The sequence below is a fragment of the Coturnix japonica genome, chromosome 3 (assembly GCF_054131305.1).
Source record: "Coturnix japonica strain WE chromosome 3, WE-NBRP24, whole genome shotgun sequence".
Classification (NCBI taxonomy): domain Eukaryota; kingdom Metazoa; phylum Chordata; class Aves; order Galliformes; family Phasianidae; genus Coturnix; species Coturnix japonica.
In genome coordinates, this window is record NC_140665.1 from 17,987,938 (window position 1) to 18,228,748 (window position 240,811).

A 240,811-nucleotide genomic window follows, 5' to 3' on the forward strand; every position below is an offset into this window, starting at 1 on the left:
ACGGCCACAGTGTGGTTCCTTCTGCTGTCTTTGTGGTCAAAGCTCCCTCGAACTTGCTTCGTATTGAGCAGCTCCTCTGGCTCTTCCCTCGACCCGTCCCACAGAGGTCCGGCACAGACACGAGCTCTGGGGTGCCAAGCCTGAGCCCCCGCTGCCCACCAGGCGAGGCCCACAGTCAGTGAGATGGAGAACTCATGGCCCCTCCAGCCCAGCCTGCAGGGTGAGGGAGTGCAGCCTCCTGCTCACTGCTGCAGCCCCTGTCCCTGTCCCGACAGGATATCCACCCCTCTGCCACTGGTCTCCCCTCTGGGCTGACAAGGCCCTCAGCCTTGCTCAAATGTTCTAATACTTAAACCGAAAGGCTCCTGCAAGTGATTTTAACTTGGCTTCAGTTCTGAGGCTGGAAAGAAAACACCACGCGTTTCAAGAAGCAGATATGCTAGAAGGCCTCTTGTTCTGAAAAATAAAGCTTTCAAAGAGTAATATTTAAACTGAATCATATCACTTTCACAGACAAACCCTGCCACATGTTCTGCTAGGCCGCTCTTTCCCAGACAATGAGTCTTCAGCAATGACTGTACCCTCAACAAAATTATACCCAAAGCTCCACTCCAGGGAGAAACCCAGGATGTTATTGCAGATAAATCTCATTTCAGAATGTTAAAACACAACCAACCAAATAATGCCATCATGTTCCATTTGAGCAAAGCACAACAAAACTGCTGACCTTCTTGACAAAAAGGACAAGTCTTGCATAAGCAGCTCCATCTCTGTGTGTTTCTGTGTTATTTTTATTACTAGGCTATGTCTGACAGTGCATTTGGTGATTGTTATGGAGTCAGCTTCAGCTGTTCTGTAGCATTATCAGTTTCAACAGGGCTTGGTCTTTGTCTTTTCCACCACACACAAGCAATCCAGGGCATAAACCTGCACTTACCCTCAGCAAAATTCTGGTCCAAACTCTGGAAAAGTAAACTCTTAGGTAACAGTTACAATTGTGTTTTGGTTTTTAACATCCCAACAGCAGAAGGAAGCCTTGTCTATGTTATCCCAATATAGAAATTGATTGTAATTCCTGCTTTTTGGAATAATGTTCTGAAATACACAATGCTTCAAAATGAGGGATTTTGCAGAGTTTGTGCAAGTCAAGTGAATGAGGGGATTTGTGCAGTAGTAAGGAAGAGCAGATGAGGAAGCAGGCGTACAAAGCACTGTTTGTCAGAGTGGCTGCCCTACAGCTTAGGAAGTTGTGGTTTAACATTTCGCTGAATGAGCAAAGGCACACCCCTGCTCCTCATTTCCTCCCTCATATGGACAGCCCGAGTGCTCAGAAGTGTTGAGCAGGAAATGTCCCTTGCAGAGCCCAGGAAGGATGCTGCCTGTTGTACAGTCTGAGGCTCTGAGAAAGAGCCATTTCTCTAAAGTTCATATCTTTTTTTGATGGAATGTAACTATATCTGTTCAGCCTGACGGACAACACTGACAAGGGTGTCACTACTGATCATTATAAAAACACATTTTGATGTGCTTATTAAGTGAGAAAGATACAGATACCAGCACTGGTAACATTGGGTGATTAACTGATGTCAAGGGTAACCAGAGCAGATAATGAAATACCAGAATGGTATCCCATCCACCTCCAAAAATCCTACGGACAGAAGTTGGGCTTGTTTCTGCCTGTAAGAAGGCACGATGTCCATAGGAGTGTTGTATAGCAATAAACAAGCATCTGCTGCAGCCAGACAGTTACTTTGAAGAGCAGCACACAAATGACTGCAGGCGAGCTGCGCAGTGTGGAAGATTCTGAGTTCACCAGGCTGGATTTGATCACGGTATCTGGCTACAAGATGCAAGGCAGTTCTCGCTCATCAAACCTTCAAGAGACTTTTGCAGAAGAGAAATCTTTGTTTCTGGGTACACTTCAAGAAGTTACCACTGTGGACCTCAGATGTTACTGCTCAAGGGCAGGCATTTGCATTCCAACTTTGGCAACTCTTTGGAGCTGCCTGTAGGCAAAGCTGCAAGGAGAGAACACTGCAGGCATTCACATATTCCACATGTCACAGAGACAGGGATTGCCGTAATGAAATCCAGGCTCAAGGCTGTAAACACCAGATCAACTTAAAGATTTGTTTCTGGAACCCAGAAACAGTGAGGGTCCCTGTAAGGGCTGGGAATTAAAAAGCTGCTCCTTTGTCCGAACCAGATTCAATCAGTTCTCGTTTGCTTTTCTTGTAGCGAACTGAGTCACTGATGCCATATGGCCTGAGAAAAAAGCGTTAGGAGTACACACTTGTGTGCTGATGACACTGGAACCAAAATTGCCTTTAAAAAAAAAAATCATGGAGGCCTGTCATGCAGAGAACAAAGACAAAAAAAATAACTCGAAATCTCAGAAATCCTGCAGAGCTGCCGACAACTGCTGCTTCCTACCGCTCATTGCCACTTGAGAAAACAGAAGTATTAAATTTTATTGGAAAATAGCGTGAGAGAAAAGACAAAAGTATGCAAAACTGACATTGAGGAATTACAAAGATGGGAGAGTGTGCAGAGCACAGACTGCCAGAAGATGCCTAACATGAAATGGGGCAAATACTCAAGGCAGCGTAACTCTAGAAAGTGTCTCAGATGAACTAAGTCTCGGATTTGGAAAGACAAAAGTTTCAAAGCACCTCCAGTAAGAATGTAGCCCTGAGTTGGTTTAGGGGCATTTACTTTGTTCCCTGGAGCAAGTAGAAAGATGTGCTCCTGGTTTTAAACAAACAAACAATATGAAAACACAACTGAGTAGAGCAAAGAAACCCAAAAGCTACTGCTACGGTGAGAGAGAATAAAAACCAGGAGGTATCCATTTTGAATAAATAAAAATAGTACTTACGTAACAACTCCATGCTGCCTGAGCCTAAACCCATTGTTTTTTCTTAAAAAAATCAGGAGTCATTAACTATTGTGCAAAACTAACCATAAGTCTTTGAGCTAATACGCTTGTCCAATATTTTTGTGAGCTTAAATAAAACAAAGCAAACACCTTATGAACAGGTATCACATTCGTAGTTTTGCATCAGGGAAATTTATGTTGTTAGGCATAGACTGAACAACTTCTGTATCCACTGAGGAAATATCTCTTCCCATCCAAGAGTAATACTTAAAATGCTGTCCAACATAAAGCAAAAATTACAATTCTACCCACAGCTTCTGAGGAGAACAAGCACAGCCGTAGCCAAGGAGGCCATCTGACATGGAAGACACAGCCATGCTAAATGAGTACAAGTACAAATTATCGAGTGTGCCTGTGGGAAATGAAAAGACCACTCACATCTAGTGCTGCCTCTGGCTATGGTCCTGTTGCTCTGTCTAGTAAGCTCTGCAACACGCAGGATCATCTTCATATAGTAAGAGGTTCCAATAGCATGGCTGTGGCACTCTCTCTACACTGCTGCTTGAACCATTAGATCACCACTGCTCCATCTAACTGAGTAACATAGACCTGAGACAACAAATGACATTCTTCCTTTTGATCACACCATAGTTGTGCCCATAGTTGGGCATTCTCTAGAGGAATAGGCTTTTGCCCTCTTGAAAAATAATTCTAGTTTAGATGCGAGTCTTTTCCCATAGTTTCACCAATGCCAAGGCCACATCAAAACAGATTTGTTGGTTAAAGACACATAGAAAGTAACCGTTCTTAAGCTTTAATTTTTTGCATAAAATATATGCATCACCCTCAGAATATCCTGGTTGGTTTTGGTCTAGCATTAGGCTCTTGTTGAAGCTACACTATCCATAACTCATAGAGATCTGATAAGTGATGCGTTTCACTGTTGCCAAATCAATATCACCTTTGAAACAGGAAAGGTTAGCCCTCAAAAACATTGGCTTTTGAACAGCTAATCCATTCAAAATAGGCATCAATTTCCCCAAAGAAGCACAAGTTAACTTAAGCTTCTCTCTTCCAGCTCCACTTTTCATAAGGGTACAAGTTAAGCAAGAACTCAGTTTTAACTCCAGAGAGATCATGTTTGGAGTCTCTGCTTTGTAGGTGATTTAACTTTCAGCATTGCAATAAGCATACAAATACACCAGCAGGAAGAAAAGTTGCTGCTGCTATTCCAGTGCCATCTCACACAATGCTGGATTTTCCCCTATCAATGCCAGCAACTGTGAGCTGAATTATTCAGATGTTTTGAGGTGTTTAATTTCTCATTAAAAATAAACTAAAAACTTCAACAGAGAGTTACTTATTAAAGATAGACAATGGATACATCACAAGGCAACCAGATGGTCAACGAGCAACACTGCAATTGGTTACTGCAGACAGTGTGTTCCTGCCATACTGTTTGGCAATCATTGGGTGGCTTAAGTAGAACACAACAAAACAAGGTTCTTATTTCAGTTACATGGGCATTTTTCATCTATTGACATTACTGTCACCAAGGTAATTTTCAGCTGAGGGTTTTTGTTTGTTTTTGCTTGTCTGAAAGAAAGGAGCTCTTAAGTTACATTCCCATTACTCACTGAATCTTTAACATCTGTGCCAGTTTGGTTATGAAATCTTTTATCCATGGTTCAATCGTATCTACAGAATCATATTACTCCAGGCAACTACAATATGCTTGCTGATTATATATAAGTTTATGTTTTGCAAGACTTTTCTAATCCCATCATGTTTGCTTACGCAGTCGTAGTACAAATGCAAAGACAAAGCCAACATGTCTTTAGGCAGATGGAACTCCTCAGACACTTCCTAGCTATTATTGTACTCATTTACCATTAGCCATTTTACAAATGCATAGTGACAAATGGGGGGTTGACTGCAATGAACTGATCTGTAAAATTTTTCTCCATCAGAAATTTGCATACTGGAGAACATGGTCCTGGTTGCAAAGATCACATGCTGTCAGGTCAGACACCAGACAAAGCTGCTGTTTTCTATGAACCTATTCAAGTTCAGTTCAAGTCAATGTTTACCAGACTGACTGACTTGGATTTTTGGTAAACTCTTATCAGCACACAGTCAATGTTTGTAGATCAAACCACAAATAGAAGAAAACTAAATAAATCCCTGTTACTGCTATTAAGAAAGATGATTCTCACACTTAACTTCCTAATAAATAGCTTGTGAAATTAAAAGAACTATTCCAATCACCTTGTAATTCCTTATGTTTGTTGGGTTATATGTAAAAGTATTAAATTTAATACTGATGGCGCAGAAAAGCATTGGTTTTCTAGTTGAAAAAGAAAGTAGAGTCCAATGTAACAATGTCAGCCACATTTGCAGGGGAGTATATTTGTCCACGTGAATTCCAGAAACTTCAAAAAAGCTCTGTGCAAAGAGCAAAGATCCGTTCCAGTTCAGGTGACTGAAGCGCTGGGGACAAACTAATCAGGTCTGATCAAAGGTCCACTGGGCATTTCTAGGAAGCAGGGGTTGGAGAATAAATACCAGCAGTGAAATTTGATCAGGACTGAGGACAATTACAGAAAATAATTCATCTTCCCTCCCACCACTGGGTACCATTCAGCACAGCACACAAACCCCTGATGCTATGATGACACACACAGCTGCGCAACTCTTTTGCAACTCTTTTGCTTAGCTTCCTCAAGACTGTGCTTGATTCAGTTACGGTGGTAATAAAGATGTCCATGCTGCATGATGGTTGCACAGTTCTTTTTGCCCAAGCTGAAGTCGACTGAAGAAATAACCCAATACTGGGAAACCCAAAAGGAGAAGTTGCACCATGATTTGCATCTAAGCTGCATTACCCACACCCTCTGCAGTCTCACTGCCCGATTGTTGCACAGCTGAAAAACAGCATCGCTGCCTCTCTGATGCTTTTAGTAGAATACTGCTGTGTGTTAACAACAATTAATCATTTCCTTGGGAAAAGTTCACTTAAAGCTACTGTTGGCATTGGTTAATTAGTAATCATTAAGTTAGATAACACTATTAGTTAGACACCGAAGATAGCCTTTTTCATTGGGATTCAAAATGAAGGAGGAGGTCAAATTCCAGAAAATCCTTACACCTGTCATTTCACATTAAGTTTATGAACCTAAGCCAGGGACAGACTGAGCATGAATCAGAGGAAGACAAAGAAAGGAGGCTGAGTTACAACTGTCACATCATATGACTGATGTCAACAAGATCACACTCATCCTACCCACTGTAAATCCAAGCTAGGCCACTTTATCCTGATTTAGACTAACAAGCGGCAAAGGTTTAAGACACAGTAATCTTCAGATGAAGAGGAATTTTAATCTAGACTGATGAAAGTAATGCTTTTATATACTTCTTAATACAGACACCCAAGCCTGATTTCCTCAAGCCTGTGCCACAGAGCATACATGTCTGAAATGGGCAAATTTTCATGCCATAGAGTCAAGTGCTGCCCCAGATGTCTGCAGGTTGGCATGGGCACTAAATACTGGAACTTGTTCTTCCTAAAATACCACGGTTGTTTCTCATCAGTGCTACTGATGCAATTCAACTTAATAAAACGTTATAAAATCCATTATACCATTGTTAACTGTGGCTAAGGAAAGCAATCCTAATGGCATGGGTGATTCCAGCCAGACCACGAGGGATTACAGAGCCTGATTTGATCAGACAAAGGCTCATAACAAAAACACAAAGGGAAGCAAAGAGACTGAGATGATCAAGATTAACTGTGATGCTACTTTGATTTATTCATTTATGGCATCTTTATGAGAAAATTTAAAAACAACACAGAAAACAGAAAACTTTAAATGAAAGACCCTTTTCTGCACAAGAGGAATGCAAGGGAAAAAGAATAAACCTTTCAAACATTTGTTAAACAGTTATCCCTTCTTCCTATATACAAATGCTCTGTCCTCAGTGGTCAACAGTCCTTGTTTCACTCATCTGCTTATGACACACACACACACCTTTTTGAATCTACCTGTCCAATCCAACTGAACAGAGTTTCATACCTACTGCATCCAGTGCTCTAAAGCCTCATGAGTTCACATGGATGCTGGGCCCAAAACAGCTCAGAGAAGGAGGCCTAAGAGCACAACCCATTCTGAAAGCACATTGAGCAGGATGTTGTATCTTCAGCATTTCCAGCTTCAAGGGGAAAAGAAATATATGTAGCTAAATGCAATTGCAAGAAAGTTGAATGAGAAGACAGGTTATTGGTAGAACTTGAGTCTTTCCTTTTGCTCCTGTTAACAATTGCCAAGACTGGACACAACAATGGAAGCCACCATATCTAGGTTTTGGGGGGGAGGGCAACAGGAAACAGGCTGAGGCTCTGAAAAATTATCAAACAAAATGTGGCCTCATGTTAATCCTGAGCTGAGCAATCACAGTTGATCCAGTATCGTAGAACTGTAACTGCTTATCACACCCAGCTGCAAGGATTTTGTACTTAATTGAGGTCAAGATTTAATTGCTCGTCTTTTAGATAGCATTTCTAAATGGCAGCATCTATCTGAAGAGAAGGTATTAATTAAAACCTTTTAGGTCAAAAAGTTATAGAGAAACAGAAAGTTCCAGTCAGAGCAAGAATAAAAAAGAAAAAGTGAAAGGATATCCTGTCATAAAATGGTGTCATGATTGGCAAAGCATAAGGATCAAATGAGTAACATGCTGGTGGAACAGCACAAGACAGAGCACAGGCTTTAGTATTTAACCCACTAGTCAGTGTTATTTTCACTGTACTTACGTCTTCAGGGGATTTCAGCCTCCAGAAACCTCTTTTCCATTGTTAATACTCAATGAACACTGAGTTACACCTTTATTAAAGCCAAGCTACTTAAGATACACACAAAAATGAAATTCAGCAGTCCAACAAATTGCACTGGATTTGTTACAGCTTGCTAGTAATCAGCAGCCCCAGCGAGCTGCCACTCCCAAAAGCAGAGAGAAGAGGAAGCTGAGGTTTGACACCTTGTGGTTCCACATAGGCTATGCCTGTCTCATCCCCAGGGGGAGGCCAGCAATTTGGAGTAGGCAAACTACTCTACACATTCCACTGCCTGTAACACACACTTAGCGTGGTCATTCCTCACTCCAAGTGGATGTACATTCAGAGTTCCTACATACTTTAGGTACTGATCACTTCTCCACTAAGGATGAAGCACAGAGAGGTCAGGCAGAAGGGCAGAGGCAGCAGCTAGGACTGCAAGCAAGCAGGTGTGTGTGTCCCCATGTGTGGGGGAAAGGCTCAGAGTGGAAAGATGAAAACACTGCCTGGCAGCCTGAGTCTTACAATCCTGTAGCCCAGAGATTTGCAGCTGCTAAAATCTCATCCTATCTTCAGCCACTCACTTTATGTCTATTTGTCATCTGTTTTCAATGGATTAATAATCCATTCTGATAGGAAATGGTTCTGATAGGAATCCGTTCTGATAGGAAAGTGGTTTGTCAAAGAAAAACCTGTGTACTTGCTGTTTCAGTTAAAAGCCTGCATTTCTCCACTATTAATACTGCTTTTCAATATAACTTCTACTTAATAACAGCTTCTTTCTAGGTCTCTGTGTCCTTGTTCACCACTTTCTTCATCTTGTGAGCTATGTTGCTGGGATCTTACCAAGCCTGTAGCAGCTGATCTGCTCCACATTTAATCTCACTTGGATGGTCATAAAAATCCTGCAGGGTTTCTAACAAAGGTCATCACAACATATACAAACAAGCAGCCATTTGTGTGCTTTCATCATGAAAGATAAACAGTATGAACTGTCCATCAAAAGCTGTTCACGTGAGCTTCAGTGTTATAAGCCAAACTAGACTTTTACATAATCTGATACCAATTACCCGGTGACTGCATTATGCAGGGGAACATGAGCTGAATGCTCAGATTTTTCAGGCTCGTCTACAGTTTCTCATATACAGACATTTGCATGCATTCAGTTCTGGGCCAAGTCTGCCCTTACATACGTTTGTTGTGTGCACACAGAGCTCAAGAGAGCTGCACCCAAACACTAAAATCAAAATCAGAGCTTATGATATGATGATACTGATCATTGGATTAAAAAAAAAAAAAAAAAAAAAGAAAGAAAAAAAAACTCCAGGTATTTCTACCAGCCAGATTAAAGGATGCTTATGAACAAGATTCTAGTTCTAGCATTTCAGAAGTGCTAAGAAATTCAAACTTCTCCATGTTCCTTCAACGAAAATACAGTGCTAAATGTCAGCCTGGATCCTTCTCCGGTGTGCCTCAACTTAACTCATGCTCTTTGCAAGCCACACTGCATCTACCCTGTTGTAGGCCTGATGTTTATCTTGTATTTTTGAGCATCTTCATTCCTAAGAGCTAAAGCGGGGAACTTCATCAACAGCTCAGTTTTTAATCCCTAGTTCTAATTCTTGTCACATTGGACTTGATTGTCAAGTACACTTGAATTGGTTTTCAATCACTAAGTTTCATTACTTACCATGATATATGGCTGTATTCACTTAAATACACTGTTAATGTCTTATCCTCCCAGCAACTCAATTAACTTGAAATCCTTCTCAAATTCTCATTTGAAATTCATCTTTAATCTTTGCTATTAAAGTAGCTTAAGTTTGTCTGGTCTCTTATCTTTCACATCATCCTACTTCAGAGTAACAGCTGTCTGTACACACACAAGTACTTCAAAGACTTAAGTTTCTTCAGAAAGTTAGAAAGCTTTCATGAGTCTCCAACATATTTTCACAGTAGAAATACTCAGTTATACCTCCTTCTGCTCCTAGGTACTCAAAACAAAATGGAAAGAATTTAAATAACAACACTGTTAATCACAAGTAGGCATTCTTTGCAACAGTTGGATTCTTTGACATTTGCAAGATAACAAGTAAAGATTTCATTGTATCAGACTCTATGTCCTGCCAGGTTTGTAATTGAAGCAGCCTGGAAGTTTTAATATTTTAGAGTGGCACAAATGAGTCATAGTCCTGTCTGCCCCTGCTGAGTATTAATTATGCACCTTGTTTTAACAGAAGTCCAGTATAGAACTATAGCAAAGAGTTTGTGCCCTGTGCCGACCATCCTGCACTGCTAACAGTATTTGTCCTACATCCAAAGAAACTTCTATGTTCTGTTTGTAAATTTGATTCCTGTTTCTTGTGACTCCACCTTGAGTTACTAAATGTCTGGTGAACAAGTTATGTAACAGACAGCATACCCGTGGAGTTCTGCTCACATTGGACGAGGTCCTTTCTACCTTTGTCCCTGTATGATTTCCAGCCATCAGTTTTTTATTATCAGCAAACACAATTAGTATCACAGGCCATAGAAATGAATCAGTGCACAGGCAGCTAAACTGCTATGAGTAACCCCGGTTCTGCAGATCCCTTAGAAAAACTGGCCAAAGTATTCCCTTGAAGGCAAAGGACAAAGCGAGCTAGAATTTTGTTCCCGGGGATACCAATATTTCAACAACGTATACTCAGTAAACTGGAATTTTTATTAACTGCAATCATTTCTATGGGCAGCATCAGAGGGCACCCAGTTTTTTCTTTGCACAAAAGGTGGAAGGCAATGAAGAAATAGGTGACAATCACAGTGATATGTCTTTAAATTGCTAATTTGCTGCTGATCAACTTTTGCCAATTAGCAGGTTTCTCTCATACCCACGTCCCACACAAACTTCCTTTTATACAGGTTTGACTGAGAGACATCTTGGAAAACTTCTATTTATTTGCATTCCACTGTTCCTTGGATGACCAAATACGCCCAACCCAATGAGATTAGGAATCTGAAGGCCAAATCTGAGCTAACTTAATTAACAATACTGTTGGAAGGACAGATCACATTGTACGTTTGGGTTCTTGGTGGCTGTTTCTTGTTTGGAGCCAAACTTCCCGAAGCCAAATACTAAAAATAAAAATGCAGAACGATATTATGCAAATCATTATTTACAGCCATCATGACTGCGGAGAAACTGCTCAAAATTAAAAGCTCAAGAGACTAAATATGGATTTTTTATTTTTTAATTTATTCCAATTGCATCACAGAATATTTGAGGCTTAGTGCCAGCTCCTCCTTGGGCTTTCTCCCAGCCCTTGGAAGCAGTCTCAGATTTACAGCAGGAAGCGGCCTCGGGCTCCCAGCAGTTTCTCCCATCAAAGAGCTCTCATCTCTGCCAGCAGAAAATAAGTGGCTGGGCATAGCTGAGAACCAGGAAAGGTAACTCACATCACAGATAAAGAGAGGCCAACTGTTTAATAACCCTTAAATGCTATTATTAGCCATGACGATAAGGGGATGGCTCAGAAAACACGAAGCCCAAGAGAAGCAGAAAGGAGCAGCTCAGGTGATGAAGCAGACACCGCAGAGGGATCTCCCATCTGTCTTGTCACAGTGAGTGCTCATCATGTTTATACTACAGAATGGGCTTCATCGGAAACAGACTTTAAATTACCATATCCCTGTTGGTACGCTGCCTTCTGGCGAGCCAGTGTTTACATATATGCATAAATGCACCCAATGAATCGTCAGCATTCTCATCTGCCATTTAGTACTTTAAAAACATTGAAAAACAGATCAGGATACGAGTACTAGGCCTAATGTTGGCTTTTTTGAGAAGTTTTAATTAGAAGAATAATGGAAAATATTTATGAAGTACAAAACATTAGGAGTAAGCTCAATTCTCTCGCTCCTTTTAATCAAGAAAACCATCAGAAAGGCAACTAAACCCACTAGCATTTAAGCCACTCTTATCCTCCCCTCTATCTTCCCACCCTCCAGGAAAAAATAAATAAATAAAAAAATCAAAGAGTACCTTTCTGGTTTTAACCTGGGGTACACATGTTTACAGACATACAGACCTCCAGGCAACCCATTGGGTGGGCTGCACTACTGCTCAGGTGCATTGGGAATGTACCCAAACACTGTGTCCACACTAACACACCAAGCCTCACAACAAACTAACCAAGGAAAGGCTTTGCGCCTCTCATACCCTCAGGTAAACCTTTTCCTCTGGAAGGGTGAAACACGCATTGCTCATTATTGGCAGTATATGCTAAAAACAAAGGAAATAAACTTACTGTATCAGTCTGCACACTGTAGGCAGGATTAATTCACACTGCTCTAGAACAACATGTAGCAGCAGGGTGGCAGCTTCACTGAATGAAGTACAACAATTAGCATTATCAATTACAATAGCTTTTGCTCCTCCCTCAAAAAAACCAAACAAAGCTATGGAGAGACCTTCTGAAGAAGTCAGACAGCATTTTTTGAGAGTTATTAGGACTCATAGAATTCCCCATCCATCACAATCCATGCTGCTTTATCACTTTACTCAGCAAGACAGCAGCATAGTTTGAGCACTGTCATTAGCAGAGACCAATTTCTACAAGTATGTACCCGTGAAATCAGTTCCAGGGGTTTTAAGGACAAGTGACAGAAGCCTGGCTCCAAATCTACAAAGCATTTCTGGAGGAATAACAACCAAAGATAAAAGATTATGTGAAATCAGCACCTTTAACATCTGCGTAATTTAGGAGTTTGTCAAACTATGAGCCAGGCAGTTGCCAGTGCATATAACTGTCAGCCTCACACTCTGCTGGCAAAGGACATCCTCAGTACTCAGACATCTCAATGCAGCCTTGGACTCATCTATTGCTCAACAAAGTGCATTTCTTCCCTTCTGCTCCCCCACTTTTGGGAGGCAACTCCCAGCAGAAGGGAAGGCCAGCCAGCTGGTAGCGACTGCAGCCCAGTGAACTCTGCTCTCAGACTGGTCACCCAGTAATGCCACAGTTCAGATGCCACTAAACAGATTGCTCCCTCTGGACTTGTGTTAAACACAGAAATATACTACACACGCAGTCAGTTCAACAGTTGAGTGTGACTTGTGGGATACACTTCTTCCATGGCACTCCCCTTGTACTGGCTGTGATCCATTTGTTGCAGTCAGCCAAGACAGACCTGCTGATTCAGTTGGAAAAATACCCTAGCAAAGTGAAAGCCTTAACCAGATAATCTTATGATGTAAAGAACAAAGGCAGGAATAAGCAGCAGAGAGCCTATTTCAGCAGCAACAACACACAGCTAGCCTGCCTTAAGTGTGAAACTGTATCCTGAAGATTGCTAACCCATCATCTTTGGCAGTCTAAACTTTCATGCATCATTTTGTTTATATTAATATACTCATTAGTTTTGCCCTGTAGTTAAAAGCAGCACATTAAGAATGGACGCCTACTAATTTCAAATTAACCATATATCTGAATTTGGTACTTCCAGGGAGCAGAGAACAGACCCATAAGATGAACTAGCAACAAGGAACATACTCAACTGCAGAGAAATTTTAAACCACCCTTTATCTTATCTTACCTTCTTTAGAGTTCTTTAAAGTTATGCAGCCACCACTAATATCCATTAAAAAAAAAAACACTCCCCATGATGTCTTTTATTATACTACATCTTAAAACAGCTCATCAATCTCAGATCTAAAAGAAGGTGAATGTTATACTTCCTATCCATTAAAAAGAAAAAAAAAAAAAAAAAGGCTTCAGGCTGAAGTGGGTATTTCCTCAGTTTCATTTCCATACAATGGAAACAATGCAGCACCTCTTAAATTGCTGGACTGGATCAACTGGTTCAGTGCTGACAAAAGGCAAAAATAGAGCTGCTTACTACAGAAGTGTCCAATAGACTCAAGAGCTTAAACCATTGCCATGGGCTCTTCCTACCCTGAAAAAGACTTGCTATTGAAGTTCAGTGAACCCCTTTCTTGCCTTGTCTGCCACCACTAGTCAAGAGATTGAGATCAACTGGACACTCCATTAACAGTGTATCCTTAATTTGGACAGCATTGCTTAGAGGTGAGCAAGCAGGAGGTGGATCAAGTCTTTTCCCCCAAAATCAAACAAGATATGCCCTATTTCTGAGTACTACGCTGACAGGCAGCAGAGCAGAGCAGTTTTCTGGAAGTGTGCAGTACAGCAATAGGGATGGCTCGCTGGAAACAGCTCACTGAAATCTGTAATTTCAGCAGTGAGTTAAAGCAGCTGCTGTTTTATCAGGGAGGTGGCCCTACGAGGGCAAAAAACCATAAGCTGTCTAAGGTTGGTGCTAAGATTTATTTCCCTGTAACACAAAACAGAACCTAATTTTAAAACTCTCATAGACAGAAGGTAATGAACACTACATAATATATCTTAATAGGAAAAGTAACGTAACACTTCCCACAATTGCTCTGGTCTCTACTACTCTCTCTGCCTTGGAGGTTAATAAGGAAGGCCCTGGATAATTCTCCTCTGGTTTAGTATCCGAGCTTATGCACTTGGAGGCATCTACATGGATGGAGAGCAGCTCTAATAGTGCCACACACTGAACTACAGTCAAGCAGAGAGAAAGATCAGCTTGCAAGCCCCACTCTCGCCTCAGAACTGCTCTGTGAGTTAACAGGGTGACTAAATTCACTCCTTCCATGCTCCCTTACTTCTCCTACCAGCTTCTGGGTTAGGACAAGGCAGATACCAGACTACATCCACTCTGCCATAAAAGGAACGGTGTCTTGAGAAGATACTGCTAAGAATTAAAAGGGCACGTATATAAAAACGCTGACTTAGGAGACATCAAAAGCACTGCAGAATCAAAGAATCTCTCTCTCCATGTATACACACATACATTCTTCCTTAACATTCCTGACTGAAGTACTGAGCTCCAGAGCTACTGTACTTTTGTGAGGGCTACACTATTAACACCATTCAAAATGGATTTCAGGAATGCAATGTGATTAATTAAAATCCTACTGATTCCTTACATAATATAAACTAGAACTGTGATATTTGTAAAGAAACTCACTTAAAAAGCTTGAAGGACCGTTAACTTGCTTCCAGACCTATCAGATTCCTGTACAGTTTTCACGTGATTTAAAGCCAAATATACACATATCCACTAACAAATACATCAACTTCAGCTAAATTAAGGCATTTCAGTTCTCAGGCAAAACAAGTGTGTACTCAAGATAATGGAAAGGCAAGTCCAAGAAGTCAACTTCAGAGAATCATATATGAAAAACATTCAAGTGATTCTAGCAGATTACACTCTGAGCTCCAAAGGCAGGATTTAAAGCAAATTCCTTTCTTATTCTTACCTCTTTAAGGATTCACACTGCCTCAAGCAAGAGAGCAGCCAGGCATCCAGAAATGCCCCCTTCTGATTGCTCTGAGCACACGTTTACAGGAATGTGCTTTTTCCAGTTTTGTGTTTTTCTCCACTAGTGAGAAAATCTGGCTTCATGGCCTACAGGGAAACCAGCTTCAATTCTAGACCCTAACATTGTTTTCTATTGGCTCAACCTGGAATTTTATGTTTTATGAATGACTTCAAATTTGTCTGAATTTGATCGCAGGTTCCATCCATTCTCAACCCAAGAATTTACACAAGCTAGATCAAAGCATATCTTCACCATGAAGATTACATAATGATGCAACTGGCATCTGCCTGCATAAGCTTTTCTGCTGTCTGAATTCTTTGCAGCAGGCTCAAGATCAGTGTCTGGCCACTGAATATTTTCTTACTTTTCCAGTGACTGAGACAACTGAATCATCTGCCATTATTAGTGTGCAATATCCGCAGCAATGGAGTTGCTATTTTGTTTGCTGAGAAGCACTAACCAGATTTAACTCGGGCCCGTATCACAGAAGTACTTTATAGATCTTTCATTGTGCATTTTCAGGCATAGCCACCAGAAACAGGAGTCAAGATAACCTTTCTATTAATAGGAAAGGCTTGCATTTACCCTGATGGCTTCAGAAGCTTTCTGTATACTGCTGCAGCTTTAACATCCTTCCTCACTTCTCGCTGAGTATTCTGAGTCATTAATTTCTATGAAAAGTCTTGGTTCTTGTTTGCCAAATGTATCTCAAACTGTATGAGAAATAAAAACACACTGTGTTTAAAAAAAGAAAAAGTACAGCCAAAAATAACCTTACTGCAAGGTCTACATAATCTACATAACTCTACTTCCTTCAACTGAAGTTTTCTAATAGGTTCAGGGCTTACACATGTAACTAGCCTGCAAATGAGCCAGCATGAGACATTTCCGTCTGACCCCCAAGCTCCCATCCCTAGTGTTCAGATTTACAGATTTCAGTGCTATTTGCCTGGCTTTAGAATTGATGCATGTCTCTGGAGCTGTACACACCTATTGGATCAGGTGAACAAAGTCCTTTGGAGAAGGAACACAATCTGGAATTGTAGCAAGGTTAATCTTACTGGCGCATGGAAAATAAAGACTCATCCAGGGAATGACCTGAGCTGGCTTAAGTTTCTTCTACTAGAATTCTCACATGCTCAGCTACACACTGTGAATATCGTGCAACCTATGAGAAAAGTCTGCTCCCCAGTGTTTCTCAGCTGTTTTGGTATGTATGCTGACATCACAGGCTTTCAGCAACATATCTGTCAATAACAGAACAAGAAACAACCATTCATTATACAAGAGAAAAAGTTGATGCTTTAATCTGAGTCTTTTCACTTTCTTTTTCTGTGTTATAGTAAGAAAGATTCTGTGGTTAAGACAATAAACCAAGACTTCAACGGCAAAAAAGCAGCAACCACAAACAGTTCAGATCTCCAGTTGCACGTACAGTAGGTGAATCACCTCCTTCTGGACCTTACAGCTATTTATGGTTGTAGGTATGTGCATGCATGTGTTTGGGAACACGCATATACACACCCACAGAGCTAACTACATAAAAATCAAAGTGGGGATAGAAAATATCACTTCCCTTAGCCAGAATGAAGTAGTCACTGATCACAAGAGTCACTTCCAGGAATTAAAACCGTGAGTATGCTGTTCTTTGTTGTTGCTGCTGTGATGGTGGCTGTCCTTGCTGTTGCTGAAGACGAACTTGCTGAGAGTATGGATCCTCAAGAGATTTAACAAAAATAGTTGTTTTAGGCCCCGTTTTCCAAACAATACCATTGGAATCTATTACAGAGGACTCTACTGTAATATTATGGGTGCCAAGTATCACAAAGTTTAACAGAAACTGAGTGCTGAAGTAGTCGTTGTGTGGCTCTACCCTCTGCTCCATTTCATTGGTCATGTTGTCAATAGGAATCTGAGAACACAAAAAAGTTACCATTTTATATAACCTGCTATAATCACCTTTCTATTCTCTGCTTGAAAGAGAAAGGAAAGAAAAAAAACACATTTGTCCTTGACTTCCCTAAACCAATGCACATTTATGCTTGCATTAGTTTCGATATATTTTTCATAGATGAATGCAACTTTACTTTTTTGTATCTATCAATAAAAGTAAGGTAGCTAACACCAAGTTTTTCCCCTTACCAGTGTTCTGGTTTTGCAGTAATGCAATTCAGACATATTATTTATAATTCTGTTGCTTTAGAAGCAACTGAATTCCCCCCCCAAAAACCTCAAGAACCCCCCAGTCTCATCAAAACAGACCTTTCACTAAGTATCACATTAGCAGAACCTGAACTTCAGATATGCAATCTTTAAGGCAGTTTACTGGATTAATGGAAATTATAAGGTCTGTTAAAAAAACAAACAAACAAAAAACAACTTAATATAAAGGGTAAGAAGTTACAGAGGCTGGGTTCCTGACTCTTTTTTTGTTTTGCCTCCGGAAGTTTCATTGGTATATACAGCTAGACTGAATTTTCCTTATCTCAAGCAGATTCCCAGTGACTTCTTCTGAACATCACAAGGTCTCTTTAGGTTGGAAGGAAAGTCAATAGTAAAAAGCTATCAGCACACAGCAAGCACAGAAATCCCAGATTCCTTCCAAGCACTTTGACCAGCTCCCACTTGTGCCCAAACATCGACTGCCAAAAGAGGATTAGACAATAACAAGTTAATTTCAACCAGAGGCTGAAAAGGAAGGAAAATACACCAAGAAGTCTTCTCCTTGTTCTTGTCTACCCATACCTTATAGTCTTGTCCAGATTTGCTCTGCAGTACTGAAGATACATTTAGACAGACCGATTGGATTTTACGGAAGAGGCCTGGTTTAGACCCATGCTGAACCACTCCTTCTACCTTTAAGGCCAATTGCTGATTGTTCTGTACTGCAATAGGTTCTGCAGGGTTTCTTGGAGATGGGGACAGAGCAAGCTGTAGCACAAGAAGACAGTAAAATATGTAACCTTGTGCCTCCTTAAAAGCAAAGATAATTACAAGATGAAACAGAACACCTTCTGATAGCATAATTTCAAGGAAGGATTTAGTAGAGAAAAGCAGAAAATGGAAAGACTCAATTTGCAACAGAAACAGACTACTGTAGAGATCTATAAGCATCGTCAGCACTATGAGGCATGGTGTTCACATCTCCTTCTTTAGTTAAACTCTTCTAAAGAAGTCTTCCATAAAATATCCACAAGTAAGCTCTAAGCATATAAAGACGAATACAGAAGTAAAAACCTGTATGATTGAATAACGTAAATCTCCAGGCTCCCAATTTTCCCAGAAAAAAGGACTTTCTGAGTTAAAAATACACCCCTTGAAGGCGTCACACTGCTGTTCTCACTCACTTAAGTGATAAATATTACAACTTCATTCTATGGTAAAAGTTGTTTTTTTAAGAAAAAGGAAAAATAACTCAGTCTTATAGAAGTCATCTTCCTAAGACCAGAAAATCTGCTCTGCAGATGCAGAATCAAGAAAAATTACCAGTAAGGTTTTATTTTAAGATCTTGCAATCAAAGAACTGAATCCCATTTGCCTGATTAAATCATAGTCTAGTGGCTCATAACAATTACATATGTATTCAGTTACAACACAGACATTATTTAAACCCTTCCTAGCAGGCAAGCCTAGGTCTGTATTGCAATTAAGTATCTTCAGTAAAAATACTGAAGACTATCATACCTTCGGTATGACTACTCATGAAGAAAAGGCTCTATAAGGAGAAATTTTAGGCCACATTTGAGCAACACTTACCTTAATGCTTGTAGACTGTAGCTTTTGAAAGAAGTACCTTTGGAAAGAAAGGGGTACCTTCAGCAAGGCAATGACAGCACTGCACAGACAAGCTGTATGCTGTAAGAAACAGAGCCAAAGCAAATGAGAATATTTCAGACAGTATGGAAAAGACATGCACTTAAGGTAATGAAACTGCAGTAGCTTCCACTAAGAAGTCCAGAAATATACTGACATGGTCATACAACAACAGCCACTATGATGGCAGCAACTAAAGTCAGCTTATGTTTATACTCTCCCCTTTATGAAGAAGGTATTCTGCTCTAGAAAGAACAAGCAGGCCAAGAAAAACAGAAATCTAGATAATTTCAGTCCCAGTATTACAGTTAGCTGAGCAATATCTTCTTAAAACACTCCTAACACAGAACTGACACACAGATCCTCAAATAAACAATAATCCACTCCTGGCAAACCAAATTTGCAACTCCCACAACTTCACAGAGTGCAATATCTTGAGCTTTAAACCTTTTATCTGCTCTTCTTTCTCTCGCTGCAGAGTAACATCAGTGAATGCAATGCTACTGAAATCACCCAGCTGGGCTGGAACAGACAGCAACTAAAGTTTACAGTGTTTACCTTGGCTACATTTTAGCCAACTCACTTTTCTGTGCAAATTGGAACTCTGTAAGGACTGCTGAACTCAGAACAAAAGAGGCAAGAAGGTACCAGTCCTAACAAGCGAACTGCCCTGTTTCCACCAATGTGCACTTCAGCTTTATGATTTTCACTAACAGAAAGAGACAACACCAGATTAGGACTGTAAAGGAGTACTCTTATCAGCTCCCTGTTTGCATTCAGCACACTTTACATTGTGTTTCCGATGACCTGTATTGATAAGAGAAACACTATACTCCAGCCACACAGTACTAACTGCCAACAGCTCAGATACCCAAGCTGGGCTAGCACTGGACCCTCCAGCACTGTGTGTGCCACAGGTGGAACTCCTGCACCACAACAACATGGATAAATAGTATTTCAGTATTTTAAGGTGACCGTAGTGAGGGATTTGACAGTGACTAGGTAATACTAAGTAATACTGTATCAGCACCTGCTACATTCACAATACCAGGAACTTTAAAACCCACATTTTTAATCGGGCCAGTAAGGCTAGAGATGTTTCAGCAAAACCTTTTTTTTTTTTTTTTTTTCCAAGTATTAGAGTATATCCTTAGGAACTGAGTTCCTTGTCTCACTAATAGCTTACACTGAATAACTGAAATGTGCTCTTCAGTTGCTCGATCACCTGAGATTTCCTCAGGTTTTAGAACCTTCATCTACAGAATATATATGTAAAGCTACTACTTGCCAAGTAAGACACAGGAGCATACTTCCTGTTGAGGGATTCCACTTCTTCCAGTACATGATTAAATACAGACATCATTCTCCTTTCGTATTCACTCTCAACATGTGCTGCTCCATTTGAACTGTATTCCTGGAAACTAGAAAATAAAACACTCTGCTGTGCCTAAAATACTTTCCTCATCCCAGTCCGAGAGGCTCACTCCGAAACATGCCCAACAAGACCGTCCTCTGTTACAACTTGAAATTCATTAAGAAATAAACAGAGTAAACCGTTTGATTTATTGTTTTCCCAGTCAGACTTGATCCGCACATTTAAGCCCTTTCTCAACTCCAGCTTATCCAGCACTTGCATTCCCATCCTTTCCCAGTTGAAGCAACTGCAGCTCTAACAGACCGGGTGTGCTTAATTCCATGAGGAATTTTATTTCAGCCAGCAGCACTTAGAATGCTTCAAAAAAGTCTCACAACTCAACAAAAATGGGCAGTGTCAGTCAGAGTTCATAATATACATGGAATTTTAGACTCTAATGCTCTGAATGCAGTTCACCCCCCAGAAACCTAACTTTTTTAAGGACACAATTGGAAAACATGTGATTAAGGCATCTTCAAAATAGTGCTTAATTCATAACAGTAGATGGACATTTGGGATGCCCAGTTTTATTCCCAGTTACAAGAATCACACATTTATAAAGATGCTTAGCCGAGTTTATCTTCCCTTTAATCACAGCATCAGAGCTCTAAATCATCAGAGCTGATTTGATTCACAGCTGCCTCAACATGATCTTGCTAATATGTACAAGCTTACACACACAAAAAAGACAGAAACGATTATTTTACCTTAAAAATCTTACACTAATCTAACGTATGCATTTCCAAGACTCCAAAGAAAACTAACATGTACCTACTACTTCCACTTACAAGTGTGAGAGTTAACACAGAATGGCAAACATTAAAATACATGGCAACAGATTGAAAGTTATTTCTTATTTTAATTCAAGTCTGTATTTAAGATGAGTGCAGTTCAGCTCTCAAGAGCAGAGTAAATATATAAAGCAGAACCTGAAGTACAGGTTAGCCTGTCAGCTACAGCACAGCACCAACAGGTCGTCCAGCCTGGCCAGAACAGAATTGTAAGGGGCCACAGGAAAGCTTCTCTGAACATTACCTAAATTCCTAAAGTCCCACGTGTTAAGAAACTACAAGCAAAGGAGCAGAAATTTAACTCTAAAACTTACTTCGCAGATTCTGGATCCAAAATCAGAGCTTCAATTGCATGTGAAATCAACAGGCAACTCTGCTGTTGTCTGATATTAATATTAAGGAGTTATGAGATTTACAAACTTGGTTCCTAAAACAAGAAACACAGTACTATTCAGTAGCACTTTTCCTTATTTCTCTAACTTTTGTGAAGTAATCCTATCACTATTCCTTTGGTAAACAGAACAACTATGGAAATCCCATTTTATGCTGCTGTAAGTTTCAAGTCCTAACTTACTCATGGAGTAATTCTGAACAATAATACAGCAATGTCCATTTCCAAACAGGTTTTAAGCAACCTTCTTAAGCAGTTAACTGCTTCAAAATGACTCTGCTAGCTTTCTCTAGAGAAAGGACCATTAAGCTTCGTGCTGTCTTGATGAGACTGTAAGAGGACAAATTCTGAGCTTTTAAAAGGATACAGTTCTACATTCCTTAGAGTCGCTGAGTCTGCATCAAAAGATGACTGATACAGATCTCCATAACGCACAGCCAGGTTCCGGAATTCCTCCATTGATAACTTCATCTACAGAGACAATGTCACCAGTCAAAATAACAGAAGAAAAACAGCCCATGTCCAGAAAATCACTAAACTAACCTACACCACTGAAGAAATAAAACATACTCTTGAGGATATATAAAGTTTTTTCCATGGATAAAAAGCACCTAAGTGACAAAGTATTACCCATGATTTAAACAGATATTCTTCCTGTAAAAAAACAAATAACAATAACAAAAAACAAACAAACAACAACAAACCAGCACAATTTTTTTGAGTTAAAAACAAAACTAACTTGAACAACCTGGGTTGGATAGGGCTCCAGGCAGCCTGGTCTACTGGGTTGCAACCCTACCCAGAAGGGTTGGAATCGGATTGTCTTAATGAGTTCCTTCCAGCTAAGACCATTCTATGATTTTATCTATCTCCATTCTCCCCTAAAGGGGAAATGAAACTGCTCTGTCCTTCAAAGACCCACTAATTCCTTCTTATAGGTGGCATGCTTTTAGAAGCACTGTCTCAGTATTCTGTCCCCTGCCAACTCACCACAAAAAGTTACAAAGTAATACTTAAGAGTGTATTTTTCCTTTTAACTAGTATAATTAGAGTGTCCATGGTGCTTAAAAGCAAGGTGGAAAGGTTTTGATGCAAATTAGAGTTTACTGAGTGCGTTACTACTTGCGTATTGTTGGAAACTGTATGCATTTATGTGCAAAAAATCATGCACACACAGCTAAAAAATAGAGCCTGGTTCAGCCATAATGGAAAACTATGGCCCACTACTTACTGATGCTTTTCATTTCCTTCACCAGATACCACAGAACAGCTTGGGTTGGAAGGGACCTAGAGGATCATCGAGTTCCAACCCCCCTGTCACAGCCAGGGTTGCCAACCACTAGATCAAGCACCAGCTCAGACAGCCCAGGGCCCCCCCATTCAACCTGGCTTTGAACACCTCCAGGGTTGGTACATCCACAACCTCTCTGGGCAGCTGTGCCAGAGCCTCACCCCTCTCTGTGAAAAACTTCACCCTGACATCTGATCTAAACCTATGAGGTGTCTGCTGAGAAGCAAAGTACATAATGACATCAGACACATAACTATATAAGAGTGAAATAAGAACACATGCCTGATTAGAGATGCGTCCACACCTCTGGAGATCATTGCCAGATGTCATGGCAATTGTTGTGGCAATAGCTGGTGGTGGGCTTGTTTTCAGGCTGTTGCAGGTACAAATAAGTTGAGAAAAAGCTTGCAGAAGGTCAATCCTGAGTTTCACAAATCCACACTGAAAGCTCAGAGGATTAAGTGGTGTACTTGCAGCCTGAAACACAGTAATTGTAATGTTGGCAATTGAGGTCAAAAGCAAACGCGGTAAAATAACTTCACAATGTCACTAAACTGTCTTCTCAGGCAAATTAACTCTCCAAGTCAATGCTAACGCTGATTTTAAAAAACAGCTCTAATAGATATGCTCAATTTAAATCATACTGAATATAAAGGGTAGAAAAATGTAGGTAAATACTAAGCCATCAAGTGTATCATGTTCCTTACAAGTGTTACTTGAGCTATTTATCTGAGCACTTATTTCCCTTTCTTCAAAGGATGAGCTATTAGACCTTGAAATCCACACAGTCCAGACCAGCCCCTACCATGAGAGGGCACAATGAACTGCAAGGCAAAGAAACACAGAGGGCTACAAAAGTGAATCTCTGGATGAACCAAAGTGATAAAGGACCAGCTAAAGCCAACCAGAACTAACAGCAATAGTAACCATCTTTGATTTTCTCTGAACTGTGATGTGGACATGAATCACAAAAGCACTGAATCTTATATTTGATGAAGGCGGTGACAACCAAGGATGATCAACAGAACTCCAGGAAGAAATACATGCTGCTATAAATCTAAGGGTATTGCCCTATGCAATTCTGTCCCCTAGGAGCTTATCTGACTTCAAAAAGCATCTGTGATAACTAAAGACACCCAGGAGGGGCAAATTGCAGCGTTCAAGATTCAATGCTAGCCAAGCCAAAAATCCAAACTAGGATGCATCCAACACATTACCAAGAACTTTTTTTTTCTTTTGCTGTCAGGAAAACAAACAAATTCACTGCAGAATGCCCCACGTCATCCGAGAACTGGCCTATCATGGGTGAAACCAAGGAAACATCAACCAACTGCTATAGAAAGCGAGACATTCTCAGTAGTGCAAACTGGACTTGATTCTTGTAAATGGAGATAAAAGCTTGCCTCATTAATACTGCAGTTTAAATTACCTGCAACCCATATAGCCATGGGCAATAACTAAGTTACAGTAAACAAAGTACAGTTTGGAAAGCGACAGAAAGTTCTTTGCTCAGTTAAGTTCTTCAATTGACACAACATATTTTGAGTTAGCATTACTTAATCATATAAATGCTTTGTTCAAGTTCAGTCTCTTCTCTGCACTACCAGTAGTGAAAAAACAAGCAGGAGTTTCCAAGGAAATGCAAGCTCTTCGCCGAAGTGTCCTGTTTCAAAACCTTTGCTAACTATGCAAGAAAGCACACAGTGAGACAGATGGGACTGGAGATGATGCACTTTGTAACTCCTTGTCCCACACATTTCTCTTATCTGTAAAGAAATTGGATTCAGTCCTCAAGAGGAGAAACTCACCTGAAAAAACACTTTGCATACACCCGATGCAACTTTCCTTCTTACATGCATATGAAGAAGGAATTAAGAAATATTCTGATAAGATCAGACACTGCCTGGATCTGTCATCATTGCAGAACATCTGCAAGATTACCAGGCACAGCACTGTGTAGTTACAAGGTGGCCCAACCACACAGGCACTAATGGTCTGCAGCACCAACAGTGCTGATCCATGCACTACACTGAAACAGAAGCGATAGGAAAGCTGAAGTCAGAGCGAAGGGACAGCTGAAGCATTCTGCAGTTAGACTGCCATGACACCTTGCTGTTCTTCCAAACATTGAGTTATGCAGATGTAAGCTGAGAGCAGCTCCTTTCATAGTTAAGATTTGAACATGGGGAGAAATTTGTCAAGAGAGATGCAACAAATCAGTTCTTCTTCAGAAGAGCTTCTCCAGCTCTCTGAAACCTGTGAACCACTATTTTCAAGGAAGTCAGTAGAAGAAATGAGGAAAGTAATTCCTCAACAACAAAAGAAAAACAGACTCTAGACAAATTAATTTGCTGAACCACTTTCCTGCCTTTAATGAATATTAAATATTTGTGTCTAATTAAATGCCCCCTCCAATGGCTTCTAGATGTTAGTGGAGCCTTGAAGTGTTGAACAAATAGCCTCACCCACTTAGCCAACAATTTAAAGGCAAATACTTACAGAGCTTTCTCTCAGAGGATAAAGGCATAAAATTTATAACCTTCCATGTTACTCAAGTGGCACTTTATTAAAAAACAGTATATCTGAGCTGACACGACACTGACAGCAACTGCAAAAGAAGCTGCTTCATTTAGAAGTGCTGTATGAAGACAGAGCCTTTTGTTAAGATGACAGCATGAAATGGAAGTCCATATTCATTAATGCCTTTGTTGTTACTGTCGTTAACAGAGACAGCACGCACAGCCTTATTTTCTCTACCTTAGAAAAGCAGAGAATGCTTGCTTAAAACATCTACCTCAAAATTCCTGTGGATTTGTCAACACTGAATTGTTCTCCTTCCTCTTACTGTATTGGTGTAGCTTTATGGTTCTTAGGACTTCATAGGATCACATTGTCAAATACAACGCAATGTGAACTCAGTAGGAAGAAGGAAGACAATTAAGCACTGTAACTTTAAATAAAAAAAAAAATCAAATGCATCACATGATTTGATCAACGCAGGAAACGAGGAGTGGAAAAAACATGAAAAAAAAAAAAGAAATCTAGCAAATGAGCTTAGCTGCTGAACTCTCTGAAGATACAGTGGGTTATAACAGGCATTTCCCTCCAACCCTCACATAAAAGAGTTTGGCACCCTTAAAACCTTTTAAGAAGTTTAAGAACAGAAACAGATCTGCCACAGCACACAGAATCATCATTACAGCAGAAGATCTGTGCTAACCGTCAGGGATGCTATTCCTTTGTGATATGATTTTAAAGCTTCAGCAATGCAAGAAAGTGCTGAGCTGTAGTTGTCCTCTTGCAAACCCGTCAGACACTGCTCTGCGTGGGAGAACTCCTTCAAACTGTTCAGCCAGAAGTAAAAGTGCTCTGAAGCCACCTGAGTCAGCAGGCTTTGATACAGTTCTCTGGCCATGTCATGGTTACCCTGTAACGATAAGAAGGTTTGGAAGAGAGGACAAGAAGAAAGGCTGAGGGTAATTGCTGTGTTAGAATTTATTTTTAATACTGAAAATATATATTTCATCTCCACAGTAAAACTTGGTTTGAAACTATTATCAACTCAGACAAGAGCTAAAACCAGGAGCCATGGCTGATGTATCGAAGCAGTGCTATACTTAGTCCTCTTCTCTGCAGCACATACCTTATCTGCTTAAAATTACCCCTGCATCTTGTACTAGGCTTTCTGCATAATTCTAACCCCAGCTATGATTTTACTGAAGGGGAGAGAAAAAAAACAAAAACAATCTTTCTTCACAATGAAGAGAAGCATACATCAGGATGGCCTGTAGCAATTTCTAAAGTAAAGAAAAATCAGATATGCTCATTAAAAAATAAAGATCAGGTCATCAGCTTCTCCCTTCTCAAATACTCTGGAAAGACAAATGGCTAAGAAAACCACCATGATGGGGTGATTACTCTGAATGGAATCAGCATTCCAGAGAATTAAGAAGGAAAATTATATATTCCCCACAGCCACCCACATTGTTTTCTGTGTTCTGAGCCCTATTATTACCCTTCCTTACATTCTTTTTCTAATCAAAAGAAATCACTAGGATCCTTCCAACAACACCAAAACATTTTCCTCCAGGTATTTATTTCCACCTACCATTCTGGAAGCCTGCCTCGCTATCCTGTAGGCTGTCCATCCATTGGAGGCATTCTCAAGCTGCTGTTTAATAACAGTTTTAATTTCTGGAGATAAAGCCTTCTGACTGGAAACAAATATCACCGTGGCAAGAGAAACCTATAGAAGAACAAAGAGCTTAGAAATAAGGTTGTATTTCAAGAACAAACCACCACAAACACAAAAAACCCAAACCATCTCAGCCTAATAGAAACGATCTGCTTGATGTTGGGCTCAGAACTACATAGAAGACTTAATATACATTTTAACTGAAGTACTCTTCTCAGTCATGTATCTTGATATTTGAGGCAACCAAAATATTTCTTGTAGATGAAACTCACTTATTTAAATAATCTTTACTGCCGTTTTTTCACTGGGATAGTTCAAAGGCTTCAGATAAATAAGCAGGAAGCTTGAATTTCTTTCTCAAAAGCTAAATTAATTTCTACATAGATGTAATAAGAGCATTTTTATCTCTCAAAATATATTAAAACACCTGCCAGACTACCACAAGTAAATTGATATAATTAACTGCCATCTTTGTTCTTCTGTAAACCTTATTTTACTATCCCAACACTTTTAAGTTTGTCTAAGCAGTGCCATCTGCTGGGAAAACTAGAGGAAAACACCACATATGCCAACACTCAACTCAGAAATCGTACCTCATAGAGCTGAACTATCTAAAAAAACAGAAAACAACAACCTGAAAATGAAACTATAGGCTGGCACATCAACTTGGACCTAACAAGTGCTTTAGGTTACCTCTTTGGAAGGAAAAAAGCTATCTATAGTAGTTTATGTAGACAGGGTTACAATGCTGGTAGGTGAAGGAAGAACTAATATTGAGGTAGCTGTACTTATTTTCTATGTATTTGACATTGTCCCACACGACATTCTCAACTCTTCTTTGGAGAGAGATGGATTTGATGGATGGAATGCTTAGTGGATAAAGAATTGGCTGCATGGCCACTCTCTGGCTTCATGTCCAGATGGGCATCAGTCACAAGAGGTGTTCAGGGGTCAGTACTGGGCAGGCACTTTGTTACATCTTTATCAGTGACATGAACAGTAGGACTGAGTATGCCCTCAGCAAGCATGTTGATGACACCAAGCTGTGAGGTGCAGTCAGCACACTGGAGGAAAAGGATGCCACCAAGAGGGACCTGGACAGGCTTAAGAGGTAGGCCTGTATGAAATTCTTATTGAATAATGTCAAAGGATACGCCATGCACTTGGGTTGGGACAATTTCAAGCACAGACACAGACTGAGCAGAGAATAGACTCAGAGCAGCTCTGAGGAAAAGGGCTAGGTGGTGTTAAAGTCAAACACAATGTGAGCTGGCAGTATATGACTGCAGCCCATAGTGCCCACCATGTCCTGATTGGCACAGTCACCTTCCTTAACCTGCTGATGACACTGCTTTTGATATAGCCCAGGACATGGTGAGCACTCCAGGCTGCATCAAAAGCAGTGTCATCAGCAGGTCAAGGAAGGTGACCGTTTCCCTCTGCTCTGAACTTGTGAGACCCCACCTGCAGAACTGCCAAAAGTAGCCAACAAGAAAGTTGGAGGGGGACTTTTTACAAGGACATGTAGTAATAGGAGAAGGAATAATGGCTTTAAACTCAAAGAGAGTGGGTTTAGATTAGATAAAAGGAAGAAATTATTTACTTTGAGGGTAGTGAAGCACAGGCTGTTGCAAGAAGCGATGGATACCTCACTCCTGGAGGTGTTCAAGGCCAGGTTGGATGGGGCTTTGAACAATCTAGTCTAGTGAAAGGTATCCCTGATCACAACAGGGAGGATAGAACTGGATGGTTTTAAATCTCCCTTCTAAGGAGGAGATTTACCATTCTATCTATGACTTTGTCCATCAAGGTTTATTCTCCTGAAGGAGGTCTTACCAAGAGTTCCTGTTTTTTATCTGTAGTAGACTGTCCAATCACTTTATAGAGCTCCATCAGATCTCCCAGCATCCCATCTGCTAATACAGGCAGCTGCATGGCAATAGCTGCTAAACAGTGGCACATGAGAATCCTAGCAGCATCCTGAGCACTGTGCAGCTGCGTCAACAGAGATTCAACCACCGACTGGCTCAGGTGAGGACGGCACTTGACCAACTTTACCATACAAGTTAAGGTGATCTGTAATTCACAAACACCAACAGATACAATTAATACAATGCCTACTTAAAAGTAATACCAAAACAGACACTTTGCTGCAAGTGTGATTACAGAAATACACAAAAAGGAGATTTCCTTAGAGCATAAGCCTCTATCTCCAAACTCAAAGCATAAAGACACCAAGAAACAATTCTTCTCATGCCTTTACAGGTACATAATTAAATACAATTACCAGCAGCAGATAATGAAGTGGGACAATAAAAATAATAGTTCATAAGAACATGGTTATCTTGCAGATTGCATCCCCATCTCAGAAAATGTGGGTTCTCCCTTACCAAGAATTCCTTCATTCTTTAGAGACACCTCCACCCCCTGTTCAAGTTTGTTTCATTATAGCTGTACCACAGAAAAGCGGTACACTTCAGCTCTTCTGCTAGAGAAACCATTACTGTAACTTATAGCTGTGCTAATGAATACAGCAGTATGGTCACCTTTAAAGTTGCTTGAGCTCCTGGACTGTCATCTTGACTACAGAGTACAAGAAGAGATTCTAAGCCAAAAACTGCATCTTGCTCCAAAGGCAAAAGATCTAAGAAAAAGTAACAGTCAGTTAGTTCCCTTTTACAGTTCCCGTCTTTAATCAACATAGTGCTTACAGTGGTGCTGCAGTGATGACAGATGAATATTCTCCTAATAATTCTGACTTGCTTTAATTGGAAGCAATTCTGTCTCAGGTAATTATTCAGCACTCACGTTAACTGTGACATTTGTAGGGTGAGCATAAAATTCTGGACAACAACTCCTAAATGCTCCATTATTCCTTCGCAGCTGATTTTGTGCCAAGAGTTACCAAAGGCTAACAGACAATTCAGTGATTCATAGCAAAAGTATTTATTTTAGCAGTTCTACCGTGTCCATTAATTTTCTATAAATTAGTAGAAGATGGAATCTTCCCAACCATTCACAAGATTCCACAAAACATTTGCAGAGATTATATAGTCCCCATAACCAGCATGAAGGACCAGAATCACAGAAAACTTCATGGACAAGACCAGTCAATGTATGTTAAGTGCATAAGCCTGACTGCAAATAAACTTATTTCATTGTCCTTGCTCTCATTTACCTTTTTCCTGACAAGACGCTGATATATTTGTCAGAATTCTCACACCATGAGCTGCAATGCCACGGTTATTATGGTAACAGCACTCCTGTGCTAATTTTACTAAATCAAATGATCTTGCAGTTGTAGTCGCTGTTCCTAAACAAAGACAAGGTAAACCAGACATATAACAGCACAAAGTTTAATTAGACTATGAAATTTTCAAGTATATTCCTGTACTAAAGCTATATTGATTTGTGGTGCTCAGTTTCTTAAAATTACTTATTTTACTTCATATGTTTTTATCCTACCATTTTAACATATATTCCTACACACCTGCTAACACAGAGACTCTCTCCTCTTTCCTAAATGCAACTTAGACATCTAAGAAAAGAAAAGAGTATCAACCTTTAGACCTGCATGTTTCAGGGACTTTGAGATCTTTAGACTTGTACCAAAGATTTTAATGACTGAAAAAAAAAAAAAAAAAAAAAAAAGGACTATCGAGCATATTAAGACATGCCAGAATAACTGATGAAAACACACTGTTTCTCCTCTTTTCTGCAGCCAATGTTGTTGGGCTCATTATACTCATTAAGACATAGTGCCTTTCAAGAAGACATAACAGACAGTATCATCTCCATTTTCAGAATGAGAAACCTTTAATCATTTCAGAATGCCTGCTTCTTCTCAACTACAAAGCCTCTATGCTTCACTGCTCCCTTCATTCAAACTAAAACACTACACAAATGCGTGGTCTCAAAGTGCCTTAAGCAGAACACAGGCTGACCATTTAAAAAGGCAAACTGTTTCTTTAGTTTATGTCAAGAAGTTGAAAATCCAAAGGTAAACAAAACTTTCACAGAGCTTATTAGCCACAAGATCTGTAATAGAATCTTAACCAGTGACTGTTCATTGGTGCATGCTCTCTCATTTCAAGTTCAGATACAATAAACACAGTTTGACCCTCAACTAGCACCCTGAAGTTCAGTAATACTTTCAGAATATGCAACAATGTTTACTATAAACTATTCTGAAGTAAACAGCTAATTACCAAAAATGCCAAAAATTATCATCTAATCTGGTTTTCTTACCTGGAGCACTGCTGAAGTACTGTTTAATGGCAATGGTCCCTGATAATGTGGAAAGAACTGACAGCATCCCCAGCTTCAAACTGTCATACGGTGTGTGAAGAGCAGATTCACACAGTGCCTACAAGAGAAGGGAGAAGATACAAATGGAAGGAAGTTCCATGAACTATCTGTATTAAAGGTCTAGTTGCACCTGTTTGTAAGAAGGAAGGGCCTATGACCAAAACAGGCAAAACTGAAATCAAACCAGAACTTGCTCATCTGGCAAGCATCTAGAAAACATCTTGCACGTATCCTAACAAACTGCTCTAAGTATCAGTAGCACCAGGTTCTAAAGCCAACAGCACGTGCTTTTCCTCAGTTACATTACTTCAATTGTTCATTTATATTTGGCTACTTTGCTTGGTAGATTATGCCTAATTTAAGGACACACAGAGGCACATATTCTTGCTTCCTTCCCTCACAAATTGTTCTCTTGGAAGGAATTCCACAACTAATTGCAAAGCTTCATAACAAACTTTTGCCTAAAAATGTATTAACCTGAATATTTTCTCTACTCCACGTATGTGGCATCTTGTTAGCCAACAGCTTTAAATCTTGGATTGCAAGCCTCTTCACAGCCTTTCTGGGGTCATTCTTCAAGTACTGCAACAAAAGCTGGACCTGTAACAAGATAAATTCATCATTTAAGGGGATGAGATTGTACTATAAAGAAGTCCATTCAAAAATATTCATGAAGGAATTTTGAAAATACTCATGTGAAACTGCCATGTGTTTCCTGCCTGCTTGCTTCCCACATGGCAAAGACTGCACTGCAGTTCCTTGGCAAGTGGAATCAATCTAACAGCTGCTTTCTGCCATCCTTCACTCCTGTCTCTTCAAGCACACCTCTCTGCCACCTCCCCACATGCCCCGAGAAGCCCTAAGTGCTATTCCTGCTCTCACAGAAACACTGGTAAAAACATTCCCAAGGACCTCAGACAACACTTTGCATTGTCACGATTACACTAGTAGCAAGTATTTCAGGCATTTCTGCATGATCTGCAGTCAACAGAGAGCAGCACAGATATACACTCTGTCTCAGAAAAAAATAATAAGAAACCCACACACCCTGGCTACCTGATTTATATGTACAACATAGGCGGCTGTGTTGCAGAAATACAGCCTGTAAGCCCATGCTTACTTTCATAAAGAGCATGTGAAGTGCTTGAATGTTGTCTCAGCTAGCTCAAATTCAGTACTATTCCTGAAAGTCAGCCATCCCAAGAAGTTTTAAACAAATCAATGCAGTAAGTCAAATAGACACCAGCCTGCCACAAATGTATGGATTAAAAGGTCAATAGATTTTTATGACTTTACTATAATTAGCTGAACCTCAAATGTCACTGTGCATAATCACAAAGCCCATTATCTAAACATAAAAGCATTATATTTTGCTCATCAATGCTTTCTCACGACTTGGTTTAAAAACATAAGCTGTAGCAATAGACTCAGTCTTTCAAGATAAAGATCACAGTTTATCCTCAATAATCCCTGTTTTGTTTTAAACATGCTTTGTAGATTCATTTGAAAGAAGAATTACCTGTTTAGGAATGTCAACCAAAGAAGAAGCAGCAAGCAGAGTGAACGTGTGCAGAGTAACAATGACCATCTTGGTGGAAGGATATGATGTTACCAACTGCTGAAGCAGCTGCCGGGAGCTGGAGGCCAGGCTAGCATCATGATGCATGTGCTGTAGAATAGGGATCAACTTCAATTTCAAGTCCACAGGTGTGGCTAAACCTGTAACAGGGAACAGAGACACTGTCAGGCTATTGTACTGGCTTTTTCTGGTACTAAGACACACATTATTTGGGGTAAGGGCAATGGTATAGAGGTATTTTATATACTTATGTATAAAAAAGAAGCCCTGGATATCATCACTCAGTATTTGTACATACCTTGAATCATCTCACTGATTTTGTTACATATTCCTGCAGCAAAGTCCCTGTAGAGAAAAAGACAAAGCACCAAGTGAAATGAAAGCAAATAGACTAAAAAAAAAATCAACAGAAGAACCAAACAATGAATTTTAATAATAAAAACCACCACAAGAATGCTTGCCAAAACTTAGTTATTTTAGAATCCCTACACAGGTGCATAATCAAATAATAAAATGGAAGCTTTCAAATAAGTTTCATAGGTTTTTTTAGACTCGAATTCAGACTTCCTTACACTTACTATCATGACATATAACAGCTGTGAAGGATGTTCTACCACCACTGAAGAAAATACTAACTTCAGTAAGCAACAGTGGAGCTGTTATTCTTTGCAATGTGAAAAACGGGGGAGAAAAAAATTCCACCTTACTTTGACTGTGCAGAAAAGTTGGCAGCAGCAAAAATAGCAGCTTCAACTTCCACATTATCATGGGAATCCAAACTCTGGCGAATACTGTGATGTGCATTCTTCCTTTCTGGAATGATAGACGCCATGCTGCCCAACATCCTACAGACACAGATCAGGAAAAGGAGCAAGCACAATGACTGACTATGAAGTAATGCAAGATGAAATCAAAGGGAAGCACAGAAGGACTGGCTTAAAGTCTTGGCTTTTATATAAATGAGGGCTCTTTTACATTCACTACAGAAACAAAGACACACTGACAGTAGGCATATTGCTAAAACATGATTATGCTGGTATCAGCCTTCTGTTAGTCACTTAATGAAAACGAACAACAAAAAATGTAACCATATTGGAGTATCATTAGTGGAAAACAATTGTTATAAAGTGAGGAGCACACCATGGCATGGGGTACACCATTTTTAAAGACACTTTTGTGCCCAAGCTCTGATATCAGCGCAACAGATTTAATGCTAAAATGCATTACTGCACGCATACACAAATATATATCAATATATATCATGCGATTTAAAAGTCAGACATTTGGTAGTTTAGGAGAATTAAAATAGCATTTACAAAGTTGTTTCTACCTTTTCTATTCTTCCCATTAAATCTTCAAATTGAAGCGATACATGTCTGAGAAGTCAAAATTAACTACATACTAAGAAAGGGAAAATTCTAGAGAGTGACTATAATGAAGCAAACAAACATCAGTCTCTCATCATTTTTTTTTTTGAGATCCTAAAGCACAAAACCATAATCTCAAAAATATAAAAAGAAATGGGTGTGTGAGATAATAAACCAAACCTCTGTTAATGACTCCCATCTTTCAACAGTGAGAACAGAAACAGTTCTGAATAGATAGGAGAAATGAATAAGCAAGGGAGAAGGAGTGCTCTGTTCACATTTTAATTCAGTCGCACAGGAGTTGAAGGAAGATGAAGAAAAGATTATAATGCTGGGTACTGTTAGAGATACAGAGACCAAAGCAGCAGGACAGCAACATTAAAGATATCTTGAAGTGTGGTTTTTTCTACCCACTGGATTCCCATCTCACCTGGAGCCATCTGCACAACTCTCACATCACAAATACAAGCATGCAAAAACCTTGTTCTTCCACTTACACATCTCCTGCTCACTCCCTGTGAGATGTCCCCGCTTTTGCCTTTATGATGAATGTGGAAGACAGCTCCTACACTCTGAGTAGTAGCTGATTTTGTTAGAACAGATTAGCACACGAATAAAAGAGCTACAGCTTTGAAGTAAGTTAGGTTCACTTCTGTGCTACTTACCGAAGCGTGATAGCCCGAGCAACAGGATCATTGCTATGAATCACTGAGAAAACTCTCTTCACAAACTCATCCACGTTGAGGATCTTCTCCAGGTGCTTCTCGCTCTGCTGCGTAACTTTCAGCACACACAGCCTCAGGAAGTTGTTCCTATCAGAAGACACACGTTTATCTTTACTGAGCTGTTTGATAATACAGATTCAAAAACTTCTAAACTAAATGCATTACGAAAAACATATTTAATCACAACAAAGAAGCTCTGTGCTTTAGAAATGGCTCAAGCAGGCTACCAGTTAAGGATAGAATATGAACGCACTGCTATATGTAGCACAAGTGACAAATTTCTTACTGCCTCACAGCACAAATAACATACAATGAATGTGGGTCCAACAAATCACAGAATCACAGAATGACCCGGGTTGGAAGGGACCTCAAGGATCATGTAGTTCCAACCCCCTGCCTGGCAGGGCCACCAAACATACACCTTTACTAGATCAGGTTGCCCAGGGCCCCGTCCAACCTGGCCTTGAACACCTCCAAGGACGGGGCATCCACAATCTCCCTGGGCAGCCTGTTCCAGGGCCTAACCACTCTCCTAGTGAAGAACTTCCCCCTAACATCCAACCTAAATCTTCCCTCTTTTAACTTAAAACCATTTCCCCTTGTCCTGCTATTATCAGCCCTTTCGAAGAGTTTACTCCCCTCCCGGGAGTAAGTTCCCTTCAGGTACTGAAAGGCTGCAATGAGGTCACCCCGCAACCTTCTCTTCTCCAGGCTGAACAAGCCCAGCTCCCTCAGCCTGTCCTCACAGGGGAGGTGCTCCAGCCCCTGATCATCTTTGTGGCCCTCCTCTGGACCCTTTCCAAAATCTTTTTTGTACTGAGGGCTCCACACCTGGACACACTACTCCAGATGGGGCCTCACAAGAGCAGAGTAGAGAGGGACGATCACCTCCCTATCCCTGCTGACCACCCCTCTCCTGATGGAGCCCAGGATCCCATTTGCTTTCCGGGCTGCCAGAGCGCACTGCTGGCTCACTGTCTGTGTGCTACTGAGAGCAGCTGCACAGCAGACCCGGCTCGGTTCGGCACAGGGCACACGGAAAAGCTCAACTTGAGGCATTCACTTTCCTCACGGATGGGACTTGCAGAATTGGGCCATTCATTTATTTGTTACGATTCCGAAGGCACCTACACAGAACTGCCTCTAGCGGAACTAAAGCACGGTACTCACCCGACCCTGAACACGTCGGCCAGCTTCAGGAAGGCGGAGTTGATGAGGATGGGGAATGGATACTTCTGGAAGAGCCGCGGGAAGCGCACCACGGCCTCGCACTGCTCGCCGAGCTTACCGGACCGCAGGCCTGCACAGAGCACCACAACGCTCACTGCTACAGCGGCACCCGCCGGGCCCCGCTCGACACCCCATCCCCTCGACACCCCATCCCCGCTCCTCACCCTTGTCCAGCTCCATGAGGGCGGAGTTGGCGTCCAGCTCCTGCTCTCCGTACCCCGCGTCCGCCAGGAACGACTTCCCCGCCGCCGCCATCGCGATCCCCGCTGCCGCCCAGCGCGCACGCGCGGCCACCCTCCCGCCACACCGACCCTGCGGCGCACGCGCACTCCTCTACGCGCGCCAACAGCCGTTCCCGCCCCGCCTCTACTCCGCTGACCAATCCGAGCGGAGAGAGGGCGGTGCGGCGCGCCACGTGTTGTCCAATGAGGGAGCGGAGGTGCGTTTGGCGGGTCGGTCGGTGGCGGGAGTTTGGTGGCGTTCCGCGCGCTCTCGGCCATGCTGTGCCGTGCGCTGCTCCGCCGTGCCGCCGGGCACCGTGAGTACCGCGAGTACCGTGAGTACCGAGCTTACGGGCACCGGGGGCTGCCGTACAGGGAGCCCGCACGGCAGTTGGGAGCGGGGTGTGCGGCCCACGGGCCCTTCGCTTCCCAGATCGCGGTGGCCGGTGCAGTCACGGTCCGCTTGTCTCGTTTCAGGTCAGTCCTCACCGCTTCCACTGCAGCATCTCTTGGATGGCTATAGGTGCAGTAGGGAAGATGATCACCTCTCCTACGGAGAAATCGGAATGCCGGTCCCTCCCTTCGGATGCAGCTTTTCTTCAGGTACGGCCGCATCCTGGGATGCTGCGGTGTGTGGGTCCCGCTGTAAACTCGTTTCTGTTGAATGTTTCAAGATCTTTTGGCAAGCTTCAGTGTTAGCGTGTGCTGATAACAGGGAACGTGCACCTCCACGTCCTACATGTTGGGTCTTCACAGAATCACAGAATGACCCGGGTTGGAAGGGACCTCAAGGATCATGTAGTTCCAACCCCCCTGCCTGGCAGGGCCACCAAACATACACCTTTACTAGATCAGGTTGCCCGGGGCCCCTGGGCAGGTCTTGGAGACCTTTAGGGCAGAGTGCTGGTGTGTGGTACTCTGGTTGTGCCATGGGGTTATTACAGAATCGCTGACCTGTCCCAAATTGCAAAAGACCCATAAGAATCATCGAGTCCAAGTCCTGGCTCCGTGCAGGACCATCCAGCAATCAGACCCTAAAGGCCTTTCTCCAAGGCTGCTCCTCCATCTCACTTCCAAGGAAAGCACTTGGGAAACAACCAAGTGGATGGACAGGTCATAAAGATGGAGGAAAGGAACTTCCATCAGTGCTAGTGAAAGAGGGCATTGTCTTAGAAGTTGCTCCTTGACCCGCTCTATTTCCTATATACTACAGTTTAAGAACGGAATGTCTAGAAATAAATGCTTGGCAATATTTGTGCATTTTGAGAATGGAGATCACTGTGTAAATGTTACTTTATTTTTTCTAGCTGTCCATTTGGTGTGCACCCCACTTAAAGTGCCTGTACTCCCCTAACAAAGGGAAGAGGCACAATTGTGGATCAGCCTTGTAATAGATGATTATGTTTCAATTTTCTTTTCAGCCCCAAATTTTGAGCACATATTGGCAGTTGCAAATGAAGAAGGGTTTGTCAGACTGTATGATACTGAAGCTCAGAATACCACCAAAGTGATCTTTAAGGGTAAGTGTTCAGTGATCTTCATTTGAAGTATGGGATGCGCTGGAATCAAGGAAAGCTTTATGCAGGCTGTTTAAACTCAATCTGGGAAGTACTTGCATCTTTTTATATACTTTGCAGAGTCCTGTTTACAAAGCAGCCGTGTGAGTGTGCTCTTACAAAAGCAATGGGAGTTGAATGGTTGAGTGTTTGCCTTGCCTGAGGGAAGCTACAAAGGAGCAACCTGTTTTCGGATTCTGATGTCTGATGTTTGTTAGCCTCCTGCAAAATACTGTCATGCTGTACTGGACATATGCACTGAACTAATTTTGGCTTTTGTTCTCTTGTCAGAATGGCAGGCTCACTCAAATGCTGTCTTTGATCTTGCCTGGGTACCAGGAGAGCACAGGATTGTAAGAAGCCTTTTCCTATCTAAGTTTATTCTTAATGTTTTGGCAATGGCGTGCAGAATATGATGAAAGCTTTTTATTCTATCCTCTGAAGGTCACTGCTTCAGGAGATCAGACAGCCAAGGTGTGGGATGTGAGAGCTGGGGAGCTGCTTGGCATATGCAAAGGTCACCAGTGTAGCCTCAAGTCAGTTGCTTTTTCGAGGTTTGAGAAAGGTAAATGTTGGCATTTCTTCTTGTCTTTTTTTCCCCCTTCTTCTCTCCAATTACCACTTCTATTCTTACGGGGCTAAAAAAGGGCTTTGGAATCTGTTGGTTGCACAAAGTACAGGTGGGCTGAGCAGTGACCTAAGTAGTGTTGGAACCTTGCAGTGAACTGATACTGTTTGTGTGTCTCTGATCTCAGGCAATTTTAAGACATGGCATTGAAGTCACTCAGTCCTCACTTACAAACATAAATCTGGAAATACTCTTTGTAAGCACTTTTTTCCTACAGTAGCACTAAGGAAAGACCATAAAGAATCTAGACAGAAAACACCAAAGGCCTGATTGTTGTAGTTCTAGGGGCACATAGATGGCATTGTGCTGGATTCAGTTCCTCAGCTCTTGGGAATTAATAGTGCTCTATCTCTCTCTCTCTCAGCTGTTTTCTGTACTGGAGGTAGAGATGGAAACATCATGGTTTGGGACACCAGATGCAACAAGAAAGGTAATTGAACTTTCAGATATGTATTAATAAAGCTCCATAGCTCCTGTAGAAATAGTGCTCCAATGTACTTACTGGAGTCATGCTTTTGATTACAGATAGGTGATACTTCTGTGAGAAGATTGCCAGGTAATTAGGTACTGCTTTAGTACAGAGAGAGGACGGAATAGGTAGAATAGATCAGACTGTGTCTAACAGGTTTTTTCACTTTGTCTCAGATTGGCAGCTCGATGTCTGTGTTGCCCAGATATAACCCTGTGTATTGTTTAAGAGATAAGGTGGTACAAAACGCATCATTGTGTAGGCCAACACTGAGATGGGCTGAGTGAGAGCAATTCACTCAGAGTCATTGGGAGGGGGTTAATCAATGCTGGAAAGTTTCCTACCAGAATAGGAAGGAGCAAAGGAGATTGTGAGTCCTGGGAGAAACTGAATGTGTTGCAGGAACGCCTACATGCAGGGTGATGGTTCTACTCTTCGGCTTCCTGGAGCTTCTCCCTCACCAGTCAGTTCATGCCCTCGTACTTCTCAGTTCCCTGCCACCCGCAGTTTTCTGGAATGTGTCTCATCATTTTGGTACATAACTAGCAGTTGATGTTTTCAGAATACATTACTGATTTTGAAAGCTTGTCTCAGCTGCTTTTTAGGATTTATTCCAAGCTGCTGCCCGTTAACGTGAAAATGGTGGCAAAATCAAATAGGTGTGGAAACTGACAATTTGTATGTATTTGTCTTTCAGATGGATTTTACAGGCAGGTGAATCAAATCAGTGGGGCACACAACGTGGTTGACAAGCAGACTCCTTCCAAGCTGAGGAAGAAGAGGCAGAACACAAGAGGACTTGCTCCCTTAGTGGTAGGTGCCAGGAAGACAGGCAGAACAGAGACCTCTGCTCTGAGGACAGTGTCATGCATAGTGGCTTTCCTAAGTAATTGCAGTGAGAAATATTTGGCTTGAATTCTGTAAACACTCTAATTTGTTTTTGCAGAGTTAGGTTTTTGTGTCATGGTCACTTGCTCTGGCTAATTTTAGACATTGTTTTCTAATAACTTACATGCCATCAGAGCTGTCTTTGTGTAAATACCATGTGAAAATACATCTGTTTTTTCCAGAGAGAAAATGAGTGGCTACATTTTCTGCTTTTGAAGGGTGGGAAAGGAAGGGCTCCAATTTTTTTTTCCTTTCTTTCCCTTTTTATTCCCTCCACAGTACACCTCCCAAATGTGACCACATAAACAACAGCCTCTCATTCCTGAATAAGATCTCTTATTCCATCTATTAAATGCTCTCATGGAACTCTCTTTTTTCTGACCTGTGAGGTGTAATCTTATGCTGACCAATTCCTGTGGTCCTTTAACCACAATGCTGGGCAGGGTTAAAGGATTATTGTCTCCTAAATGAAATCTAGTATTCCACCTTCTCCTGCCTGCAGTGAGCAACTTGCTGGAGAACACAAAGCAGACTCTAGCAGGAGGGAGCCTGAGAAGCTCAGGCTAATTGTAGAGCAAAACTCAGGCTGGCCTATGGACAAGAAAAGTGTAGATTGCTGGAGAGGTGGTGTCCTCAATATTCACTTGGCCTTCAGCTTAGCAGCAAGACTCTGTTGACCATGAAAGGAAACGAAGTTCTTTTTTCTCTCCTCAAGGATTTCCAGCAGAGTGTAACTGTGGTGCTGCTTCAAGATGAACATACCCTTATCTCTGCAGGAGCTGTTGATGGGTAAGAAAGGAAGATACATGCTTTTCTGTTTGTTTTTCTTAGTGACACAGAAAGATTGGGAGGTTCTTTGTCTAAGGTCACAGTGGCTCGCAAAGCTACAATTACTACATAGCTTGCTCCAAAAGTAATGCCTCCTGTTTATTTCCATGAAAACTAACAGGTACATAGAGCACAGTTACGCTATTTGATAGAGCAAATTCTCATCTACAAAACACTGCTTTCCAACATAGTCACTGCCATTAGCTATGTATTTTTCCCAGTGATGAGCAGGATCCTGCATGCTGTGCTCATAAGTATCTGCACCAGTAGGGGTGACCCACTGTTGCTGTCGCCACTGCTGAAACATACCTCTTACCTCCTCAGTGTGCTCGCATCAACCATTTGGACTCCAACGTCCTCTGACATGAATCAACGTAATAAATAGAATGCATTACTTTTGGGGTATCCCTAGTATTAGAATAGAGTTAGCAGAACCTGCTGCCAGCTTGCATTGCCAAAGCTGAATAGTTCTTTCCTTCCTTACCCAAGACTGCTGTGCCTAAATGGTAAATATTAACTTTAGTATAGCTATGGGGCAATGTGGATGGCAAGCAAGCAGACTATTGTTAGGCAGAGAGCTGTTCTGGGATGTGAGGAGGAGACTGGGGCTTTAAATTTGTATGGGTGTACTTGAGAAAATGTTGTGTTGAGTTACAAAGGATACATTCTTTTTGATGCCAGATCTGTTGCAGCATCTTGGAGCTCAGGAAAATATCTTGCTTTTCAGTACAGAGATTAATCTTTCAGGTCTTTCATGTTTCACTGTGGCCAGAGCCTTTCTGAGACACATAATATTGACTCTCCATCCCATGGTTCGTGATAGAGACTTGCTCCTAGAGAGCAAGAGAAACCTCAAAGGGCTTCATTTTAAAAAAATGGAATATAAAAGCATCTTTGTTATGTCTTTTACTAGTTGAGGAAAGTTGGCTTGTGGGCTTGTGTTTTGTGTTGTATTAGTTACACAAAACAATGCTGCTTCCTCATCCATGCCAGCAGAACAAATGTGCTTTCAGCTCTGCTCCACTCTTGCTCCATTGTGCCATCACTGAACAATCCTTATTAATGGGCAGCCTGTCTTCCTATGTTTTTAGAAGGCTTTGTCTGCACTGCAAAAGAAGGTTTGACTTTTGGCAAGTTGTAGACACCTATACTCATATATTTCAGTGTGATCAAAGTATGGGACTTGCGCAAGAACTATGCTGCTTACCGTCAGGATCCTGTGCCTCTGAAGTCTTTTTTCTATCCTGGCACCAGCACTCGCAAGCTGGGTGAGTTAATGGATAGTTCAACTCTATTTGCACTGTATCTTGCAAAGACAACAGCGAGGAAGGGTTTTTACATTGTAACCTTTGAGAGCGTACTTGAAACTGTTCAGTGCAAAACTGATACTGTTACACCTTACAGTATGACATAGTTATTGCTCTCAACCTGTCTAATAGCCCTCTTGATGTAGTAATGGTCATTATTATTCCCAATAACATGAGGGAAATCTTTGAGGAGCTGACAATGAAATAACTTGCCAACAGGGAAAGATTTTGCTTAAGCCTAAATCATCAGCAAATCAGCAGATGCTGTAAGCCATCAGTGCCACTAACCATGAGGATTTATGTGTTTTTAACCTCTGCTTCTACACTTGGATGTTCCTGCTATCCATTTGAAACTATCAAATAAGTGGCTTGCCTGCTCTGAAGCTGAGAATTCTAAGTAGCACTCTGAATCCTCATGAGAAAATGTTGGTGTTGTGCTAAAAACTTTTGTTCTCCAGCAAGTGTTCTGGCAAACAAGTCATCTTTCCAGTGACAGTCTCCTGTGTGACAGATCCTGTCCAGATTTCCCTCTCTTGACATTTCTTTGACAATGCCTGTTTTCCAAAACGTTTTGGTGGAGTTACTTATTGGGAATAACTTCTCTCTTTGTCTCTAGGATATTCTAGTCTGGTGTTGGATTCCGCTGGTGCTAATCTGTTTGCTAACTGCACTGATGATAGTATCTACATGTTCAACATGACAGGTGCAAAGACCTTTCCAGGTAAAAATGGTATTTGTGGGAATAAGCTGTAAAAATAATATTGCATACAATAAGGTTCCTGAGTTCATCCACAAGAGCAGGCATCTACTAAAATGAAGCAGCTGGCTTGCAGTAGCATTGTATGGGCATGGACCTCTGCTTTAAACTTGGTCTTGATCAGCAGGGAAAAGAGCACTGTAAGAGCTACAAGCAATGTGATGGCATAGATGCAAATTGCTTGCTCCCAACCCTAGGTATTCACAGCACTTGCTGGAACCCTGGTGGAGCAGTTTTGCTAGGCAGCTTAGAGATGGGGATGGTGTTATGGACTAATGACTGGCATTGCTAATGAGATATTACAAAGCATAGAAAGACAAGTTTCACTGCCTGCTTGAAGCAGTTTTGAATCTGATCTCTAAAGATTTTAACTCTGAATCCATGTAAAGGGATCACCTCTTAGACTCAGGTGTCTTAAATTTAATTTTTGTGGCAGTTTCTGGAAGAAAGCGTCCCCCGCATGTTGTGGAGATGCTTTGTCTTTTTCCAGCTTTTTAGATTCCTTCAGCTCTGTGTCTGTGACCTTTACATCAACAAGATTGTTCGCAGACTCTGGTGCACTAAAACTTCTTTGTCATAGGCCAATGGTTGTGTTTCAGAAAGCAGCCAATCTTATTAAATGCGTTCCAGACAGACATATGATTTAGTTTCCGTTGCCTTTTCTCAGTCTTCCAGTTAATTGCAATTAAATGAACAATGTGTTCTTCTGTATGCTCTTTAGGAAAGCAGGCAGTTGGGTGGGGATGCTGCCAAAGTGGAGAAGTAGTACAAGTACTATATATTAATAGGTCAGTTGTTGATTTAAACCCTGTGTGCCCTGCTGAGCTGTGGAAATACTCCCCTGATCTGTCCCACTTCCAAAGGAGGGTTGCAAATATGGGGAAGGGTCAGTATGGCAAGGTGTGTGAGAAGTGGGTGAGGTCCCTAGGTTTGCTCAGCACAGAGCAGAGGAGCTGAGGGAGACCTCATGGCGGCTGCTCCTCACAGGGAATAGAGGGCAGCACTCAGCTCTGCTCCCTGTGACAGCCACAGGGCCAAGGGAATGGCATGGAGCTGTGTCAGGGGAGGGGCAGCTGGGGGTTGGGGACAGGGTCTGCACCAGAAGATGGTTGGCATGGAGCAGGCAGGCCAGGGCAGTGGGCATGGCCCCGAGCTGAGAGTTGGACTTGATGATTATTATGGATCCCTTCCAACTTGGGATATCCTATGATTTCCAAGAACAGTTTCTGTCTGAGGTCCAGGCCAGCCTACCACCTACTTCTATGTTTAGCTGTCATCTTCTGCTGACTAGTGTCAGCAAGTTAGCAAATTAAATCCTGTACAGAAACCTCAATCTAACTGAAAAACACAGGACTTCTGGGGAACTGGCAGGGGATCAGTGAGCTGGCCCTCCCGCAGAGGGCAGCACATGCTTGTGGCTGGGGCGAGCTGCTGAGAGGATGCTAGGCCTCCTGCTTCTCTGGGCTGGTTCCAGATGGCAGCTGCTCCAATCTAATGTCGGGACAGCAGCGTTAGTTGGAAGAGGGCCGTGAGGAAATCCTTCAGTAATAGGATTTTCCTGTAACCGCTGCGCAGAAAGAGCTGCAGCTTAAAATCAAAGTACATTGTGGGTCTCACAAGGTTTCAAAGAAAGCCAAAGGCAACCATGTGTCCTCCAGTCTGTGGGTCACCTTTGTCAAACTCATGATGGAAAAGAGACAAAAAGTCGTCTAACTGACTGCTAACTGCTTGTGGAGCCTACAGTATTCATGGTGTCCCCGCTTCTGAGTGCCTTGTGCCAGGGCTGGCCAAGGGCGTGCCAGCCCCACGTGGTGCTAAATAGGGAAACTTGCCCTTTCCACCCTGATAAGAAGGCTGGGTGTAGCATGGCCAAGCGCTGCAGAATCACATTCAGCTCCTGCATTGGCCATCGACTCTTCCGGTGCTTGCAATAGGAAGAGCAGGAGCTATTCAGAGGCTTGAGGTGAAGCGTTACTGGGACGTTAAATATAGATGATGGACAAGTGTAGCTGACATGGCATATGTTTGGCTGACAAAGAGGCTGGCAGCAGGGGAAAGGAGTAGCCTTGGTTGCTTCAGTGGAAACTTTCTGTGCGACTGTCCTTGTTAACACAGTGGGTCTGGCTGGTGGCATCGGGAAGAAGGAGCAAAGGGTACCTCAGGTGATGTCTTGGCCTTGTGATATGAGTGGAGCTAAAGCTTTAATAAACCTAATGCATCTTAATAATGCTGTGAAGAGAGCCTTTTCTGTAAACCTGCTTCATGCAGGGAGATGCAAGGGCTCCTATTGAGTGATGCCTCCTGCTGCCTGCTGGCTGGAGCTCCCAGCCCTATAGCGAGGAAGCAGTACAACTGCTTTCTCTCGAATGTACATGGCTAGGCAGGAAAAGCCTGTCAGATCAGCCCTGCTTATGCAACCAACTCCCTCAACTGTGTGTTGAGTGCTGGTTTTATTTTCATTGTTTTTCTCACAGTGGCGGTTTTCAGCGGACACCAGAATTCTACCTTTTACATCAAATCCAGTATTAGCCCAGATGACCAGTTCCTGGTTAGTGGCTCAAGTGACTGCAACGCGTACATCTGGAAGGTGAGACGTTTGGGAGAAACCCAAGTGTGTAGCCCCAGGCTGGCTGCCCAGATCTGCTCAGCTCTTTGGTTTCATTTGCTTTTCATGTTCACATAGGGCACTCCCTGCCTTTCACTCCTCCTTAATGCAGCGTGGGGTTAGATCCTGGCATGTTGTGCTCAGAGTATATTGTCAAGGCTAGATCTAACTATTTAATGTAAAACAGAGCTAACCTCCTGCCATCAGTACATCTCTCATCACTGCTGATTATTGCAAGTTGCTAATCTTAATCTAGTTTTAATGGGCAGTACAGTTTTCTTTCGATCCTGTTGATTTAGGTGCCTGTGGCAAGTAGACAGTTCTTTATTCATATTTAGCAATGGAGTATGTCGGAAAAAAAACTTATATTTTAAGTATTTAAAGAGCACTCTTTTCCTCCTCCCTTTTTCTAGCTCTTGTTTCAGACTTAACTTTTTACCATACTAAATTTACAGTAGTTAAAGCCTTTGTATTACAGCAAGAGCTCAGCCAGAGCCTTCAGCAAAATTCCAAAGCACTGTCTGACAGCTGAGAGGCTTAGTCACTTGGCATCTTTCACTGACGTGTAGGAAATGCAAATGTCACATAGTTAATAGCAGGGACTTCAGAATAAGGCATGCTTCAAGTTCTGCTCTCCATAGTCTACAGCCATTCAGGAATAAAGTGGATTTCTTATCTCAAGTAGAATAAACAGAAGTCACGGGTAACTGCTTATTTCAGGTTTGGGGTAATTCCAGGAAATGCTGACTTGTTTATTCCTTTCATGATGAGTCTGAAAGTACAGTACGAAGCTTTGAGGGCAGAGAGTTGCCCTACTCTGATTGTGGTTTGAGCAGTTCGTCCCTTTGTTTCTGAGAACACTTCTTGTAAGCAGTTAGGTTGCTTACCCAGAAGGAGCAGAGTGCAGCAACATGGCCAGTCGCATGTCAGGCAGTGTAATTTTAGCCTTTCTCACTTCAGTGTGAGTTCAGCAAAAATACCTGTGCAAGCTTGGGCTGTGCAGCCAACACTCACGTGTTTGGACACTTTTGTAGAAAGCAGGCTGGAACTGGGTCAAGGCCATTCAAGGACAACACAGCATCTCAAGTTTTAAGCAAATACATTTAAAAGCATTTGCTTATGGGAAGCATCTATTTCTATTATGTGTGGGTGACAGATCATACTGAATATTTATTAAGTAAATCATCAGATAATCACTTTTAATTCCACAGTCATGTTAGGAAGTGGGACTTTCAGCAAAACTTGGTCTTTTTTTCTCATCTGCCATATTCGAATTCTTAATGTGTTTTAACTGTTGACAGATTTTAGTGACACCAAAACATATGTGTATTTTCTGGGAGGAGGATTTACTATACGCTGAAAATACGTGCTTAGATATTTCAGGAGCAATTAGCAGGTAATGTTGGAAAGAACTCAAAGAAGAGTACTAACTTTCCTCATCCAGAGAGGCATGAAAGGCTGACCAAGTCCTTGCTGAGGAAGGAAAAACAAAACTAGGTATTGTCTACCCAGATTATTTCTTTGAGGAACTTTGTAAGCAATGCCAATTTGCACTTGGGTCAGCAATTCCCAAGGAATACTGTGGCTAGAAGGTATTGCTGATGAGGATGCTGTTTCTGTCTGCTTTCACATATAACATCACTTTCAGACAATAAAAGCTCACTTTATTATGCTGGTTGTTTTAATTACTAGTCTGTTGATTAATGAACTGGCTCTTAAACAACTCTAGGACTGTAAAAGCCTGGGAGCAGAGAAGTTGTTCTCTGTAAATGGTACCTAAATGAGCTACCTCCCTGGTAATTAAAATCAGCTTTATAGACTTGCACTTCCATAGTTTCATTATCCTCCGAGTCCTCTGATGATCCTCTTAGAATCATAGAATCTCTTGCTGCAGAAGCCTCCATTCCTTAGAAAGCAAGGCTAAAAATGAAGGTTTCTGGACTCTAAATACTTTGGCATCCCAAGGACATAAGGAAATACAAAGCTCTTCCTAATGCATTTTTTTTCTAGCACCCAACAATGGGTGATGTCATTTAGCCTCTTCCTCCCTCATATTCTAATGAACACACCATCCTTTGTTTCACAGAATGGTAAGTTGGGTGTAACTGGTTTAGTTTATACTAATGCACTGTAACATCAAGTTGGCCCAGATGGAGGAATTTTCTTCCTCTGCTTTCCTTTCAGCAGTCAGTGACTACTAAACTGTTCTGTGTGCAGCGCAAGACTGCTCTTAAATATAAACAAAGATTTTCTCTGCACCTCCGTCACTTATTCCCTAAATAGGGATTTAGTTTCTATGGTATTACATGTTTCGTCAGAGACAGGAATGCTCTGAACAAGGCAGTTAGTGGATATTTAATCAGCAATTGCCTCTGCTAAGCCACGAAAAAGAAAACATGGCCTATTATGAAGAACCTGTTTATATCAGAAGAAGTTTAAGATGTAGAAGCTGGATATTCAATTACAGTTGTGCAGGTTGTAGGAGGGCATCCACAAGAGAAAATGTGTGTAAATCAGAAGCCTTCCCTGATGTTTTGCATCTCTCTTTGAAATCCATATGTAACATCTATTCCTTTTCCCACACAGTAAAGGATCTGTTCATTCACTTAGTCATGTATGCGAATCCCCCTTATAAATCCCCCATATAATGTCACGTTGAAAATGGTGACTCATAGATCTGGAATGGATTCTCTGCTGAAAGCATGCAAAATTTGGATATAATCTTTGTCTCTGTGTGTGTGTATGTGTGTGTATTTTCTTCCTTGTGCTACATAATGCTTAAACCTCAGTTGTATCTGTCACTTACACAAGCTGTAATTGAAGAGTAGTAATAAGAATAAAGATTAACAATAATGAGAAAGGTTTCTATGAAGGGCAAAAGAGAAAAGGACCCAAGTTTAATGAGCATGTGTGCTTTAGGGAACTTTTTAATCAACTCTTAGAGGCTCTCTTGCTCATTTGATTGGCAGCCACCAGTTCTGAAGTTAGTAAGTATTCATAGATTGGACTTTGTTGTTGTTGTTATTCATTTTTAAACCATTTGTTTTCAGATTGTTTTTAAAATAGCAGCTGAATATACTTACCTGTTCTCATTCAGAATGTGATCTTCCTAAACTTTTAAGCATCTTACCTAGAAAATATAGAGATACTACTTTGCATAGTGTGCTGTGCTGACAGCTCTGGCAGAAATCCCACGTGCAGCAGGAAATAAACAAGTGTTCCCAGGCAAGTGAGTGCATCTCATTGCTGACCAGCTGCTTTACCTTTAGCAGTGGAACACGAACTGATCCTTAGAGCCCTGTAAGTCCTTGTCTCTCAGAAGAAATTGGCAACAGTACGCAATGTGGGGGTATGTTCTGAGGAAGGAGGGGTGTTAGGATATCTTTGGTAGTCCATGAAGTGTTGAAGTGAAACTATGGACTTGTTCTACATGGGCTACTGATAAGCTGTCACGGAATAGCCATCCTTATTAGCACCATCCCTTTGAAAGTGTTCCCTTGCTTTGAGGCATTTAGTCTTTCAGAGTGTCTTGCCTTTGCACAGCCACAGAGCTGTGGTGTCTCCCAGGAGGGTACAACACCTCTCTAGGCAGCCAGTGCCAGAAAGAAGTCCTTGAAGTTAGGAATAGGGATGGAGGTCTGGATTTGCCTCTCAGCTGCAATGGACTGTGACTGTAGGCAGCAGGCAATTGGATTTATCATTTGTGGTACCGAGGGACATGGTTTAGTGGGCCTGGCGGCTATGGATTGATGGCTAGACTAGATGATCTTTGTGGTCTTTTCCAATCTTAATGATTCTATGATTCTGCGATCTGTCTTGTATGGTTCACAGGTGGATTGTGAAGGTCTTTCTTAGTGGTGTATGGGTCTTCTGATTTTGTACTTATTTTTCTATGGAATTTCAAAGGTTTCTGAACCCAGCCTGCCTCCACGGATCCTTGTTGGCCACGCTCAAGAGGTTACCTCCATTGCTTGGTGCCCTTCAGACTTCACTAAGGTTTGTTTTCTAGAAAACTGTCTTCATTGTGAAACAATAGATGTGCCATGGCAGCATTTGCTTTTCAAAATTACAACAGTATTAGTTTATTTGAGAGGAAGTTATTAGTTAATAACTTCCAGAAATGCTCATTTTTTGAGGGCAGTGAACCAAGTTTGTTACGTAAATGTAACGGAACTTCTTAATTATTCTTTAATTGGGCTATTTGATAAGACGTATCAAACTGTAAATGAACAAAGGCTTCTGATTAGAGCTTGTTTTACTGCCTGTGAGAGGCAAAGTTGTGAAAGCATTTTATCGGATCTTTCAAAACCCAAAAACTTGCTTTGTGGTTCCATACTCTGCTGCCTGACCACTGGTATATCTGCCAGTCTTGTACAGAGTGGTAAGAAGTATGCCCTTTAAAAATCATGTGGTCTCTTCCCTCATAACTGTTCTTATACTCAGAGTTGTTTTCCTAACAAATATTTGCATATACACCCAAAAATTCATAGTAAAATTGTCAGTAATAGTACTCCAAGTATCATTAGAAGGAAAGGAATTGCAGGAGGGCATTGGATTAAATGATTGATCTAGATCAAAATGAGAAGTAATTCTAATAAATCCTAGACAGTGCCCTAATAATAGTTCCTCGCACTTCAGTGTTATTAAGCAAGTCAGAGACTTTGCCCAGGTTTCACTGTAGCACCAGGTCTTTAGAAAAGCTTTACACAATGTAGGAGAATGGGAGTCTTGCAGGCAAACAAGGATAATTGTTTTAGCTATTTAAGATGTACAGTGGTACATGGATTGGCATTTTAGATGAAATCTATTGTCTGTGTGACCTAGTGTTCTGATCATAGTTTGGAAATGCAGACCAGTACAGCCTTTAAAATGTATACCAACGCAGATAAAAAATAGTTAGGCGCAGTACAGGACATGAAACATGGAGAAAGTGAGGACACTGTGCTAAGAAAGGTCAAGAAGCTGCTTCAAGTGATTTGAGAGGCCAAGTTGCTTTCTGTGAGCATAATATTGGTGTCACAGAGGTCACAGTAGAAGTACTTTCCTATCCAAGATTACTGTGATCTTCAGCCACAGCATTTCCTTCTTGCTGTTGATTCCCACGAGTCACCAGATAACCTATCCAAAGAGATCTGTACAAGAGTAGATTAAATGCTACTGCTTGTTTGAAATAGATTGCACGGATTGTTTTGGAACACGTGAAGCCACAGCAGGAATCTAGGCGAATGTTTCCAGCAGGGTTGGTTTCTCTGCCAGATACTGCTGACATCTGAGTCTGTAGAGATAGCGCCTACGGCTAATTCAAAAGCCTTCCAATGTCACCTTCTCTGTGCGTTGCGAAAGTTTGTCCTCAGGCAGAAAAGGTCCTGAATAACAGACAGACTGAGATGCAGGTGCAAGAAGTAGCATGGCTACTTTTAGCTACTGAGCAATGGAAACTGCAAAATATGCACTGGCCCTTCCTGAGCAGGCTGTCCTCAGTTACAGAGCTGTACAAGGCAGATGGTAACTAGGATTTTCCCAGAAGATAGATTTGATTTCCCCTTCAAAGCAAACACTTGTCTGTGGTACAGTAATGGAATAGAGTTGGGTTGTTCTGTTTGTTTAACGGGCAGATCTTGTATCCTCCCCATCCAGATTTTGCCCTGCATACATGTTGGTGTGGTGTGCTGGGTGTAGCTGTCCTAGCTTATTTGGCCTGTGACCCACAGAATGTGTCTTGGCCACTCCCCAGATGTACTTATATTGTAGATTGCCACATGCTCTGATGACAACACAGTAAGGATCTGGCGCCTACAACCTCATCCTGAGGAGGAAAAATCAGTGTCCAGCAAAGCCATGTTGGTGGGCTGGGTCACACAGAAGAAATCAGAAGAACAACATGGAGCAGGTAAGGCCCCTGTGATATCTTGCTCTGCAGCATAGCATCTGAAATTTGGCTGCTCACCAGTGAAATCCTTTGGCTTGTCCTAGTCTTCTCTTTTTTCATATTAGGCAGTAGTTCATAAAGCCAGCCAAACACTTCTACTTGTAAATACTTCTAGTACCACCAAGATGAGCTGGCTGAAATAGCTTACAGTATGCTGAAGTCTGCATGACCAGCCCCCAAAGTAAATATTTATTAATACAACTTGTCAGGCAGCCAGGTCTTCAGTGGGCATCAGCAGTGTTTGATAACTGAACGGCCCAAGGAGATGTAATGTGTACATGGACTTATTCAGGCAGTGGAGCTGGAAGCCAGAATCACCTGCTTCACAGTTGCATTCTTACAGTTCCAGCTAAAGAGGATTTGATCATTAGCTGTAGCAGCAAGTCATACTTTTTCAAATCAAATGATAACTGAGAAAAGTAAGATCATGCTCTTTTTCTAGTTTTGTATTTTACCCTTTAGAGGGCTGACTGCACAGCATGGGAACTCTGAATTGTTTCCTCCTTCCCAGTGGTTAAACTGTGGACAGCATTCTTTGCTGCTGCTATTAATTTTACATCTTGTTGTAACTGACTGTCCATGCAGACAAATGGCAGTTAGTGCAAGTGCTTCCAAAATGCATGTAGATGATCGCAATTGTGAATCACAATGTGATTTTAATGTTACATTATTGATCAATCATGTCCATCAATTCAGGTGTAATACTTTTCTACAATGCCCAGGTGATCAGACAAAAAATCCAGCATGCTCTCACAGCTAGCAGGCAGATCTCAGCTCTGCCACGCTCAGGAATATCTAAGGTTGATCAAGATCATGACAATATATCCATCTGAAGAACTGCCAGCAGGAAAATTCAGTTGTATGTCTGTAGTGTAGCCTTGGTTGTGAATTGCTGCTACTCTCTGGAAGAGGAGCAGCTCACTGGGCAGTACCCCAGAGAAAAGAAAGGAATCTTGCATCATAGTGCTACTTTGACTTGCTTGAAACTTGCATTTTGTTACAGTAGGGTGGGTGAGAGGCAAATAACCCTGACAGAGAGAAATAAGGTGAGCTTCTCTGTAGTGTGGCTTTGAAACTGGTAATACAATAGCTTTCCAGCAGCTGTTGGCTTGAGTTCCTCTGTTCTACCTATCTTTTCTAGCCACTCTCTGAATAAATTTCACTTTGGCTAACACATATAAGGGCTGAAGGTCTCCAAATCCCACTAAAGTGATAATATTACATCTAACCTTTTGCCATTGAGTAACAGTCTTGCAGGAAGTTTGCAAGACAATAGCAGGGAGAGTGCCAGCTCTGCTCTGCCGGTGGTTTACGGTTTGTGTGTGCATTCATACTGCTTCAGAGCAGGCTGAGAAGTACACTTTGTGTATTAATTTCTGCAGAAGAGAAGTAAATGTGAGTCTAGTGTAGAAGTCTGAAATCCAAAGTGATTTGTATGCTGAAACTTTACAAGTTGGCTTCAGCAATTATACTAGAAAAATAGCTTATTTCTTGCTGCATTAAAGCAACACAGGAGGGAAAAGGAAGTGCACAGACACTGCAAACACAACAGCAGGCTTCCTGCTGACCTTGGCTCTTGAACACAAAGCACATGCTGTTAAAATATAGGAGTTATCTGCAGAGACTGATTCAGAGCATGCAACTAAGTAGTATTTCAGACCGGCTGGGATGAAGTCTAGGTAGTTCTCCACCCATTTGTGTGGAATGAATTGTGAGGCATAGGATGCACATTAACTGTTGACCTATATTATGGAGTGTAGGAAGCAGAGTTTCCTTTCCTTTGGAAACTGTTTCTGTGGTTTCCCTAATTTGCACTACTTTCTCTATGCTTTTGTGTAACCAAATTCCTGGAGCAGGTCTGCGCATGGAAAATTCATGACTCTTAAATCTGGAGGTTCATAATACCGTTCTAAAGAATTTGCAGCAGAGAAGGTGAGAAATTTCTCAGATATCTGCATTGGTGTTATTCAACTTGACTGCAGATACAGTATATGGAGACATGCAATGCTATGTGGAATGGCAGCATGAAGGGGAGCAGCTTGAGACTGGCTCAGCAGAAGCCTGATTAATGTATCCTTGTCTTAAGTTTGGGGATATAACTAGTTTGCTTTTTGCCATGACCCCCCTCCAGCTCTCATAACAGCTTTTTTTCTGTTATCCAAGGTCTCCACAGTGTAGCTTTCACATTGGTATGGGATTGAGAGTGCTCAAACCCAGCTGATCATGCCACATTTCTGCTGTGCGGATTTGTAGATGGTCATTAGAGAACGAGAACTGCTGAGCTTGCTTCTTTTCTTCTACCTCTAGGAGCTTAATTTTGAAAATGCATTGGGTTCCCCAGCTGAGATATTATTGTTCTGTAAGTGCTCATTAAAGTGAAGATTAAGAGACCCAATCTTGGCAGTGATTTTCTCTTAGTCCAAGTTGAAGTAAGTTATTATGAAGTAGCACATTTTGTCTGGAAAGGAGCCTTTAATTCTCTCTGCTTTTAGGTGATTTGTAGTGAGATCCATTAATATGGTGTCATATTCCTTTTGATCTCATGCACCGGTCGTTTATTTTAAAGGGCTAGATAATGTAATAAGAGGAAGGGTCAAAAGAGGCTTGTAATGGTATCAAAGAGTCATGTAGGTGTTCACTTGACATGTTGTTTGTGAGACAGCCCTACATCCTAATGAAAAAGGCAAGTTATTCACACTAGATTTCTCATTGTTGTAATGAAGTACTTTACAGCAGCTAATGTAGAAAATTATGAGTTTGGATTAAACCTTTGGAAAACTGAAAACAGTCAGAGCTCTTGTGCCTGGGAGAGGAAACGCTTGGAGTCTTATCTTATGCTATCTTATTTGATTGCATCACCCCAAGTTAGATGTGCAGGCATCTAAAAGACATGTAAATGTGTTCTCTGTTGGAGGGTCCTATAAAAAAAAATTCTCTAGTATTTCTGCAGACTGAGATCTTTGCTATATATGATGCCCGCTGTTACTGTTAAGGTCCTTGTGAAGTGTTAGGTGTAAAGCTACCTCTGACTATTGTATTAATAACCTGGGTTTTCAGAAGCTTCTGCTTTAAAAGCAGGGGATTTTAACAGCCTGACTAGTGAGCTCAAACACCATTATGACGTATTTGTCAGGAGGTCATTTGTTTTAAAGGCCAGTGACAGATTTTTTTTTTCTTGGGAATTTAAATCCTTGCTGGGGAGGTGAAGAATTTCTCATATGTCATTGGGTGTGGTAAATAACTGCCATCTTTGTCCTAAAATAGCAATGCAGAAAATTCTCCATCAAAAAGACAAGAAGGTGAAAGTATGTACTTTCCCATTCTCATTTTTTTTTCATCTTAAAAAATTGCAATTGTTAATGCTTGACCAGGAGCATTGATCCTGTGGCATGGCATTGCATAACAAAGCTTTCCTGGCACAGTTAGCTATGGGACCTGCTAATTGTACCTTTGGTACCTTTGTCCCTTAATTCAATCATGAAACTTAAAGATTGGGCAGATAGACTGACCAGCTGTGAATAGAGAGCCAGCCTTGTTTTCAGGCAGCTTCCCAAAACAGAGCTGTCTGGACTGAACTATTGCAAAGCTGCCAGCAAGGCTCGATAAACTTAGAAGATTCAAGATCTGTTTTGTCTATCCATTAGTCCCTCAGCTACAGCTTAAGTAAGGGTTCTAGTCATAGAAGGAATAGAAGTCAGACATTAAGCCAACGTACTGTATTATACTTAGCCAAGTGATACAGGATTATGTGGACTTGTATCAGTTTAACTGTTAAAAGAAGCATCCATGCAATCTAATTCAGCAGGGTATATCTGAGAATCGGGGGCAGCACTGAATTAATCTCCTAGCTGGGACAGGTATGAAAGGGCTGTTTTTAGTCTGCTGCTCTGTGTTTCTCATCAGACTGCTTATTTTTGCTCCATCAGCACGATCAGCCAGCCCGCAGAATACTCCTGCCAAGGCCTTCTCAGTGGGCAACCCATGTGCTTCCTCACCACGTCCAGCTGCCTGTGCTCCCAGTTATTCTGGAGACCTTCCTCTATCTACAAACACTCCAACAATCTCTCTCAAAACACAAATGGCCTCAGTCTGCACTCCAGCAAAGCTGAGTGGAGTCAGCCCACGTGCTTCTCCCAAACTGGCGCCTTCCTCCAAAATGTCCATTAAACACTGGATTGCCAGGACTCCCTGCTCTTCCCCAGAAGTAGGGAAAAAGACACCTTCTCCTAGAAAAGCCCTGGCAGAAGTCACACAAAGTCTCTTGGAAACATCTAGCACTCCTAAAGCACAACACTTACAGGCTGAAAAGCGTGCCAAGAGAAGGCTGGACTGCAGCAAGGAAGATGAAGCAGGGCAGAAGTGTCTGCAGGCCTGTAGCTGTGTGACTGAACTGGACCATGTGGCTAAGAAGTCCAAGCTAAATTTATGTCACTTGGCTGCAGGCCAAAGAGCTTGTGATGAGGGCTCTCTAAGCCTGGCTGACTTGGATAATGAGCATGAAGACAAGAGCCACAGCCCAAAAGAGCTTTCTTTTCCTGGAAATCATGTTAATCCATCCGGCACTTCAACTCCCCCTCTTGTTTTACAGTCTCCCAATGAGAGACACTCAGATGTAGTAGATAAAGAGAATAGTTCACCAGAAAGAAGAAACTGGCTGTCTGCTCTGGGAGAGAGGCTACGGACTGGCAAAGCTGGCAGCCCCCCATCATCTTACAACTCCAGTGCAAAACGTCAAGAGGCTGCGGTAGCGACCACCTCACCAAAAGCTGTAAGTAGGATGATCAGGGGCAGTGGTAACGAGAGAAGTTATTCCTAGGTACCACTGTCCCCTTTCTACACATGGTCAGATCTCTCTTAAACGCTTGGAGAATTGTCTGCTATCTTTAATTATGGACAAGAGATTATTTCTCGCTTAATAATCTAGGTATATTAATGCTGTAATACACTAATCCATTCTGTGCTGGAGGAGAATTCTTAAGATGGTCTTGTACCTCCTTTGAGAAGGACTTAGAGCACACAGAAGCTAAGAAATCCTCATAGCTCCCAGCTGGATGTTTGAAGGCTGTGGCTGTCTTCTGAAATACAGCTCTTCTCTGAGAAGTGCAATAATGACAGCACCTTTCCTGGCAGATCTACTGTTCAGTGTCACATCTGCCTGTTAATACTACTGAAAAGCCACTTGAGCACTGGAAGAAAGAGCTAAATTTTATTCTAGCCCAAGCAGCAGAGAACTTTTTACCCATGTTAAAACCGTGAGCTAAATAATGCCTCCAGTTCTTTCTACTGAAAACTAACAGAAAACAAAGGAATCGCAGAAGAGTCAGAGGGTGGGATTTGACCTACATAATCTTAGTTTTGATATATAAGAAACCTGTCACTGAGCTCATCCTAGGATCTGAATGACCTGCTTATAAAGCAGCTAGAGAAGTTGGCATGAGGACTGGAGGATTTAACATGCATACTGAGAAATTACATATTTAAAAAACAAACTAAACTCTGAAACTGGGCTCTAGGTCCTAAAGCATCTTTGACTGAATATTATTTCAGTGCTTTCCAAGTAAATTTCCAATTGTCAAAATTTCGCTTTATTTTCAAGTGAATGTTTGATGCTAGAAGTTGCTGCCATGTTTAGGGCCTGTTTTGCTGAAATATCTCGCATCTCTTTCAGTACTTCTACAAGGTGTGAAGTGTGCAGACCACCACACCTTGGGTCGCAGCAGTTGAACTCTTCATCTTGTAGTGGTACCAAGAAAACCTGCAAGTGCTTGTGATTTATGGTGTACCTGCTTAAACATAAAGACTAAGATTTGCCCTGGAGAGTGATTACCATACAACAATTATCTGTCCCACATAGTATATTCTAGCTCAGATTTGAGAAGCTAAAACTGGAGCAGTGATGGAAAGGAGACTTTAAGAATTCTGCAGCATACAAACTGTTAACTCAGAAACATGTCTTGTTGGTTTTGTTTTTTTGTAGGCTGTAACCACTCCAGTTTCCATGAGGAAGATCTGCACGTACTTCCACAGAAAGCCACAGAACTGACTTGAAGTTGTGTGCGGCTGATGCACCTGATGGATGTTGGATGTTGACACTGTGGTACTGAGACCAGATTTAGCACAGCTGACAGAGTAATATGCCAGCATTACACAGTTTGTTGTTGGACATCGGTAAACTCTTCTGTTATAAAGCCTATTAACACTTGAAATCCTCAGAGCATAGAAAATTAATATGATACATAGAGACTCATGCTCTTTTATTCATGTCAGGTAATGGATCATTTTTATAGAGAAAACAGTATTTTTTATGTGATAGCTGTTATAAAGAGAGCAACTGGTGTGATGCATATTGCTGACAGGCAATTTATCCCTCAATGTTACTAATCTGCCATTGAAACTTTCTTTATTTGAGAATACTGTGTGAGGCACTGTACCCTGCAGAAATGCAAATGCTGTGTCCAGAAGCCCATTCTAGAGGAAGAGCTGAACTACTTTATGCTGAATGGCATTTCCAGTTAGTCCTCTACTACAGCACAAACTACTCAATTCCAGCAAGGAAGTTTTGAATGTATAAATACAAAATAATTTTAAATGCCTTTGTGTCCATTTCCATCCAATCACACAACTGGTGATTATTGTCTAAAAGAAGAGAGGGTATAATTGAGTACTTAATGCCTTTACTCTTCTTGCCATTGCTTTCCTTCTCAAAGGCTGAAAACTTCAGTACTTACCAACGTAGTTGGCTTTTGGACCATCTGTACTAGAGCTGTAGAGGCCAACAGCTTTACACTTCTCTGAAATAAAATATTGGCAAGGTGTGTCACAAAAGTTATTGCCAAACAGCGTTCCATAACAAATGGTTGCTCAGTGACTTCTTACATGTTCAGCCTGAAGCAAAGGCATTAGTAACTGCTTATAAAATACCTTTATGACACTTTTACAATACAGTATTTATTAAATAATAGCTTGTAAACGTGGGGCCACTTCACATTTTAGAGAGCACTTCACGAAGTTTACAGATTAATATCTACATGCTTTGCCACCTCTAAGTCATTGGTACTGATACAACAAGATCACTAGCTGAAATAAGATCACTGGCCTGCTAGGTAATGATACTGACTCCAAAGTTGTTGCTTCCACAAAGGTAGCCAGTAGAAGATCTGTATCTTAGATTTGAGCATTTACTCTGCCTTTTGGTATGATGGTTTCTATGAACTTAATAAAAATAAAACTGCCATCCCAATTAAGTCTTTATACTGCAAAAGTGCTGAGGTCTTTAAAGGGAATGTGTTCCAACTGACCCCTGTTTTCTGACTGAAGTTTTCCCACCTACTTTACAGCATTGGAAAGTGCAGTAGCTGAAAGGATTTAGATGCTGATTTGTTTTGTTTGCTGTGGATTGTGTTTTGCAAGGCAATAAATGACATGAAAGAAACTGGCTTTTGTAAATGTTCTCTCACAGATACAAAGCAAAAGTAAATGGGTAAAGAAAACAAATACTAATCATCAAGCTGCAGCTTTTAGTATGAGCACTTGCTATGTATAAGGGCCAGAAAAACTTCCTCTTGTTTACTGAATTACAAGCCATCATTGTATGACCTTTGAGGAGATGTTATTAAGTTAGAAGAAAGCAGGAAAGGGAGTGTAGTTCTTTGGACATTTTTTTAGTAGTTCTTGATTTTAAAGAATCGCTTTTAAAATGGATTATCTGAATAAATAATAATCTGAGAAAAACAAGAATAAAAAATTATGTTAACTTAATATTAACGTACTTTGTGTAGATGGAAGTGGCAAAGAAATATAACAAAGGCAACTAAGGAGGTCTGTGATGTAATTCTGTCTTAATCGCAATTAATCAGAGAAACTCTTTAGTGTGCCTACAGACAGTTTTCTGTGCAGGATTTTTCTGTTTAGCTTGTAAATAACAGTTTGCAGAATAAGCAGATGTGGACCCTCTCAAGGTATTTGAGTGTTTTGTCAGCCATTTCAACAGTGATAGTGTTTTATGTTCCTCCATACCTTTCACAGTATTTTCCTCTGTCAGGAAAGTTCTACACCCAAGATGTTACCTCTTGTGTATTGTAAAAGGCTGCCTCGTGATGATTTACACTAAAGGCACATCTCTTAAATGAATAATCTTAACTGGGGATGTGAGATTTTTTTCTTCTTAAATAGTAGCTATTTAGTGGAGCAATTTGTTTTGTGGACCGTCAGTTGCAATTTCTTACACTCCAAGCTGATGCCAGCCTGGTTCAGAGCCAAAAGAAGTAAAATGACTGAAGTTTACATTCTTCTGTGTTGAAGTGCCTTGATCTCAATGTGATAAAATCATGACTGCAGGAGCACAGAAGAAGAATCACATGTACAAATCACATTTCAAGTGATTTAAGGTAAGCACCGCTCTTTTTCCCTGAGACTCTTGTCAAACTAAGCATCAAGGTCTATGAACTATTGTTTTGAGCTAGCAAGCCATAGCTCTAAATTATCTCTCTGAAAGTTTGATGAAAGCTCTACTCCATGGTTGAGAGGGATCTCACAAATCCTATACATACGTTGGTCTTATCTTATGCACCTTGTAGGTTTCTCCATGCAGATCATACTGCTTACTGATGTCTCTCTCTGCAGCGCTCATCTTCTGATTGCCAAGTGTGATTTTGGAATGACCATGGCAGCTTCAGTTCATCCAATGGCTTGCATTTTTTCCTCCTTCTGGTTCATGAATTGCCCAGTCTACAATAAAATAGATTCTGCTCCTATATGGTATCCTTCTTCTGCTGTCCAAAGAACAGCTTTGGCCATAACCAAGTGGTCTACACGCTGTGCAAAAGGCAGTGGAGAAAGCAAACATGAAGTGCAGCAAGGAGCCCATATGTCGTTTTTAAAATAATGAGAAACATTTCTTGTCAACTGCCTTTTAGAAATATGCACTATGTTTGTTACTAGGAAAACATGGAACCAGAAGGTTTGAAGCAAAAGTAAAGCCAGAGATTACCTTTCATTTTTAAACTTCAAACTGGATTATTTGTTTTTCAATCAGAGCACATAATTTAAGCCTTATGGAAAAAAATTAGGGATGAAAATTACAGCGAGATTATGACAGGAAGAACTATTACCCCAGGCTTGTGCAGGTAGTGAGACTTAAAAGCAAATACAGGAAAGGATTATGCATAACAGAGTTCAAATACCCTGTTACATTAACTTCAACATAACGTCTTTAACGCTGCTTAAGTGCTAAATGCTTAAGCATTTCTTAGTTCACTCTTAAAGGGTGATCACAGGTCTATTACATCTGTATATCAATTATTCTACAGGTGAAATACTAACTGTGAAAAGGTTCTGATTTGTGTTTTGAATTTATCTTTCTGTTATTAGCACACACTATTATTTATTTATGTATTTATTTATTTTCATTTAGGTTAAAGGTATTTCTACTACTATAGGCCTTTCAATATATGTAAGAATATGTAAGAAATCCAGATGAGAGACTGAACCATCCCTTGGTCTCTCTAGCGAGCTAAAAAGATTGCACATACAGAACATCAAAATATTCCCAAGTCTAAGTAAAGCAGTGAAGGGAGCGCTCCGTTCCTTCATACCGAAGTACCTCTGTAGTTGTTCTACCAGTATTAACACAAAGCCACTGTGTCTTTCATTCACCCTGAAGACTCAGCTTTATGATGTACTTCTCCCTTGTCTAAAGAAGAAAGGCTGAATTGTTTGGTAAAGTATCCTTAAACATCCACTTCTTTAACCATGCCTGGATATTTTATTTGGACCATACATTTCATAACTCTCTGGTTGCCCTGTGAGTGTGTTCACCACGTGCTATTGAGAGTACAGCTGAAGAGTTGGGCTCACAAACCCAAGCAGCAAAGACAAAGCTCACTGAGTAAAGCTGGTCATTTTCACATTAACGCACCTGTAACTAGTGAAATACAGTACACTCTTGTCTGACTGGGCTTTCATCCTTCTATCTCTGACACCATTAGGATAAAATCTCTGTTTACTTGCTGAAGGTAGTTGATAGTAAGGTGGTCATGTGAAAATCGGGAGTGTTGCATCACTAGAAATTGGTTGTTTGTACATATGCAATTATTCTAAGAAGTGGAGCTGCAATGATAACGCTGACATTGGCAGAACTGAGCAGAGGAAAAATTATTCCATGAAAGAACAAAACTGAAAGAACAAAATACATTGCATAAGAGGTGCCACTGGCAGGAGAAACAGCTTCACGTGCTTGTTAGGTACACATAAGAAAGATTAGAGCCTGTGAGGCCCACTCCATGGCTCTGTATTAGGCTCTTATCCATACCCTCCATGTTCTTTCCTCTGTGTGTGGGGACAGTTGTCTGCACTCGCTAGCCCACCCTAACTAATTGAATGCAATCGGGAAGGCTGTGGGTTCCTCATCCCTGGAGGATTCAAGGCTGGGATGGATGGGTCCCTGGGCAGCCTCTGCTGAGGGGGCAGCCCTGCCCATGGCAGGGAGTTGGGATTGGGTGGGCTTTAAGGTCCCTTCCAACCCAAACCATTCTGTGTTCTGTGACAAGAAGGCAGCTGGGAAACAGTTACACGAGGAAGTGAGTTTTCAGCTGTCCTCCTCGGTGCCATACCTGCACGTCTCTTGAACACTTCCAGGGATGGTAACTTCACCACCTCCCTGGGCAGCCTGTGCCACTGCCTCACCTCTATTTCTGAGAAGAAATGTTTCCTGATATCCAACCTGAATCCCACCTGGTGCAACTTGAGTCCATTCCCTCTTATTTTACTGTTACCTGTGAGAAAAGGCTGATCCCCACCTCAGCACCACCTCCTTTTAGGCAGTTGTAGAGAGCAATAATATCTGTCCTGAGTCTCCTCCAGACTGAACAATCCCAGCTCTCCCTCAGGTCCTTCCCATAAGACTTGTGTTCCAGACCCTTCATAGCTTCATTGCCCTACTCTGAAAACACTCCAGGGCCTCAGGATCTTGGCAGTTTTCATGCCAGGCTGGTCTGTTGTCATGTAATACACTGTTGGTTTATTTTCCAACTGGCTAAAGTTCCTGTTAAACTCAAGTCAGCTGTGTTTACAAATACTTCATTGTGTAATATACTAAAGATTTTTTGCAGTGTTTGAGCAGGACCAAAGATTTGCAGCTGAGAAATTTCCATGTAATATGCATTAGAAAAGTGTTACCCTAAATGAGTAATGGAAATTATTTCTGCTCCAGGAAGCAAGATGATGCTGAATTAAGGAGTGAAGAGGGTTTATCCTTTCACCCTTGTTCTGTGTCTCACCACAGCACAAGGCTGTGCCAGAACATGTTCCCACAACCTTTCAACCCGTTCAGCACAGTCTGCAACTTTCTGACTATTTCTGCGTATTGCGCTCAATGATTAAGTGCTGGGGACTGTGATAATACATCCTTTCACCAAAGGCACACAGCAGAATGCCATCTCAGCTGCTCCCAGACTGTTTTTCCAGTTACTCTTCCTAAAAATCAGATTATCAATAGATTATCCTTCTGATCATAAGGGTGTAAACTTGGAGATGCATTGTTCCTGGCTGCAACTCTCTCTCTTAGTAATCAAATATTAGTCTTGTTGACAGTATGATCTCTTCATCTAACTGAAGCCTGTTGCAGGCTGCCTTTGCCTATAACACAAATGAAGTGGCTCCGTGGCTGTGGGTGTGAAGCGAGATGGCTATTTAATCGTACAAAGCTAGAGTACACAGTGGTTTCTCTGACACCCCCAGTTGTACAGTGGCTTGTCAGCTTTGCTTAGCTTTCTTGGTCTCTTTACCAGATATAATATAGCACTTCTCATGGTTTAAGCTCGATAGAAAAAAAAACACAAAGATTTTTCCATCGCTCAGCAAGACTGGAGCACTGTGAACCCCATACATACAGCAGAGTTGCCAGTACAAGAATTAGCATTAAACCACTGTGGTTTGCCAAACTTGTTGACAGTGAAACAGAGTTTTCTAAGCTGAAGATCTGTAATGTAGCACAAATACACCATTAGAACTGGTCTTGTAATGCTGGCTGACAGCAATCAAGGAGCAGCACATCCCTGGTGACTGATAGGCAGCCAACTGACAGCTCACAACCTAAATCACCTCCATTTCATGTTGCACCTGGTGAAGAAAGGGAAACAAAACAAAAATGGTACTATAACCATCCGAGTAGAGAAGTACCCAGCACAGTAACATGGACAGGAAGTGACAAGATCAGGTACCAGACATTTGGTTCTCACCTGTGCAGAAGAACATCTTTGGCATCTTGTACTCTTAAGGAGCCTTCATCCCCTGGTCATGCATGTGGGTCTTGCAGCGATGTGTCAGTATAGGAGGCAATCAGACCTTCGAGGATCTCCAGCACCAAGGAACATTTCAACATTAAGACCTGGGTCATTAAATGGAGATGTATAATTGTGGGTAGCTAGACCATCAATCCTATCCTGCGCAGGCGAAGAGCCTCTACTCAGGGTCAGAACACAAGGCTGCTGTGTGGGTTTTTCATACAGGTTTTTCCAAACAGGTTCAGGCCGTGGGCCCACCATGTTCTCAATGGGTCTTTGCAAGCCCAAGTGCTGCCTGATAGCAGACCAAGGGTAGCTGTAGCTGAGTTTCCATGCCTTTCTTTTACCCTCCTTGCTAGGTGCTCTGCTTGGGTACCATCATCATATCATCATCGACACACTGGAAACTTTATTTCACTGGAGGGAGCTACAGAGATTGAGTTAATGAGAATAAAAATCTCAACTCTGTTCAGCTCCAGGAAAGACTAGCATCTTCAAAAAGAAGCCCTGGGTGCTCTTCTGTAATATTTTAAAGGCAGAAGTCACTGGTTAATCCAACCATCAGACAGATCAATGTGTGAAAACATTTGCTGCTCTCCATGCCCTGTACTGCAACACTTTCTCATTGATCGTCTTCTATCTCTGTAAATCCTGCTGCACAAATTAATACGTTAGTCTCTGCAGCACCCTATCATGACAAAAAGATACCTTAGAAGCATTTTTCCTGCTCAACTGCAAGTACTGATGCATTTTTATATCTCTATGATCAATACTCATCTTTAAATAGGAGGGACCTGCCACCCTTCCTGTGAAAGCATTTCAAAGCATGGAGAAAGCAGGAAGCCCATGCTATGGAGAGGGGAACTGATGCCAAAAAATAGGATGCAGACAGCGTCGTGTGAACCCAACAGAAAAGCAGAAACACAGTAGATAAATGTTCTTATCTTTTTCTTGACTAATTCAAACCTCAAACCATTTGTACCACAGCAACAGCAAGAAAGCGTTCTGCTGCCTTGCAGTTTGAATGGTATTTTACATGACCACATTTGTGTGTTTCTAAAGAGAATCTTCTTTGTAGCAGACTGCAGCAGCCAGCTTCACACTTTTTCAAAGGAAAAGCTTCACCTTTGCTGTTCCTTGCCAGTACACCTCATTTAAATTGAGTCTGGCTTTTTGACGACCGCCCAAGGAGGTTTCTCTGCAATGTGAGGAGAACCACTGTACAGGGCTCGCTTGTTCCAAAGTGTGCTGGAGGGGTGCAAAGAAGTGCATTGACAGGGGAAAGAATACACAGTGCAACCCAAGAGAGCAGCCTGACCTCACCAACCACTGTACTGCTGTCCCCCGGCAGCTTTCACACAGCTGTGATGCGTGCAGGCGGAATGGAAGCACAGCTCACAGTCCCACGCAGCCCTACTTCAAAAAAGCAAGACAGAAATGCCCACAGAAGAAGAAGAGGTGTACTCACAGGGCTTTAGCTAACACCAACACTTTCTTCTGCCACTTTTCTGATTCTTTTGGTAGCCTCTTGCATTTCTCAATCTGCCGCATACAGCAGGAAGCTATAGTCTGTGTATATCCTTATCACAGATGATGATTTTTGCTTAGCAAGCCTGCGAGTGAGTCATTCGCTACTCCAGATAAAGTGCTGTGCCAGGCACACTCCAAGGATACCTGTAGGTGTCTACAGGGCAAGAGCCTTGAGGCAAGCTCTCCTCTCTGCAGGGCTCTCTGCAGGTTTGTCTGACACATCTGTCCTTGTTTCTCCTCCCTTACAGTGGGAGTTGTTCCACTACACTTCACCTAATGCTGGAGGAGGCTGTCCCTTGCCATAATAATTATTATGGAGAGCGAGGGACATCTCTGGAGATGCATTTTGCAGCTCCAGCTGGTGGAGAGAGGAGAATGCATGCTGCCCCCAGATTCAGAGTGTTAATGTAACCACAGGCTTCCTGCCTTGGTGCTGGGAATGCCAGAATATGCTCAACAGTCACCTCTCACTCTTCCTAGCACTGGGGATGATGGGGGGCCCAGGGAAGGATCACTGCAAAACACCCTGCAAATAGTAATTCATCTATGCGAGGTCTTAAGCAAAGGTTAATTATGTTGCTTCAGTCTCATTCTAATTTGGCTACTCAAAAAATCTGTTTTCATAGAATCACAGAATTGTAGAAACACAAGGTTGGAAAATACCACTAGGATCATATAGTCCAACCATCAGCCTATCCCCACCGTGCCCACTAACGCACGTCACTCGATGCCTCATCTCCACAGTTTTTGAACACTTCCAGGGATAGTGACTCCACTTCTTCTCTCAGCAATCTATTATCAAGAAACTTAGTCTGCTACTGTTTCTATTCATCAATTTAATTTTCAGAAGTAAGAGAATAATGACATTCTTACTTTTCACTGTATGCATGAAGAGTGAGTCAACATACGCATGAAGAGGGAAAATCTGTTTTCAGGATGGAAGGTGGTAAAATTCACAAACATTGAAATTTTGCCTTTGAATTCAAACATCTCTCACTGTACATATGTCGATCTGCTGTAGTCTGAGCCTGCAGAAGGAACTTTTAAGACCCTTGGGAAACATCAAGCCAATTACAGTCATTTCCAGTTCTCCTCACATACATTACCACATGTTTAATTGTCATCCATATGCACACCACAATGAAAGATAATTCCTGCCCTAAGGAACTGTCAAATCTAGGTAAAGGTTGATGGAAGTGTAACGTGTTGCAGGTAAGCTACCTCCGTATTTTTAAAGTATCCAATGAATCTTTAGAACATACACGCAGAATCACCTGGAACCTTGTGTGCACACAGATACCACATCTCCAAATGAGGCAGAGGCAAAACCACACACACCTTGTGTACACCATCAGTGCCTACCAATCAGTTAGCGCTCTGCACCTTCAATCTGTCTCTGGGGAACCCTCAGGCCAGCGTGAAATCTGTACACAGCCTCAAGGCTGTGGAATGCCTTAGTAGAGCACTGACACTGTGATCCTCAGGAGGAGCCCATACACCCATCCCTCGGCAAGTAAGAAGTGTGGGAATTGTGGCTGAATCCACTTTCCCCCTTTCCGTTGTGGTGGACTTAATGTGTTTGTAGAAGGAGCCTAAAGAGATAAACTGATGTTTGCAGAGATTTATCTTCTATTTTCTGCTCTAAACACAGCCTCCTCTGGAATACTGAGCCTTAAGCTGAGTCCCTTAAGGCTTTAATGAGAATTTTGCTTAAGTAATAAAATGAATAATGGCTTCAGGTTTTGGCCCTGGATGAAAACAATTGTTCTCCTTGTGACAGAAAAGAACGCTCCATCAGCATGAAGTATCTCCATGGTCACCAACACAGTAAATCATTTCATAAATCCCTGACCACTGATCTTTCAATTGCTTTGCACTTTGAAATGGATATGAGGCGTACTTTACAAAGTCCCTAGTTAGGTAACCGTCCCAGTGCAGCCATTCAGCTCTGTCTTGTTGCAACTAAGTAACTAAGGTTTGTTTTCATGGCAAAGCAGATTAGAGTGAGGCAGGAGGGAAGGAGGAGGTGAAGTGCCACCCCAGGGTACCGAATAAGGGGCAGTTCCATAGAGCTTCTGGGCTGCTGTGGGTTTGTCGGCTCAGTGATGTAGCACAGACAGGTACACATATGAAGTGATGGGAAATACAGTAAGAACAAAGCATTGCAACTGGCTATGTTACACATCACACTTCCCTCACTCAGATATTCAGCAAAGTTCACTGGGTGTTATCACAGAAGACAAAAGCATGTCAAAAGCTGTCTTGTATTTACCACTTTTTTTTTTTTCTCCCCACATTAATGAAAGAAAAGATAATCCATATTTCTCATGCTATTCTTGTGTCAGTTAACTTGATTACATTATTTAAGGTTGATTTTTAAACATTAGTGCCTCCTGTCAGTAATTTAGCCCAATACCCCTGTGTACAGTCCATCATTTCAGTCAGACAGCATTTTGCTGCCAAAGAGAACCAAGCTGGCTTTTAAGCATAGCAGAAAGAATTTATTTCTCAAAAGCATAAGTATTGTAAATGTAGCTGTTCTTAAATTGCCCCATTTGTACAGTGAGGTGCTTCTCTCATCCTGATGCATTCCATAAAGGAACAAAGCTCTTATCCTGGAAGTTCCAAAACCCACAGGCCCACTAGCATTGTAGAGCTGAGCCACATTATGTCTGAATCCCTTCGTTGCAGGCACTTCTGACATGAGAAATCCCCATGTGAGTTGATGGTGTGCATTTTCCATCCCTTCTGAAATCTGCCTTTCTGATACCCATCCCAGGGAAGGCTGGAGGGTGGACGGAATGGCTTTGTCTCCCCACCTGGGTTGCTGATTACCAGGAGTGGTACTGAGGCAGTGTAACCAATGTACAGTCCTGCTGCACTGAGGAACAAATCCAGTGAGGCCTTTTGGAAGTAGGATGAAAAGATATGCATTCTGTTTTTCTTCTATGCTGTTGACCACAGCTTTACACAACAGTGCCAGGAAGGAAGTGAAGAAAGAAGCTTGCTTTGTTGCAGCTCACCAACAACTTCCTGCAGCTCCTTAGACCTGTGAGGAGGTCTTCTGAAACTCACTGTGGCAGGTAAGCACAGCGCAAGGTGATCAATGGCAACACTGACTGCACCTCAGGGTGCTTCTTCATCCCTTTAGGTCAGATGCCATGCACAAGCATCACACCTATCAACAAATAAACATGTGATATGCAAGCACCAAGGCAATGAAACAGGTTGCCCACAAAGGTGTGGATGCCCATCCCTGGAGACACTCAAGAACAGGCTGGTCAGGGCTATGAGCAACCTGACTGAGCTGTAGGTGTCCCTGTTCATTGCAGGGGAGATAGTCTGGATGACCTTTCAACTCAAATGATTCTATGATTTTATGACTATGCTCCCACTAGTTACAAAGCAGCAACAGGCTTTGCTTGGGCAGGTGCCCAAAGTCTGATGCACAGGTGGCACTTTCTCTACCTGTGTGCCCAACTCCTTGAAGGGGTAGAGAACAGCAGATTTTGTACAGAGCAATACCAGTGTCACCTGTTGATTCAGGACACGTTCCCATTGTGTAGAACATATACTTACAGCCTCTTCCCAGGCCCCGGGGCTGCAGGACAGCTTCTTGAGGTGGCACTGGGGAGGGAAGGGGGAGAGGGAGAACTGCCAGCAACACCCCCCCACCTTCCCGGCTGTGCTGCGCCTGTTCCCATTTAAAGTTCAAAGCCTTCCACATGGCAGCTGAACGGGACACTTTCCAAAACCTACAGGAGGCTGGGAAGCAGTCCAGCATAACAAGGAGTATCCTGCCTGAAACAGAAGAAATGGCAAATAAGCATATGTGAAGAGAACCCCTTTTTGTCACAACCAGAGCTGCTGCTTTGCAAACAACTTCCTCCTCACTTGCAGGAGCACTTGCAGCCCACCTTTGTGAGGTGAGGCTGAAGCAGCCCAAGGGCTGTCAGTAGCCATCCACCCTCTCCATGTTGTTCTGTTCCTACCTCGTGATCCTGCTCTCAGCAAAACTAACCCTTTTGTCAGCCTCCCCCAGTCCCAGGCCTAACAAGCTCCTGCAGTGCCCTGCAGATGAGTTTATTTGTGGGATAAAGACTCATCACAAATATGACTTTTATAGGACTAAACCTTATAGTTCGCCTTGAAGTCCTAACTACATTTTCTTTCCAGCCAAATCCCTTTCTGTCTAGCTCCTGAGCTCAGATTCAGACTCCATTTCCTGTGGCTTTGTCTTGGCTGGGTTTTGTGCTCTTTTTCTTTTCTTAATCCTTCAGCCTTATTTTGCTGTATTTTTTCTTTGCCTGTAGCGGCGTTTGTATAACCAGGCTTTAGCACAGCACTGAATTGGAAGCATCGCCAGTCGACCTCTGAGCAGGCAGTGCTTGTCCATGGGCATAGGAAGTGGCAGAAAGAAGCTCTCTAAACTTTTATAATGCACCACATTTGCAGACAGGACTTTCAATCATTATTTTTAAGAATGGTGAGATCTCATGTCATAGAAATTTCAGGCACAGACTTCGTGAGTTACAAACATACCAAAATCAGCTCCTCCTCATCAGCAGAGCCAAAGCCTTCGCTGCTCTGCACTTCAGTCCCTGTAGCGGCTGTAATAACACCCGGTTCAGAGCAGCACGAGGCTCCTGCTTTGCATACAACAATGAAAAGCCAAAGGACATTGTGGGCCAGCGCTTCTGGCAAGGCACCCATATGATAATTAAACAGCAGCAGCCACATATCTGTCGGCTCAGGAATGGCATACTTTCCTGGTGAGCTGGCAGTGGCAGGTAATAAAGTTTGCGCACTCACCCTCCAGTACTAACAGAGCTGCTGGGAGGGCCTCTCCTCCCAAAGGAATGCTGGAGCAGGCACGGAGAGAGGCTGTGGGCAGCAGCGCTGGGCAGACGGTGGCTGCACACTCAGCACGCACATGGTGAGCAGAGCCACACATGCTTCCGGTCAGCTCCTGGATGCTGCTGGTAGGGTAGGCAGGATCCTTCCCACTCAAACAAGGCAGGGACCACCTTGCTTTCAGCAGTGTTTGGACCACTCGTTCTCATTCTTGTTAAAGAGAGACTGTTGTAAATATGTGTACGAGCCCCACTGTTTTTTTCTCAATATAAAATCCTCCCCATTAATTCACAAGATCTTAGCCAACATCTCATTGATTACTGCTGCTGTATCTCCTCCTAAACAGATGAAGTATTTCAAGTGTTCTGGAGAAAAGTATGTCCCTTCTCTGCACTGACGTGTGCAGAAATGCTTCTCATACTTTCTGGACCTCACTTATCTTTCCCAAGGGCTGAGGCATGACGATCCCGGGTTATTCTTTTCCCTGGCACTCAGGACTGTGCCTGTGCTCTGCTCAGGAGGTGAGGGAGGTCACAATCTTCCCTGACGTTTTGCTGAAGTTCCAGTATCTCAGTCGTGTTATGAATTATAATGTTACTAATTGTTTCAGAACAGAGTTTTACAGCCTTATAATATTTACAGACTTTACTGCATATCATCTAAGTGCTCCTTTCAGCTCCTTTGAAGCAAGGAATACAGTATAAATGCCTAAAATCTCAGGAGCTGCAATGGTTTAGGACTCATGAAAAGATGGTTATTATTTCCTTCAGGAACTTCATGTTTCTGGGATATTCTTAACATCAAGCTCTTGCATCCCTTGGATACTCAAAGCTCCCGAGGGACCTGGCGAAGTTACAGCCCAGCCAAGTCCACTTATTCCCACAGTTTGCTTTCCACACCTCATTAAAAAAGTGATCCAAGATTTCTCTTCAAAGCTTCAGCAGCCCTGCACACTGAAAAGAAACCTTTGGGAAACAAACCAGCACACACCGTTAAGTGCACACAGTACTCTGAGAAGGATTATTTGACAATACAGAAGAATTTCAATGCAAAAACTAAAAGAGAAAGAAATATCTCAGAAAACCAATAGCAGAAGCTCTTTTGACTCCAAACAAGATCCCCGGGTCTTCAAGGATTCATTTGTGCTTATATAAGTCCTTCTACTTCAGTTAATCCAGCGCAGTGCAGTAAGCCTTTCTGGCATGGCAACAGTTATACTAGTGTGGTTCAGTCCAGTTGTACGAAGCAAAACAGACTATACTGGCATGAACACCTTTGCACTCTGTACGTGGAGTGCAATGTTTTGTTGGCAATGCACAAATCAACAGCAAAATCATATTCTACATGATAAAACCTCAGTGTCAACTAAATATAAATGCCAACCAAAGCTATTTCTGTATGAACATGCTTATTTATTTCCCTTGGAGATCTCTTTACCACCCCTCCCTCCCCCTTTGCCTTTCCTGCTGTACCTCCATGCATCTCCTCAGCTCCCAAACCTCTCCCCAGGCCAAGATCCAGCCTGGGCTCTTCCAGTCCTCTCACAGTGCTCAAGGATCCCACTGACTGGTTTGGTCATTTAAATTTCAGGTTTCCTCCCCACGCATCCTCTACTTTCCTATCAGAGGTGACCAAACCAGTTGCAGTAGGCAGCCAAAACAAGCCCAGTTATTCCAGCAGGACAGGTGGGTGTTAGGCAGCACAGGTACTTGCCTATTCCCACATTTTCATACAGGAAGATAGGGAATGAATGCAATCTATGAGAGGTACAATTTTTGTCTTGCCATCAGGTTGCCTCATTGGCCTATTTTCCATTGCAAAGAGGTTTCCCTAAGAATTGACCTTATTTTTCCCCACACAGATTTTCTCAGAGGCTCTGGCACATTGCTATTTACCAGATATTTGAATGTGACTTTGCAGCCACTGCACAGGAGAGCCACTTATACTCAGTGATGTTGTCTCTGCAGGTAGAAAGAGTAGGTATCAAAATGCTTCAGAGCATTGCTCAGGGAACAACCCGAGCCCAGAAAACCCCTTCTCACCCCAAACACCTCCAAGCTTGCATCTCTGCAAGCTGGGGAAGCAGAGGGGTGAACAGCGGTGGCTGCAGTGGGATTTTGATTCCTGATAACTGGGTGTAGGCCGTGCAAACAAGCTAAAAACAAACCAAGGAAAGTCTGTAGATGATGTGAGTGTTAAAAGGAAAAAGCCAAGCTTAGAAATCTGCCTTTCTTCATGTTTACTCAGCTTGAGTGAGGACAGACGAGCTGCAAAGAACACGAGTGGAAGTAGGAACTGGAACACTGCATTGATTCAACCATTAGCCTGAATCCTGCAGTGACCCAGATTGCGAAGATTAAAAGTGCCACAATCCTTGAACTAATGAAGTAGGTAAGTGGATAGGGCTTAATGGCGGTGTGATACTTAGGTTACAGTCTGTGTACAGTTTGAATCAAAAAGAAGCTCCTTCACTGTCTGATGAACTTACTTTTCTTCCTTCCCAGTCTGGCTGGAACTGGCATTTACACCCATGTAAAGTCTTGATCCTCATAGAGAAATGCAACAGCACAGAAATTACTCCACTTTTTACCATCAGGTCTTTTTCTCTTTCTGTCAAGTAACATCTAATAAAGTTATATGACAGTGGTAGAGACAGAAAACAAGGCACCGGCAGTGCTTGTTATCAAATGGAAAAACATGGCACTGTTGTGGTGAATGTGGAATCTGTAGAAAAGCCTGTAGCTCTGCCACACTGCTTTGATAACAAAAGCAAAATAGACACTGAGCTGATTGGCTGCTGCTTAATGAAGGAAAAGGGTGCAAGAGAGTCCCTTCGAAATTCAGATAACCCAGAAATGTACCACTATCTCTAAGCCTCTGCCTCAGCAGGCAGAAGCAGACAGAGCTTGTGGCAATAGCTGTATCAGTAGAGAGCAAAATGATGACTGCCTCTGGTGCAGAAGGCATTTCAGAGCTGGCTGTCTCAGTGACACTCTCTGTCCATTTTTGCATCAGCCTGACCTCATGCACTGGGAGAGGCTTCTTGTCAAGGACTGTAAAATAAGTGTTCAAGGACCAAAAAAGATTATTTTTTTTCCCCCATTTTGTTCAGGAAAGGAGAAATCATGGGGTGTGTTGTATTACAGTAGGGCTGTCTAATGGGAGACAGGATAACAGCTCTAGAGCACTTTTGTAGACCAGCTCTAACTCCCCCTGAGCCCTGTGGACAGGAGCATCTGGATCTCTTTGGGCATTGCTGCTGGATATCCCCATGTTACTACCTGCATCTCTGCCAACACTGCTTACAGAATAAATAGCTGGCAGATCCCCTCTAATTCCTACAGGGAAGCCCATCATCTGAGGTGTGAATATGGGTGCCAGCCTGGTCCTTTGTAACCAGAGAGGTAGAAACTGCCATTAGTTGCTTATCTCACAAGTCTTAATTTTAAAGAATGCATCTCTCCCAGTCACAATAAAAATGATTATTACAGCAGAAACTGTGGAGTTAGATGAGTAAATAGTAACCATCTGACTCATTTCCTAACTCAGAGATGTCTGAAACCCATGTTATCAAGTCACAGAGCAAAATATTCTCTCTCAACATTTCCACCTTTTCTCTTTATCGTACATAAAGAGAAAAAATACTGCAGTGAACAGGCTCTGTGACAGTGTCTTCCTAGGTCCATTTCTATATAAAACTGCACTTTGTGTTACCTACAAACATATCACATCCTAAAGAGCAATGTGCACGTAGGGGGTTGGTCTGTAATGCACCTTCCTGAATTGTTGGCACCACATAACCCTCGATTTCTGTAGTTTGGTTATCCTTTATCATAATGGTCAGATGAATCAGGATTGATTTTAAAGCAAAATTGCCATGCTGTAAGGAAGGTAGATCTTTAATAAGTAAGTAGGGTGTGAATTAGAAGAAACCACAAAATGAGAGAATTGTGGTTTTGCTCTTGAGCAAACTTACTCAGTTCACTGAGTATTTCAGTAACACAGTATTACATATCAAGGTCTTTATTAAGTTGATCTATGGACATTGCCAGAACTCGAGCTGGCCGTTTCATAGGTGATACAGGTGTGAGTTATTAAGCAGTCTTCCAAGGTGACCATGAACACACTGGAACAGGTTGCACAAGGAGGCTGTGGATGCCCCATCCCTGCAGGCATTCAAGGCCAGGCCGGATGTGGCTCTGGGCAGCCTGGTCTGCTGGTTGGCGACCCTGCACATAGCAGGGGGGTTGAAAGGATCACTGTGGTCCTTTTCAACACAGGCCATTCTATGTTTCTATGATTCTATGAAATCAGTTTTTCCTGGTATATATTGATGGAGGGATCTGTTAAGAAGTTGACTGTCTTGTAATCAAGAGTGAGCCACTAAAGCACAGAACTCTTGCTAATTATGTGAAAGAGCCCAAAAATGTCTGTGGCCCATGCAATTCCTGTGAAATTCCTGGCTGCTGTTAGCATGACTGTGCATACACAGCCTGCTCAGTACAAGTGCAATAGCCTTTCATCCAAGGTGACACAGTCCACCTTTCTCCATTCTGTTTTACTGTATCTCTCACTGATGGAAATTTTAACTCCTTCTGACTCCAGCTGTTCAATTGTTTCTCTTAAACACCAGTCCCTTATCCTCCCCTGCTCACTGAGAACCAGGAGCTAAAAGAACACACCTTCAGCCTGTCAATAAACTGCCTCTCTCCGATGACTGTAGAGGGAGCATAGATCCCTAATTCAGGCACCTCAGTGCTGTAAGATAACTATCTATGCGTTCAGGCAGTTAATTCACGTGGGCCTAAAGCATATACCCTTTGGTGCAGTTATTGTATTTATGTGGACTTTTCCAATACCCAGGATGGTGGGCCTGGAGCTATCCTGGAATATATATAAAAATAACCACATGCAGGTTATATGCGTGGTGTAGAAGTGCAGCCTCACAAGCCTTCATAGAAAAATTGTCCTAGACAAATGATCCCTCACAGAATCAGGTGAATTATCATCTCAGAGCCCCACAGCCAGATACAGGTTTCATGAAAAGCAAATACGCTAGGTCTTCAAAAGCTGCCAATCTGGATCCTAGATTCTCCTCTCTGAGCCAACACACAAGTGAGCAGTCAATTAGGAATGCTCTCCGTGGACCATTATCGGTTGTGAGAAGGCATCAATATTAAACATCATGGAGTGTTGTCACCACAATGGGTAGGAGTACTACATTCATCTACATTTTATTGGGTCCTGGACTCACATCTGTTTCTTTCCCATACAGTTTTTGTACACTGTGCCAGTGAGCACAGCCCAGGGATTTTATTTGTTTAAAACCTGCTTGCAGCCATGAGGTTTTCAAATTCACACTTCTTTTCAAACGCTGAAGCAACACTCTGGAATGACATATCACAAAAGCAAGGCTGCTTTCCAGAAGAAAAAAAATATATATATATATATATACATTAAAAAAAAAAGACAAAAATGGGCAGCTGTGAAAGCAGAAGGAAAATGGTGCCAGGTAATCACATCAGCAATCAGAAAAAGCAGTCAGAAAAAGTACAAGAGCTCTTTCAGTCCACAAAACGTTCAAAGGAGAGCAGCAGTATTCAGTGGTGACTCCACAATGGCACTGTTCTACAGATGCTTTGTTCTTCTCCTTTAAGTATGGATTTAATGTTGAACATGGCAGTTCCCTGTCAGAATATGAGGAACTAACATTTCTATCTGTATTTAATTTTTTCAGGACTTTAAGCAAACAAACCTAACAGCTGAATATAGAATATACTTTCCATTTCTACGATCCCATTTCTTCCTATCCCAGCCTTTCACAGCTGGCGATGGCTCAGTGTGAAGATACCACTGTCTTCTCTTTTCAAAAGAGGTGAGATGCAGTCTCCTACTGATTGGCACAGATACATATATTCAGACCTTTTCTCTGAGCTATTGGTTCTTCCTTCTGTGCTGTCCAGACATGGAAGCAGGAATCTCAAACTTAGTTATCTTGCAATTTTCCCTCCTTAATAATGTTCTGACTTCTTGTTCCCTGTACAAAATTGTGGCAATGCTACCACTGGCTGTGTTTGGTTCTGAATGACACTGATTGCAGCAAACAGTGAAAGCTGCCTGTTCATTCTGGCCATAGAGATAAGCCAGGAAAAAGAAAGTGTGGATTTTACTATCATAAGTACCACGTGTACTGCAGATTCTGTAAGAAATACCAATTTTCACACTGGAAATCTACTCTTAATGAAAACATTACTCCAAGATAAACTAATAATTGTGAATAATCGTCTGCTTGTAATGTTGAGTAGGTAGCTGTGTAATACTATGCAGACAAGGCTGATTAGACAAGAAAATGTGTTCATGTGGCATGTAGACTAGCTGCATATACTATGGAACTGATATTTCCTGTTGTGCATAAAGCCAAATTCAAACACTCAAGATCCACAAGGCAACACTGGGAAGTGATAATGGTTCTTCCATAGTCACACAGCTATGTAATTTAGAAACTTCACCAAACACTGCTAGTCCTACTATGAATTTGGAAATGCTGTATAATGAAAACAAAGCAATTTGGGGTATCCAGCATATATATCTTCCTAAAACAGGTTTTGTTTAGAATAACTGGCAGGTTCAACTTAAGAGCATATATTAAAGGACTTGAGGTGGAGAGGACAAGGAATGTTATAGAAGTCAGCAAGGCTCGGACCTGTCTCCTTTGTTACCCTGGATCTGCAAGGGAGTCATGGTGGCAGCTCCCACCCATCTGGGGAACAGTGTCCGTGTGGCTCTTCAGGGGCAGCTGTGGTAGCCAAGTTTTACACACTCAAAGGAGAGGTCCCATGGTGCTCCAGGGTAGTCGTGGTGCCTAGGGCTGGGCATGGATGAGGTGTAGTTCAGACTGGGGCTGAGTGTCCTGGGGATAGGGCTTGAAGGTCTAGACTCTAGAGTCTTGTAGGTTTGATGGTGATGGATGGCTGTGATCAATACTGCATTCCTCAAGATCTCCTTAGCTCCAGTCTCACACTGACCCATGTGGTAACATATAAAATGGAGGTCATATGATTACTTCCCTTAAAAACCTGGTGTTAGCTGTATATTTGCCTGCTTCCTTGAGGAAATGGGATTTATGCAACCACATAATCTGTTGGGTATACCCCTACAATAAATCCTTAGTCTGTTGGCCAATTTTAATCATATTTGACAGAAGGGTGGGGGTCTTAAAAATAAAAGCTCTTCTCAATGTCATGAAAATCATCACATGGTTTGTAGTCAAGAGACTACAGCAGTTATCTCAGCATGATAATAGATTGCTGGGCGAGCTCAACAGCCATGGGGTTTTTGGCCAGCCTGTGCATGCATCTTTGTTGGACAGTTGACGTGCAACAGACCTCAGAGTCAGCCAAAGAACTGTCTGTATTCTGTTTGAAAGAGCACTGAAGTACTGGGAAGGCTGTAGGGACTCAAAGAGGACAATTCTGGTTTGTAAGATGCTGTAGGACACTGGACACCTACCTATAATGAAGCAGGCTGCATGAGTACTGATGCCTCACTTGCTGCTTTTTTCTATAAATTAATCAATAGAAAATCCTTGCTAAAGATCACAACAGAGATGATACTTGCAAGAACATGCTGCCAAAAGCCAATATTCTTAAGTCTAATAGTTTCAAATGCATCGTACTTTGACACTGTGTCATGACAATATTATACCATTCTAAAATAATTTGATGCTCACATTATTTGCAGAATAACGTTCTGAAGATCTCATTAAGCAAACAAACAAACTACCAATTTACTATGATGTGGAATTTTTCATGTTGAAATTTTCATTCAAAAAGGCCTCCAACTCACATGCAGAAATAAATGAAAGCTGAGCAACACAAAAATACAGAATCAAAGAATGGCTTGAGTTGGAAGGGACCTTAAAGATCATCTAGTTCCAACCTCTGCCCTCTGCTGTGGGCAGCATACATAATTTTCTGCTGTTTTCTGTTTGTGAAGATGAACAAACATCTTAGAAAACTGGTCTTCTTGATGGGAGCATTAAGAGAAATGGCTGAGCTACTACAACATTTGCCATATTGTTTTCTGTATTTGAAAATATCATAAAAATGTCTATTTCCTTACTTTCCCCATCCTCATCAGCATCTTCTGCACAGAAGCACTCTAATCATCAGGAAAACAGCACACCTTACAGTAATAACAACTAATGAATGTGGTCTGTGCTCCTGGGAAAGCCCAGATAAGTCAATTCTTGTCAGGTTTGTTCAGGAGGAAGTGAAATGGAAAGTTTCAAAATCTGTATGACAACCCCAGAAGTAACATACTGATTATTTTAACCATTTGTTAACTAGAATTGGGAAAGAATGGTTTCTTTTCTGTAGAAGAAACTGAGGCCAATATTAGAATCATAGAATCATAGAATGACCTGGGTTGGAAGGGACCTCAAGGATCATGAAGTTCCAACCCCCCTGCCACCAAACTTCCACAATTACTAGATCAGATTGCCCAGGGCCCCATCCAACCTGGTCCTGAACACCTCCAAGGATGGGGATTAATTTGTTCATTTTTGTTTGAGGAAGGAAATAGTCCTGTGTTTTTGAATGCAAAAGAAGTGAAGCAACAGGAGACATAGTCTTTGCTCACAAATTGGAATCTCTTTAGTAGATAGCATTCTGCCCAATGTTATCTATTATTTTATTTTTATTTTTTTTACCAATGCCAGACTAATGGTATCTCTGTGGCTGTGGCCATCACTTTCCGACTGCCCTATCTCAGTTTCTCTTTTTTTGTGTGTGCTTTCACATATCCACAAACTTTAACCAAAGAGCAATCAAACTTCTTTATAAGCTTCTGTTTTGGTTCCTATTTCAGTTACTTGGCCCATAAAAGATCCCTTTTCCTACCAAGATATTAAAAATTTACCTTAAACTTATTTAGACTATTTACTACTTACTACCTACTTCTCTGAATGCTCAGTTAACAGACACAGCAAAATGATAGCAGCTTGCAATCTGGTTAAAGACACTCAGCACAACACATTCTACAGAGGGTTTCAGCTCTGGTCTGTGGTGCTAAGAGCAACATTAAATCACATAGCACTACAGTTCCTACAGTGAAAGATTGTTTGCAGTAAGAAGAGGTCAAGGAAAACAGCAAGTGTCATACAGTAAATATGGGGGGTAGGCAGAAAAATAAACGACTTGAGAAAAGACTGGAGAAATTGACATATTTTCAACAAATGTTAATCAGTATAATTTCAGTGGAGGCAACAAACTCTTATGTAGTGGAGCTTAGAAATTGGTCCAAAACAATTATTAGAAAATAGGTCAGTAGTGAAAGAACAACAGTGAAAATAAATACATTTATTTAATCTTGTTCCACTTTGAATTATACAGCAAAATAGTTTAAATAATGTGCTTATTGGTGCTCAGGTGAAGAGGACATTCTAATATTAGAGTGAACTACATCACCTCACCCCTCCAAGTGCTGCTGACAGACTCCTCTCATGATCTGCGCAAACTTCAAGTAACTTCAGACCCAAGGTCCTACCTGTCAAAAGCAGAAAGTGGCTGGGCCATGCTACCCTGTATCCAAGCTGTGACAAGCAAAGAGCCAGCACATGAGAAGGCTTCTTTCCTCGTGAAAGAACAGTCAGACAAATTGAGCAAAATACACATGGGTTGTGCAGTTTGGGACTATCAGAGTGACCAGGTCAGGGAGTAACCATAGGCTGTGCAAACCCATTGTGCAAACAAGCCTGACCTGATTTCAAAAGATTCATAGATTAAGTACATTTCCGTATCGATTGATTAAACTCTTTTGAAACCATTTCTTAGCACTGAGGCTAACTTTCTTGTAAGAACATGTGTTTGGGCTAGAAAACCCCCTGAGCCTCAAGCCCAGGGCACTATTTGCACACTGCCTGGTAAGGACAGCCTGGGCAAGGTGCCATTCCAGCAGGGCAGTAACAGAAAGGCTAGAGTTCCTGCTTCTGGAAACAGTTCTCAGGAGGTTTAATTCACTTTTACAGATATTGTCTCAGGTTGCTAGCAATGATCAGGAATCCTTTTCTACAGCTTCAGCTTTCCAGTATGTCCATCATTTTCTACGGCTGTATCAATGCTTCTCAATGATACGGCTGTATCTTGCGTCTCACTGTTTCCCATAGCAGTCAAGGTGGCTTCCTTTAACACTGTAGGATCTCATAGTTAAACCACACATCTTCTCCTGCCCAGTCAATTAACACAGATATTTAAGTAACACTTCGGGAACTGTGAGTCTGAATCTATGGATACAAGTGGGTATTCCTATTCTGTTTGTTCCTTTAGCATCTCACCATGATACTCTTTACAGCTGTACTTTTGTTGACTGTGAAACTGAAATTGTGTTAAGGAGTAAAAAACTGATAAATCCACTGAGCCCACTGTTGTAGAAATTGCTGAATATGGAAAATAATTCATGATCTAGGACACGTATTTGGAGATAGGAGTGGATCACTTCTAAATATAATAGTTAAAATACAGAAGTTTATTGTAGCAATTAGACTATATTAATTTGGGAATGCAGTATTAGGAGCAATAGTCATAGGAAGCAATCCCATCTTCTGCCCTTTAGAGTGATCTAGAAAAGCAGTTGAGTGTGCCAGTATCGAATAAAGCAGGAAGACAACTTTTAACAATGCCTCCCCTGTTTTCAGAAACTCAATTTGCACAATGGAAAAACAGGCATAGAAATCACAGCGTGACCCCGACGCATGGCCCAGTACCGCTGTTGACATGAACAGAATAAAGAAAATATTACGTAAGAAATTCAGGGAATGGCAACAGCACTTGCAAAAACTTTCACTTAATAAATCTCTTAACAGCAAAAGTAAAAAGAACCAACCTCCAAACTCAGAGTAATCATTCTTAGCCTGGAGATGAGCAATGCAGTCTCTGTGACAAAGCCTGTTTTTGGAAGTCACGTTGTTAAGATCATTAACAGCATTTGAATATTTTGAAATCAGTAAAGATTTTTCTTTATTGAGGCTTATATTGAAAGAACGCCTAGTATTTTCTGTCTTTTTTTTCACACACTTTATTGAGCATCACCTCTGGTGTGTTGATACTCTTTTGTGAGAAGCACATGTGAAAAGCTATGCATGCACTAGCCCAATTTTTTTTTAATTACCTTAATTTATCAGACGTGAAATGCTCTCTCATTTCAGGAATGTCTAAGTTACCTCTTTGTTTTCTTGTACAGTACTTAAGATTTGAAGATATGCCCCATGCTGGCTGTCCAGAAGACAAAAAACTTCCACAAGCAGCAGAGTAGGGAGCAGGCAGTGCAGAGTACCAGTGTGGTGCCAGCCACAGAAGTGCTGTAAATTAGTGCTTTATTTGATGCCTAGATCTCAAAGGTTGTCTGTAGGGACCATTTCAATACCTTGCAGAAGAATGCAGCAATTTTATCTGTCTTTGACAGGGAATTTTAGTGCTGAGGGTTTGCAAGGATGTGGAAGAGCTGACACCACACTGCAATTTTTAGGCAGATATCCCAACAGAGCAGCTGACGTGGCCAGGTGCAAAGGAACATTCCAAGTCCTTTCATTCTGTTCAGTCAAGGGACTGAATTTAATCTTTACAAATAACCAGAAGAGAAGATACAGTATAAATTTAATCACCAAATTGTCAAGTGATATAATGCCAGGCTAGAACACTAGAAACACTCAGGTGGACAATAGCTACGGAGACAGACACTAGTAGCAAGATGTCTAACACAGGGCAACATACTTGAATTGTTCTGGTCTGAAGTATAAATGTTCAGAATATCTAGATCTCTATACTCTCTCTATATATATTTAAGGCTGTATATTCATACATATCCACATAGTCTTAGTCCAGTCCTTTCTCCGTGTACATTTAATGTTTTAACCTGTGGCAGATATCAGGTCCATGAGTTGCTTTTAAAAGCAGATCCATTTGTACTTCTGCTGCCTACCTGTTCTGGAAGACAATGGATGACTGCTTTTCAGATGCACATTTTAACGACCATTTTAAACAAAAAATAGTATTTAAAATATTTTTTTTAAATTCAGAAGACTTGCTTTTGTACATTTCATATTGCAAAACCTGGCCTTTGGGCTCATCTGAGGAACTGGTCTTTGATGTCGTGTTAGCAAGTTCTATGTCAGTGTAACTTTGACTATTTGATTGTCTGCAAAACCTAGAGTAGAGAAGAATCAGGCTACCAGTCATTGTATGGATGAGAAAATGTAAGGGGATTCTGCAGCACCCCTGGTTGGGACATACATTACAGAATGAGTTACATTATTTTTCCATTAGGATTTGCTTTATATTTAAATCAATTGATCAGTGAGAAAGGATCTAGGAAGGGATTACTGAGGTGCTTGCTATGATCATTCTGCTCCCCCTCAGATAACTCTGAGGACTACTAAGACAGAAAATAGTCTTGAAATTTGTTCTCCCTTAAAAGCTAACAGTTTTTTAACAAAGAGATAGACTGGAGTAACATATATAGTCATTGCAAACTGTTCTGATCAGAACTGGCTAATTAAGGCTGTAGCTAATTCAGTTTTGAAAGATGGTTTGAGTTAGAATCTGAAACCCTTTGTTTAGTAACACAAATGAGAAATGAACACATATGTTACTTGCAGCAGAGAAGGAAATGGCGCTAGTGCAATTAATCTTGAAGGAGACCGTAGGTGTCACTGACAGCAATTAATTTTGCAGTAACAGTTCTGACTGCAGGCAAAGTGTGGTCTACTAAAGTGTGCAGTATCCTACTGGTAAACTCCAGTGTATGAAAAGGGACACACAAAAAAAGGAAGAGTAATAAGTGGTGGGAGTGAATGGAAAACCTTCTGTAATACTTCCTTGTGAAGGGTATTTTCTGAAGAAAGGGTAAGGATGCAGTTTTGCTTCATCTGAAGAATAATCAGTGCAAATTTCTATGGGGCTGCTCCATGGCATAGTGGGGTTTAGGGAAGAAGAATGTTAAATACGTACTCTTCATTTATTTTGTAAGAGTGTTGAACTATGTAAGTGCTGTCCACTATGCTCATTTCCCAATGAAGATGGGATTCTTAACAAAGGCAGGTGAGATGATGGCTTTGGCAGTAAGATTGTCCTAGAGAGCTCACCCTTCTCCCGAGTTGTAACTTCTGAAGCCAGCTTAGCAGTGAAGCCAGGGCATCTTCTCACTGCATGGTGAGAAGCTTTAGGACATACATTGAATGTCATTGAGTATAAAAAGTATTTTAAAATCTTTTTTGTTAGGTAAATATAGGTACCTCTACAGCTAAATTTCACACCAGAGCTCATTATATTTACTGTGATTGTGATAAACTCATTTTATACTGTTTAAAAAGTGTTACATATTACAAAAATGGGGTTGGATTATCTTTTAGGAACACTCAGACCTGTTTGATATTCCTGACTTACAGCTTTCAAAAAGCTCCTTCTTGAAAGTGAAAATACAGCAGTATTTTTCCAGTGCTGTTTACCTTTCTGATTCTTAAACAGTAAAGCAATACTAGTATTTAGATTGCAAGGGCAACAGGAAGAATATTTACACTATTTAAAGCTTCTCTTCCCAAAAAACATGGTTTCTGTATTTATTTAGAATATGTGGAAACAGACTTGATAATAGGCTTTGTAAAAAATAATAATAATATCAATAAATAGTAAAATGAACAAACTAGAGTTATAAACTGAAATTACCATATCAGTATGACAAGGTTAATGTTCAGAGCTAAAGACATGATGTGCCGATAACTGGTTGAATTGCCAGATGAGATTAGTCTTTTCCAAATGTGGGAATACTGCATGATGTCTGATCTTCCTCATACTACACAAAGTTTTATTTATCTCAAAATCTTCACCTTTTTAGCTGGTGTTGACCTGAGACATTAGAAATGATTGCAGTCTACAGCAACAAGGGGGAAAAAAAATCCGTTGTTAAACACGTCTGACTCTTGGAGATAATTCAAATGGAAAAAAATCCAGGTCATTGGCCTTTTTAAATAGACCCCCGGCAATATTTACTCCTCCATAAATAGCACAGTCACATGGAATAAAACAGTGTTCAGTAAAGCCTGCAAAACAAAAGAACAATTTACAGACTGAAACACAAACTGTGGCTCATGTGTTCACTGGGTAGGATTAAGTGAGCTTGCTGCATGGTCTGTGCTTAGTGCCCGTGGTGTCAGATCCGCAGGAAGGAGAGCAAGTCAGGTCACCTAAGGGGCTCCATCCTTCTGCAAAAGCAGGGAAAGGCTGGGACTCTGATGTACACAGTGACCTGTGAGAGACAGCTTTTGCTATAACACCAGATTTTGCTGTGGCAGAAATGAGCGTCTGCTTCCTTTACCATCGTGACTAAGAGCACATCTACATAAGCAAAACTCGCTGGTGTTACTGTGCAGCTTTAATTTGATCACTGTGGTTCTTCTGCTATAGCAAAGGCAGTAAATTTCCCTAAGGTAGGCAAGTCCTAACATGGAGGTGTGTACTTCTGAAATGGCAGTAAGGCTGTTTGTTTCAACTGCTGGCAAAAACAAATCTTCATGGACGTTACAGACAAAAAGACAAATGACTGAGTTATTATAAACATCACCTAGGTTATTCAAAGCTCAATTTAGTCTCTCCTGTGTGGTTTACCCACAGCTATGACTTTATTCCATTTTTTTCCCAAACATCCAGCTCTGGGAGCCATGTTAGTGCACTAAAGCCATAGCTGTCTCTTTAAAGTTTCTTCCAGCTCTCAGGACAGGTGAGTACAACTTGTAAAACACGAAGCAACCACACACAAAAACTTTGTAACCTACACGATAAATTCACAGACCTACAAATGCATAGGACTTGATTTCTTCCACTGACGAGGGTGTGGAGGGATTGATTATAATGATCCTCCTTAATACTGGCACTCATTCTGCTTTTTCAGTAAAAAGCTACAAAAACATGTCCCTCAGAAGGTACTGCTTGAAACTGAGGGTGGAAAGAGAGGGCAAACTTGCCAGCAGCAGCTGTCAGGCCACTGGCTAGTGGACTGCGGGGACCTGGCTGTTACGGTTTGGCTCTTTGTTTCCAGCTGTTAAATCCCTGCAAAGACACATGAAAATATCAAACTTATGTTCTATTATTTTTCCAAGTAATTACCACTTCCGACATGGGAGTAGAACTACAATTTGAGATGCAAAACTGATTCCTTACAGAGTATAATACGTTGTGAAAGTGTTTGGAAACCCTGGTACAGCAAAGTCTTTCCACTCTGGATTTACTGAGAGATTTACCAGTTCTCTTCATTTCTCTTTGTTACAGTCTATGTCACATCTCTTAGCTGTGTTTTGTACTTTTCTGCCTGCCACAGTCATTAAGTTTCCAAGAGCAGCTGATTCTTAGCACACAGTAATTCTCGTTAGCCTGCTGAGAACTTGACAGAATAAACCTTGTTGTTTGTTTGTTTAATTCCCTTCACTGAGCATTAGGAATTATTTCTGAAAGAACTCTAGCTCCCAGGTGCTTGCTATTAAATGCAAACATTTCATAACAGAAATGCTTCCTTTTTATTTTCTAAATGCTGTTTTGAACAAGCTTTGTAAAAGAGTCCTAGTTGGCATTTACAAAAGTCCAGTTTTCAATGGAGAGAAGCAGTTTGAGAGTGGTAGTAGAAAGGTTAGAGCTGGTACGGTTGTTTTTTTCCTTCTTTCTTTGGTGATGGTTTCAGGTTTGTTTTGTTATTTGTTTTAGTGAATGGAGGTGCTATTTGTTACATTTAGAAATACTATGAATCCATTCTTACAAAAGATCACTCCCCATTTTATACCCAAATATGTTATACAACACAGCACAGGTAACAGATTAATATATATACATGTTTATGTGCTGTAAATTTTTGCTAAGGGAATGCCATTATGGAAAAGATGCTAACTGACTTTGAAAGCTTGGTTGTAAACCTATGTCCCTTAGGGGAGCTTTGCATCTTACTGAGCCAGGCTCCCGTAGTGCTGTCAGACAGCACTGTTTCCACTCAAAATGATAATTCAAAACAAACAGAATTAAGGAGTTAGTTTCATTGGGATATATTTTCATTGGCCTATGAGTTATGACAGTCGGTGTCCGAGTGTACGTATGTGCTTGTGTACAAACTTCTTACAATTATCTTTTATCTGTAGCCCAATGATGCTGGATTGCATGACAGAAGATGTAATTAAAAGGTTTTTAAAATAACAACATGAATCAGAGCTACTTTTAACAGTCCATTGCCTGCACATACCCTTGCACATAGTTTTGCCTGGAAAGACTTTAGTGACGTATTCAGAGGTATGTGGAAGGAAATCTAACTCAGCACCCTTAAAAAGAAGGTCTTGCCAACTAATCTCTGGTTTCCAATCCCAGAATCCTGCTCTGGGAGGAAGGTGGCAGATGGTCCCTGAGATAATTGATTTGGTATTATTTGAGGATTTATCAGGCACAGTGACTAGCCAGTGCAGATCACAGAACATAGTTCAACCTGTCATATGTGAATAGCTCATTTGGTTTTACCACAACAGTTCAAGTGCTTAAACTTAATTTCACGTATACTTGAAAGAGCACAGTCTTAACCCAGGAAGTATTTTAAGTTAAGTCAGTTGAAATATCTTGAAAAATGGGCAGGATGGCACAATAGTGACTAAAAGCACTACTGCAGTCAACATGGATTTTCCTTGAAAATTCTGAGAAGGAAATCAAAATAAGTCTTCACAGCCTTTCTCCACAAACCTTCCTGGCTGAGGGCTCACATACTCGTGGCATCTTCTTTACTAAACTGTTCCCCCCACTATCTCTCAGAAGAACTGGATTTCTTGAAGCTTGGCCTCTCAGCACCTGTACAGAAGAACAGCAAAGAAAAACTATAGTTCACTCCTTGCCTGCTAGCAACTATATGATTCTCTGTATTAGAATCACCAAGGTTGGAAAAGACCTACAAGACCATCCAGTCCAACCATCCACCACTAAACCATGTTCTTCAACACAGTGCTCCTTGAACACCTCCAGGGTCAGTGACTCCACCACTTCCCTGGGCAGCCCATTCCAGCGCCTGACCACTCTTTCAGAAGAGCAGTATTTCCTAACGTCCAGCCTAAATCTCCCCTGGTGCAGCTTGAAGCCATTCCCTCTAGTCCTATCACCAGTTATGTGAGAGAACAGGCCAACCCCCAGCTCACTACAACCTCCCTTCAGGTAGTTATGGAGAGCAATAAGGTCTCCCCTGAGCCTTTCTCTTCTCCAGACTGAACAATCCCAGCTCTTTCAGCTGCCCCTCATTAAGGCCTGTGCTCCAGACTCCTCGCCAGCTTTGTTGCCCTTCTTTGAACACGTTCCAGGGCCTCAATGTCTTTCTTGCAGGGAGGGGCCCAGGATGCCATTGCCCTTCTTGGCCAACTGGGCACACTGCTGGCTCATGTTCAGCCAAGCATCAATCAATACACCCAGATACATTTCTTCTACACAGTCTTCCAGCCACCCTGCCCCAAGCCTGTAGCGCTGCCTGAGATTGTTGTGGCCAAAGTGCAGGACCCGGCATTTGGTCTTGTTGAACCTCATCCCATTGGCTTCAGCCCAGCTCTCCAGCCTGTCCAGATCCCTCTGTAGGGCCTCACTACCCCAGGGACAGACCAGCACTTCCAGTAGTACTTCCTGCTCAGCAACAACCTGGTACTCAGAGCCCCATGCTTCCTATCCAAGTTGGACAGCATTGCGGAATCATGTTCCCATTCACCTTTCCAAAGGTCTGACTGCTGAAGAAAAAGATGGTAAGAAGATACAGGGGACAGATCTCTGTAATTAAATGAAAACAACTGCAAATGTGACTTTTAATTAAATCTGTTCTAAAAATGCTGCAGCTCTGTTCTGAACAAGGATCATGAATGACGATGAGTTTTCTTCTAAGTAAAGTTAGGAACACAAACAAGGTTTTGCAGAATCGGTGCTTTTGTGCATATTGAAGGGTCTGATTGAAGAGCAGGAACAGCTTGGCATAAAATTACTATTCGCAGCTTTCGCTGTGGACACCACAGACTTTTATGAATTAGATTTGGAGCCAGCAGCTTATAACCTGGCATCATTGCTGTATGCCTTAAATACAGTCTAGGAATCATGGGGTTCAGAAGCTGACTCAGAAGCAGCTCAGACAGCTGTGTAAGAAGCAGCAAGCGCAGAAAGCAGGGAAGGGTAATCTGCAGCCTTCTCCAATGCAGCTATTTCAGACCGCCAGCCACAGCTCTCTTCTGTTTTCTCCTTTTCCCCATACACAATTCACAGCCCTTTTTGTTCAAATGGCCTCATACATCACAAACTTCCACTTTATTGAAGCATTCATCAATTCAAATATTACCTTTTCAGTTTGGGAAACTGTAGCTGGTCCACAGAGCTGATGCTCCTCTCTCCCCCACCCCAACTGAAGAATTGTATTAAAGAGACATCAGGAAACACCATAGCTCAAAGCACTTCTCATTTATTTCAGGTAACCAAACAGTATATTTTTTGTTTGGCTGTCTCAGATTTCACTGATATTTCTGACACGATAATAGTGACAAATGAAGAAACAACCTGAAAATGTTTTCCAGTGCAACTGATACGAAAATCTCATCGTTGCAAGGCTAAACCTTCTATTTATTTAGGGATTTGCATCAGAATTTGAACTGCCACTATTTTACAGCATTGTTTCAAACAACATGGCAACCATCCCAAAGCCTCGGAGAAAATACTTGGAATCACAGGAAACATTCTGATGTTGCTCGGAACCTGGATAAAACTTTTTATTAATCGTTGCAAAAATATTTAATAGATAAAGCTTCACGGTAGGTACTTTTATATTGGGAACAGGCAGCAAGGGTTGAGTTGCCAATAAACAGCATTCAGGACACACGGGACCGTGTCACTTTCTAAAAATGGGTGCAGGAGAAAATGACAGCTGTTGGAGGGCAGGCAGGAACAGAGGAGCACACGCACGGCCTGGCCCTTAGTGCTGCCTGCATAGGACCTAAGGGCCACAGAGTGCAATGTGAATTCACCAGGTGAGGAACGCAAGGATTGCCTCTACCACAAAGAGCACAAAGAGTTGGCAGTTTAAGGTCTATACACTTAGGAGAAAGATATTATTAGCAGTGATAGTGCTGACAGAGGAACTGAGAAAGGAGAAAATGACCAAAGGAAATACAGCCAGTGGTTTCTATTGAGGAGGCATAAAGCTACTACCTACACATGGCTTTTGATTTATGGATTCTATACGCTATTTAAGCTCCACCTCATGAAAGCACTTAAGCATACCTGACAGCATTTGCATCCTACTGAAATTACTGTCGCATCTGCGATTTTAGATGCTAAAAATGCTCACTTGTCAACTTGGTACCTAGAATTATGTCTTAAGAAGCTCCTCTGCACCCAAATGACTACACGCTAAGGCATCCCACATGTCTGCAGATCAAAAGCCGGGCTGTTCACAGCCACCAATGGGTCTGGGCAGCTCACCTCTGTGCTGGGCACACCATTTTCACACGCTTGTTGCTTCCCACTGAACTTCACCTCAAACCACATAAGCAGGACTGCATTTTTCTTTCTGAAACACATCGTAACAGAGACATCAGATTAAAGTTTCCCCCTCAGCTCGGAGCCGTATTTCGCTGTATCCTGGCCTCACAGGCACCTTCTGGTCAGGCTCCATCCCCTGCAGCCCATTGCATTCACCCCGAGCCCACAGCACGGAGCACTCGCTCACTCCTTAACTATTAACCCCCAGAAGTTCAGCACATATTCTAAACAACTCGTGTTTCGCAGCCTGTACATCCACACCGCGACTCCGCATGAGAAGCAGCACTAAGCCCCGGGGGCCGGAACACATGCAGGGCCGCCCCACAGCTCCCCGCCCCTTCCCCCTGGTGGCGCTTCCACGCTTCTTTGTCCCCATTGGCCTCTCGGTGCCGTCCATCACCGCCCGGCAGCGGCGGCTCCGTGTGGCCCCGTGGGCGCTGTTCCCCTCTTTCCCTCCGGCTTCGCTCCGTTCGCCCCGAGTCGCGGAGCCGCCGTCGGGCCGTGGCGGAGCGACGGGACTCGGCATGACGGCGGAGGCGCGCAGGGCTCGTGGAGGCGGCTGAAGGCGGAGAAGGGGCGTGTGGAAGCGAGCGACGGGGGAGCGGGGGGTGGGAACAGCCTCCCCGGGCGGTGCGGGGCAGTCCGGCCGATGACAGCGGGATCGGCGCGGCCGGCCGGGCTGACGGAGCCGAGGAGCGAGAGAGGCAGGCGGCAGCGGGCCGGGCCGGGCGGGCGGCGGGTCCGGCCCTGAGCAGGAGAAGCGGCCGCCCGCCCGCTCGCCGGAAAGTTTGCGGAGCGGCCGCCCCGCCGGGCCAAGTTGCCGTCGGGTTTGTTTGTTTGTTTTTCCTTTTCCTCCCCCCTTCCGCTCTGCCCCCTCCCCCGCCTCCCCTGGAGCCGGCTCGGCGCGGAGAGGAAATTGCGAGGGAAGCAGGAACTCGGGAGCCAGGCGCAGCCCGGATCCAGGAGGCTCGGTCCCCTCGGGCGGCCGCCCCAAGCCCGGGCTGTGCGCGGGGGGCAGCGAGCTTTGCTTTTTCTATATATTTTTTTTTTCTTTATTTTTTTAAATTTTTTTCTTCCTCCCGAGCCCCGTTTTTTACCCGCCCGCTTCTCCCTCCGCTTTAATATATGCTTCTGGAGAGCGACGTCCCCCCGCGCCGCCTCACCGCCCAGCCATGTCGGCGGCCATCTCTGCCGCGGAGAAAGTGGATGGCTTCACACGGAAATCGGTGCGCAAGGCTCAGAGGCAGAAGCGCTCGCAGGGCTCCTCGCAGTTCCGCAGCCAGAGCAGCCAGGTGGAGCTCTCGCCCCTGCCCCAGCTCAAAGGTACCGCCGTCCCCCCGCGGCCCCGTTCCCGTAGGGTGCCCCCAAGCCGTTTCCCCGTGCTTTCCCCCGGCTCCTCCTCGCTCTCGGGCTCGCTTTGGCGGTCCGTTCTCGTGCTCCGAGAAGCGTCCTGCGGGACGGTTATCGCCCGACTGCCCCCGCTATCCCTCCCCTTCTGTGGGTCACCCAGGAGCGAGGGTTGGCCATGCAGGTGCTCCTGGAGAGGTCGTGCCGCACTAAATGCAGGCGATAAGCTGAGTTGAGGAGCGAGGGGATAGAGTGCTACGGGCCGGGAGAGAGCGGTGGCTCCTCCCATTTGGGGTTTGCCAAAGGAACTCTGCGCTTGTGACATAACGCCCGGAGTTAGCGGAGAGTTCGCGTTTGGCCCCTGTGTTCTTTGCTCTATCTCTTTGGGACGCCGTGTGGGTAACCCGCTGCCTGCCTTGGTGGAACGGCGAGGGCTTGTCTCCCTCCTGGGCGCAGTGAATGAGGGGTTTAAACGTTGACGGTAAAACGAGTAAGAGTTTATTCTTTGTTGTGAAGCTGAAATCAGAAAGCACACGGTTCTCAATAGCAAAAATGAAGTGGAAGTTAATTACAGCTTTCCACACCTTTGGATGCTTCGTTGAAGTTTTGTATAATCCTCTTCAAGTTAGAAAAATAGTGATTAGACAGAGAATATAAACTTGTTAAAGTCTTTGACAAGGATCTAGAAAATAAGGGTGAGATTACCTTGCCCTTAGTGTTACCCAACAAATAAAATCTGCTGGTTTCTAAAGCAGTATCATATGATGGGGGGAAAAAACGTGGTGATTTACAGCAAATGTCTGAAGGCTGAGTGCAGCGTGGCCAGCTGAAGTTTAGTCCTAGCTCATAACTGATTCCTTTCTGGTTCATTTCTATGGGTTTGACAGCCACGGCTGTGAGATCTCAGGATATTTCCTTCCTTCTCCTAAATGGTGGGTGTTCATGAATTGTAGATCTGGTCATTAGCAGAAATATTATTAAGTGCAAATAAGTTTGGGCAGGAAGGCAGCTCTGGAATTATTGATCTTCTTTGTTGCAGTGGTTGTGCCCATTATTGCTTAAACAAGAGAGCTGTTCTTCCTGGTGCTTATTTGTTTGTGAAGTTCTTTCCCATCTTGGTACTGTAGCCTGATCTATGGGATTTACAACCAAAATAATTTCTTTGAGATCGTGATTGATTTTCTGCTATTAGTATGTCAAAACTTGTTCTTAGTAATTAACAAGGACAGACAAATTCACGTGCTGTTCAGACAGCCTGTTTCCCTCAAAGATCGTTTTAATAAAGCTGCTCCAAAGACCTCGTAAAAGCACTTGATAAATATTGCACATAGGTGGCAGACTTCAGAAAGTTTGGGTCCTGCTGCAGTAAACAGCTGAGCGTTCATACTCCAGGCAGGGAGCACTTCCAGCTTCAGTCAGCTAAATACTCACGTTTGTTGCTGGGCTTCAACATAAAAAACCCTAAACTTTGTATGATTACGTCTTTGAATTTAGTGAGTGCAGTTTTACAGCTCTTTGCTTACTGTGTGGAGAAAGTTTGCACGGCATCAGCAGCTCGACTGTTTAGAAATCCGAGGCCATAAACTCTCACAGGAATGTGTTCAGTTAAGCAGAGTTCTATGGCTGTTTGAATTGCCTTAAATTCTTAAAGGAAAATCACAGCTGTCCTTATGGTTTACATTCAGAGTCTCGCCCTCCAAATCTGCTTCAGGAAACAAAGGGTAAATATGCTTTAGGAGTTACAGTATCCCACTTAGTCCTGTATCAGGAAGTTGGGCAGCACCCTGCTGCATGCTTTGTCCCTGGGACTGTGGTGCTTGCGTATAATGGGAATTTAGATTTGGAGTGAATGTAGCTAAGGATGTAGGGTGTTTTCTTCTGACTCCCTTTCTCCTTCCCCTCTCGAACCTCCACTGGCCTCAAACCACAGGAACTAATGGAAGAAAAGTGTTCTCCATAAACATACGGTTTTGTGGAACTTCTTGTTGTTGTCACGTATGTCTCAGGAAGATGAAGCTCTGCTTTATTCTTTAAAACCAATGTGAGATTCAGTAATAGTTGTGATGCCGTAATGTCATCTACCAGCTGAGTAGACAATGTTCCTAGGGAGGGGCCGAAAAAGGAAAGTACAGTCATTATCCTAATGCCCGAGAGTGCTCAGCACACACTTAAGAAATTAGATTGAGACCTTTTGCTTTTCCAGATATCTTCAAATAAATGTTGGGTGTTGGAAGCCTCTACTGGGAGAAAAGTAGCATTTTGTAGATGAAAAAGTAGTTTGGTACTGAAGTACTGTGAAATACTCTGTCTGATTTCTATTATATATATTCTTGTCTGAGAATTGTCAGGATGATAAAAAGCACTCCAAAACTCCCAGGTAGGTTTGTCATACCTGTATACTTTTCTTACTGGGAGGAAGGATGTTCCAGAAGAAAAGAAAAATAAACCATTCACTTTATTAAATATCTCCTTGGGTAGATTTTTTCCCCCTCCTTTCATCTAGGGACTGTTTCTTGTTTGCTGCTAATATAGACAGACCAGGTTGTGTAACATCCTTTTGGAGGGTTCTAAATAGCACTGTTTGGAAGCCTGTAGAAAGATGGTTTTATTTACATAATTCTGGAGTGAATCGCACTGTTTTTATGTATCACCAGGATTCCCTAATTTGGCTGCTTGTGATGTCACTGCCCGGAGAAGTCCTGTCTGTGAATAGCAGAGGTCCCATACAGTGCAGACTTGTAACTTAAGGGAGTTTGTGAGGGTGAGGGGAGGGCAGCAATACTTCATGTTGGTTAATAGCATTAAGATTGTTCATGTGATATTATGTATCATTGCTGGATAAAAGCTCAGTCAGGACATCTACAATGAGTGAGGAATCTGTTGTTCAGTTAAGCTTCCTCTGTATTTGTTACTTAGGAGAGATGAACTTTAATACTTAAGCTGAATAAGTAAGACTGAAGATTGAGAATTTAAAGAAAAGAAAAAGGTTAGACCTGTGACATACTAATATTGCTCCTTTTCATTTTCTACTTGCTGGTTTACTTAATAGAAATCCTTTGCAAACCTGCAGCCAGAATAATGCGCTTGTTAGCAGCAGGATTTGGTCACTTAGTGGGCAATCCCAAGAGTGCTGGGCTTAAAGAAATCTGGTGCAGGGAGTGTTGTTTTACCACTGCAAGGAGTGGTAGTGTTGTCTGGTTAGTGACTTGTTTTGGAAGGCTGTGAGAGCACGTGCAGTCAGCTTCATTGTTGGAGGAAAGAAAATAGCCTGACCTTGGGACTCGGTCTGACTAATGGCAATGTAACTACACATATTTTATGATCTTTGAGGTATGTAGAAATACAGGTGGAAAATGGGAACTGATGTAATGAAAGAAAAAGGTCTTACTAAAAACATACAGCTTGTTGCTTTTGTTTAATGCAATTAATATGGTCTGTCAGGCCTTAAAGCAAGCAGACCTTTTTCCTGTTACCAAAGTTGTCAAGTACAGCTGGAATGAGTAAATGTCTCCTGATATCATTCTCAGTACTGAAGATCCATTTGGGAAAGTGCATGTCACTACAGGCTTATTTCCTATATCACACATAAAATACAAAACTATTAAAAGAAATTCTTAGTATTCGCTTCCAAATTAAACCATCTCCCCACAGAGAAAACTCTGGCCCTTGCAGCAGAACAGCTGGAAACCGGTCCAAAAATCTGTCAGCTGTAGGCCGGGGTTGGTTGTAAGAATCTCTGTGGGGCTGTAGGTTGTAGTGGTGAAATAGTCTGGGATAAGACGTTTGTTAAAAGTCCTTCCAGTAGGTCGTTTTAGCATCCAAGGATGGGGCTCAGAATAGGTGCTAACGGTAGGATTTTCCTTATTTAAACCATCTAGTGGGAGCTTGGATTTGACTGAGAACCAGGTGCTGTGTTCAAGTCAAGCTTTTGTGGAAACATTATAGGCAGGCCTAATAAGTAAGCTTGCTTATGGGTATAATTTTCATCCTATTAAATCCAGCAGGGGCAGTTTGGACCTTAAACATCTGATGCTTTGAGTCATCCAGTGTGTATTTCAGAGTGACAAAAATAAATGGAGTTAAAAACAGCTGAAAGGAATTTGATTCATGCTAACATTAAGTTGCCTTTGTTCCCAAAAGGAAAATACCTTTCAGATAGTTTAGAATGGTTTGCTTTTATTACAGCCCTAACAAATATTTGTAAGTTCAAGGCAGTTTTGTGCCCCTTGAGCTCGCACTGTTTTGTGGTGGTGTTTTTCTAAATCCCTGATAATTCAATGCTAGTTCCTATAGTGCCCCATCCTTCACCTTTTGTGTCCAGCACCGCTTGCAGCTCTGATCTTCCCAGCTACATTTTTCCCTAAGAGGTGAATTCAGGTGAAGATGTTTGGTGGAGAATATTCAAAGAACTCCTAGGTTCAGTCTCCACATGGCACACAGTGGGGCAGATAGAGCTTCTGTTTAGTGAAGTTGCAGTCTTGAAAAACAGACGACCTGTAATAGCTAAAGGAGATTAAAGGTGCTTTTTTCCCCCTTTCTTTTAATAGTCTAATATAATTCCATAAAAAATGTGCTGTTTAATTTTTTTTTCCTATATTAAGGAACTGTTTCTAGTTTATGGAGTGGAACATTGGGTCTGTAATTCTTAACAAATTGACCTTTTTTATCCTTAGACTTGAATTTTTGGTCTTAGAATATTCTTCCATCAAGAACAACTCCTAAATATAGAGCCTATTGACAGTCTTCACATGAACTTTTCTATTTAAATCTTTCACATCTTCTGCGTGCCAGCTTAGGATCACGTTTCTTTTTCCATATTCGTTGCTTTCTAGTTTAGTCAGATATTAGTTTTGCAGGTGCTGCATTTAGTGGCAGTTGCTGTAGGAAATACAAACAGAATTACTGCTTTGGCTGTCAGATCAAAAGAAGATTATGTCAATCAGCAACTCTTCTTAATATCTGCATTCCTTAAAATTGGTGTTTTTGAAGAGGCGTTGTACCACCTGCTCCGGGCAGATTGATATTCTTTCAGTGTAGAAGGGTTAAGTGTCGTGTTGTTATGAGACAAGATGTTTCCCTTGGGAAGGTTATAAAATTCAACTTGTGCCATTGTAGCGCGGGCAAAAATTACATCTGTAGTCTCAGAACAGTGTGTGAACTTTGAAGGCTGGAACCACAGGCTATCTAGACAAATAAGTGGTAAATAACTGCTCTTGTATAAGAGTGTCTTGGCTAAACACTCTTCCAAAAACTGGACTGACGGTGGCAGCTTATTTTAATGTTTGTATCATCGGTTTTTATCACAGCGTCACTGAAACAGTTTCTGTTAAGTTTTGCTGAGCTGCTGGTCGCTCTCAGTGGTATTCTTTAGACTTAAAGGCCAAACTCTTCTTAGTTAAATCACCAGCAATTTTCCTTCATCAGACCTTATTCTCAGCTGCTTGCAGCGTTGCTGAACTCTTTGAACTGAAGTTTTCCATGCCAAGTATGGACAGTTTGATTTGGAACTGTTCCTCAAGCTGATTTTCTTAGTTTCAGCAAAAACAATTCAAACTGTTTCTAAGGCTAGAGTAAAAATACATTATATGTAGCCAAGATAAAATCAACCAACCAAAAAAACCCAACAGTCTTGAGCTCTAAACGTGCAGGTGTGTTGCAGATGGTGGTCTGGAATCGGAAGCAGCAGGCTGGCTAGAGATGCCAAGTGGGAAGAGAGGGCAGAAGGGTCTGTGGCTGAGCCTTCCTGTCTGGCAGGTGCACCTAGGCTGGAATTTAGAGTCTTAGCACTCCTATTCTGCCAGAGGCTGGCTGTGAAGCTTCCTGGAAATACCATTCCAATTCTTGTTTCTACATAGTCTAGCATTGTAACCAAGGAGTTCTGAAAACCTTCTGTGACTCTGAAGAGTGACTTTTGAAGTTTCACTAGCATAGGGCCTTTGCTTGATAAATCAGGAACTGATTGCAGATGAATTGGTTCATCAAGTGAGACTCTTGAGAATGTAAAGGTTAGCAAAACACAACTAGGAAAACTTGAAGTATGTTGAGAATTACTTTTTCAAATTACTGATTAAGAGAAACTGATGTAAATGGGGCCATAAGCATATTATATGATGAATATTATTGACATGCTCTGAGTAAAAGGGGTGGAAATTGCTCAGGATATTTTCTGAGAAGAAATGAGAAAGGAGGTGGGGTGAGCAAATCATTTAGCGCTGGTGGCTTCTGTAGGCAAACAAACACTTATTAGTCTTCTGAGATGCCAGATTAAGATGTAAATGTCAGAGCCCCCTAGAGAGGCGTAGGCCGGGTCCCACAATGCAGTCGGGAAGGTTTAATGATTTGTATTTCTGAGGGTTTTCCCTTAGGAGTAGGAGGAAGCAGGAGCAAAATAAACTCAGCGTAGTTTAAGTGAAATGGGTGCAAGTGCTTGAATAATTGTTTGCTCAAGACGATGATCTATTCCTTTTGAGGTCAGTGGAAGTTAAGTCACTGATCACAGCAAGACCAGGATTTCACCTTTGTATCCAGTATAGTTTAATTTCATTTCTTCCTACTTTTACACTTATATCGTTATTAAGTATCATCTTATTTGTTTGAGAAATCAAGAGACACAAGTTTAGCCAATTATTAGTGTGTATTTATGCAAGGAATTACTCCAATACCTGTAACTTCCACACTGGTTTACAGAGGCAATCAAAGAAAGAAGAGGGTTTTCCTTGTTGTTCCTATTGCATTACTCCCCTATACATCCTCTTCATGTGCTTAAAACAGTATAAGTGCTAAATTAACTGTAAAATGAGATTGTGTAGTTCTGTGCAGTAATGCTTAACAGTTACCTTCTTGCTTTGCAAAGAACAGTTTTGTATTGCACTCAGTGCTAATTTTACCATGTGATCATGATAAGAACATTTCTTCAGGTTTTGGAAAATTGACTGCTACAGTTGGCATAACCTGGCTGAGTAACTTCAGCATTTTATTCGAAAATTAATTTGTTGGGTCAGGCAGACAAATGGCTGGGGAAGAAGTTGAGAAAACAGACTTTAAAGTACATTCGAGTTAATAAAAGGGGGCCTTATTCAAATAGTAATCACACTTTCTATCCTTTCAGCCTTAGAAGGTGCAAATGAATTTGTTTGGAGCTTCTGGTCAAGCAAAGCTTTGGTTTTTGTGAATTTGAGGATGTTATTAATGCTGTACTGTATGGTGGTTATTGAGCTGAAATTTGTGCTTAGTTGGTGTGGCTCACCATCTTGTCACCTGCTTTCCAGATGGCTTTGTACTGTGGTTCATGGAGGACATATGGAGTAGTACAGCTGTTCAAAGAGGGGGGAGCAGCGAGCAGAGCATTCCCATTACTTTAATTCTAAGCTGGGGAGGTGTAGAACATTCCTGGTCTTCATAACCCTAAGGGCTGTTTTGCATCTTCAAAATGACATATGAAAATCCTACATTGTGTCAAACACATAGATTTAAATAAATAACTTTTCATTAAAAGCAACTGTGTTTGGGAGAAAGCATAATTATAGAATTCTGTTGTGGAGTTGACAACAGCTCTCATACTTTGGTGCAGTATGTATTAAAGGAACCAGCAGAACCACAGTGATTGTTCCCTTCTCATCTTTTGGATGTGGCTGTCTTAGGGACTTGGTTTGTATTTGATTTCCTTTTCCATAGGGCACGAGTGCCCAGCCTTCTTGCTTGCCAGGGTCATGTTCAGGAAAAAGGAATTGTCTTAGGCCTTATAATAATGCCTCTTATTTATTTACATTGCAACTACAGCAGATACGACACAGTAACTGTTTGATAATGCAGATTCTCAGCTACAAAAAAAAAAATCCCTCTATTTCAGCATAGTCACCACCATTAGCAATGCTTTTTTGCCAGTGATGAACAGGAGCCTGCATACCATGCTTGCAACACTTTGCAGCAGCAGAGCTGACCCACTGTTGGCTCTGCTGAAATGCACCACCCAGCACCTCATGGTGCTCACATCCACTGTTTGCTCTCCATCAATGTTCAGAAACGATCAATAACTGTCAGTGAGTGCTGGGTTTTTTTCTGCATGGAGAAATTCGGTGACACGTTTTTGGTTGATACACGCTCTCACGTCAGATGCTGTTGTGTCAGAGTGCCCCTCTGCTGCTGTCTGTCACACAGCAACAGCGTGTAATGGAATATTGGTGGGAAGGTTCAACTTCTACAGCTGTACCAGCAACATCTGCCTCTGGCACTGTGGGCCAACATAATAGAATAGGAGGCATTACTTTCATGGTGTATATAAATTAACACAGTTAATCACTGTCTTCAATAAAGAAGCAGGCTTCCTATTCTAAATTATTTTAAGATGAATATTACATAATAATCACAAACCTTTCCACCTTTAGTGAGCCAGTGAAACCATTATTTGTGTTTGCATGCAGTAGAGAATGCTAAACTGCTGGAACCTCTGGGTAGGTTCAAGAAAGGCCCATCCTGGCACGTGATCAGTCATCACCACTGCTTTTTAAACTGAACACAGTAAATGTAGTAGCAGTTTATGCCAACAACAAGTGAACGCACTGGGGAACATGCAGGTTGTCTTACTGATGCAAGAAAGCTTGCTTCAAAGTCAAGAAGAGTTGCATAACTGGTCTGTGAAAATGCATACTTCAGCTGCACAAAGTGAAACATCTTTGCCTTCTATAATAAATGCATAGTATCGCTCCAAATGAAGCTTGTGTGCAGTTAACCACATGCAAATTCCTCAGCTTCTTGGTAATTTCTGTTATAAGCAACATCGGTTCAACTGTGTGATGTCGTCAGCTGTATATTTGTGTGTGTATGTATATCAGTGTGTATACACATGTATGGTATTTAGGTTTTGTTGGGTTTTGGTTTTGTGGAGTTATTTGTTGCATGCAACTGACTTTCAGTTAGGGTCTGAATGAGTGATGCTCTCGAGGAAAAGTTTGTAAGGTTCATATTGTATGTTTTGTCAAAGATGAGTTTAGTGTGATAGGATGGTCCATGTTCCCATTCCAGTGGTTGATATGGTGTTTGGTTTGGTAGATTTTCTTCTTTATTTTTTAACATATATACATATATATACACACACACACACACACACACACATATATATATATGTATGTAGGGGTGTGCGTGTATATATCTATATATACATCTCTCTCTCTATCTATATAAAAACTGTACCAACTGGTATTAAGGAGTTGGTATGGTTTTAATCCCTCCTTTTGAGAATGTTATGGAAGAAATGAGATGAATTGTGGCAGGTCTGGTCACTAGAGTCTTGCTATCTTTAACCATGTGAGCAATTTATTACCTTCTGCATTTGTTTGCATGTTGTCTTCCATAATTAAGTGGCAGAAAATAGGGCTATTAAATACGAAAGCACTTCAGCTGGGTACTTTCTTATTGTCTGAAGTGTCTCATTTGAGTCAAATTCTCATTAAAGTCAAGGGATTTATTGTAAGAGGCCTTAGCCATATGAGATTATAAGAGTGCTTGGAAGACGGTAGAAACAATTTAGATCGGAGACACTTTTAGTTTACTATCACTCCAAGGAGTCATGGCAGAGAAAATTTGTGACAGATGTTGTTGGATCAACGTAGGCTTTTCAGATTTTCTGGACTGATTTGTTAAGGTCAACTGCTGGCCACATGGAGTGACAGATGAGTCTTGCTGCAAAGCGGTGCTGCTGTTGGACAGAAGATAACTTTCGAGTAGCGCTTTTAGTTAACAACTTTAACATTTCTTATAGCCTAGAATTCCTAGCTAACTTATAAAGCCAGAATAAAGTATGTGAGTAAAAGTCAGCATAGGCTGTTATCTCTATATAGTGTGAGGTTTTTTTGAATTACTTTTTGCCATAGGATGTATCAAGGAGTTAATCTTAAATTCTCAATATTCTTGTAAGCAAAACTTGTGTATCATAATATTTGAGAATGGCGTTCTGCTTTGTTGTCTTCTGAACCACCTCCTCAGGAAGAGAGCTTGTTAACTCTTAAGGTATATAATGTTGTTTTTTTATCTGACTCTCTTATCTGACTTGCAAATCTGAGCTGTGTTTAGTGAAAACACCCAGGGCAGCTCCTTCCAGGATTCCAGCAAGGCCTGTAGACTACTGTAGGGCTGTGGGTAATTGGAAAAGGCTGCCAAACTGTGCATTTAAAAAACAAAACAAAAAGCCACAAAAAACAGAAACAAAAAACCCAATTCTGTTAGGAAATGGCACTTATTCCTTCGGTGGCAATATATTTCTGTATGGGGGGGAAAAAATACTGATGACAAGATTCCTTGGATACCCAACATGGTGCATAATTCTGGTCTGAGTAGCCCTAGCTGGGCTACTGAGCTACCAAGGGCTGAAACTGTGGGAATGTCTCTTACAGTTATAAGGTTATAGTATAAGAATATTTTAGAGCACCAATATAGCAAAGTGTGCTGTGACATTTCGTGCAGGGGCTGCATCTTTCTTTAAAATGATGTTTAAAGTTTGCTGTCTGGGAGAGAGGAGGAGGGGAAATAATGTGTAGTTAAGATGTTTCAGTTCCGTCCTACCTGTAAGGTTGGAGGATATGGTTACAAGTGAGACAGTGAAGTAACAGCTTGATGCAGCTGAGAGAGGAGTTTTTGCTCCCATTTCTACCCTTGTGCAGGACCTGGTGATCATCAGACCCCTCCAGAAGCCATTTAACTTCACTAATATGGCCATGTTATTGAGTTAAAGCAACGCACAGAAGGGTCTGACAAATTCCAGAGCCAGTGTTGAGGGATAGATGTGACTGGAAGCAAAGGAGGGAAAGGATGAGTACATGACAAGGCAGTAAGGAGGAGAGAGAGACCTCTCCTTGTCATTGTCAGCTAGCTGTTTTGCCGCCTGTCAAGCTGCAGGCATAGGCTTCTGAGGACTGGGAAGCATATTCTGTCCTCTCTTGTAACATCAGTTGCACCAAAACTCTGTTAACGATGTCTTCCCATGACTCTAACATAAACACTGGTGCTGCAGCCTTTCAGGTGCTTCAGATTGCAATAATAGTGCACGCAAGAACTTCACAGGACAAAAATAAATGTTACAGTGATGTTAGGCAGAACTCCCTGTGCTTGAGTTAGATGGGTTAGACCAGACTTTACCAGAACAGCCTCTTTCTACTCTGGAAAGAGCAGACTGTACAGCAACGTTGATATTCTAATGAGGTGAGGAAATAAAATAAAAACAAGCACCATGTTCCATAGTACATGTGCTTCTCTTGCTGTATTATCATTAAGGCTTCATTCTTTGTTTGCAAATCCCTCCACTATTCAGTACAGCTGCACATAGTGAGTTAATTCTGCACTGCTGGGGAAGGTAAGTTTTTGAATTTCCAATTTGTGTAGTTGGGAGGGCAGCGTTTGTGGGTTTAGATCCTGCTTCTGCTGCAGCGAGGGTTGTGTTAAGTTCTGCGGCTTCGCACAGGAGGTCTTGGGTAAACAATTACATTTAGAAAGGAGAAGTATCCTTCTTTTCCTTCCAAGAGAAGTGCCTGTAAACATATGAAATAAACATACTGTGAGAAGATGTCACTGTAGCTCCTGGCTACTGATACATTCGTGTTGTCTCCAGTTAAGTGCTGCTGAGGTAGGTCAGCGATTGTCAAGTCCCTATCTATATTTTTGTTGTATCCTCCTTAAATATAAATGAATATATTTAACTTTTCAGTACTTTGCTCAGACTTAGATTGCTAACCTCACAAGTATTAACACACTTAGTTTATTGATATCATGGCTACTGTCTGTAATCAAATTGCCTAAAATTTCATTACTGCCTTCCCAAGTACCTGAGATCTACTAACAGCCTTTCAACGGATATAGGAATAGATTTAAAGAATTTCCTGACTTGTGCTTCTACCATGCAGCCTCTAGAAAACAAAGCCGAGGCAATTGGATTTTGATCACCTGGATCAGATGTTGTGTAGGCCATTTTCTGGTTTTTATTATTAATGTATGTGTCATGACACACTTCCAAGCAGGATTAAATGTCTTTGCTCTGTTTTTGTGCTTTAGACTTCCCTGTGTTTTGTTTTCTTCCTTCTCTCCTCCCTGCCCTTCTTTTAAGTGACTTTTCCAACAACATACAGCAATTTCGGAACGTGCTGGTAATAGAATTCAGGGTTTGTTGTATTTTGTCACTTCAAAGTACAGCCTGCCAACAAGGCTGTTTTCTTGAAGCATCCACTGCCTGCTTTGAACCTGCATTGTAGTGTATGGCCCTCATGCTATTTAGGGTAAGCAGCTGTCTTTGACTTCAGATGGATGGTATAAATCTACACAGAATTTAAAATGAAACTAGTTTAAAAATCACCCTGCCGGTTGTTAAACTACTAAAGCTACAAGCTCTGGTGGTGTTGAAGTTAGGTGGCGCAGGTTTTCATTCACAGAACTGGAATACACTATTGCAACATGACTTTACTGTGGTAGTGCCTAGATTCTCTTGTGCTGATAGTCAAACAGAGTTCAGGACAAGGCGTTAGGAGGTCAGAAGGCTATCTGACAAAGGAGCTTTCCCACATCCCAGGGGCTTACCAGGGCACCTCTCCTAACATTCCTGGCATAGGTGTGCTGTGTGTCAAGCAGGTCCTGCACTGGTGGAGGCAGGTAGTGCTGATCCAGCAGAGCTGCCTGTCATCTTACTTTATTGATTATGGTGGTTGCACATCGTTTTTATCTCTTGCAGAAGTCACTTTTATATGATTTCCCCGTGTCATTGTGGAAAATAGATGTGTAGAAGGAAATACCTCCTTCAGTTTGGTTCTGAGTGGCACAAGGAACAAAACTGATTAATGAATCGGTTTTTCATCTGGAGAAATGTCTAGCTAAGCTAGATTGGATTGCTAATGGAATGGACTGGTGTGTGGTCAGAGAGATACAATCCCTGTTTCTCTAATATCTAAATTAAAGTGCCTAATATGGAGATTTCTTTGCTATTCGAAGGAAATTAATAAGTGATTTTATTATTTTTCCTGAATTCCTGTTAGTTGATTTCAGCGTTAGGACTTGAATTTGCTTTTACCACTATTGCAAGTATTCAGGTGACATCTACTGGTTTTTGAATAAGGCTTCATTTTATTGACCATCAACCAAATGCAACACGTGCTGCCTCTTCCTGCTGGGCTTTTGTAATGTGGAATACAGCTGGGTTTGTAGTGAGGCAGAGTTAGAGGAGATGTGAGTCCTGAGGCTGGCTGTGTGCTTGGGGTTACTATCAGAAATAAACGCGTCCTGTGTCGGTTCCTTTAGCTCAGCTTTTTGGATTTTCTCCTCGGCATGTCACTGTTATTGCTTTGTTGCTATGATACAGCACTTACTCATGCAATCTGCTGCAGAATATTAGAAGATTTGAGCTGAAATGTTATGTAACTTACAAATGTTTTTACAGCTGATGCTCATTATTTTGCACAGAGGAACGATTCACATCTTTTCTTTCGTGTGAACTGTTGATATCTGTGAGCAACAAGCATCTTTTGCAAGTTTTTCTCCGGAAGAAATGGTCCAAGTATCAGAATGACTGTACAATAATATGGATTGTTCTTTACGAGTGAATAATAACTGTCAGCTTTCTTACAAGATCCCTGAAGCTGTTGTGCTCAGGTAATAGGACTCTCACTGTCAGATGGCAAAGGGGAAGACAGTACAGTGCTCTGATGGTGGAACGCAGCAAGCACTTGGGATTTTGCATTTAGTCTATTTTAGCGATAACTTCTTTTTTTGCAAGGAAATGAAAGGATTCTATCAGATGTGAATGTTAAAACCATTGCTGACTGTTGGAAATGGAAGGTGATTGCTGAGAAACTTGAGGAACTGACATCAGCAAAACGTGTTTGAGTCACTAAACTTACAAATTTTAAAGCTTGCTAATTTAGAATAATCCTAGAATGGTAAAGAGAAGCATGAGATCCTTCTGTGTTTTGCCAACCTTTAAAATGAGGCTTAAGATTTTCAGTGGTGTTACAGGGCTGTTGTCTTTTCCTTGTCTTCTTCATTCTGATGAAGCAGCAGTGCTAAAACAAATACTACAGGGGATGAATGAAACTAAGGGATTAGGTTGTCTGCATGTAGGCAGGTCTTGGACGTTTTATGGGGGAAAAGCATTCCTTACTCCCAGATGAAATAGGGAATACATTTTTTTTTTCCACCAGAACAAGTGGAATCCCAATGACTGATAGATGAGGTGGTGCTGTGTTGCTGGAGTGGCTGAGAAGAAGCCTGACAGTTCAAGGAACTCAAAAAAAAAAGAAAGCCAGACAAAGGGCACCTGGGTTCTCAGCATTGTCCTGGGCACTGTGACATTCATCTGATCTCTCAATTAAAGCCATGGCTGCCTTCAAACATTGTCAGGGTTTGTTATATTTTATATAGTACACATTACTCAGTAATCTAGCTGATGTACAGCTAGCGTGAAATACTAATGGAGGAGTTTTGCTTATTGGCTATTAGAGAACCCACACTATAAAATGAAAATGCCAAGTTGTAGGCAAACACATTGCTCTAATAGGCCAAAAGAAGCTGTAGAACCTTACATGACTAAGACTGTAATAAATAACTTAGACCGAAATGTCAAAATTTGGGGTTAATCCTTTTGAGATATTGGAGTTGATTCTCAAGGGAAACATTCATCACATGGTATCAAAAGTATGTGAAGTATGTTGCGTCGGGGTTACAAAAAAAAAAGACAAAGTTCCTTCAAAGCTGATTTTACAGCGTTTAAGCAGGTTATATAATAAAGGATTAGGGAACAGAATGAGATAAATCGGATGAATGAGAGGTTAGTATGATGCACTGCTTGTGTATGTGACTTTTGGTGAGGGAGAGCTGGTACTTACTGAAGCCTGTGCATTTCAAATAAAGTTAATTCACTTGTTTTCTATGTATACATTTACTGCCTTGCATTCATTTGGGATTCCATGAAATACAAGTTTGGAATGATGAGCCACTGTAACATACTTAAACAGATACTTTGAGTGTCTTTCTCTTTTCACAGTATTGCTTCGCTTATTAATTCACTGGTTGTACAACATACTGACAGGTTATGCAAATCTGACAGATTATGCAAATTTTAGTGAACTGAATTTCCTTTTGTGGACCTCAGTGTTTGTTGTTTTTTGGTTTTCTACAGATGCCACCTCCAATGAACAGCAAGATCTTTTTTGTCAGAAGTTGCAGCAGTGTTGCGTCGTCTTTGACTTCATGGACTCTGTTTCAGACCTGAGAGGCAAAGAAATTAAGAGAGCGACACTGAATGAACTAGTTGAATATGTTTCAACGAATCGTGGGGTGATTGTTGAATCAGCTTATGCTGACATAGTGAAAATGGTAAGTAGAGTCTGGAACTGAATGAAGTGTCCTCAATGAACCGGTTTGCAGTTGTGATGGCATCTAACTCAGAGTTGCTGTCGGTTTTTTCTGCTTATAAAACACAGTATCATTTATTAATGGTATCTTGGTTTACAGGATTATTTAGAAAGGCTCGTAAAAAGTAACAAAATTAAAAAGCAACACAACTTGAATGTTTTATTTATTAGCTTAAGTACGATGCTTCTAGGGTAATTAAAATGAAGGAATTGGTATATTGCAGGTGTTTGCATTTTGTGTATGCTTTGAAGTCATTCTCATTCAGAAAATGGAAATATTTCAGTGCTACCTGTCCTTGTTTACTTAAGAATCTCAGTGGAATGGTAGCATGAAGTCTTCTGGTAAGGATTCTTGTGGGTGCTAATGTTGACAGAAGGGTTTATCAGTGTGAGAAACTGTCTGTATATAGTAAATACACACTGTGGCTGTTTGTTAGTACTGTTTGGGCCTTAGAGAGCTGCGCTGGATAAGCTTAAGTGCTTCTTTTGAGTTGTAAACTACAGAATGACTTGTACTGTGGCATTTCAGCAAATGGTTTGTTGAATAAGCAACAAAATATGTGCCCATTATCTGCTGACATTGCTAGATTTTTAATACACGTTTTAAAATGCTACTGAGGTCATTTTACTATGTGTATGTATACTATGAGTGCAGGGAACACAACTGAAGGACTTGAAAAATGTTTCAGAATATTGCCAGAATGGATTTGTCTAAAGATCTGAACTTAAAAAAGGACGTGTTGAATCCCCCTTGTGCTTAGGCTCACAGTTGTGTAAACTTTGGTTAAGCTTACATGTGCACGTTGCTGACCTCAGAAGTAACTGTGGAGTAGGTAAGCAGAACAGTTTCAAGCACACCGCCTGCAGCTTTTATCATTTTCTATATGCTGAAGCATTGAAGCATGTTGGTTTTTTCCCTCAATGCTTTTTTCTTTCTGTGAGCAGCAGGACGGTCTTTACTATAAGTAAGCACAGGAACTGTACCATTATAATGAAGGGCTAAGACTGTTGAAACAGATTATTGAAACTCTGCTGATTGTTTTGGCTGTTTCACAGGATACTTGTTAAGCTTTACAAAAGATCTAGGACGCTTTTTTGTGTGTGTGTAGTATTGTTTTTAAAGAGGTGCTGTGTTTCCATACTAAATGGTTTTTATCCAAGACTGTAGGGGACAGAGAATGTCCACCTATTTCTTGGCTTTTCTTTTTTTTTCTTCTTTTCCCACTGCTGGTGGCACCAAGCCTGAACCCTTTTCTGCCTGTGTCCTCTTCAGCCTCTTGTTAGAAGAAAGAGTACACTAACTAGCCTATCATACTTGCTGAAGGGTGAAGAGATTTCCTTTTATACTGGAGTTGTTTCCCTTTCTTGGAGATACTGTGTTAGGCTGTTCTTTTGAGGTTATTGTTGCTGTGCAAATGACTGGGCTCTGTGGATGCTTATTCTTCCTTCCAAGAAATTTCCATCTCCTTTTCTCTCTTAAAATGACAGAAAATGAAGAAGGCCTTAAATGCTCAATGAGAGCTTTTTCAGAGCTTGAGACAAAAGACCTCTCCAAGCCTGAACAGTATTTCTAGTCTCCCTGGCAACTGGCAGCAGAAAAGGTCTTTGCTATGAATTAGGACTAAGTACCAGCTTTCTGAAAGAGCCCTGGATGGGTCTATCCCAATCTACAAATAACGTGTGTGTCAAGTTTGAGGCCTTTCTTTGTAGCTTCTATGAGATTTGGAAAAAAAAAAAAAAATCTTTATTTTTGTCAAGCATTTGTTTTCAGTGTTAATGCATTAAAAGAAAAAGAATTGGAGGTTTTTGCATAGTTTGAAGGTGTATGGGAAACTGTTAATCACAGCCTGAATCTCTGATTCTCTGAACCATCTGAGGTGAGCGATGAGTCAGCTGCAGGAGCAGAGGTGAAGGTAATTTCATTGGAATTACCTGTGTTTTGGTGAGGCAAAGTCAGCAATACCTTACAGGTATCCAGAGCTGAGATCTGTGCAGGTGAGGAGGTCTCCTAGCATTCCTTGTTTCGGCGTGAACTCTGGTACTGTGACAGCTGCTTAGCCAGCACCCCACACTTGTGCCTTGTGAAAGTGACCCTACTCTGCTCTGAGGTGCAGAGCACTGGTTGAAATGATAGCGGTATCTTTTCAGGCTGCCAAGGATGGAGCAAGGTCTGAATGATGTATATCTGTTTAGCCAGATGTGCAGGGCATATGCTGTCAGTTATTTTTTGGTGTCCCTGGCAGCCTGACTTTTATGTAAATTCTGTTTCTGAAGTCTTTGGTTTAAGATGTGAGGAAGAATTTTGCATGCAGGTAGTTTAGAAGGGGTAGCACAGCTCCCTGCTAGGTTGTCTAAAACTAGCAGCTTCTCAGTTTGGACATTCTTGGTAGTACTCTGAAGATAACAGCAAATTAGAGTTTAGCATAATGAATCTTTCTATGAGTTTTAAATCAGTGGGAACTTGGAAAGCTCTAAAACATAGTGAGTTTGGGAGCACAGCAGAAACATCCCTCCAGCCCCCATTTCTGCTTCATTCTCGTTTGTCTACCAACCTCCCTTCATTCTACACCAGCACATAGAAATCTAATGTAAATGGATTATGGATTATCCTAGCAGCAGTGTATTCCGAATTTCAAAAGGTATCACATATCACTATCTGCATGCTGTGAAATGAGAACTGAATCTGGTGTCTCTCCAGATGATCGCTTCTTTGGGAAGCAGTGGGAAGTAGGAGATTCTTTTCTATTTCAGAGCTGATAATAATAATAAAAAAATGCTTTATCTTAATGCTTCAACTGGTACATTTTCAGAGGCCACTTTACAGTAGTTTCTGAGGTTGCTGGGGTTCTGTAAAAGCTGATGGAGCTAGAAAAGCCTGTAGAACTCTGTTATGGTTTGTGTGTTTAAAATCACTGTTTTGGGATAATACCCTCCCCTTACTTAGGAATGAGAAGGGCTGTTTTAAATAATAGAAGTTGCTATTTTTCTGCAACATAGACATGTTTGGTAATTGTTACTCTGTGTCTCAAAATTGTTGTATTCTGTATGGAAACTGAAGCTCTGTGCTAAAAGGTTAACCGATTCCGTCTGGCAAGATGCATCTAGAAATAACAGGGTGCATTTTCAAGAGACGTTACCATGAGTCTTGCAGGCAGATGTAGGTGAGCCTTGGTAGGGGATTGATTTGAATGTTTTTCGTGGTTACCTTCTTGCATATCTGATAGGAGTAGTCATTGTCAAGTAACAGAACCAAGACTTGGTTTTTGGGTTTGATGAAAATCCGCATTCTCTCAGGCTCCCATTTTCTCCCACCCCAGCCAATTTTACTCGTGTCCCTTATGTTTTACAAGACCACACAACAAACTGCAGTGTTTCTTTCCTGCTGTGCGGAGAGCTGTGAGGAGATGGCGTTCCGATGCCCATCCATACAGAACATCACTGACCTTCTAGTCTAGAGCTGCAGTGTCTGCAGCTTTAATGTGTGCCAGCAGGAGACAGTAACAGGGAATGGAATGAAGGGCATAGGAAGAATTGAGAAGTCAGTGTATGCAATAGCTTTGTATTTTGTTTAATGAAGCAGCTGATTCTTCTGTGCAGAGCCAGCTGGGTGACTTCTGGATCTTTTTGTGTCCTTTTGCAAGATCCTTCAAACACTTTGGAGACTCCATGGAAGCTGTGCAGTAGCATTTGCTGCAAACTGTCAAATGCTCTTTCTTTTGTGTTTAGTAGGGTTGGGTGGATAGCAGCTATTTGAAACAGATTTGATTGAAAAGGCTAATGAGTTTGAAATTTAATTGGAAAAACTGGGCTAAATGTGTTCCTGAGAGAACTGCGGAAAATGCAGAAATGAAATTAACTTTGTGTTCTCTATTGTTCATGTTGAAATGATTTAAAATCCAGTGTGTTGCGTTTGGCAGATGACATGACATTTATTTTTCTTTTGACATCTGAAAGATGGGTCTTCTATCCAGACCTGCGTACAGTTAAAAAACCTCCTTTTAAATCAGTTCCCTTGAAATTGATTTGACATGACTAGGTCATACTTAAAGCAACGTGGTAGCCATCTTTGTTAGTTTTTCAAAGTTACTTTGCTAGATCAAAAGGTTACAATTGTTAGCTACGCTTGACTTCCCAAAACCTTGAATTTTCTTGAAGTTATTGAAGGTAAAAAACTGTAAGTAATTCTTATGTTTTTTCTTATGAGTGAAGAACATCTTGAGTGTAAAGAAAGGTTGGTAATTTTTTTTTTTCTTTAGCTGGTGTTACTTTGTGTAATTTTAAGACAAAGGCAGTACCTTACTCTGTGTGGTCTGTGGAAGCGAAGAATTGATTCCACTAATATGTATTTTTTTCTATTTCAGATTAGTTCTAATATTTTCAGAACACTTCCACCTAGTGATAACCCAGATTTTGATCCAGAAGAAGATGAGCCAACTCTTGAAGCCTCATGGCCCCACATACAGGTATGGGATTCCTTGATTGTCAAGCCTCCTTTTAAGGCACAAACTGTGAATAGATAACTGAATAATTTTGTACCTTTGGTACCAAAAGTCAGAAGTGGTTTTATAAAAACATAACTGAGGTTTTTATACTTGGAAAAGGGAAAAATGTGTTTTTCTTACTTGCAGGAATATGGCAAAACACAAGCATTCCATATTGTTTAAACACTCTTCCTTGTTTTGAGTGATATGTAGTGTTAAAGTGTGGTGTGTGTATCTATATGTCTTAAAGATATATGGATATGTATGGATGTTCTGGGTAATTATGTTCTTTATTTAGGAGGTTTGTTTTCTGTACCTGATGAATTTTTGTATGGTTTCAATAAAATATTAAGTGAATGTAAACAATTCAGTTTGTCGTCACAATAACAAAAACAGAGCAGTAGCTTTTATTTGTCTTTTGAGCAAGAAATAGATATCTCCTCATTCTTCACTCCCTCTGTTCAAGAACTTTACAATATAGGCATTGTTTACTAACAGAAGGTTAGTTATTCTATTGTTGTTCTCCTCTATCAATCTTGTGATTTTTATGGCATCTCTGTATCAATGATAGATTTACTGGTGATATTTTTTCTCAATTATCTGTTAAAAGCTGAACAATCCTAAATCACATGTCATCATCCATGTTCAGATATCGGGTACTCAGATGTGTAGCAACTTCTAATAGAGAGTAGATCAATAGTTGCTAAGTATCCATATGCTGTCTGCTACCCTCTGTCCTTAAAATACTGCATGAAGATATTTTATGTCCTTACATGGGGCATGTGTATCCCCTGTAGGGGGGATGTTGCGCAAAGGCTATGCAAATATCTCCTGAAGTCTGGAGAGGCGTCATTTGACTTCCAAATGCTCCTGTCTCCCAGGAATAAAATTTGTAAATGTTTGCTCAGTTCATTTTAGGACATGAGTGAACTATAGTTCTTACAGGGAAAAAGTCTTGTTGTTTCTGTGACCATTTCACTTTGTGCTTTAGGTTCATCTATGAGAAAGTGGAAGAGCTCTGTGGTGTTTGTTATCATTTGAAATTTTATTTTTGGGCTTTTTCCTCTGTCCTTTTCTAAATGAGTTTTGGCCAGGCTATCTGATTGCTGATTGTGGATTTCCTGCTCCTGCAGTTGATCATTCTGGTCCTCGGAATAGATTTGCTCAGTGCGGCACAATGGAAGTAGCTTGTGTTTTTCTCTCTATTAGTTCTCCTTCAGTTCTCCATCCTGGAACAGTAGAATTGTTGTCTGTCACATAGCCAGTTTTCTGGCTCTACTGTTCTCTGTCTTCTTGAATTTGTTATTTCACTGTAACATAACATTACAGATAATAACGTAGTTAGTTACTAGCAGCAAGTGTAGTCACTACAAAAGAGCATAGACCTTGAGTAAAAACTAGAGTCACTTGAAAGACGAAGCTTTAAAGTTACATTCAAGGTGTCTGTAGCAACCAGCCTAGACTGAACAAGGTGGCATTAGAACCACCCTGTGTTTCTGGGCTTAGGGAGCTGTAGGTAGATGGTGGAATTGTTAGCTCAAAGCAATAGTGTTCTAGTGGTCTCTACAACAATGAACAGCGAATCACTGAAATAGAACAGGTTATTTGTCATAATTCTTTTACCCAAACAGACCGACTGGGAGAACTGAAACTACTAAATCCAGCAATTCTCCCCATGATTTAGTATTCCAAATGGTAACATTTCAGTTGTGCTCAGGAAGGTTAAACATACCGGTCTCTTTATTTGGTTGGTTTGTTTGTTTTTTTCCAAGGTTGAAGTAGCCAGTATCTGTTGTGTCTAGAACCCATCCTTGTTCCCCTTACTGGTACTTAGGATTATGCTTCTGTTTTCAAGCACTACTGTAGGGGAAAAGGAAGAGGCTGAGTTATCCAGAAATGGCCATTACAGCTTGTGACACTATGGATAGTTTCCTAAATTTCCCAAGGAATCTCAAGATTTTTTGCTTCCTTTTACTATCTGTACATTTTTAAGTGTGGTTTGAGTAACTGTATGTGGCTTTTTGAGCATTAAATGTTTTGTTTTTTTCTGAAAGTTCTCTCTTTAAGTACGGTAGCAACAGTGGTGCTTCCGGAGTTGCCTGGATTATTCAGAGCATTCACATGGTTACTGATGGATCTTCTCTGTACTCGAAATGAGAGATGCCATGTCATCAGATATTGAGAATCTGGCATTAATATTGATTTATTCCATGGCTCTGCTAGGGCATTATGCTTTAGCCTTGTTCTTCTGCTGGGTGTTTATCCCAGTTCCCATATCTATTTATGGAAAGGAGCCATAATTGTCCTCCCTCCCTGCCTTCCTTTAGGGTAAACAAAACAGACCTATTTAGTCTTGGCTCATAACAATTGGTACTCTGGCCCATGGCCATTCTTGTGGCTCCTCTGTATCCTTTCAGGTCTGAATGTTTTCTCTAGCATGTATGGTACTTCACATCTCTCTGTGTTTTGTCATTATCTTATTGGAAAATCCCAGCATTTCATTTGTCATTGCTGTGGCTTTGCTGTGTAGCTGCGAAACTTTGTCATTCTAATAATCAGAACTAGTATCCGATCCTTCTCTCACCTTCAAAGCTTGCTGTTCCTTAGTAGAGCTTTTTCTTATCTCTTTGACTGACTTTGTAGTCTTTTAGTTTCATCCTGTATCTACCTTGTCCTTTTCTTACTGATAACCTGATGTTTGTTCTTTTTTATTTTATTTTTTTTAAATCAAGCAATAGCTTCCAATATTGTGGCTCCATTCCAGCAGCTTTCAGTTAACTATTCTTGTTGTGTTCGTTGATAGAAAGATGAACTGTACAAATTCAATACACAATGAAATTTAATTCCAGCATGAATTCCCATGGTACCCTGTTAACCTCCTTCCGGTCATGTGTCCCATTTCAGTACAAACCACTGACACATTTATCGAATTTCTAGCTTGAAAGAGATGGATTAGCTGTGGTTTAGTACCTCTTCTAAGTGAAAATTGTTGAAATACGTGCCTCTATCTGTTACCTCTGCAGTCCAGGCAGTATGTTTGTATTTATTTAAAGTGTGCTTTAGTATTATTGCTTACAATTTAACTATTCCTGAGTTGAGAAATAGGCATTGAAAACATGAGGCCCTGAATGCAGCTAATCTGAAGATATCTTTCCTTATGAGATGCCTGAACTATGTTTTATAAGTTGGAAGGTTGCATGTGTTCTCTCCCCCCTGCCACTGTTATGGATACACAAGTTTGTCTTGGACTTGTGTTGAATCCAATAGTGTGGGACTTGTGCTCTGCCATTTTTGTGCCTTGCTCTGCTGCTTCAGGCCTTTGCTGCCTCCATCTCCTCTCTGTCTGTGGTCTGTATGGGATCATAGTGAACTGGGGACTTGAAGTCAATAGAAAGAATATACTGCAGAATATACAGGATATTGAAGGTAAATCTGCAGGAGGTCTTACTGTTTGAATGGAGTGCCTGGAGTATAGAATACAGAATATGTAATGCCGTGCTAAGCACTACAGTTTGTATGTATTTCTTCAGCTTTATCAGTGTGACCATTTTAGTTGCTTAAATCTGAAACCAGTCTTCAGGAGCACCGAGCAAACTTTTCCGAATCTGATTTTAGGGAGTTAGATGCTGTTAGAACACTTAATTTTACCCTCTGTTTAGAAGTGTTTGGTAACTTATTTCTACATAATACACTCTTAATGCAGTAGGAAATGTGAATTTGTGTAATACTTCTACTTTGCTGTGGAGTGGTATTTTTGGTTATTGATTTATTAAGCTTAGAATCTTCTGGGAATTAAAATGCATTTGGTGCTTACAGTAAATTGCACTAGAGGCCATGACGGTTTTCATGCGTAGATGTTAAGTACGTGAACAGCCCCAGTGACTCGAGTAGGGGATAAGATCCATACCACGGTGCACTTACTGACTTGTTCAAAATTCTCACTTTGCTCTTTGCAGTTGGTGTATGAATTTTTCCTAAGATTTTTGGAAAGCCCGGATTTTCAGCCCAGCATTGCAAAGAGATTCATTGACCAGAAATTTGTACAGCAGGTAAGTAGCCAGGTTTCCTACCTCAGAGTTAAAGATTGCCTCTCAGGCATAACTGCTGGTTGTTCAGATGAGGCGATACTAAAAAGCTTTCACTCTGACAGAGGGTTCAATTCCAGTTGTTTCAACAGTGATTTCTGCCAAACAATGTCTGCTGCGCAGACAATAATTAGTAATTAGCAACTGCAGAAACGCTTTGTTTTCAGGTATTAGCATCTTTGCTTTGCAATGCAAGATTTTTATTTTTTGTTAATGTAAGCTGTGTTTTAATGATTAGTAACTTACCTCCAGTCAAATCAGCAGCGTGCCAATGGCACTGGTGTAGTGCTTTCATGTTTGTTTTCTTCATGGAGATTTACGATGGGAAATCTTACAGCAAAATTGTTTTTCCGATGAATAAGTAGCTGAATGTACGTGAAATGTGTTCCAACATGTGCTGAGTTATTACTGGATGGTGTCATTCTCATCTTGTGGTGTATTATATGCAGAAGGAAAATTAAATGAGAAAGCTCATGAGAAAATAGTGTAAAGTTGATTCACCGCACGAAGTAACTATGAAGAAAAATGAAGTAGGATGTCACACCTCACATTGGGCTGGGTGATACTCTAACATTTCTTGTCCAAGGTTACCTCACTGGGGATTTTTACTGTGCCCAAATGCTCATTTTTTAAAGCTTGAGTGTGAAGAGGCTGTCACAGTACAGCAGTGAGAAGTGAAAACGTAGATGAATGCTTCCACTTGCTGCCTTCAGTGACTGCTTAAATGCTTGCTTCTTTGGGTTTGCTGTTCTTGTTTGTAGGTGTTCCCTTCTTCTCTGTTTTGTTCAACTTTCATACAAAATTCTAACCTGAATCTGCTGCTGAGCATTGGTATGTGCGTGTCCAAGTCACCGACTGGCGTACAGTTCTTCAGAGCTGTGTTGCAGTATTTTAGCTCCTGATGTTTCATGTAAAGATGGTGCAAAATACACCAAGCTGTCTGTGGGGAGAAAGTGCAGTGGTGACCCTGAGAAATTCCTTCTGAATATGGAAATGAAATGAGCACAATTCTTAAACAGCACTTCCCAGTCCCTGCTGTGCTTGGTGTAGGTGTTGGAGAGATTGCAGATCTGGACTAAGCAGGAGGCTGTAGTGATTGCTGGAGCTAAGTTCCTGTGGGGAGGAAAATGTATTTAACAAAACCAAACAGGTTGGGGGAAATGCTGCCATTAGAGCCAGACAGAAATGAAGAAACTTGTACTTGGTGATTTCCCTCCCCTCCCCAGCTCGTTCTTAGTGCATTTGCATTCTGTTAAACATCTGTCTCCCTCTCTGTCCCCCAAGGAAATGTGCATGATTCTTATCATAGACTTGTCTCGCAAAACGATTCTGCAGAGAATTATGCTTGTGTTTAACCTTGAAGGCATGAGTAGCATATCGAAATGGGTAGAACAAGATTTCAATTAAGAAATCATAAATGTATGACACAAATTTGCTTCATTCTAATTTCTTGAAGGCTGAGTACAAACCACTTACCCCAAATTTGATAATATCCTTCTTAAAATTTCATCATTATTTTGACAGGGTAGTGGTTGGAATGGCTTTGTTGATGCCTGCTCTATGCAGACTTTTCAATATGAAAGAAGTGAAACTGCTGGGTGCACTTAAAAACTCAGCTTTATTCAAAATCTGATTTTGAAAATAACATTGGATATCTAAATAAAATATTAAGTCAGACCAGTTCTGTTTTTTCTAATGCAGACTTTGTAAGTTAAAGATGAAGCTGAGCTCGATTAGGAGCATGACAAAATGTAAGTCTTCCTAATGTAATACATTTCAATTTAATTTTTGAAGTTATTGGAGCTCTTTGACAGTGAAGACCCACGAGAACGTGATTTCCTGAAGACGGTTCTTCATCGAATTTATGGCAAATTCCTTGGCTTAAGAGCATTCATCAGGAAACAGATCAATAACATTTTCCTCAGGTATGCTCTGTCTGTATGTCTGTGCAGGTCGAGTAATATTCTACTTTTCCCTTTGTAGTCTGTGACTGCACTGAAAGAGCTGGGTTGGATCTGTGATTGCCTTTCAAATATCTAAAATTTGTTAGAGATTATTTACTTGGAATCTGCTTCCATTTTTGTCTTTCTTTGTGATAGGTTTATATATGAAACAGAGCACTTCAATGGTGTTGCTGAACTTCTTGAGATATTAGGAAGGTAAGTTTGAACTGACAGAAAAGATACAAAATGTTACTGTGGGCAATGCTTGCTTTGGTTTCCTTGCTTTGGGAATGGGAAGACTGTTACAGTAATGAGTGATGAAGTGCAGCCACTGATGTAATTGAATCCTGTCTGGGTTACCATGTGAACATCTAATTAGGATATCGAGTCTAAATCCTTCTTTTTCAGTGTGTGTTTTAGAGATGGCAAGCAAAATATTTCTCAGGAGACCTCCCTTGTTGAGGAATATATCCAGCAGAGTTTTCTTTGCTTTGGAAAATGAATGTTAACTTCAGCTCTCAAGTTGAACACAATGCTTTACTTCAGCAGGCTGACTTTGTTCAGAGTGTGTTCATGAAAGCCTTGAAAGTATCTCAGTTACTATTTTTGTCACTAATTCAGTTATTTAATTCTTACTTTGGAAGCTGTTTGTGGTGTCTTTTTAGTAATTTTCCAAAGCTGACACAGGTGTGTTTTATGGTAGAAAACTATAACCACAAGTGGCTTAACAGATTGTGAAAGGGATCGGTCATCATGGAAACCAAGCAAACGGGATTCCATTTGCTCAGGTTTATCTAAAATCTGGGGAACAAAACCTAAGGCCTTCCCGAAGGGCTGTCGTTCTGTGGCTGACTCTCACAACAAGGTTATTGAATCAACGACCACTTGGAAGCTTTACTTCTAGGGGGAAAACTTAAAACGTATTTTCAAACTGCGCTGTTGTAATAATTAAATTATATGCCATCTATTTTGTTCCTCTGCAAGTTGTGTTTAAGTGATTCGGCATGAAAGGGATCAGCTTCCTGATGTGTATGAGCTTTATCCTTAGGCAGCAACCTACTTTAGATAATTTTACCTGAAGGAGGTGATGGTGAAAGTCCTCTCCTGAGTGTCAGTGGGCTGCCACTCTGCTTCTCTCAGCTGGCTGCCACGATACCAAACCTTTAGAGGCTGTGCATATGTGAAGTTATTTTATGGCTTCATAATTACCGGGGTTAGAAATAGAATCAGAAATGGCATTTCTGAATGTACAGGAATTCTTTACTTCTTGCTAAGAAAATCTTGTTTTTGTTTTGAGTTCTTCATAAAAGTAAATTCTGCTTATTCACGTTTTCAGTATTATCAATGGTTTTGCACTGCCACTGAAAGCGGAACACAAACAGTTCCTTATGAAAGTTCTGATTCCCATGCATACTGCAAAGGGATTAGCTTTGTTTCACGCACAGGTAAGCTTTCACCTGTTTTTAAGAGTAGTGCTTTTCTTTGTATTTGCATTTAAACTAATGAAAGTTTGAAGCAGCGTGCATTACAGTGTCAACATCTGGAGCTATTTGTAAATGTATTTGCTTTTTAACATCATGCAGATCTTGTTTATAAACATTAATTTTGAGATAATGCTTAGCGTGTATTAAAAGTGAAGGAACATAACAGTGATTTGAACTCACATCAGCTGAAGTGGGAAGCTTTTTGTTTGGCGGTCTGTCACACTGAGCTTCATTTAATCCCAGGCCTTTGTTCTGTGCTCTTATCACTTTTTAAATGTAGCCTACATGCTGTGTATCAAGGAACCCTGAGCATGGCCAGCTGCTGATTTCAGAAGTGCTTTATTTTATTTTTATTTTTATTTTATTTTTATTTTATTTTTATTTTATTGATTGCGAGGGGGGGAAGGGTGTTGGGTAGAAACAGCAGAAATGCACAATGGCTCAGCTAGAAATTATGTAGATCCGTGACATGCTGTCAGAATACAGCAGTTATTCATTTGACTTCCATTCTCATGCTTAGTGCGGCCTTTCATCTTGTTGGAGGAATAATGTATATTCTTGCCAGACAAACGGCACTTAAACATTGAATACATTTGATGTAAACTTACAAGTAATTCAGTTTGGCTAATTAAAAAATAGCTTTGTTAACTTAGTCCGCCTGCTAATACAGCTCCTTTATAGACAAAATGAGGAAATGAGTTTCTAATTAAAGCAAAATCATTATGACTGTATAGAGTACAAACAGGATTGAGAGCTCAGTTAAGACTGTATATGAGAATTGGGAGTTAATTAGATCACTTGTCTCTGAGGTTTATTACTGTGTGATAGGCTGCCATGTGAAATGAAGGAGCTGGTCACGTGCCAAAGGTACCTGTCTCCTTGATAGATCATCACTGCAAGCTGTCCATTTTCTGTGATGTTGAATCTCGTCCATTGGTACCTACAAGGATGCTCTAAATTCAGCTGTACTGGATACTGGAAAGCAGCATTTGGTTTGTTGAGCAGGCTGCTTGCCTATCCCACAAAGCAGTAGTGCTTTGTACTAAAGCAGCACTTGGCAATGAAGGAGCAGAACCATCACTGTGTTTCTGCCTTCATGTTATGCTCAAACCAGCACAGTCTGGCAGGTGTAACCTCACTGCTGTGTTTCTACAGCACAAGGAGCCTGCCCTTAAAAGATGAAGTCTTAAAGCTGGCTTCAGTTTGAGCCTTTGGTGTCTTTGAACAGTGGATAAGTGGCACGGCAATGCCTTAATGGGAATTTGTGGAGTCTGTGTGTGCCGTACTGTTTTTTGAATCCACATACATGTCCTTATCCTTATGAGCAGCAGCAGGAAGTTAGGCTTATTGTAATGGCCTGTTTTAGGATAACAGATTCAGAAAGGAAAGAAAAGAAGGTAACTCTTGATTTCAGGTTTGGCAGCAGGCATGTAATGCACAGAAATAATTCTGTGTCTGGGTCACATTGTGAGATGAAGCACACCGTGATTTCTCAAAATCAATCTGGATAGAATTCAGAAGTGTAACCATCATTGTGTGGCTTCTGTACATGGCAGAACTATGGTCGTTTGTCACTTAACTGCGTGCCAAGCAACTAACCAGTGTGTCACTAAGTGAGTATAGAATGTGCAGTATCACTCCTCAGGCCCTTGGGCAGCAGTCACTGGGCAGGGGGGGGGAGGGGGAAGAACACAGCGTTGGGGTTTTATCCTTTCTTATTTGTTCATGCTCTGAATGCTGTCATGATAAGCTGTGCTGTTTAGTTATGCTGCAGTGTCAACCAGTGTCTGTTTAAATAACTGTGTGACTTACCTTCTAGCTCGCCTATTGTGTTGTACAGTTCCTGGAGAAAGACACAACTCTAACAGAGCCTGTAAGTGTTTTTCAGTCGCATGTTTTTCTGGTTTTAATTTCAACTTCATATTTCAGTGCAGGTCACTGGAGCTGCAGAGCAGCGCTATCTGATATCTTCATTATGATCCATAGGTGTTTTTTAGGGGAGAAGAAAAGTGTAGGAAAAAGTCCCAGGTTTGAAAGTGTGGTTTCTGTTCACTTAGACTTCTTTTATAAAGCAAGTAGTAAGTGAAGGTGTAAGAAACTGGAAGTGCTTGAAATGTAGATGTTAAAACTTGATAGGGCCACTGATGAAATAGCACATGGATTTTTGTTGGGCTGTAGGTGAAGCAGTATTTTAAGTCCATCCGAAGGCTACATGAGTGCCTCCCTGTCATTTTTCCGGCACAAATTGTCCTCTGCACTGACCCTGAGAGACGTGTGTTCCAAGCTCATGTAGCTATGGCTTATAGTCTGCCTTAGGATGGTCTTGATGTGTGCAGAGCTGACAGGAGCTCATTACCTAACCCTGCTGAGTGCCACAGCCTGTACATGGATGGGATTTCATGTCATGAGAATCAGGCTGAATGTGCAGCCCTTGTGCGGAAGTTGTGTAGCAGGTGCCTGCTGGTGTAAGTCAGCTTTATGGGAACCTCGTAGCGCTGGGAGGAGTGTTGAGCATGTGTATTTTGTGCTGGGAGAACAGTACGAATTCAGATCGACGTTTGTGCAGTACTGGGAAAAAAGGCTTTGAACTTCAATGTGCACATATCAGCTTTTCAGTGTAAGAGCTGGAAACTGATACTCCCTCTAAAGTGCGAGGAATAGGTACGTTGTAGAGGCACGTACTTTATAGCAGTAACATATCGTTACTTTGTCAAGCTGAGAACGTGGGTCCATGTAGGGAATGAAGTATATTCAGCACCCATTGCCCACTGCTGGAAACCGGACTGTTGCAGCTGACCCAGCTCTGTGCCTTCAATACCACTACATTCGTGCTCCAGGTTACAGAGATGTTCGGTTCTAGTAGCTTTTCTTTGGAAGATGAACCCATCTGAAATGATTTTGGCTTCCTGGTGTTGTCTGGAGGAAGGGAAGGTGCTGGCAGACCGTATGTGTACCAACTTGTTCTTCAGAAATATAAAATATGAAGTCCTCATGTGCAGAGTTCCATCTGAAGCGACAGCCAGACTTGTAGTTTGCATATCCCAGGATATAATCTGGTGAGACCTGACATCATTAACTCCCTGTCAGCACGTCACCTGTGGCAGTACACACAGCTGGGAGCCAAACAGCCAGCTGGGAAGGCAAAACACCATGGGAAAATGGCATTGTGGAAGGCATTCACGTAGTAGGTGAAGCTGTGCAGTTGGGGACGATCTGTTAAGTGCTGCTGTCCCAAAAAAGCTGAGGTCTTTCTTCAGTGCTTGAAGGTGGTTTCTGGGTCTGAAACACACAGTTTGGGTTTTCTTCAGCCAGTGCTGGTGCTTCAGGTGGGGTGCTGGGTCAGGTGTCTGTTCTGGGGAACAGCTGCTGCTCCTTTTGCTAGAGGTGATTTCCCTCTTCTCTTGCCCCTCTGAGGGGCCGTGCTTTCCAATTACATTTCCCAAAGGGTTTTTGCAGTCTTACATGAGGTAGTTTCCAGTGTAGATACTGAAATAAATTTCTTTGTAAGTTCCCATCATTTCCAGCCTTTGACACTTCAAATCATAGAAGAAAAAGGGGTACGGTGGAAGCCAGGGCTCCTGTTTGCTGTTAGTGCAGTCTGTGCGCTGTGAGGTCTGTGCACTGCTCTCTGTTGTCCTGCAAAGCCCACAGGGTGCAGTGCTCTGCAGAGTGTGTCAGGAGGGAACAAGTAAGAGAACAGGCAGTCTGCGTACAGGGAGATGAGCTTCATTTTGGGGTGCTTGGATGATATCGACACGCTATCAGTGAGTGTACGTGGTGCAGTGGGAGTAGGTAACAAAAGCAAAAGGTAAACATTGAAATGAGACAAAGTATTTTCATGGAATTGCTTTTAGCCTTATTCAGTTTCTATTGACCATCTGGAGGGAAAAACAGACTTGTTCTTTTTCTCCTCCGTCTTATCAGATCTGTAACAGAAACGTGCTCTGGTTTAACTTGCTCGTTTCTCATACAGGTAATCCGAGGACTGCTCAAATTTTGGCCCAAGACTTGCAGTCAGAAAGAGGTTGGTTTTGTCTTCTCTCTCTTCTGTTTCTTGAGCTGTGCTGCACACTGCAGTGAGGCCGGGCTGTGCTCCACATCTCTGCTGCGCTTCTCAAGAGATCTTGCAACAGACTTGCAGCTCTTGAAACTTTATAGAGCGCTCCTCTTTGTCATGCTACTCAGTGGAGTTAAAACTGTGCTAGATGTGCATTCCGATTAAGATACCATATAGAGCAATGGATTTTTGAGCATCCAGCTCACTGGCACCATGGGCTGCCTTCTTTCAGCCTGCAGAAAAGCCTGTGGATCCCCAGGTGCTGCCCTGTGCGTGTCCTTGTGTTTAAGCCATGTTTTGTTTCTGTTCACACTGTCAATACAAACCATCCTCATACTTGTTGATGTCTTTTCTTTCATACAAACAGGTGATGTTTTTAGGTGAAATTGAAGAAATCTTAGATGTAATAGAGCCGACACAATTCAAAAAAATAGAGGAGCCTTTATTTAAGCAAATATCCAAGTGTGTGTCAAGTTCACATTTTCAGGTAAAATAATAATAATAATAAATCACAAAATCAACTGCATTAATTTGTTTCCTGGTTGCTGACCCCTGAGCTTTGCATTTCAGGTTGCAGAAAGAGCTTTGTACTTCTGGAATAACGAATATATCCTTAGTCTGATTGAGGAGAACATCGATAAAATTCTACCAATTATGTTTGGTAGTTTGTACAAGATCTCCAAAGAACACTGGAACCCGTAAGTAACTCTCACTGTCTGCAGTACTGGGAGTGCACAGCACTGAGCCCACTGCTCTGAGCTGAGCCCATACCCTTGTAGACACGTCTGCATGTCTGCCTTGGGACTGGATGACACCTGCTAAAATGGATGTCATTGTCAGCAATGTCATGTGTCACTGTTCTCATTATGATGGAGGGCTGGAATCCACTCCAAAAATGAGGGAATTGGGATGTTCTAATGATGGTGCATCTCAGGTGTTGGTTATTACATTTCCTACTTGTTTTTTTTCATACTTGCAAGACAAAATAATGACACTGAAATCTGAAAGTAATGCAAAGTTTGGCCGTGCTCAGTGCCTTCAACTGAGTCAATCTGTAGAACACAGAGAGCTTTCTACAGGCAGAAGCCCAGGGAGGCAGGAGCTTTATGCAGTCTAAGCAAATGAGAGCCCTCAGAGACTGAGATGATTCTGAATGGATCCAGGTGGTCTGTGTCAGTGCAAACCTACCAGCTGAGCCTGAATGGAACTACAGGACACCTGACTCTTGGAGCCTTAGTAGTGCCTGTGGGCCTCAACAGCTCCAAACTGTGTCCCTCTTCCCCCTGCTGCAGCCAGAAGGTGCTCTGTACTTTAGGAAGGGTGTGAAAGACACGACTTAACTGTACCCTTTAAAGGCAGGAAGTTCAGGAAGCAAGTACAGCCCTGTGGTTTTATTCTGATTTTAACAGACAGAGAAGCTGATTTATTTCTATCTACCTGCCCAGTGTCATCTTAATTATTCACTTAGGATCAGGCTTTTCCTCTCAGAACCTCTCAGTAACCTAAGTAAGCTTTTGTCTTCAAACCATGAGATGGTCAGCATTCTGATGGTGTGGGCATTTCTGACAGAACTGATTGGCTTTCTAGTGCTGTCACAGTACCAGCAGTTATACATTAGGTGATGACCGGAGCTGGGAGTTTCAAGTTAAATGCTTGTTTGTTTGTTAATGGAGGGAACTGCAGGTCAAAATTTTCTTTCACAAACTGGGCTTTGCAGCAGCACCTTAAATACAAAGCGCAGGGTCCAAAAAGGAAACCAGATGGTTGCTTAGTGAAGTATTTGCTGATTCTGATGGCTGTGCTCCTTCCATTCTAGAACCATCGTGGCACTGGTCTATAATGTGCTGAAAACACTGATGGAAATGAACGGCCAGCTTTTCGATGAGCTTACCAGCTCCTATAAAGCAGAAAGGCAAAGGTAACGGGGTTTGTTTTGTTTTCTTTGCTTGTCCAAAAGGTTGGTGATGATGAATCCATGCCTACAATGTGCCAGCTGAAATCTAGCACTGAGCTGCTGAGGCTGCGGGGTTCTGTAGAAGCACACAGTGGATACTGCTGCTGTGGGTGGCACCTGGTGGGAGAGAAGTGGGCTCAGGTGCTGCAGGGGCCGCCTGGTGCTGGCTCCGCTTCAGGGGCTGTTGGCTGGAAAATACCTCACTGCTCAAACACCTGTTATCCCACCAGCCACCCAGCAGCGCTGCTGGAGCTGTGCTGGCAGCTAAGGCTCCTTCCAGCAGTTGTACTTACACTGGCTTGAAGTGCTCAGTATCTTTCTTGTTTCCTAACTGCAAAACCACACTACAGCGATCAGCTGACACTCACGGCAGAGCACAGTTAGTGTTTTACTGCTCATCTTTACTAATCTGTATGCTTGCTTTTAATGGATGAAATGGAACGCCTCTGAACATAGCTTTGGGGAAAAATCCTTAAGCTGCAGATTACTGGGTGTAGGCTACAGTTGTTTTGGTACCTGCTTTGACACACTGCGCTTAAAGACGCGCCTGAAATGGATACTTGACTCTTTTCCACAGAGAGAAGAAGAAAGAATTGGAACGTGAGGAGCTGTGGAGAAAGCTCGAGGAGTTAAAGCTGAAGAAGGCGATGGCAGAGAATCAGAACAGCACTCACAATGTGCTCAATGCACACAATCCAAGTGCCAAATAAAAGAAATGAGCCTCCACTCGGCAAACACCTTTTTGTACCCTTTTGAGATACGTACAACTTTGCAAGATAAACCTCATCAGTGCAGTAGGAACAGCCGGCTTTCCTCTGGCTAAATGTAAATGAGAAGATTGGAATTTCAATTCAGCATTTAAGTGATGTCAGTACCACGGCATATTGTACATCTGTCTCATTATCGATATCTGTCACTTCCAGCAGTTTCATAGAACTGAATTATCATCCTTAATGAGTGAAATAATTACGGGAGTGGTGAGAATTATGACTTGAATTTTTGATTGTGTTGCACATAGGTGGTATAGTTTGCTATGTACATTTTTTCCTTGTTTTATATGTGCTTTTCACATCGCTGCATACCTTGGTGAAGATGATAGAGGAGGCTTCTAGCGGTGCTGTATTTTCTCAGATAAAACCAAGGTCCGTTACCAGTAGCACGAGACACACAGAGCGTCCCTCGCAGCACTGGAAGGATCTCTCAGGTGGTGCTGTGCATGAATTCCTGACTGAATTCACGTGTAACTTTTGCATAATTTCACTTAGTGTGAGACAGAACAGGGAGAGAAGCTCAGCTTCAACAGGGCAGGATGGCCCACGCACTTGGTTACACACAGTGAGTGCCTCTACTTAAAATTTCCCCCTGCTGCAGCTGAGGATGGAGCTTTGCTTACAGAGCCCATCGGTGATTGCCCTGCTCAGCCCACAGAGGGCTGCGGAATAGCGCAGTTCTCCTGGATGGAGAATCTGGTGGAGCACCTGGTGGATGGATGAGCAATACTAAAAAGGGGCTTTTTGCCTTTCAGTAAGGAGGAAGGGCTGTCAGTAACCAGGTCCTTGTTTTATTTAAAGAAAATGCAGCCCACCTCGTGGGGAGTTGACTTTGGAAGTCTTGTCTGTCACCTGATCAAGTACCTTTCACATCTTTTATCAGAGTACCATTCCAATCTCATCAATTGCAGTTGTGTGGAAAACTTTTGTAATGAAAGATCTTTGGGGAACTGAGCAGCATTCAATAAAGTCTTTATGTTTGTATTTAGTGCTGTAATCACATCTTTGTGCTCATACAGACCAGAGTGTTAGAACGGCCCTTACCAACGACCCTTGGCCTGTACCACTCTTGGCAGCGTCAAGGCACTTAGAGTGTGGCTTCTAAACCTCAGTGTGTGCCTCGATTTTGCTCTGGGAATCACCTGAAAGTAAATTAGTACATTTTGTCCCAGAACACTTCCTTAGAAGGCAAAGAGGAAAAAAAAATTGGGAGTACACTTACTTACCACTTAATTACCAAGCCATTAGTGGAGGATGGAAGAAGCAAAATATGACACAGCGTGCTTCCCTTCTTGCAACAGACCTTTCAGAGCAAACACAGTGGTGAGTGAAGCACTGCTGCCCTGCAGACTGCACAGCTCCGAGTCGTCAGGCGTCTGACCAGCAAGGGACTTATAAGGAAGAAAAGGACTCCGCTGCCCCAGCACAGCTCATTACTGCACATTCTCTTTAGAACAGAGAATCACATTTAAGTGCCAGGCCGATGAAAGGCTCCATTAATACCTTAGCAAAGACTGCAAGAAGCAGGGAGGAGCAGCAGCCCAAGTCTCTCTCTGAAACTATTGAGTTGCCTGAGGTAGACTGATAGAAATACATAAATAAGGCTAAACTCCAACATCTTGTGTTAATACTCCTGTCCAGATCGGTACCTCCTGTAAAAGCCCAGCTCCTCTGAGAGCAGGCAGCTTCAGAGAAGGATGTGACAGCTCGTTTCAATCTTACTTTATTTGTTTTCAATAGTCAAGTCAATACACTTCAAATGAAAAATGCTGTAGTAGAAATTCCAGTGTATTTTGTTTGTTTTAAACATTCTTTGGAGAGGGGAGGCCAGACTGTTTTGTTGTTTGGGTTTTACCTTCCACTAAGTACAGTCAAGGAAGTAACTGCACTCTGGTAGAGGATATGGGTTCAGAGCTCAGGCAGCACTTTCACAGCCTGCTGTTCTGAGCATCATCCAAAACAGTTCCTTTGTTTGTTTGTTTTAAGGAATCTTAACTGCTACATTAGCAAACCCCCTTTGCTCCCCCCACACACGAGGTCAACTCGTTAAATCTGGAATAGAAAAGGATGAGTTTGTTAGAGCTGTTCCTAGCGTTCCTAGAATTAAGCTCTCCCCACAAGTTCAGACGTCAGTTCACGAGGCTGTTCCTTTCAGCAGCTGTTTTTCCTGAAGGAAACATACCTGCTGGCTGCATTGCCATGGAAGCTTATTCCAGCTCTGCTCCGTCCCTCCTGCTGCAGATGGTTACAGGGCAGTTTGAGTCTCAGCTTATGTGGTTCATTACTTGACTCTTCCTCTTCAGATGCCTCTTTCGGATTTTGATCATCCACTTCACACTTAACTTAGCAAAGTCTGCAGCCTTGAACAGAGCCAAAAAGATACCACAGAGAAGAGCAATCGTGTTCCAAGGATTTGCTGTTATTATCTGGAAGAGATTGAAAATATTATTCTCAACCGCCTTGGCGTGCGTCCTACCTGTACATTAACCAACATCTTCAAACGGAAGAATTTGGCAGCGCACATTCTGACAGCAGCAACTGATTCTGTAGAACTACAGCAAGTATCTCAGTTTCTGTTTTTAACTACGCTTGGTTTAGGAGTAGTTAATCTTATTTACAGTTTGCAATTCTGGCACCTCGGGGCACAATGGTGACTCCTGGGACCTCAGAATGCAGCCAGCGGACTTAGGTTTAAGCATCAATAAAGTGACACAGCTTTCAGATTTGCTGCGTGTACCAGACACTGACAGCACAGAGGCGGCAGCACGGGGTCACAAGCTGAGCCACAGGGTTTGCAACCAGGTTGCCCCTATTATAGATCCACCCAGCACAGCAGCACGGACTGCTGCAGTGTCAGCAGGAGGAAGTAAACACTGCCATCCTCCCAGCTGGAAGGAGGTGGGGGCACACAGCCCATCCCACAGCTGCAGGTGCTTTCTCTTAGCTACACACACCTCTGGCTGCAAAGGTAATGCGGGGTCACTGAGCCAAGGAAGGAAGCTGATGCTCTCAAGCCCCACAGGCAATTTATTACTAAATGTATAAAAAACACAACAAAGCCCCACAGAGTGAGATCTCAAAACCAACTTCACTCTGTTACCTCAGTCCATGCAGAAGCTCCGAGGTATCACACACACAAACACACACCATCAGCACGTCAGGCAAGAAAATCAAGTGCAAGGCTGTTCACTTACATCCTGAACGGTCTGTATAAAAGGGTCCTTCCATTCAAACACCACAAAAAACAGCTGGTCATTTCTCAGCTTAGTCCGCTGGTCAATGTAGTTCACCACACTGGTCTGGGGAGGGAGAAAAGAGAAAGGTGAAGAAGGCGCAGATGACAGTTGTACAATCCAGTCTTCGGTGCACCAGAAAAGGCGTCTAATGTGATGAGAGCTGTTCTGCCTTCCTCTGCCTGCAGTGTCAGGCTTTCAGAGCACAGAACGTCAGTTTCCTCCATGTGTTTCATGATGACATTCACTTCCTGTTTCTCACCTAATACAACACTGTGCCATTTCAGACAGGCAGCCAAGGCGTCTGTTATATATAGCAGTGCTTCACTGTTCCTACTTGATGTTGTGCTGTGTCAGCAAGCAAAGGTACGACCATAGCACACGCTGCAGCAGCAGCACAGCTCTGAGCTGGTATGGTATGTACCAGCATAGGAAGCCTCACTCCATTCACCATCGGTGTCGGTGATCACTTCTGTCCCCATGTGCTTACAGGTCCGTATTCTCTTTAAAAATCCAAGCGGCAAAACAGAAGCAGAGCCTGACTGCTCTGTTCATTTATTCCTGCCTGCAGGAGGGCAGAAGGAGGTATGGTAACATTCAAGAGTGAGAGATTGCAGATGAAAGCCTTCACCTGGAGCACGGCTGCACACACAGCTACTGAGAGCCCTTTGCTGCAGCAGCATCCAGTTACCGCCCGCTGCACAGCACAGTAATTGCTTTGGAAATGCCCTCATACAGCACCCTTGTCAGAATAAAGCTTTCCCCCTGTTTGAAACGACCACTGAGTGGTGCAGAGCTGTGTGACACCTCCCAGCAGCTGTGACATGTACAGCTTAGGGGACCACAGAGATGCTGCAGCCACGTGGAGCTCTAGGCTAAAGAGTGACAACTGGGAAATGAAGGCATTGGGTCTCAACAGCCGTGTGTTTTCTAGTCAAACCCCTTTGCTGAACATTCAGCCTACACTTCTATGGCTCATTTAGTTATTGCAGCACACAACAGCCCAACTACACTCACTCAGGAAAACTGCACAATAGGAAACCAGGTCACAGAGCTGACTAAAGGCAGTGGGGAAGGCAGAAAACACCGAGTAATGGCTGCTGCTCTACTCACAGACCGACTAGCTGTTTGACCCAGTATTTGTATCCAGCTTTCTGGTACGCTGCCTCCCCGTTTTAGATTTAACAGGCCAATGAACTTCCTTATTCCATCTGAGCAGACACTGTGCTGTCAAACAGCGAGTGCAATTAGTCTGAACTATTTCAACCTCTGCTGTATTTATTAATAGGTAACTGAAACGTGAAATTTACATTTGTACCAATTCCTACATCCTTGTTTTCTTAATAAAACAAACAGCCCACACAGATGATTGGGAAGCTCAGTCACCTGCCAGACTAAATGGATGCTTGTGGTAACAAACAGCTCACCCCTGATTCTGGGTCAGTCTTTTGTTTCTACTTCAAGATGCTTCAGACATGGGCACACAGCAAAGACTTACAAAAATAATAAAACCCAACGTTACATAAATACCACAAGTGGCAAGTGAAACAGGGCTGCAGATGACGAAGGGCAGACAGCTGCTGTCAGTGCTTGTAAGACATCAGCTGGCTGGGACATCCTTTCCTCCAGACTAAGGCCCACACTGCAGGACTTCACGATTCTCCTACCCTCCCACAGCAGAGCTGAGGTTACCCACCCACAGTCACATCATCCATCAAGGCTCTGCCATAGAAGGCCTCTCCCATCAACACCAGGCACAAGGTAGCAGACTCAGAACACACTCCTGTCTATCACTGTGAGCAGTCAAGACTTATTTCATTTCTAAGTTTGCATCTTCCACCTGCATACTTTCTAGCTCGAGATACTGCAAGAAGTTGAGTTACTCCAGGTTCTTAAGGGTAATTAACAGATCAAAATCCCAATCCCAAACAAAAAGCAGATATGGCAGTGTTATAATCAATACTCAGCTTATGTTTATGTCTTCATTTTAACATCAGTCCTTGTAGCAACCTAAACAGTACTGCTTTCCATTTTCAATTCCTCTACCTCGAAATAAGGCTGCTCAGTCTCTTCAGACCCATGTGTTGGATACAGGTGTCACTTATGACACAGTCAAGGCCTCAAACTTCTCACCTGTCTGTTAGGAGATGCTTTTCCTGAGACGTGCCTCCATACCAAGAGCAGAGCTCATCAGCTCCAGCTTTACACAACTTCTCCACACTGAAAGAACTCCAGTAACTGCAGAGACGGTTCAGATGACTGACCGCTCAGCAGATGCCATTAACAGAAGCCGGTCTCCTGGCATTTCACTTCAAACAACCAACCAACACACCCACCTCTTCCTCCAGCTCACAGTGCTACCTGCTCCAAGCACTGACTTGTTGGCCAATTGTGACTAGAAGCACCCTGCTCTTTGACAGCAACCAGCTTTTTAATCACATAACGCCCCAACATCTCTATGGATTTTTTTCTTTGCTTGCTTACCTCCTGTTTGAATTCCACAGTCTCTCTGCCATCCTCTTCCTTTGTTTTCACCAAGGACATCTTGACCCAAGTTCGAAAGCCTCCAGAAAACTTCCAGCTGGAGTAGGAACTTTCACAGTCCTTCATGAATTCGGCCTTTTCTGGACTAAAGAAGAAAGAATGTTACTCTGCTGACCACGCTCAGAGCAGTGCCAGAACACTGCAGCAGCAGAACCTCAAGCCCACAAGCTCTTCAACATGAGTTTAAAACTCCTCTGAAATATCAACTGCTATAATTCAGCATATTTAAAACACTGTTAGCAGGAAAGTTTTGATTAATATTAGCACTTACCTGCTGCCTTGCTACCCTGCAGTTCCACCTCCCCCTGCAGACTGTGCTGCTTTTCAGGGGAGCTTTGTTCTGCTCATGTGTTTCCACTGGAAGAGGGAGGAAGAGAGCCAGGACCCCAGCTATCAACTCACCACAATGCAAAGAAGCAAGAGATGGAAGGAATAACCTCAGGCCAAAGCAAGCTGCTTCATCCCATTTGTGGGGAGCAAATAAACTGGTTGCAATGAAGACAACATGCCATGAAATTCACATTTAATATATTTCTATTAATTTAGGAACAACATAAAGGCTCCTATCTGCAATACAGCTGTTTTCCCAATACACAATCACAGATATCTGCAGCCCTGGAATAACAGGATTGGTTTATATCTTTTCGTAATACTGTGACTTTCCGCCATCTTAAATCTCCCAGTATCCCTCACCCTGCAAGTAGTAACGAGGTTGCTCTAGGGTAGGAACCAGACATGCCCCGTCTCTATTAAATGCACAGGACACCCTGAATTAACCATTCCATTTACTTGGAGCTTCTTGGTACTGTCATTTTAGCCACTTTCATGACACTGCTGTCAGCTCAGGGCTTTGGGTGGAGGGCTCAAACACAGAACTCCACCACACACAGAAATAGAAAGGAGAAGCGTTTCCAGAAAGAAAAAACAGTGCTCTGCTAACCATCGAGATACTGCAGAGTGCTTCCGCCATTTAGGAGATATTCATCTCTCTGTAACATTAGATGCAGCTCTCCAAACCCATAGTGAAGATGTAGCCAAAACACGAGAGGAAAGGCCAATGCCTGACTGCTCTGTGCCATGCAAACCAGTGACAAACCACTTCAGCCCCTCTCAATATTCAGGAAGAGCAGCAGCCAGGAATAGCGTGGCATTTTGCCACTCAGAGAAACACACATCATTAGCACTGTGCCAGCCGGTCATGTGCCCAGTACATGACTCAGTATGGCACCCCTGAAAAGCTTTCCAAACCAACATGGAAAATTGAGGCAGGAAGTCAGGACTCAGAGTGGAACATCACAGCCACAGCTCACACTGTAAGCAGGCAGCAATAGTACACTTTGCCTTCAATGGTAATTGTAGGCTTGAAAGATCGATATCTGAAGAGAAGCTATGAAGAAGTGATCTGAGAAGGCATCTCCCTGTGTGTGCCAACAACCAACACCACTGCCATCGAGTCAGGACAAAAACAAAGGAGGGAGGACAGCGCAGAGATGCAGAAGCTGTGCATGAATAATAGCAGAGGGCAGATAATGCCCGAGTTCCCCTCTGCTGGGGAACTGGAAACTCTCCGCCATTACACGGGATGTAACACAGGGTCAGATGTTCTGCTATTAAAGCCTTGGCTCTTCTTCATTACCACGTATTTCTTTGCACACAGCAATACAGAAAAGTGAACACGAAGCTCTGTTTAGACCCTTAAATAATCTCTGCCCCGTTCTGACTGGTATTCGTCATCTCACATAAGTTATCTGACATGCTCAAATAACGGTACTTTTGACAGTAATATCTTTAGAGGATTTTCATCTTAAACCCATGTATTACACTAATGACAGTTCAGGAAAGGAACTTGCATACTTAGCTACCCATTTTTGGTAACATGCAAGGGCTTCATTATTTCCCTTTCTCCGATCAACGTGGTTCACACAGCAGCTGCCACTGCCTTCAAGAAAAGAGAAAAACACAAAAGAAGAAAATCCATTGGCAGTAATTCCTCCAACACAGTCCGACAACAGCACACAATTCTGCAGTGTTCTGTGGAGGCCAAAACAAAGCCAGCACACACGGCCGGTTTCATACAGGCTGGTGATCCAGTTTTAACATGAGAGCTGCAAAAAATAAAACCCCTTGACAGAAACAACTGGGCCTTGCTTGAGTCCTCGCCACTCAACAAATTCTTAAAGCACAAGAGCCTAGAGGCCATTGTTAGTATTGCTTACAGCTGATGCTTGCAGCAGTCTTCAGTGGTTACTATTATATAGCGCAAAGATGGGCTGCACATAATAATACCCACAGAGAAGTTGTGGTGGTGCAGATACAGCTGGACTCTTCCCATCGATTTTAAAGAGGGCAGTTGTTCAGGTTACGATTTATGATCAAACATCCAACACGTGCATTTTAGTAATGATGATATCTGAAGAACTGCAGCATCTCAGCATCTTCAGGAATGCTACAACACTTTACATTCACTGCTGGACACAGTGCTAACAACAAGCTCTTGTAACCCATGAGTGAGACGTGGTCAGGAAAAGTAATTAACAACAGCCAAATACTGGTCAGTATTTGAAGTTCTTTTAGAGTCTATGGAAGGACAAAGGTACATTGTCAATACACAACAGTTTCTGAGGATATCAGTCCAGACTTCCCATCATAAGAATCAGCTGAGGAACCAGAAGCCATTTCTATCTTCCCTCCTGCTAGAAGCTGAATAGAAGAAGCAGATCCCACAAATGCAAGACGTTTCACCTACAGTTTATAGTCAGGAGAAAAGATCAGTTTTCAGCCTGTCCTGAACCTGCCCTGTTTGCGCCCTGGGACACCAAGAGGGCAATACACAATACTGAACAAGACAAAGACATACGGTTTGTACTAAGCTTTGGAGAATGCCTTAAGAGAGACAGTATCAAACATCTTGCGCACAACTGATTCTCTATTTCAACTGGATAATCAGATCATTTACCAGCACACTTGGAGGCCTCCGTGCCTTTGCCAATTTTACCATTATCTGGATTAGTTCAAAACCACCCTTAACCTACATTCCTATTATGTGCACAAACAGGCACGAAGGATGCACCTTCATAAAGACAACACCATTTCCTACCTTTTTCCTTTGCATCAAGCATAACTCGGGCTCAGTCTTCACTCTCCCAGCAGAGACAAGGCGGCAGCTTTAGGAACAGAGCATCATTTCCCTTTCTCTTCAGGGATCAGTTCTGCCATCTAACTCGTCTGATCTGGGAAACCTGGAGTAAGGATGTTGCAATCCCCGGTTTCTTCAGGCAGCTCACAGATGTTTCTTACTGATTCATCCACTCTGGCTCAACTACAGATGTCAAGCTAGGACCTTGGCAATACCATTTAACATTGTTTTTCATATCTAACCCACCTCTGCATAACATACGATACAAGCATTTCAGAAAGCAGCAGAAGGACTTGTCTGCAGGCAGACCCTTTGCATATTGTTACCTTAACCAGGACATGCAGGCTTTAAGTGGGAAACAAACAGCTCTTCAGAATGGCTTATCTGCAAACTGATACAATGAGAACAGGACGGTAGCTTCCAGAACTCGGGTCTGCACAGGCCAGTTTGTGTCTTTGTAAGATACCTCATTCTGCACAGAGACAGCAACCAGACCCCACACAACCACCCCTTCTGATCGTCAGCCACTGGGGATGGTCTCAGACACTCAGTCACGTCTTAAAGCACGGAAATAACTGTGCGCTTTGCTGGAATCAGTCCCACCATTCCTGCTACTGACTGCCCAAAATACCTGGAACATTCGCACTGTTCAGATGCATCTTCGTGCATTTACAGGAAGTACCAGAAAACCTAAGCTTAATATTTGTCTCTTTCATTGAAGTAGAAATGCTTTCTAAAAAGCAAATTCATATAACTGGTCTTCAGCCATCCAGAAACACCGTGAGTGAGTGCTTTCAGGCTTTGCTCCTCTGTTGGAAATACACCAGGATGAACATGCCCAAGCCTTCAAAAGGGCTTCATTACAATAATGGGTTATTTTTCTTCCTGTCCGTCACCTTATTTCTCTCTGCATAGGCCCTTTACCACTCTACATCTGGCCATTAACAAATTAAGGCTCCTTACTAGGTACAACTGTGCCTAATGGGTCTTGACTGATTTTTCATCTGGACCACAGCAGGAAAATCAGAACTCAAATTTAAATTAAAAGCTAAAATCAAGCTTCTCACGAGGTGGGAAAAGGGTTAGGGCTTTCAAGAATGTTCAAGCAAGGATTAATTCCACCCCTATTAAAATAACCAAAAGGTTGATCAGTCACTTCAATGGCACTGACATCAAATCAACACAAAGCATTATTAAAACCCCCAAGCTATAACAGTTCAATGCAGTTACAGGCTCATCCCTCCACATACCTGTTGACAAACTCTTGGAAAGAAGAAAACAGAAGGTAGTCAATGGCATTAAAATCTTGGTCTGTTCCATTTAAGTGAAACTGCAAGAACACCAGCTCCTTCTTCTTCACATCACGAGGGCCTTGAACAATCAAAGCATACTTCTATAAGCAGACAGAGAGACAATGAGAGTAGGAGAGGAGGAATCCTCATTTCCTGTTTATGAATTTGCCACCTGTCACTGATACTCTACAGAAATCTAATACAGAATGAGGTTCTCCTCATCTCTAGTAAGCAGACATCGGTTAAGACGTCCAAAAACAACACCTGCCAAGCAAATGAGAATTCCAGCTCCTGGTAGAAAATGAAGTCCCTAAGTCAAAATTCAGAGTGTTGCTAAGAAATCTGCACGAGTTCCATCAGTCTGCATCACTTCCATCACTGTTATTTGGGCTCATGTTGGAATTACCAGCTAAGGCTCTGCAGTTTGCATTCTGCAGAAGGACAATCAAGACAGTTCTTGGCATTACAGTCCAGGAACTTTCAGCTCTTGACATAAAACAATTTTCATTTGGAGTCTGATGTAGAGAATATCAGGCTTGTCCTTGAGAAAGAGGCACAGTTTCATGGCCCTCTAGCAAGCTGCTAAGGAGGGAGGGAACGGAAGGAAAAAAAGGTAGCTAGCAGGCAGATTACTGCTTAAAGTGCAGGAATTACACTGGACAGCAAGTTGTTGCTTGCAAAATCGCTCTACCAATTCAAACATGGCGCTGCATGGCTCAGAGGTCTGCCTCAATGCTTCTCCATTCAATAGGAGGACTGCAAGCTTGTGAACAAATTTACCACGCAGCATAAAATACAGGTCCTTAGGTTATTAAAATATGAGGAGAGAAATAATAATAATAGTAGAGAATGAAACGAAATACATTAAATATTTAGACTTGGCACGTTGTTTTAAAACGTGCTGGGAGCTTCTTCCCAGACAGAACTGGTCACTAGACAGAAGGAAAAACATGAGGATGAAAAAAAGGTGACCAAAGGGGTAACTAAACTCTTTGTTCGTGTCTGTTTTTCTTAGGAACAAGCTGCAATAACTTCAGATTAGACACAAGTGATCCCACTTCATACTTTCATTTTCTGAACATTTATCTGTACAGAAGCCAGAATCCCTGCATTTTTAAGGGGAATTTAGACTGCCATTTAATGTACCGTCTTATCTTATTGGCACATGGAGCTAAAATACAATAAAATGCTCAGTTGCCTAACTAAGAATTTGTCAAGTGTGACAAAAAAGACAAAACTGCTACTGCTTTCAGCATTACGTTTACTATATCAAGGAACGTGCTCGCATTCAGAGGGTGAATTAAGTGAGTTTAATTGTGCAAAGCAAGACTTCTGTTCCGTTCAGGTTTGCTTGTTATACAGCGCCACAGACAGCTGATCATCGATAACATGTACACAAACTGATTGGGGTATTTTACATTTCCAAAACTATAAAGGGACGGTTTGGAGGAAAAAAGAAAACTTAGTAATAGGAAAAAAAAAAAAACAACCCTAGAAGCAAGGATATTTTTCAGCATTTCGTAAACATTTCTACTCTCAAATTCCCCTACTGCAAGCAGAACTCCCCCACACCCCACTGAATAAGCTTTATTCTGTTGTATTATTACCATCGTTTGATTAGTAAAAGGATCCGTGTAGTTGATTCTCTGCGTGGTGCAATCAATTTCTCCTGGCTGACCTGGATTTATCAGAGGCAGAATGTGATCATAGTAATGATGCTTGCAGCTAAGCAGCTGAGCCTTTCCTGGGTAAAAGGCAATACCTGTTTGAAGAGAGAAAACATTGAAGAGATCTGACATTCATAGATTTTCACTCTGGATTTAATCCCACAGGACACTGAGCTGTCCTGCCAAGATCCAGCAGCACAATCAAATTAAATTGTGCTTGAGTATTTTTTTTGGAGCAGGACAATAATGGCAGCTGCACTCATCAGGACAGAAGTCCTGCAATGCACTGAAGAAAATCCAGGTTTCTTTTGAATTACTGCAATTCAAAGCTCACAGAAGTTACAAAGCTTCCCTCATGCTCCTTAACAAGCAGCTAAGGAATCAGTCCCTCCAGCCCTGGATAAGAGGAAAGCACAAAGTAAGCTAGGAGATTACTGAAGTTAGATGGGACACAAAGTGCTTCAACACGTATGTACTCAGATGTTACCATTTAGTACATGATATTCGAAAAGGAAAAAACATATGTGCTATATATGTGAGATAAAGCCCACCAACTAATCTCATGAAAGTGAAAAGATGTTCTTCAAAACATCTAGCATCTTCTATTCATAAAATATAACGTTATGACAACCAATCCCTTATTACTTTTATTGCTCGGTTGACAAGCTACTACTTCACCTCTATGTGAATCCATGTACTTGTATATACCACAAATCTGTGTCTGCAACCCAACAGCGAGCAGAGGTTTCAGACCTCAAATACCTCAGCTGTAGAAACCTAGCAAAATACAAGGCCCCAAACCAAATGTCTTGTTATGCCACGTTCAGTACTGGAAACAAACTTGCCTGAAGCTAATCTAGACCAACTACAAAAAATAAAGTATGATTTATAAGTTGTGCGATTAACTCACACAACTGAGATGACCTGTCCACCAAAATGCGAGATGTCAGAGTAGTCAGAACACATCAGCCTAAAAATGCTTTATTCCTTCCTTCAGTGCTCCACGCATGAAACTTGTTACCTTAACAGAGCAATGAAGGCAACATTAATGTGCAGATTAGCAAAAGGCTACATTAATTCCACAAAAACCTGTAAGAATAAAGACAACATGAAACACCTCATGAAACTACAATTACTGGAACTGTGATATTTAAGACGTGGTAACACTTCAAACAGAAATGTTACTCTCACTAACTAACATACAAAAGGCTTCCAATGCTGCCTGAGCTGCACTTGCTACCACAGCTCTATTTGCAAATGGCTACCAGATAATTTTTAAAAGCAATTATAGAACTCACGATCCAAAAATGCTTCTGTGCAGGAATCCCTCCTGCAAACTGCAATACAGTTTCCTGATGCCACATGACATTTTTATGCCAACACTGTTCTTTGCAGTGCCATCACACTGTCACTGCCTTCTGATGTACCTCCAAGTGGTAAAATATTCAGAACAGACGTAGGAAGTGGCACTGCTTCTGGGTTTGTTGGTTTGGAGGTTTGGGGTTTTTTTTTTTTGGTTGTTTGGTTGATTTTTGTTGTTATTATTGTTGTTTTATTGCTGTTGGTTTGGAAAACCCTTCTTTACTACATTTCAGTGCAGGAGTGAGATCCTGGAACCTGGAACGGATCCTGTGTGCTCCACTGCCTAAGTAGTGCTGTATGGGGAGCACTTCCATGAGAAATCACAGAATCACAGAATGACCCAGGTTGGAAGGGACCTCAAGGATCATGTAGTTCCAACCCCCCTGCCTGGCAGGGCCACCAAACATACACCTTTACTAGATCAGGTTGCCCAGGGCCCCGTCCAACCTGGTCTTGAACACCTCCAAGGACGGGGCATCCACAACCTCCCTGGGCAGCCTGTTCCAGGGCCTAACCACTCTCCTAGTAAAGAGCTTCCCCCTAACATCCAACCTAAATCTTCCCTCTTTTAACTTAAAACCATTTCCCCGTGTTCTGCTATTGTCAGCCCTTTTGAAGAGTTTACTCCCCTCCTGGGAGTAAGTTCCCTTCAGGTATTGAAAGGCTGCAATGAGGTCACCCCGCAACCTTCTCTTCTCTAGGCAGAAACTATCTTCTTTCCCTAAGAGAGCCCATTCCAGAGTGTGCAAACACTTCCTGTCTATCAAATGTTGCGTGACCATCCACAGCCACTGTCCCTGTTATTATACCATGTCACTGGCACGCATATATTTCCCCCCAGATCTGACCTACAATATTAACATTTCCATGTAATGTCAATCACAATGAAAAAACTGCAACCCAAAGTTCTGTGTCAAAGCATTGCACACACTCAGGGTCCAAATAATCAATGCTGAGTAAAATGTAAAACAGCGCAAGACAAATATGAACAATTTTGTCCACTCTATTAGCTACCAGTCTTACCAGGTGCGTCGTACAAGGACACTTCCTTGTAAGAGACAGACATCACAGGGTGCTTGAGCTTCTCCCTGAAGTCGCTGATGGTTTGGTAGACAAGGAATACAGCTACAGCCATAAGCAGCAAATAAATGAACAGAAGAATTACTGAAAACACATTCTTCAGGCAGGTCTTGCTGAAACGCAAGGAAGGGGCACTGGTACCCAGTTCACTATCTGGAACCAAACAGAACACAAATTAGAACTTTGAAATGCAGATTTGGGGGCTGAATTTACACAATGTTTGTTTAAAAATCAGTCACTTGAGAGGAAAATATACCCTAAGCTCACTTTGATTTAAGCATATATGTCGGCAGAGAGCCCTAATATTCTAACAGTGCTCTTACATAGTTCACATTTCACAAAAAAAGTCTCCTTCCAATTACATCTCGGAAAAAACAACAGACCCAATTCCTTCCTTCTCGCCTTCAAAGCTTATTCTCTGAAGATCTTCATGCTAGTCCCACTTACACACCCAGAGCTACACAAACACCGCGTACTCCACACTCCTTTGCATTCTCAGCTTCTTTTGGCAGTACTCGTAAGAAAACAATTCATGTACTGAAGTTACACCTTCCTATTTTGATTGTGAGCGATATAAAGCTGAACATGCAAAATAAACATAAAACCCAAACCCATGGAAGGAAATAAATAGGCACATTTTAAAATGACTTTTCTGTGTGGTGTAATTTAATGAGCCAGGCCCTTTTAGGCCATGCCACGCTCTGCCCTTCAGCTATAATGGCAGGGTTTGCTGTTTGCTCCTTACCACAGCAAACACTGGCCTTTTTGTAGCTCCTACTGAACGCACAACCACATACAAAGGTCCCTGGCCACACAAGTGTTCCAAACTTCATTGCCAGAAAATGTCAGCCAAGGAAATTAGGTCATTAATATGCATCAAATTGCACTATTAACAAAAAGTCTGTCTTGAGCAGCTGCAAAACATTTAGGGGATATTCATTTCAGGTTGGCATACCTTAATGTTCAAATCTGGCCTGCATCGGCCCATTTATTCAAAACAATCCAACGAAAAACCCCACAACCTTGCACAGATACAGCTTCCCAGGCACAGAAACTCAGAATCTTGGGGTCAGCAGTTCTTACCTGGTAAAATAGCAGAGCTGGTATCTTCATCAACTCCCATTTCTCCCTCTCCTTCATCCGTCGGGTTTTCAGATACTCGTTCCACATCTTCACTCAGCTGTGTAGTTAAAACAGTGGTTCAATTTCCAAACATGCTCTCAACTTGCAATTGCTGGAATTTCTATGGTACAAATAAGAGAGGCTCCAACTAACCGAACACACAAAACCATGCCCCCAGTCCAACAGCATGCAGTGTCTGTTCCAGTTCTTCACAGGAGTCACATTTGCTTAGATCTAGAGCTGAGAATTAAGTGCCATGCAGAATCACAGAATGACCCGGGTTGGAAGGGACCTCAAGGATCATGTAGTTCCAACCCCCCTGCCTGGCAGGGCCACCAAACATACACCTTTACTAGATCAGGTTGCCCAGAGCCCTGCCCAACCTGGTCTTGAACACCTCCAAGGACGGGGCATCCACAACCTCCCTGAGCAGCCTATTCCACACCGCATTTAACCTACTTCTATCTAGCTGCCTCAAGAATAACATCACCTCGACCTTCAGGATGGACACAATTGTTTCCCTGGCAGTTTCAGCTCACAAAGAACCCCCAATTAAGGGGATGCCTTCTGAAATAGGCAGGAACTCTGTTCTGTTACTCAGTAACATATTGTAGGCATAAAGAAACCACAACAGACTAACAAACAGAGCATCAGCAGCCCTTAATATAGAGAAGTATGTAAAAAGCAAATAGAATTTTGACAGATATTAGGACAAATAACTCGGATGCAGTCCCAGCTATGTAGGTAGTTGAGTGGGTCATTAAAAGACATTAAGACACCCTTGATGTTTCTTTGAGCTCTCTGTAAATACTATTCTACGTTAGTGGTGATGCAACTAATTGGCCTTCCAGTGTTTCCACACCAGCAGAGACCTGATGTTTCCTTGTTTTGCTATTCAGAGCTCTGGGTCCCAACAGCTACGTCGTCTCCATCAGTCAGAAGCTCCTCACATCAGAAGACCACATGGGATTAGGAAACAATTGACATCTTTTTGGTCCCCCTCCTGTGTGTTAAAAGTATACCTCGCCTGTCTGTCTTTCATGGGAGGGAACAACACAATCTGCAGCACGGTAAACTGAGTCCTGAGCTTATAGCACATCATGCTGTGCACAGTGCCCATCCCAGCTGAACACTCAGCATCAAATATCTAATTCAGGGAGATGAGCTTTGTTCCTATTTCAAGGAAAAAGGGTGCACGCTTGATGCAGTAACCACACTGAATGCTAACAAACCTTACACCCCCAACTGAACAGTAACTGCCTGTATCCATAAAGTGCTTTTCTTTTGTGCAACTCCAGTACTAAAATTATCATTATTGCATCATTAATAGTTCATCATTTGCATTTATGAGGAAAGAATCCATTAATTTCACATCTCGGAAGGCTGATGCAAAGCCTCCATCACCTCCTGACGCATTTCTCTATTTGTTTCCACCATACAAAGAGAGCTGGAAGCATTCACCAGTTATTCACGTGCTAAGCATTTAAAACAAAGCACAATTTATGTTGGCATTAGGTACGGGATACACAGGTAAATCATAGGCTACACTCAGCTCCTTTAAAGGAGACTTACCTGGGTATGACTGAAGATATTTTGTCCAATAATCTCTGTAAAATCAATGAAACTCAGGACTGCCCCTTTATACAGGGCCACGTCAGTTCTACTTGTTTACCTTATCTAAAATACTTGTTTACCTTATCTAAAATAAGCTCTTGTGGCATAGGAAGAATATTCACGGAGCCTTTTGCACCACTTTAGCTACATCAGCTGAAAAGCTACTCTGAATTACACTGACGGAAATTCTTGACCCAAACAGATTACCAGGAGTTACAAAGTCCATGCAGTGTCTCAGCTGACTCCCGTACCTCTCCAGCTGGGTTCCCTGACACCCGCACCTCACCAGCTGTCATCATGTAGGGGGTTAAGCAGGCTCTATTCCTAACAGCAAGATCTCAACGTGGGTTTAAACAAGAACGCAGCAGGCGACACTTATTATCACACCTCAAGAGAGATCCTCTTGATTCTAATAAGGAGGAGGAGAAGCAGCCAACATAACTTAGAAACAAACAGGAAAACCAGTAAGCGACCATATTTTTTATGATCTCTACTTAAGATGGACGTCTTTCACAGAATCACAGAATGACCCGGGTTGGAAGGGACCTCAAGGATCATGTAGTTCCAACCCCCCTGCCTGGCAGGGCCACCAAACATACACATTTACTAGATCAGGTTGCCCAGGGCACCGTCCAACCTGGCCTTGAACACCTCCAAGGATGGGGCATCCACAACCTCCCTGGGCAGCCTGTTCCAGGGCCTAACCACTCTCTTAATGAAGAACTTCCCCCTAACATCCAACCTAAATCTCCCCTCTTTTAACTTAAAACCATTTCCCTGTGTCCTGCTATTGTCTTTCACATGGAGCACCAGTGAAGTACAGATAGTCAAAAGCAGGCAGAACTCACACTGCCACAGGTGTACTTAGTAAGTTGAGCTGACACGAAAGCCTCTCCTTAACCAGCTGATCTCCTCTGCAAATCCCAAACACCTGCCTTCAGAAGAAGCAGAGCTAAGTAAGCCCAACTAGAAGCTAGCACTACTTGTGGCCCCACAGCACAGAAACACACGCAGAGCTGCAGAGAAGCCAGCACAGCAGTACTGCATGCAGCTGGACAGAATCCCCAGGCTGCAGCAGTTGACATCAGTGAAGTTATCAGGCGTCGGGGGTGTTACTTTCTTTTGTTTACTCCCACAGGCTGGCTTTTCCTCTGCTATTTTTGTTAAGGAGGTGAAGCATGGTGCTAACATACAGTGAACACAACTCACAGGGCAGTTAAGCTTACAAGAGGACAGGGAGATACGATATTGAGAGCAGGAAGGGCATGAAACGGAGCTTTGTTCAGCAATCCTCTGTGCTCAGCACATGCAGCTGACTGAGAAACAATGGCAGGAGCCGGCTGGTGACCCAGCAGTTCCTCGCCCATCCCACACACTGGACAAACAAATGCAGAGAAGATAACTCCAGCTACGTCACCCTCCTTGCTAGGGCAGGCACATTGCTCACTGCCCAGATGGGTACTTTGGAGCTGGGGATATGGCACATGGAGCAGAGCTGGGTGGTGGTGACTGACACATAGGGCAGTACACATAGTTCAGTCTGCTTTCAGGTGTCTGTGATGTCAGTGACTGTCTCAAGCACTCCCCTGAATACAAGCTTTTACATGAGTTAAACTCTTACTTGCATTACGCACCATGAGGCCCTGGAAGATGTCCAGAGGATGGTAATGGAGCTGTGAGGGTCTGGAGCACAAGTCCCATGGGAGCAGCTGAGGGAACTGGGATTGTTCGGTCTGGAGGCTTAGGGGAAGGAGACCTCACTGTGCTTTACAACCACCTGAAAGCAAGTGGTGGCCTCTTCTCCCGGGTAACAGTGATAGGATGGGAGGGAATGGCCTCAAGTGACACCATGGGAGGTTCAGGTTGGATATTAGGACGCATTTCCTCTCAGAGATAGCGTTGAGGCAGCGGCACAGGCTGCCCAGGGAGGCGGTGGAGGCACCATCCCTGGAGGTGCTCGGGAAACGTGGCGATGTGGCACTGAGGGATGTGGTCGGTGGGCACGGTGGGGGTGGGCTGGTGTTAGAATAGGTGATCTCGGTGGTCTTTTCCAACCTTAATGGTTGCTAACGTCATCCCGATAATTACAATACGAGGCCTTCCTGCTCGATAAAACCCTCCTAAACAACACAAGCACCTGTCCCTGCAGGCCTGCTGCCGGACAACCGATTCATCACCTCCTAACGCCTCCTGCTCCGACACCAACAGCCACAGCCGAACCCGAACGAGCGGCACCGAGACCAACAGCCGCAGCCCCGCCACAGCAGCCCTCCGAGCACCGACACACCGCGCTGCTTTACCCCGCAGGATGCCGCAGGAACCCCACGGCCAGAGCCCCCGCTGCAAGGAGCCGGCTCCCCGCCCCGCCTCACCCCGCGCCGTACCTCGGTGTAGGACGCAGCCAGCTCCGGCCTCAGCATGGCACGGATCCCCGCCGCCCTGACCGAGCCGGGCCGCGCAGGCGCCGGGACGGCCCCCACAGCGCTGCTGGGAGGCGCAGTGCGGTGTGTGGAGCGTAGGAGGGGCTGTGAGCATGGCGGGCGGCGGGGCGGAGCGGCCGCTGTGCGCATCCGTGCTGATGGCGGTGCTGGTGCTGGCGGGGCTGGCTGCGGCCGAGCGGGAGCTGCGCTTCAAGGCGCCGCCGCGCACCGAGGTGCCGGTGCGGCTGTTCACCGAGCACGAGCTGGCCAGATACGACGGGCAGCAGGTAGGGCCGGGCCTGCCGGAGCTCTGCTGTGAGCACGGGAGACTTGCTTGCTCCGTGCACATAACGAGGTCGTTGAACTTCACGTTAGCAACGCTTTGTCGGGTAGAGGAGTTGGCAAAACTTCAAGATGAGAAATAATTTTTTTTTTTTGCAGGGAGTTGCTTGTGATATAGGAGTTTGCAGCCTTTCTTTGCCTCCTTTCTAGTTCCTGACGCTATTTTCATTGTTGTTTCTTTTCATTCTGCTGCATATGGACAGTAGCTGACACAAGGATGCACGAGTAGGTGGTACCTGAGAGCCTTCAGAGTGGCCAGGTATGAAAATACCTCATTGCCCACGTACACACAGATGTGCCATTTGTACCAGGTTGTTGACTGCCCCTTGAGAACCAACAAATGAGCATTTTACCCTCTCCTAAGGATGGAAAGTACAGATTTCAGGGGTTAAAGTAATTAACTTTTGCCTGCCGTTAAGAACTGAGGACATACCAACTTCTTTCTTTCAGGAAGGACAGCCCATTTACCTGGCAGTGAAGGGGGTAGTATTTGATGTCACCTCTGGAAAAGGCAAGTTGGGTTTTCCTCTCCCTCCTGCTTGTTTTTGTGCTGTTATTCAGTCATTTGTTTTCAAACATCTCCAGACTGTTAAAAACCCATGGTTCAATTGCAACAAAAAGAAGATATGTGTTCCATTTTAAAAAGAACTCATCTTTCCTCTGCTGGCACCTCCCACACTAAGGTTGTTTGCAGGATGTGCTTTGTTTTGCAGTTACTGCATACCCACAGCTTAGTGCAGGCAGCTGAGGCTGATGGCAGAATTGCTGGACACATCTACCAGGCTTCCCATGTCCTTGCTATCTTATTACTCTGGGCACATGAACTGGCCAGATCAAGGCGAACTTGGATGTGCCTGTATCACACTGCATGTATCACATGTATCACAGACTGATGTTTGAAGGCACCAAGAGTTCCTGGCCACTGAACTTAACGCCATAACAAGCCTTCATGGCTTGCTGCTGTGCTTGTCCTAAGCTCATTATATGCCTTGTTTGGGCATATGCATCTGATGATCCTCAGATCCTAAGCGAGATGAGGCTTGCTGCTGCAGATTGTGGAGTCTGCAAACAGTCTGTAAGAAAATAAAGCATTGCTCCCTAAAGTGCTGGAATTCAGCGGTTGTGTTAAACTCCATCCTCTGCTTTCTGAGGACTGAGATAAACAAACATGAGTTTTAGAAGGAGGAATCTTAGACCTGAGGTGACAGTTTCAATCCACTAAGAAGTGAAATAGGCTGGTGAAAATTACAGGCTGATCAGATCATCACTTTGCAGGGTTTTATGTTTGTTTTGTTATTGTTTGACAGAATTCTATGGAAAAGGAGCCCCATACAATGCTTTGGTTGGGAAAGATTCAACAAGGGGAGTTGCAAAGATGTCTCTGGATCCAGCGGATCTTACTCATGACATAGTAAGAAACTGACTATTAATTTCATTCTTTAGCTTTGTGTGCTGCTGGTTGGTGTCCGTGAAAAGCTCAGAAGAATGATGAATGAGAACATTCAATTAGCTGGTATGAGAATGGAGCAGTGTGGTTGGAAGGGACAGTGGGCTGTTGCTCATTTTACATCTGATTTACTTTTTCAAAAAAAAAAAAAGAAAAAAGAAAAAAGAAAGGTAACTAACATTTTGTTTGAGCTGAATATGTTAAAGTTCTGTAGGGTTGAACAAGGAGAAAGAAATTACAGGTTAATCTAGCAATTCAGTTAATCATGCTCTGCAAAATAAATCCAAAAGCTGACATTCAGATTCACAATAGTCAAAAGAAGAGGAAAAATTCATTCATTTTTATTTCTTTGACCCAATCTCATTTAGACAGGACTCACAGAAGAGGAACTGAAGTCACTGGATGAGGTCTTCAATAATGTTTACAAAGCCAAATATCCAATTGTTGGCTATACATCTCGAAGAATTCTGAATGAGGATGGCAGCCCCAATCTAGAATTTAAGCCTGAAGATCAGCCACACTTCAACATTAGAGATGAATTTTGATAAACATTTTTGTACCTGGAAAATGCCTGGGGACAAGCATGAGATACTTTCCTGAAAGGCAAAACACAATGTACTGTATATGTGTGTACACATCTATATTGCCTAAACAGAAAGCTGATTGCTGATAGCTAGTTTTTGTAACAAATTCCTGAAAATATGAAAGAAAACAGTATTAGTGGCATATACACAGGATCTTTGCTCTGAATGATGGGAATTTTTGGATGTTTTTGAATGTTCTTTCTGCCTGTATTTCTTTGTTTGCAAGTACATTACGTAAAATTACATTTCTTAGCAGAAAAAGAAAGCCTTTAAGGGTTGAAACATGAATGGTCTTTTTGTGAATCCCAAATTGCTTTTCATTCTTTGGAAAAGTAATGAATTATCTGGATGAGCTAACATCAATTCTCTGCTTCATGTGAGTATTGGCCCCCTGTGTATAAGGAGGTGTAATGGATGCTTGTACTTGAAAAGGCATCGTGGCTTTACTGTTTGATAGGTTTGAGAACACTGGATATAAAAACACTTGCTCTCAAAACATAGTTACAGTAGAATATTTGTGTAAAGCCTACAGGAAAAATAGGTGTTTTCACGAGAACTACTGTGATACTTTATTATTATTATTATTATGATTTTGAAAAAGCAAGTCAAGTATATCATCTATATTAGATCAATATGATTTCCTTTTAGCTTCCTCCACTCTTTCTCTGGGGCAAAAAGAAAAGGAAATCACCTTCTGTTTACCACATACTCTTGCAGCTGTTTGTTACAGTGTTTTAGAATCCTACGTATATTCGTAGCATCTTCATACTGACAATTTCAAGTCTCATTTTTAATTTCTGTTAGTTTTCCTTTGTTTTTACTCTGTCTTTGTCATCGTTGTTGTTGCAATGAGATAAAGCATTCATGTGTTGTTTCTCCTTCTAATCTAAAATAAGCCTCCAGGTCCCCAAGGGCAAAAATGCAGTAAAGCAAGAGGACAGTACAAGTGTGCACTATATACATTGCTGCTGACCACTGACTTCTAGAGTAATGAAGAGGAATGTGAATTGTCACATGGATTTTTTCAATCACTGCAGCAGGTTGACTCGTCATGGTAAAACTGAGCATCTGCTCCCACTTCCTCAAAGATGTTTTGTTCTATTTCTTTAGCATTTTGGCTGTTGTTTGAAAGAAATGTATATAGATGATTCTCCACTTTAGGATTTGGATGTTGTACTCTGACAAAGGATCTGCTGGCTGCCAGTTTAAAAAAAATAAACACTTTTTATATATTTATTCTTATTTTCACAGTGCTACTGATTTTACTCTTGTTTTGTATGTTATCGTTACACCAGTTATGAAGCCCTATGAAGGGTTCTACAGAGGCCCTTCTGTTTGTTGGTGCTCTGGGGTGAAAAAAGTTAGTTTGCACTTAGGAAATTAATACCACTTCAGATGATTGGTTTTGTTTTACTGTCATTATTATAACTGCTAACCTTTTGATTATACACCACCAGCAGTAGCTGGAATTTGGCTCCTTGATCTAATATCTGCTCTTCTTATGGCAGTGCACATCAACTCGCTGATAATGACTGCTGTTCTCTTGCCAGCAGATCTTCCCCTTCCATTTTACTTATGGGGTAGGCTGCAGTAATTGGGCTGCTGTGATTACTATCACATTATTGCTTTATCCACCAGCATTTCCTTAATTTTGTAAATAAAGAGTATGTATTCAGATTTCCATAATATTTCTTTCAGTGTTAATCTGACAATGCTTTGATTTCTCAAGGTTGTTACTTGCCAGCACTCTGAAATTTCTTTTGCTTACAAGCAAACTGGTTGTGCAGTCAATTGCATTTCCCTGACCTCCATATTATTCCAGTAAGACAACTGCCCCCACTTCTGTAAATTGCAGTCAAAACAAGCTCACTGTGTAAAGCCCTGCTGTAATGTAGTTACTACCCCACAGCTCCATTGGAGGGTGATTAATTTCTTGCATTTCTTCCATTGCAAATACCAGTATTTTTGCTGCAGTGCTTCTAACCTGCACCTTGCTGATTTAACATGGGTGTTGGAATGATCTGAGGTTTTAATGGACAGCTGCACCAAAATACCTTATTTCAGTCATTAACAAACAATAGTCTGCTTTTCAGAACATTCATAATTATGAAATGGGATTGTCACCTACAGCCATTCAGCAGGATTAAGCTGCATATCTGTAAGATGTGCAAGTCATGGTGATTCGTATTTGCATATTCTCAAATGAATACTGGATATTCTCAGGAATACTTTCAAATTCCTAGAACTGCTGTAATGGTAACAGTTACACACTTTGCTGTCCATCATCCATGTATACTATTGCTTAAAGCTCATGTCCATTCAGGAAATACTATAGAGCCACACAACTCAGATGACAGATGGATGCAACACAAAGAATACTCTGATAAAATAAAATGCATGTGAATCCATAACTTGAAAGCTACTTACACTGTCTGAGGAACTGATAGTTTCAAAGACTTTGCCTGTGAATGACTTGATTAAAGCAAAGAAAGACCTTTAGTAGTCAAATCTGTAGAAAGTATTTGACTCAGAACCCTATCTGTGAATGCTGAGAGGTGCAGACGTAATATAGGATGTATCTGACAACTTTGAGGGGAAAAAAATAAAAAAAAACAATGCTATATCAAAATGTCTTTTTTCCTTCACTCATATCAACAGCCTCAAAGTGTATGATAGGTAAACATCGCTGCTAGAACTACTCTAATAGCATAGGCATGATTTTGATCTTGGTGTGACAAAACATACAGAAAACAAAACACAACAGTCAAAACTCTTACACAGAAGACCTAAAGTAAGAAGATGTCTTAGGATGGTACAAGGCAATTTATACTGGTAAGGTAGATTTGGCAAAGCAGTACATGCAAATCTGGTAACAGGGCTTTCCATTTTGATTTCAGTCAAACGTGGTCAGTGATAACAATGTAAGCTCATAGCCTTCCTTGTCTATTGATATTTACATAGTTTCCTTTGTTTTTTCTTCCTTTTCAGTCAAAGGTGCAAGTCCTAATTTACTAGTTTACAAAACATATGCTCAGATCTTCTTGGCTTGGCTGTTGACAAGAAATCCACAATAATTTTCTATTAAAAATAGAGCTCTGCAGCTGGATTAACTGCAGAGCCACAGGATATACTCCTGAATAAACAATTCCTGTTACTGTTTCCCATAGGTTATTTGTAGCTGTTGCAATCAGAAATTCTGCCCTGTAATGAATATTTCAGGTTACTGTTCACTGTCATGAGCTTGACATGAGGCTTAACCTTTCTGACAGGAAACACGATCCTTCTGAGAAGTTAAAAGTTTAGAAAAATCTGGGTAAAAGCCATGTTAGAGATAAGCCATCCAAGAAAACCAGAATATGAGATGGTTATACTTCTTGGCATTTCTCCTTGGGCTTTAAGAGATTATAATGGCACCAGTAGTACACTGATGATAAACAGTCACATGTACTGAATTCAAACAGTCCTAATGTATAGGAATGCTTGAAGGTAAAGCTCAACTTAAAGCCTTGCAGCACTACTTTTCTAGACAGGAGAGTCTTTGAATAAAAAAGGCCTACAGGTACCATTTGCTTCAATCCATAAAGGAAAGGGCATCTTTTCCGATACTCAGGCAAACTGATGTAGGTGGTGATTAAAGTGAAAATGTCCCTACATTTTGTTCTATGCTCTTTTGCAGAAACAGTAAATTCAGTAGTGTTGGATATGCCGGAGTGTAGTTACCAAGCCACTGTGCCTGAATGCTAACTTAATAGATTAAACTCATAACTGGTCAAAAGGAGCTGTGGCAGATCAAGAGCAATGTAGGAGGCTGCAGCTATCTACCCTTTACTTTAAATTGAAAGTTTCTTTTAGTAACTATCACAGATAAATGCTGAGAAATTTCATTCATTACATTTAGCCCTTTGTTAATTTTTATGTTTGAGCTAAGCTCAAGACTAAACATTGTTACACAAAATGGAAAGTGTTTGCTTTGAACAGCACCACTGTTCAGCTGTACATCTCCTAGACTTACTTTAAAAAGGAATGCTTTGCAGGGATGTTTTAGGAGTATGTAATAAGCTTCTGTGATTCTATATACTGAATACCACATATGTCATTAGGTTGCTGCTGCCAAGGATTAAATACTTCCTTCCCAATTCACTGGGAGGTCTCAAACTTTAAGACTAGTATGTCTTGGAGCTGGAAGAAAATAGGCTGTTGAAAGGTTAATATGTGAAGCAGCAGCACAGCAGTGGGATAGAACAATCCTCAGCAGGTGAGCAAAATTCTACTTACAGAAAGCAGCAGGAGGTTATAAATAACTCACATGAGAGTGCAGGTTCAGAAGTGGTGAAACCTGCTGATGCACTCACAGAAAAGGTTGAACTTCAGAATGGAAAAGTGTGACATCCTCCTCAGATACAGCTCTGGAAGATTCAGCAGTTTGTGGCTGCTGGCTCCTTGCTTGACATCCTCAGTCTCATTTCCAAAAATACAGAGGCATATGGCTTTGATACCTTGCAGGTATCAATATACTATATTATATATCAATATACAATATTGATAATATATATCAATATACAAAATACTAGTGCTATTCAGCCCATAACTTGCAGTTCTTTCATCTCCAGAAGACACTTAGTTTAAGAAAGAAGGCTGCAGTTCTCCTGAGCAGGGACACAGAGATCAAAGTGCAGTGCTCCATTACAGCTTTGCAAGTTGCAGGTTTCCTGTCTGTTAAATGATCTCATGCTTCCCTTGAATTCCCTTCACCTTTTATCCATACTGGAACTTTCTGCCATTTGAAGAAGGTAATGTTGTTTGGATACCAGGGCTCATGTTCATCCACATCTGTCATCACTTGGAATTTGCCCATGCCCATCAGACAGTTGTTGGAATACTGGTAGGAAGAACGATAACCCCAACAGTACTTCTGACTCAGATGCTTAAAGATACTGTATAGAAGGTATTTCATAACATTGCCAAGATGCATAATCACACATTCAGAATGTGCAAAATGAAGCAAATGAAGCTGCAGCTGAAAGTGAGAGGTAAACTTCTCATCTTCTAGGGTTAGCTGTTTTATTTTAAAATAAATGAGGTATTTCAGATAAATAAGAAATGGGCCTCCAACCCTCAAACCAGAGTTTGTGGCCTTTGCAGATGAAGATAAACTAACATGAACTTCTATGAGCATCTAAAGGAGCTTTTCTGCTTGGAAACAAAAACGTGCTAAAGAATTTACTCCCTTATCTGAATATTATGTTAGCTGTATCTGCTAAACAAACTAATATATATTTATGAGAACATTTAATACGTAGGGGAATAGCTGCAAACAATTACTCCAGAGTATCGTAGCATGCAACACTGCATGCTGTGTCGGAGAGCTTGGGTGTAAGTTTCTCATGACTGTGAAAACCAAAAGCAATTTTTGAGTTTTTTAAATGAATCTGGCTTATGTCACCCTTAAAGTCACTCCCACTCCTGTTTGATACAACAGCAGCAGAAATAAATCAAGGGGTTGCCCTGATGCTAACTGAAAAAAATATCTCACCAGATGCTTTTTTTCCCCCCACAGATAGAAACCTGCTGGCCTCTTCTATTTCCAATTGCACACCATTCATATTCACATAACAGTGTAAGAACTGCACTGATTACTTACATAAATACATCTACAATTCTATATTAAAAATACATTCTGCATTTAATGCATCTGAACTGACAGCAGAGACAGGAAGCACTATGTGAGTGGCGAAGTCTCCATGAGCCACTGCAAAGCACTGTTTGGAAAGCCAGATTAGTTCTGCAAAATGTTTATATAAAATCATTACATTTCATAACTTCCTCTAACTGGACTGTCCTTTCATTTATATCATTTTCCATCAATGCATTTAGACTGACTCACTGCACCCAAAAATAGTTTAGATTTTCTTTATGTTTTTAAACTCAGACAAGCAGCACAAAATGGATCACACCAACATGCAGTTATCTGAGAAAATCTACTTTGCTATTTCAGCTCGTTCGTTTTGGTGTCTGAAAAAAATCAGAGAACCACATATCAAGTTGATATAAATTTACATAACCATAGCCATTATGGCTCTTATGTGCAAAACTACCAGTCAAGAACTTCACCCCAACTTACAGTGTAGTAGAAATACTACTCTTTAAGCTGTACAGAATGTTGCACTTACAGAAGCCTTTTATCCTCTTAGAAACATAACTTAATTGCAGTGCTGTTAGCAGAATCACCCCAGACCTATGCTACTATTACTTCAATCAAAACTTTCTGAATATTATTTATTCCTGTTCTGGAGTAGTTCTTCTATGTAGCAAGAGTCATTTTTACCCCACTGGAGCTGAGGAAGCACACTTCGAATAGCAAGCTGCTGTCCTGTCAGGGAATAGTCGCAACTGTAATTCACAGTGCTATGTCCTGCAATGTGATCTTTTCAGAGAGGAAGACAACAAAGGAGGAAATGGAGGAACTGCTGAGGAAGGAGCAGGAATGCAGCTGTGCAAGTGAGTTGATACAAATGTCAACACTGAGGGTTACCCCCCTCTACAGACTCTTAGCAAGTGCTAAGCTCAAAGATGTTTTGAAACAGCTAATAAGAGAGAGAACAGCAGATAGCACTTACCTGTCATTTATCTACATGTACTTCAGAAACAGACTTCTGCTTCCAGCTATAAATCATTAATACCTCTAACTTTCAAACAATACATTACAAGTTGGCCTTCAGGTTTATAAAACTTATCCTGATATGTCTCAGTGCTGTTTCCTTTTGAGACAGACTACAGAGAGCCAGCTGGCTGTGCTGGCTGTGTCCGTACATCACATTTGTGTGAAGCATCTCTCTGGAGCTTTCAGTTCTTTCATTTAATATTCATGACAACCATCACTAACCTGCCAGCCTTAGCATCCTGCCTCCTGACAATGCCTGAAGTTAATTCATAAACACACAGCCCCTGGAATGCTGCGTTTTCCACAGTAGAGGCTCTGTTGTTTAAACTATCAGGATGAAGTAAAAGACAGAAGGAGAGAAAAGATAAAGCAAGAGCAAGGGAGAATTCAGTGCTCCCAGATAGTCAATGATGTGGTTAAGCAATTAAATTAATCTGATCAGTTAATTATTCGTTCCAGCATGTATGCCAAAGCTTCAGGAAAGCTGGCAATTCACATGCATCCATTAATAATACAATGTGATGGGGAAAAAGGGGAGGAGGAAAATCCTTGCTTTTAAAGCTGCACAGAACAAACTGCCACCTTAAAATTACACATAGCTCTCTGCCTGTTTGTCAAAATAATATACAGATATTGGGAGCACCAAACATTTTCAGTGTCACTGAGAAGAAATATATTCGTGCTAAAAGCAAAATCCATAATTACATTATGATCTTAATGTGCATGTTTTTCATCAAGAATGTCAGAACAGTCAAGTCAGAATTAACACTCCAGATGATTCCATCACACAGCACCTGAGAAATCCAGGGGAAGATGAACTTCAGCTCCTCCTGTCACACAGTACAAAATATACAGTAGGTCCAACCCCGCCATCATGGAACAAACTGAAAAGCTGACAGAATCAGGAAAGATCAGTGGGAGAAAGAGAATGAATGTAGAGAAGAATACCTCAAATTAAGCAAGAGAGGTAGTAGGAATTTGGATGCCAACAGTCACAGGGGAATAAGAGAAGATCAGAGCCAGCCTTTATTACCTAGTTGTGTCCTGCCTCCTTATTTCAGCCCAGTGTAGTGGGGAAAGGCAGCACACATTTTAAAGAGAAAACTTGGAGATTTATTTATATTTTATATTGTGACCAATATTCCACATTTTATTTGTCCATCTACATTTCTGTGATGGTTTTGTTTAATCACAGTTCAAAAGTGGGAAAGCTTATGTACTTCCTGAAGGAGAAAGAAATTATTTTCTTTAGTGTCTTGCAGTGAAGCATCGGGGATTTGCCAAAAAAGCCAGCAGATCAGGGGATTACAAACTCACTCTTCAGTCCAGACCATAACATCTCATCTTTTCTAAGGAGTTATACATTTTCCAGGTGGACAGCAAAAATAAGGGAGGAGCACCTCCTAATGAATATCAATTAGCAGCTCAACAAAAGAAATAATAACAATCAAAGCCTCTTTATCCTCAGACTCTACTCTGGAAGCCACTTTGCTGGAAGATCTCCCCTTTTCTCTAACATCAGTCACAAGCTTTATGACGATGTGGCACAGCCATTGCTTTTTCAAAAGGAAGCATTTCCCATCAGCCTGTTTCTCATCCCATCACAGTCACAAGCTATCCATAATGTTGTTTATCTTCTGTAATTTGTCAGATCAGGTTTTTCCCTTGAGTACTTTTAAGTATTGCTTCTACCCACAGTTAATTCAAAACAGCTAAAGGAACCAGGGACAGGACAGTAAAGTATGCACTAATAAGTAACAGGCCCAGGGAGAAAGTTTAGGGAAAGTTTAAGCTGAGAGAGTAACTATTTCTGTATAAATGGAAATCACCTACAGGCAATTTTGCTTCTTTTTAGAAGCCTGTTAACTCTGGTATTTATGGAACTATTAAGTTGTTCCTTTAGCAACAATCGCAACAAATGCTTCTTAAGGTGGTTGTGAAGCACAGGCATTTTTATCTAGAAAGCTTTTTTAGAAGCAGTACAAAAATGAAATATATTTGTTGCTGTAAGTATACCATCAAGGCAGCTGAAAGAGCAATCAAAGCTTCCTTCACATTTCAATCTACGTTTCCCAGAAACTCCCCAGTAGGAAACTTTATTACATTTAATAAGTCAATTTAATTTAGAAAGAGTTCTGTTTTCACTGTACTCCTCTTTCTCCATGCTTTCCTGGACGGTTGCTTTCATAACAGTTTCTTTGGTTTGGTTTGTTTCTATGCAACTTGAAGCCATAAAACATTTTCAACTTGTGAACATCAATAAAAAACTTCAACTGAGCTATGCTGATGTTCACTGCCTCAGAACCCAATCCCTCCTCCTTTTCCTAGACCACCATAATCTGTGTGGTCAGCTTTGATGTTTCCTATAGCATTCAGAAACCTACATTCTCTATATTGTTTAGATTAAGCTCCGAAAGCAGACCTCTCAATTTGTGAGCATAATTACAGATGCAGTTTCCATCCACAATTTTTGAATTAGACATTTGCTTTTGAATAAAAACACACTGGAACTTCAGTACCCTGCTGCAGTCATCTGCATACATCATTATTGCTTTCCCTTCACAGCTTCTTTAGCAGAGATTTTATAGATACATGCTACAAGAAGTTTTAACAACAGCAGCTCAAATATCATTGCAAGATGCAGTATAGGATAAATAATGAACACTGAAGATATTGCCAAATCTAGTGGAAGGCTATAAAAAGAAATCACATATTATGATGATGCTTATTCTTGATTTCTGGGGGTGCAATGAACGCTTATTTTCCAATTGCATGGTAAGAGGCAAAAGTAAGCAGCTCTCCAGGGCTTTCCCTGCCAGAGGTAAGAGCCATACAGTCTGGTTCTTGAACTAAATGCCCACTTCAGATTATGGTGTTCAGATGCATGATGAGGATTAGGGATTACTAACCGGAAAATGCTGGTATCCAGGAGTTAAAATGTTCAGTATAGCAAAACACAGGTTTGCCTACATCAGACAGTAAGAAATGACACTTGCTATACCCACTGTTTAAGGCTTAATTTGGGCTGTTAAAAGGTGCTTCCATTACTCTTGTAACTCCACTAAGACAGAAGGCAGCAAAACCCATCTGAAGACCAAATGCAGGCAAAGATGGAAATCAATGAGACATTCTGTAGAATGATCTTGAACACACATGAGGAGAGAACAGAACAGAGTTTTCCGAGTTCTGCCTGACCTGAGAGGCTTGGATTACCACCAAAGGAGCTGTTTCCTTTTGTCTATTTTCCTGCTTCATTCAGGCAAACAGGACTGCAGTATAATCCCGTTTTGGTTACAACACACGTCCACAAAGACAGATCACTTCCTACCAATATTTTGACAGAAATAAACCATAGATCTCACACACTGGCCAACAACCAAGGCAAAAAGTTACATAACTCACTTCATGTATACTGAAAAGTAAAAAAATCCAGCAAAATTCCTACAGACATCAGGCTCTCCTCATTCAGAATTTGTAACCGAGGATTTTATTCTGTTTTTAAGTAAAACATAGCATTAATGTATAAGGAGGAGAGAATATGTAAAACATACTGATGAAACAGAAAAAAGTGTGAAGATGGGAAGAATGGAGAAAGTGACCTAGTTCTCCCAATTCCCAAATTCCTGTGTTATCTTGTGTGAAGCACTGAAACCCTATGCTCCCAGCACTCAGGTTCATCTGCCCTGAAATCACTGCCTAAGGCCTGACTCTGTCCTTCCCTGTTCCTTAGAGCTCTGGAACACTATATGCTGTGTGCTCTGATGCCACATGGAACTACCTGATTCAGTGTGAATAGAAGCCAGAGATCTTGAGGTTCCTAACCTCAGAAGGATTTCTTACACCCATTCCCACATTCATTAATTCCTGACACCTTAGGATGCTCAAATGAACAAGACAGTGTGCATACAGAAAGATCTCCCTTGCTCAAATGCAGCTAAGCAAAACAAGAAGCTGATCCTGTACCTCCACTCACGCAGGTTAAAAAAAGCCTTTGCTAATGTTTATTTTTCCAGAACAGAATTTCATGGGAAGCTCTGAATGTGTCTCTTCTAATTCTCTTTCAGAACAGAGAAATAAATAGAATCCACTCCTCCAGAAAAAAAGGAAATCTGGTTCTTGTCTAGCTGAAGTTACTGCCAACTTCAACCCACTTGAACAAAAAACCTGGCAGGAAAAAAGAAAACATCTCTGGTGCATTTTACTATTTCAGCCTAACAAAGTATTTGCTTATATATCTTAACTACTGAGAAAGACAGAATTGATTTCAACTTGTTTTCTCAAATAATATTCAGTTGTTGGCAGCAGCATGCTTAATGCAGTCGCGATGAACACTGGAAAAGAAGGGGCTGGTAAGACGTGCAGTTGTAACACAAGAAAAATGCATTTCTCAGCTCTTGTTCTTGCTTATATCTTACTGTTACAGCCTCACACACTGTAAGTTGGCAAGTCCAGGCCTGGCATTGTGTCACTGCAGTCAGCTGGGCATCTCTGACAGCTGGTTTTCCCACAGTGGCCCATTTATCTCTGACATTCTTGGCTCTGAGAGCCGCTCTTCATGCTTGTAAGGAGAACAAGAGAGACATCCAGTGGCTGGATCGCCTAAGTGCATTTTTAATCTAACGAGACAAACTCTGATTTTCTGGCATACTCCATGCTCATGCCTATATAAGAAGCTATCCCTATACCAACTGTAAGAGATACACAACCAGAGGAAACTACTCCTGCCACCAGTGCTGAGTATTCCTCCTGCCACCTGCAGACATTCTCCGTGCATGCTAAGTGTGATTCTTACTTTTTCTCATAAGCTTCCTTCGTTATTTTGATTCTCAGTTGATGGAATTGATCTTAAATTCCATGGAACTATAGCAGTTTCTGTCAGTCCAGAATCTGACTCTAAACATCTCACCATGCCTACGGGTGCTTTTCACATCTACCACCTTTTATTCAAATATTTTCTCCAATTCTGTACTACTTATTTTCATCTGCACAGTAAATTGATTTTCTAGCCATTACTGATACCAGAGAAGTCCAGAGAATCGTTGTAGTAAACACTGATATTAAGTGGCTTGATCTTCACCTCGTGGTGGTGGACCATCAGTATATGAAAAGCCTGTATATCAGCGAGTTGTGTTGCATCCAAACCAACCCACTTCAGCAAACAGCAATTTACTATGTTACTTCCATTACTCCTATTTCTTCCACAGCACTTCACTTACACTTACACAGCACTACGCTGTGATATATTGAGCTGCAGCCCACCTAGCACCATGGCTACCTCCCAAATTAGATTTAAGCAGTGTTATATTAACTGCCCAGCTGCCTCAGAACAACCTAGCTCGAGGACCTGTCCATCTGTCAAGTCTAGGATAGTGGTATCAGAAAGCAGAGACAAAAACACTTGCTTCAAAGCATTTAAAGGTAAATCCCAGTCTTCTTGTCCATTCGTGAAAGAAAGCTACATCACTGTCAGTCAGGCACTACGAGATAACAGATCTCCATTTTATGACATGTGCTGTTATATGCCAGAATAGCTCTGTAGCAACAAGTGGGCCTAGCTGGGCAATTCAATGATGCGCAAAGCCATGGCATACTACAGCCCTGGTGGGGAACCTACATAAAGACCTTGCAGCTCAGAATTTGCCTGCCCAGAGGTGTTTTTGTCTACAGTAAGATTTTGGGTCAGGTAAGTGAAAGGCAAATGGCAACTGCATTCTTACTGATCTGTCTTCGTGGTCACTGGCAATTCGTGTTCAAGTTTAAACAAAACTGGCTTGCTCTGAGCTGTAATCTAAGAGTTAGCAGTGTAACTGAGCTGTAATCTAAGAGTTAGCAGTGTAACTGTACAACAATGACACCTTGTGATCAGTCTTGGACTCGTGAAAATCATCAGTTCTTACCTAATTGAGCTGTACTCTGGATATGAAAAGTCCTTCAGATTTCTGCCCCACTGGGAGGATAAAAGTGATGCTGGCTGAAGTTAGCACTTGGTTTCATGAGAGTTTCTTTCTTCCTATGTTTATTCTTGCAGAAGAGTGCATAAAAATCCATGTGAATTTTTTCCTATTAGGAAAAAAGGTTAATTATCAACATAGTAATTCATGGAATTTTCACCTAGTTTTGTATATTATTAAACTTACATGGACACCAGAAACTAGAAATTATCATTACTTTTTAGATCAGGTTTTGATTTTGTTTTTGTTTTGTTTTAATTTAAAGGTTAAATCAGCAATTAAACACTAATTAATAAATGATTTATTAATGTAGGCCCAAATGTATCAACAAAACATTCTAGTTTATGTATACAAAAAAATAAAGTAAGTTTGAAATCAGTTTTAGTGTTGTATTTTATTCCCCTTAGCTCCCCAAGTACTTTGAAGTCTATTATCACAGGTAGTAATTCAGTGAGGGAAAAGTTACAATCCTGTGTTATTTACATATGGTAAGAACTCACCCTGATTTTATGCAAACATGTAAGAATACTATCTCTGAGACAGGGTTCTCTGACAAGTGGTGATACAGTACTATTTTCTACATAGCAAGTTATTTGTGTTTAGGATCTTGATTCCATCAATAGCATGCAAACACCATGATTAGTAGAGTCTCATTCCCCTCTCCATACAGAAAGCAGAAGGGAAAAATTATGTTGAATATTTTGCCAAAACTTTATAGAGTTGAAAAAAGCAACAACTCAAATCTATCGACTTAGAATCACAAAGATTTGGGTTGGAAAGGACCTTAAAGCCCACTCTGCCATCCCCAGCTCAGCTGCCCAGGGCCCCATCCAACCTGGCCTGGAATGCCTGCAAGGATCTGCATCACAGCTTCTCTGGGCAGCTGTGCCAGTGCCTCACTTTCTTCTTAATATATAAAATCTAACTTGATGTTTCGTGCTTTTCCACCAAATATTCTTCCACCTGCAAGTTCAAGAAACAGCACTGAAGAATGGCTGAGGAAGTGAAACAAAATTGAGAACTAAACCTGAAACCAAATTACATTAGCAAAGTAACACTATCACAGTTAAAATCGATTTTGTTACAAAGTTCCTTTGATTAAAAAACTTCTTCCTAAATGCTTGTTATCATTAAGCAACCTTCTCAAAGCACGACGGTTCTTCTGGAATAGCGTTAACGCGTGATGAATATAAAGAAGTGCCTGAAAGCTTCCTGCTTCTGATACGAGATAACAGTGTTTTACCACTAGAGAGCAGTACAATGTAACCAACTGGAAATGCAGCAGTGGGCAGAGAAATAGGACTATCCGTAAAAAGAGGAATGTGGCAAGATCAAAAGAAAAAAAATGGTAATTGTATTAAAGGAACAAATTAGCCCGAATTAATAAAAATATGTACCACAGAGGTATAACATAAACGGGTAAAAACAAGCAAATGATGTTTATAGAAGGAATAGTCCCATGCTAAGATGTGGATGACTCGGGCAATGGCCTCAAGTGAGGAGAGCTATTGAACTATTCTGAGCTCTGATGGAGGTCAAGGTACTTGGTCAATCTGTTCATCTATGTCTATTCTTCTGTATAAGAAAAGACAAAGTCACCGTGAGATCTGTAAGGAGTGAGCACCTGATAAAGAGCAAAATCTTCCAGCATTATACCTCAAAAAAGCAAGGCAAGAAATGTCTTTACCTGAGGGAAAGGGAACTACAGCTCTGGGAAAGATGAGATGCACACAGGAAAGGAGGGAATGGGCAGTGTCACAGCTGTCAAAGCTCACAAGTGCTGTGACTTACAGTACAAGAAACAGAAGATTGGAGGTGAATACCTAGAAGGGATTTACATCTGTGCAGCACGAGGGGCCATTAGCAGCATCTCCCTTTGCAACAGTGCCCAGGGCACAATGGGGAAAAGGATGAGATGACTGCACTGAGGAACAGCAGCATCACACTGAACGTTTCAGTGTGAGTTTGGGGTTGTTTTTTCCCTTCTATCTGTGAATTGATTTACATCCACTTCAGCCTAGGACTGAACTCCAGAACAGAACAGAATTTAGAGGCAATGAGATCTATATTTAGTCCACTACAGAAAAGAATGGAGGTTCACAGGCACTCAAATTCAGGTCTCTGTTCTGAGCAAGTGACCACACGTAACCCAGCAGTTCCTAGGGAAGTCAGTTACACCCTCTTTCTGGCTGCTCTGCACCAAAACAAGGTGCATTTTCACAAACATCTCTTTCAGCAACAGTATTGGCTTTAACAGCTCATTCCCTCCAGCTTATTTCTGCCTTACACCACAGCCTTACTTATGCCAGGATAGCCGCTGGTATGCGCACAAACTAAATTGTAGTGAGGAAAATAACTCCTCGATAAGTAGATGAATGAATAAATTCAAGTTGAATTTATTTCCTGTCTAAATCACTGCGCAGTCACACAAATTGGGACAAAACAACATGCAGGTAAGGGTGGGAAGCAAGCAAGAAGGACCAGCTAGTGGATGGCACTACTGTGAGAAGGAAGTTTTTGTGAATCCACACCCCAGGGAGAAGCTGAACATGATCCTTAATCACTGCCAGCACACATTTAAACGTTGGTGCCATCTGAATTGTTCAGCTCTTATCACTTTTACCTAAACACCTAAACAAAACAAAGAGTTCTGGAGGTCTTTCCAGTTAGAAGACACTAGCATAGATTTTTAATTAAATGTAGTAACTCGTTTAACTATTCCCAGTTTCACAAATAATCATTAGCTTTTATTACCAGCTTCAGTGACTACTGTTAATGATCATCATTCCAACCTGTGCTCACCCTGCTCACTGTCCTTGCCTCACCACCTGCAGCACACCACAGGGACTCTTGGCTCAGCCTCTGCCACAGAGGGAACAGAATGGGGCAGCCAGGCAAGGAGTGCAAAACATCCCCTGCAGCTCTGCTGCTAGGAGCACAGAAACCTCCTCTGTTGATGCTAGATCAGTTTTAGATTTCTAACTCTTGTTTGCAGGATGTGCTCCTCACCACAGCTCCGGGCTCACAGCTGTACCAAAGACAGGCACTCAACTTGTTTGAGTACTTGCACTCTAGCTGAAGGGCTAGAAACCTCCCACAGAGAGAAGGCAGAAACTAGAACTGACTTTACACTTTGTTTGTTTTTCTTCTTTTCCCTCCAATTTATTTATCAGCTATGCTCTCAGGATAAAACTAACAACTCCTTTTACTGAGCTTGATTCTTTCCAGCTGCGTAGGAACCAAACAAATGAGATGGCTTACAAGAGCCCCCAGCTGGTAAAGTGGGTTACAGACCTACACTCTCACTCAGCTTTTCTCTATGCATATCAAGATAAACTTCCTACTTACTCTGTGCTTCTTGTTTTATCTGAAGAAGAAAGGCTGGAAAACAGATTTCTTCCATTTTGAAAAACACCTTCAAGATGGCATTGTAAGAACAAAGTTATGACGCCAAAGTTAAACTGAGCCCTTGTGTCCAACAGTGCTTCGATTTGTTCGACTCAGTGTTTATTTTCATTACTGAGCACATCAGACTGGCATTCCACTTGTAGGTGTACTAAGTAAGAGAAAACTGAACTCAAACTCCCTTAGCACAGCACACAACTTTCAAGCCTGGATGCTGGTATTAAGCCAGCTAAAGGTCAGAGGACCTGTACCTATACTTGTCATTAGAAAAAACCCGAGGTGCCTCAGACCAGAAATGCATCAATGAAACTGGTGAGCTTTCTGTTGGTAAGAATCAGAGAAAAGTTCAGTGGTACTTTTCCTTGGTGGGCTTTGGTTTCCAACTACTTTTAAGAGGAATAACAGGTGTTGCTAATAGGACTGTCTCCCTCCTTCATACCCAACAACAGCACCCAGATGTGCGATGCTTCATGCCTGCACAGTGCCCTTGCTAGATCACAGCTTTAAAGGTTTGGTCTACATGATTTATATGAAAGTTGTTGGCTGTCTCATGTACCAAGCAGAACCTTTAGCAGATGAAGATCACACTGGCATCAGTATTGATATCTCAAGATTGTCTGCTCTAGTGGAATTTTTGGGGAATTCTCTAGCTTTAATGTTTTGTTAGCTCAGCCAGAATGTTCGGTAACAATGAACTAAACACCCAAGCTGGCCTAAGTTGCTTTTTTCAGCCCTAAAAGTTGCATTTCCAAGTGAGAATTGGGATGCTGACATGGCAGCATGATGAAAGCCTGCAGAATAACAGTACTTGTTGTATCTGCTCTGGGGGCAAAAAGAAAGCATCACTTCCCTGAACTGCTAACATGATACCACAAGCATGGAACTGTCTACTTTTGGGGGGAAGAAGAAAGAAAAGGTCCCCAATTACTATGCAATGTTCCTCATAATGTCAAGTGACCTATCACACTGTGGTGAAGCATGTGAGGTTGGTTAAACGCCTCTACGTTATGCAATATGGTGGCCATGGAGAACAAGAAACGTTAGCCAAACGACTAAGCAGAATGCAGCATGCACAACTATGTCAGCTTTGCTGTGGAAAGCAAACAAACAAACAAACGAAAAAAAACCAAACCAGACTCTTGCACCATCCTGATCAAAATTTCTGGTGACTTACTTTGCTTCAGAATTCTACCTGGGATGTGTTTTTCCCTGCTTGCTCTCCCCAAGCCCCAGCTGTGGCTGCTTTGCCAAACCTAGCGAATGAACCTAGCGTGAGAGAAGCTGCTTCTCTGGCTCTTGTGGGTTGTCACAAAGGCCCCGTTCCCAACCCCAACTCCATTCTACATATTTTAATGTGAGTCTGGGGAAGTATCATGTCCTGAAACTCTGACACTTGCAAACAGTCATGGAAATCTAGAAACAGAGTGTGCTCTCCATCCTATGACAAGAAAGTGATGGGCACGCTCCCTGCATTCTACTTTTTGTCAAGCAAGTCTCTCCTCATCTCAGTCCCATCTCACAAATTTTGGTGTTATGGCGTAAGTTAACAGTGAATTATGGTTTATCTGTGGAAATTAAACAAACTATATCATTTTCCACTCAAGTCCGTAAAGTTATGTTGCAACACCATACCTACTTAACTGATTTACATCCCAATTCATCTAAGTCTGGTTCCCACAGCAGAACAGACAGCAAACTAAAGGAGGAAGGCACAATCCAAATACACAGAACACACACCGCATACAGTGATTAAGTGTATGATTCACTTCCATAAAGCCAGTGTGACCTTTTATCTGACTACTTCCTCAAAGAGTACAGAGAAATATATAGCATACAGAAAATAGAAAGCAACAAATCGGTGGAATAATAATAGCTCGTGATCTTCTTGATATAGTGCTAATGCTTACTACGTGCTCTACCGAACATTTGTGCCATTTCTTGCTATCTTTGACTAGTTAAACAGATCAACTAAGGCATATGTTATTCTTCATTACGAAATGACTGACAGAAGAGAATTCTTTGGAATGCTGAAGTATCAGTCCACTAAAGGTCTCATAAAGGGATAGTTATGTTAAATATAAAAAGAAGGAAATTATATGTGAATATAGAATATAATGATCTATAAAGAATCTAGCTCTGCATTTTTTCTAAGTGGCGTTTCTTTGTACAGTACAGTATTTTAGAAACCATATAACTGATTTTCTAATCCAAGGAGAGGAGATTTCATGCAACATCACAATTATGACTGCTCACTATCAGGTTGGGTTATGGGTTCATAGCTGGGAGAATAACAGAAGCACACCCTCCAGAAAACAGCAGAATTGTGAAAGAGTTTGACTACAAAACAGACGAAGTCATCACAGTGATGCTTTGCAATTATTAATGAACCAAACCTCCTACTGTGCAGCTGGATGGCAGCTCTGCAGCCCTAACAGGGGTCACATCAAAGCCATGGAGTATCTCTCTTTTCCTGGATGAATATGGGACACTTTGCACGACCAAGTGCCTCCAGCTGTGACACACACAGTAACATGCTAGGGTAGGATGAGTCATCCAACAAACCAGGAGCTGAAATAGAAAATTTGTATTACAAAAAAACTTATAAACCCGATAAGGAATTGAGTCCTGTTAACCTTGGCATTGTACCAGCAAGTAACAAAGAGCTCCAATCCCAAAGGACTCGCCTGCTCAATTGCTGACAAGATGTCACAGGGGGAGAAAACACAGGAACAAGATGTGGATGGATAAGCATGAAAACAGCTTGGAGAAAAGCAGAAGTCCTAGCTTCTGCTTCTCCCAACTGTTTATTTCTGTTCTTTGTCAGCAAGGTACAAATGACTTAAAAATACTGTATTCACTATTAAAGAAAAATTTCTTCTTCGCTGCACTTGGGACTCTATTTACTCATTTGTTATCAACAAAAGAAAGATTAACACAGTTCAAGAACCTTGGGTGTTCAAATACTGATGCAAACTTTGAAAGACCAGAAATATTTGGCAGTTACTGGAATGCTGCAACAAGCAGACACCCACAGGTACAGATGCAACGTGGTGAAATACTCAGGTCTACAGTGAAGCTGAATCATGCTATCAAGCACAGCTGTACCAGTCACATGCTGGGGATTTCCCAGCTGCACAGTCTATCTCCCCAAGCACACACAGTTAGAAACAATTCACTCACTATGTAATCAGCAGCCATGTGACAATTTCATTTTCTCTTTCAAAACATCCAAACAAGTCTGGATTCAGAAAAACTGCAGCTCCATCACTGTGACTCTTTCTTAGCACTTTTTCTGTATTTATCATGTCAAGTAAAATACTGCTGCTACAGTTGGACTGTACTTGTTTTTACACAAAGTGCTTCTGTGATCTTTATTCAGAAAGGAAATAAATGTTCTTATGAACTCATAAGATCTGAAGATTTCTTTAGCAGCATGACCTGGACTAAATCATTCCAAGGCCACAGGTTAAATGCATGACACTCAGTCATCACTGGGTTTTGAATCTGTCACTGGAAAATATTAGGTACAATAAGAGGCCCAGTTAAACAGAGTACTACACTATGAATTTGGAAGAGAAAAGCCCAGATTTAAGGTTATTAGTACATTCTTCTTTCTTTTAGTTAGTATTCTTCTCCTTCCTCATTACAAAATAGATTGAAAGCCCATAAAGATTCCTTTATGGTGCAGGAAAAATTTCTTAGCTCTCTTCCTCTTTGCTCATCATCTATCAGTATTTCTGCTCTCTAGAGATTAAAACCTACAGAAAGAAATGACTCTTTTCTTCTGGATTCCTCTTTAGCCCATGCTAGCAGCAGGTTTAAGCAGGAATATCTATAAAATACATTTTCTAAATGAGAATGGTGCAAGTACTACCTCTTTCTCCACACCCCTGGCATACTACATTGCTCCCATACAGTTGGAAAACACTGGCAGCAAACAGGTGAGCTGTTAGCATGGTGTGACATTGATGGCTTGGTGGCCTGACTGAAATGCCCTGGAGGATAGGAGCATACCATGGGTATCCAATCTGAGCTGGAGATAAGCTGGAGAATGTTAAAGTAGCAGCCCCTGAGCAAGATGGTAAGTAGGCAAACACAGTGCGTGCTCCAGCATCCCTCAAAGACACTGAATTATTGTGGTAAGAAGTACTAGAAGATGACATTTTTCAAGGCTTTACATATTGAGACTGGAAGAGGTAATAAATTGAATTATCACTAGTGGAAAAGAATGGCAGTACGATGCCATTATCATTAGTGAACATTACACAATGATGAAACTGATTTTAGTAATAATAATTTTTTTTTAAAAAAAAGACAAAAGGAAAAAGGAAAAGGACAGAAAGAAGAAAAAATAAAAAATCCCATCAGAGAAGGGGCAGAATAAGTAGGAGAGACCAGAGACACTCCAGCATAAAGCCATGAGTGTGGTACATGAGATACAGCTGTCAGTAACTTGCAACTAAAGTATCCTAGCAGAGTAGTTACAATGATGACTTAAACTCAAGTGGAAAAATCAAGCCAGTTGTTTTTCTGTTACTGTTGTTTATTTAGGGAGAATTCTTAGGATGGTCACAAAATTGTTGCTAAGGACAGAATAATTTTGGCTACAAATGGCGTCCTGTTTCATTACCCAAGTGCCAGCGGTAGTAATAAAAATACTACATAATAAATGAAGATTAAAAAGAAACAGCAATAATCCATATGAATTAGGAGTCACGAAGAGCAAGAATTGACAAGACAATCCAGAAACATGAGCAAAAAGGCCATAGGTGACAGTACCAATGCAGTATGAAAGATTTTTAAAGTCTTATCAAGTTTGTAGCAGTAACACAAACCCCTTTGCCAGATGGAAATGATAAAAATTCTTAAAAGTGATGCAGAAAATACAAAAAACTATTAGAAATATTTCCATGCTGTATTTGGAAAGAAGTTCTCATGTCACATGGTGATGACAAAGAATTATCCAGTCACTTAGTAACCAAGCAGGATGTTATACAACAGGTACTAGAAACAAGCATTCCAAAATCAGCCAATCCATCCACCTTACACCTGAGAAATAAGAGTAAAAGGCCTTGAACTAATCACGTTTTATTTTAATAAGTTGAGGCATTCTAGAGAAATTCCATTTCCCTGGAAAAGAGCTCACATTTGTGCCAACACAAAGAAAGCTGGCAGGATGACTCAGAGCTGATAGCTAGTCTGACACTACTTCCAGGTAATAAAATGGGAAAGCCATTATGAAATCAAATTCATAAAGAAATAAAGTATGGGAATATAAATGATATCAGTCACAAGTTGTGTGGCAAACATATGTTGTAACATAAAGTTATTACACTGTTTGATGAGAAAGAAGTAACAGTATAGATGTAGTGTATTTGTGGAGTGTGCTTGACTCAACAGGGTACAACATTACAGTCATGAAAATTAGTGTGACACAACGTGAAGAAAATGCAGTCAATGGACTAACAACAGAAACAGGCAGAAAAGTAATAATGAACAAAGACTAGTAATATGAACGTGCTTTAGTGCTTAACATTTTCATCAGTGACTTGGAAATAAAAACCTACATCTATAATAATAAGATTTGTGAGGTTAATTAAAATATAAGTGAAGACAAGGGCAGAAAATAGTCATGCAGAATGATCTGGATCAGTTAAATGAAGGCCACTCAAATTAAGCACACACTACTACGACCAAACACAGAAATCAGACCTAAAAGCTCCACCACAGGCAAGTCTCCTCTCTCAAAAACACATGGTCTGGAAAGTATTTAGTATTAGAGGTGACAATCAGCTGATCTTGTAGCATAAAAGATCTCAGATGCTGCTGCTATTACAGATAAGTGGTGAACAGCAAAACAGATGTATACGACTACATGTTACACCAGTAAAACACACAGAGAAACACCACATCAAGTTTCACATCTTAGTTTTTTCAAAATAGAATATAAAAAGTATACAAAATGAAGAGAAAATGTTTTACAGTGAGATGTTGGACGATTTACAGTCCATTTGTTACAAAAATTAACAAGTTTGACTTAATATGTCACAGAAATACAGGCACTGAGAGGGCCCTTGAGTAAACACAAAGTTCAGGTGTGAAATAAGGCATATTAAATAACAAGTTATCTATAACTTCAATTGCCACACAAATTTTCCATAGCATCTTTAGTTCTTGAGGTTTTCAAGCCTGGATGCTGCTTTGAGGGCTGCAGCAGCACACATATGTAGATGCTTATTGCTCCAATTGAACACCAAATATTCTGTACAGGGGCTACTATGTAATAATAACCTACAACACAGGAAGCAGGTTAACTGACTTAGTAGACCCTTCCAGATTTATTTATCTCTGCATATGCAGTAAGTACATTTCACTCTTTCTTCTTTGGAAGTCAGCAGAGATCACTGGCCTTAGAATATGCTCTGTTGAGATCTGCCATAAATCACTGAAGAGTACCATATCCTCAGGCTTGTGATCAGAACAGGAAAGGAAAGGAAATGGATTTGGATTAAAAAGGGAGTGGGGAGGGAAGCAGAGATCTTAAGCTCGATCAAACAGATTCATATGTGATCTGCCATTTATGTGCATGGAGGTGAGACCCAGAGCAACGAGTTCCTAAGAATGAAGTAACAGTTCTAATTTTGGGGTACTTAATTCCACTCAATTTCTTCAAGAGCAACCGCCTGGCTCTGTGCATGGTGCAGCAATAACACAGTCAGACCTTCCGCTTTTCCAGAAATAACCATGTCATGAGGTCTTGCTTCCTTGTTTACATATTTACAGACATCAACAGAATTATATAAAGACTTTCCATAGTTTGTTCATATACAATTGTTTCCTTTTGATATATTTTTAGATCAACTGCACTTAAACAATACTTCCTCAACCCACTGAACTTTGCTCTGGGACAGACGATCAACAGAAATGCAAACACCATAGTGTTTGAAGGATGATGGCCAGCGCTTTCCACAATGCCTGTTGAAAGGGCATGGCATTATTGTCTTCAGCACAGAGTTTAGCGTGACTCTGAAGCAGTGCAACACCCAAGTTCACAGACCTTGCATCTGTCCTTTGAACATTTTTCAGTGTGCAAGAAGCAGAAGCTAACTTACGATCTCTCAGATTTCTGACAAGCTATGTTACTTTGAGGAAGACAGTTTTAAGCCTCTTTGCAAAACTGTATCAAAGGGGGAGCTGTAAGGAATAAAATGACCCATGAAGGAAGAGCTATCTCTGCGTGCTCTTTTCCTTCTCCGATACCAGGCATAAAAGGGCTGTGAACATTTGAAGAGTGTATTTTCCTAAGGCTAGGCTGCTGTGTGCCTTCAAGCATATTACCCTATAATACCAGGAATGTAAAGACTACCCTTTTCATTTTTTTTTTTTTCACTGTAGAGGATACAAAAAAGGCCCGATTTCTGATTAATGGTTTTGGTACAGGAAATCTTTTCTCTCCCATTCTATTATTCCCCATAGAGAAAGAGATGTGGCAAAGCACAGCTGTATCTTCAAGATTTTCATGGCTAAAAATGCTCAAACCCTAAAGCAGTAGAGTGGATGAAAGTTGCAAGAGATGGTGGAGACCTTAGGATTCTTTATAAATGTTTAAATTACAAGGTAAATCAGTCCCAATTTCAGCACAGGGCACTGCTGTATGAATAGATTTCCCATCCCAGTGTGTAAATTACACTGAGATAAATTCAGAGAAGTTTAAAAAAAAACAAATTTTCAGATACCTTGTATTCTACAAAAACTTTCCTTCTCTAATTTTGTTTGGTCATTACAGCTAATGCATCTTTTATTGTTTAGCAAGACCTCAAAGGGTAAACAGAGTCTTCATGTACAACTTTGTTTCTAAATGATGATTAGCTATATAGATAGCAATTGGAATATTAAGGAGAAAAGCACTTGGAACATCCACAGTTTGCAGTGACTCTAACACATGAATTAAGAATTTACTGTGTATTAGAATATATACACATGCACATATCACTGTGTCTTGGTAAGGAAAGACAGCAGCAATTTCATCATACGCTAGATGATACCACAGCAGGTAAGTAGAGACTTTGCAGTGTAGCCTCAAGTGAGGAAATGGAAAATGACTGGCACAGAGACAGACAGGACAGACACATAAACAGTATGAGAGAAGCCATGGAGGCCTGGGAAGGCAGGAAGCACATGGCAATAACACGTACTATGAAGTCAGCAAGGGCTGGATTGGGACTCAAACTGGCAAAAGTGTAGGATATACGTAAAGGTGAAAGAATGGTGATGAATAGGGTGTGTATGTGTGTGTTGGTGCTGATTTGGCAGGAATCTGAAGCTAAGTAGTTGAGCCTTACAATATGAATTTGATGGAAGATGAAAAGTTGGTACAGGCAACATTTTTTCAGCTGTTGAGTTTGTATGAGGTGGTATGAGGTGAAATTCATTCCATCATAACACAAATGCATACCTACTGTGAGCGCACCAGCCATCAAAAAATTCTCTCTCAGGATCCTGCAGAGCACGGTGGTTTATGCAGTCTGGACCTTAAAAAAAAAGCAGCTCAAGAGGGTCTTGTCCTCTATGACACTGGCAATTTGGTCAGTAAGAAATGTCTTGAAGTTGCAGCAGAAGAAATACCCCTTTCCTGTTACCTACCCTGCCTGCCCTTTGGGAGGTCACTGCCATAAGCAGTGTAAGTTTTGCCCCACTCACACACAACAACCAGCTCTGGCCACATGGCAGCCCTTGGGCCTGGCAACATGGCCTGCATGAGGTAGGATTAGGACACCAAACCTATGTGGATGAGCAGGTAAGCTGTTGCTCCTCAGTACCCTAAAACTATTTGCTGGCACCTAGACTCAGTTTTCATGTACTCACTCTTGACTCATACTGCCCTTCAGCTCTGGATTCTAATTAATCTGAATTAACATATCCTTCTGTGATGCTGATCACTACTTAGTATCCCCTACCACCATTGTTCTAGCATCAAGTTTTAAGGAAAAAACACAGTCTTTGTGACAGCTCTGAGCAAACAGCACTTTTAAGGAGAATGTCCCAAATCTTATTAAAAAGAGATAAATCCATCTGGATCCTAAGATAGTTGGTTTAAAAATACATCCCAGAAAATTATTTTAAAACCAATTTACTTAGAAAAAACACAAAGCAAAACAGGTTTTCTTCCAACAAACACTGGAGCCCTTGTCATCTTTTACCACATGAACGAAGCACTCAGTGACTGACTTCCATACCATTGCCAATTATTATGACAACATACAGCATAATCATATTATGTTTGCAATAAAATACATGTGAGTATTCAATAGAGTCTGACAGGACTTTAGTCACTGCTTCTTCTATGCTTTAAAAATGAATTTTTGAAACTGAGTTTGCTGTATAACACGTTCCCTAATAACATACTTAACTATATAGAGAACAAGAAATAATATTGGAAGTGATTCTAGACAAGCCATTTAACATTGAGTGATATAAAACATTGCATCACTACCAGTCATGTGATGTCTATATCCTATAAACACACCCCACCTTGTTCCCACTGACACTAGCAATCAGCTCTTCAGAAGTTTCAACCAAAGCAAAATCAAGACCAAAATGTTCAGGACCTAGTTTTAAAAGGATTCCTGCCTCCCCATTTATTTTTACAATTGCAAATAACTATAAACGTAAACGGGGTCATTTAAACATCTGCTTAATTTGTGAATGACATCAGATAGAAAACTTTACCAAATGACTCAATTTTTATTTGCCAAATCACTTGCAAAATACAAATAGGAGGTTGCCTTGGAAAATATTAACTAAAAACACATGTTCAGGCTGAACCACCTAGTTAGTGAGACACTATTGTCAGTGCAAAGCCAATAACTCTATCACGTTCTTGGGTGGCCTACCTACTCCGCAGATAAGTCAGAACACAGGTGCAGAGATACTTAATAGGGTAACCAACATACCCGCTAGCTGAAGTCCACCAAACCTAAGCAACAGCACACAAGTATGAGCACTGGATTCTCAGGCAAACCTGAGCTCAAAAAGGACATGGCTCCCAAGGCACTCCATCTGAGTTAGCAAAGCTCCCTAGATTCGAGACATCATTATAAAGCACCAACTTGGGAGCATCAACACAGTGTTCCACTGAGCACCAGTTTTAGAGTTTTCTTATCTCAGAATCAGTCAAGAATAAATGAAATAAATTCAGGTTTAAAAGCTGTAGTATTATCCATACCTTTCTTTCCTCCAGACTATTCTGGTCTCTAAATATCATGGTTTAAATGCATTTCTATGACAAAATGTTACTTGATGTGTTAACTGAATTTTAAAAAAATAAAATAAAATAGAGATTTACTGATGAATTGATATAATCGTTAAAAAACTACTTGGATGGGTTGTATCACCACACACATGGCCAGAGGGTTAAGAAGTGGTTATTCCCCTTATTTCAGCACATTTGAAATAGCACTGAGAATGCTGCAACCACTTTGGGCCATTCCAGCATGAAAATGGTGTTGATCAACTGCACTGAATTCACTGAGAGGTGACCAAGACGGTCACGGGCTGAAGTACAGGCTTAGTGAGGAGAGAGGAAATGGACTTGTTCAGCCTGGAGAAGAGGTGGTTTGGGAGCATCTGATTGTAGTGTTGCATGGCAGAAGGATAAGAGGAAAACCACTAATTGAAACAAAGGTTCCAATTTGAAATAACAAAGTTTTCCACCAGCCAAGCACTGGCATAAGTTGCCCAAAGAGGTTCTGCAGTTTCTATCCTTAGCAGATCAGGATTTGACACAATAAAACCCTGAGCACACACATATTTAACCTCATCTTCTTTCATGACCAGGTGACTTGCCAGATGGACTGAGGGAAAGGCTGTTGAAAGAGTCAGTCTAGATTTCAGCAAAGCCTTTGACGTTGTCACCACAGTATTCTCCTGGAGCAGCTCACTTATCATTAATCATAGGGAGGGAAAGGCATCTCTATGATAAAGTACTATTCTTTAAAAACATTAAACAGCCATTTAATCCAGCTGACAGCTTTAATGCTTCAAGAGCTTCAAAAATTTCTCAACTAGAAACTTAGCCATGCCAAAAATGTGTCAAACGGGCTTTTAAGAAGTCACACCATCTGCTATGTTAACATTGCAATTCTTGATCATTGGCTTTAGTTCCAACAATTCATGAAAATGATGAATTATTTTTTACCCTTTCCACAGCCCAACTGCACAAACTTAACTGGCTATCTTGTCTCCTCTGTAAGACAGACAAGAGACATTCTGTACTAAGAATGCAACATTATTGATTCCTCTGGGAACCACCTGACAATATACCATGGAAGAAGAAGAGCAAAGCCTTTGAAACTGCCTCCCACAGTGTTCTCCTGGAGAAGATGGCAGTCCGTTGTTTGGACAGATACACTCTGCTGTGTAAAAGCTGACTGGAGGACCCAGTCCAGAGAGTGGTGATGAATGGAGTTAAATCCTGTTTGTGGCTGGTCACATGTGTTGTCCCTCAGGGCTTGGTATCAAGGCCCATACTCTTTAATATCTTTACTGATTATTTGGATGAGGGAATTGAGTGCACCCTCAGTAAGTCTGCAGGTGACACCAGGCTGGGAGGAAAGGAAGGCCCTGCAGAGGGATCTGGAGAGGCTGTATCTCTGGAGTTGAGACCAATGGAATGAAGTTTAACAAGACTAAGTATCTGGTCCTGCACTTTGGTCAAAATAACACCAGGCAATGCTACAGGCTTGGGGCAGTGTGTAGAAGACTGTGTGGAAGAAATGGACCTGTGGGTATTGACTAATGTTCAGCTGAACATGAGCCAGCAGTGTGCCCAGGTGGCCTCACTACAAGAAAGACATCAAGGTCCTGGAGCACATCCAGAGAAGGGCAATGAAGCTGTGAAGGGTCTGGAACATGAGTCTTATGACAAGCAGTTGAGGAAGCTGGGATTGTTCAGTCTGGTGAAGTGGTTCAGGGGAGACCTCGTTGCTCTCTACAACTGCCCTGAAAAGAGGCTGTGGCAAAGTGGCCGTCAGCCTCTGCTCCCAGGTAACAGCAACAGAATGGGAGGGAATTGCCTCAGTTTGTGCTAGAAGTTCAATTCAAATGTGCTGTTTGGCTTGGAAAATGTAGTGATGGCACTGTGGTCTGAGTGGAACTGCTCTACAGATGCCTGAAGAATCTCTGGAACCTGAGACTTTTCTGACCACTGATGGAAGATCCATTTTCGCACTTAAGTATGGGTTATACGCCTCAGGCTCTTTTATAAAGTTAACAGGTAAATTTGGAATATATGCCCTGGTATTTCTGTAGCTTGGCTGAAGAGAAAACAGAAAAAACATCAGGCTGAAGAGAAACTACTGGGATAATTCCTTGAGTCTTGGGACGTGCTTAATATTTTCCCTTGTGACCTTGGCACAGAAGCTACGTCTATAATAAGCTGTTAATACAAAGAAAGACTGTGTTCCACACCAAAAGAGAATGAGGAACTCTGCAGTGACAAAAAAAAAAGTGGAATTAGATGAAGTGCATAGTCATACACATAAGGTTATGAATTCCTGTGACAAGCCGGAGATAACAAATAAGGAAAAAGAATAGGATATATTAGATCCACCAGAGGATGACTATGAGCCATCACTGTGATGTGGCACTAAAATATTCTGTCAGGATGCAAAGAGCTAATCAGAATAAAGGTACTGCGTGTAAGATCTTTTCATTAATATTCAAGAAAAAAAATTAAATTAAATCAAAACAGAGCAATTACAGGAAAAAATCTGATCCCAAGCAAAACACTAATAAGATAGATGCTGAAGATGTAGATAAAATGCCTTATGAAAGAAAAACGTCTGATCAAACAATTGACAAGCTAAATAAAATCAGTGCTTTTAATATTTCCTTTATAATATCCTTTATGAGTAAATAATTAAAATTTATATAACCACCATTATGTACTACTTTCTCCTTTCTCCAGACATCAGTTTTAGCACATTTGTATTCTGGAAATCTCTTTTATCCATCTTCTATTCCAGGACTATGGATATGAAATTTATGTCAATATGGATCCTCACAAATGTAGATAAACTTCACTTATACTGAAAGCTTTATAGGAAACTTAAGCAACATCATCATCCACTAAAGGGAGGCAGAAATGACAGAATTTGGTTGCTTCATGAAAACAACTCTCATTTTGTTGGAATCAGGAATCTGAATATTGCTCTTTAGGCAAGATCACTGAAAAAGTACAATTTCCCCAAACTGTCCATATTCAAGTCTTACAGTGAATGTACAGTAATTCTCAAGTCAGACCATGTTAAGCATTACGTGGCACACTAGCTTGTTTAATAAACACTCATAGGTCCCCAGTAGGTAGTTTAGAGACTTGCCCAAGGCCACAAATGTAAGTCAAATAGGATAAGAACACAGCAGCATCCATCTCCTGTGTGTTTGTGCCGACTAACAGGTCATGATGCTCTTCTAGGAAAGGATCCTGGCAAATTCCAAGCCTTATGGGAAAAAGCTTCTATTTAAACATTTAAAACTTTAAAGCATTTACCAGAACAGGGAAAAGGAAACGGAATTAGAAAGCATGAGAAATCTGAGTTAATCCAAGAAACATGAGAGCAATAGATCAGAGTGCAGCCTGGAAGCAAAACGCAATCAATATAAAGGGAAAAAAATAACTTGTTACTTTCTGAAGCAAAGATCTGACCGTAAGCTCAAATTGCAGTTAGAGGTGATTAATTTGTTCCCACCTCTACTGCAAGAAACTAGAAAGACAAACATTAAGAAACATCATCTAATGACAACATACAGCTTTCTTACAACAGCGCAAAAGTGGTCTGAAATTGTTCTTAGTATTGCTGTTCAGTGCTTTAAAAGTGGCTTACTCACCAAACAGACTGCTTACTCACTGCCAGGGAGAGTTCTGATGCACCTGCGCTCCTGGAAAATGATTTTGGCACAGATATTCTCCTGGATTCTACTGGCCTCTCTAGATCCTGTATAGATATTTTGATATTATGTATATAGATATTTATATTTTTGTCAATCATGAAGATATTTGTGACAGATTTCAAGCTGTCCCAGATATAAGGAACACAACATTGTTAATTAAAACAACGTTAGGACTCGTAGACCTTATTATGTTACTTAGCTAAGAAGAAAGAAATTACTACGCAGAGCAAGTATCCTAAATTTTAAACAAATACTATTTTCAATTTGGAAATAAACTGTCATATTTTGTAATGCTATTTTGTACCTAAGGTACAAACTGGAGCCAGGTCAGTATGGTCCCATATATGCACAGAGGACAATACTATATTGCTATGAAAATCAGAATCTTTCATTATACAATTTGAATAGATTTTTAATTAGAAAAGTAAGGATCTCCCACTCTTCAGCTTGGAAAACTGAGGTCTAATAATCCATTACTCAGAAGTCAAGCTCCATTATTCATATATTACCATCCCTTATTCCATACGTAGTTAAAACAACTCATTGCCAACACTTGCACAGTACAATACTGCTCAGATTGGAGTATGGATGCAAGATTCACTGATGGGTGCAAGGTTTTACTGAGAACTTGAGAAGAAAATCTTGGCTTTTGTTTCATCATTTTGCTCCCCAGCTCTCAGACTGCCTGGTCTCTAACGGGATCACATCTGAGGGCAGAATGCTTAAAAATACTTAAATAAATGAATTGGAGACTCATTTAAGTTACAGAAAATTATCTGTCTCTCTGTAAGTGCAAGAACAGGAGTCTCTTTTCATCTCTTCTCAGATGGGTCAGTATGACACAGAAGTGGACATGACCCCCTGCCTTTCATGGGCCAGTGAGCCGTTGCTAGGACTAAGAATCCAGACATTCATGTACATCTGATCCTTGAACCCTGAAGTCAAATTAAATACTTGTTTCTATTTCAGATACTATTAGCACTAAGAATACATGACGAGGTTTTTTTCTATTTCCTTTATATTCCAGAGAGCTTTAATTACAATTTCTTTTTAACTTCAGGATTCCCTTAGTTCAGTTGTCTTGAGTTTCAGAATTTTAACAAGTTTTCTTGGCAGTTTCTCCCTGCTTCTTCTTTCTTTCCAAGGTTTAGGTGACCTAACAAAATGAATACTGTTTCTTTAAAGCTGACACAATAGGAACCTGCAGGCTGCCTTAGATTCCAGGGCATTTCATTTCTCATAAGCATGCTGTCATTAGCTACCTTTAGGAGGATGAACTCTATTGATTGGCTGAAATCAAGCTTGTGACCTGGTGGCAGTATTAGATGCTTGTTACAAAGCATCATCTTATGAATCTTTCATTAGATAGTGTGATCCAAGAAGCCAGCAGCAGTCACACCACACTTACTCTCTCTAGTGATGCCACCACCGAGGGCTCCCTTATTGGATCATGGCAATTACAAGCCTTACAATGCAGATTCTGAAAGCCTTATCAAATTTCCTTCCAGATATGGCAAGCTTACAAATAATCATGTGCTGTTTCTTTGGTGAGGACATCACGGAATTACACTAAAATGCAGTAAGCTCAAGTCATTTGCAATTAAAGACGTGACTCAATTCTGTGATGATACATCTTTTACAGCATATGAAGTGTTTTACAGAAAGTCTAAATACAAAAAGAAATTATGTCTTAAAACAGTTCCTGTCACAGAAAAATGCCAAATCCAATTTTTTTATGACAAAAATGAAGCAGAATCTCCGGCACTCAGATTGCTGCATCATAGTGCTGGGATTTAAAGGAACCGAGTTACAACTTCAGGTAAACAGCTGACAGTATGATAAAGAAGCCTCTGTTCCAACCCCAGAAGAGGACATGGGTTCTTATTTTCAACTCAGCCACACATCATAATAAGAAGTGGGAAGAAATTTGACAATTGTGGAATGACACAGAACACCAATGATTATTTGTATGCAAACAAACAAACAAAAAAGAAACATAGAAATTTTAGTGCCTCTAAGTGAAGAAGAATTTTCACAGGTTGCAGTTGAAACCTATGCTTTCAGGAATACTTAGTGTTACAAAAACAAGGATTGTAACACTGCACAGTTTTATGCAATCATATAACGCTAATGTTAGAATCCCAACACAAGACATCCCATTAAGCTCTGCAACCCATAAAACAAAAAGCATAGCAAAGAACTAAATAATTCTCCATTAAAAGAGAACTTTAAAATGCACACTGCAGGAGTGTTCTTCCTCATGGGCAGTGAAAATGATCCTGGCAAAAATAGAGGGGTGGCCAGCAGAGTGAGGGAAGGGACCATCCCGCTCTATCCTGTCCTCTTGAAGCCCCATGTGGAGTATTGTGTCTAGGTCTGGGGCCCCCAACACAGGAAAGATGTCATACTTTTGGAGAGGGCCCAAAGGAGGGCCATGATGATTATCAGAAGGCTAGAGCAGCTCTCCTATGAGGAAAGGCTGAAGGAGCTGGGGGAGACCTCATTATGGCCTTCCAATATTTAAAGGGAGACAAAAACACAAGGGAAAACTTTTTACATAGGTTGATAGTGATAGAACAAGGGCGAATGGTTTTAAATTCATGAAGGGAAGATTTAGATCAGATGTAAGGGTGAAGTTCTTCACTGAGAGGGTAGCGAGGTGCTGGCACAAAGAGGTTGTGGATGCCCCATCCCTGGAGGTGTTCAGTGCTACAATGGATGGGGGCCTGGGCAACCTAATCTAGTGCTTGATCTAGTTGACAATCTTGCCTGTGTCAGAGGGGTTGGAACTTGATGATCCTTGAGGCCCCTTCCAACCCAAGCCATTCTGTGATTCTGTGATTCTAGGATTGACAAAGTTGTCGAACAAGATGGGACCCAGTACCAAGCCCTGGGGAACCAACCACTATCTACAGGCCTCCAGTTTGGCTGTGCCACTGATCACAGCCCTCCGAGCTCTGCCAGACAGTCCATTCTAAGTACATCTCACTGTCCACTCATCTATCCCAAAGTTCCTAAGCTTACCTATGAGGATATTTTTGGAGGCAGTGTCAAAAACCTATTCAATATTCAAACATACATGCATACAAAAAATTCAACCATTGCAACTGACTTAGAAGGTATCCAGAAATTACTTCACTAAAACTGAAACATAGGCACCTGTGAGGCAAAATATAATAGCTGTTTAACTGCACATCAGTGTTACACAATCATTTTGTTTGTGAAAGTTCAGAAATAATTAGTCAGCTATATACACATGATTTAAGAATGCTGAAATTTACAGCCTTGAAAAGAAGTGGTGTGGTCCTGCTGACCACAAATGGTTTTTCTTTCCAAAAGATACCTCTATATCATAGCATTCAACTCCACTTTCCTAGAAGTATGAATTCCAAATATGGATTTTTTAATAGCAATCCCTAGAACACAAATATGCTCAGTGGATGTTTCTAATCCAAGTTTTCATCAAAGCTAATGGACACTGACTCACAAAATGTGATAAAATCAAAGCATAGTGATAAAAACCAAGTAAGCCTGATCAGTAAATTATATGCACCATAACCTAAAGCGAGGCTGAATGACTTATTTTTTCCTTTTAATTTCTGGTAACATATACATTAAGGAATAATTGTACAGTTAATTTGCTGTAAATTTTCCTTCAGTACTCAGTGTATTACTATTGCACTGTGAAGTGCTGAAACAGGAAGTAATCATATCATGTCCTTACTTTTAAGCTACATGTAATTAATAAACCATCCTTAAGAAATATTTTATACATGTAAAAGGCAAACTGGTAATATTTAAAAAGACCATGGAAGGAATAACCACATTTTCCAGCTTACCAAGTCTCGGAATTCCTTGCTTAAATTGATGGAGGTGAAATGGAATGGAGGTGCCATCATGATTATGGTTACACAAGCCTGCTGTAATGAAGCCAGAGGCAACTCACATTTTTCAACAGTGCAATTCATTCCAGCCAACAAGTCAGAAATGGACCGTTTCCAAAAGTAAACAATAATGTTACATATGAAATGCAACTGAAGAAACGAACATTCTTATTGGTAAATCAGTCTATCTATAGAGCCACCAGAATTAAAAAACAAAAAATAATAGTAATTTTTAACAAAAGGCTAAAATAATAGAATGGTTATTGACAAGGCATTCACTCGACAAGTATTTGATCCATCTGTTAGTGGCTAAGTGTATTCCTCCCCAGTCAAACAAAGCTTTTCTAATGGCAGTATTTCTTCCCACAGTTCACTGGCAAAATTAAACTGTGCATATGGAGCAGCATGTAAATCGGTAAATTCCAAGGGTCTTTGTACAAGATGTTACAAGACTTTATGATTGGAATATTTTTATCAGTTTGAGAATGTTGATCTCCAGATCTGGAAACTCCCTGAACAAGGGAGCCTTGAAAATACAGAACTAATAACTGCAGTTTAGTAAATGACATAACGGTAAATCTCGCTTCCCTCAGGCTCGTTCTTGCTTGGCTGTAAAACTGGAAAAATTGAGCAGCTCATCTGCCTCTCAGCAACAAAAAAAAAACCTGTTCATTCTAACAGAACATTCTGGATTTGAAAAAAAAAAAATAAAGAAAAATGCTTCTGAAAACAAAAATCCCACCGGAATTGTCATTTCACCAATCCTAACTCCATCTATTTCACTAATCATAACTTCCCCCACTTTTTGTCCTTCCTTCCCTACAAGCCCCCACTCTCCTGCCTGATGCGTGGGCTCCTGATGTTCTTCATTTGGTCACCTAGAAATGCTCCACAGTGCTACAACTGGAAATTTTAAAGCAACAGTTTTGGAAGTTTTGGAAGAAGCAGTACGGCTCTATTAAACAATAAGGCACTATTGGCAGAGAAACATTAATGCCCTGAGTGTTAGACTTCACTCACCAACTACCACTGATATCATTCTCTTGAATTAACAAATGTGGCCTAAGACATTTCCTGAATTTTGTCAGCCCTGACAGTAAGCTCACTGCAACATGGAAATCTTTTGGAAAGCCCGGGTAACAAAAAGCTTAGTGATATACAGCTCTATAGATGACATATATATATATATAAGATATACATTGCTTGCTGATGGAAGGAAGACCATCCCAGTCTACTCTGCACTGGTGTAGCCTCAATCTCAAGTACCTCAAGCACTGTGCTTCAGTGAACGTACTTCAGAGAATGACTCTGTTTTTAGCTCCTTTCCTAAAAAGTCCAAACTTCCAAAGGCTGAAAGAAATGCAGCGGGGAGGGAAAATTAACTTGTCACAGAGAACCACCATTAACTCACAGTTCTCATCAGGTGAACTCGGTGTTTGGGACCATACCGTTATCCAGATTGGTCTTTGTCTTTTATCTTACGTATGTAATGCAGTACTTCAGTGTGGTAATGGATTAAATCCTTAAGCCAACATAGCAAAGCATTCAGGAAAGTAAGCACAATGAAGTTAGCAACTAAATATGAGGTGTGACTTCAGCAAAGAAAGTCACACTACAGAAAGTTTAGCAAAGGTTTCTACAGTTAACTACCAAATATATGGATTATAGGAGGAGAAGGAATAACTTATATAAAGAGAACACATGAGAAATACAAAAACTAACATTAAACCCAGTAACCTTTAAGAATGCATTCAGTTCATTAACTTGGAAAACAAACAAACCCTCAGACCAACATCACTGTAAAGAGCAGCGACAATTTTAAATGTTACAAACAAATTAAGGCCTGGCTTAAAATAATACCCTCATGGAATCTTCTATGCTGAAGAACTGAGCTGATGCTAGTGTTACTGGGGATAACAGGAGCTGATTAATTCATAGCTGCGTAGCTGGACATAAGCATTCATATGCAATCCAGATTGCTTGTTGAGTTTGGAAGACATGGTATAAGAGTGGTTGGTAATGAGAGGAAATAGATTGAGCTAGTTTACAAAATCTAATGTAAGTCTCATTCCAAATCCAGACCTTCTGCTTCATCAAGTTCTATAGAAAACAAAAACAAACAAACAAAAAAAGCCATTCACAATTCCAACTCTGAATAATTCAGTTTCTCCCGGTCTTGCTGCAAAATCATGTCATTTTGTTAACTGTGTACTATTTTGACATCGGATTTATCTCCTCCATTTTTACAGTGGTTAGCACAAGCTTTCTGATTGGGACACATAAAATAGAAATAATAGTAACATGCTTGATTTGCAAGCATGGATGACAAGCCTAACTCCCATACAGAGCACATAACAAAATATGAAACTAGATTTATTCTGTGTGGGTTTTGGATTTTAACAAGTGCTTCTGGCACAGTGTATCTCCCTCCTCTGCTGTCATTTCAGGTCACAGATTTGAGAAAAATAAAATACAGAACCATTGGCTTGGCTTGGAAGGGACACTGAAGATCATGTAGTTCTAACCTCCCTGTGAGGGTTGCCAACAACTAAATCAGACACTACATCAGGCTACTCAGGGCCCCATCCAACCTGGCCTTGAACACGTCTTCTCTTTGACTTCTAAGTCCGTGGTAAATTGTATCTAGCATGGAATTTCTCTGTAAGCAAAATTCATTTATATAAAGCACTATTTAGTAATCGAGTGTTTGGTAATATATTAAGCAACTCAGACATCTCCTATGCAATCAACAGTGTACTTTCCAAGGACCATAGAATGTATATTTGAGATTAAGAATTCCCTACCATAATGAGTCACACAAAATCCCAATACATTCCAAAGAGTCTTACTAGAACACAAAATTGAAAACTAAAGATTTATTGTAAATGACTGCTCTTTTTGCAACATGTTCTGTAATATTAGCAAATATTGATTTTAAAAAAATCAGTTGTAAAAAGGTTTTGTCTGCATGTGACAATATGGATCAATCTGCAGGGAAATCTAAATGCATTATCTGTGCCAGGTAGGTTTCAGTATTTTTCCTTGGTTTCTTTATGATACAACTGTTGGTTAGAAAGTCATACAGAAAATATTAAACTAGAGAAATTAATTTAACACTAACAAAAAAAAAGATAAATATCCATTGGAATAGCAGGAAATTATAATTGGATGTAAACTGTAATTTTTCTAAATGAATACAGAGGATTGTATATCAAGGTACACTATTACATACGAACATTGAAACATGGAGATTAGAATATGGAATTTGTACCCAGCCTATATAGACACTTTTATGATTTATGATAGAGTATCTGATCCTATTCTATCAATAGCACTCCCACTGATAGCCCTATATCATGTGGAGGGTCTTACCAGCACATATTAAAACAAAGCTAGCTACACTTTGTGCATTAACAAGTCAAGCAACCTCGATGAGCAAAATATGATGAATTTGACATTACTTTGTGAAGAACTTGGCAGAAGAGATAAAATTATGGGTTACTATAGACACACATAATGTGTTCCAAGATAGTTATCCTGAATATAGCCCTGTACGTACACTGAACTGTACCTGACAAATTAACTATATTTTACAAATAGGGATAACACATACAAAACTACATTAATTAAAAATAAATCTAAACTGATGATGTCAAGTGGAACAGAATTGTCTCATTTCATATGAAAAATTCCCACTTTCATGGCCATTTCAATAGTAGGCTGAAAAAGAAAATGAATAATGACATCAAGTCCTTCTAAGAACTGTCCTGCTGACCTAGGAGAAAGAGCTATCTGTACAGGATTAACATTTCAGAGGATAGTCTGTTCAGCATTCAGAGCAATGAAAGGACAAGGGGAAATTGTTTTAAGCTGAGGGAGGGAAGATTTAGGTTGGATGTCATAGAGAAGTTCTTTACTGTGGGAGTGGTGAGGTGCTGGAACAGGCTGCCCAGACAGGCTGTGGATGCCCCATACCTGGAGGTGTTCAAGACCAGGCTGGATGGGGCCCTGTGCAACCTGGTCTAGTATTAGATATGGAGGTTGGTAGTCCTGCCTGAGGCAGGGGGGTTGGAGCTTCATGATCCTTGAAGTCCCTTCCAACCCAAGCCGTTCTATGATTCTGTGATTCTGTGACATGCATGACACATCCAATACAGGGCATAAAAAGAATCCAGAAATCACAGTTTTCCAGTACATCATAGTTATATTTCAGTTATGCAAGTGAGACCTCTCAGTGCATGCTACCAGGAGCTAAAACGAGACATACATAGAAGACAGTGGCTCTACATGAGCAACTAAGAAGGAATGGAAAAGATTCTCTTCACATGGGAAACAAATGGAAATTTACCATACCACTGGTTCCCAGCAGAGCACTCTTTATAAAGCAGAACTGCTGTCATCATTCAACAGTTGGTTTGTTTTCTTATTTTGTTTTCTGGTGGTCATTTATATTGGCTTTAAATTGGCTATTCACTAAACACATTGTATCTCAGATTAGTGATGTCTGAGTATATGGTTTCAATTAACATAAAACTTTTCTGAGTCACCGTGTCTTTAGATCGGATTACATTCAGACTAGAAAATTTCAGATGATGTAGTACTCTATTAACCCTTTTTTATTTTTTTTCTGCTGTTACCTGTTGCAAATGAGTGAATTTAAGGATTTAACTAAATCTTTCATCAATTTAAGTCATACCTTGAAGATTAATTCAATGATCCATTCCACTCTTATATTCTGTGTTGCTAACTTTATCCCTTCTCTACCACAAAACATCTGTGTAATTATCCATAGTCCATCTCAACATGACTAAATAGTTCATCTACGCATGGCTAAACCTATGTATGCGTAAGATAATCTGACAACAAAATATTTGCTTTTAGAGATCCTGAATTACTCAAGATAGATGCATCACAATGTACTGTTTAAAGTTGCTTTAAGACCTTCTGAGTACCTCATTTCTTAAGAGTTCTAGAAGCGTGAAGTACAACCGACACTGGTTTTTTTCATATAAGATGTGTTCACACTGGCATATATCATTTATTAGTTAAAAAAAAGACTTGTGTCCTTTTTTAGTGTAAGTAGCTTTTATCTTCAACCAACAGAAACAATAAATTCAAAGAAAAAGAGTAGTGTCTCCAAGAGTTGTCCTCATAAAGGAAAAAATTACATTAATTCCCAGTAATTAAAAATGCAGTCATAACAGTGGCTGCAGTATCACCTAGACATGCCTGTTCTAGCTTTGGAACAATTTCCTACGATACTTGCAGCAAACTAGGTGGAGCAGCACAGAGCTCAGCAATGGTTGGCAAAATGGTCTACTTCAGGCGGTCAGAAGCTCGCTGGTATTGAAAACTTAGCAATAGCAATAAAGAGAGTAATTTGCACACAAGATAAGCAAATCAAATTTATAACTAGGTCTCCTGAAGCCCTTGATTCAATCTACATGCTTAGATGAAAAGTGACCTCACTTCCCTAGGGTTTGTCTTTGTATTTATAAGAATTCAGAAGAGTTTTGTTCTTCAGAAGGCCCATACATGAGATTGGCATGTCGGATCAGCTATTATTTTGATCCAGGAGCCACTCCTGCAGGCTTCTTTGATACTAAATTTGGTTTTGCTGTAATCTTAGTTCAAGTTGTAAGTTAAATATTGACAGTAATTTAAGTCTTACCTGTATATAAAAAACATAGCTTGATATGGCACTGGGAAATTAAAGGACAGGCAGAAGACAATATACACAACTCAGTTGTTGTTAAAGCCATCACTTTGAAGTGTGGGCATTTGCTTACAATGCTCATACGCTATCAATGCTTCACAGATTTTCACAGTCACACCCGAGTCTTCAGAATAAACGACCTACTTGTAATTCTAAGAGCAGCAAAGCCCATTACATGGAGACAACAAATTCATATTTGGTTGCTCACTATACCTGAGTTTTCCACACCAACTCAGATTGATCCACGTTCTTCTGCCAGCACAGGGTACAAGGATCTAAGAGAGGTGGTTTGTATCTTCGTATGTGAGAAACAGGCAGAGCCATGTACAGCCTGTAGCACAACTTAGGGCAGTTCTCCATATTTCCCAGCTCATGCACATAATGCAGCCCTTAAAAATACTACCAGAGAGGTAGATATCTCTACAGAAAAGCATTCTGACTGTACCTCCCTTCTGATGACTGCTGTGCTCAAATTGCATCCAGGAATCAGGAATGTAGAGGCAGGATGCTATGCTGTCTATGAGACGAGACAGAGAACACAGGGAGTAAGAGAAGACCTTTCTGCTCTTGTCCCTTTTTTTATCTCTGTTAAGAGTTATTACCAATTTCTTTTTTTCTCAGCTAGGAAATGAGGCTGACCGTAATCCAGAGAAACACTAAAACCTAAGAAGATTAAAAAGTTCACTCCATTAGGAATTCTTAGAAACTTAATTGTCAAGTTGAGGTGTCACTAGAACATTGTAAAACATGCTTTGTTCTCTACATGCCTCCTGCAGAGAAATAAAACAACATTAATGCACAGAACAAAAATGTGCTCTAAAGTCTATTCCAAGGCACTTCCTATCCTAGGCTTGAAGACAACAGAAACACTAATCCAAGAGATACTAAGTATTGCTACTACAGAAAAAGTCACAGATGCGCAGTTATATTAATATATATATAATGTAATGTTTCCTTAGACTCACTTTTATTTTCAGTGAGCAATAGAAATTTCCAAAATATTAGATGGCAAGGGATGTGTGCTATGTAGAAGAGAAAAACTGTTCACCTTTTCATATCCTGTTCTCAAAATAGATACAGCTCTTCCACTCATAGCTGAGGCAACTCCTGAGCGCTGCATTCAGAATTTGTCCTTGAGTGGGATGTAAAATCTTTTTTTGTGCTTTTGACCAGAATGCTCAGAACACACCACTTTGATGTGTCTTCCTTTCTGTCCTGTGAGATTAATGATGGATGGCAGCCACACAGAGTAAGACAGGATGCCCAAAGGCACCATGCTGATATCTGCAGCCCCTAGCAGCCACCCTTATCCTGTGTGAGGGAGAGGCACCCCAGTTTCACCAGAGGGCACTCTAGAGACATTTCCAACCTCTTATTTGACCAGTTCTGCTCACACTACCTCAAGAAAATATTTTTACAGCCAAGAGGAAGGTTAGGGTATAGCAGAGAAAACATGTGAGAACTGCTCCTGGATCTACCTCATGCAGTGTTTCTACCAGATCTGGAATTTAGCTGTGGGCGTAAGCAGTTTGCTGGCACAGGTGAGGACCTATCAAAAAGAGTAAAAAGAGGATGGTGTTTGAACCAGTTTGAAGTTGCTTCCAACATCAGTAGTGATTGCAGTGTCAGTGTGGGCGCTTGCTTCAAAGAAAAATGACACCAGGGTTTTCCAGTCTACACATCAATCTGTAGTGGTACTGGAATCAAAAGGAAAGGACTACCCAGGGGATAGCTACATGCTGGGAAGAGTACTTCGATACATAACAAGGGAAACACCAGAAATGACTTCTTTTCCTTCATAGAACAAATTCTGCCAGATGAATCTCTAGCAGGAGAGGTACCCAAAGAGGTGTTAGAGATTAATAAAAGGGGAAGTGGAGGGTTGTATGTGTGGAGCTTCAAGTGACTTTGTTAAGTTACCATGTCTGGCTGTAATGATAGACAACAGCACTGATACTGTTTGTGGCAATACAATACTGGGAAGCATCTTTTGACTCTTTTTCTTATTCCATACTGTAAAGGTCAGGCACTTCATTGCAAAATATATTTATGTATTTTTCTGTCTTCAGGCTTTTTTTACTGATTCTTCACCTACCATTCTGGGACTCATATAGAAAGGCCTTGAAGATGAAGAAACCTTCTCTTTCCCCAAGACATGTACTTCAGTCTTACAGAGGGAAGTTAAACTGCGCCAAAGCAGCACTCTGAACAGGCTTATATGGTTTTAACAAGAGAAGATCATTGCAGTCTTTCATGACCTAATGGAAGTATGTAGAGAAGATACAATCATTTTTTTTCCTCAGAAAGATGCAGCGATAGGACTGCATTAGATGAGGTAATGTACACAAGCTGAAAGAAGTCTCCAGATATCCTTTTCTATATAATCCTGTGATTCTTTGACAGGGATTTCACTTGCCAGGAAGATGAGATGGGTCAAAGATTTTTAAAGAAAATAATCCTGTTCGTTTATCTGTGGTAACTTCTGAAACTTTTTTAAACAAGCACGTGCAGTGCTTATCTTTCTATACAGTCCTTGTGGCAAAAGTGGGAGAGAGGAGTCAGGGTTTCTGGTCTGAAAGCTTTAGAATTTAGGTGGTGTGAGAGGCAGAGTAGAAACTATGGTCCATAGTAACAAAAACTCAAATTTAAACAAGAACACACCTATAAACCTACTTATTTAATATTACATTATTTACAGTACAGAGCTGTTCATGGAATGTAAGAACACCAGTTCTCATCAGCATCAAAGAAACATCTGCATGAGGCACAGTACCCATTGTGTCCTGATACCATTAACTTTCCATCCCTGATACTTGAGATAACACAAACCAAGTGTGAAAAACACTTGCCATTACCAGAACTTCTTAGGTCTTCCCAAAACATATATACTACTGCTATCCTTCAGTATTATATCAGAGGAAAACTTAATGTTAAGTTTTCACCTCTGTCCAATGTTTTGCACCATGTGTACGCAGAATGAGACACTTTGCCCCTAAGATGAGGAATTGCTCTGTACTTACTACAAATTTCATAGCTGAGAAAGCAACACTGCTACTGTTAGTTACTGTTTCACTTTTCTGTGACTCACTATTTTCAGCAAGTTTTGAAAGTATCATATAAATAGGCAGAACGTTCCCTTGTTCCAGTGCTGTGAGGTATTTCTTGATAACCAGGAAGAAGAGGAATAAACTGAGTGTTGTTTTCAGGCAAAAGCTGAGTCACAGTTCCATTTCACTATGTAATACATTGTCCTTTGTGCCCTTCCGCCTACAGACTGCGGCAGCCTTCAGCCATCTACAAGTTGAAAGTCATGCTTAAAAAACCAAACAATGATATCAGCAACTTTTGTAACATGTCACACGGATCAGTGACCAAGATTTTGGGAAAGTTCCAAGTTTAGAAAATACCAGCCCTACTACTCCAGTTATGTGGCAAGATCTTTTTATTTATGTGACTTACTTGTAATACTGTGAAGGAACAAGGGTTTCATACTGAAAATGAGATATTACTGGAAGGAAAGTGAGTAACAGAGACAATGGCCATTCATGGTTCTCCATGTGTGGGTGTCTGTTAGGAACTAAAGAGAATTAATCAATATTTGCTTGCTATTATATCATGTGATGGCCAGCTAATCATAGTAATGAGGGCCTTATGCTGCTTTTGGGAGCATTTGGATCAAAGAAGCCATGATGCAAAATGAAGTAAACAAAAAAAACACCAACAACCTCAGAACAGTTGCTATTGAACACTTGGGTAGGTGCTAAGTAAAGATGAATGAACTAAGGTTCCAGGCTGATCCACAGTCAGAATGATCAGGTTCCCAGACTTCTGAACACCTACAAACAAAGTCAAGAGCCAAGAAATCTAGCAGCTGTTGCAGCTTCACATTAGTAAGAATTTATACACCAGGCCTCACTGCGCTAAAAGCCTTCATCATCGCTGAAGATTTGTATATGACAGCTGACCTATCATTACCTTGGGAATTCACCCACCCAGCTGATGTCAATTAAGATGCTATTGTCCTTCTGCAAGTGGCTGGCATCACTGGCAGTTAGACAAAAGAATGCATAAGCAAATATTAACAAAAAGCAGCCTCAAACATTAACTAAATTAACATATCATTTTGCAGCTGAACCATAGGCACAGCTATGCAAGCACATAAGTACAATTTTTATTCTACATCTTACATATTTATGACTCAGTGTACAAAGTCAAGTTATTGTTATACTTCTACAACCTGCTTATATTCATACCAAAGTTACCTCAATGGAACAATGCAAACTTATTCTACAAAGTGTTCTTTGCCTCTATCCTCTCCCAACCCAGAACTCTGCAGTTTCAGAAGTAAGAGATAAATTTACAGTATCTAATATGAGCTTGTATATTGTCTGGGCATAGTTCTAAAATGAACTCAGCTATCCACAGCAGCACTGCACCACATCAAAAACCTGAGCTGGACACCATACCGTGATGTACATATACCATGAGCTCCTTCAGAACTAACTTACATACCCCTGCCTGCACGCTGCTACTACTAGATAGTATATACCTGCATTGTGTATTTCAGAAATAGTCTAATCTGATCGCTGTAAAATTGGTTCCCAGCTGCATCCATCTGCACACAGTGAAACACTATGCACAGTGTATATCCTGTTATAACACTGCCACTCACAAGAAAGTTAACTACTCCAACATACTGAAACAGAAGTTTTCTGAAAGCAGATGCAAGCAGGAAAGACATACTGTGTTATTGAAATGTTACGCAAAACGTTAACTCAGAATTGTCAGCACATCTTGCAAAACCTCAAGGTCATCCTTAGTGTCAGATGTTATAAGACTTCCTCTAAACCATCAGGTTTTGGAGAAAAGGCATGCAAAGATATACAAGAAAGGATACAAGTGGCTTTCAGTATGTTTTCTACATGAATCATTTAATGCAAACAAAGGGAGAACAGAAAATATTTCTGCGTATGTGCAACTGTTCCCTTTTAATTTGCTACACTCTGTAGTAAATGTATGATCCAATTCTCTGAGAAATAAGAGGTCCTGAGTAGATCTAAGAGCCAAGCAAAGACTGGGAGAAAGTCATTTTTCCAGACACAGCTACAGCAAAACTCCTGTGATTGAATGACTGAAGAGGTAACATTACTTCATATTGAAGAGAAAATGTATAGTCATCAATTGTCCAGACTCTGTGGATTTTCTGTTTTTAACAAGAATGTGGTAAGTTCATTATCAGTGCTAGAGGATTTCAGTAGAATAGTCAAGCATTAAGTGGGGGGTGGAGGGAAGGTAGAACTTCCTTTACTCCTTTTAGTAGAAATAATAAAAGCCAGCACCTACAACAGTAATGCCCTCCAATATGAAGATGATGATCTCCCAGCTGTGTCTCTAGGTGTGGCTATCTGACACTGGTACACTGGGGTTAACATTGGAACAGCACTGTCCCACCTCTGAAAGCTCCTCCATGAGGGGAAAAAAGGATCGGGGGACTTACATTTTCTCCCCTGTCACTCTTGAACTCTGCATCAGACATATCAACTGCGTGCTGCTGGCTTCGTGCTCAGTGAGAATGGACAGAAACCAAGACTTAACCCAGTTTGTAAAACTTTCTGAAAGTCATTTTAGCTAGAGAACTTATTTAGTTTAGGTCAACATGATTTATTTTCTCTCGTACAAATGACCACTCTATTTTGTATCTAGATTTTCATTGCAGCACTTAACGTTGCACAAGATCACTATAGTTTGTAACCAAACAAGAATCTGCACAATAACACTGAGCACTGTATCTGTGAGAATGCACACGTCCTCAACGCAGGAATCAGAAATGCTGATTAAGGAAGTGTCACCTTGTGTTTTATGGCTCAAATCTATTAGAAGCAACGTTCCCATGAAACATCTGCTCAGTATTCACACCAGATTGGTTTAAATGCACGTCAACATGTAATCCTTGTATTGCAAGTCTGAGTGAAAACAGACCATTTCAGCACATTTAGCTTCTCCTAAACTCCCTCAGAAGTACTTGGTAATCTCTACTTCACTGGACGCAGAATGTGATCCGCTAATGCTAAAACACTCTCAATGAACTTTAAATTTAAAATCTTGCCTTTAATCATCAGTTTTTCCTTCTTTCCATTATCACTGTTTTGGTGACACGGGAACATATTCTAATGGATCGTTAAATAAACAAGGATCTATCTTTTTACATTTGAAAAGATATTTTTCAAAGAGCTGACAACAAGCACAAAAATGAATCATAATAAGCTGTAATGCAGATGCATGTTTATTTTCAACAGCTGAAGACTGCTTCTTTTCAGCACTGAACAAACTGGCATTTGAGCAGGACGGCAATCATGAACTGCAGGGCTCTAAAGCAGTTATGAAAGGGCAAAAGAATAAAGTCTTCATTTCTTTACCTGCATTTTCAAGCTGTCAAAGGCTGCATCAATGATGGCAGAACTGCCCAGGAGGCAGGCAAGATACTATGCTGTAAGTTATTAAAACCAATCTGAATTACAGAGGCTAAAGCAAAACTTCTATAAAGCAAGACTTATTTCTTAATATTGCGTTTGGCGCAGCATAACTGTTAGAGAATATTCTCCTTCTGAGTTTCAAGGAGCTTGTATCACATGTGATACTACTAAGAGTCAGTGCAATCCAGTGTTCTAAAGACACAACTGAAACCACGATAGTCTAAGTGACAGTGGAACAAAAAACAGTTGGCAGTAGGACTCTGAATAACATTTATGGAGTATACAGCTTTCTCCTTAAAAATACTATTATTTAGGAGAGAAAGCAACTTTAAAAGCTAGAAAACTTACAATTGGACAAGTATCATTGAAAGGTATTTTCAAAAGCATATTAATGACTTTAATGGGAAAAGGAAGGAAGGAAAAAAGCTCTTGTGGGAATTCTCTCAGTCACACAAAGTATGCAAAATCAGACAGCATTACCACAAAACCTTACAAGACCCTGCTTGATAGCACAGCTTGAAGAAGCCAGTCAAGTTCAAACAGAAATCAATGGGCCAGAAATAGAATTTGCATCCCTGGTACTAGGAGAAAAAAGCAGCAGACAATAATCTCAATTTACAGATTTTGTTTATCATAAAAATAGTTACTGAAAGGGAATCAAACAAATTCTACAACGATCTTCACTTTTAGCAGTGTAGGCTGTGTGTTTTAGCAGCCAAACCTGTGGCTTTTGCTCACACATCAACTCATAAGCAGAAAGGAAGCCAAGAACAAACAAACCACCCTCTCCATCACAGAAACCTACACACCTGGTCCTGCATCGCTCCAATGAGCGAGAAGTCTGACACTTGCTCAAGAGGGAAAGAATCACACCCAACTTGGAAGACAGCTTTATATTATTTGTACTGTTTTTAATGGTAGAGCAGAGGGAAGACACATCTCAGAATCGTTAGGTAACAAAAAGAAAGGTGGAATTCCCACAGAGCAACAACTGTCACCTCCAGCATCAGCCACATGCTGCACTACTGCTGGTAATATTGAAATATGCCGCCTTCATAGATCAGCTCATGCATGGTTTTGCTGCTGCACACACAAGTGAGTGGGTAACAGCTGAAGGATATGTAAGCAAGGTGCTCACTGAAGACAGATGTTTCACAGTACACAGTGTGCCCTACTGATTATGGATGTTTCAAAATGGCAGGCATGATCTACAGAGTCTGTCTCAGACTCCTTACATTTGGTAGGGCATCCCAAAGCCAAGTACGTTGCATTGAGGTAAGTTCCAAGAATGTGTGAATCTAGAGTTATAAAAACAGGAGCCTCTGGGGAAAAACAAAGGGGTTTTTAACTGGTTTTAAACTTCTTTACACAGCTGTTCCTGCTTTGCAAAATAAGTTTCCCACCGCAGTTCACAGTGTGCTACATTTGTCTCTGTATAAATGTAATGAAATTATCCACATCTTTGAGTTGAAAACAAAGAGTTCCAAACCACTAGAAATGTTAGATAAATCTAAATATCATGCCAGAGCAAACAAAATATGAATGAGTGGAAATGGGCAATGTGACATGGCGAGTTTTGGAAGAAATAGGGAAGTACTGAAGTGCACCAAGATTTAAGTGAAATATTTTCACTCTGCACTACTGGAAACACTGTTTTAAGGGTAGGGATGGAGGTAAGGACAGGAAGGATTAGAACAGAGAATGCAGCAGTGGTGCTTGATCTATTCCTGAGCATCAAGAGTCATATTTGATATAAATTTTTGATTTATGCTGTTGGCAGAGAACAGCTGCAACAAGAAAACATTCATGAATTCTATAATTCATTCTCTCTTGAAAAATACAGACAACAACTCTACACTCACCCTATGAATGGACTAGATGTTCAAATGGAACTACAGAGTGTAAATTGTTAAATGAGAAGTTATGATATCCTTGTGTGTTTCAGTTCATGATTAATTTACAGTAGCTGATTACTCTGAAATCTGACCAAGTTTTGAAGGCAGAGGTCAAAAAGGGACTTATTTTCAACAGTTATTCAAATTCCAATATGGAAGCTTCATAAATTTATTTGAGAGATTACAGCAGCTTCTATGAATAGCTGTATTGTTTTACTTTGCACAGATGCAGTATCTGCTCTGTCGAAAGCAGTAAAAGGCCTTTTAAGTGCAATCTCTATTTATCTTCATTGTTTACATTATAAACATTCCAAATGATATGCTCACCACATTGCTATAAGGTACAAAACATCATTTCCATTTGTCAGAAGGTATTAAATGACTTACCTAAATCAAACCGTGGTGGACTGTTTTGTGAGACCCTTGCTCCCAATTAACTGCTCTTCCTACCTGTAAAGAAAAGCGCTCAGGATCACTGATGGTTCTGATTACACTTGCTTGAAGGCAAGAACTTATCGCAAAAGGGATGAAATAAATAATTCCCACACTTCTCAAAAAGTCACAAACTCCTGAATTTGGTGCTGTTGGAAGAAGACTGCCATAAAGAAGGAAACTACAGAGTACTGACTTAGTACCTCTGCCTGATCAAGGGCCCCTCACACAACAGCAGAAACGCACACACCAAAGGATTTGTGAACCTTTTTTTGACATTAACTTTCTCTCCCACCTTCATCACCCTGACTGTATCCACTTCTACCAAAACTTTCATCATGTCCTTTCTTGAATCTCATCTTCCCTCATTAGATTCACAACCACAACTTAATAAATAGCTTAAAGGGTAACTGCCGTCCTCCACCTTGCATAACCTAATGATCTAATGAGAAAACGGTATTTCAAATGCTTTCAAACGTATCACGTTTTCTCTAGAATGAAAAAGCCAAACCACAAGAACCGACTTGACGTTCAGCTCTGGATCAGACCAAAAAGAAATCCTTATGAGCGAGAAGTGCACCGATGAATGTTTAAGTCACAGATACAACTCCCTGTGCCTTCTGGAGGGCTCCCACAGAAAAGGGAAGACAACCTCAAATCAGAAGTGCAACGCAGCCAAAACCCTATAGCTGCAGGGAAGTTGCAGTTACAGTGTAGCAACAAATCAGCAACTCCTCCAGGCATAACTAAATCACAAACATCACATTGAGAAACAAAAATGATTGCTCCTTTACCTCTACCCTCAGGCCTGTAATTAAAGGAAACTCAAAAGAGATCCTCTTGGTTTCTCTTCCTTGAAAACAAAGAGCCCTGTTGAGTCTTTCTTAAATTCCACCAGAAGCTCCTCAGAGTCTGCCTTGAAAATGGACTCCAGACTCAGAAGGCATGGAAACATAGCAAGCAAGGGTGGAGAATGCAATCAAAAATGTATTGTTTAATTGGATCAGAGAAAGGCGGGCCCTCACAAAAGAGACTTTTCACGTAATCACTCTGATTTTTTGAAAACAGTACATATTTCTGGAGAAAAGAGCGATTAGCACTAAAAAGTGAGGAGAAGCTTCAATCACCGTGGAACTTAAAGAACAGCTGCTATTTATTGCCTGCGGGAAAGCAAAAAGGCTGGTAGGAAGACTATTAACAGAACTAAATATTGAATTTAAGTTCCTGTTGTAGCTATGCTTTCTGGCATCCACAAACATGGCGCCTGTGTTTTAGGGACACTCCAATGGTCTCCTTGGACTGTTCTATGACAATGTCCTCCAGCTGCTGACCTGGCATCTCTGTCCTTCAGCTTGTGACAGGCAGCACTAAATGCCTGGAAGCAGCCTGGGTTCACCTCACTAACCTCCATCAGGACATTCAGAATACTGAGCAAGTACGTCACATTTTGGAATGCAAATGAGTAGGATCCATAAATCATGGTGGTTCTGCTGCAGAGGACATTTATTATGCAAGACGTGCACAGCGCATGGTGCTCAAGGGCTTCCAGGAAGGTGGCTCCTAATGGTAAGGCTGCAGCACTGCCTGAAAGCAAATGGGAAAATTCAGGAAAACTTCATTTCTCAGTACGGGACTTATGCCAGGATAAGGTGATTATTTAACCATTTTCCAGAGAGGTTCCAGTAATAGGATACCGCATCACAGCCAGGGATGTACAGTCAGTGCAGGTTAGTTCAGAATTACAGTAAGCTTCGCAGTGATGTTCTGGTAGCTCATTCCTAAGACTTTCCTTGTTGGCATACAGTCATCCTTGTAAGAGGCAGGCATTGCAGGTGCCCACTGGGAGCAGTGCAGAGCTAACTGCAGAACTGACAGTACATCCTGGGGCCATTTTCTTGCACATAGAGCAACTGTGCAACTGCGTGTGTACCAAACAGCTTTCTGTTGGAGAGGTGTGTTCATAGCAGCATGTCACCAGAAACAGCTTAATGAAAAACCAGCAGCTATTGCGTGTCTGTCACCGAAACTGATGAAGCAATGCAGGTGTTTGACAGAGAACCATTTTCTAACCCTAATTTTAAGAACAGCAATTTTTTAAATACAAAAAAGACTCATAGAACGGCTTGGATTGGAAGGGACCTTCAAGATCATTTGACTCCAACCCCCAGCATTCTCCTCCTTCTTCCCAGGTCTGCCTCCAACTGAAGAACAGATGAGCAACCAGCCTAACTGGACAGAAGTCAGAACACTCAAGCAGTTTTAACCTACTTTCAGGCTCTTCCATAGACATGGCTATTGGTACTTACTGTCTAATTGACCATATTCTCAGGTCTTTCACTTGCTCACTGTTCCTCAGCCAGCCAAGGCCCAGAGGCTACTTACTGATGGTGGAGTTCTGACTCTGTTTCATGAGGCCTGTCACATTCTCCTTGAGCTCAAACCATCTGACACAAGCCTTGGCGAGCTAAAGAGCTATCTCTTGCCTGGTAGAAGGTCCAAGCATCATTGTAACAGCTGCCTTTGACACACAGAAATACAGTAGCGAGTAAGTATTGTCTACCCAAGCCTATTAAAAACCCGCATGCGGCCCAGCACTCTTTCACATACACAACCATTATTACATAAGGGTTGCTGCAAATGTAACGCCTCCTATTTTATGATACGTACGGGGGGAGGGAGGGAGAGTGGGAGAGGGGCGGGCCGAGCTCAGCTACGACGTCACTGCTTGGCCGCCGTGCCCCGGGCCTCACCTTCTATTTCTGTTCCTTTGTTTCAAGTCCCCGCCCCGCGCTACGGGAGCACGGCATGACGCCATCTGCTTCCCGGAACGATGACGCGGCCGTGCCGTCGGGGGGGAGATGCGGTCGGAACGCTTCGCTGCCTTAAAGGGACGGCGCCCCCCGGCCCCGCCCCGCCCGTGACGGATGGGAGCAGCTGAGCGCCGGGATCGGCTGCGGGCTGGGAGCGGGCACCGAGCCGCTGCACTGGGGGAAGCCGTCGGGGCCCGGCCGGCAGGGGGCGGGAGCGAAGCGCCGTGACCCCCCCCCCGGAGAAGAGAGGGGATGCGGCGGCCCCGCACTGAGGTCACCCGGCATCCAGGGCGCCGTTAGTCACCTGCGGCGTGACCTGCCTCCAGCCCGATTTAGTAACGGAGCGGGGCACGAGGGATGGAGCTTCATAAGAGGGGTCGGGGCGGGTGGGAGAGGGGCTGAGGGAGCGAGCCGACGGGCCGTGCTCAGGGAGGGAGCGAGAGGGAAACGTAAGTGCTGTGAGCTGCTGAATGGGGATGGGGATGCGAGCGGGGATGGAGGTGGCTGTGGCTGAGTGAGCGCTGCCCGAATGAGGCTTCCTCTGCTTCACCTGAGTGGGCGCTGATTGCAGCTTGTGCCTTTCGTTCAGCTGGGACTCTGCGTTTTGTGAGGGCGCCGTGGGTCTGTTGGGAACTGAACTCTTCTGGGAATGGTGTATCTGTCTTATCGATGGAAAAATAATAAAAGAGCCTTTATCTTACACTGAGGTGATATATCTTACTCACACATGCCAGCCTGATGAATATCGATAGGTATTTGAGCGTGTACCGACCTGTTAGGGGAATACCAGAGCAACCAGCTTCTGTATTGCATACAAAAAGCGCCGGAGGTTACAGTATGACGGCCCCTGCCGCAGGGCTGTGTCCCCATCCCGTACTCTGGGACAGCCCTGCCCCAAGGGTCCCTTCAGGTGCCTGCAGTGGGACAAAGCTCATTGCTGCCCCTCTGGGCTGCTCGAAGAGCTTCTGCCTGTTCGCACTGCGATCCACAATAACGACTAGTGTTAGCTAAACCAGCAAGGAGGTAGAACTAACAGAGCACTAGAGATGGGTGACTGTGAAGTGCAGCCTAATTACAATATAAATTTAAATAAACCACTATGGTTGATACTAAGTCATGAATGTCAAAAAGCTGTTTGTGCTCAGCAGGTATCTGTGACGTTTTCCTAGAAAAGTCATTCTTTAGAAATGCAGCACTTTTCATTCTTGCTCTTATACATAATCATGCAGCCTACTCTCTTTCTGGTTTTGTTTCTCTGAATCCGAATTTGGTTGTCACACCGCCCTCCTGGTGAGTCACGATCGTCATCTCACATCAGTCATTAAATGAAAGTTGTTTTTCCCGGTGAACCCCCTAACCTACTTCTCCTGTGCCAACAGGGCCTTCAGAAACTGGCACTAAGGTGCAGCTCTGATGCAGGCTTTCTGTTTCTCTGTGACTCATCTGACATTAACATAATTATGTTAGAGGAGTCAAAGTGATTTTCAAACTATGAGTAATGTGCAATACTAGAGAGAATGTTTACAAGGCACCGAGGCATATCAGCTAGCTGAAGTAACCAGCTGCTGATAACAGCTGAAGTAAGTTGGGGCATTAAAAAGTCTTATAACACAATTATCCCTCTTTGGAACTCATGTTGCACACAGCTGGAAGATGGGTTGTGGACTGTGAGGAAGGATCCAGAAACAGCAGCGTGCTGTAATGGGGCTCAGACTGAGCCCCGCTGTGGGTAGTTCACACAAGAAGTCTTCATGGTTTTCATCCCACTTGTATATTTATGGAAAGGTTGTGCTCACATGAAAGCAGTGATCTTTTCAAGAAGTGGCTGTATTTACCAGAGCTGGTTTCAAAACGCAAGTGACACACATCCTTCCAGGCAGGAAAACAGGATCAAAATGAAACAGCAACAAAAAGTATGAGATCATATTGCAAATATTTTGGACCTTGTGTACATGAATAACACGAAAGAAGGAAAACAGTAAGAATAAGGCAAAGCCGGGTACTGTTACCATGATGAAATCTTCCTTCCTAAGAAAGACGTGTCAGAAAGCTGGTGATAATGGTTCAGAGAATGACGATGAGTGCATTCTGAATAAATGCTAGAAGTATTTGGGAAATGTATAAGCCAGGAGAAAGAAAGAAACTGTAAGAATGAATGAAAATGTTAGTGCTTAGTTTCAAGAGTTAGGTGCCGTTTTCAGAAGAGATGGCTTCCTGATAATTTGTTAGAATAGCTGGAGAAAGAGTTACCATCTTTTACCTGCCTGTTTTAGTTTCCTTTTTGGAATGATTTGGGCATTTGCTGTTCAGCTGGTTGTTTGCTAAGGCTGGGTATCGTTCAGCCTTGGTTGTGTGCTGAGCACACACGGCTCCGCAGGTTTCCTAAGAGCAGAGTACGCTTGACTTCTCCCAGGACTGGCCTGTGAAGGTAGAAGTCTGATTCTGAAATACCAACACAAATGAACTACGAGTCCATAGGGTACTAAAACTGAAAATAGTTCATCACTTTCCTGTACAGTGTCACAGTCAGTATACAGTTCACAGTAGTACAAGTGGGAAAGAGAGTGAAATGCAGAAAGCATATGCTGGCAGCAGAACTGTTGGTAGGAAGATTATTATCCAGGAGGATTCAAAGGATTTGGGAGAAACTCCCAAACACATCCTGTATTTTAATTTCTCTCAAAACTCTGCCATGACCAGGCACTAACAGTGCTCTGATTATCATCACTGATTTTTAGAGTGAATGAATAGCAGAACTGGTCACAAAGTAGTTGTACGTATTTGAAGAAGGCAGAAGGAAGAAAGGGTTGCCGTGGCATCTTGTGCTGACAATGCCACCCAGACACTTGCCAGAAGAGCTGACCAAGACTTGGAGCCTTTCTGTTTTCTCTGCAGTGGTTTCCATGCTGTATGACCTAGGGACCGTGACCTTCGTTCTGCATCTTCAGCTTCCCTTCTTCTGACTTGCTAGGAGGTCTATGGTGTGCTGTGTTTAGGTGGTTTTGAATGGCAGCTGCTACTACAATGAGCAACCTGAATGAAGTTAACAGATATTGAGAATATTACTAAGCAGAAACCAAAGCAAACATACACAAACAGAACAACCCAAGTCCCATCGATAGAAATAATTTCCCATAGCACAACCTAGCAGTCATGAAATGACTCTCCTTTGCTATAAGCTCATGCAGGGCTACAGTTTTATAACTATAAATGTCCACCACCGTAACATGCTGTGCCACCATCTGAATCTAATGGCTGGCTTCATGTGCATTTTCACCACTTGTAATTAGTAATATCCCCAGCTACTAAAACTTATGTCTCAGCCCAGACTGCAAAAACGTACTCCATTATTCCCAGAGTGGGTTCATGTGTTACAGTTTTGTATTTTAACAGGAACTGTTTGCAAAACAGTTCTGGGCTCCATAGCTACCTGGAGCCCCCGATCATGCACTCTTGAAAGCAGCACCTCTGCAATGCTCTGCATTTCCAGCTCCTGCTTTGCTACCGGCTCCAGAGGAATTTTTTTCTTACCACAGTTTTGAGGGCAGCTGCACCCCAAGCCTCCACCATCTGCCTTTGTCCTTCTTGGAGAAACTAGCATTTATTTGTAATGTTTATTCAACTTTTGGCAGCACCGCAGAACCTGTGCAAATCCCAACTATTTAACCTTTGTTCCTTATCGAAGCTTTGCAAATTAACTTAGAATAGCAGAGCGAAGGAGGTGATGAGGGGAGTTTGCTGGAAGTAACCGATAAGATCTTGTTGAGTACAGCTTGCCCTTACTGGTTGGTTGGGTTTTGTTGTTGTTAGCTTGATTTTTAAACCAGGCTCACATCAAAGTATTCAGACAGTCGTTCAGTATAGAAAATCATTACCATTTTAAAAAGCAAATAAAAGTCAACATTGACGTTGGGTTTCTTTTCTGAGTTAGGGAAAAATTAACTCATTAATTTTTGGACTTTCTGGGGTGTAGAGGTCCCACATAGAGGCTCAGTGTTTCCTATAATAAGATTAGCTATCTTGACAATAATGTCTTAGCCTGAATTAGTACTGAATTGAATGCTGAATGAATGAGGACTGCATACCCACACCAACAGCAGCAAAATAAGATTCCACATATTCCTCCCCTGGGGGAGGCCCTGGGAGCACTGCTGTTGGCATCAGAGCAACACCCTGGCAAAGGAAAAAAAATGTGCTAGGATATACCTGGGAAATCCTCAGATGAACCGCAAATATTTTTGTTTGCAATGGCGATGGATCCCCAGTGCTTGTGTCAACAGGCACCGAGCTAACAAGGATGAAGAGCGGCTGTTTCAGCATGGAGCCAGCCAGCCTTCTTGGGTCTGTGGGCTGGAAAGAGAAGAGCTGCCAAGGAGGATCCCAGGCACCCGTGTGGGGCAGGGCAGGGGCTGAAATGCCTCCTTGGAATAAATGCTGACTCTTCTGCTAAAAGAAGAGAAAACAGAGTTTTCCCATTTTTTCCTTCCTTTAACCCTCTCTCTGTAGGTTTCTTCCTCTCTCCATGGGGTTGTGTGTCAGATCTCCAGCACGAGCCTTAGCAGTTGTTATACTCTCTAGAAAGACTACAGGGGGGCTTTACTATTGCCTGAATTTGGCAAGGCACCGGAGCATGAATGGTTTCCATAGGATGCGGAGGCGCAGCACGTAGGCTCAGTGACAGAAAATAGATGCTAATTATGTGAGGAGATCCCTGATTTCCCTTTTCCTGCATGACTGCTGGGAAAGCCAAGCCTCTAACAGGATGTTTAGAATTGCAATTATGAAAATATTTCTCCGAGATATATAAATCAGTTGAAGTGTTTGCTCGATACAGATTCATTTTTATAATCTGTTCCTTAGGATTTATCTTTAAAAACTCGTATTCATTTTCATGCTGAAAAATGAGACATTAGTTTTTCTGCCATGTTAAAGCCCTGACCTGCCAGCACCTGCACCTGTGCTGAAATTTAAACACATGAGTAGCACTGGACCCACTGCCATTACTTGCACAATTAAAATTAAGCATGCGTGAAAGTGTCTCAAGGTCAAGATGTTCAATTTCTTTCCATAGTTCAGAGTCTAAAAAGAAAGAACAGAATTAGTAACCACATACTCACGTAAGAAAATGGCAGTGATGTTTATTTTAAGGGTCTTCTGTGGTAGTTGTATTTTACTTTGGGTTGGAAGTACGCTTTGTGAATACAAGATTTACTAAACTCTGCTTATTCACTCCCCCCGAAGTGGCTCCCAGCAGTGCCTGCAGTGTGCAGGGAGCAGCCCAAGCTCCCCAGTGGGAGCCCCCAGGGCTGCAGGGGGCACCTTTGTCCTCTCCGGTCCCTAAACATGAGATCTCTGCCTTGGCTCTGACTCCTTATCTCCAGTTGAGCTCCTTTCCTTAGCACTCCTTTCTCACAAAGCCTCATGGAACTACAAGGTGGTGCTGCTGATTTTGTACACTCAATAGGGAGAAGTAAGACCAGGGTTAGGTCCCACTGATTGTCTAACAAGGTTTAAATTAGATTTATTTTGATCTAGGAGGTTGCCTAAACAGAGATCGCTTTCTGACTGCTAGCTGCAGCACATACGGTCTTCTAGAACTTGATGTTTGCTGTCTGGGTTACTACAGCATGTCCACCTTAAAGCTGCTGACCTAATCCATAGCAGGAGAGCTGGAGAGGGAGAGAACAAAGAACAGGAGATTGCTCTGCAGCTGATGTCTGTTTGGAGGCTCTACCTACCATCTTTGTCCCAAAGGCCTCTCAGGAAAGGCTCACAGAAGGGATGCTGCCTGTTTGAAACAAACAGACTGTGAATGTTCTAGTAAAAGCAAAGGATGCGTACAGAGTGAACTTTGAGATGTGCTCCAGAAATACGTTGCTGACCTCTCACTTGACACAGCCTGCTTCCCTATTAGACTGTAATATAATTAGGGCCTGCCCTAACCCTGCTACCAGTTTAATGCTTACGAAATGTGGCCTCGCAGGCTGCAGTTAGAAAACGATATATGTGTAACATCTAAAATAGTCTACGTTGTAGTAGAAGGAGGCATAACTCAGAGAGAACACCTTGCACCTCCTACCTCACAAGATATTTAGGTGTCTTACCGCATAAATGAATATGCTGTTGGAATGCTAGGTCTATCAGAAGCTGGTCTCAAGGACCAACCCTCTTCTTTGTGCCAACTAAGTGCAGCCAGAATGAAGCCAGTGAAGTCACTCCATGATGTGAAAGAAGAATTAGGGCCAGAATTAGCTGAGACCAAGAGACAGACCCTTGTGCCAACCTGAGGGGAATCTGGGGGATAGGTGACTGAGATAACAGTCACTGTGATGCTAATAGTTGATGACCATTATCTCATCCAGTCTCATGTATACCACAGCCACTAACACTAACACTACCATATAATCTTCCTCTTGGGCTCCATGCCTCAGCAGGAGCAGAGAAAGACAAGGACAGGCCTTGGGCTGGGGTGACAGAAGAAGTGTGGTTATAACAACCCTCTCCCACCTCCAGCTTTGTCAGCAGCCCACTTGGGACAAGCACATTTCAAGGAAGCACAGCTTAATGAACAGACTATGTGGGAGACTCAAAGGGCGTAGAGGTTCTCTTGTCACACAGCTCATGGGAGTGGGTTCAGAGAGCAGGACGGTGTCTCCATCCTGCTGACAGCCTGTGATAGGGGCTCAGTGCGGAGGAGCGGTGTGAGCATGCAGCCCCTTTGCTGCCTTTATGGCTGTGTCTGAAGTACCAGTGCAACCCAATGACATACTAGAAAACCTGAGAGGAAAGGAAGAATCCTGAAATGGTCCCTGATAAATGTCTACTTTCTGAAGGGCCCAATCTTTCAATGGAGAAAAAGTTCCCAGGCCTGTACTGACAGTTCCTGAGGCAGCCCTGCCCTGGCCACCCACTGCTCTGCAGTGCCGGTCACCTCCCTGGGAGCTGGGCTGCAGCCAGGAGTGCTGCTCTTACATCACCTCTTGTGAAAATACATGCAACGGGCATTCTGAAAAGGAAAAAGAGCCGTGTGTGAAACACGTGCTACCTGGTGATGAAAGCTGTCAGTTCAGGAGCACATGTCAGGCTGAGCCGGTGGTTGCCTGTTCCCTACCCACGCCACAACATGGCTGTCGTTTGGAGCACACTTGATGAAACATTTAACAACTTTTCTGACACTGAGAGGAACATCTTGGCTTATATAAGGGCAGGAAATAACTGCAGAGGTATGGAAATGCTTTCCTCTATCCTCCTCTTTCCCTCTACATCATTAAAATGGGATGGTAAACCACGTTTTGCTTTGATCGGCTTTCACTTATGAGAAAAACTGATATACTTAAATATACTCAGACAATATTTTTTCTTTATGGGAAACCGAGCCCTTAAACATTGTAAATTCCTCCCTTAGTGTGGAGCAGTAAAGTACTGAACTCCAGTATAGAACACAGCGAAAGTCACAGTGAAACCTGCTGAATAGTCCCAACAGCCCTTTCCACAAGTATTTTATTTGTATATCTTTACTCTCTCTCATGGCGTTTGCTGCCTTTTGGCATATCACAGCCTCTTTTCTATACAAATGCATATCCAAGTCTCTTTTCTACATGAAGGGGAGCGTGGTATTTTTAGTTAAACAGGTCTTTACGTTTTTAAACTAACGTGCACGTTCATGTGCAAACAGTCACTAAAACTCTGCCAATGTTTATTTGCAAAAGCAAGCAGACTCTTGACCTGATAATCAGCAGTTCTGGACAGCAGTCCACTCCCACTGCAGGCACAGCCCTGCAAAATTAATTGGGGCTGACCTTGCGCTGAACTTCACAGGAGTTGTATCAGGGAAAAAAAACTCCCTCATTGTTTCTTAAAGGTCTTGATAAGTACTAGAATTAAATAATTAAACAATTAGAATTCCTCAAACTAGCTGTACCTGTTAGAGATTGCTTGCACGGGACAGTTTTCTGTCTCCGGAAATCATTAGCAAAATGCTCTCACGTGCACTGACCAATATTCCGATTCACCCTTTGGTTGTCCTGGTTCTTGAAGCTGTAGCGTAAGCTAGATCTTTTGATGTATGCTTGTGCAAACTGTGGTTTGAATAGTCCTGTGAAGCACTGACAAATATATAGTGAAGTTATAAGGCATATACTATCTACTTTAAAAGAACATATAGCTTAAGAAATCAGCCTCTTTGTCGTGTTTCTTTACAGTAGTTTAACATCTTCATCATCTGAGTCTGCCTAAGTTTGCATCTAAGCTCTGGAATGCCTGAGATGGTACCGAGGAAGATCAAGGAACAAAATAACCCTTTATAAACATATAGTAATTCACACAGAGCTGAACAGAACCATCAAAACACCTTTTTGTTCTGCAGCTGCCTGGGTGAAATTTCTTAGTTTTTTTCCTCTTTTTCTTTAGCTTGCAAACTTTCTAGACAGCAGCTCACCTACCTCCACTTCTGGTCTCTGTAGTCCCACTACCAGTGCCTGGGGTCCAATCCTGGTTCTACCTTTACTGCAGTTTCTGTTTGCTGCAGTGTGAGTTTAGCAGAGATTATCCTTTTCTCTTCATTCTTTATATTTTATGCTTTCCCAGCGTTTAACAGTAAAAATGCCTGATGGGAAAGGCATTTCCTGCCAGTAAATGACAAGCAGAGTGCAGATACAGGGATGAAAACTCTTCCAACTCATCATTAAAGTACCAGAAAAAGCTTTTCTTATCAGTCATCATCTCTTATTGCTGCTGCTTCAGGGAGAATCAATTCAGCGTGGAATGCTTCCAAGGAGTTTTCAGTCAGCAAAGCTCACGGTTCATCTGGGTGTAAAGGAGTGTGCAATTAATCCTCTGCATTCCTGGTTAAGTACAGGAAGCCTTTAATTCTAAACTTACTGAAAAAGGTAGTTTTCAATGATTTGCTACATCCCAGGTCCATTAGAATTAGAAAGAAAATAGGAAATGTATCTTAGAGCTGGTTGTGCAGTACAGTAGACACTAATGCTTACTAGCTAGGCACTGCTGGAACAGCCACAAGGCATCCAGAGGTTGGTGTTAACAGGCGGACAAAACAGTAATTTTATTCCCCATGCCTTTTTAAGGTTATTAGGCTTTAAGGATATTAGGTTTAAGGTCATTAGGTTTATTTTAATAGTTCAGATTCCACTCAAATTTTAAGCTTTTATAGTTTCAGTGGAAAAAAGAAGTAGTAATTGCAATACTTCATATGAATTGTTAACCCCTACATACAAGAAAATGGCCACAATAATGATCTTAATGAAAGATCACAACATTGTATCATATCAGGCACTATCATCTCAAGCATGTTGGAAAAAAACACATTAGCAGAAATAAGTTGTATTATTTATAAAGGCTCTCTTATTTCTTCATTAAACAGCAAGTCCTGAGTTGAGCAAGGTCTTTGGACAGAGTCTGCTGAGCTGTGTGTTGAATTCCTGTGCTGAACCTGGCCTTCAGTTCAGCAGCTGAAGAACTATCATCCATTTCAGAGCTTAGCATCAAACTCTCGCTTGTGAGTGAAACACACTCAGAATTTTTATTGCTGCTAAATGCTGCTGCAATGCATATGGCAATTGGTAAGAACAGATAATAACGCTCCTAGAAGGCAACAAAAGCCCAGGACTGGTGACACATCAAAGTGCTACTTAAAATTAGACATAAAAATGAAGTACACCAGCCTCATCTGTGATTTCTGTTTGTGATTCTCAGCCACTTCACCCTCGGATGTAAATGCCATTATCCTCTCCAACCCCCATATGCTGACCAGAAGCACCGCAGGGCTGCTACATCTGAAATCTCACCCCACTGACAGCCCAACCTGTGGCTTGAGGTGAAGCACCGCTGTGATGAGAGTCTTGTGATGCCAACATTCCCCCATAAACCCTGACTCTGCAGAACACCATTCAGTGACTGAGGCCATCTTTTCATAAAGCCCCATCAGCACTCGGAGTGGAGGTAAGGACCAGAGTTCAGTTCTTGTCTTTCGCTCTGAGGGATGAAAACCCTGTCCCCTCTTTCTGAGGAGAAATGGCCACAAAATGATAAGCTGTGCTGTTTGGGGAACATTTCTCTTGGCTTCTCCCACTGAAGCTATGCTGTTGTGAAGCTGAGAGCTGTTAGTAAAGCAGATGGTGCCAGACTTAGAGCATGCTGCTGAGGACGTGCCTCTGGACAAAGGGCATCCTGGAGCCTGCTTTCCTCTCCGTGTAAGCATTCTGCTTCAGAGTCACTGAATGAAATCAGCACCTATGTAGGCTCAGCATTCTCATGGGGCTGAACATGGAGGGCAGGTGACAGCTGGATGCTGCCTCCTATGCCCAAGGCCAGTTGGGATCTGAGCTAGGGGTCGGCTTCAAAGCTGAGGCAGGCTGCAGTTCCATTGGTTTCAGTTAATTTACACTTTGTCCTTATTAGCTGGGCAAGTTCCTGTATGGTTAAAGCAAACCAAAGGAAAAAAAAAAAAGAAAGAAAAAGCAGAGATAAGAGGTTGAAAGTTAAGATCATTCATGTGTTCTCCTCATGGCAAGTCACATGTGAAGTAGGTGAGAGGACAAAAGATAAGCAGAGGGGAAGCTGCAATGGCTGCCTTGGTTATGAATTTACTGTAGATGACAACTCTATTGTAAATTGTAAAATGTAATTTTTTTAATGTAGAAATCAATAATTGGAAATATCTGTTTGATATTTTAGTAATTGTAAATTGCATACTAACAAGACAGATGAGAACTGTTGTTAAAAGTATCACTAATTATATTAGAATCATAGAATCACCAAGGTTGGAAAAGACCTAAAAGATCATCCAGTCCAACCATTCACCTATTACCAGTAGCTCCCACATATTAAACCCCAGAACATTCTTTATGCATGTATGGTTCAAGTGCAATCACTGTGAGCAGGAAACTTTTATAGTGTGCCTGTGTGTGTTTGTGTGCAGCAGCACGATGATTCCATAACGTACCCAAAATGTTTGGATCTTATCACAGTAGAAAATACATTTATTCTCACACTCTTTCCATCATCCCTGTGATTACCTTACAGGCTACAGGAGCACACTCACACCAAGTCCTCCTAGTGAAACGCACTCTTACAATGAACAGTTCCTAAGCGTTTATTTTATGTCATCTCAGTAGCAGTGTGGCCCCAAGTGATGATTTTTCATAGCCATTTGGAGCCGTATTTATCTCTCACTGAAGTCAAAGGGAATCTTTCCATAGACTCTAGCAATGGTTAGATCAGGTCTTAGTATACTCTTTAAATGGCAAACTGTTTTTTACACATAAACTGAATGCATGTGGTTCAGTATGAACCCCTGTCTGGTCTCTCAAACAACATCCCAGCATGTGTTTACAGGGAGGGGACAGTGGAGGGAAGGGTCTGTGAAGACAGCACTTTTATTGCCATAATCTGTATGGGAAGATAAGGGCTGGGTAAGGGAGATGTAGTTTACATTTGCCTGGAGCACAATTAATATTTTTCTTGTTCAGTGGAACCAGTGATTCTGTTTTACTCAGCCTGTTGTAAGATGTGGTTATTTCATCTGTGGGATCCTCAGTGTGAGATGCCTTTTCTTTGTTGGTTGTTGGACTAATGAATGTAACTGCGGGCTGTTGTGGTGAGCAGCTCTTATGGCAGTGCACAAGTCCAGCTGACAAAAACACCCTGAAAGTCTTCAGCAGAAAGGAGCGACAGATGCGCTGCTCTGGGTCAGCCCATCAGGCTCTCTCAGCTACAGAGGGGGGGGGGGGGGGTCTGAATAATGTGCCCCCAGACGCTGCCAGAGCACTGGATAGAAGAATGAAAGTTGCCATTCTGGAACATCTAGCTCACTAAAGTTCCATGAAAGTTCACGGAAATTTGGGGCGTTAAAGTTTGTGGTAATTGCTGCATCCTCCAGTAATGTAATTATCTCTGGCTCCGTCTTATCGGCAGAGAAACGAAAAGTAAAATGACAGAAAGAGAAAATCAAAATGACTCATTTAGACTTAGGAAGCTGCCTGGGCAGGAGCAGGTGACCAATGGGAGAAAATCTGTGGCAAAGGGGAACAGAAAGTGGGATGACGGAATCCAGGGATACAGGGAGGGAACTGGGAGACGTGAGAGGGAGAGAAACAGAGAAGTGAGGAAAGAAACGAGAAGCTACTGGCTTAAGGGAATGGGAGGGAGGGCTGCTATTGAAACAAAGCAAAAGTGTGTAGGAAAAATGAGCGTTCAAAAAAAAGGAGATTAAAAAAAAAAAAAGCAACCCTAAAAAGCAGAGCATGAAATGTATTTAGAGGGAATATTGGGTAGTGATGGAAACAGGCAGTAAGAAAGAAATGCAAGCTGTGGAGAGAAAAGCAAGGAGCAAATGAATCTTGTCTTCAGTGTTAAAGAATAGAAGTAAAAATCGAGCATTTAATAGCAGCTAATTTCCCACTACAAGACAAATTCCCGCTCACTTGGGTGGGTTTGAATATAATACGGTGGGATAATTTGCCATACAGCTGGAGTGAGAGCCTGTCCTCTGCCTCCACGGTTTTTAACTCCCATCAATTTTTAGACCAGCAGACATCCAAACCTTCTGCACTGCATTTGTTCCTCACTACTTTTGCCTTGGGATTTTCAGTGGCTTATTGGGGAAAGTTGTGGAGGCAGCTCACAGACCCCCAAGGGGTCCCTGCCTGGCAGCTGATGAGCCCTGGGGTGACCGGGAACCACCGATGCTCCCTCTGTGCAAGCAGCAGCAATCTAAATCTTGGAAAGAGTATTGTTAATTTTCAGCTCGGTTGTTAGTCCAATCAGATGTGAAACTCAGCTCAAAAGTAGTGCGTGTTTTGGAGAACAGAGGAGTCTTACCAGATGGATTGTAGTGTTGTTAAATAAACATGGCAAAAGCTGATTGCCATCACAGAAATACAGAACATTTTGGAGGGACAGTCAGAAAGCTTGATTCTGTGCTGATTTTATAGCACAGTAACTCAGCTCAGGAACGCTCTTTCTCACATATATGCCATGAAGGGAAAAATTGGACCTGCAGTAATTTCAAGACTTAATTAAAGTCACAGAGCACACGGATGGGTTTTACTCAAGATATCACTACACTTTTTATTTGCTTGCATCTTGTATTTTAACCAGACCAAGTAGGTTTAATGGAACCTCGTGACCATGAAACAACACAAAATCTGGATGGGATGCGCGGATTGCATTGTGTTAGTCTGATTGACCTCCGTAACTTTGCAGAAGACAAAAGAAAGCTGTTGCTGGAAGGATGTGTTGTGCTCTGACTCTTACAGCTCTGTTTAGCAAGTCCTTGATTTATGCAAATACAAAGATGATATGAAGTGGTGTGAAGGGATACGGAGGTAGGATTTGGTCAGGAAAAGGTAAAGGAAAGAGTTCCTTTCTGAGGCGCTTTCTGAGGGTTGCAAGGACAGAACCTCAGGTTCAGTCTGGTGTCTCTCCAAAGGGAGAAAGACCCAACAAATGTCAGTGCTGGTGATGAGCTGCTGTACCTGGAAAGCAGAAATTTAACAGGAATTTCAGCTACAGGAAGTGGCTACTGGCCAGTGAGATTGTCCCCAACAGCTTCTGACACCGGCAGAAAAATGGAACGGAGAAAGGTTGGTAGATTGATTGGAGAGGGAGGCAAATGAAAGATATTTACTGAGATGTGGGAAAATGAAACTGGCAAAGAGCATCAGAGCATCTGGTGACTGTGCTGGTCTTTACTCACACTTCATAATAGTCTCAGTAATTAATTAACTTGGTTTTGAACAGGACTCTGATCCTACATCTTCACAGAGGTGAGGGTAACTTGTTTTTAAAGAGCAGGGTAAAACCTGTGTGACACAACGGAGCCCAGTTTATTTTTCACTGTGGTTTCATTTTCTTTTTTCTCAGAAGTGTTTCAAGCCAGGACATGTCTTGGTGGCCTAATCTGAAATGCACACAGAACGATCTCTGTTTGCTTTGCAGGGAGGGGCTCTCTTGCTCCAGAAGTGGTTCGGGACTTAACACAACTGTTTTGCTGTCAATTTTTAGTTCCAAGCGTGGCTTGCTGTGAGTTGTGGGACCAGCAGCGGGGAAGATGTCGGACCACAAACGAAACTATTGGCTTTACATCTGTAGAATGTAGTACGATGAGTATCATCCGTCTACTCAGCCAAGTGTTGTGATTATTGAGTGAATGTCAGTGACCTTTAAACAACCGGACAGCAACGGTTCCATTTCAAAGGTACTTCTGGACACTTTGGATGACGGATCTTCTTTTTTCCACCTCTGTTATGCTGTGACATTGCCCTACGGGTCAAAAAAAGGTTCCGGGTAAGTTCCCCCTTCTGGAGCAGGGGCTGCAGGGAACAGGCAGTTGCTACATCTCTGTCAGCATTACAGCGGGCACCTGGTCGTGACCACTAAAACTAACGTTGCTAACACGTTTCCACAATAACTTCATGCTCGGCGCTTTCCAGCCAATTATCTTTTGGGAAGACACATTTTCCACATTTGGCCTCTGTTTGAGAGGGATTTTTTATTTTTTTTTTCTTCTAGGCTTGAGAAAAACGATGCCAGCTGTTTCTGAACACGGCATGTATTATAACATTATGCCTCTGAAGTAGCGTCAGCTCCTCAGAGCGCGCCCAGCTGAAATGACAAGCCCTGTGAAGAGCAAAGCCTTTGCCTGGCGTTATTTCTGACTCTGATTTACCTAGATTAAGAAATAACCGTGTTTTGAAAGAACTCGGCTTGATTTATCGCTAGGTGAGCGCCTGAGCCTCCAGCAGGAGCAGCTGCCAGGTGGGTCAGGGCTGGCTCCTGTGCCAGCAGAGTGCACCGAGCCGTTGGGGAGCACCAGCAGCCGCACCTTGTGCAGGAGGAGAGCCAGCAGCACCGACCTGCCTGCTTTTCTTTTTTCCCCCTCAAGGCAGGCAATTAAATTTGAAATAGGAACGCTGTGTTTGCAGAGCTGAGCGTGCTAGCACGGTGACATTTCAAAAGCTGAGAGTACGCTTCCCATCTGGGTGGTCAGCGTGTGAGTTGATGTATGCACACATACACCCGTGTGGACACAGCGCACAGAGGTGAGGTACGGACGGGCTCAGACTAATGTTAGAAATCCGTGTCCTCGGTTAAATGCTCTAAGCTATCGGTACGTGCCAGCTTTTCCCACTCGAGACGTGTTACCCGTTACCAAATGCAGCCCCGTGAACGCTGCAAAATGAATTAACTGCCTGAAGGGCTGATCGGGGTCTGTGTTGTAAGTGAATAAACGAGTCTCCAAGCTCTTCCCGTTCTTAGCAGGCAGACCCAAAGAGAACAAGTCTGTATGAACCGAGGATGGAGTATTATCGTATTGGATAACTCTGTGCAAATCTCTGCGAGCCTCGCGCTCTCGGATAGGTGCTTTTTTGATACGTCTATTTTCTAGCGTTTTTGGAAGGCAATTGCTGTCACTTACCGAACCAGGAAGCTATGGGAACAAAAAAGAACAAAACAAAACCCCTTCACCACCGCCACTAACACGTTCCCCTGCCTCCTACGGGGAGTCTCCGGTTATCCCCGAAACCAGAACGACATCGCGTGCTGCGCCGTTTGAAGGGGAGAAGTTATTTATTTATTTTCAGCGTTCTGGAATTTAATTAAACGGCTCCTTCCCCGTTTCCTCGGGCTAAGAACTGAAGCCCCCCGCCCCGATACGGGGAAGCGTTTCGGGCCGTCAGCTGGAGCGGCACGGAGCGAGCGCGGGGTGGTTCGGCTTTTTTCGGGAGGGGGCGTTCAACAGTTTGGGGGCGAAGAAGGCTCCCGTTTTCTAGTCCTTTCGAAAGCCGCGCTGCCTTCACTTAGTTTGACCGTCTCCGAGCTGTGAGAAGGACTCTGATTTATGATAAAGCAGCACGGCTAAGTCCCGCACGCCTGAGAAGTCGGGACGCCCCCTGAAGTCTGTTAAAAAGAAGAAGAAAAAAAAAAACAAAAAAGGGAAGGGGGAAAGAAAGCGCCGTGGGAGGACGGCCCCGTGCCGGGTGCCGGGTGCCGGGCGCTGCCGTCCCGCGGGTCGCTGCCGGCACGGGGCGCTCCGCCGCTTGGGGGAGGGGGTCCCGCGGGGTCCCGGCGGCCCGGCCCGGCACGGCCCGGCTCGGTGAGCTCCTGTTATGGAGAGCGAGGCCGCGCCGCCCCGCCCTCCGTGCAATGGGAAAGCCTTGCATCACCGCCTCGGGCCCCGCTGCCCCCCCGCCCGGCCGCCCGCCCTCCGGGAGCTATTAATAGCATGACATCAGCCCGGGACTCGCCGCCAGAGTAAATACCAGCTCTACCCGCTCGGCTATATAAGGGGGGTGATGCAACCGCGGCGAGAGGCAGAGGCGCGGGGAGCGCGAGCGGGCGCTGCTCTCCCGCCGGCGGAGCGGGCACGGGAGGAAGAGCGGGCGCGGCGGGGCCGGCGAACAGCCCCGGCCGGCGGCGGATCCAAGGTAGGAACCGCGGGACGGCTCCGGGGAGAGGGACGAGCCGGCAAACCGGAGGAGCCCTCTCCCGGGGTGCGGCGGGAGCGGAGCCCCGAGCGGAGCCCCGAGCGGAGCCGCGGCTGCCCCGGGCCGGCCGTGCCGCTCGGCGCCTCGCGGGGGCGGGCAGCGCGGGGCTCGGCGCCGGGGGGATGCCGGCCGTGACCGCCCGCGCTGCCGCTCCGACCGCCGCTCCGACCGCCAACGGGGCGCCGAGGAGCGGCTGCGGGGCGCCGGGCAGCCCGCACCACCGGGAGGAAAAGCGGTAGGGACTCGCGCGGTTCTTTCTCTGTGCCGATGTCCGACACGGAGACCGGCTGCTGAAGTCTCGCCTAAGCGAGGCAGGCGTGGCTCGATAGAAAAGTTGTTAGAGAGAAGTAGCTTCCCGTTCGAAATGGGTTCTTCTGGCTTTTGAGCGGGTGGATGCCGGCGGAAAGTGGTTCGGGAGTGATGTGGGATGTCAGAAAGCTTAAGGTCAACCGGCGTGCACGGAGGTTGTGAACTGTAATTGCCCTTAATGCTGTTTAAGATTAACCTCAATGGTTATCGGCGTTTGTTGCATCAGCACCAGAGGAGAAGGAATTCATGAGAAGAAGCAAAACCGAGAGGTCAGCCGTCAGCAGCCGAGCGGAAAGACTCCGAGCAGTCGTTCGGGAATACGCATAACTAACAGAAGTGCACGGCTAGGAATCGTGTGCCGAAGCTAAAACATCGGCAGAGGAGATGGGTAGATTTGGTGAGGATGGAAAGAGCCGCTGAGAAAAGAACAAACAAAGCATAGTGACGGGAGCAGACTTGATTGAATCTACCTGAAGCCGAAGGTACCAGCAATAGCAGAAATGTTCCCCGGGGAATTGCCAAACTAAGAATAAAGTAAAGAAGCGTGAGCTCGCAGCGGGAGCAAGCTGTGCCTTTATGGGTCAGGTCTGTGAAATGTTCGACACCTTCAGTTCCAGTAACTTCAGAAGTCCTCAAAATAGACCGGAGCTGCCATCCCATGTGCACGGTCTAATGAAGTAAACAGATAGGATCAGGAAGCCCAGATGTAACTGCAATTTGAGGCTAGATATCCCTATTGCTGTGCAGACCTAGGGAAGAGCGGCATGACACTCTTGAAAGCTGACAGACAGAGGAACAATTTGTGCAGAAGTTGGGAGAAGAAAGGGCAAACTGCTGCGGTTTATGTTTATTAGGAAAATCTAATCTCCATCCTCATAACGCATTTCTAAAAGTAGATCTGTTCCTCAGAAACTGGAAAACATCTACCTTTTGTTATGGAAAGCCAATCTGTTTGGCTTACTATTGGCTTCAGCACAGGCTAATTATTTTTGACATCCCTGTCACTCCCGACCACCAAAGCCGTGCACTGGAAGGAATCCTGCCATGCCATGTACCGGCCCCAGCCCCGCTGGAGAGTCAGCGTGGGGCAAGGAGCCCTGCCAGCTGTGGTGGGCTGGGGACAGGACCCCTCCAGCCTGCCTGGCCTCTGGCAGGGCCCCCACTCCAAAGTATGGGTAAAGGGAGACGCTGTCAGGGTGCCTGGGAGGTCAATGATTCGTGCAGACAAGGGCACTGCTCTTTCTGGGCTTCCCTTCCCAGTGACAGCCTCCCTTCCATGTTTTTATAAACCGAAAGTGGATTAATAGATACCTGAGGACATTACAGTAGGGTTGCACTGGGGGTCGTGGTGCACTTAGCTCTTGTAGGAATAGCACTGCCTGGTAGATAAGAGCAACTCTCAGGCACGTTACTAAAACACGGGCATTCTTCGTTTCCTCTGGTGCTGACTTTAATTAAAGTTGACCTAAACTGAAATATAAACGAATAACCTCCCTCCCCCTCCACCCTCCCACCGTGCTGAGAAATGCTTGGCCCATTAATTATTCCATGTGCTGGAGAAATGGTTTTATTGTTAATTGAAATCTCCTGGTTTGATTGAGTTATATGGAATTAAGTGTTTTGAATGAAGGCAGCAGCAGGAGAGGAGCAGACCGACGGTCAGGGAGCACAGCTCCAAATTGTGTGAACAGTGGGGGCTCAGTGTCACGGAGTCTGGCTGCTTCAGTGAGCTGAACGGCTGAGTGTTGGGAAGTGCTAAATAATGCCAGCAGTTCAGCTGGAAATCACAGGGCCTTTCTGACTCGGGGGGAAAAAAGTAACTGGTGGCTTTCTGAGATTATAGTATTAAAATGTATCGGCACTTTAAATGTGACTCATGAGTAGGGGCTTTCTGAAGAGAATTACATAAATTTCCCAAGGTCTTTCTGAATAACAAATTGTTCCTAATTATTTCCTCATATTTAACAGCCGAGGGTGAAATCCTGGCCCCACTGAGGTCAACAGCAAAACTCCTTTTGATTTCAGTGGTTTCAGCGTTTCACCCCTGGGATGTGGGAAATCTTTGGCTCTTTTGTGGTCATTGAGACTCAAACTGAGGAAACTTCTGCAGCTGGACAAGTGGTTTTCTACCTGCTGGCAGTTCACTGCCCTTGGATTTTTGTGTTTACCTCGCTTAGTGAGGAGCTGGGTTCTACTCCAATTTGCACCGATGTGGATTTACAGTATATTTTTAGATATCTCTGAGCGAAATCTATCTTCTTGTCAAGGCACGTGACCCCAACCACTTCTTGCCATGTCACAGCAGTAGCAAACAGGGAACTGCACAATTGGGGTTGTCCACGTGGAAATTTAACTTACCCACACTGCTGTCCCAAGGCAACTATTTGCTTACCTGCACTACGTTAATTACAACGACTTTGCTATCATTACAACTTTAAACAGGAATAGATTACGTGTCGTGTCATTACCAAGGGAATCCAAGACAACAAACATCTCAAAAACCTCCACAATAAGGAAAGCAGGAAAAGCAATACAGCAAAATCCAATGCACAAAAGTTGCTTTATGATTAGAGGAGGTAATACAATCTATTTTCCCATGGATTTGCACCTCTTGTCCTGTGGGCTGGCCACACAAAATGCTCAGCTTTCTTCCAGACCTCTTCTCTCGCCTCTGCTGAGGGATGGGTGGTTCATACTGGGTTGCCCATGGTGTTTGGCTGGCTGACTGCTGAGTTTTGTGCGTTTCTCCCTTAGTGGGGTTACCACTTTTCACTAAGCTGTACACATGTAGGGCACCTCTTCCAAAATTGGCTAAAAGACTGAGGGTGGCTAAAAAGGGGAAAGCAGAGACAACTGCTAGATCGGTTTCTTTTTGTTGGAAAACTGCTAGAAATGAAGTTCCTCCGTGGGTGCCCCATTAACCAAAGTCTCAGCCAAAGTCTCTTTGATTACACAGCTTTATATCCGCAGGAGATCTGGCCATAAACACTGAAGAATTAAAAACTTGTTGTTGAGGGCACGTGAGGACAGTTTTGGATTTTACGAGCGAAAAGGGAGGAATTGGCATTACGTTTTTCATTACTCCTTCCCTCTATCCCAGTTTGTGCCTCAAAGCTCCAGAGCATGAGTAGATTTCCACCTTTCCAACAGCTCTGATTGTGAACTGCTTTTCAGGAGTTTATAACGAGACACATTTTTCTGTCTGCTTGTAAAGCTGAATGTGGTGAGCATTCTGTAGCTGATCCTGTCTTGGTTAGCAAAATTCAGCTTCTCTAAAACTTTAATCTTTACTGAAGTGTAGTTGAGATGAAGCTGTGCTTCATCCATTTCAAGCTGTGATTTTGTGATGGGGTAGCTGTGAAGATGGAGATACTTCTGGGTATTAAATAATAATAATAATTCTTTGGTTACTGTTTTTTGTTATTGTTTTAAAACGCTGCCTTGAGGTGAGCCTGATGTGAAAGTTTTTACTAGTGATCAAATTCTGAACTGTTTCTCGTGAGGTATGAAGTGAATGTGGGCTGAAGCAATGCAATAAATATATTATTTCACAGTATGAAATCGACCTCTAGTAGATGTTATCTGCCTCTGTACAGCTGCTGAAAGGCTATTCCTGTCTCTTTTTGCTTTTCAGCAAAATGATGGTCCAACACACCGGCCAGGTGTCTGCATTAGAAGTCAGCGCCTCCGCAATTGTTCCCACTTTGTCCCCCGCAGGGTCACTGGGGTTTGATGATTTCACAAATTTAACCCCACTGGTGAAAGAGGAACTTAGATTCGCCATCCAAAACAAACGTCAGTCCCACAGGATGTCTTCTACTTTGGATACAGTGACAGTGTCCGAAAGGCCGATGGAAACATCGATCATGAAAACAGAGGTATGGCACTGACCAGCATTTTGGGGTGAATGGTCAGTTCTCTAAGCAGCTTGAACCAGAAGAGCACTAATTATGTCAAATACAAACAACCCTCTCCACCATCTAAACATGTTAGCTCATTTGATCCTTTTAAGCCTGTTGCTTGGTTTTCTGTTATTCACTTCTAAGAAATTCCTACAGTATTTCTAATTTCCATTGAAGTCTGTAAGTTAAGGTTTTATTTTTAATTATGAACTAAGGACAGTGTTTGACAGTGATTAGAGTAAGTGCTAAATCTGGTTTCTCTGCCTACGTGTGGCTGAACTTGGAATAAGTCACAGCAGTTGTCCTTCCCGTGCTACAACCTAAGCACTAGGCTTTTAATTTAAGATAGATAATAATCTCAATGGAAAACACTGCATTATAAAATGAAGAAACAGAGTTAGGGAAATGGCAACACCCCAGTCTGAGCCCAGCACCCCCTCGCTGGTATCCAGCCTAGGAAGACACTCAGCAATTTTGGGGGGTTACATTGATTTACAGTGAGCCATCACATCCGTCCAAACTCCAGCCAGGTTTTATTGACAATTTCAATGTAGTTACTACCATTTTACAGTACTGCCAGCAAGGTCAGATCACATCCTTATGTAACTCGTGATGTCAGCACTAACAGCACTGTATTGCTTTTAAATATGTCAGAGTTATTAAAATATAGGCAGAATGTTTACAACATCTTATGGATTGTGTGTATCTGTTTTTATGGGATAGTTTTCTCCTGAAGAGGATGAAAGAAAAAAGCGAAGAAGGGAAAGGAACAAAATTGCTGCTGCAAAGTGCCGAAACAAAAAGAAGGAAAAAACAGAATGTTTGCAGAAAGTAAGTAACTTTAGATTTTATATATGTGTGTGTATATACATATTAATGTATATATGTATTTTATATATATAGTTGTCTGTCATCATACTATGAATGAGATGACATTTCTTCAGCCTATCTGCTACCATTTAAAACTACTTTAGAGCAGCATCAGGCCTGTGTTTGTTTCTGTATCCAGGGGCTCTGACAGAGAACTACGTTCTTACTTAGATGGCTTAACATAAATGTACAGATACATGATATGGTGTACTGGGGAGTTAGTATGTGGCATAAATAATTTTGGGTCAATAGTTGACCCAAAAAGCTCAGAATAATCTTATACAAGATAGAAACATTACTTTGGATGCCTGCCATTGTAAGTGAATATAAATCTGAATTTGGCTTTTCAGTGTTTGTTACAGTTCTGTGAAGGCCAAAGAAAGCAACTGTCAATCTGTTCCTAAGACTATTATCAACTGGGGGATGTATAGTTTCACCATTATGGGATGCTAAGAGCATGTAACTTCTATTCATTTGCTTTTCCACCAATAAAAACTGCAACTATTAGATAAATACTGCAATTAACTACGTTAAATCCACGTTCTAATAGTTGTGTCTGTACCTTGTGACTAGGAATCAGAAAAGCTGGAAACTATCAATGCGGAATTAAAAGCCCAGATTGAAGAGCTAAAGAATGAGAAGCAGCATTTGATATACATGCTAAATCTTCACAGGCCCACCTGTATAGTTCGGGCACAAAATGGAAGGACACCTGAAGATGAAAGGAATCTTTTTATTCAACAGATCAAAGAAGGAACATTACAAGGTTAAGTGATATGGCGAATGTGGAAGTATTTATAGTATGTTTTAACAGCAACAGAATCCACAGAGGATCTGACTTATGTGTAGGATTCTATTAGTAAAGAGCGTTTAGGAAGGGCAGATCGCTTTCTTAAGCAGAAAGAATCATTTTTGGCTTGTCAGAGATTCTTCCCCTCGGAAGATACGGTCTCGGTCAAACTGAAGAGCCTTCTGCCTCATAATAGGTTTTGCACCTGTCATACATGCTGTTCCTAGGAGCTACAAACAACAGCTTCAGAAGATTTAGCTCTCTGCTAGTATACAGTATCTGCACTCACGACGTTTGTGCTAGAACACTATGACTTCGATGATGCACATGGTACATACAGCTGTGCTGGATGGACACTATTTTTCCTTGTGGCTGTCAGGGAAAGCAGACAGAGTATTTTTAAAGTTTTGTAGTTTCCAGGAGGATGGTTTCTGGCAGAATGTACTGATACATAATTTTGCATTCTAACCTAACACACACCAACACACAAAAAGCCTTTAGTTCCAATTAAGCTTTGTAACTTTTTCACAACACTTGTGTGGAGTTTTTTTTTTCTATGACTCATCTCAGAGACTGAATTTGACAAGTCCTAGTATGTGTGACAAAGAAAGGTTTCTTGCAAAATATCCATGTAGCTAAGTTGGTATTTTAGGAGCTGGAACCCCACCTATTATCCTTTGGGAAGTACAGTGTTTCCTTGCATTCAGAAGAGCATTTTGTACCATCACTTGGCAACTGGGTGAATTGGACCCACTGGAAAGAAGGAAGTAACTATGAAGGGATTTTGATACGGTTTTGTCCAAGCAAAGAACTGCAGGACTGAATCCCAGGTTCATGAATCATGACAAGATTTTGTGTGTTTTTTTTTAAACATCTGGGATCTAATCCTACAAGCCTTAACCCTCAGCGACAGAAGAGGTTCCGTGGCCTGTAGTGATCTGGTTGTACAGATGGCTGTCAGGAGTAAGATGTAGACAAAGCTTTTTCCATCCTTGTCAGGACTGCTTCCTTTTGCCTGATGATTTGGAGGGGAAAATTATGATTGCAGCTACTTTTATTTTATGTTTGGGTGGTAACTACAGTCAATCGAAAGTGTTACTTAGAGTCTGAAGGAGACAAGAGTTCTGATGTAGTGAATAAATGTTCTTATTTTTTAATGAAATACTAACCTTAGACATTTCTGAACTGGTAGAAGAGCTGCTGGACAATACAGTTGGAGCTACGAGTGTTTAAATTCTGATGTTTCTGTGAAATTCTCAGATTGTTTAATCCTACAAAATATATCCTTACAATTTTTTGTAAAAGAAAATATCCTTATTTATCACTAATATCATAACGAGTAAAGTTAATAAATACTGCAAGCAAGATAAAACTGAAAACACAAGTGTTGTGCTGTCTTTTTACTTTCATCTCTTGGTGTTTAATATTATATATTCCTAAACTTCACGAGTTGCAGGAGACACACTTAACCTTCGTCATCTCCTCAGATGAAGCACTTGAGTATCTTGAATGCTTGGGTGCACAGAATATACCTCTCAAAATTCTGTACCTTGATCAATGGTGTCTAGCTGTTCGACGTCACAATTTAAATGGAGCTTACAGTACATAATATTTTACACCAGTTATGCACTGTTGAATTTGTGGTTTTATTCTAAAGGCTAAACTTAAAGATACCTCAGCCCAAAGCTTCTTCCTTTACAAGTCCTGGCTGAATGTATCAGATATCACTTCTGATCCTTATATGATCTTTATATTCTGCAACAGAACTTCTTAGTACATTTTCCTGAGATCTGGATATATTGTAATGTCCTATATCATGTTTAAAAGCTATGTACTTCATATATCTGAAAAATGAATGTATTAAAAAGATATCACACTAGGTCTGACCCTGTCCTGAGAATCTGTTTTCTTTCTGTATGTTGGAAGGAGATACCTTTGACTTCAGTGAGATTTTTATTAATGCCCTGCAGGCAGAGTTTGGAGCCTCTGCAGCAACTTCAGTGGGTCAGGGGGAAAGTTCCATGGGGAACTGGGCCGGTTGTACGTCATATGATGGATATACGTGAAATATGTTATCAGTAAATTTGTCAAACAGTATTCATTGATGTCTGACTTCTGTAGTATGGGAGTACATAAATGAGGCCTCATGATGGTATCGTGCACTTTGGCTTTGCCTTTAGCACATCAGATAGCGGCAGACAAGAGTTTGTCTCCTATGCTGTTTTAAAGTGTTCAATCAGAGACTAGAATATAATGACACAATGTCTCTCCTTTAGGGAATCTGTATGGTTGCTTTTAACCATATTGCTGATGACGCCGGCGTCATGCTCTTGTTGCTTGATGTTATGTATTTAGGGTGTATTATGTTAATAGGGTACCACTACTATTGTCAGAAGAAAATTATTTTTATTTCTTTGTATGTGGAGTCACAGCTGCTTTCTATTGTGAGTATGTGTGTTTGTGCACGCTGCTGTAGAAGTGATGGTACTCAACTTGATTTGACTATGCCCATGAGAGAGTGTTTGAACAGCTAGACAGGAGCAGAATGTTGCATGAGGTTTCTAAAGTACACGTTATTCAGGAGAACCTTTAAAATGCTTTAAAAGCAGTTTGTTTTCTATTTTCAAGTTTGTTTTGATACTTTAATAAAAAAATAATATATATTTACTTATGTGTCATTTAATTCATTCTTAACTTCCAGGAGCAATTTCATTTGCTTATGACAATGTCAAGATATTAAAAGAAAACCAACATGTTTTATAGGTTTTCAAACATAAGCATCTTACCAGGTGATGCTGGTACTGCTCACTGATTGTCAAGATATAAACAAAGCTTTGCCATTAAGAGGTTGATCATGGATTCCAGCAAATTTCTCATTCTTGGTCTAAACTTAGATGAAGAAACAGGAAGTTAGAACTTCTGAGTCCCTCCAAATCTCACAGCCAACCAGCTGATAGTTATTTCAGCTTTCCAGCTACCTAAGGGGATTAATACTTTTACTTTGTGAAGTTTTAACACTCACAGATTTCTCCCTACGGTTATGTGGAAGACCAAAGAAGCACAGTACAATCAGGGCTTTGGTTTGGTTCTGTGTGTTTTTTGTGTGTGCAGACACATGTGTGGAGAAGCACGAGGGAAGATGAACAAAATGTTCTATCCTCCTTTCCATAACTATCTGCACTCAGACAGAAGTCCCTGTGTTTTGATAGCTGGTGGTGTGGACAGAACTTTTGGCTTCAGTCCTTTGCAAGCAATGCTAGCTTGTACGGCAGAGAGGAGACAGAAGGCCAGGAGCCCAAGGAACCAAGAAATCCACTGTACTATTACAAAATCTAGTTAAAAATATCAGTTGGAATGAAGACACAAGCTTCTACAAACCAGGAAACATGGGATGCTTATTCTTATTGGTACATCTATTTAAAGATATGCAACTTCTATATTCCCTCCCCCACATATATGCTCTCTCATGCATTCTCCTAAACCCATTACCAAACGTTATTTTGGAGAGCTTGATTCACTTCCAATTTCGTACATCTTTATATCATCTACCTGCCTCATCTTAGAAAATATTATCAACAAAATTAGACTTATGGATTCCTAAGCTGATATTTTACAATCTTTTCTTTAAATGACCTCATTTGAAACCATCTAATTGCACAAGCATCTGACTACTGTGCTGTATTGCTAATGGGATAATTAATATTCCTTGAACTAAATATTATGTTCTATCTTCTCCTTTGGTCTTGCTTGAGACACAGAGTCTGTGTGTGTATTGGCCCATGCAAACCTTAATGTATGCTCATCTTTACCCTGCACACTAATAAGGAACATGTTCTACTTTTCTATAGCTCTTCCCTTGATATAAATGAATAAATACTAATACCAAAGGTAGGCAAAGCCAGTGATTCATGCTACGTATTCTTTTAACAACACCAAATGCCAACAAATTTAAACATAAAATAACTTTTCTACACAGACCCATCAAGAATTTGAAATTACTTCTTAAGGAGGAGATGTTAAAGTCTCTGTCATTGTCAGTTTTACCAGTGAATTGGGATAAGGAAAACAAAATGCTACACTTGTTAGAAACAGAAAGTTTTAAAAGCTAAATCTAATTCATCTTAAAAACAAACAGACAAACAGAGAAACAAAATCTAAATTCAAAGTGGCAACTGTATCTCCTGTCCTTTCACCTTTTGTCATTTCCGTCCTTCAGTGCTACCATCAGTCCCAATGAGTCTGCCCGTAGCCATGTTTCTGTGTTTGCCCAGTGCCCCCAACTGGAGACCCTGGGAACATGATGAAAATGTTCGAGATTATTTGGGCAGAAATACTCAGCAGCGTTCTTCACTGGCTTATAATGGCAGCAGGGTCAGATTTTTGCTTGCATAATAGACATCATTCCTTTTTAAAGTGTAGTTAAGATAAAGAGTGACAATATAAAAAAAAATCTCATTACTCAAAGCAGACCCTATTGGACACTGAATCAGAACTGCTGACTTCAGTGATAAAAATAGTTCTTTACTAATTTCCAGTTCTGACAGATCTTCAGAGCCATTACAAGAGAATAAACCAGATTCTATTATTGATACAGCACCAGGTCTGGCTGCATAGCTTTACTACTGCTGGCAGTGATACGTGAAGCAAAAAAAAGCTAATGATTTTCAGACTCCAAGTTAAGCATATTCGATCTGACACTAAAATAATAATACCAACAATGATAATTAGACCTGTGAATAGATTACATAGAAAATGGAAACAAACCCCAATGCCAGCACCTACAATATGTCTTTGTGACAAGATTTATAGGCCTGTCACCACTCATCAGAAAGCTTCCCCTTGCTTGTTTTGGCCCTGTTCCTTGCAGCTTCACCTGACAGACCCTCATTTTTGCATTGGAAGTGTTCATGCTTGTCCACGCTCTCCACAACACTCGTAATTTTACACTCCACCCCAACCTGTTCAGTTGCTTTTTCTTTTGGTAGCACAGTTCACATCCTCAGTCATTCCTGTTACCCAGCTCTTCTGAGAAAGGCCTGTGTCTTTTCCAGGAGTTTAAGATCAGGAGACCATAACTATGAAGATGTAGCCAAGCCATGGATCGACATGGTGGGATCTTGATGTTCACTATTTCTTTCTTAATAGTTCCAGGAATTTGGTTTGCTTTTCTTTTCTTTTTCTTTCTTTTTTTTACTAACTGCCAAGAATCAAGCTTGGTGCATTGGAACTATCAACCATAAACCTCAAGCCTCCCTCCTGAGAAGTAATGATAAAATCAAGCTCAACATTTCATCATTTCACATACGATGGCGGAGTCACTTTTCCCTCTGGGCATTTAAATTAGGAATTAGCAACACATTGGACTACATCAGATCAGTTGGTTCTCATGAATATCCCAGAAATACCGTTTTGGGTTTTTTTTCTTTTTCTTTTTTTGTAATGGAAGAGCAGACGTGTACTTCGTTTGATGCTTTTATCCAAACAGCTACTGCAGTCAAAGTTGTCCATCTATTGACAAATTTCTTGGTTAGGAGTTAAGACTGGAACAAAAGAAAATAGTCGGGGAGTAACCAAGTATACAGCAGTCCCTCTGCTGACAGAGCGCAGCTACCTTTTGTTGGCTAGAACAGAGATCCTCTCTCTCCTGACTTGGATAAACACAGATCTCTGATAGTGGCATGGTCAGAACTTCCCCTCTTGCCTTTATCTCCTACAGCCTTCAAAACTGAATCACACAGGATTTGAATCCTCCACGCTTGTAGCTAATTCCTGTGGTTTTACTATGCGTTCTTGAAGTCCCAGATCTGAGTTACACATCATAGGATGAGAAACTCATTCCTCATTACTGAAGTGAAAGCTTTAGAAATATTACTTATTTCTGAAGTAAGAAGTTCAGAAACCAAAAGAAAATAAGTTAAGATTCAATTCATCAGGCTGTTAATGTTTCGTGTTTAGAAATAGATGTTCTGGGAATCTGGGGCTTGCTTGTTTGCTGGGGAAGGGGAGGGTTCTATTAAGAAGGAGTTTTTTATGTCTGGGCTTGGTCACGTCACATTCCTTTGCTGACAGCAAAACTATCCACAGACCAAGGAAAGGGTAGCTGTAGAAACTGGTGCTTACAAGAGCTAATTCTGAAGGGTTTCCCACTTCATGTTCAAAGAAAAAAACTCCTCAGAATGAATAGCAATAGGAAGGACAAATGAATTTCAACAATTACCTGCCTTTCATACAATACCATGCCCCTCTGCATTTAACTAAGTGCAGTCTCTGTTACTTTTATCTGAATTTACTCAAAACATTTTTGACTTCTACCCCTTTGTGTACTTACCCCTCCGCTCCCACCTTTTTCAGAAGTTATTACTCAAATGTACAGAATGTGCCAAAGCTGGTTTGTAGAAACAACTCAATAGTTCCCTTAAAGAGAAGAGAAACTATTCTACAGGAAGCTAAAGCAAATATTAAATTGCACAAAAACGTATTCAAAAGCAGGAAATGCCACTGTTGAGAGTGCAAGCAGAAGGTCAGCTCTGCTATCTTACACACAAATGATGGAATATCTTCTAATTGTGTGACCCGGTATTTCTAAGTAAGATAACATACCACATTCTTCCTTCTCTGTGTGCTGTAGCTTGCACAGTTCCGTATGTTACATGGACAGAATCTTTCAAGAACATGTCTACAGAAAACACTAAACAGAGATAGATATAGATATAAAATAGATATAAAATAGACTTTAAGATTCTTACTGCCGTGCAAACAGATCCACAGATAATCTCATCTAGGAGCTGTTTACTGAAGAAATCTGCAGATTCAAATGAACAGATTACCACACATGTAGGTCTCCAAAATATTTGCAGGGGACTAGAATGCATCTAAAGTGTGTGCAGCACAAAAGCATAGTGTAATTGATAATTATACTGTAAATAAATGTCTAAATTACAAAAGGCGTTGTGCCTTTGGCTGGTGATGCTTTCAGTCAGTGTGAGAGCCAGTGTGTTTCAAAAAAGCCATCCTCAAATTCTCTTCAGCACAGGCAAGAATTCTGTACGGATGTTTGGAAGGGGGAAAAAAGAAATATACTTGGGCCAGAAAAGGTCATTGTGGAAGAAGCCACGGGTTAGAGTAAGGAAAAAGGTACTAACAAACCAACCAAGGGAAGTTTGGAAGTGCTTTCCAAAGAAGTACTTCTAGCTCCTCTGGTCCTCCTGGACATTGTGACAACAGCAGCAAAAGCAATCTTAGCAGAAATAAGGTAGATGACTACTTACAGCAGCATTTGTAAAGAGACAGAGAACTTCTGCTGAGCAGTATCAGCTGTAAACATCCAAGTCTTCTCTATAGAGATCTTCACGTGCAGGCAGTCAGGCAGCCAGACTCACACCCTGAGATAAGAACAGCTGCTCCTTTTCCTGTGCCACTGAACCCTGGACTCTGAGAGCAGCCAGCACTCACTCCCAGGCGCCTGAGGGCAGGAGGTGTGCAATGCCAACAGGTACCAATTGGAGGAAGAACTAGATAAAGGGACAAGTTTTCTGAGACAAAAGGACCTAGGAGAGAACAGGAACAAGCCTATGTTTGACTAAGGTGTCAGTATATCTAGGGTCGTATTGATGCAGCAGAAGACCCTGTGCAATGAAAAAAGGGTATGAGAGATCTGCCTAATTGTAAAAGAAATGATAAGGGCCTAATGCAGGGGGAGAGATCTGATTCAATTCCTTCCTTGGTTTCTCCTCTTTCTCTCCCCCTTCAAAACCCAAAACTCCAGACTAATGACTATGGCGCATCTGACACATATTTAAATTCCACAGTAATAATACTTTCCATGCACTGAGATGTGTACACCAGAGAAGGAAGACATGGAACCTGTCAGAGAGCCATTTTCCAACTCTTCCCGAAGACACATCGCAACCATTTAAAGAAACTTGGAATAGTTCTCCCCTCATCCTCAGCCAGATGCTTTTACATTTAATTATCATTCAATTTTGAATGAATTTTGCTTGTGCAACCAGCCTTACCAGCATTCACAGTTATCGGAACGTTCATTTAGTGACAATTTTCTGAAGTAGAGAAAACACTGATATTAAGAGAGACATTAATGTTCCAAGTTCTGAAGAAAATACCCTAGCAAAAAAAAAAAAAAAAAAGCTCTGCTATCTTGATAAAGAACCCTGCGGTTCTAAAGAGAACATACTGTGTCCCCAGCCCAGCATCTCTGAACTGCAATCTGTACAACCATCATGGAAGAAACGTTTGAGAATGAGCCTTCTAAATACATACACAGCTGCCAAATGTGTGCGCTCACAGCATGAACGCCATGTCAGATCCTGACAGATAGCAAGGCAGTCAACCACGGATGGTGGAACCTGATGTCTGTGCATGCCTAGGTGAACAGAAGTGAGACTTAGGCAGCAGAGAGCTGGCATTGTGATGACTTCAATGGTGCTTAAATCCTTCTGAGGGTCTAATTTCAAGTAACTAAAATTCAAGAAGTAAAAAATATTTCTAAATATGGACAACCATGCGCATTAGTGAGGGAACAGAAGGTAATGCTCAGTTTCTTTTAAAACGAACTCTGTGTAAGACATTCAGTTGGTGTTTTTAGGTCACCCTAGTAACACAACCGACATTACCATAGTAGCATCTTACATGGAAAGACAGATCACTCCAACCTCAGGAAAAGGTAATTCTACTTCTCTGACTCATGGTAATAAATCCACACTTTTGGAGTGAAATAGGCAGGCGCCTTGAGCTCCCAATGATCTTGAGTTAGTTAAATATTCGATATGTGTAAATGTGAAAAAACACAGTAAGTGTCACACTTAAATTTACAGCCTCCCAAAGGACGGCATGTTCTGAGCAATTAGCACAAAATTACTGCCAGAGATGTGGTATATTAGAATAAATAACACTTTAAAAAGATACAGATGTTAAATGCGTATGTGCCTTTGAGAGTCATGGTAAACATTTAAAAATAGACTCGGTGATTATTGGTGTGTTTAGATTTTATAAGATCTAGGACTGGCAGAGGACTCTGTGGTTCTTGTTCTGTGCCATACAATGCATGTGATCTGGATTAAATTTTAGAGGGAGGTCCCTTTTTTATCCCTTCCAGACTTTTACTTAGTGCAACAAGCCAGATTTAGAAGCAGAGTAGGCAAATATCCATCTCCAAAACACCTACGGGTCAAAATTAAAGTGACTAAATAGTGGCACAAGCTATAATCCTGGTGTCCAAAAGAAACACTGACTTCAGTGATTATTCTTTAGAAAGCGTAAGATGAGAATCAACTTACAGGTAACATGGACTGTTCACAGAGAGGTGCTGGGCAATGTGACCTGTGCAACTTTAAATGTGCTGACTTGCAAAAAGGAAGATAGCACTATCTGCATTATGGCAGAAAGCCACAAGCTCTCAAAAATGTTCACTTACCCTCCTCAACTGGTATGCTACAGTTTTAAACTGAAAAACAAATATTCTCACAGAAGCTCTTCTGGCAGAAAAAGTTGAAAGCCAAGAGGGATATAAAGTATTTCCCTTTCATTTTTTTCTTTCTGGATTAACAGTGTGAAAGTATTACATAAAGGATAAGAGAAATTTGGAAACTGCAGCTCTCCAGCTCTTGCTCTTTTCCAGTTCTAGCCTTATCCTAACTCCTACCCTATCCCCCTCCTACCCTTGGCCCTTCCTATGCCCCCTCAAAGCGCAAAGCCCCAGGCACAGCTCTCAATGGAATCTCTTTCCATTTCTCCTAGCACAACCCAGAGCATTTCCAGCTCCTTCAAACTCAAACACACTCACCAGTGCTGCTGCACGCACTGTGTGCTCCATAGCTTCTCCATAGCAGGGAGGCCAAGCACGTCACCAATGGCAATTAACTCCAAAGCAGCTAATCCCCAGCCTGTGATGTCGTAATTTACAGGGGAGTTTTAAGATTTACCAGTTCTCCCCAGATGTACAGATTATCTTCCCACACTTCTTTCTCTTAAGCATCTCCATTGCATTTGTTTTGCATGCTTGTTGTACGCTGAATTAGTTCAACTTACTGTGTTTTATCACATATTCTTCTTTTAGGAACTATTTGCCCACAATCAGAAACTTACACCATGATTTAAGTCCTTATTAAGTTTGGCTTAATATACGTTGTAATAAGCAGTGCTTAGAAACCACAAATGAATTTGTAGCTTTCTTTTACCGCTACACAGTGTACAAATACAAAACCATGGCAATTTTCTGAAGTGCTAAAATCCCATCTTGAAAAGCCAGGCAGGATACAAAGGGGTGTTTCAGTTCCTGATTTAGTACTGGGGATGAGGGAGACTTTCTTTAATTGCTTTTTTTGGGATTTGATCACATTTTAAACAGATGGGAAGTAAGTCCAACCCATGACTCTTGCTGGGAGATCTACAGTATTCAATGTATGCTGTTAGGTGGACCATTTTATTACTAAGAGTGAAAAGTCTTTTCCTCTAAATAGAAAGCAAAATCTGTTAATGAAAAAAGGCACAAGTAAAAGTTTGTTCCAACCTCTCTGTACTAAAATAAGCCGCTCTCTTTTACCATACCAGTTTTAATTTGCTGTACATCACAGTGTAACCATGTTCGACTGGGTGTAGATGAACAAATCCCCATAATGTAAGGCCTTGCAAGCAGCACTTGGAGCTTGAGGTCAGTTTCTTGAGTCCTGGAACCAACCAAACACTTTCTATTACCTCATCCTTCATCACTTTGCTAAGAAACAAATGCAAAGTTGTGCCCTTCAGCCTTTCAGTCAGTTTTGGACCAGAATTTATCCTGGATATCCAGCTTTTTTGGTTCACCTTACATAGGTAGGTATAATTTTCTCACTAAGATATCAGAAACTTTCTTCTGCCTGTAAACTTTTTAAAAGTCACATAGGCAGCTGGCAAACAAAAATCGTAGACTGAAAGTGAGAAATCCATTCCAGAAATAGGGATTAATTTTTCATAAAATACTCAGAGATACACATTCATTCATAAAGAAAGGCAAGAGATTCTCTTTGGCTCAACTGTCAAAATTCTTCGTGTAGTTAACAGAGTCTCTTTTGAGTTTTCTAAGAAAAACTGTCACCATCCCTAGGGATGAATATAATGACAGGAAATATTAGAACTCTGGGCAAAAAGAAGAACATAATCAGAGATTTTTAGAAGCAACATGAACACCCAAGATTTCTCCTCTCAATAGCAGAGACTTCGGCATGAATGAAACCAGTGGCTGATCCCAGCAGGTAAAACAAAAGGCAGAATGCAGTTCATGCCATCTAGACTTCTGCAAGTCCTCTAATGAGTGGTTCCGTTCTTGTATGTAATTTGATTGCTCAGAAGTAGAAAGGTCCAGCTCATACCGAGACCTCCTAATTCGCATCTGTGCAGAGCACTTCCAACAAGAACCACGAGTGTGCTGTGAGTAGCCCAAATCACAAAACCATGGGGTATTTCACGTCTTCTAGTACAGATAGTAAGAAACAAGAGCCCAAATGCAAGGTTTCTATTCACCGTCTCCTTCGATGAAATGCGGTATTTCCAGAACGTGTTTCTCAACCAGACTGTCCCCAGAGCAGCTCTGCTGAGCAGCCCAAAGGCAGTAAGCAGCTATTCGCTGGTTGGTACTGAGCAGCACCAAGCAGAAGCGAAACAAGCTTTCGGATGCATTTTACTCACTGCTTCTCCACTCCTTCTCCCCACTGACTGACGCTTGGACAGTGTGTTGGCATTGCCTGCCCTACTGGATGGAGTCTTCCCTCCCAACAAGCACAATTCTTTACAACATCACATCTTTTGCTTCTTACCTTCACTCAGCGGTGTGTCAGCAAACATGCTGTCACTGGTGCCAAAAAGATACAATTGCTACACATGGTTTGTGCAAGATTTGCATGTATTTCTTGCATTAGACTATAAATCAATCTTGCATCATCTTGATGTGATTCTTATTAATTCAAAACGGGACTGCATGTAAGAAAACTGTTCCGAGTTGTGCTCTTTAATGACAAGCCAGCATCCAGCAGTCACCGGAGCCAGTCACACCACGGCTGCTGGGATCTGTCCTGGGATGATGGATGATTTCTCTCAGAGCAGCAGTGGGTTTATGGACGGCACTGTCAGAGCTGGCTCATTGCATCCGCCACATTCCTAATAGCCATAAACCCAACCGAGCAGCCTGCAGAGCAGCTTGCACACGTTCTATTTTTACCCAGCAATGAAAGCCTGGTTTCTTCAGCCCGAGCCCCACGGGCTACAGCGGGTCTTCCCTCCTCCTGCACCGTCACACGGCTCCGGCTCCTCCAGCCTTGCCAAGAGCTCGATTACTCAAAGTTTCTACTTTCTGCCTGCGGGTTTGTGCCGCCTGGGGACGCTGTGGCTCCGGCTGAGCGGCCGAACAAGCGTGGGTTATCGTGTCACTTCCAGGCACTTCGGACTTATGCAGCGTTATGGTATGTGACAGGGACTTCCCCTTATTTCGGCAAGCTGAGATCCTGTAAATGAAAATTCTGAAGCCACTGGTTATCTGGATGGAGAGTCCCCGAAGGCAATTTATAGATTGTATTTCTTGAGTTACAAAATACGGTCGCTGGGATTTTCTGATGGCTTCCAGGTATAGCCCAGCAGCCCGCCCTCGTTTAATCAGGATGCACAGATAACAGCAGCTACGGGCCCAGAGTGCACAGGGTTTGTGCATTCAGCCTCTGGTGCTGCACGAGTAACAAATACACCACGGTCACTTGTAGGATCACAACACGGCTTTGGTTGGGAGCTTTAAAGCCCACCCAGTCACAAAGCCCCCCAACTCAGCTGCCCAGGGCCCCATCCAACCTGACTCGGTGCCTGCAGGCATGGGGCACCTCTGGGCAGCTGTGCCAGGGCCTCACTGCTATCTCGTTGTGCAGTGCTGAGCATTTCAAATTGTAGCTGGGTATTGGTATATGCTAACACTGAATGAAAGGAGCGTGGGCAGAGTTAATGACCAGAGAAATCTGAACCAACATTTTCAGTGCATGCTCACAGTACACATGCAGAAGTCCAGTCCTCACAGGCATTTTAGCAAGCACTGACTTATGGCACAAGAGGATTGCAGCAGATCACAATTGCCTAAGTCATATAATGGTGAAAATGCTGCACCATCATGTGGTTTCCCTACCATCTCTGTTCTAATATAGTTCTGGGTGACAATCAACTCTGCTTCTCAGAAGGAATATGGCCTGCCAGTTCATCAGGTTTGCTTCTCGTAACACGTTATTTTGCATGGCATTGTGTTGCACATGCGTGCTTTCAGCTTTATACATGCATACAGCCAACAGTAATTTATAGAGATTTATGAAGTAAGCAGCTCAGGAGAGAGTATGTGTAACAAATCACACTAGCAGCCTGCAACCACTTTGGTTAGAAAGACTGGGAAACATCTTTGGGAACAATTTGATCACTGTTTGTAGACAATTTACTCTGCAAATTCTGCCACAGAACTGTAACTTCTGGCAACCTTTAAAAAGTATGGACATAAAGTTGTTAACACAATCAGTAAACACTTTCTTTAGGTGTTAGGTTCGATTAATTCCCAACTGGAAGCAGAACAGGCTTCCATCAAGTGCAATTTCTCTTTTAAACTTAACAGCTTTAGTATTTTACTTCTGAGGAGATGAACCTCACCTGAGGGAATTGTTAATGCCTTCCAGCTCTCAGAGGAGTTCCACGGAGCACATTCCTGAATGTCACATACTCATTCCTTGCCTGTAAGTCTTGCCTCATTGGCTGGGAACCACTGTTTTGTACATCAGATGCCATATAAGACATTATTTTTTCTGCTACTGTATGTTATTCAGCTCCTTCTGAGATTTAAAAAGACACAAGGAATCTGCAACTAGTGTTCAGTTCAAAAGGACTTTATTCCACTGGTGATGACAAGCCTTACTTCAGAGTGAATTAACGCATGGGTGGACTGCCAGTCCTTCATGATTCACAGGACTCAGACGTGTTGGGTGGTACCACAGTCACACTACTGCAAAGGCTAGGTTAGGGTTTGAAAATAATGAAAACAGCAATCATGAAGAGCAATATCCTACTGGGTATCCACCAGTAACGCCTTAGCATGTATCAAGATAGAGGTGAAAACAGTTTATAACTGTTTATATGCTGCCTTCTCTTCAAAGCATGTATTTCTTTAAAAGCAGACATTTAATGTCACCCAACGATTCACAAAATACTTATGAAGATACTACAAAAATACATCCATATACAAAACAAAAATGATTATTCTAATGACAGAGAAACTTTAAAGTCAGTCAAATTCTTACAAAGTTCTCTCTGCTTTGTTTATTCCCAAAGGAGAATGGACAGGGAGGGAAATCTTTCCAGATTATTACATCTGATTCAATAATGTTCCAGAGAAGTTATGACCATTAAGAGCATATTTCTGGGTAACTGGCAAGTCTTCCTCATCTGCTTGAAAGTAGCCAATTTAAAAAACATTTGCCTATTAATGTCCAAGAGTTCAGCTATTACTAAAGCCCAGCAACAAGGCAGCAAAGAGGTGCAGGCAGATATCAAATGACAGAATATCTGTCCCATTTGTGTATACAAATGTTGGATACCAAACGAGGTCAAAGCAGGTCTGTGACACACAGTGCTCAATGGTAAGCACGACCTACTGATTCAAGGCATTCTCCTGCCACCAGCCTCTCCTGACTCCCTGGCATGGCAAGTTCTCCTCCTTGTGTCATTCTTCTTTTTGTCAAGCTGTTCTGTGAACAGGATCAGACAACCAATGCTCAAAAAAGGCTCCCTTTTCACTCAGCATTACTTTTCAACCAGTTGCACTGCTTATTGCAAAACCTAGAAACATTTCACCTGCGCTCACTTGGAAAACCTTTGTATCATTGAGGTGACATAAAGGTGTTTGCTTGGTACTGGGAAAGAAACAGGAATAATGTTTTATTGTTTTAGTTGAGTCGTTGAGGCTACAGTTTTGAAATGAGTAAGGAGGTTAATCCAAGTGTTCGGCAATGTAGGCAACCATTCAAAATTTCCCATAGGACATGTAGAAAACCTAGTCTGTGCAATGCAACTTCAGAACATCAGCGTGGATCCCTGTGCATGAGGCTCTTTTGCTCTCTCTGGACGTATCAGCACACAACTAAGTGAAAATATATGAATTTACTAACTACAATACTGCAACAGTAACACAAATCTCGTTTTGTGATCTAGGAAGATCCGCTTTCATGCTAAATATCCATGGATGAAACACACCTCTGAGTGTGAGGGACCTCACAGTCCCTGAGAGGGCTGAAGGTTTAAGAGGAACCTGTTCCATTCAACTCAAGAGAATAAGCTCAGAGCCCTAACCCTTGGTTGCTAATGGGATGACATCAGAAAGCAGCCATCAGCGGCATCCTGCCAATTTCCTAGACACCAGGGAGTTTTGCTAAAAGTCGCATGAAATGATCTGTCATCAATCTAATATTAATCTCTCAGTATTTTATTACAGGGCCTTCTGGAGGGCATGAGTTATTGGCAATGGGAAGCAGTAATTACCAAGTGAGGTATGGTGAAGAAAACATGACAAGTCAGCTAAAACAGTGTTTGGAGACCATTTAATATTGTGTTGGCAAGCATGACTTGCTATAAAAACATTTTAGAGTGTACAGATAGAAGCAGGAACCTAGCTGCTATACAACAAAAATGAACCCTGAAGCAGAACATTTTATTTCTCATTTCTCACATTAAGGCATAATGTTTCAGACTACAAAGCGGTAGATTCAGGCTATGTAGAGCACCATGTGCACATGCCAAGTTTCTTGAACGTGCTGCAGGACAGGACACATTTTTTAAACATGTGGTAATCACTGTTCATAAGATGCCACGGACCATGGTCTGCCCTTTGTGTGCCATGTGGCTGAACTCTTGCTGAACTCAGTGCTGAATGGGTTCCAAGCAAGTGCAGAGCTAAGGTGAGGGAACACTCACGTTTCGTGTACAGTTCTTCTGTAGTTAAGAAAATGTCACTTAAGTTAAAAGCAAATGACGCTGAATTGTCACAACTCAAATACCCCAACCTGCGCCAAATACAAGTAGGTGCTGTGCACTGTGAGGGGATAATAAGGAAAGCTAAAAGTAATGTGCACACGCATCAGGTGTCACAAGGTAGGGCTTGCACAGAAGCAGCCATTGCAGGCTGCATGATGCAGGCTGATGTTCCTACAGCCGTCATATTGCATGACAAAGTACACGTAATAGCAAAGGAGTTTTAATCAAGTGTATCAGGGCATGGAAAGACCAGAAAAGTACTGGAACACTTCCCTGAATTGACTATTCATTGGAAGAAATGCCTCTGCCCTGAAGGGCTCACATGGTTAGTAGGTAAAGCAGATGGTGCTGGAGAGATGTTCATGTTACATGATAAACAACAGCCATGTAGCTCACGGTGTAGGATAGAGCCCAACGAAAAACATTTGTTCATTAAATATCATTTGGAAAATGTAAGAAGTGATGGGGAAATAAAAAAGAAAGTTACTATTATTATTAGGAAAATTGAAATGTGAATTGGAGGTAGAGTTCGGATTATTCAGCCTGGAGAAACAAAGGCTTCAGGGAGACCTTATAGCAACCTTCCAGTAGCTAAAGTGGGCTTCCAGCAAAGCTGGGAAGGAGGGAGGCTTTGACCAGGAAGTGTAGTGATAGATACAAAAAGTAACATTTTACACTAAAAGACAGAAAATTAGGATTATATAGTAGGAGGAATTTCTTTACTCTGAGGGCAGTGAGGCCCTGGCACAGCTGCCCGGAGAAGCTGTTGTGCCCCATCCTTGCAGGTGCATAAGGTGAGGTTGGATGCAGCCCTGGGCAGCTGAGCTGGGAGTGCAGCCCTGCCCATGGCTGGAATTAGGGATGGGTGGGCTTTGAGGACCCTTCCAACACAAACTGTTCTGTGATTCTATGAAGAACAGACAGAGAGATTCTGCATATTGACTTGGGATAGATTATTGAAGCCCCAGTGTTCAGGTATTAAACATGTATGCAGATTGCGTAATGGGAATTTGGTCAAGAAATCATTCAATAGTTTGATATCCTTGTGTTGTCATTGATAATAATATATTCTTCCAGTTTGTGAGAGCAAATCAAGAAAATGAGACAGATAAAAGTCTCTCCACAGAATCTGATATTAAGTTCTGTACTAAAATTGAAAATGAAAACACATTATACATATTTTCTTTTAACACAAGTAGCTGATGTTTAAAGAGTAAAATAATTCTGATTTTTCTTAACCATTATAAAAGTTATAACTTGAAATAAAAGCGATTACCTATTTTAGATAATTGTGTATTGTTTCCTGAATCTTATTGATAGTGACCATTTCTACTTGGAAATGTAAGGAAAATATGTGATGCAAAACCAGTTAGTGAAATATTGTAGAAACAGTTTTTCATATGAATTAAGTAGAATATTATAATACAGGGGATTGATATAAGATTTGGTAATCTAACAGTTCATGGGGAAAGCGCTTTGATCACCCAGCCTCATAACAGAGTAGTAAAAAATACAGGTGTATTTACATGTGTGTCATTTAGAGTGGCCAATGAAAAGCTGGAGTTACCATATAGATTCATGTTAACAACTCTCAGTCACCTGTACCTCTGTTCTTACTTACACAGCTGCAAGCTGCTCTACTTGGCCTGACCTCAACGACTCTACAAGGTTCCCTGTGTTACCTGAAATTCCAGACTGGAGAAGTGTGGAACAACCAACAGGACAATGGCCCAAACCAAGGCAGGTTCTCTTAGTATTTTATTAACCTTGAGCACTGGACTTTTGTTATTATAGAAAGCATATAAAAGTAGTTTCTTCACCTCACCTGTTTGATCAAAAGGGCTCTTTCAAATTCTACAGCTCTTAGATGTTAATCAAGCCCTTACACACAACTGATGGACTGCGTTCTTCTAGAAAGGCATGAGCACATATCTTCCTAATGCACTGGCAGAAGAAGTCCTTAGTCCATGCTGGTACTTAGAAAACAAATGGGATGATCAGAATTTACAAGGGAAATTTCTAGCCCTGTGTACTATTGTCATTTACAGTAAAAAAAAAATAATAAGTTCATCTCTAGAGATTATTTACCTCACAACCCAATAGTGCACTTGGAAATTACTGTGCCTTAAAACAGCTCTGATAAGCAAAGATGAAACTCAAATAGCTAAAAGGGAACTAGCAGCTCTTTCGCTTAGTATCAAATCCTGTTTTAAAACTTTCTGCCCTTATAGACATCCTGTTTATATATTTAATCAATGAACTGCATGTGAGAGAAAAAAAAAATCTTCAGTCAAATGCCTATTCCTAAAGCTGGAGTAACTCAGCTTTTAAACAACTAAACAATCTGGGAAATTTCTCACATTCCTGTTCAATTTGTTTCTGCTTTTCTGTGAAGAGTTTTCTGATTGATCTAGAACTGCTCAGTAGAAACACTGAGGAAAAGAAAAATTCCCTCTTCTCTGCTGTTTTCCTACTTCAATCAGTTCTTTACTTTGACAAGATATACTGCTTCTGCTGACAAAATGTAACACCTGTGTTAGCACTCCCGACTAAATGAGCTGCTAGGTAATGAGGTGAGATAAAGGCAGTTGCTTGGGTTTGTTTGTTCTGTTTATTTGTATTTATTTATTTACAGAATACTTACTTTTAAGAACTTTTAAAAAATCTTACATTTAAGAACAACATCAGATCTTTTCCAAAGAAAATAAGTACGTGGAACAGGAGGAAATATTTTACATCACCAGAATACTCCAAATAGTCAGGTTTAAGCCTAAAACAGGCTGCACCTGTTTACCTGTGGCACTGCTCACACACTATTTCTGTTGGAAAGCTATTCCTGAACCTCCCTCTTACAAGCTGAAACTTCTGAACATAAATGGCTCAAAAATACGTACAAATTGCTGCTATTTAGTTTTCTATAAACCCTATCACTTATCTACAGTACTTCTTCCCTGCCATCTTCTTTATTTTGTGATAATTACATAGACAGCAATCCTACTATTTCTCAGACTTTATTTGCCAAACAACCTGAACCAATTTGTTAAGAACTCCTTATCTTATTTTTTCCTAGCAGCCCTCCTATGTACTTGCATTGGTTTTAATTCATCTTTCTTTATCATGATATAGCAGAAATATACACAGAATTCCCACTGGGGTTTCATTAGGCTCTTGCATGGTTTTACTGAAGTTTCCCTCTTAAAGAACACAAATACACACATAAATAGCCCCATTACAACATATGTAAGTTGTCATTTAACTTCCTTTTTGCCCCACAAGACACATCTATCCAGACCTGAGTTTTGAGACGAACAATCTGTAGCAGACTTAACCGGACGGTACCTAAATGAGTGCAAAAAGCTATAATGGCAATCTATAGAATTTACCATATGGATACAAAACTCTTGTAAAGCAGACTTAAAACAAAAACACCTATTAAGGGTATCATTTTCTATTCAGCTACACATAGAAGCTGCTTAAGGATAAGAAAAGATGTGAAAGTGAAGCATAGTAGTCATTTGTACCAACTCTCCAGATGAACTTTTTCATTCTATATTAAGAGAGCCATTTGTGGTTTAGCTAATCCACTTCCAAAGAGAGCAAAATGAACACATAGCTAGTAGGGAGGATTTGCAAAAGCTGTGCCAGCTATTTCCAGACTAGGCAAGCCCTTACTTTTGATGTCGTGGTTTAAAATTCTACTAAATTCTTTTGGACTTTTTCCATAGCAACTATCTAGGGAAAACAAACAAACAAACAACAGCAACAACAAAACCTGAATAAGTAGCAGAAAAGAAGAATGCAGTTTCAGGGATGATTGCTACAATGGTTTCCTTATTAACAATTACCCACTTTAAGTTAGCCTTTAACTGTTCTTTAGTTAAATATTACCTGAGTTACTAAACTTAGTGCCACATGTCCTCTGGGGCAGCTGTAGGACTGCTCCTACTTTCAGTGAAATCAGTGTAGAACCCACATATCTGCAATTAACTAACCCAGATTCTTTCACTCCTTTGCAGATGGGTGCCCACACCAGATGACATGTGGAAATGTAAAATGTTTCTACAGTGACCACTTGACAGCAACCGAAGGTTTACTAACAGACAACTACTAGCCTTCCTGCTAAGAGTATCATTAGTCTCTGTAACAGTAAGTAAACCCACTGCTTCTCCTGCTTATTAGACATGCTTCCTTCCTGTGACATGAATTATATCACCACACTGATGGGAAGAAGAGTAAA

At 41.6% G+C, this 240,811-nt stretch overlaps 6 protein-coding genes and 3 long non-coding RNA genes across 30 annotated transcripts; 6 read left to right on the forward strand and 3 right to left on the reverse strand.

The window, feature by feature from the left end:
- Positions 1-16,389: 16,389 nt before the first annotated feature.
- INTS7 (integrator complex subunit 7) lies at positions 16,390-36,493 on the reverse strand. Of its 3 annotated transcripts, XM_015857320.3 has the most exons (20): positions 36,383-36,493; positions 36,159-36,288; positions 34,929-35,075; positions 33,604-33,741; positions 33,195-33,241; positions 32,837-33,036; positions 31,795-31,917; positions 31,258-31,375; positions 30,188-30,322; positions 29,556-29,653; positions 28,846-29,085; positions 26,923-27,060; positions 26,035-26,241; positions 23,097-23,291; positions 21,891-21,994; positions 21,447-21,515; positions 20,216-20,348; positions 18,871-18,969; positions 17,860-18,045; positions 16,390-17,026 (listed from the first exon to the last, which is right to left on the reverse strand). In XM_015857320.3, the coding sequence occupies exons 1-20, from the start codon at positions 36,471-36,473 to the stop codon at positions 16,739-16,741; spliced, it is 2,886 nt and encodes a 961-aa protein (XP_015712806.1). In that variant the 5' UTR covers positions 36,474-36,493; the 3' UTR covers positions 16,390-16,738. The 3 variants fall into 3 exon arrangements, 2 of the variants coding, with proteins under 2 accessions (XP_015712806.1, XP_085399041.1); XR_014944539.1 differs by lacking the exon at positions 20,216-20,348; XM_085542915.1 differs by lacking the exons at positions 20,216-20,348; positions 21,447-21,515; positions 21,891-21,994; positions 23,097-23,291.
- Positions 36,494-36,668: 175 nt separating this feature from the next.
- Positions 36,669-58,838, forward strand: DTL (denticleless E3 ubiquitin protein ligase adapter). 3 transcript variants are annotated; one of them, XM_015857354.3, is made up of 15 exons: positions 36,669-36,774; positions 36,917-37,042; positions 37,861-37,959; positions 38,287-38,348; positions 38,440-38,560; positions 38,988-39,053; positions 39,790-39,905; positions 40,696-40,769; positions 41,973-42,076; positions 42,732-42,836; positions 45,347-45,459; positions 49,384-49,473; positions 51,229-51,367; positions 55,333-56,174; positions 57,384-58,838. In XM_015857354.3, the coding sequence occupies exons 1-15, from the start codon at positions 36,717-36,719 to the stop codon at positions 57,447-57,449; spliced, it is 2,181 nt and encodes a 726-aa protein (XP_015712840.2). In that variant the 5' UTR covers positions 36,669-36,716; the 3' UTR covers positions 57,450-58,838. The 3 variants fall into 3 exon arrangements, with proteins under 3 accessions (XP_015712840.2, XP_015712841.2, XP_085399043.1); XM_015857355.3 differs by having other exon boundaries at positions 36,669-36,756; XM_085542917.1 differs by having other exon boundaries at positions 36,669-36,749; positions 36,916-37,042.
- Positions 58,839-63,301: 4,463 nt separating this feature from the next.
- LOC116653186 (uncharacterized) lies at positions 63,302-79,754 on the reverse strand. 5 transcript variants are annotated; one of them, XR_014944542.1, is made up of 4 exons: positions 79,618-79,736; positions 70,030-70,281; positions 68,797-69,018; positions 67,476-68,395 (listed from the first exon to the last, which is right to left on the reverse strand). It is a non-coding gene; the product is annotated as an uncharacterized LOC116653186 (long non-coding RNA). The 5 variants fall into 5 exon arrangements; XR_004306651.2 differs by lacking the exons at positions 67,476-68,395; positions 68,797-69,018; positions 70,030-70,281 and adding exons at positions 63,302-63,523; positions 63,643-63,791 and having other exon boundaries at positions 79,618-79,738; XR_014944540.1 differs by lacking the exons at positions 67,476-68,395; positions 68,797-69,018; positions 70,030-70,281 and adding exons at positions 63,302-63,523; positions 63,643-63,791 and having other exon boundaries at positions 79,544-79,689.
- A 10,829-nt stretch (positions 79,755-90,583) lies between these two features.
- PPP2R5A (protein phosphatase 2 regulatory subunit B'alpha) lies at positions 90,584-126,127 on the forward strand. Of its 3 annotated transcripts, none has more exons than XM_015857311.2 (13): positions 90,584-90,962; positions 106,135-106,331; positions 110,731-110,832; positions 114,807-114,899; positions 116,730-116,860; positions 117,035-117,094; positions 118,215-118,323; positions 120,182-120,235; positions 122,336-122,386; positions 122,787-122,906; positions 122,990-123,117; positions 124,236-124,337; positions 124,951-126,127. In XM_015857311.2, the coding sequence occupies exons 1-13, from the start codon at positions 90,812-90,814 to the stop codon at positions 125,081-125,083; spliced, it is 1,431 nt and encodes a 476-aa protein (XP_015712797.1). In that variant the 5' UTR covers positions 90,584-90,811; the 3' UTR covers positions 125,084-126,127. The 3 variants fall into 3 exon arrangements, with proteins under 3 accessions (XP_015712797.1, XP_015712798.1, XP_015712799.1); XM_015857312.3 differs by lacking the exon at positions 90,584-90,962 and adding an exon at positions 91,349-91,476; XM_015857313.3 differs by lacking the exon at positions 90,584-90,962 and adding an exon at positions 91,356-91,467.
- A 723-nt stretch (positions 126,128-126,850) lies between these two features.
- Positions 126,851-198,337, reverse strand: PACC1 (proton activated chloride channel 1). Of its 10 annotated transcripts, XM_085541131.1 has the most exons (11): positions 198,104-198,275; positions 195,309-195,371; positions 165,404-165,571; positions 159,545-159,707; positions 140,541-140,637; positions 139,401-139,610; positions 136,956-137,110; positions 135,307-135,449; positions 130,861-131,005; positions 128,338-128,442; positions 126,851-127,569 (listed from the first exon to the last, which is right to left on the reverse strand). In XM_085541131.1, the coding sequence occupies exons 5-11, from the start codon at positions 140,578-140,580 to the stop codon at positions 127,408-127,410; spliced, it is 960 nt and encodes a 319-aa protein (XP_085397257.1). In that variant the 5' UTR covers positions 140,581-140,637; positions 159,545-159,707; positions 165,404-165,571; positions 195,309-195,371; positions 198,104-198,275; the 3' UTR covers positions 126,851-127,407. The 10 variants fall into 10 exon arrangements, 8 of the variants coding, with proteins under 8 accessions (XP_085397257.1, XP_015712804.1, XP_085397256.1 ...); XM_015857318.3 differs by lacking the exon at positions 165,404-165,571; XM_085541130.1 differs by lacking the exon at positions 165,404-165,571 and having other exon boundaries at positions 140,541-140,700.
- Positions 144,711-148,672, forward strand: NENF (neudesin neurotrophic factor). Its single transcript, XM_015857319.3, has 4 exons — positions 144,711-144,900; positions 145,406-145,466; positions 146,263-146,366; positions 146,771-148,672. Exons 1-4 carry the CDS (start codon positions 144,727-144,729, stop codon positions 146,945-146,947), a joined length of 516 nt encoding a protein of 171 aa, XP_015712805.1. The 5' UTR covers positions 144,711-144,726; the 3' UTR covers positions 146,948-148,672.
- A 220-nt stretch (positions 198,338-198,557) lies between the features above and the next one.
- LOC146761302 (uncharacterized) lies at positions 198,558-213,461 on the forward strand. Its single transcript, XR_014943824.1, has 4 exons — positions 198,558-198,612; positions 207,878-208,123; positions 212,189-212,470; positions 212,696-213,461. It is a non-coding gene; the product is annotated as an uncharacterized LOC146761302 (long non-coding RNA).
- A 1,033-nt stretch (positions 213,462-214,494) lies between these two features.
- On the forward strand, positions 214,495-221,394 carry ATF3 (activating transcription factor 3). 3 transcript variants are annotated; one of them, XM_015857351.3, is made up of 5 exons: positions 214,495-214,611; positions 215,207-215,565; positions 218,615-218,858; positions 219,606-219,713; positions 220,326-221,394. In XM_015857351.3, the coding sequence occupies exons 3-5, from the start codon at positions 218,619-218,621 to the stop codon at positions 220,521-220,523; spliced, it is 546 nt and encodes a 181-aa protein (XP_015712837.1). In that variant the 5' UTR covers positions 214,495-214,611; positions 215,207-215,565; positions 218,615-218,618; the 3' UTR covers positions 220,524-221,394. The 3 variants fall into 3 exon arrangements, with proteins under 3 accessions (XP_015712837.1, XP_085397261.1, XP_015712836.1); XM_085541135.1 differs by having other exon boundaries at positions 215,207-215,462; XM_015857350.3 differs by lacking the exon at positions 215,207-215,565.
- A 7,782-nt stretch (positions 221,395-229,176) lies between these two features.
- LOC107311064 (uncharacterized) lies at positions 229,177-238,308 on the forward strand. The gene is made up of 3 exons (XR_001553849.2): positions 229,177-229,222; positions 236,036-236,090; positions 238,200-238,308. It is a non-coding gene; the product is annotated as an uncharacterized LOC107311064 (long non-coding RNA).
- Positions 238,309-240,811: the final 2,503 nt, after the last annotated feature.

Bases quoted from the DNA above. Each gene is read 5' to 3' on its own strand.
- INTS7 (XM_015857320.3), bottom strand. From the start codon at position 36,473: ATGGCGGCGGCGGGGAAGTCGTTCCTGGCGGACGCGGGGTACGGAGAG. The intron at 33,037-33,194 runs GTATGTACAAAT...TCCCTGTTACAG, and splicing joins AATCAGTGAGATGATTCAAG to GTTTAGCCACACCTGTGGAC. The intron at 17,027-17,859 runs GTATGGGTAGAC...TTGTGTTCTCAG, and splicing joins AATCTGGACAAGACTATAAG to ATTCCTATTGACAACATGAC.
- DTL (XM_015857354.3), top strand. From the start codon at position 36,717: ATGCTGTGCCGTGCGCTGCTCCGCCGTGCCGCCGGGCACCGTGAGTAC. The intron at 38,349-38,439 runs GTAAGAAGCCTT...TATCCTCTGAAG, and splicing joins TACCAGGAGAGCACAGGATT to GTCACTGCTTCAGGAGATCA. The intron at 51,368-55,332 runs GTAAGGCCCCTG...TTGCTCCATCAG, and splicing joins AGAAGAACAACATGGAGCAG to CACGATCAGCCAGCCCGCAG.
- PPP2R5A (XM_015857311.2), top strand. From the start codon at position 90,812: ATGTCGGCGGCCATCTCTGCCGCGGAGAAAGTGGATGGCTTCACACGG. The intron at 114,900-116,729 runs GTAAGTAGCCAG...TAATTTTTGAAG, and splicing joins ACCAGAAATTTGTACAGCAG to TTATTGGAGCTCTTTGACAG. The intron at 123,118-124,235 runs GTAAGTAACTCT...CTTCCATTCTAG, and splicing joins TCCAAAGAACACTGGAACCC to AACCATCGTGGCACTGGTCT.
- PACC1 (XM_015857314.3), bottom strand. From the start codon at position 144,613: ATGCTGAGGCCGGAGCTGGCTGCGTCCTACACCGAG. The intron at 140,638-144,577 runs GTACGGCGCGGG...TTAACTACACAG, and splicing joins TGGCTGCGTCCTACACCGAG to CTGAGTGAAGATGTGGAACG. The intron at 128,443-130,860 runs GTAAGCAAGCAA...CTCCCTCCCCAG, and splicing joins CTGTGGAATTCAAACAGGAG to ACCAGTGTGGTGAACTACAT.
- NENF (XM_015857319.3), top strand. From the start codon at position 144,727: ATGGCGGGCGGCGGGGCGGAGCGGCCGCTGTGCGCATCCGTGCTGATG. The intron at 145,467-146,262 runs GCAAGTTGGGTT...ATTGTTTGACAG, and splicing joins TGATGTCACCTCTGGAAAAG to AATTCTATGGAAAAGGAGCC. The intron at 146,367-146,770 runs GTAAGAAACTGA...AATCTCATTTAG, and splicing joins CGGATCTTACTCATGACATA to ACAGGACTCACAGAAGAGGA.
- ATF3 (XM_015857351.3), top strand. From the start codon at position 218,619: ATGATGGTCCAACACACCGGCCAGGTGTCTGCATTAGAAGTCAGCGCC. The intron at 218,859-219,605 runs GTATGGCACTGA...TTTATGGGATAG, and splicing joins CATCGATCATGAAAACAGAG to TTTTCTCCTGAAGAGGATGA. The intron at 219,714-220,325 runs GTAAGTAACTTT...CCTTGTGACTAG, and splicing joins AAACAGAATGTTTGCAGAAA to GAATCAGAAAAGCTGGAAAC.